We start from the raw sequence: 269,252 nt of genomic DNA, 5'->3' as shown, positions 1-269,252 counted from the left end.
AAAGTGCTTAGAATGGAACTTGGTGTATGGTAATCGCCATAAAGTCTTTGCTGTTGTTCTGAGTCTTTCAGTGGTGCTGATGTAGGAAAGTGCTCGGCACATAGATGCTCGGTAAACTGTGTTTGCTTTGACATGGCGTCAATCGGTGGCCGAGGGACTCGTCGTGTGGCCTGACCCGGGTGTGGTACCCTTCTCTCTGTTGCAGGACAATGGCATCCTCCATCACGTGGGGCCTCCTCCTGCTGGCAGACCTGTGCCGTCAAGTCCCTGGCGCCATGCGTCAGTCAAGTCCCTGGCGCCATGCGTCAGTCCAGCCCTGATATTTATCAATACGATCTCCCACACTTCTCCAGCTTCGCCTTCAGCCTGTACCATGAACTGGCCCGTCAGTCCAACAACAAAATCATCTTCTCCCCAGTGAGCATCGCTATAGCCTTTGCGATGCTCTCTCTCCCTGGGAACCAAAAATGATACTTACATCCAGATCCTGAAGGGCATAGGCTTCAAGTTTAAGAAGGCGCCTAAGGCTGATATCCACAAAGACTTAGGGAGTCTCCCTGAAACCCTTAAGCAGCCAAACAGTCAGTTCCAGCTGACTGCCAGCACTATGCTAATCATTGATGAGAATCCGAAGCAAAAGCCTGAGTTTTTGTGCAATGTCAAGAAGCTGTACCACTCAAAAGCCCTGTCCATCAACTTCAGGAACATCAAAGAGGCCAAGAAAGAGATCAACCATCAGATAAAGATAAGAACTCAGGGAATAATTGTGGATTTGGTCAAAGCGCTTGACGAAGACACGGCTCTTGCTCTGGTGAACTACATAATTTTTGAAGGTTAAGGTTGTACAAGTAGCCTGAACTGGTTCTTTAGATTTTCCTTGGCAGCGGATGGAATGTAGCTATGGATCTCAGTTATTCAATTTTCTACACACAACCATTAAAAGACTTTGCATGAGGAATTCCCTGATGGTCCAGTGGTTAGGACTCCGCACTTCCACTGCAGGGGGCACGGGTTCTGTCCCTGGTCAGGGAACTAAGATCTTGCATGCCATGCAGCACGGCCAAAAAAAGAGACTTTGCGTGATCAAATAAGGTTAGGAAATAGTGGGTTAAACAGTCAAATCGTCATCTTCTCTGCAGGACTTTTCAGAGCCTTAAATGTCCTAATGTGCTTTGTAAATCCCTACCAGGGAGAGAGGCAAAATATGTAGTATCCCAAAATAGAGAGCCGTAAAAACAAATTTTGGCGGAGCGTATGAAGGGAATAGGATTTCACAGAAGACACTGACAGCTCTCGTGTAGTGAAAATAGTGACAGCTTTGGAGACTGAAAGGCGAGCGCTCACATCCTGCCTCTATGACCTATTAGCTGTTGTTTGACTATGGGCAAGTCATTTTACCTCTTTGAGGTTCTAGTTTCCTACCTGTAATAAGGACATAATAATGCCCTTCTTGTCAGAATTTTAGAAGGAAAAAATAAGTTACAAAGATCATGGGACTATATGCTCACATAGTAGGTGCTCAACTAAACTTGAATCCCAGCCTCCCTTCCTCCCTCTGAGTGTTGAGAATGTCAGGACCTGTGGGCCTCAGAAGGCATTCTAAGGCAGTTTAAACAGTCCATGGAGATAGCCTAGGGTAGGGGAGGTGAGAGTCAAGGCCAGGGGTTGCCTCCTTCACACCATTGGCCCCTTGCTCTAGAGAGAGAAAAGTGTGATGGAGAGCGCAGAGACTGGAGTGAGCACATCCCAGATTCCAGCTCTGCTGTGGGACTTCACGTGGGTCTCGTCCCCTCCCCAGCCTCACTTTCCTCCTCCCAACAAATGGGAAAATTGGGCCCTGGGGTCCCCGAGGCAACCTGTCTTAGCAGGATGGTGACGTTCTCTTGGTAGAGCAGAGGGGGCACTTCTAAGGCATCTGCATTTCACATGTTGGTCCAGGGAAAGGCCATTAGAGTAGGAACAAGAGTGATTTCCCTGAATAATAAGAAGCACCAATTACCAAGGGGCAGGGAGACTCAGATGGGAGGTGCCCAGTATGACCTGGGGAGCTTCCAACCACTCCCAATAATTTTCAGCCTCAGACCACGCATTAACTAAACATCAAATCCAAGTAAAAATGTTTGTTCGGCCCACCCAGGTTGATGCCATTTAGCCTCTGCAATACAGAAACTCTGGATCCTCCTCTAGCCTCAAATTATCTTCACAAAGCCCTTCAGGAGCCTGACGATTTCATTTTTGCCCCAATTTACAGAGGGCAAAGCTGAGGCTCAGAGACCAGCATCTCACCAGGGGGCCTCAGGGCTCCTTTTTCTAGCACACTTTTCTAAACCTTCTCCTACCCCTAGCTGCTGTGCACCTTCATCCTCTACAGGCAAATGGAATGATAAATTCGAGGCTCAGTGCTTCCTAAAAGGAGACTTCCATGTGAACGAGAAGATCACGGTCAAGGTGCCCGTGATCAACCACGTGGGCATGTTCCACCTGTACCGAGACAATGAGTTCTCCTGCTGGGTGTTCGTGCAGCACTACCAGGGCAGAATGGCCGCCTTCCTGCTTCTGCCCAACCTGGGGAAGATGCAGCTGCTGGAGGGTGGGCTCTCTGGGAAGCACCTCGCCAAAATCCTCAAATACCTTGAGATACGGTGATTCCCAGGCCAGGGCTGACCCAGGCGGGGAGGGTGCATAATCTCATGCTCCCAGACAGAGCATCCTTTCGGGAAGCACTGACTGGGCTTTGTTAGACAGACAGTGCCCAGGGGTGAGGAGTGAAAGTCCTGTCCCTGAGGACTTCCTCCCCCACCTAGACACTGCCCCTTCCTGGTGGCCAGCGCCCCGTGCAGGGAGAGCAACGCCAACCCATGTTGTGGGCAAACCCAGAAGGAAGAGGTGGGCTTCCCGGCAAAGGTGGCAGTTAAGTGTGGAGTTTCAGGACAGAAAGTCCACGGCAAGACAGGGGGGAAACCTGCTAGGAGAGGCCTGAAAAGCAAAGGCCCAGAGCGGGCAACTCCAGGACACGTTTGATGCTGGTTCTGGATCCTCTGTCACTAGATGAGTGTGGTCGGTCACCGTCATGAACCCCAAATTAGTGCATGTCTCTGTATTTGTAAATATGCCCATGCCCGGATGAGCTGCTTTCTCATGTACAATATAAAACAAAAGTACAGAGAAGTACTCATCATTCACTGAACAGATGTCACTCAGGACCTGCCACCACGCCCCATGGTCAGCTGGGATCCTGGCCCCGGAGGAGTCCCAGTCTGAAGGGTGACCAAACCCTGCAGGGAGGCAGTGTGCACAGTCCTTCCAGAGGACACCCTGGATCCTCCAGGAGGACTTATCAGAGGAGGTGGCATTTGAGAGGCTTTGCAGGACAAGAGGATCCCTGGGATTCTAACATTCTCTGACCCCACGTGTAGACGAACTAAAGTAGAATAAACCAAGGCTGACCTCACATCCTTGCATGGGCAGGGGGACAGGGCACCAAGTGGGAGGAGCAACCAGAAAAGGAAACACTTTCAATTCTGTGAAATGTTTTTATTTTCTAACCATCGTGACAGTTCTGCCAATTTACACTTGCCCAAACTGTCCATTTCTGGAACCTACGATCTGAAAACTCTCCTGGGTAAACTGGGCATCACCAAGGTCTTCAGCAACGGGGCTGACCTCTCAGGGATCACTGAGGAAGTGCCTCTGAAGCTGTCCAAGGTGAGTGTGCTCTTGACCTCTGTAGGTCAGAATGTGCACGGGGGCTACAGCTCAAGGGTGAGGCTGAGGAAGGGACAGAGGGACACAGGCACACCTGCAGACTGAGGTCCCTGAGGAATGCCATCGCTCCACCAAGACTGCAATGTGGTCGGATGATGGAGGGGGACAGGTGGCCTCACATGCTTGGTGCATTTTATTTAAGGACCTCCTCTGAGGTTGTGTCACTCACCCTCTGTCCCATCCTTGGCCGGGCACTTCCCTTCTTTGGGTCCCGATAAACCCCTATTTACAGAGAGAGGCTTAGGCTCAGGGATTGCAAAGTACCTTTGGCCCTGAGCCTGTGACACCAGGAGCTACCGCTGAATCACTGAGTCTGAGTTACAGAGTGATTTCGACCAAAGATGCCATTTACGCAGGAGAATTACAGGTGCCCAGAGAAACAACTGCAGTTCAGTGACTGACTGTGAGCTGAGTGCCTGGGTGGGGATGAGGGGTGTGAAGGTCCTCATCGAAGCCCTGGTCCCCAAGGAGTTTAGAATCTGGTCTACAAACAAGTGCGAAGCCAAGGAGAAAAAGTACAAGAAAATCCGCCTCCTGAGGTGGTGGGTTCCTTCCCAGGGCCACTGAGGAGGCTGGTCAGGAAAGGGTGAGGGTCCCCTTGTGGGTCAGACACAAGCCTTGAGAGCCATGCTTGTGTGTCTCCTGCAGGGAGGGGAGGACAGGACAGGCGATGAGAGAGGCATGAGTGTGGTGTTGAAGCACAGAGAAGGGACCAGTTCCCCAGAGAGGGAAGGGTTAAGAATAAGAGTGTGGGATGGGGTTGGGTAAGTAGGTGTGACCAGTTGATGGAGGCTTACAATTACCAGATAAAGGTCTTGATTCTTGTTGTCCTTATTCAAACACTCACACACAAATGCACACCTGTCACACATGCACACACTTGTGCACACACACACACATTTATTGAGCACCTACACTGAGTGAAGTTCCTCACATGCAGCACCATAGTGGCCCTGGGTCATCCTATCCCACAGGTCTGATTTTCCTATTTAGGAAACTGAGGTTTCAGGAAGAATAGTCTTGGAGGTGATATATGTTTATGTATAGCTGATTCACTTTGTTATGGAGCAGAAACTAACACACCATTGTAAAGCAATTATACTCCAGGGCTTCCCTGGTGGCGCAGTGGTTGAGAGTCCGCCTGCCGATGCAGGGGACACGGGTTCATGCCCCGGTCTGGGAAGATGCCACATGCCGCGGAGCAACTAAGCCCGTGCACCACAGCTACTGAGCCTGCGCTCCGGAGCCTGCGAGCCACAACTACTGAGCCCACGTGCCTAGAGCCCATGCTTTGCAACAAGAGGAGCCACCGCAATGAGAAGCTTGCGCACCACAACGACGTGTAGCCCCTGCTCACTGCAACTACAGAAAGCCTGCGCGCAGCAACCAAGACCCAATGAAGCCAAAAATAAATAAATAAAATAAATAAATCTATTTTTAAAAAATGGCCAATGGAAATATAAAAGAATTCTCAACCCACTCATTATTTTAAAAACACAAGTCAGAGTGCCACTTTTCACCTCTGATTGGCATAAACATACGAGGTTGACAATTCTCATTGCTGATTTACACGTGAGGAAACAGGCATTCATACAATAGACTGGGGGAGTGTAAGTTTGTGCAAGATCTTTGGAAGATAATTTGGTAACATCTATTAAAGTTTTAAAAAAAAACAAACTAATTTTGACTCAGGAAGTCCACTACTGGGAATATATCCCATGGAAATATTTACAAACAGCAAATGTTAAAAAAAAAAAGTCTTCTTTTTAACTTCAGCATTGTTTGAAGAGCAAAAAGTCTTAAATGTCCATAATAATAGGAAATTAATTATATAAAATTGGATAGAGTGTCACGCAACCTTTTTAAAGTATTGAATATAAGGCCAGTTCTGCATAGGTTGATAAGGGAAAGCCTCTAAAAGCAAAAAATACAGAAGAGTATACATAGTACGATTTCTTCTGTGAACACATACATGCATTTATCTCACAATTATTTACTGAGCACCTACTATGTTCCAGGCATGGCTGTGCAGCTATGAACAAAACAGACAAAATCCCTGTCCACAGGAACTCAGTGGGGGATGCAGGGATGACCCGGGTAAATCAATACCATGTATAGAATAGGAGAAGGTGATGAGTCCAACAGCAAAACAATAATGCAGGGACAGGGCATGGGGAGTGCTAGGGTGCGAGACACACTTGGACAGAGTGGTCAGGGAAGGCCTCACTGAGAAGGTGGCATCTGAAACCCAAGGCAGGTGCGAGAGTAAGCCATGCGGGCATCTAATAGAAGAGCAGCCAGGCAGAGGGACTAGGAGGTGCAAAGTCCCTGGGGCAGGAATGTGTCTGGCATGGAGAAAGCAGTGTGCCTAGAGCAGTGGAGAGCAGGAGAGAAAGAGAGAAGCAGAAGAGGGCAGAGATGTGACTACAGCACCTGGTTTGGGGAGGGGGTGGGGTACGGGTTTGTACATCACACACGTGCATGGACTGGCTTTCGTTCTGAGTGACCTGGAGCCCACACAGGGTATCCCACCGAGGCTCGAAGTGATTTCTATTTTGACAGAATCACATAAAGATTCAGGAGGCCGATCACCCACCATTTTGTCTGCTTCTTTATAGTTTTCTATGTATCTAAAAAGTATTGAATATTAATTTAAGAATCAAATGGAAGGGGATGGTGGCAAGTGGACGGTCAGAGAGGCACTTCTGTCCTAGACAGAGAAGCAGGGCACGGGGCCTGAAGAAGGATGTTACCCTTAAGGCATTTCGTTGGGGTCTTAATTTCTATTACCTGGGAGCGGGGAAGGTTCCTTGGTGAAATGGGTTTGGAAAACTCTGGGTAAGTCTTTACTGAGGGACTTCTCAGCTCCTTTCAAATATTACCATCCAAGTGAGAGAGAGAGTATGCAGTGTTTCCCAAAATTATTTGACCATGGAACCCATTTTTTTTTTACAAATCATCTCTAGGGTTCCACAGAATCCACTTTGTAAAATGCTGCTGTGGGTGAGAAGGCTGTTGAGGGTGGGTAGTGGCCAAGGCATGTTTGCCTTTATACAGCTCACCCAGGCAGTGGCAGGGGAACTGGTTGGCAGGGCAGGATGAGGTATAAGGAGGTCTGAGAGCTTACACTCTCGTCACACAGATCTGTTGCCCCTTCTGGGCAAAAATGTCCTTGTGCCCAGAGACAGCGATTCAGACACCAGATGCCCCTGCCCTCTGAGACGCTGGCATTCACTGAGGCAGTAGAGTGGCATTTGACATTCTTGGTTCAGAGGGACAGTACCACATGCTGCTGCCCAGAGACCCAGGACACCAGCCTCCTCCCTGGGCGTTAACTGGAGGGCAGCTGAAGCGCAATGAACAGGGAGCACAAACAGGGTGGTTGGCCGGGGAGGAGGCGGTCAGGCCCTGGTTACACAAGCTCACATCACCTTGGGCCTGTTAATATTAACTCAATCTCCAGCCTAGGGGAGCATCAGAAATCCCCAGAGTCACTGCCCTGATAAACTTTGTTTTGTTCAAGTTGTTGGCTAGATCTTCAATGATACTCACTTGGCCTTAGATAGTAATCTTTTTTTTTTTTGCGGTACGCGGGCCTCTCACTGTTGTGGCCTCTCCCGTCGCGGAGCACAGGCTCCGGACGCGCAGGCTCAGTGGCCATGGTTCACGGGCCCAGCCGCTCCGCGGCATGTGGGATGTTCCCGGGCCAGTGCACGAACCCGCGTCCCCCGCATCGGCAGGCGGACTCTCAACCACTGCGCCACCAGGGAAGCCCTAGATTGTAATCTTGCTGAGTCCCCCACAAATATGCCGCTTTCATCCCCTGTGGCTACATGCTGGGGACCATGCCTCCCATGGGGCAGGGCAGTACCAGATGGAGGACCGAACGTGAGCAGAAACCCAGCAGAAGAAACATGAACAGCCAACCAACGGTCTTCGGGACAATTGTCACCTTGAGCCATTTCAGTAATCAAGTCATCAGAGCTGCTTCTAAGAAGAATGTATTTCTTCCTGGTGGGCATTCCCTGTCACTGGAGTCTGGATACATTTTTGATTCCTGTCATTGCTTAATAAGCTAAGCTTATGAAGAAGTAGATTCAGTCAACCAATCAGTCATTCAACCATCTTGTACTAAGTGCCAACCACATGCCAGTCCTGGGCTATACATTGTGCTGGGTGTGGGTTCCATGTAAGTTCAGTGAATAATTTCGAATTACAAACTTATTTGTAAAAAGAAGTGAGGGCTTTGTAGATACTCTATTGCCCTGCTGCTTCTTTCAGAGGATCGTCTTCGGGGTCAATAAGGACAATGGTACAGGCTGTGCGCTGCACACGGGTGCTGGCAGAGATAGCATGGGGCCTGAAATCCATCCCAGCTACACTCACCAATTGGCACACCCTGGCATGTGGTGACATCCATCTGGTTAAAAGATGTTCTTTTTAATTTGCACAAAGATGCTGTTACTCCAGATAGCATGTGATAAAATGAGCATATTAAAACGTTAATGGAAGAATCTAGATGGTAGATTTAAAGTGTCCACTGTAAAAATCTTTCCACTTTGCTCTATGTCTTCAAACTGTCATAATAAAATGGTGGAGGGGGTTAGAATACCATTCCTCATGAGTTATGTATGACCCAAAGAGATGCTGTTATGGGTTGAATCGTGTCCCTCGAAGATTTATACATTGAAGTTCTAACCCTCAGTACCTCATTTGGAGATAGGGTCTTTACAGAGGTAATCAACTTAAAATGAGGTCATTAGCCTGGGCTTTAAACCAATAGGACTGGTGTCCTTATAAGAAGGGGAAATGTGGACCCAGAGACACGAGCTGAGAGGGAAGATAATATGAAGATATAGCAAGAACACCGGGTGAAATTGAAGATGGTTCATCTACACACCAAAGAGAAAGGCCTGGAACAGACCCTCCCCTCACAGGCCTCAGAAAGAACCAACCTTGCCAACAGCTTGATTTCAGAGTCCTAGGCTCCAGAACTGTGAGACAATAAATTTCAGTTGTTTAAGGCACCCAGTGTGTGGTACTTAGTTATGGCAGCCCTCATGCAGGTGCTTTTTCCTAGTCTGCACAGAGGGAGGCACCCTGAGGGCTGGCAGTATCCTGATCGCCTCCTTGAACTCCCAGAGTGCACGCAACTGTAAGGAGGGCTTTGGGCAGTGTTTTAGTAGATAGACTTCCTACTGAACGTTTTGAGGAGCTGGAAACTGACCACAGGCTAATGCTTACCTTAGGAAGAAATGAGTGACAATGAAGAGAAGTCACTGTCCGTTGGGATTTAAAGGCCAGCTCGTGCCCAATAATGGAACTAAAAGCAAAGAGCTTTTGCCACTGTTGACTTTTGACACAATAACATTCCACAAATAAAGACATAAGACAACGTTGTTTAAAAACCCACAGGAACCCAAGTAACCAGGTATGGTGAAACAGTGGTTGGAGTCTGGGCTCTGTTCCTGGCACTGACCACTCACAAGCTACGTCGTCGTGGCCGAGCCACCTGAACTCTACCTTCTCGTTCACAAAGAGTTGTTGGGAGGCTTAAGCAAAGTATGACATGTAAAGCTCTAAGCACATAGCATGTGCTTAAGAAATGGGAGAAAAAATCCAGAGACAGGAGGAGATAAGTCTCATGAGGACTAATAAACAGGCTCAAAGGCTTGTTTGCTCAATAAACAAACGGCTGTAGGTGAAGGTCAGCAGGACTGTGATGTCAAAATCACTACTCAGCTGACATCAGGGGTTTATTCCCATTAGACGCTGTGAAAGTTGGCTATGACTTCTTGTTAATCCTGAGAAAATGTACAGTGAAGTAGGAAGAATACACGCTCATGAGGCAAGAGAGGGGATTCTAATTCTCACTTTTTCTCAGGATGTGTAACCCTTGGTAAGTCCCTGTTATCTCTCCCAACCTCTACCTCCTCATCTATAAAATGAGAATGTTGGACTAGACTAAAAATGGCAAACATGGGGCCATATGCAACTGCTTCCAATCTCACATCCACAGCAGACATCACCAATCGACCATGGCCTGATTGTCATCTTCATTCAGGCACAGCCTCAGAATCCACTATGATGGATCCAAGATGGCAGCTCAGATGGAAACCATTTACTGTCCTATCTTAGGTGATCTCTAAAATGCCTTACAGTTCCTATGTTTTCTGGGCCTGATTCCTCTCTTGGCTAGACATGACTTCACTCTGCATCCTCCAAAACTTTCATGGGGAAATTATTTGGGATATTTCACGTTTGGGGTCCTACATCTTAAGTTGTCCTATCGCTCCACATCTCCTTCTCCCAGGCTGGATGCCCAACATCTTCACCGGCATCCTAGGTTTTGGTAACTCCATTATTTTAATAACCTGGTTCCCTCTGCTCATGCCCGCGACAGTCATGGTTAATGGATTAAGGCACTCTCACACAGAAAGATGGAGTCTCAAATGCCTTTTTTTTTCCCGGCCATGCCATGCGTGGTTTGTGGGATCTTAATTCCCTGACCAGGGTCCACAGCAGTGAAAGCACCGAGTCCTAACCACTGGACAGCCAGGGAGGTCCCTCAATTGCCTCTTCAACTCAGTCTCCCAGGCTGCCCTTACCAATTACTTGAAATTGACATATAGATAAAAACCGTTGGCCATTTCGTCCCAAGAAAGTATGTCCAAAGAAACTCGAGAACAAATTATTAAACCAAGAAGAAACTAGCTCTGTGTGTGTCTGTATGTGTATTTAGAGAGATCAGTTTCAAACCAGTGCCAGATGAATAGCTTTCTTTCAACACTCAAGACTGAGTCTCCAAACTACTCTTCCACTTCTCTTACCTCTGCAGCAACCTCAGAATGTGCCCATTCCGAAGAAGTCACCTATCATAGTAGAATACAGGTCTGGGTGTCACATAGCTTTGTGTGCCAAGCCTGCCTCAATCTCTACAAACTGTTTGCTTTTGAACAAGTTACTCAATCTTTCCTGGGCTCATCCGCAAAATAGGACTGACGCCTTCTCATAGGGTCATTTTAGCAGAGAGCACATATCCTACCACCTGGAAGACAGTCAACAAATAAATAAGATTTGCTGCTACTCTTGCATGTATCACTATCATGATTAATACTACTTCTATATTGATCTGTGTGTCCTTGAGCTTTGGCACAGAGAAATATGTCTGAAGAAGTGCCAAAGGGGATTAAAGATGGATAACAAACTCGAGGAGTACTGGGGGACCACAGCGGACTCTGACTCTGCTTGAGGCACTGCTCAAAGTTTGCTTGGCCCAAATCCTGCCCATCCTTCAGAACTCAGCTCAAGTCCACGTCCTTACAGGAGCCTCCACTGAATATGGAGCCTCTACTCTGCCTGGTGGAGGAAGCTTAATCTTATTAACTCTAGTTGAGTTCTGTTCATTCAACATAAACTCCGTCGACTCAGAATTCTTTCAGTCAAGTCAGGGTTTCCCCAGTCCACAGTTTTATACACTCCACTCCCCTTCCCTGAGGTGTTTAAGTGTGGGGACAGTAAGTATCCAGGGCCTCATGTGAGATATGCTTCATGAAGGCAGTAATACAATTACTCTACATCTCCCTTCAATGCCCATCCAGGGTTAAGCATAGAGCAAGTGCTTCAGATGTGGGTGAATGGATGGGACGATGGATGGATGGATGGATGGAATGGATGGGAGATGGATGGATGGATGGGAGGATGAGAAAATACTTTCCCCACAGACATCTGTCCTTTCTCCTCAGCTTCTCTGACAGCGTAGTGAGGCCAACCTCCTTGGTCAGGTCAGGTCAGCAGTTCCTCTTCCTCTAGTTCCTCGTGCACCAGTAAGCACTGCACACTAGGCACCCAAATGATGTAGGTACAGTGGGCTGAGAACTGGAACATTTGCCTGGGGAGGGTACAACCTGACCTTCCCCTGTGTTTCTGCATCCCTGAACAGAATCATCTTTTGATGTTGGCTGCCCACTCTGATCCTCATGACAGTTGTCCATGGGGGCCAGCCTTGAGGGTGCTGTGGGTGCATCTGATTCCTTGTCCCCGACTTGTAAGTAAAAATTACCTTCCCCTAACCTCATATCTGGTCCACACAGCTCCCAGTTACTACCTGAGGAGATAGTTCTCTTTGTAAGTTGTGGGCTAGGAGGTTGCCATTAAGGGGAGGGGCCAGAGCAGCAGCACAGGACTTGCGGGGCTCACATGCAGGTGGGTCTTATTGTAGGGAGTCACCTTATCCTGAAATAGAGAGATGTGAAGGGTAAAATCAAGCCTTTGGAGGCAACAGGCCTAGACTCGAATCCTGGCTCGGTCACTGGCTCGCTGTGGACCTTGAATAGGTCACTTCACCTCCCAGGAACTCAAATATTTGCAGGAGTTTGGTTGTGAGGATTAAATGGAGTCTTACTCAGAGTCCCCACAATGGTTCAAAGGATGAGACTTTTGCAAAGAGACTATGTAGAAAGATGTGGAAAATGTTAAGGGAAAAGCAGGAGGGTGTCTGGTGAGACACCCAGAGGTTGGCAAAACCAGGAAGCTCTTACCTGTCCAGAGCTGAAGGGGCAAAGGAAAGAAACAGTGAGAGGAGGAGCCACGGAAGGAGTGGCTGCCTGGAAGGGTCTGAGGTGGCGGAGGGATGCAGCCACTCCAGAGGCACCGAGCTGAAGCAGGGAGGAATGGGAAGAAAGAGAGCTAGCAGTACAGGACATACGAGTCAGCGTCTCAGAGCACAGAGCGTGGCAGAAGAGGGCAGACGATGGGCAGGGGGCTGGCAAAGAGCCTGCAGAAAAGGTATTGCTCATAGTAAAGGCAAGAGGCAGGTCTTGCTGAGCACTACACGCTATTGCATTTCATTTCGACTCAGAGAGTTTAGCCCCGAGTGCATAAGCGCAACACTACTTGTGTTGTTAGTTTAATGGACTTTCTCATTGATCCAGAAGGTGAATTCAGATTCGGAACATGTTTAAGAAATGGGGGATGAATGACCCCCATTCCCACCCCTACCCCCAAGTTTTCTGTTGTGATTTGTTTAGAATAAAGGTGTGTATTTCCCCAAATCTTAAAGCGCTGTGAGCCGTAGCTCCAGAGATGGAGAGACCAGTGGCCAGAGGAGAGTGGAGGGATGTCCCGGTGCCCACCCTGCCTGGCACAGGACCCGGAGTGCTGTGGGAAACCCAGGAGTCCTCTCTCTCCATCTCGCATGGACCCTGCCCAACCCATCTCCAGCCCTCTCCCTCTGGACCAGCTGCCAGCTTCTCCCATCCAAATGACGACAGACACCCCCATTCCCCCTGCTCATAGGACAAAGGAGGCAGCCACGAGACAGGGGCAGTCTCTCTCAGTCCCAGGACAAATTCTGAAGGAAGAGTCTGTTTGTCCTGGATAAACTGTCTGCTCCAGACCATCAGAGTGACTGGAGGTGGGGAACGCATCTATAAAAACTAATCTACAATTGCAACCAAAAAGTGGGTGCAAATATACTATACATTAGTGTAACAGGAAAAGCAAGAACTGTATGAAAAAAGTCACTTTTAAAAGGCCTAAATTATTAGAGAGCTATACCACATCCCTGGCTTAAAAGATTCACGTTTAGAAAGAGAGACATATGCCTTCAAGTTAATAGTTCTTATTGAAATCCCATCTAGATTTTTTGAATTTGGCGCATCGATTCTAAAATTCACCTGATGGAAAAAATCCACAAAAAAAAGCTGATGATTTTTGAAAAAGAAGAACAAATGCCTTGCCTTGCCTTGCAAAATATACATTTATACACCATATAAAATGTCTAGAAGAATCTGTGATAAATGGAATTTTATATAAGACCATGATAGCTTTTCAAATCCATGGGGAAATTTTAGTTTAATCCATGCATGCTATCAATTCAATCCATTGTCTATTCTATTTGGGGAATGGGATACTTGTATTCTTACTTCACACCAAATGCAAACTAAATTCAAAACAGATTAAAGAGCTAAACATAAAATTATGAAATTAAAAATACCAGAAGAAGAAATGGTGCATGTGGTTTTTTATAATCTTGGGATGGGGAAGGATTTCGTCAGTGTGACAACACTGGCAGATCAGAGTAGATAAAATGTTAAAACTTCTTTATGATGAAAGACAAGATGACCAAAGTGAAAAGACAGATAGAGTGAGAAGAAAAAATATTTGCAATATTTATGACAAAGGTTTAATATCCCTTATGCATATAAGAATTTCCTACAACCCAATCAAGAGAAAAAAAGACAACAGAACTACAAAAATAAAGGACAGTGAAAGGCTATTTCCATCAGTTAGACAGTCAAAAATAAAACGATGCCAATATTCAACATCAGAAAGAGCATGGACGAATACACACCTCTACCCCGTGTTTGTAGGAGCATAACTGATACAGATTTTTTGAATGGCAAATTAATAGCATCTAGGAAAATTCAAAATATGCATACCAATTTCATAAATGAACTCTAGAGAATCCCTCATTTTTTGATATATGTACAAAGATGTTCATGGCAGCATTCTTGGAAGAGCAGGAAAAAAATCAACACCCATCTATGAAAGATGATTCAATGATTTATAGTAAGTAAATCCTTACTACCCAATATATATAACCATCAATATAATGAAGCAATTTGTACCTACTGACAAATTAGTGAAATACATCTGCCTTATATTGTTAAATTAAAAAGTTTGGAACAATATGTAGAATATAATTCCACTTCATTTTGAAGTATGTATGTAAAATTACCCATACATATAAGTATGTCCTCTGTGTAGATAGTACATATTCAATTCACATATAGATCCAAATTTTAAAAATTCTAAACCAACCTTTGACAAATTCTTAAAACTGATAAGCTCTGGGGAACAGGAGTGGAGTGAACGGGTAAGGAACTGAATTTTTACTTTATGTTGTAAACATTGTATTTTATTTTATTTTATTTTTTTACATCTTTATTGGAGTCTAATTGCTTTACAATGGTGTGTTAGTTTCTGCTTTATAACAAAGTGAGTCAGTTATACGTATACATACGTTCCCATATCTCCTCCCTCTTGCTTATTATAACGAAAATCTAAGGACACCTGCAGGGTATAGTTAGGACTTTTCCTCTACACCTATAGGTCTACTGAATACCTATTGCATTTTGCCCACCGTGTTCTCACATCAAGCCTCACACAGGCCCAGAGTCAGGATTCAAACCCGAGTCTGCCTGACTCCAAAGCCGGAGCCTTACCCAGGCACCCACTGTTCCCCTTGAATTTCCCATTAAAGCTGCCCCGGGGCAGTCGATGGAGGGGGAGAGAAGAGCAATGGGAAGCATTCTGGCGCCTTGCTGGACCGCATGAGGGCGCTCTGTGTCTCTGTTGGTCCAGGATGGCGCACCCCACTCTCTTCTTTTGTCTGCTGGTAGCCAGGCTGGGTGCTCGCACCTGTGACCAAGGGGCTCCTGACCAGGAAAATCGTCCAACCCCAGTGACCCTGTTGGCCTCTTCCACTTCCCTGAACAATCCCCACTTTGCCTTCAGCCTATACAGGCAGGTGGTGGCCACAACCCCAGGCAGGAACATCATCTTCTCCCCGCTGAGCATCTCCATCCCCTCAGCCTGCCGCTCTCCAGGCCAGGCCCGCAGTGTGCACCCAGGGCCTGGAGGGACTGGGGTTCAGCCTGTCCCGAGTCCCAGACAAAGGGCTCCATGGGCACTATAGTCAATTCCTCCATGCCCTCCTTCCTCCCCCTGGGGCATGCCAGCCAGACGTGGCAGCATGCTGTTTGGGGACCAGAAGCAGTACCTGTACAGAAGTTTGTTGATGATGCCCAGAATCTGTACCACGCAGAGGTACATTCCCCTTCGGGAATGACCGGGTAGCCAGGGGGCAGATGGATCCTTTCACTTCAAGACTGGGAAGCTCGGGGGGCTTCCCTGGTGGCGCAGTGGTTGAGAATCTGCCTGCCAATGCAGGGGACACGGGTTCGAGCTCTGGTCTGGGAAGATCCCACATGCCGCGGAGCAACTGGGCCCGTGAGCCACAATTACTGAGCCTGCGCGTCTGGAGCCTGTGCTCCACAACAAGAGAGGCCACGATAGTGAGACGCCCACACACCGCAATGAAGAGTGGCCCCCGCTTGCCACAACTAGAGAAAACCCTCGCACAGAAATGAAGACCCAACACAGCCATAAATAAATTTTAAAAATTAAAAAAAAAAGACTGGGAAGCTCGCCCTGGAGTTACAGACACTGTCTTGATTCTGACCAGTTATATCTTCTGTAAAGGTAAGTAATCCTCTAAGGATTATTTAGACCCCTTTGCAATTTATTACAAAGTTAACCCATCTCTTGTCCAAGATGGGTTTCCTCTCTCCCTCCTGCCTCACCAAGACTTCATCTGTGGATTAACTCCTCTCTCTCCCATACCTCCAACCTCTCTTCTAGAACCTTCACCTGAACTTTCCAACTCCAGTTCCCTCTCCAGCTACAGCCCCAGCTCTCTCCTTCTCATCACAACCAAACTTTTAGGAAGTAGTGCCTGCCACAGACCTGCTACATAATTTGTGGGTCTCAGTGCAAATGAGTACTTGGCGCCCTTGTTCAAAAATCACATTTCAACGTGGTGACAGCAGAGTATTTAAACCACATTCCGGCCCTTGTGACATCCCAGGTGGCACCTCCTCGAAGCCAGTCCTGCCCACATGAGCTGTCCCAATTTGCCACTCATTCCACCAAACATAAGCCTTGCTTCTGGGTCCATCACCCGAATTGTTTTATCAAGCTACCTCCCACCCATCCCCCCAAAAGGAGCTCCTTGTTGAGCGGGGGAACCTCGTCCTTCTGTGTCCACCTAGCTTTGTGACATTTACCTGTTTTGTTAGCCTCCCCCTCCTCGACACCCTCCTCTTGTGGGCTCAGCGTGGCTTTCCTGATCCTCCTACCTCACCTCCCTAGCACACTCAGAGCCCGTTAAATATTGGCATTCCACAGAGCTCCTGCTCAGCCATCCGTCTTCTTTTCTTATTCTTTACTCTCCCTCAGGTGAGCAGTGGGAAGCCCTCCAGTGGCCTCCAACCCTCCTGTACACTGAAGACTCCCACCTCCCTATGCCCAGCCCCCAGCTCCCATGAGCTCCAGACCCATATCCTCCCCGGCTATCTGGTCACCTCCGTCCAAATGTCCAAGAAGTGCCTCAAATTCAGCATGTTCCAAAAAAAGAAGCATTTCTTCCCACTCTCTCCTCCACCCCCCAAAGAAAATCCCCTCTCCCTGCTCCTTTCCTCTAAGTCTCAATAAATTGTCCTGATTCCATGCGCCTGCCCAAACCAGAAACCTTGAGGTCGCCTTGGTCCCATGCAGGCAGCGCACAGAGCATGGCTGACCGTGGATGAGAAAGGAGCAGAAAAGGAGGATACCACGAGCCTGGGGTCCCTTCCCAGGTCCCACCTCCACACGTTTCATTTCAACAGGCCTTTCCTGCTATTAATTTTTTTTGAGGAAGGCAGCCACGGCCTTCTCTTCATGGGGAAAACGATGGATCCTGTAGCAAAGTCACAGTCGGGTGAAAAGAGGGTGTGCCTCCCTGTACCCCCACCAGCCTACCCATACTGTCAGGTGCTCTGGGCTCTTGAAGAAGAAGGGAAATTATGACTGAAGATATGAGCAAAAGTAGAGTGTCTTCGCACAAAATCCCTCTGAGTTGTTATCCCCATTTCACAGATTAGCAAACCAAGATCCAGAACAGTTGAACAATTATAAGCCAAACTCATTGCCCCAGGGCCAACCTTCCTGGGAGGACCTACAGACTCAACTCACTCTCACGACCTTCCACCAGCTCCATATCCTCTGCTGGTTTCTGTATGTTTCCCTCTCCTTCCAGTTTCCTTGCCACCTGAATTATAGCAGAGCTCTGTTCAGCTCAATAAACCTTGTGTGAGGGTGTTTGGGTGCCACTGGGCAGGCAGTCCCCCTGGAAGGGCTTGGGAAATCCATTGAATGCAGCCTGGGAGCCTGTTTGTGTGACATAAAAGAGGGTAGGACCATCCTGTCATCACTACCTGCTGGCATCCAGTAGGCCCAGAAGTTTACAAGGTGCCAGCCGGGTCTCGGGTCCCGCTCCACAAGTGGCTGAGAAGGAAAGCAGGGACTTCTCAGGGTCCTTTTGATAAGAAAGGCTACGCAATATTATTTTGTGTTTGGAAGCATTTGCATGCCTCAGTTGTGCTCCTACAAAGGATTATCCAGCACAAACATTCCTTAAATCCTGTCCATGAAACTCCACCTCCTGTGAAATAGACTTGCAGAGTAGGGACTGAGCTCTTCACAAGTCTCCATCCAACATTCAATCCTGTGTATTATCTGAGAAAGCATCCACTGAGTGCCAGATGTGTGCACAGCATGGTCCCAAGGAGGGAAGGATGGAGAGATAGAGGAGACGGTCCCATCCTCAAAGAGCTATTGGTGGAGGCAGGCACAGCACCTGCCATACCGCAATCACTCCTGGTGTAGGGGTAAATTTCACTGCAAACAAGATACATGTTCTTACTGGGAGTGTATCAGATGGAATTTTAAGCTGAATGGGCGAGGAGCCCAGACAGTCTGAATCACTGTGAAGGAGAAGCGTGTAGCCTAACATCAAACTGCAAGTTGATAAGAATCCATGGGGACTTTGTTCTCAGTCATCCGATAGGTACCATCATTAGAGTCACCTCTCCACAATCTCAAGTGTTCCACCCTCTGACTGCCGCTTCTCTTCTTTCCAGCTCATTCCTCTTGGCACCCAATTCTAACAATCCTTCAACCCTCAGGGATGCACCATCCATTGATCCTACTAGTTTTCACCTCCTTCTTTTCCCGCAGGTCCTTGCTCCCTCCTTGTCCAGCTTAAGTTCCATGATCAGTCACACCCTCAGCTCCTTTGCCCTTTTCTGCGTTTACCATAGCTTCGTGGCAAAACCCTCCAAATCTCCCCCTATGCCATGTCTGCACTCAAACTTCTGCATGTAGCTAGAGAAAAACACCGAAGCACTGACTGGTCTCATTTTAAATTCATGATCACTGAACCTCAAGAGAGCCTTTGATCCTGGGCAGCAATCACTCTGTATTCCAGCCCTTTCATGTTTCCTATCTTAAGTAAATACTTCCTACCTTCACCTTTCAGCAAACCTCTGACACCTCCTGCCCCGAATCACCCTGGGCTGGGGACCTTACTTCCTTTCATTGGCAAAATATAGGCAATCACCTTCGCACCCGCTTGCAGCTCTGCTCATGTGTCTGCCTTCCCTTCTGTTACAACAGAGCACCTGGCCTAGCTGAGGCCATCCCTCTACCTACACCACTGGTTGTATTTGTATTTTATCTCAGGCCCTCAAGGACATCACACCAGCAACCCTGCCCTTTATCATCTCCTCAATCACAAATCTTCCCTACCTACTAGATTTTTCTACCAGGATACAATTTCTTCCATCTTAACATAGATGGATGGATGGGTGGATGGATGATAGATAGATAGATAGATAGATAGATAGATAGATAGATAGATAGATAGATAGATGAAAGAGATAGAGATAAAGATAGATCATTTCCTTCTCTAGCTGACACACCATTGCTTAAAAACTTATTTATTCTCCTGTCTCCAAATTAGGGTGACCAGCCATCCAGTTTGCCTGGAGATGAAAAATAAATTGGACTTCACTGAAGTAAAATGTTTTACACTTCAAAAGATATTGTTAAAAAATGAAAAAATAAGCCGTAAGTTTCTCACAAAGCTAAACACGGTCTTATCATATGCTCCAGCAATCACGCTCCTACATATTTCCCCAGCTAATATGAAAATTTTGTCCACACAAAAACCTACATCAAAATGTTTATAGCAGCTTTATTCATAGTTGCCCAAAACGGGAAGCAACCAAGATGTCCTTCAATAGGTGAATGGATAAACAAACTGTGGTACATTCATACAATGAAATACTATTCACTAATAAAAAGGTGAAGTGATAAAAATAAATGAGCTGTGAAATCACAAGAGACATGGAGAAACCTTAAGTGCATAGTTATAAGTGATAGAACCCAGTCTTAAAAGACTACATACTAATATGATCCCAATTACATGGCACTCTGGAAAAGGCAAAACTATAGCAACAGTAATGAGATCAGTGGTTGTCCAGAGTTCAGGGAGAGGAGGGAAGGATGAATAGGTGAAACAAGGTATTTTTTTAGGACAAGAAAGTAGTGTGTATGATATTGTAACTGTGGATACATAACACTATGCATTTGTCAAAACTTGAAGAAATTTACAGCACAGAATATTAAACCCAAAATATGCAAATTAAAAGAAAAATTCGTTTAGGAAATTGGAGAATCCCAAAATGGAAAGTAGAAGTGACTAAACAATCTAAATGGGTTACAAATGCATGAAATAAATTCACTGAAGGGAGCAGGGGTGAGTGAGTAGGGGCAGGGGGAAAGCTGACCTAAGTAACTTTAGAAGTGAGTGAAGTATGTAAGACTAAAGGCAAAAGAAATCGTACATAAGCTCTGTCTCATAGTTAGTAAAGTTGTTTTCCAGAAGAGTACAGGTTAACAATTCTGAAACTGTCCTACAAGTATGCAGGAACTCAACAATTAGCTACATGAAGTAAATGGATGGTGGATACTGGGGATCCGGGTTGGGGTAGGAGGTTATAGATAAGCAGGAGGGAACTAAAATGATCTATGCACTGGAGATGGAAACATCAGTCTGAACTCATGTTTAGCTTAATATAGACACAGATGGTTACATATAGAAATGTTTATAGATATGTATATATACAGAGGTTAATGTACATATGTATATTCCCTTGCTCTGTCAGCTGAGAGGCTGTAGAAGGAATGAACCCCAGCAGCAACAAGCATGCATAGTGCCCAAATCTTGGTTTCTAATACCATTCTCCAATGAAAGGAAGCAGGACTCCTTGAAGAAACGGCTGATTCTAAGACTAGGGCAGGATATATACCAGATGAGCCCAGAGCATCCTGTGTTTTCAGAAAGTGAGCAAGTGCTTTAAAAAAAAAATCCACAGTCACGGGGGGCGGGGTATGTCAAAGCAACACAGGAGCCAATGGAAGACGCTCCCCATGGCCAAAATTGGACTAATTTGAACAAACAGAAATAAAGTATCATCATAGATTTTAATAGTATAGGTATATATGGTAGATTGTAACCCAAAGTATAAAATAAATATCCATAAATCCATACTGATATAAATAAATGATTATATAAATATATAGGGAGAAGAGACAAATCTTCCATGCAGAAGAATTCCAAATTATTTATGTAGCTACTCTGCCCTGCCCTCAAGGAGGTGGAGCATATCTCTTCACTCCTCAAATGTAGATTGTGCAGTGACTTTCTTCCAAAGAGGACAGTCTGGAAAGGCAGGGGAAGAGTAACTTTACAGTGGAGAAATCTGACAGCGTTAGTTCAGCCAGGTGATCAAGGTCAATATCAACAGTGATAAATGATAAAACATGCTGACAGTACACACCTTAGATACGATGTAATGAAAATCATAACTCTTTGGTCTTCCTCTCAAAAACCTACAACCCCAGTATAATCATGAGAAAACATCAGACAAATTCCATAAGACGGGCATCCTATAAATTGCTTGGCCATTATACTCCCAAAAGACAAGGTCATGAAAAACCAGGAAAGTGTGAGAAACTGTCACAGCCAAGAGCAGCCTAAGGAGACATGATGACCAAATGTAATGTAGTATCCTGGATGGGATCCTGGAACATAAAAAGGGTAAAAGTAGAAAAGACTCATATTGAAATCTGAGAAAAGTATGGACTTTAGTTAAAAATAATGTATCAAATTGTTTTATTAATTGTAACAAATGTATTATACTAATAAAAGCTGTTAATAGCATAGGAAACTGGATGTAGGGTTTATGGGACTTCTCAGCAATATCTTTGCAATTTTTCTGTCAATATCAAACTGTTCTAAAATTTAAAATGTATTGGAAAAAAGGCAAGGTACAGATAGGAAAAAAATAATTGCAAATCATATATCTGGCAAAGGATTTGTATCCAGAATAGAAAGAACACTTATAACAACTTAACTCTTCAAACAAGTTACCCCAATTTAGAAATGACAGAAGACTTTAATAGACATTCACCTAGAAGACATATGGATGGTTAATAAGCATATGAAAATGTGCCCTTTTTAGTCATTAGCAAAATGCAAATTAAAAGCCACAATGAGATAAAACTATAGCTCACTAATATAGAAAAGATGCCTATAATCAAAAAAGCAGACAATACGAAGTGTTGGCAAAGATTTGGAGAACCTGGAATTCTCACACGATGTTGATGGGGTAGCACAGTGGTGCTGCCACTTTGTAAAACACTTTGGCACTTTCTTAGAAAGTCAAATATAAACTTACCCTATGACCCACCAATTATACTCCTAGGAATCTACCAAAGAGAAATGAAAACATATGTCATACAAAAACAGACTTGTACATGAATGCTTCTATAATTAATAGCCCCAAACTGGAAATAATCCAAATGTCCATCAACTGGTGAGCGGATAAACAAAATGTGGCTTATCCATACAGTAAAATACTATCCAAAAAAAAAAAAAAAAAGGAATGATTTGTTGATACATACTATGACATGGATAAACCTCAAAAATAATAGGTTAAGTGAAAGAAGCAGACCAAAAAGACTGCATATTATATGATTCCACTGCTTATATGAATTATCCATAAAAGGCACATGAATAGAGCCATAATGCAGGTCAATGGTTGCCTAGGGCTAATGATAAAAGTAGGAATTGACTGCAAAAGGTTCATGGTATTTTTTTTTTTGCAATAATAAATATGTTCCAAGATTGAATTGTGGTGATGTTGGTACAACTCTGTAAATTTACTGAAAATTATTGAATCATACACTGAACGCATGAGTTGTATGGTATATAAATTATATCTCAATAAAACTTAAAAAAAAAAAACTTTGGGGGCTTCCCTGGTGGCACAATGGTTAAGAATCCGCCTGCCAATGCAGGGGACACAGGTTCAAGCCCTGGTCCAGGAAGATCCCACATGCCACGGAGCAACTAAGCCCGCGTGCCACAACTACTGAGCCTGCATGCCTAGAGCCCATGCTCCACAACAAGAGAAGCCACTGCAACAAAGAGTAGCCCCTGCTTGTCACAACTAGAGAAAGCCCATGCGCAGCAACGAAGATCCAATGAAGACCCAATGCAGCCAAAAATAAAAATAAATCAATTTATTTTTAAAAAAAGAAAGAAAAATGGGACCCGAAATTGCCAAAGCAATCTTGAGAAAGAGCCAAAAAGCTGGAGGTATCACACTCCCTGGCTTCAGACTATACTACAAAGCTAGAGTAATCAAAACAGTATGGTACTGGCCCCAAAGCAGACACATAGATCAATGAAACAAAACACAGAGTCTAGAAATAAATCCACCCACCTACAGTCAATTAATCTATGACAAAAGAGACAAAAACATACAATGGAGTAAAGACAATCTCCTCAGTAAGTGGTGCTGGGAAAACTGGACAGTTACATGTAAAAGAATGAAATTAGAACATTTTCTCATACCATATACAAAAATAAGCTCAAAGTGGATTAAAGACCTAAATGTAAGAACAGAAACCATAATAATCTTAGAAGAAAACATAGGCAGAACACTCTGTGACACAAAATGTAACAATTTTTTTTTTTTGGACCTAAGGCAAAGAAAACAAAAGCAAAAATAAACAAATGGAACTTAATTAAACTTAAAAGCTTTTGCACAGCAAAGGAAACCATTGACAAAATGAAAAGACAAGCTACTGACCAGGAGAAAATATTTGCAAATGATATGACCAATAAGGAGTTAATGTCCAAGCTATTAATATATAAACAGCTCATACAAATCAATATCAAAAAAGCAAAAAACCTGATTTTAAAATGGGCTGAAGACCTGAATAGACATTTTTCCAAAGAAGATTTACAGATGGTCAACAGGCACGTGAAAAGATGTTCAACATCACTAACAACAGAAAAATGCAGAACAAAACCACAATGAGATATCACCTCACACCTGTCAGAATGGCTATCATCAAAAAGTCTACAAACAACAAATTTTGGCACGGATGTGGAGAAAAGGGAACCCTAGTATACTGTTGGTGGGAATGCAAATAGATGCAGCCAATATGGAAAACAGCATGGAGTTTCCTCAAAAAACTAAACGTAGAACTGCCATATGATCTAATAATTCCACTGCTGGGTATACAGTTGAGGAAAACAAAAGCACTATTTTGAAAAGTTACATGCACCCCAATGTTCATAGCAGCATTATTTATAATTGCCAAGATATGGAAGCAACCTAAGTGTCCATCAACAGTTGAATGGATAAAGAAGACGTGATATATATATATATATATATAGAGAGAGAGAGAGAGAGAGAGAGAGAGAGAGAGAGAGAAATATATATATAAATATTACTCAACAATAAAAAAGAATGGAATTCTGCCATTTGCAGCAACATGGATGGACTTGGAAGGTATTATGCTTAGTGAAATAAGTCAGACAGAGAAAGACAAATACCGTACACTATCACTAAAAAAATAAATAAATAAATACAAGGAAACAGACTCACAGATATAGAAATCAAACTAGTGGTTACCAGTGGCAAGAAGGAAGGGGGGAGAGTGGCAAGATAGGGGTAGGGGATTAAGAGGTACAAACTACTATGTATAAAATCAATAAGCTACAAGGATATATTGTACAGCACAGGGAATATAGCCAATGTTTTATAGTAATCTTAAATGGAGTATAATCTATAAAAAGTTTGAATCACTATGTTGTATACCTGAAACTAATGTAATATTGTAAATCAACTATACTTCAATTAAAAAAATATAAAAAGAAATGAAAAATGGGCCATTACTATGGATCTGGAACATGCTAAATGGTAATAAAAGAATGTTATGAAAACTTTATATACATAAATTTTAAAGCTAGATTAAATGGGCAAATTTTCTTCTTAAAAAAATACTGCTTGAAGAAATAGAAAGTCTGAATAGTTCTCTATGAGAGAAATTAAATCCATAAATAAAAAATTTCTCCCAAGGATAAGTCCAGGCCCCAGTGATTTCTCTGGCACATACCGCCAAACATTTAAGGAAAAAAAGAATGTCAGGCTTATGCACTTTTCCATATTTTAGAGTAACAGACTATACTCCTCAACTTGTTAAATGAGGCCAGCACGACACTGACACGCAAACCTGGCAAGAGCAGTAGTAAAAAGGTGATGAAATAAAATTATGTTAAGGCAGGACATGAAAACTTTTAAACATAAAATTTTCTCTCTGCCCATTTGAGCCACTACCCCCCTTCCCTTTAGTGTGCATTTATCTGCATTACACATTAACTGGATCCCCTTAGAAGACACAGGATTGCCTACTCACAAAAACAAAACAAAAAGCAGTTTCCTCCAGGCACCAGCAAGGTCACTCCTTAGGAGATAACAGGAGATAACATTCCTTTCTCAGTCCTCTAAGGAGTCATGATGACGCACCACTTGTCTTGGACTATGTAAGCTGTCAATAGTTGCTGTGATGTATAACCCTGCTGTATAGCACAGGGAGCTCAGCTGGTGCTCTGTGATGACCAAGAGGGGTGGGGGGCTGTGAGGGAGGGGATACGTGTATACATATAGCTGATTCACTTTGTTCTACAGCAGAAACTAACACATTGTAAAGCAATTATGCTCCTATTTAAAAAAAACTTACAGAACTGTGCCTTGACCTCTGAGGTGGAACAGTCCTCAGAGATTTCTGAAAGACTGTCTCTCGACTTAACAATCCTCAGGTTGGCTCAAATAAAATTTTCAATTTCTTTCTTGGATTGACTATTAATTAGTTTTTCATTGACAAAAGAAACTCACCGACTACTGACCACCACTCATCACCACGATAATGTTCTTAGGTGTGCACGATCCTTTCACCTCACTTAATGAACCAGAAAACAGGTTTGCAGAGAGTAGGGGATTTGCCTAAATCACAGCCAGCAATCAGCTGGAGAGATACTGGAGACAGGTCTGACAGAGGCAAAGCCTGTGACAGTTTCTCTCGCAGCGTTTTATTTCTCATCTCCCACCTCCTCTGCCCTCAGGGAAGGCAGGAAGTTAGGAAGCTGAGCCTCAGAGAAATCCAGCGACTTGTCCAAGGTCACAGGACAAGTTAGTGACAGAGCAAGAGGCAGAGCTGGGACTCAGCCCCGGCCGCTGCAAGCTTCTCCTGAGGGTACCTCCACAACATGCCTGTCCTACCCCATGTTTCTCAAACTTTTTCAGGCTACCACCCACTTGTGAATCCGTAGGCCACACCTGGACCAACAGGGGCATCCGTATCACCATCACCCCCATTGGCCCCCTGGGACCCAGAATTGCCCTGTGGAATTGCTCAGTGTTAAGACAAGAGGGCCCATAACTTCTGCTTTGATGTGGGATGAGGCAGGGAAGGAATGAGGGAAGACGGAGGCAGTGGAACTCTGATAAGGGCTTTAGCTAAGGTACGTGGGTTGCCATTCTGATTCCTCTCCTTAGTAGTGTAACTTTGGGTAAGTCTTCTTGCAACAGCAAACAAACCTGACTCCGTACTGGATCTATTCCTTTAGCTCTAAACTTTGCGCTCTGTTGCCTGTGCTTAGTCATGCTGGCTTTGCACCTTTTGTAAAAGAATGTTGCTTAGAGCCTGAAATGTACATGCTAGCCCACGGCTCAAGGCTCTGCCTCCCAGGCTTGACCTTTAAAGGTGTAACACTTTTACAGAAAATAACATTTGTCTTGTTGGAGGTTTGCAGGAACATGATGTCGCAAGAACAAGCGATTATCACATCCCCTCAGGGAGTCCAACCAGGACCAAGAAGTTAGCAGTAACAAGTCACACCCACCCCTTTTAGTAAGAAAGAAGCCTGAATCGACTCTAGGAAGATGGTTCTTTGGGACCATCTTCTCAGTCAGCTGGCTTTCCAAATAAAGTCTCTGTTCCTTGCCCCAGCATCTTGTCTGTCCATTCATTGGCCTGTGGTATGGCAAGCAGTACGAGCTTGGACTCAGTAACATTCTAACCTCTCTCTGCCACAGTCTCCCAGTCTGTCAAATGAGAATAGCAATACAGGCATACATCGGAGATATTGTGGGTTTGGTTCCGGACCACTGCAATAAGGCAAATATTGCAATAAAGCCAGTCACATAATTTTTTTTGGTTTTCCAGGGCTTATAAAATCTGTGTTTACACTATCCTGTAGTCTATTAAGTGTGCAACAGCATTACATCTAAAAGAACAATGTACATACCTTAATTTAAAAAATATTTTATTGCTAAAAAATACTATCATGTGAGCCTTCAGCAAATCAAAGTCTTTCTGCAATAGTGACATCAAAGGTCACTGATCACAAATCACCATAACAAATATAATACTGAAGAAAAATTTGAAATATTGCAAGAATTATCAAAATGTGACACAGAGACATGAAGTGAGCAAATGCTGTTGGGAAAATGGCGCTGATAAGACTTCCAGTACGCACAAAACTTCAATTTGTAAAAGACACAATACCTGCAAAGTGCAATAAAGCAAAGCACGATAAAACGAGGTATGCGTGTATTCATTAGCATTCATATAGCACTTAGAATATAGCAGGCCCTGTTCTATGCTCTTCCGCCATATGCAATCTTCACAACAACCTAGAGACATTCTAGATAACTAGAATCTCCATTTCTCGGCTGAGGCATGGTGAGCTTAGTAATTTGCCTGGCACCACACTCCTAAGGTCTAGAATCAAACGCAGAGTCCATGCTCTTGACTGCTATCCTATCCGAGATGATAATAATACCTGCCTGCTGGGGTTCCTGTGAGAATCAAATCGGTAAATATGCATGTACACCAGAGCCGGTACCCAGCGACGGCGCAATAAATACCAGCTACTACCCTCACCAGGAGCCAGACCCCATGCCCAGTGCTTTACATAGGGCTGTGATACCAGAGCAGGGCAGGAAGTGGCAGGGAAGTGAGAAGGGAGATAAAAGGGGTGAGCCAGCCAATGCAGAACCTTATCAGCAAAGTAATGGTGCCTCTGGGCTGTGTTCCTGCCTGTCCGGGAGGAGGACGGCCCAGGGGGGGTTAGAGTCCTGCTTGGTCCAGGAGTTGTCTGAAGGCTAAGCCTACGGGTGGGACAGGTGGTCCCAGTGATGAGGGCCTGCAGGGCTGCAGGGACTACACGCAGTTCCCTTGATCTACAACAGAGACAGGCCCTAGGACCAGCGAGGATCCCCTCAAGTCCAGCCTCTGAACCCCAAGATTTAACCCAACCTACCCACACCACCTCCATGCTGGCCACGAGTACAGGTTGGCATCCTTTTTTCCAACCCAATTCATGATGCCTCAGGTAAGCAGCCGGCCAAGGCTCAGCAAAGGCCATCCAAGGCTCCTCCCTGGCAAGTCCCATCACTGCAGGTCTCTGGCTTGATGTGACCTGTCCCACGCCAGGCGGGGGCCCTGTTTTCCTGGAGGCAGGATTTCAAATAGCACTTATCCACACAGCTGGCAAAGTTAGGAGGCCCTGAGCAAGCCTCCCAGTCACCACTTCTGTGGTTGGCAGAATTGGGAAAGAGAAACCAAGAGCAACACGTCTGTAACGGGGTAATTTCAGAGGAGGAGCTGCTCGTTCAAAGAGGGCTTCAGCCAGAAGCTTCTCCCTGGATTTGGGGTGAACCCTGAAAGATACATCTTTCCCAAATGAGGCCCAGATGCAGCAGTGACTAACCCAGAGGGAACAACTGAAGTGGGCCTCCTGGTAAGCAGGGAGCAGGTCCCACTCACCTGGAGGCCGCTATCTAGGGCCTGGTGGGCACAGACCAGCAGCGAACTGGGAACACACGGACGTCTGACTCAACAGTGCTTCTGAAAAATGTTCTTCCATTTTTTAAAATTATTTTTCTATTTTAAGGGGCTAAGAGATTGATGATTAAAGAAAAGGACTTCTAGTCAGGCACTATCTAAACAGAATCCCACACTCCATGGGGACCGGGGGAGATAAAATAACAATTCTAGCAACACTTCTCTTGAATGAGGCCTTGCTACGTGCCCTCTGCTGTGCTAGGCTCACGGTACAGTCCAGTCTTCACAGCAACCCCGTGTGTGTGTGTGTGTGTGTGTGTGTGTACTTTTTTTTTTTAAAGAATCATTTGAGAGTAAATTTTATACATCATGACCATTTACCCTTAAATACTTCCATGTACGTTTCCTAGGAATTTGGGATATTATTTTCTTAGTAAAGCTATTAACTTCAGGAAATCTAGCACTGGTACAATATTTTTCTCTAACGTACCATCCATATTCCAGTTTTGTCGATTGTCCCAATAATGTCCGTCATAGCACGTTTCCTCCAGTTAAGGACCTCGGCCCTGCATTAAGTCATGGATAATGATTTGCTGGTCTTTCAGGGACCACCCCAAACCCTGTGAAGAGCTTCTTGCTGAAGACGTTTAAGAATTTTGTTGTGTGCCCTAAGGACAAAAAGCAAGATAAACTCAAAGGGCAAACATTGCCAGAACAAAGAGTTACAGGAGTCACTCTGTCACCGTGTGACCATTGCAAAGTATATCAACCAACAACTGACAGATAAATAAATGAACAATTGTGATTGGAGATTTTAACGTTCCCTATTGAGAACCTGAAAGCTCAAGTAAATAAGGAATCCACATAGATATGAAAGAGTTGAATAAAATAATAAGCTCAAGCATTATAGCATTATGCATATACATATATATGCATCTCAAACAGGTAACGCCCAATATTTCATAAGAAAATATGGAATATTTACAAAAAGAGACCATATGTGATTGCCAAAAAACCTCAATAAATTCCAAATCTTCAATATCATATACATGATATTTTTTATCATAATGAAATATAAATAAAAGTTAATAACAGAAGAGTAGCCTAAAATTCTAAATACACAAAATGACATATTATTAAACTATCCCTGGGTTAAAAGTGAAACCATAAGGGAAATTAAGAAATATTTAGAAAAAAATAACAATGAGAATATTTGTGGGACATAGTTAAGTCAGTTTTTCAATGAAAACTTTAAATATATTTATATGGATAGCAGAAATGTTAAAAAGTAAGAAAGCTAAGCATTTAACTCAAGAAAATAGAAAAAGAGCAAACAGGAAAATTCAGAGAATGTGAAAGGATGGTAAAAAATAATAAAAGCAGAAATCAATGAAATATAGATTTTAAAAAACCAATAAGGATTAACAAAACTAAAATTTGGTCCTCTGAAAAGATTAATTAGCTAGATAGACTAACAAGACTCATCAAGGAGAAAAAAAAAGAGAGGAAATACATAAATAAAACATAGAACCAACAAAAATTTAAAATAATTACTGATATGACAGAGATTTGAAAAATAGTAAATTCCTAGTTATAAATTCTATAATTAGCTTAAGGAATAAAAAACTTGAAAAGACCAATAACTATTAATAAAACTGAGGTGCCCCCAAAACTCTTGACACAGTTGTGGGCCTCATGGGAACATCTCCCCTCATACCTGCAGGGTAGTAATGGCGCCATCAACCCAGCAGAGGGCACAGAACCCTAGCTGGCCATTCACAATGCCCTATTCTTCTGCACACTCTATCAGTCCAAGGATGGGCAATCACGTCCTTTGGGGGCGGCTGATATGAACACTGAAAAAAAGTGAGCCTCTCTCCTTCTGATATCAAATAACCAGCTAGACCCAAATAACCTGTAGCTGCAGTGGCCGCCTTTGTCTCTACCACAGAGAGACTAAAGCAGGAAAGCAGAACTAAGAAAGAATTTTTTTTTTTAAAGAGACAGAGATTTGATAACCATCTTGGGACCTCTGGATCCAGCCAGGCCTGAAGCGCCCCCCTCCACCCTTCAGAACTCTCCTTCAGGAGATCCAATAAATGTTCTTCTTTGCTTTAAAGCTGTTTGAACTTCATCTGTCACCTGCAATCAAAAGAGAACTGATGAATAAAAATGTGGGGAAGAGGGAAGTGAAGGTGCTAGATTTCAGAGGTAAACGGTCTTGGATTCGAATCTCAAGGGCAGCTCACTTAAGCGTCATGTGCCTCAGTTTCCCCATCTAGAGCAGAGTGATAATAATAATGGTATCCATTTCATAGAGTCGTTGTGAAGACTAAATGACATAATCCATGGGAATCACTGGGCTGCCTTTTATTCCATGTCTGTCTTTCCCATCGGACCATTGCCCCCCCTTGAAGGCAGGATCTTGCTGGTCTCATTCCGAGCCCAAGCTCAGCACCCGGTTCTTCACAGCTGTCAGCGCCATCGTGCTAATTAAGGGCACCTGTGGCTCCTGTGCCAGCTGCCCCTGGGCAACCACAAACACTAACGCAATTCCAGCCACATTTTGATATCAAAAAATAAAACCTCAGGGAACTGTACGCCGAAGAAAGTTAATTCGCAGTATTGCTGTGTTTACTCAAATTTCCTGGAAAAGGCTCCCATTGGTTCATGACTGGGGGGAGGAGACCACCAAATGGTGAAGGCCACCGGCCCCCCTCTAACCATTAACCAGCAGGAAAGCTGGCAAACAAGATTGAGCAGCAGCCGCCCCGCCGGCTTACTGTACACATGACAGGATCCGGGACAGCAGGACCGAGCCAGCACCTGCAGCCTGAACCCACTGCAGACCGTGAGTAACAGCTAAGGACTCTCCATCGCCCCCGCCCCTGCCCAGCCTCCAGAACGAAGCCACGACTGTGTCTTGCTCATTTAATTTTTTTTTTTAATGGGGCATTGAGCATTAGGGCAACCAGCAGTGATAAGAGGCAACCCTGGGGAGGGTTTTTCAGAGTCTGTGGGTTACCCACAGGGGTTTTTATTTCTCCCGGGCTCCTGCCTTGCAGGGACTGACATTGAACTAAGAGCCATTCCCAGCCATCGCATGACGCTCCTAAGGCCAGCCAAACAGCCATAACAGCCTCAGAGATGGAGTCTGAGAGCTGGGATGGATCAGCACAACACAACGCCTCTGCCGGGGACACAGGCAGGAGACAGCATTGCCCGGCTGACACAGCACAGACTGTGCATCCTACAGAATCACACACACCTCCTCCCTCAGTGACCTGGGGCAAGGATCCTGCAGATAGGACGGAACTACCAGCATTACACCACATGGTATGAGGTTTAAATGCACAGGGCCTAGGACTGTACCTGGGACTATACCTGGCTTATGGGGAGCATTTGGAAAAACAGAACACAGTGGGTGTTTACTGCGTGTGTGACTTCAAAAATGAGGGACAAGGAGGACACACATGAAATGAAATTCATGGATAATATTGATACTCTGCATTTTTACGTTGCTGGGTACTTTTCAGAGAGGTGGTTCACTCTAGAGAAAGGCAGAACAGCATGGCACAGGCTCCAAAGTCAGACGGCAGGGCTTGGAATTTCAGCTTTTACTCCCTGGGCCTCAGTTTTTTCATCTGTACAATGGGCCCAGGATGACCCATGAAGTGAGGTCACTAAAGAAAGCACTGATAACAGCTGTGACTGATATTCACAAAAGTCTTTTGAGGTGGGTAGAGATTTAATCCCCATCTTGGAGGATTAGCACAGGAGGGGATGAGGCACAAAATCTCAGAGGCAGCAGGTAGAGAAGGGAAGGGAAAAGAACTTCTACTGGGGGCAAGCCCATCTCGTTCCAGGTTGTGAACTGCATGGGGTCCTTGCCCAAGAAGGGACCAAAGAGGTGGAGGTGTGGAGGTGGCTAGGGCTGAAGCAAAGATTTCACTACAGTCTGATGAGGGCAGTGACAGAGAGAAGCACACAGGAGGGCTTCCTGGAGGAGGTGACCCAGGACCTGCGTGCCAAAGGACAAGAGGCAGTGAGCCAGGCATGACAAGGAGGGGACGGGCCGACAGAGTGGACCCACATGGGGCAGGACTGGAACAGGCCCATCTTTGTCCCCAGCTCTCAGGCCAGAGCCGGGCTCTGCAAACATTGGGGAATGGAATGACCTCCCCGGCCTGACCCAGGCAGAGGGATGAAAGTCTGATACGTGCTGGGAGGACACCCCAAGACACCCAGTGTTGCTGTGACTGAGACTTCAAGAGGCCAGATTTGAGGCTGGGGGTGGTGCTGTCACCAGGGACGGGGCATGAGGACTCCCTGGGCCACATCAGTGAGGATCAGCTCCGCCCGCAGGCAGTGGGAGTCACTGAAAGCTTTTCTGCAGGAGAATGGCCCATCCACTTGATTTTGGAAAGATACCCTAGTTGCAGAGGAAAGAAAGGCTGGCAGGAGGTGAGCAGGAGGAAAGGAGAACAGGTGGGGGCGGGGAGGGGGCAACGGGAGAGATGCCAAGCCCCGAACTTGGGCTGTGTCCTGAGACTGAAGAAGGGAAGACAAACCCCAGAGATTTAGAAGGTAAATGGGCCAGGCCTGGGGCGGGTATTATTATCAACTCTATTTTATGCCAAGGAAACGGGAAGAGTTTTAAACAGTGCACCCATGTCACCTAGGTCATAAATAGCAATGCTGAGATCCTCATTCAACTCGGTCTGCCACAAAGCCCAGGAAAAAGAAGAACTGTCTGTAAAGCCAGGCGGCTGCGGAGGGAGGGGGCAGGACGTCAGGGCTGTTATCAAAGCCAAGAAGCAAGGAATTTGCTTGTTTTTCTACCACGTGGAGGGAGACAGGCGGGGAGGGTTGTAGGAGGGCTGAGGGAGGTCAGGGGTGTGTTTACAGCCCGCTTTCATGAGGTTCTGGGTTTGGAACAGGCCAGGGAAAAGGCCTCGGGGGTGCTCCAGAGCAGACCAGGGTTTCCCACACGCAATGTGCACGCATTCTCCCGGGACTGGTTTTACTGCGGGTTCCCAGCCCCCTCCCAGCATGGCTAGTCCCGTAGGTGGGGTGGTGCAGGGGAATCAGCTTCTCCTATAAGTATCCCTTCTTTATGGGGATACAGGGGGTTCCATAAAGCTCAGAGCTTGGGACCACTGGCCTTGCAGACAGAGTGTCCACTTACTGATTCTGAGCCTGGCTGCAGTTTTTGAATTGCTCTTATCAAACACTTTTCATGGCTTATAATTAATTTTGTATCGTGGTAAGATACACAAAGATTGAGCATTTCAACTAGGTTTAAGTGTACAGTTCTCTGGTATTAAATACATTCACATTGTTGTGAAACCATCACCACTATTCATCTCCAGGACTTTTTCATCATCCCAGACTGAAACTCTACCCATTAAACCCTAACTCCCCATTTCCCCCTCCCCCCAGCCTCTGTTAACCACTCTTCTACTTTCTGTTTCTATGAATTTGACTGCTCTAGGGCTCTCATGTGAGTGGAATCACACAATATTTGTCTTTTGTGACTGGCTTATTTCACTTAGCATGTCTTCAATGTTCATTCATCCATGCTGTAGCATGTATCAGAATTTCATTTTTTTGAAGACTGAATAGTATTCAACCACAGGCATATACCACTGTGAAATATAGAAAAAAATACATACTGATCTCTGCCCCTGGTTCCTGGTGCAGAGCTCCTAAAACCCTTGTCATTTCCTAAGTGATAAGAACATTAGAAGCATCTTTTTTTCTAATATTTGTTTTCTAATATTTGGTCTTTGACCCTGCTTCCTGAGGCAGAGCTCCAAAATCCCTTGGAATTTCCTGGGTGACTGCAGTGTCCTTTGCTCTAATGAGGCAACTCTGAGTGAGCTCCTGGATGACTTCAGGGTGGGGGGGGTGTCACCAGAAAGACCAAGTCATGATTGGAACTTATTTTCTCCCATTCTGTGGGTTTACTTTTCGTTTTGTTGATGATTTCCTGTGCTATGCAAAAGGTTTTAAGTTTAATTAGGTCCTACTTGTTTATTTTTGTTTTCATTTTCATAGTCTAGGAGGTGGATCAAAGAAGATCTTGCTGCAATTTATGTCAGAGAGGGTTCTGCCCATGTTTTCCTCTAAGAGTTTTATAGTATCCAGCCTTACATTTAGGTCTTTAATCCATTTTGAGTTTATTTTTGTACGGTGTTAGAGAGTGTTCTAATTTCATTCTTTTACATGTAGCTGTCCAGTTTCCCCAGCACCACTTATTGAAGAGACTGTCTTTTCTCCATCGTATATTCTTGCCTCCTTTGTCATAGATTAGTTGACCATAGGTGCATGGGTTTACCTCTGGGCTTTCTATCCTGTTCCACTTATCTTTCTTTTTTTCTATTTTTGTGCCAGTACCATACTGTTTTGATGACTGTAGCTTTGTAGTATAGTCTGAAGTCAGGGAGTGTGTACCTCCCACTCCCCCACCCCTATAATTCCTCTTTCCCCTTCCCACTGGTAACCACTAGTTTGTTCTCTGTGAGTCGGCTTTTTTATTATATTCACTAATTTGTTATATTTTTTAGATTCCACATATAAGTGGTATCATACAGTATTTGTCTTTCTCTGACTTATTTCACTTAGCATAATGCTCTCCAAGTTTACAGGATGGATTTTTCTATTTCTGCAAAATACATCATGGGATTTTGATAAGAATTGCATTGAACCTATAGATTTCTTTGGGTAGTTTTGACATCTTACATATTACGTCCTCCAATCTGTGAACACAGGATGTCTTTCTATTTACTTATATCTTCTTTAATTTCTTTCAGCAACGTTCCCAGTGTACAAGCCTTTAACCTCCTTGGTTAACTCAACTCCTAGGTATTTTATTCTTTTTAATTTTATTATAAATGGAATTGTTTCCTTAATTTCTTTTTCAGATTGCTCATTGTTAGTATATGGAAACAGGACTGATTTTTGTGTGTTGATTTTGTATCCCACTTATTTGTTGAATTTATTGGTTCTCATAAGTTTTTTGTTGTCTTTAGGGTTTTCTATGTATAAGATCGTGTTGCCTGTGAACAGAGATAATTTTACTTCTTCCTTTCCAATTTGGATGCATTTTATTTCTTTGGCTTGCCTAATTTCTCTGGCTAGAATTTCCAATACTGTGTTAAATAGAAGAGGCAAAAGCAGGCATCCTGTCTTGTTCTGAATCTGAGATGAAAAGCTTTCAGTCTTTCACCATTGAGTAGGATGTTAGCTGTGGGCTTTTCATATATGGCTTTTATTATGCTGAAGTAGTTTCCTTCTACTCCCAGTTTGTTGAGTGTTTTTAACATGAGAGGGGATGTTGAATTTTGTCAAATGCTTTTACTGCATCAGTTGAGATGATCATATGATTATTTTCCTTCATTCTTTTAATGTGGTATTTACATTGATCAAGTTGTGTATGTAGAACCATCCTTGCATTCCAGGAATAAATCCCACTTGGTCATAGTGTAAAATCCTTTTAGTACACTGCTGAATTCTATTTGCTAGCACTTTGTTGAGGATTTTTGCATCAATGTTCATAAGCAATATTTGTCTGTAGTTTTATTTTCTTATGGTGTCTTTGGCTTTGGTATCAGGGCAAAGAATGAGTTAGGAAGTGTTCCCTCCTCTTTAATTTTTTTGAAGGAGTTTGAGGAGAATTTGTGTGACTTCTTCTTTAAATGTTTGGTAGAATTCAAAACTGAAGCCATGTGATCCTGGACTTTTCTTTTTTGGGAGGTTTTCAGTTACTGATTCAATGTCCTTGCTACTTATAGGTCTATTCAGATATTCTATTTCTTTGAGGTTTAATTTTGGTATGTTTTGTGTTTCTATAAATTTTCCATTTCATCTAGGTTATCCAATTTGTTGGTGTGTCATTTTCAATTTTTTCATAGTATTCTCAGAATTTTTAAAAATTTCTGTAGAATAGGTAGTAATGCCCCTACTTTCATTTCTGATTTTAGTTATTTGAGACTTCTCTCTCTTTTTCTTACTCAGTCTAGCTAAAGGCTTGTCAATTTTGTTAATCTCTTTGAAGATGACATTATATATATTATATGATGTTATAATTATATCATGTTATATTATTATATTATGTTACCTTACTATATAATACTATATTGATTAGATATATTATATTTTGGTTTCATTGATTTTCTCTCCTTTTTCTATTTTCTATTTATTTGTCTGGGCTTTAATCTTTATTGCTTTCTTTCTTCTGCCAGCTGCACTCTCCTTTGGTGTCTCTTTACATGGAATATCTTTTTCCATCCTTTCACTGTCATATCTGTGCCTTTGGATCTAAAATGAGTCTTCTGTAGTGTGCATATAGTTGTTTCTTTTTTTAACCCATTCTGTCAATCTCTGTCTTTAGATTGGAGAATTGTATCCATTTACATTAAAGTAATTACTCATATGGAGGGACTACTCTATCAGTTTCCTATTTGTTTTCTGTATGCCTTATAGTTTTTTTGTCCTTTATTTCCTGCATTACTGTCTTCTTTTGTGTTTAGTTGATTTTTTGTAGTGAAACATTTTAATTCCCTTCTCACCTCCTTTCGTGCATACTCTATAACTATTTTCTTTCTGGTTATCATGGAAATTACATTTAACATCCTAAAGTTATAACACTCTCATTTGAATTTATGCCAGATAAACTTTAGTAGCATACAAAAATCGCTCCTATATAGCTCCATTCCCACATCCTTTCAGTTAAGTCACAAATTACAGCTTTATTCATTGTGGGTCCCAAAACATATACGAATAATTACTTTTTATGCATTAGTCTTTTAAATCACATAGAAAATAAAAAGTGGAATTACAAACCAAAATCACAATAATACTAGCTTTGATACTTGTTCATATATTCACCTTTAGCAGAGATCTTTATTTCTTCTTACAGATTCTATTTACTTTCTGGTGTTCTTTCATTTTAACCAGAAGTACTGCCTTTAGCATTTCTCGTAGGAGAGGTCTAGTGGTAATGAACTCCCTCAGCTTTTGTTTATCGGGGAATGTCTTAATTTCTCCCTCACTTTTGAAGGGCAGTTTTGCCTGCTATAGTATTCTTGGTGGATAGTTTTTTTCTTTCAGTACTTTGAATATATCAACTGGGTGGATATTTAACCTTTCTGAGCTTCCACTTCTGCCTACCTGAAATCAAAAGAATCATATATACTTTATTGTTGGTGAGGCAAAATTTTGGAAACTTGGTAGGTATTTGATAAATCATAGCAGGTGTAATTCATACTTTCAGGTGAGGAAATTGAGGCCCAGAGTCCTGACTTGCCCCAGGTCACACAGCCAATGTGGAAGAAGAAATTGGAGCTTCAGGGGGGTCTTCAATGGGGTCTTCTGCCTACTGCTCACCATGCCCCACTGCCTCGGAGGCCCCACGTCATCTAATGAGCATTTCTGATTTTCCAGGGCCTGGCCATCCTGAACAATGCTGTTCACCCTGTACATCTGTCTCCTCTGGCTGTCTACCAGTGGGCTCTGGACCATCCAGGCTAAGGACCCTGACACTGACATGAGCATGAGGAACCCTCACCGGCACTTGGCTCCAAACAACGTTGACTTTGCCTTTACCCTGTATAAGCACTTAGTGGCCTCAGCTCCGGGCAAGAATGTCTTCATCTCCCCTGTGAGCATCTCCACAGCCTTGGCTATGCTGTCCCTGGGCGCCAGAGGCTACACGCGGGAGCAGCTTCTCCAAGGCCTGGGCTTCAACCTCACCGAGATGTCCGAAGCCGAGATCCACCAGGGCTTCCGGCATCTCCACCACCTCCTCAGGGAGTCAAACACCACCTTGGAAATGACCATGGGCAATGCCATGTTCCTGGACCACAGCCTGGAACTTCTGGAGTCATTCTCAGCAGACACCAAGCACTACTATGAGCTGGAGGCCTTGAATGCAGACTTCCAGGACTGGGCAGGAGCCAGCAGACAAATCAACGAGTACATCAAAAATAAGACGCAAGGGAAAATTGTGGACTTGTTCTCGGAGCAAGATAGCTCAGCCATGCTCATCCTGATCAACTACATCTTCTTTAAAGGTACCCCTCACCCATCCCGTTCTGACAAGACCCCATCTACTATTGCCAAGGATAGTAAAAGCCATCAAAATTAAGGGTGTGCTCTTGATACTATTAGAAAGGTGAAATTATATCATCCTTACCAAGGAGCAAAATGACACCCAGTAGAGCAACTTGCCCAAGCCCTTGCAGGTTGTTTCAAGGCCCAAACATGTAACCACGAACAGTCCGGCTGCCTAGTGGTCTACAAATATTGGCCAAGGTCTGGCTGTGAGTCAGGCACTTGGTCAGAGGCTGGAAATAGAGCCTAGAACCAGACAGACACAGCCGCCCCCCTCAGGAACTTCCAGACGGCCCATAAGCCTTCCTGCACGCACTTCCCGAGCCAGCTCCAGCCCAGACCCCTCTCAGCCAAACCACAGCCCCACCTCACCGGTTCAGAGCAAAGTTTTCCAAAATGCCTGTCCATAAAAATCACCACGGAGGCTTGTTAAAATTACAGATTCCAGAGCCCACACCAGATCTACTAGAGCAAAACTGATGCAAGAATGTCCTAGAATGTGTACTTTTAACAAGGCCCCCTTCCCCAATCGTTTTGACGAGCAGGTAATTTGGGGATATATTATCCTCCAGAATGAAATCTATAGTCCTTAGTCTACAGCAGTGGCCCTCAACCCAGGGTGATTCCCACCCCCATCCACCCTCAGGGACATTTGGCAATGTCTAGAGACATTGTGAGTTGTAACAACTGGGGGTGGGGTGGGGTGTGCCACTGGCATCTTGTGGGTAGAGGCCAAGGGGAACGCTCAACGTCCTACAATGCACGGAACAGCTCCCCACAGTGACATCTGCCTCCAAATGGCTAGAGTCCCAAGGTTGAGAAATCATCTGTTTCTTCTGCCTTGTCCAGACTCAGGTCTCAACAGTTTCCCCTATACAAGCTCCCAATACACAGCAGACACACACAAACACACACACACACACACGATATCCAATCACACCAAACTCCTTGCATGTCTTTGAGCATGACTCTCCCCATGGAAGTCTGTATTAGTTCCCTATTGCCACTGTAACAAATTGCAACAAAATTGGTGGCTTAAAACAGCACCAATTTATTACCCTACAATTCTGGAGGTCAGAAGTCCAAAATGGGCCACTCTGGGTTAAAGTCAAGGTGATGCCAGGGTGTGTTCCTTCTGGAGGCTCTAGGGGAGGATCTGTTCCCTGCCTTTTCCAGCCTGTAGAAGCTACCTGCGTTCCTTGGCTTGAGGCCCCCTTCCCTCTTCAGAGCTAGTAATCGCATTGCGCTGACCTCTACCTCCGTCACGCCTCCTTTCTGACTCTGACCCTCCTGCCATCCTCTTCTCCTTTTAAGGATGCTTGTGATTACAGCGGGCCCACCTGGAAAATCCAGAAAATTCTCCTCAACTCAAAGTCAGTTGATTAGCAGCCTTAATTTCCTCTTGCCATGTAACATAACATATTCACAGGTTGCAAGGATTAGGACATCTTTGGGGCGGGGGGGGGGGGCATTCTGCCTGACACAGGGCCCGTGCCCATTCTGTCCCCTGAGCCCTCCCTCAACTTGTCTGACTGCCTAAAACTTCTACCGGCCCTTCAAATCTTGGCTCAAAAGTCACCACCTCCGTGAAGCCTCCCCTGATTCTCTCCAGCAAATCTTTGTCTCTCATACGCATCCTCTGCAGTTTGCCCACACCGAATTTTAATATGCATCTTGTTAGAACGTGTAAACCTGGACCCAAGTGGTTCAGTTTCAATTAAGTAGTCATATACAAAGAAGTGCAGGTAAAACAGCCAAAAAAAAAGTATAATATTTAATGTGTCTCTCAACAACATAAAGATTATCCCATATGCCCATTTCGCTCCTCCCCAGCTCTCACTCAGGGCCCTCCAGTAGCCAACTGAACCCCTTCCCTCCCCCAGATCTTTATTACCTGGACAGACTTGGCACCTTGGTGAGCCATCCTCCTGCCTCTTGGTCTTTCTCTGTCTATTCTCCAGCACAAGTCTGGGAACCCACCTGGCAAAGGCCTCCCTTCTTGGATGGTAGTGAGGGTGAGAGACCGACCAGCAAAGGCAGCATTTTCTTTTTTCTCCCACTTTATTGAGATATAAATGACTTATCATGGAAGCTTAAGGTACACAATGGGATGACTTGATATATATATATGTATATATATATGGTGAGATGATTACCCAGATAAGGTTAGCTAACACGTCTATCACCTCACAGTTACCTTTGTGTGTTGGGGCCAGGGGGTGAGGATTTTTAATATCTGCTCTCTTAGCAACTTTTAGGTATATGATACAGTATTATTAACTGTAGTACCATGCTGTGCATTAGATTCCCCAGAACCTATTCATCTTATAACTGGAAGTTTGTACCTTTGACCACCTTTACCCACTTCTCCGAACCTCCTACCCCATCATTCTTTTCTCTGTTTCTATAAATTCTGTATTTTTAGATTCCATGTATAAGTGAGGGCATGCAGTATTCGTCTTTCTCTGTCTGCCTTATTTCACATAGCATAATGCCCTCAAGGTTCATCCATGTTGCTGCAAATGACAGGATTCTCTTCTTTTTTATGGCTGAGTAATATTCCATTTGGGGTTTTGTGTGTGTGTGTGTGTGTGTGTGTGTGTATACACACACTGTTCTTTATCCATTCATCTATTGATGGACACTTGATTGCTTCCACATCTTGGCTATTGTGAATAATGCTGCAATGAACATGGGAGTGCAGATATCTCTTCAGTATAGTGGGTTCATTTCCTTCTGATATATACCAAGAAGTGGAATTGCTGGAGCATATGGTAGTTCTATTTTTAATTTTTTGAGGAACCTCCATACTGTTCTCCATAATGGCTGCACCAATTTACATTCCCACCAACGGTGCACAAGGGTGCCGTTTTCTTCACATCCTGCCGGCACTTGTTTTCTCTTTTCTTTTTGATAATAGCCATTCTGATAGGTGTGAAGTGCTATTGTGGTTTCAATTCGCATTTCCTTGATGATTCGTGATCTTGAGCACCTTTTCTTGTACTTGTTGGCCATTTGTACATCTTCTTTGGAAAAAAAATCTATTCAAGTCCTCTGCCCATTTTTTAATTTGATTATTTGGGGCTTTTTTTTTTTTTGCTATTGAGGTTGTATGAGTTCCTTATATATTTTTGGATATTACCCCCTTATCAAATGTATGTTTCGCAAATATTTTCTTCCATCCCATAGGTTGCCTTTTCACTTTATTGATTGTATCCTTTGCTGGGCAGAAGCTTTTTAGTTTGATGTGATCCCACTTGTTAGTTTTTCCCTTGTTGCTTATGCCTTTGGTGTCATATTCAAAAAAAAAAAATCATAGCTAAGACTAATATCAAAGAGTTCCTTTTTCCCTACATTTTCTTCTAGGAGTTTTATGGTTTCAGGTCTTATGTTTAAGTCTTTAACATATTTCAAATTAGTTTTTTGTGAATGATGTAAGATAGGGGTCCAGTTTCATTCTTTTGCATGTGAATATCCAGTTTTCTCAGCACCATTTATTGAAGAGATTATCTTTTCCCCACTCAGTATTCTTGGTTCCCCTGTCATATCTTAGTTGACTATATATGGGAGGGGTTATATCTAGGCTTTCAATTCTGTTCCATTGGTCTATGTGTCTGCCCTTATGCCTGTACCATACTGTTTGATTACTATAGCTTTATAATACAGTTTGAAATCAGGAGGTGTGATGCCTCCAACTATGTTCTTTCTCAAGATGGCTTTGGCTATTTAAGATCTTCTGTGGTCCCACACAAAAGGCAGTATTCTTTACACCTGACCCTGGGGGGCCAAGGAGTCAGGGAATGTTTGCCCGGAAATGTTTCTGGATGCTCCCATGAATTCTCCAGGCCATCTCTCCCACTAGACCCCTCACTCTTGTGCATGGCATCCTCGTCTCTTTGGGAGGTCCAGTGCGTTTGCATAGTGCTTGGTAAATGGAAGTAACTCCAAAGTGGCTGCATAGAGGTTCTGGTAACACAGCCTGGGGAGAAGAGCACAGAAAACCCAGAGAGAGAGAGGGCCCTCCTGAGCCTGCAAGGAGCCTGAGCGGGGGCTGGCAGGACAGGGGCTGGCAGGGTGTCATTTGGCGCACGGCTTTGCTCTCACAGTTTCTAAGCATTCTCATGACCACAGTGGGGCTGAGTTGATGGGAAACAGTAGTTCCTGGTAAGAAAATCAGAGAGGATTTGAACATTTGAATGCAGGAACAGACATTGACAGGAGTGTGGGCTGTACCCACCTGTGCCTGTTTGTACACAGATTTTCTGTGATCAGGCAAAGCTAATTAACAAGCCCTGTTTAAGCTGAGAGAGACTCTGAAATGTTTCCAGCACACCAGGATAATAAATAGAAATGAAGAATGGTGTGGCTCTCATCACTAAACTTAGGACATGTACAGTATCCCTGGCATGTTCCTTACTTAGTGGACTGTCTTGACAGCTCTTTTTTTGGAGAACATTAGAAATATTGTTAAAAGATTTTCCAGGGACTCATCCTTGCTCTCTCCAATTTCCCTTCATCAATTCTTAGGTTTCTCTACCATAAGTTCTCCTAACTCAAGAATTTTCAACAAAAAAAATCCCTTAAAATAGAGATTAGATCCCATTCTGTATTTGGTTTTCTGCCAAACTGGATATACGTTATACTTGCTTCTAGGAAAGAAATACTCAGTAAAAAGCACACAGCAGACTTCTAAGGATGAAAATCCTAGCACTGAAAAATATTTTATCTACATTTTCTTGGTTGTGAGTTGGACAAGTTAGCCACAAAGCACTCCCCCCTTCAATTCTGAGGACCCCAGCCTTCCTTTAGAAGATGGTTTGAGAACCCGCAAATTATCTCACTTGCTGTGAGACAGCCTCAGTCATTAGGGATGGACCAGGCACAGCCCCTGGGTCTCCAGGCTCCACATCCATTGCTCTTTTCCCTACATCCTCTGGCCACTGCCCATGGTCACCCTTAGTAACCCTTCCAGGGAGTTGAGGCTGGCTCAGAACCAAGAGTTCTGGCTTCGTGGTCCAGAGATCCCACAGGCAGAGGGATAGAGAAATGTCTGCCTGTGGCTATGCTCTGGCCACTTTCAGGCAGCCTCAGTTGGGAAACAGTGACCTCACAAGGGCTTCTGGGCTGGAGGCCAAGGGCAGCCAGGACACTCAGGATCTGCTAGACTCAGAGTCCTCAGTCATCTCCAGACCTGGGGAGACTCAACCTAGAGCAGATGAGGCCCTGATGAGACTCAATCCATGTCTAAATATCCAAAGATCTATCACCTATTAGAGGACACTGGAATAAACTCAAGGGTCAAAGAGGCTCAGTCGGCAGGCATTACAATCAGGCAGGCTTTGGCTTCATCTAAGGAGCAGTTGCCTTCCCTTCAGCACTGACCAGTAGTGGAAAGTCCCCTCTGTTAGGTAGTGAGTTCCCCATCACAAGGGGAACAAACGTTGCATAATGACATCATGGAACATGGTGGAGTGGAGTCGAGTCTAGCTGTGGTGGGAGTCTGTAACCTTGAAGGACTCATCTCGCCCTGATTCTGCCCCTGGGAAATGTACTGTGGCCCTCAGGGCCACTCGGGAGGCAAGGAGCCTCCTGCAAGAAAGTGGGTACATTTGACTGGGCAGCCAAACTGCCTGCTGGGCTTCTGTCGCCACACATCAGGGGGTGGGGATGGACTGGATGGTTGGTTCCCCAGCACCACCTCCAGAGCCCTCCAGTCCAGAAGCCACTCCAGGGAGCGGGGCAACAAGGCCAAGTCTGCTTTACTGAATCCTACTCCCAAATCCTAGGGCCAGCATCCTCTGTTCTCTCCCTCTTTCCATTTTTAGAAGTCAGTCTCAGACATCGTGCTAATCCTCAAGCCATCCCAAAGGGTAGAGGATGGAACAGGCTTTAAACCTCTGGGAATTTCATATCTTAGCAAATTCCAGCAGCTCTGGTGGGGACCTTCCAGGTTGAGGGAGGCCACTGTGTAACTTGCTTGGCGGTCACCCCTGGCCCTCTGCTGCCACCCAAGTTGCGTTTTCCTCCTGCTGTCACAGGTCTGTCTCCTCCCCTCCCCCTCCCCCCTCTTCCCAGGCACGTGGGCACACTCCTTCAACCTGGAAAGCACCAGGGAAGATAACTTCTACGTGAATGAGACGACCACGGTGAAGGTGTCCATGATGTTCCAGTCGAGCACCATCAAGTACCTGAACGACTCGGTGCTCCCCTGCCAGCTGGTACAGCTGGACTACACAGGCAACGAGACCGTCTTCTTTGTCCTCCCGGTCAAGGGGAAGATGGACACGGTCATTGCCATGCTGAGCCGGGACACCATTCAGAGGTGGTCCAAGTCCCTGACCAACAGGTAAGCCCTCCAGCCAGCTGTGTTGATTTCTGCAGTTGGACGTGTTCCCAGAAAGTGGGGCAAGTGGAAAAGGGGTGCACCTGGCCGTCCTTCCTCCCCCAGACTCGCCTTCCAGGGCTCATTATTTTCCTATCTGCTGGGTTCTCTGGTCTAGAGGTCACACTTATTTATCTTTCTGTCAATTAACACTGAGCTATTGATACTCTGGGGCACTCCACAAAGTGAGGTCCACCTTCCCCAGCAGGTTGATGGCCACCCTCTGTGTTATCACATCTTTCATCTTTTTCTTAAGCTGAATTCACCCATCACCCAGCCCGCACTGATCCATTTTATTATATTGCTTACCTGAGACCAAGCACCGCTAAAGATTCCTGGGAGACCATAAAAAGATATAATGAAAGTGACCACCATATGACCACTGTAATGACCCTGGAACCAACGCAAAGCCTACGAATGGTTAAGTCACTCAGGGAATCTAATGTTTCTTCCATCAGTCAATCAGTAAATAAGTAAGAAAGTAAGGACATAAGTACGTAATAAACTCATTTTCCCAGGAACCTCTGCGCTAGAGGGGAATCAAAATTATAGTCAAGCTTGTGTCCAGCTCTGGTCCTGAGGGAGCAGATGTTCTTGAGAAGACGGTCCTCGCTCTTGGGAGATTAGAGTTCTGTCTGTGAAGGAGCCAACCAACGTGGGAGCTGGGTGGCGGGGTGCAGACTCAAAGGGAAGAGGGCTGTAGGGGAAGGAGCCAGCACTTGGATCTAGAGTCGCTCAGGAAGCCTCGTGGGCCAGGCACCATGTCTGGAATTCATTCATTCATTCATTCATTCAGTATATATATGGAAGCAATTGCTATGTACCATGCACTAGGCCAAGCAGAAGGGATGCACTCTAGAGCAGAAAACGGATTCTGGTGGAATTAATAGTGGTACAATGTCATAAGCTCTGTCAGAGCAAGACAGGGAAGGAGATGCATAATGTGTACAGTTTGAGGGAGGGTGGGACGCCGGACTCTAAGCCAGGGGAATGGAGGAGGGGCTGCAGAGCACATTGCCTTCACTTTGAACTGTGCCTTAAGCCTGAGTAGAGGTTCAGTCAGTGGCAACCTCCCCGAGAGTATGCACGGAAGAGGAAATGGCACCAGTCAAGTCGCGGAGGCCATTTGCCAGCTTTTCAGGTCAACCGTCTCACTCCACTTCACTCCCACCCCTTGAAGGGAACCTGTAGTTCAGATACAGTGCCACCAGGTAGTGACAATGCGCCGTGATTCAAATTCTGTACCCTAGTGTGTTGAAAATAAGGCGAAGGATGCCCCTTCTCTTTACTCCAAAAATAATCTCTTCACTAAAACACTTAAACAACATTAGTCAGTAACACGTACCATTTTCTTCTAGATTTTTTTAAGAAAACATTCAAGGTAAAACTTTGCACCTTTAGACGTCATGAGTTCTCTCCTTCATCCCAATGCTGTGGCCTACGGCTCACCTGCACGCTTGCGTGGCCCCTTCTCCCTCCTCACCCCAGCCAGCACCACCACGCCCTTCCCCACCAGGCTCTCCGGTGCATCCAAGCTCAGCGTCCTTCAGGGCCCAGATGACACCCCACCCCACCCCCCGCCCCCGGGCAGCCTCTGGGTCCCACTCACGGGGCGCTCTCGCAACAGCCTCTCTCTCCATCCCCTTGCTCCGCGTCACCTCGCTGCGGCCCGTGCAGGTCGTGGGGCAGCTCTCTGAGTTGGGGCGATGGGGCTCCGAGTTAACTAGTCCTGGTTTCTTCACGGTCCTGCTACTTCCTAGCGGTGTGACTTTGGGGAAATTCCTCAGCTTTTTTTTGAGTTTCAGTCTCTCAATCTGGAAGTTAAAGATGATGACTCCAGTTTGTAAGGCTGTGTGTGCCTGCGCGGATTAGACGAGATAAAGGAGGTCAGGAAGGGCAGCCAAATGCTGGGTATGGGTCGGCCTCCCTTACCTTCTGTTGCCATTTCCCATCTAGAGAAGTCACACGTCCCACTGACCTTGGATTCCTCCTCACTTCCCCCGGGTTGCCAGCTTCCAGACCTCCCCAGAGCAGCTTGTGCTCAAGTACAGAGGTCTCATGCCTTCCCTCCACCCTCTGGAGAGCCGGGGCCCTATCACTGACTTCAGGGTTCAGGCATCTTCTCTCTCCCTTGCTGTGTAGATGAGGACTAGCACAGAGAGGGACAGGACTTGGCTAAAGCCACACAGCGTTAGCGGCATGGCTGGGGCCAGGACCCCTGCTCCCAGCTGCACGTTCCCTCCACTCCTCCACTTCTGCCAGGGGGTGCTTGGGGGACCACAGGACTTCTTGTTTTTTTCTTTTTTTTAATTGAAGTATAATTGATTTACAATACTGTGTTAGTTTCAGGTGTACAGCAAAGTGATTCTGTTATATATATATCCTTTTTTTCATTCTTTTCCATTATAGGTTATTACAAGATAATGAATACAGTTCTCTGTGCTTGTCCCCCATAAATCCTTGTTGTTTATCTATTTTATGTATGGTAGTGTGTATCTGTTAATCCCATACTCCTATTTTATCCCTCCCGCCTCTTCCCTTTGGTAGCTATGTTTGTTTTCTGTGTCTGTGTGTCTCTTTCTGTCTTGTAAATGAGTTCATTTGTATTATTTTTTTAGATTCCACACATGTGACATCGTATAACATTTGTCTTTCACTGTCTGACTTACTTCACTTAGTACGATAATCTCTAGGTCCATCCATGTTGCTGCAAATGGCATTATTTCATTCCTTTTTATGGCTGAGTAATATTCCATTGGGTGTAATTAATATATCTATATCTATCTATCTATCTATCTATCTATATATATACCACATCTTCTTTATCCATTCCTCTGTTGATGGACACTTAGATTGCTTCCATGTCTTGGCTATTGTAAATAGTGCTGTTGTGAACATTGGGATGCATGTATCTTTTTTGAATTAGAGTTTTCATCTTTTCTGGATATATGCCCAGGAGTGGGATTGCTGGATCATACAGTAACTCTATTTTTAGTTCTTTAAGGAACCTCCATACTGTTTTCCATAGTGGCTGCACCAATTTACATTCCCACCAAGAGTGTAGGAGGGTTCCCTTTTCTCCACACCCTCTCCAGCATTTATTATTTGTAGACTCTTTAATGATGGCCATTCTGACTGGGGTAAGGTGATACCTCATTGTAGTTTTGACTTGCATTTCTCTTATGATCAGTGATGTTGAGCATCTTTTCACGTACCTCTTGGCCACCTGTGTGTCTTCTCTGGAGAAATGTCTATTTAGGTCTTCTCCCCATTTTTTGATTGGGTTATTTAGTTTTTTGATATTGAGTTGTTTGACCTGTTTGTATATTTTGGAAATTAAGCCCTTGTCGGTAGCATCATTTGCAAATATTTTCTCCAGCCATAGGTTGTCGTTTTGTTTTGTTTATGGTTTTAAACACTGTGCAAAGGCTTATAAGTTTGATTCAGTTCCATTTGTTTATTGTTGCTTTTATGTCTTTTGCCCACAAGGACTTCTTTAGGTATTCTTTGCTTCAGTGTCTGGTAGTTTAACTGGATCAGGTGGAATCAGCTCAAAGAAAGAGCTGAGAAGAAAGGGCTTTGCAATTCAGAGGCCCAGAGAGGAAGATGCCTGTGTGATGGAGGGAGAGGCAGATCCTGCTTCTTGTTCTGTTCCTTCCCCTGTCCCGAAAGAGCAGGTCTGGCTGGGAGGCAGGGTCTGGAGGGATCACAGGGGAAACGGGAATCTGGCTGGCCAGGCCCAGCCCTGGGAAAGTCTAACCCCATCTGCTTACCCCGAGCAGCCTGGTGGACCTGTACATCCCGAAGGTCTCCATTTCTGGAGGCTACGACCTCGGGGGCATCATGGGGGACATGGGCATTGCAGACTTGCTCAACAACCGGACACATTTCTCAGGCATCACCCAAGAGGCCCTGCCGAAGGTGTCAAAGGTAGGGGTCTCTAGAGCCCATCCTTCTTCCCCCCCCAAATTCACAATACAAATAATAATAAGCAACATGGAGCCCATTCATGAATAGGCTTCTAGGCCCCAGGCTGAGAGGTCTTGTCCAAGCCCCTAGTTTTACAACAGGCTAAATGAAAGCTCAGCAAGAACTTGATGTCCCCAAGGTCACACAGGAAGCTAGTGACAAGGGAGCACCACAGCTCAGGCGTGCACCGTTCTGCCAGGCCACACAGAGGGGGCACTGTGGAAGACAAGTCATCACGGCAGGGCTGTGAGCAGCCCCCAGGCAAAAGGAAACGTCTGCGTGAGATCACACTGAATGTTCTATCCAATGATGTTCTTTATCTCCATCCTTCAGCTTTATGTTCTGTTATTCATTCATTCAGAAAATATTTACTGAACATGTTCTATGTGCCCCAAACTGTGCTAGACACTGGGTATGCCTCAGACGTGGCCCTGCCCTCACAGGCTCTTACAGTCCTGTGGGTGACAAAACAGGAGAGGGAACAGGAGGAAGCTGTGGTGGCAGCAGCCCCCTCCCTCGTGCACACAGACTTTGACCATCATGATGTGGGCACACAGTATGTGCTCAATAAAATGCCTGTGTGTGAAGAACTCAGTCAAACAGCTACCTCCTTATGAGGTGGGTGTTACCCTAGTTTCTCAGGTCACAGAGCTAGTAAATAGCCTGACATTTGACTCAAAACCTCATAGTCCCAAAACACACTGCAGGGGTTCCTAGCCCAGCTGAGCTTCTCCCTAGCCTATTTACAGAGCACTCTGAGCCCCTGATTCCCTGCTGCTCCATCAGTGAGAGTCCTGTCCCGTAGGTGTTGTTACTCAGCCAGTTCTGATCTTTCCGATGCTTTTGAATGCAACCTACTCAAGCGTTTTACTGACTTGAGAATATCTTCTAATTTTGATCATAACAAAGGATGTTTCAGCAGGCAAAGATAAGCCTTTTCCCTACAGAGTGGGCACAAGCATTTTGCATAAGTTGAACCCTCTCAATTACTGGCAGAGTGGAGAGGGAGCGAAGTGTCCCTCCACCAGCCCAGGACCCGGTGAGGGGAGCCCGATATGGATGCTGAAGTCCAGTTTCAGCCCCAAGTCCCTTGCTCTCCATGGATCGGCTCCAGCTGCCCACTCTCTAGGGAGGAAGTCTAAGTGTGGCCTGGGTTCCAGAGGTGGATAGACCCCAGCACTAGTCCTGGGGCTGCCACGTAGATGAGGAGCCGGCAAGTGACCTTCTCTGAGCCTCAGCTTCGCCAGCCAGAAAACTGAGGGTGGTAGGAGTCGAAGCCAAGAGGCTCGGAAAGCTCCGCCCACACGGCTGGTGTTCATCCTCCACGCTCTGTCCGTTCCCACCAGGTGGTCCATAAGGCCACGCTGCAACTGGATGAGAGGGGCTTGGAGTCAGCCGCCCGCACACAGGTCCACCAGAACTCGGCGCCCGAGCCTCTCACAATCCGCTTCGACCGGCCCTTCGTTGTCATGATCTTCGACGACTTCACGTGGAGCAGCCTCTTCCTGGGCAAGGTTGTGAATCCGACCTAAGGGGACGCCCCCTGGAGCCACAGCGCATCTGACTCGGGCACCAGGGACCCCACAGAAAGGAGTGAGAGGTTCCCCCCAATCCTCCCCTGGTTCCCCTCTGGTAATAAATTACTGTCGTTGCGACTGGTGACAAGTGTGGTTGAAGGGGAAGAGTGGGACGATTGATAAAACTTGAATAACATCAATATAATATTGTACCAGTATAATTTTCTAGTTTTGGTCATTGTCCTAGGGTTATGTGATGTATGGAAGCACAGTGAAAGGTATATGGAAGCACTATTATTTTTGTAAATTTTTGTAAGTTTGAAATTATTTCCAAGTAAGAACTTGAAAAGAAGGAATCACACAAGCCAAAACACAACAGAAGAACACACACACACACACACAACAGAAAGATGTTTTTAAAGTGCTAGGATGGAAATGTCATATCTTTCAAAAAGCAAAAAAACAAACAAAAAATTCCTTCAAAAATGAAGGCAAAATAGTTTGGTTTTTTTTTTCAGACAAACAAGAGCTGAGGAGGCTTATCATCTTCACTAAAGGTATTCACATAGTCCTGGGGATAGTAGACAAAGCAATTAGACAAGAGAAAGTAGCGGCATAGAATTGTAAACTCTCTCTATTTGCAGATGACATGTAATATACTTGCATAACCCTAGCAAATCAATGACAAAACAAACTCAAACAATAAAGATTTCGGCAAGGTATCAGAATATAGACTTAACATGCAAAAGCAGTGCCTCATATACACAAACAACAAGCAGTTAAAACACATAATGGAAGAGAAAACCCAATCGCAACCAAAAGGATATAACACTTAGAAATAAACAAGAAATGCGCAGAATCTATATAGAGAAAATGATAAAATATTCCTTAAAGATGCAAAATTAGACTTGAACAAATGCAAAGATATTCCTTCTTGAATAAGATGCTCAACATCATCTAGATATCAGTCTTCCCTAAGTTAATTTGTCAATTTAATTGTATCCCAATAAAAATACTAGCAATTTCTTTTTCTGGAGATAAACAAGATAATACCGAAGTCCATATAGAAAAATAAGCATGCAAGAGTAGCTGGAAAACACCGAAAAGAAAAAGATGTCAGGGACAGGCGGTGGGGAAGATAGGGGACTGGCCCGACCAGATGTTAAAGCATACGGCACAGATACTTCAATTAAATCTATGGTACTCGGATATGAATAGATAGGCAGACCAATGAAATACGTTAGAAAGTCTGGCAATAGACTCAAGTACAAATGGAAATTTAATATTTGATAAAGGAAGACTTTTAAATAAATGTTATTGGGACAACTGGATAGCCATTTGAAAACAGAAAGGGGCTTCCCTGGTGGCGCAGTGGTTGAGAATCCACCTGCCAATGCGGGGGACCGGGTTCGAGCACTGGTCTGGGAAGATACCACATGCCGCAGAACAACTAGGCCCGTGCGCCACAACTGCTTAGCCTGCGCTCTGGAGCCCGCGAGCCACAACTCATGAAGGCTGCACGCTTGGAGCCCGTGCTCCGCAGCTGGAGAGGCCACCGCAGTGGGAAGCCAGCACACCACAGCGAGGGGTAGCCCCTGCTCGCTGCAACTAGAAAAAGCACGCACACAGTAACAAAGACACAACTCAGCCAAAAATAAATAAAAGAAAATAAATAAATTAAAAAAAAAAAAAGAAAAACAGAAAGGGTAAAATTAGACCCATTCTTCACACCATACTTAAGAATAAACTAAGAATCAGGGATCTAAATGAAAAAAAAAAAATAGAACTATACAAGTACTAGAAGAAAACATGGGTAAATTCCTCCATAATTTAGGTGTAGAAAAAGGCTTTTCAACCATGACTCAAAGTCCAGATGAAATTTTTTAAAGAATTGAGAAATTTGACTATATAAAAATATTTTTTTAATTGTGTGGTAAAAATTCATAAGCAAAGTCAACAGAAGTAAAAACCTGAAAGAAGATATTTGCAAGGTATGCCACTGATAGAGGTAATATCCTTAATATGTGGTCTTTAAACATATGAAAATACATTTCACTTCACTGAATAATAAAAAATGCAACTGAAAACTACACTGAGATACCATTTCCTATCCATCAGATTGGCAATAATGTAAAAGCTTCACAGGACACTCTATTGGTTGTGTGGAAACAATCATTTTCATGGGTTGCTAGTGGGAATGCTGGTGCGTCCTTGAAAAAAGAAACACAGGAAGGATAAACTAGAAACTAATTAAATGGTTACCTGCAAGGGAAGGGGGAGGACAGAGTGGAAGAGATGGGGGGTGGGGAATAGCACTTTTCTTCATGGAGCTTTTTGTATGCTTTAGACTTTTAGAATAATGTTAATGTTCTATATACTCAAAAATAAAATTAAATGAACAAATGAGGAAAGCCCTAAAACCAAGTGAAAAGAAAACAAATGAATTCAAACATATTTCAAATGGATAATATAACTATTCTGAAGGGGAGAAAAAGAATTAACCCAAGGAAATTTTCAACACGATGCTTGGACAATATGCCTCTAGTTTTAAGAATACAAGACTGCAGGGGCTTCCCTGGTGGCACAGTGGTTAAGAATCCGCCTGCCAATGCAGGAGACACGTGTTCAAGCCCTGATCTGGGAAGATCCCTCATGCCGCGGAGCAACTAAGCCCGTGCGCCACAACTACTGAGCCCACGAGCCACAACTACTAAAGCCCGCGCACCTAGAGCCCGTGCTCTGCAACAAGATGAAGCCGCCACAAGGAGAAGCCCATGCACTGCCACGAAGAGTACCCCCGCTCACTGCAACTAGAGAAAGCCCACGCGCAGAAACGAAGACCCAACGCAGCCAAAAATTAATTAATTATTTATTTTTTTAAAAGAAAGAATACAAGACTGCAAACAATCTTGAAGGCCTCTTTTCAGGTTCATTTTTCATCATGGGATGAAGATAGCAAACATTATATGATGTGTAGGATTGGGCAAGGAGAGATACAAACACAGAATGAGGGAAGCAAGGAAGAATCCTGTGGGGTAGCACATGAATTGGAGGGATAAAATCATGGTTTCTAGTACATTTCTAAAATATGTGTATGCCTGGGACAATTTGAATCTCTAAATAAATACATACATACAAAACACATACATATATATAGTAAGAACAGTAATGGATTAAAATGCATTGAATAAAATCAAGAGTCCATGAATCTGTACCAATAATGCTGATAAATAAATATGAAAGGAATGATGGATTTAGAGTATCATAGTAAATACTGATTCAGGCAAGAATAGTCAATGGATGCTAAATCTGAGGGCATGGGGAATTTGATGAAAAACAAGATATTTAAATTAGTTTCAAAGTATCTCCTCAGCAGTGACTTATTACAAAGGGAGAAATGGTAGCTATATATTGGAGAAACGGACATTCATCTTAACCAAGGCATTAAAATTAACATCACCATTTTGGGACAAAGAGACTTCGTGTGCCTCTGGATGTGACACTCTAAGAAGGAGCCAACATCGTTTCTGTGATATTCCTTCCAAAAATGTATAATCTGAGGCTAATCATGGGGATACATCAGACCAACCTGAATTGAGAGAACTGGTAAAATTTCAAAATGTCAACATAATAAGAGGCAAACAAAGGGCTGAAGAACTGCTCCAGATTCAAGGAAACTAAGGAGACATAGCTCCAAATGCATACATGGTCCTGGAGGGACCCTACGCTAAAAATAAAAATGCCACAAAGGACATGAGTGGGGCAGCTGACAAAACTGGAATATGACTGTAGCTTCAGGTTGTGTAACAATATTAAATTGGATTTCAGAAATTGATACTATTGATATTTACATAAGAGAATATTCTTGTTCTTGGGATTACCTTATCAGCTCAAATGGTTCAGAATAAGATAGCATGTGTGTGCGTGCATGCGTACACACACCTTGCACCTGTGCATACATATATAGATATGGGTATATAGAGAGAACAGGATTGTAAAACGTGGAAAATGCTTCAAAATTAGTGAGTCTGGGTAAAGGGTTATAGAATTTCTTTGTAACTACTCTTGCAGTTTTACTTTAAGTTTGAAATTATTTAAAATTAATTTTTTTAAGTTAAAAACTGAAATAAATAAATAATGACCCGCAGCACAAAAGAAAGATAGGGAAAGGACATAACCTCCCAAGTAGAAGAACCATCTTAGTGAAAACCTGCTGTCACACTACGTGGTTAACTGCCTTGGGAACCAGAGGTCTGGGTTCAAATTCAAGCTCTGTGGTTTTGAACAGGTTAACTGACCTCTCTGAGCATCTGTTTCTTTATACCCATTAAAGAAAACTAATTATCATGTCCCTCTCACTCAAAGGGTCCATCTCAAGGAAAGAAAGCTTTGTTAGGTGCTAACTAGTCAAACCCCTAGTTACCCAGAAGTTATCCCCACCTTGCTGACCAGTGCCCTGAGCACATCTTCTCAGGGCAACCATAGCGAACTTGCCTGGGCCATCAGCTTTGCACCGCTGGGGACAGAAGGGATCAATCAGCAATCTTGTTAGGTGTCACTGGAGCCCAGTGAGCCAGGGTGGAGGAAGCCTGGATCAGGAACAGGGAATCAGAAGGCCCGTGGGGGGCACTTCCCTGGTGGTCCAGTGGTAGAGAATCCACCTTCCATTGCAGGGGACATGGTTCGATCCCTGGTGGGGGAACTAAGATCCCACATGCTGTAGGGCAACTAAGCCTGTGTGCCACAACTACTGAGCTCACGCGCCTTAATGAGAAAGCCCGCGTGCTGCAAACGACAGAGCCCACGCGCTCTGGAGCCTGCAGACCACCACTAGAGAGAGAAAACCCACACACCGCAACTAGAGAGAAGCCCGTGCCGGTGAAGAGCACGCATGCTGCAACGAAGATCCCGCGAGCCACAACTAAGACCCGACGCAACCAAAAATAAACTAAAAATAAAAGTAAATTACAAAAAAGCAGGCCCATGGGGAAGGGAGAGAGAGAGGCTGCTTGGCAAACAGCGAGCCATTTGTCCCACACGTGTGCATGTCGCAAGGATTTGAGAGGCTTTTGCTTTTCTACCTCTGCACCTCGGACCCGCCCAAGCTTTCCTCTTGATCTCATCCACGCAGAGCAAACCAACTGCAGTTCTCTCTGTGTCCTGATTTCTCTCTGTTTCTCTGTTTCCTGGCCTGATTCTGCCAATAACTAGCTCTAGTTGTTTTTCAGACATTTAGCCCCTTGGGTTCCAGGACAAATTTGCTTCAGAAGCCTCTGGATCCCCCCGTTCCGGGGTGGCTTTTGGAAGCATTGTGCTTCCTGCCTGCAGGGAGTTCTGGGAAGGATTGTACTGTCTCCCATGAGGTGACTCTGGTCAACACACGCCTTCCTATCAGATCTTTCCCAATCTCTCTCTACACAGGCTGGTGACGAGCTGAAATCAAATGCAAACGGGAAGTCAGGTGGCCTGGTTCTATTCTGGCACCAACACGGGCAGGAAGGGCCTTAATGGTTGTGGACCTGCAGCTCCTCCTCTGTCAAGTCCAAATCCAGGGTCTCGGCTTACCTGTGAGGTTCATTCTGGCTCTAAAATCACAGAACAAATACCATTCATTAGCTCTTCCTACCAGGTACCAAGCTCTTTACAGGCACTACTTCATTTAAGCCTCACGACAGTCCTAACAGCGCAGCCCTGGCAGCCCCATTTTACAGATCAGGAAACTGAGGCCAGAAGAGGTTAAGGAGCTTGTTCAGGGTCACACAGCTGGTGAAAGAACTCACAGTACAGGGGCAGGCATTGAGCTTGACCTGCTGGGAGCAGTGCAGGGCACATCCTCGCTGAAGGTAGAGAACTTCTGAGCCACCCTTCCTGAGAGCCAGGACCCACCGCCTTAGAAACAGTGTTACCCAATGACTTCCGGGTTCCTGGGTGCTGCTGAGATACTCGTGGGCCAGAGGCACAGTTTGGGCCATTTTATGGAAAAGGAAAAGCAAGTTCAGAGATGTTAGGTTACATTCCCAAGGTCCAGCAGCTAGGAATTTGAAGGACTTGGGATTCAAGCCCAGGGTGTCTGACAGGCCCTTACACTCTTTCCAACGCATTCTGCTGCCATCCTTTTAAAGATCCATTTCTGAAATCCTGTCAGCAGTTTTAAAATCATCCCAGATGGTCAAATGCTCCACGATGACTTTTATGGCACCTCTGAAGCCCCCATGAACGCCGTGCTCCGCAGCCTCCATGCTCACTGGTTCCTCCCAGACATTTGGCCGAGCTGACACTCCCCCAGCAGGGAGGAAGCAGCCCCTGCCTCCTGGCGGCCCGCTGCAGCCACCACTCAGCTGCAGAACTCCAGGGATGCGAAGGCAAAGCTGACACTGAGCTAGGGGGTAGAAGGGCCCCTCGGCTCAGCAGCTGGAGTTTGTCAGGCTGAGCAACTTGGAGCTTGTCTCCCCCTGACGTATCAAGGAAAAAATGGACGGCAGGAGCTGAGAGGAGCAAAGCTCTGCTCGAGTAAAAAGATAAGATGACCACATCTTTCATTCTTGAGGTCAAGGAGACCTCCCCGACTGCACATGCACAGAAAAGTTTCTCAAAGGTCAAAAAGGGAGGGGTCGCTATCCCATAATATGTGTGTCCATCTCCCAGAGACCCTCGTGCTGGAATCCATCTTGGCTAAAAGATGCACGCACATATTGCGTAAGGCCCTGGGTCAGATCAGATATGGGAAATGAAGCAAGATGATTGGCCGAAGGAAAACAAAGACCCAGAAGACGGCCCCTATGTAAGCGATTTAAACAACCACTTTAGCACTCATTAGTGAGGACGCCCATACCCCTCTCTGGGTGTGTAGCTTTGCTTTGCTTCTGTCTTAAACAAACTGCTTCTCTGTGTGCTCCCCCACACGTGCTGTGCTTCTAATAAACTCTGTGCCTGTTTTACAGCCTCGGTCTTTTTGTAAAATTCTTGTCTTCAAAGAAGACAAAAGCCAGGGCTCTGCTCCTAGCCACTAGCCCCTGGTGGTCTAGCAGTTAGGATTCCTGGTTTTCACCCAGGTGGCCCAGGTTCAATTTCTGGGCAGGGAACTAAGATCTCGCTTCAAGCCGCCTCTCGCCGCTGACACCCTGAGATCAACTCCCGTGCTGTCTGACCCAAGAACCCCCGCCGTCCAGCCTCGTCCGTCTCCTCTCCTCACTTTGACTTCTTCAGGCAGTCATTCTCAACAGAGCAGGTACTGCCTCAAAGGAATACTCTGGAAGTTTGGTGGGGCACTTCTGATTTCCACAAGGATTTGGAGGGGCGATGTTGGCACTTAGTGAGTGAGGGCCAGAGATGCCAGACGTACTGGAACATGTAGGCCTGTCCATCACAGTGAAGCGACCCAGGTCCCACGTGACTCCAGTGTCCCACTGCAAGTCCATACGGGTGAAAACCCATTTTATAAATGATCTGAGTCTAGACTCTCACAGTCCCATGGGTGTTTTATTTCATATAAAAACACCATTTTCCCCCAAGGTTTTAATTCCCACTGAATTTTCTATGAAGACAAATCAGAGGAAGATTTATATTTTGTTTTTCAGGCTCTGAGCATGACTCACCGTTGCAGAAAACCACATCACTGGAAGTGACTCTGGCTGTAGAGTGGAATGGCCAATATGCAGGTGTGCAGGATATAGGGAACTCTCCAACTTGTCCCACATCTGATGGCATCGCTGCCTCTTCTGGTGTAGTTATGCCAGAGCATTTACATACTAAAAGAAACATTATTTTCTTATAGTTTCCTTTTTTCCCCTCCATATTATAAAGCATTATTATTATTTTTTAACTTTTGTGGGTAGGTTCTATTAACTACAAATTTCACTTCAGGGTAGTAAGAGGCACATAAAATATTTATATTATAAACAGGAGAGTCTAATAGGTCTGCGAGATTTTGTCTTAAAGGGTCTACATTAGCCTCGCCTTTGGGTATTTGAGGATTCCAGTCTCACAAGTCCATCAACCTGGTGAAGCTGTTAAGTTGACTTTGAAATAGGCTCTGTATGGCTGGTGGTAGTTTACCGGTCTGTCTCTCCTACTGGACTGAAAGTTCCTTGGTGGGGAGGCACCAGGTCTCAATCATCTCTGCCCCCCCCCCCCCACCGACAGCCTTGGGTTGGGGACCCAGGAGGCCTCTGTGGGATCCAGCCCTCCCTTCACATGAGGTGTTCAGCGTCTGTAGCAGCTGCATCCCGCAAGGAGCTGGATCTTACTAGGGCACTGCCTGGATTGAGATGTAGATTCTCGTGGAGGAATTGCCCTCAGAATCAGGGTTGCAGGGAGGTAGGAGGTGGATGGGCCCCTGGGCCGGACAGCTGGTGTTTGTCAAGCAGAGTAAAACTGAAGCTTTGTTTTCCCCCAGACACTCCAAGGACGACGTTAGTGGCAGGAGCTGAGCTCTGCTGGAGAAAAGAGATAAATGACCACCCCTGAGGTCAAGGAAACCTCCCTTTCTGCGCATGTGCAGGAAGGCTCTTTGGGAATCAAAAGGGAGGGGGAGCCACCCCATACGAAGTGTGGACATGCACCCACAGGCCTCTGCGCTGGAATCCATCTTAGCACAAAGCGGTGCGCGCCTGTTGGGGAGGGTTCTAGGGCAGGGCAGGTGTGAAAAAAGAAACCAGGTAAACAAAGAGCCGGAAGAACTGTCCTATATAAGTGATTTGAATCACCTCTTTACTGCACTGTCCTCATTAGGGAGGGCGTCCACACTCCTTCTCTCCAGGTGTGTATCTCTGCCTTGCTCCTGTCTTAAATAAACTGTTTCTCTGTGTGCTTTCCCACATGTTATGCTGTGTCTCTGATAATAAACTTTGTACCTGTTTTCGCCTCCTTGAGAAATTCATTTTTCAAATGGGGCAAGAGCCCCCTGCTTCTAGCCTCTAGTCCCTGGGGGTCTAGTGGCTAGGATTCCTGGTTTTTCACCCAGGCTGCCCAGGTTCAGTTCCTGGGCAGGGAACTGAGATCCTGCTTCAGGCCACCACTCGCTGCCGTCTCTCCGAGACCAGCAGGGGCAGCTGGGGATTATGGGAAGCCTACCTCTCCATCTTGGCTTTTCCAGAAATGCCACCATCTCCAAGCGGGATGTTAATCAGTAACAGTCCCCCGGGGGTCACACTTTGGAAGAGCAAATATTTGCTGCACGCTTTCGGCTGCAAGCCCTAAGCTTCTGTCTTTGCCCTGAATGAAGGACCTTCCCAGGCACCTGGCGGCACCTCACTGGTAAGAGGCAGCGGATTAAAGGGAGGCCTTCACAGTGTCTGCCTAGTGAGGGATGGGGAGAGAAGACCTTCTTGTCCTCTCTGAGTGGGTTTCAAGGGAAGGGGGTGGGAACCTAGGCAGTGCCGAGCCCTCATTCCCGGACTGGATAGGGTGCGGGTGGGAGGTAAGAGGCGTGTTGTAGACATAGGGGGCTTCCTCAGCAGGAGGCCAGAGGAAGAGGCTTTTTTTTTTTTTTTTTAACATAAGGGATTCTTTTTTTTTAATTTTTAAAAAATATTTATTTGGTTGCACTGGATCTTAGTTGTGGCAGGCAAGCTCCTTAGTTATGGCATGAACTCTTAGTTGTGGCATGCATGTGGGATCTAGTTCCCTGACCAGGGATGGAACCCAGGCCCCTGCATCGGGAGCATGGAGTCTTAACCACTGCGCCACCAAGGAAGTCCCCAGGAAGAGGCTTTTAAGGCTTGAGATTTCACGCCCGCCACACTCACTGTGTAAGTCCCACACAACTCCCTGGCTTTCTTCCCAGGGACCTGTCTGCCCAGGCAAGAGACTTTCCCCTGCTTCCAGATCTGGGGGTAGAGCTGCTGTTCCAGGTCTATTCAGGGCTGAGAAGTGGTGGGTAAGGGGTTGATTTCTTACTGCTCGGGTTCAATTTAGGGTGCTGCATCCTTGTGTCATCCTTAAACAAAATTAATGGCAGTTACGATTAAGCGAAGACGAATTGATTCAGGAATAGCAGAGGAATTGCAATTCGGGACCAACAAACTATGGCAAACCATAGGCAAGTCCCAAAGAGACAAAGGCGAGGTTGGCTTTTATTAGGTTCAGGGAGGAAGCTGGGGAGTGTTGTTTTGAACCAAAGCTCATTGGAGGAGAATGGGAGTTCAGAGTCATGGTGGCTTCTCGTTGGCAGCAAGCGTGGGCAGTTTGCCGTTACTAAGGTGTGCGGAAAGCTTCCTTCTTCCTGTTGATCATGAATATTGAGATGAGCGGGAATGCATGAGCGCCCACCCTGCACGGCTTCCTGACTCCATTCTGAATCAGGTGTCCTCCATTCTTTTTCACTCATGGCATCCTCGGCCTCCCCCTGGTGTTTGAGGGGATGCCCCCTGCACACAGATTCTGTACTGTTCTGTAGATGAACAAAGACCCTAGGGGATGCATGGGACTGCCGGGTAAGCAGCGTGCAGGGCCGCCCAGTGTATTCCCTGGCTGCCACTCCAGACTGAAGGTGGAGCTTTGAGGGAAGACTTAGCAGTCAGAAGGGGTGACATCTACTTGCTGCGCTGGGATCATTTCTTGATGGCTGTCAGAGACAGAAGTGATTCTGAATTTGGGAGTGTCCCGCTGTGGGGTTAATTTACAAAGGGGTGCTATATCCTGTGATATAATGAAGGCAAGAACCTGGGTGCGTTTGGTACATTCCAGGAGGTACTCACCCAGCATGTGCAGTGTCGGCGTGACCTACTGAATGCAGGCTTGCCGTCTAGAATCGGACAGAGTTTCCTAAACGCTGACAGCTAGAAAACAGCAGGAATATTTCACTGAGTAAGGTCACGCCACTGAAGCTGTGGAAGGAATGAGGCCCTGGATTCTGTGGCACCCTTTAGCAAAAGCAAAGAGCGACGCACTGAGTCCTGGGGCCAGGGGTCACTTTGTAGCAGGCACAGGCGAGGACACAGCCCCCTGCGGCAGGGAGAAGAGGCCTGGGAACCTCACCCTGTCGCCGCATTTTGCTACAGGTGGCCTGAGAATGAGGGTCTCTGCTGACGGGAGCTCCCGTGAGGTCTGCGGCCTCGCCTGCCCCGCGCGCATTGGGGCAGTGGGTCCAGTGGGCAGAAGAGGGTGAGGGTGCATCCTGGTGACCTTCCAGACAGCCTCTGGGACACAGGCTTGGGGGTGTCAGCTGAGCACCAGGAACCGTGTGTGGAGACAGGCAGGTGGCACAGCCCAGCGCACAGTTTATTCAGATGGAAACTGTACAGGTGCTCAGGAACCAGGCTCGGTGCCCAAGGATGTGAGGGAGGCCAGAGGGGGGGCAGTGGTGGCGAGTGCGGCGTTTGGAGACCCACTGCCTGTGCTGGAAGGCTGGCCCCACTAGAATAGGCAGCCTCGGGGCAGTGAGAGGAGGACACACTTCACAGGTCACAGTGAGGATGAGATGAGACCGTCCAAGTGGAGCTTTAGCCCAGGCTCGCATGGTGTGAGTCAGCTTGTTATCTGTTTCTGTGCTGGGGAGCTCCAGGGAGAGTGAAGGCGGGAGCTCCTAAGAGGAGTTCTGTAACTGGGCCCCAGGGCTGGGTGGAGTGCCCTAGGGGAGCCGCAGGGGGGATCCCACCACCGAATCAGGCAAACTCAGCATTTCCCCCTGCCCTGCCCCGATGGCCACCCAGACCCTCCAAGTCCCCAGGCAAACATGTCCCCAGGTCCAGGTCGCCGCAGCTCAGCTTGGACGGGCTGCCGTATCGTCTAGCGATCAAGGGCAGTGAACGAAGCAGACCAGTAAAAGCCTGGGAAGACCTCCTGACTCCGGCCGCTGCTCTGACTGCACCCAGTGAGGCCGGGCACCCAGACCGCCTCCTCTTCCATCCCCCTCTTCTTGGCTGCCTGCCACCCCGCTGGAGGAAGTGGGATGACTGGGGAAAGCTGGGGGAGACTAGGAGCTGCCCGAGGGCGCGGCCCTGGATGGAAACCCGAGGCGGTTTCACCCTGTGAAATAATGTGCCCCCCACTCAGGTGACAAATGGGACCCCAACTTGCTCAGGGTGTCCCCGAGGCAGGGCTCGGGGAGCTAAGCCCCGTCCCCCAGGGAGGAAGCGGGTCCCTGGAGGAGCTGTACCGGGACACAGGGAGGAGGTGTGTATCAGCCGTTAAAATTAAGCTCTGCCCTCTTTTCTCCCGAGGAAGCCTTGTTGCCAAAGGGAAGCCTCCCGGGCCTCCACGCTGCCCAGATGCAGGCGGTGCTGAGCCTCCTGCTGCCCTGCCTCCTGGCCCAGGTGTGGCTGGTACCCGGTTCCAGCCCTGGTCCCCGCTCACCAGAGGCCCAGGCAGGACTGGAGACTCTGCCGACCCCCAGGGCCCAGACTGAGAGCAGCGAGGGGGCGCAGGTCCTGCAGGAGGACGAGGGCCCCCCCTGGCTGACGGCAGACTGGCAGAAGCTCTCTGGGGAGACCTCCAACTTGGGGTTCAGCCTGCTTCGTAAGATCTCCATGAGGCACGACGGCAACGTGGTCTTCTCCCCGCTCGGCCTGGCCTGGGCCATGGCAGCCTTGACCCTGGGGGCCAGGGGACAGAGCAGAGCCCAGCTGGAGACGGGGCTCCGCCTGCAGGCCCTGAATCAGACCCTGCCCGCAGTAAACCAGACCTGGCCCCCGCGCCTGCCTGCCCTCTTCAAGCAGCTCCGAGAAAGCCTCTCCCACAACCCAGAGCTGGGCCTGACCCAGGGGAGTTTTGCCTTCATCCACGAGGACTTTGATGTCAAAGAGACCTTCCTCAATTTCTCCAAGAGGTATTTCGATATGGAGTGTGTGACTATAAATTTTCGCAACGCATCCCAGGCCAAAGGGCTCATGAATCATCACATTAGCAAAGAGACTCAGGGGAAAATTCCCAAACTCTTTGATGAGATTAATCCTGACACCAAATTAATTCTTGTGGATTACATCTTGCTCAAAGGTACTTTGATAATGTTCTGCTCTCCCAGAGCCATGGCTCTCTTCGCCTGTCTCTTCCTTTCCTGCTGGGCCTGTGTATGGTCGACGCCAAATGATCTCCTAGGAACATGTTGTTCTCAGGTTTTACAAACAGAGTGAAACACATGTAGGACATACCAGGCACAGTGCCAGACAATGATTTCACTTGATGCCCCTGCCCTGGGGGCCCAGGTGTTTGCAGGGCTTAAGTTTTCTAAGCACGTCTACACAGCTCTCCTCTGACATTCTGACATGCGGAACCCTCTGGGTCATTTTTTTTTAAAAAAGGCATATCATCTGAGAGATTTAGGGTTGCATCTTTGCTCTTTCACGCTCTACTTTTGTGACCTGGGGCAAGTGACAAAGTCCCATGTCCTCGTATTCTCAATATAGAAAATGCACACTCCCACCTACCATAGAGATGAACTGAGGCTCAGAGAGATCACATGGTAAACGGCAGAGGCCAAACTCAGACGAGGGCCTCCTGACACGCTCATCCCGGGTCCTTTCCATCCTGCCTCTCTCGTGGAGGACTGGACTGGTGTGGCCACAGTTGTAGCAGGAAGGTGACACTAGGGGACTTGCAAAGTCCGGGAGGAGGACATGCTTCCAGTCAGCCAGGCCAGACAGACTATCAGTGTGTAGAGTCATGGGCCCACACTCTGGCAGCCTCCTCTGGGTCGCGTGGCTCTTTGTCAGCCAGGGCCCCCTGCCCTCAGAGCCTCACCGAGCACAGGATGTGCGGGAATGTCATCACTTTTGCCACGGTGGCCTGTTTGCACATGGTGTGCACTAGACAAAGTGGCGGTCAGAGGGCCCCTCCTGCAGACAGGGCTGGGGACAGGCCTTAAGTCTTCTCTAGGCTGGAGCTAACCAACCACAAGGGAGCGAGTGTAGAAGAAGGTGGGTCCTTTGGGCTCCAGCTGGAATGAGTGACTTTTGTTCACTCGAACAAAAGTTCACTCAAAACACCCAGTGTTTTGTCCAGAACAATGAGGGAATGGGGGGGGGCGGTCATTAGGAGATATCTCCGTGCTTTTGTGTGTGATTCCAACAGGGCCTCTGGATGGATCCAGGTTTTGCCAGCTGGGAGAGAAGCCTGCGAAAGGCTGATCTTTGGGGAATTTATTTTGGCCGCCTGAGCTGCGGTCAAAACAAACCTGATAAGGATGCCTTTCCTAGTTGGGCAGAAAGGGGGATAGAACACTGGCCCTTTATTACTTTAGCAAGAACGATGCTTTCGAGGAGGGCGGTTTCTGCAACGAGTTTCTTTCTTATCTGTTCAGGGAAATGGCTGACCCCTTTTGACCCTGTCCTCACCGAGACAGACACTTTCTACCTGGACAAGTACAAGGCAGTCAAGGTGCCCATGATGTACAGGGCAGGCAAGTTTGCCTCCACTTTTGACAAGAATTTCCGTTGCCACGTCCTCAAACTGCCCTACCGAGGAAATGCCACCATGCTGGTGGTCCTCATGGGAAGGATAGGTGACCACCTGGCCCTCGAGGACTACTTGACCACAGATTTGGTGGACACGTGGCTCAGGAACATGAAAACCAGGTACAGCTCCCTCGTCGCCCTACTCCAGCTCAGCTGGCCCCTCCCTACGGGCACCCACAATTTCGTTCCGTGCCCGTCCCAGCCCAGCCCGCTGCGGGCTCCCCGATGGCAGGGGCCGCGTTTGTCCTGTTTCCCCCTCTATCAGCATCTATCCCAGCGCCTGGCTCGTTCATTCACTCGGCCAGCCCTTATCAAGTTTCTCCCACGTGCCAGGCACTGGGACGCATGCACGATGCTAGCCCTCGCAGAGCTCACGTTCTAGTGATGAGGGCACCAGCAGGGTGCAGGTGGGGGTCAGGGAAGGCCTGGCCAAGAAGGTAGCAGTAAGCGAACACTTAAGAGGAAGGAGGATTCTGAAGGTACGCTGGGGGAGAGAAGAGGTACAGGCAGAAGTGGGAAAGTGCTGGGACGGGACTGTGCTTACTGGATTCCAGGAAGAGCGAGGCAGCCGGTGAGGCTCCAGCAGCAGATAAGGTCGCAGAGGAGCCAGCAGGTGTCACCCGGGACCATACGTTACTGGCCCCGGAAAAGACTTGGGCTTTTGCCAAGGGAGACGAGAAGCCACTGGAGCCAAGCAGAGGAGCAGTATGGCCTGTGCTGAGAAGAGACACTAGGGGTATGTGGGAGGGGCAAGGGGACCAGCCAGGAGGTCAGCGTAGCCACCTAGGTCAGGATGCTCGGCAGGTGACGGCAGTGGAAGCAACGAGGAGCAGTGGGGTCCTGGGTCTGTGACGAGGCCGGAGGCGACAGGATTGGCTAACGGACTGGATGTGGGTGACAGAGAGGGAAAGAAAGTCAAAGGTGAAGGCGAAGTTTTTGGCCGTAGCAACGGGAAGGAAGGATTTGCCATTTACTGAAAGGGGAGACCGTAGGAGGAACACGCCGAGAGGTAAGTTCAAAAGTTCAGTCGGAAACATCTGGATCAGAAATACCTATTAGACATCCAGGCGGAGATGTCAGGAAGGCAGCTAGCTCTGGGGTGCAGGGTGAGGTCCAGGCTGGGGAGTCAGCAGCACGTAAATGGAACCATGAGACTGACTGAGACGACCGGGGGCGGGGGCCGCGTGCAGAGAGCAGGGTTGGAAGCACAGAGCAGGGTCGCAAATGCTTGTGGAATAAATTAATCCACCTACTGGGGTGGGGGGAAGGCAGCGCCAGTAAGGAGTCCACGGCGATGCCTCCAGAATCCTGTCACTCCAGCATTTGGCACAGAGAGGAGTCCAGCTAAAGATCTTCAGTGTTCATTTTATCTTCATTCTTCTTCTTTTCCTTCAAATCCTTAGAACCTAGCATAGGACTCAAACATAATAAGCCTTCAACAAATGTTTGTGGGGATACATTTATAAATCAGTCTCCAAGGCATGTCATGTCCTCAGTTATATTCCAGCCCGACAGCCTGGCCCAGCTCCGAGAGACAGAGAGACAGAGAGAGAGAGAGAGAGAGAGAGAGAGAGAGAGAAAGAGAGAGAGAGAGAGAGAGAGAGGTGGGGGTGATGAAGGGAGCAAAAGGAAACTACACGAGACATTGTTCTGGGTGCTTAACATATATTATTTCATTTACTTCTCTGAAGAACATTGTGAAATTGGTATTGGTATTTTGGCTGTACTTCACAGATTAAGACATTGGGACTTCTTTAAGACTAATTTAGTACCAATCAGTAGTTTTCATTCTTTTTATTTTTGAGCCACAGAACTCATCTCTCTAAACAAAAAACACCATTGTGCGAATGTGTGTTTTATATATTTTATATATATAAAATCCTGGGGCGCTCTGTAATCTGGGTATTGAAAACAGCCTGGAGTCTGCAGGGCTGATGGCAGCAACTGTTTGGTTGGTTTGGGGTTGTTTTCAAAACCCAGGGAAATGGATACAAAGTGTGGTGTTCTTTGCTAAAGAGAATGCAAGTCATTGGCTGGGAAATGAAACTGGTTCCCTGAAGCTGAAGCTCTCTTCTCTGAGTCAGGCCATTCATTACAAAAGAACAGAATGAGCTCTAGTCAACGGAGGGAGACTTGTTAGTGGGAATAAGCTTGGGGGAAGGTTAAAAGAAAGTGTGACCTTTTTAGTGTTCAGAATCTATGGCTTTTGTCTACAGTTCACCATTATATGTACTTGTACCACAGAAAAATGGAAGTTTTCTTTCCAAAGTTCAAGTTAGACCAGAAGTATAAGATGCATGAGCTGCTTAAACAGATGGGAATCAGAAGAATCTTCTCACCCTGGGCTGACTTGAGTGATCTCTCAGTTACTGAAAGAAATCTTAAAGTATCCAAGGTAAGTCAGGATCTTCCACTGGGGCCCAAACCAACGAATATTTTTACATACCATTTAACGTTGATAAAAGGCCAGGTTGTAGTAGAAAATTAGATTAAAATTCCAAAAGAATTGAAACAGCACCCAAGTTGGATGTTTTAAGAATTTGGAGCTACTTTTTAAAACATCTGTTCAACTAATTTAATCTCTCTTATGCAGAGCTCTCTCTCTTCTCTCCCAGTGCTCAAGGAGAAATTTATCCCAAAATGGAACTGGTTCACAGATTCATTCAAAATTCCATGAAACTGCACCACTTTAAAGATGAAAGAAAGCCCCAGAGGTTATCTGGCTAACTTCCCGCCCCTTGTGGAAACCCTGTCTGAAATATCCCTACAAAACAGTAGGGATTATTATCATTATCGCCTCTTATAATAATTATACAGGTCCGTCACTCACATCACATGAGGTTCCTGGACAAAAGGGCCTCTCAGACACAACAGGTGGCCTAAATACAGGCCACCAGCGTTCAGGACGACTTCAGGGACCCAGGGGCTTACCCCATGGACCACTTCAGAGCAGTACCAGGTGCTGGGAAGCTGCTACGGAAGACTAACCACAACCCTGCCCCTACCTAGCCTGCCAGAAGGAAGGTCAAAATTCTCAGGGGTTCCAGACGGCTTGAAAACCTTCCAGGAGGAACACCAGCTCGGCTCAAAAATCAGTAGCACAAAGTACATGCTAAATAAGTATTTGTTCATTTGATGCATGTGTGCATGAACTGGCCAGCCACAGAGTCCCTGGGTCCCTGCCCAGAATGAATTTCACAATCGGTTCCTGGTGTCTCCGGGTATCTTGTGGGCTTCTAAGGCAGTCGCTGGGGCAACCTCAGACCATTCCTCTCTGCGCAGATGAGCCCTGTACCACTAAATCCCGAGAGCGTGGCCCCGTGGGTAGGACAATAACACAGAATGTCCAGGGGCTCAATTAATTCCCTCATCTCCACTGGCACACAAACGGCCTTCCATGTATTTCCTTTTCCAGGTTTTACAAAGAGCGATGATTGAGGTGGATGAAGAAGGAACAGAGGCGGTGGCGGGAACCCTGTCAGAAATCACTGCTTATTCCATGCCTCCCATCATCAAAGTGGACCGGCCGTTTCACTTCATCATCTATGAAGAAACCTCCAGAATCGTGCTATTTCTGGGCAGGGTGGTGAATCCGACTCTCCTGTGATTGATGACATGCGTGAGTCCTTAGAGCCACAGCAGACGCTGGATCTGAGGTGTCTGAACTTACACAGGACACTGGCACTGGGTGTGGCGCCCTTGTCCTCAGATGCTAGTTTGAGCCATCCTTAGATAAAACTGCGTATTAAATTCAAACTTATTTTAAGGAGATGTTTGTACAAGCTGTCTGGTATTTTAAGCCTGTTTCTAAGAGCCTTTGCTATTGACTAAAGACCATCTTGGTATCTGGACTTAAAACTATGGTAGATCAGAACTCTATTTCAAGACGAAGCCTTTGGGAAGAAGACAAGTACACATTCTCCATGGGTCATGAGCTTCGCTCTCTTTACTTCTCCCTAATGCAAATTAGTGTTTTATTTTTAACCTACTATAGAATCATTTCTTGGTGACTAAAATTAGAAGAAAATAGCCGTGGTCAGTCCTGCTGCAATGTGGCTCCACCCACTCCGTGGAGCCGTTAACTGAGCCACAGATCATCCAGTTCAATACCTTCGTTTTACAAAGCAAAGAAATGGGAAACCGGAGAGAGGGCCGCAGTATGGCTTTCGTGGGCCCCAGGTACTTTTGTCTTCACAGGCTCCTCCCTCTGTAAAAATAAATATATATATATATGTGTGTGTGTATAATAGAAATTATATTTTATGACTGCATTGGTATAAAGATGAATATATTCTGGGTTATATCTGTCTTTACACCGCTGCAGTCAAAGTATGGAACTTGCTTGTTGCAAGAAGCAAAACATCTTCATGGGCCCCTAAAAGTATCGTGGGCTTGAGGCACTGTGCCTACGGCATCTAATGGCTAAATCATACAGGGCATCTCAGAGGAAGGAAAACGTCACCCAGTGGAGCAATGGCAGAGTCAGAAGCCTGCCTCTCCTGACTCCAGTCCCCAAGCCCATTGCACTCTTCTTTCTGTCTACAACATCTGATGGGGTCCGTCCACTTCAACAGGCAGCATGTGCTCACCTCTCAGTTACCCACTGTGGCTAGACGGAATATAAGCATGGACTTTGTCCCAAGGTTCAAAGAAAAACAGCAAATACTTCCTCAGCCGGTCATTTTCTGTTATATAGACAAGAAAATATTTTAGGAGTAATTTCAGAGAATCGTGAATAGAGTTAACTAATCTTGGAATGTCAACCATGTTGACTAACGGCCTAGTTGGGTTTTTATCTGTTTGCTATCCAATTTAAATACACTTAAAATTAATGTATTGGTTAGTCATCTTATTACAATAAGTCAGAGTTATGTAAATAGTACTTAATGTGAATAGGTAGTAATAATAAGCAGTAGTCTAGAGACTAACTCTTCATCATTCTAAAACCTGGACATGAGTTCATCCCTGTATTCCCTTCCAAGGGCACTAGCTGACATTGGTAAGCCAGGCGACTCTAGAGCCTAGAAAGAAACAAAAATAGACGATTAACTTCAGTTGGCATCCTTAAGTGAGCTGTTAGTATTCAACTAATGAGGTTCATTTATGGAAACACAGTAGAAAGAGAAATAAAAGAGGGCTCAAATTACCCATTTTTAAGAGATGAAATCTAAAAACGAAAGCCTATGAGAACACAATACCCTCTGAAATAAATATGGCCAAACCCAGTTATAAAAAAGGTTCATTATTATCAAAGGATTCATAGAACATACATATCAAACTCTCCCCTCATCTCTGCACACAGTTGCACAAAACAACGCTGGCATAACAATGATAACTGACATTACTCTTTAAGGTAGAAAATGGCCCTATTCTCTATAAAAAATTAATATTTCCCCACATATGCTTGAAGAAGCTCCAAGGACACTAGGTTTCAGATTTTTTAAATATATATGCATGGTGAAAAAATGCAGACCAATGAAAAAGTACTTGATCTTACAAAAAAATTCAAGGTTTCAACTGAGGGGGAAAATTCTGAGCATGGTAACAGTGCTTCACTATATTTAAGTGTCAGGTTTTAAAAACTGTTCCTACACACACACACACACACACACACACACACACACACTCTCACTCACTCTCTCCCTCTCTCTCTCTCTCTCTCTCTCTCACTCTCTCACACACATGCTATATAACAACTGAGAACAGATTACTGACTTAATTGAATTCATTTCATCTTCGCTGTAAAACCACTAGGGCCAAGCTAGAGAGACCGTTCCATTTCAATTCAAATATTTCACGTATGTCCACTAACTGCAGGTAAAATGGGCTTACTCCTCCAGAATAAGGTGTCTGTATAAAGCTCAGGAAATCAAGTAACGGAAATGACTTTTAAATGTGTATGAGGTTTTGGAAGAAAACCTCTATATGCTCCTCTCTATTAAGTAAAATCCTTTTTGCCTTCTCCATTTCTGCCAGTAAAGTTGATTCTACAGGTCTATTTTTTTGCTTATAATGCTAACTAGTGAAATTTTGGAACACGTCCTTAAAACTGCAAGTTTCCATAATTAACAGATAGAGATGTCCCTATTTCTCTGCAGCTACAGATGGAGGGAGATCTTTCCTTGTCACACAACTGGTTTAAAGGAACTATCGGATAAGTTGTTAAACTAAGAACTTTTATAAGAGTATCGGTCTTGTTTCTAGTGTAAATCGAGATATATGTGGATACTCATAACTATCACCAATTTGTTTTTTACTGTTTTTACGTATCTGTCCTTGGAAGTATAGTTTTAACAAATATTTCAACGACTTTAGAAATTATCATGTTCTGTGGGAGAAAAAGGAAACCTCCAAACATAACGTTGACTGTCTTAATTGATAATTTAGTGCCTAAGACTGCAGCTGACTTCTGTAGAATTCTGAGCTCTATAAGCAGTAGTGACTTTTCTCTGTCCAATTGTTTTCCTCTTCTCCCACATGCATGGTGGAAAATAAAAAGTTCCTAACCCGGCTAAATTTATTTTTGAACAAATAAACTGAAATTCTCCATTCTTTTAAGTAACAGAGTCAACGTGGACTATGAATCAAAGTACTAGAAAAACTGACGCTGTTCTGAGGTCCATTACATACGCCCAATACTGTCTCCTAGATCATCATGTATTCAGTTCCACGTTAGTGATGTGAGCAGGAGACGTCACTAAAAGAGTTAAATGAAATCCACAAAGAATGCATGAATTAACCAGTACTGTCAAGCTTCTCATACCTACTCAATTTTTAATTACTGACAAAATGAATGGTTGAACAATTCCATTTACCTGACTGTGCTTAAATGAAAGATATGAAGAATCACTAAAAATAGCCAAAATAGGGCTTCCCTGGTGGCGCAGAGGTTGAGAGTCCGCCTGCCGATGCAGGGGACGCGGGTTCGTGCCCCGGTCCGGGAAGATCCCACATGCCGCGGAGCGGCTGGGCCCGTGAGCCATGGCCGCGGAGCCTGCAGCGTCTGGAGCCTGTGCTCTGCGACGGGAGAGGCCACGACAGTGAGAGGCCCGCGTACCGCAAAAAAAAAAAAAAGCCAAAAAAGAGGCCATATGTAAGGAAAGGGGGAAACAAACAGCATGAAAGCCTCACACTGAGTAGCTGTCCCCTGGGTAATGTATAGTTGATGTCCGTGCGCTTTTCTTGTTCATTACTTAAGAATGAACTGTCTTTAATTACAGAATAAAAACTGCAGGAAAGTATTAAAAACTTTTTTCACAAACACAGGTATCTCATTAACCTATGTTTTATTTTGAGTAAATTCATTATTTCACATTATAAAAAGTAACCACACGCATATGCATTCACAAATTAGATCATCTTTATCATACATCAGTATATTTTAAAAAAACAAATATTTTCTAATATCAATATAGTTATATGCTGATTGCATTTTGAAATAGAGAAGCTGACAATAGCTTCATACAGTATATCTCAAGAACTGACATTTTTAAAATTAAGAACTGAATATATTCCACAGGCAAACATTGATGGAAAGATTAGCATTAGTACAAATATATGCTGTTGACATAGCTTAAGCATGATAGCTTGGAGTAACAGCTGATTCAAACTAGAGTCATCATTTTTAATTCAGTAAGGACAAATACAATCTAAAATGTAAACAAAGTATTTATAAAATAAATTCTTCTAGGAAATAAAGGAAATCATCAATCTGTTATTTTTAAGGTAGCTGTAGCTAAAAGTTATCAGAAATCTTTGTAGAATTTTCATTGCCAAATTTTAATTTCGGAATGTCCAGGTACAACATCTTGTCATCACAATCGTAGGACTGATATAATTTCGGACAGCTGTTTGTACCGTTTCAGTGTGACTTTTCAACTGGGCTTGGAGATTTGTGAGAAAATGCAGTGTCATTCTTACTCCCAAGTCCCCCTCCAAGTGATTATCTAGGCGGGGCAATTTCAGTTGATTTGGACCTTTCAATTTGTAAATGCTAAACTCTAGAACAATTAAATAGATGGTTTCCTGCACAAATAAATGCAGACTTATCTCTTTTGTAGCAGTAGTTAAAGCACATACCTAAAGTTGTTTTTCATTACACTTCACTATAACATTGGAATTCTGTAACCACATTATTATTCAAGAAATATATATTATACCTCCTAGGGAATATAATTTCAAACATGGAACGTTTAACAACATCAGCTGCCATTATGTATCCTCTCTTTCCCATTCATTAAAAAAAAAAAAAAAAAAAAAGCCCGAGCCATTGCTTTAGCTTTAGTCCATCGATCACGTTATCTCCAGTTGTCTTTGTTCTGCCTCCTTCAAGCAGATGACTTAAGGATTGGATTTTCTGGATTTTCTTTGTCAAAAGGAGGAAAGAAATAGAGAAGAATGAAAGAGAGAAGAGAGAGAGAAGAAGGAGAAGGAAAGAAAAAAAAAGAAAACAAAACATGAAAATTTTTATCCATATAATGCTTACAAAGTAAAGAAATAGATATAATCTACTTTGAATAAACCTAATATATGAGAACGGTGAATTACATATTAAAGGTCACTTGGAATAACCTTTAACTACTAAATCCTATGTGCATCTAACATAGCATTCAATTCAATTCATACTTTTCCTACGTTTTTCACTTTCTATAACCATAACAGAAATTAACACAGCCTAAAAATATATCAATTGTCTGGCCTTGAAAGACATAAGATATGATGCATTCCGTACTTCCTTTAAGACACTGATATTCCTAAATACCAGATGTGTCATCTCCACGATACTGTAAAGCTGGAGAATGTATTGCATAGAATTTTTCTGAGTAGCAAAAACTGAGATGATTAATAGTTTCTGAAATCACTTCATAGGTTTATTTTAAGAAAAAAAGGATAGATTTTCATTTGGATATGGCATGGCACTGAATGGTGGATAATACTCCACAGAAACATGACCAATGTAGATATCAATCACCTATTTCAGTTATGTGGCGGTGTGCATACATGAGAAATTCAAATTAGAACCACATAACATGGAGAGAGAGTTGTGGACCTGCAGATTCAGTTACACATTAATAAAGCAGCTGTGATACCAATATTCCTCCTTCTTTAGAATATTCAGAAAAGAAGAAACAAAATTCTGTGACTTGTTAGCAGAGTGTTTGTTTCTAGATTCATTTTTTAAAACAATCAATTATAGATATAACTGATTATATGATTATTTATATAATTATGTATTACAAATACTGAGCAAGAGAAAATTCAGTCAATAAAAAGGAAAAACATGCTCAACAACGAAAAAACAGATAAAGGTAGTAATCTGAAATAAAGGACAGCTAGTATAAATATATTAGGCTTCAATGGTCTTTACTTATCAAAAATGCCTATTGCATTTAGAAAGATAAGTTGAAAAGAGAATGAATTGCATTCTGATGTTATTAAACGTGTTCTTCAATAGAAGAATTCCAGGGCAATCTTTTGACAGGAAGAGGGTCAAGGGTGATCGAGAGGAAGGATTTCAGGATGCCAGAACGGAAGGCGCCTCAGAGGATGAACTGTGAGCCTTGCCCTGTCATTTCGCGGGCACACCGAGGCCCAGAGTGCTCGCTGGAACTGCCACGGGAACCAGGGCATGAGGCTCCAGCTCCGTGCTCTCCATAGACCATTACCCTGTCCTGCCTCTATTTTGAGACTTTAAATGGAACTCCCACAGTATAATCATTAGAGCAATAATTATATGGCTAAGAGATTCTCTGTAAATAAAAATATCTTCTGTATTAATACTACTAACCTGTACTATCAATATTATTTTTTCTATTTACTATTACTTTTTTCTATTATGTAGTCCTACTCTTTCCTTGAGCTCTATTCAATAAATGTATTTCTAAGTTCTGAATGAATTTTGAATACATCTATATTTGTATACACCAATGACCAATTAAAATTTTTGAACAAATTATAATACAGTTCAGTTCCTAAATGGGACTCCAGTGTGGAGCTTCTGCAAAAAGATGCACATCAGAAAGTTAATAATAGAAAATATTCATGAATTAAGTGAAATATGTTTAAAAGAAAGTCTGAATCCTGTTTAAATTCTCTTCTAATCGGAAGATTCACGTGTCCCATATGAAAGAGGACACGTGTAACTATAGTTTGGGTATTTTGGATGAATCACTTCTACCTGGATACAACCTCTCGTTATGGAGATTTTTTTTTGGCACTACCCTCTTAAATGTTTAACCTAAAAGAAACAAAGGCTTCGACAATTCAAACAAGATCCAAATGGTGCATAAAAAGGAACCACAAGGGGAAAAGGAGAATAGAGGCCCTTTATGACCTTTATAACTTTAAGGAACAAATGTTGTCTGTAGAATCTCTAGCTTATTGGACCCACAACTCTGGATTATATGCTGCAGTAATCTCTCTTAAGTGGCATCAGTTACACCCATCCCCCTGAGCACTGGGTGGTTAAATGCTGTGTACTTAAGCTAGCTGTTTAAAGGAATGCAATTACACTCAGAGTCTTCTCAGAGCTAAATTTCCTGAATGCAAATATTTCGCAGAAAAATAAACAGATCTCAGATATTAGTGGGAACCATTTAAAGTTTCTTGTCAACTTCCTAAGGTTACAATGTCTTTGCCACATATAAATTATCTTATATAAAGTAGCTGACGTAACAGTGATAATAATAATCCCTTTTAATTGATGACACTGCCTCGTTACAGACATCTTCTATTCTTCGGAGAAGTATTTAAGTGGGAAGGAAAGTACACTGAGAAAAGAACAGAATAAAACACTTAGCGGTACATCACTGGATTACTTACAAGGTAGCCTTCCGTGGTTGTGTATCTTTACTTCCACCGCTCTTGGGATCACCTGAGTTACCTGTCCCTCGGGAGGTGCTGGGCAGGGGAGTATTAGAGGAAAAGGAACTGGGAGCACTGCCGGCATTACGAGTCCGGAATGAATCATCTGAAAGTAATACGTGTACAGTCAGCCAGATGGAATATACTTAGAGAGATGCGAACCTTAGAGAAGGTTAATGATAACTGACTTTGTTTCCCTTCTTTTAAAGTCAACTTTATTAAGGTATAATTTATATACAATAAATTGCACAAATTTAAGGTTCTGACATCTGTATACACCCATGAAGCCATCACCACAATCAAGAATGAACACACCCATCACTGGATGTTTGTTCCGCCTCCTTGTCATCCCTCCCTCCACCCCCCTCCCCCACTCCAGGCAACCACGGACCTGCCTCCTGTCACTACAGATTAGTTTGCATTTTATAGAATATTGTATAAATGGAATCATACAGTATGTATGCTTTTTTGTCTGCCTTCTTTCATGCAGCATAATTATGCTGCGATTCATCCACATCAATACTTCATCCTTTTTATTGCTGACTGGTATTCCCATTGCACAGACATGGCAAAATTTGTCTATCCATTCTCCTATCGATAGACATTATGATTTTTTTTCCAAAAAATTTGTAATCTATTACAAATAGAGCTGCTATGGACAATTGTGTGCATGTCTGTGTATGGACATATGTTTTAACTTCTCTTCAGTAAAAGTCTTGGAATGGAACTGCTGAGTCACATAGTAAGTGTATATTTAACTTCATAAGGAACTGCCAACCTGCTGTCCAAAGTGATTAGACCATTTTGCATTTCCAACAGCAACATGTGAGAGTCCTGGAAAGTTTCTCCACCTCCTCACACATACTTGATATCGTGAGTCTTTTTAGTCATTCTAGTGGGTGTGAAGCGGTATCTCCTTGTGTGTTTGTGTGTGTGGGGGGGTTACTCATTGCTTTAATTTGCATTTCTTAATGGTTACTGATCGCAAGCATCTTTTTACTTACTTATTTGTATATCTTCTTTCATGAAGTGCGAGTTCAAATTTTTTCCCATTTTAAAATCAGTTGCCTGATTTGTTTTAAAGATCTTTGTATATTCTTAAAACTAAAAATAGAACTACCATATGATCCTGCAATCCCACTCCTGGGCATATATCCAGAGAAAACCGTAATTCGAAAAGATACAGGCACCCCAATGTTCACTGCAGCACTATTTACAAGAGCCAAGACATGGAAGCAACCTAAATGTCCATCAACAGAGGAACTGATAAAGAAGATGTGGTGGAATATAGAATATTACTCAGCCATAAAAAAGAATAAAATAATGCCATTTGCAGCAACACGGATGGACCTAGAGATGATCATAATAAGTGAAGTAAGTCAGAGAAAGATAAATATCATATGATATTGCTTGTATGTGGAATCTAAAAAAAAAAAAAGATACAAATGAACTTATTTCCAAAGTAGAAAGAGACTCGCAGACATAGAAAACTAACTTATGGTTACCAAAGGGGAAAGGCAGAAAAAGGGGGGGAGGGATAAATTAGGAGGTTGGGATTAACATATACACCCTGCTATATAAATAATAAAATAGATAACCAACGAGCAACTACTGTATAGCATAGGGAACTAGTCTCAGTATTTTGTAATAACCTATAAGGAAAGAGGACCTGAGGCAGAATGTATGTATAACTGAATTGCTGTGCTGTGCACCTGAAATTAACACAATATTGTAAAGCAACTATACTTCAACTTAAAAAAAAAGATCTTTGTATATTCCGGATACAAGTCCTTTGTCAGGTATATGTAATATGAATATTTTCTCCTAATCTGTGTCCTGCCTTTTATTTTTTTAATGCTCTATTTCAAAGTGCTAAAACTTTACATTTTTATGAAGTCCAATGTTAATTTTTTTCTTTATGGTTTGGAAAAACTTTTGTCAATTCCAAAATCACAAAGACTCCCTTCTATATTTTCTTCAGAAATGTCACTTTTAGCTTTTATGCTTAAGTTTAGAATACATTTTGAGTTAATTTTGTGTACAGTTGTGAGATAAGAATTGAGGTTCAGTTCTTTGGGTTTTTTATGGATATCCAATTGTTCTAGTATTATTTTAAAAAGTACAATCACATCACCTTTGTTGAAACTCAGCTGACTATGTATGTCAGGGCAGGGCACACAGTCTTGAGTACTGAAGCTGTAGTAGTAAATGATGAAATCAGGTAACTGATATTCTCTAACTTTAATTTTTTTCAAAATACTCAGCTCTATGAATTTGAACACACAGTAAATTTCAAAAAGACTGTCAAAATTTTTATCAGGATTGCACTGAATCTATGGCTCAATTTAAAATGAACTGACATCATAACAATATTACGTTTTCTAATCCATAAACATGGTACAGCTTTCCATTTATTTATGTCTTCTTTAATTTCTTTCAGCAACATTTTGGAAGTTCTGAGTGTGCATTTAGCACACATTTTATTAAATTTATCCCTAAGCATTTAAAATCTTTGAAGTTATTTTAAATGTTATCTTTAAATAGACAATTTTTTAAAGTATTAGATTTACAGAAAAATTGAGAAGAGAGTATGAAGAATTCCCACCTACCCCTTTCACCCAGTTCCCCTATTATTAACACCTTACATTTACATACTATACTTGGTACAATTAGTGAGCCAGTGGTGACACATCATTATTAACAAAAATCCACAGTGTGTTTGGATTCTGTCAGTCTCACCCAATGTCTGTTTGTCTCAGGGTCCCATCCAGGGCACCACAGTACCCTTACTTGTCAGGTCTCCTTAGGCTCTCCGTGGCTGGGACAGTTTCTTAGCCTTTCCTTGCTTTTGATGACCTTAACAGTTTTTAGGGGTACTGGTCAAATATTTTGTAGGCTGTGCCCCTACTGGAATTTGTCTGATGCTTTTCTCACAATTAGACTAGGGATCTGGGTTTGAGGGAGGATGAGAAGAGGTGAAGTAGCACCTCCATCACATCGTGTCAAGGAGGAACACTGTGACAAATTTTTTCTCGTTATATGTGTTTTATTTATACTTCATGACGGATCACTAGAAATGGGATTTTTTGAGGCATAGACTATTTTTTAAAACTAGGATTCTTGATGAACTTGACCAAACTGCTTCCAAAGGGTTCCACTAATTTTCATACCCACCAAAAATGGATACATTGCAATGTGTTTCCCTGAATCCTTACTAGAATTCCCTTTACATTTCCCCCAGTCTGTGGTGCCCACATAGCTTTGGAATGCTGCAATTGATGACTGATGGATTCACCTTAAGTAAAAAGCATCAATTAGATCTTCCGCTCTACACTTGACCTTACCTTTATTTTATTTAACACTACTCCCGCTACACCCTCTCCGGGCTCCAGCCAAACAGCCTGCTGTCGCTCCCTGAAGACACAACAGTCAGCTTTTGCTTCTGACAGGTCCTCTGCATGGGACAGTATTCCATACCCATCTCTGCCTGTCAAAATCCTAGCGTACCTTAAGGTTCACCTCAAATGATAATCATCCTAAAGCCCGTCTTAAGCCACAAAAGTAAATAAAATCTCTTCTCTCTGTGAACACTTAATACATTTGTTAAGAGACATTTTGCTCCCATTTTCTCTTTGTAGATCAGATATGTAATTGTATAGTGACTTTTTCCTCAGTCTGTAATTCATTAAGTAATAAATAATAAGTAATAAGCACATTTTTCTAATCAAGAAACCTAGGAGATATTTCATTCAACCTATTCCCTCTCCCCAAAATAATACCGAAATTTTAAGATAGAATACTTTTCAAATATTTTAATAAATAATTTACCCTTATGAGAGACATGCTTTTATTTAAGGCTTTGGATGTTAAGTTTTAGAATCTACATATCATACACAAGCCTACCTTGTTTTATTGCTCTTCACTTTACTGCAGGTAGAACAGAAAATGCATTTTTTATAAATTGAAGGTTTGTGGCAACACTGCGCCCAGCAAGTCTAACAGCACCATTTTTCCAACAGCATTTGCTCGCTTCTTGTCTTCGTGTCAGATTTTGATAATTCTTACAATATTTCCAACTGTTTCATTATTATTATATTTATGGTGGTCTGTGATCATGATCTTTGATGTTACTATTGCAATTGTCTTGTGGCACCATGAACCTCACTCACATAAGATGGAAAACTTGGGCTCCCCTGGTGGTGCAGTGGTTAAGAATCCGCTTGCCAATGCAGGGGACACAGGTTCGAGCCCTGGTCCAGGAAGATCCCACATGCCGCGAAGCAGCTAAGCCAGTGCACCACAGCTACTGAGCCTGTGCTCTAGAGCCTGTGAGTCACAACTACTGAAGCCTGCATGTCACAACTACTGAAGCCCATGTGCCACAACTACTGAAGCCCGCGTGCCTAGAGCCCGTGCTCCGCAACAAGAGAAGCCACCGCAGTAAGCCTGCGTGCTGCAATGAAGAGTAGCCCCCGCTCACCGCAACTAAAGAAAGCCCACACAGCAAGGAAGACCCAACACAGCCATAAATAAATAAATAAATAAATAAATAAAAATAAAGTTCCCTTAAAAAAAGAACACTTGTCAAAAAAAAAGATGGCAAACTTAATTTATGTTGTGTCTGTTCTGATTGCTCCATTTACTGGCCATTCCCCCATCTCTCGCCTCCTCAGGCCTCCCTGTTCCCTGAGACACAATAATATTGTGTCCAATAAAGGCCATACCTACTTGTTATGTGTTGTCTATGGCTGCTTTTACTCTGTCACACCAGAGTTGAGTAATTGTGACAGAAACCAATTGGCCAACAGAGCCCAAAATATTTATCATGTGGCCCTTTACCCCTGGTATAAACTTTCAAATACATAATATTGTAACTGTTTAGCAGCATATGATCCACAGTGAAGCCCTGCTGTTTTTAACTTCCTTAAAAATTATTGCAAAAACTTTTAGTCTATGCCTCATTACGTCCTCAGACCATGGTAAAACCTATCTTATTTTGTCCTTTTCCTCTTTTGCAAATATCGAACTCTGACTCTTGACACAGTGAAAACAAAATAGTATTGTTAACATCTTCTTAATTGCTAGGGAAAAGTTTAATTTCTTTGCTATTTGATAAAGATATAAATTTAGGGAAACTGTAACTAGAAATAAAGAAATGGGCCATTTAAGGAAAATCATATTTTATTAAATTTAACAATTTTTTGAAGAGCTCAGATTTCTACTTACCAGTTAGTGAAATCACAGAAGTCTTTGTTAACCCTGAGACAGAAGGTGTATATGCTGCTGTAGAACTTTTACTAGAAAAGAACATGATTTAGTTAAAATACAAGCATATGCTTCTTTCGATCCCAGTCATCTAGCACTAGGTCTTTCCTAATCTTTTTTTTAATGCTTTCCTCTACTTCTTATGAAACATGCTTGCTATTTTTATTTCTCATTTATTTTTTACACTCCATGCCTCACAATAATTACTTTGTCTTTAACTTAAAATCATCTCCTTAAACTTCTGCTACATCAAAATAACAGGTTTTCTATTGATGCTCAGCCCAAACAGGTAATGTGGATAAAATTTTCCTGGAAATAACTTATCTTTAGTTCTAATCTCTCTTGTCCATCTTGAGATCACCCTATTGGCTAGGAACTTTAGAAGGATCTACCAATAATGTCCAAAAACATAGCTGAAAATCTAGAATAAGCTTTTTATTCAATCTTTTATAAAAGGATAAAAATAATAAAAGAAAAACATTTTTCCCGTAACATGTTATATTTTTGATAAATAGTTTTGAAGACATTTATGTTCCCTTAAAATTACTTCACTTGCCACTTGATATACAGCTGTTATATACTATATGTGTACAATATACATAAAATTCATGGTCATTTAATTTATGCTGATTCTCCCCTAATCTTAACTGTTTATAATTTTGTGTTCTGGGCCAAAAGGGAGACTACACATGCATCTACCATCAGGAGAACTGTGTTGTCACCACTTTACCACAGAAACAGGCCAGTGGCTTCTTTACGGACAGAAACAACACTAGCTGCAAACGGATGTCCACATCCATTTAGTAAATGGGGCACGTTCATACCCATTTAGAAGTTCTGTGGCATAGGTGATATAGCACAAACAACACACGGATTCCATGATGTTGTTATAGAGCATCAGGACAGTCGTCTTCCTAGAATTCCAGGATACCTATTTCTTATGCAAATTCGTAGACTACTTTTTTTTTTTAACATGAAAACTTTATAGAAGATAACTTAGAAATTACTGACCTATAAAAACCTAAAAAATAATCCTGATTTTATTTAATAATTCATTGAATTATTTAATAATTCAATTCATTTCACATAAAGATGTATAAGATGAAAATTAAGTCAGAACACGACCCATATATATGCTGTCTACAAGAGACTGACTTCAGACCTAGGGACATGTACAGACTGAAAATGAGGGGATGGAAAAAGACATTCCATGCACATAGAAATCAACAGAAAGCTGGAGTAGCAATATTCATATCAGACAAAATCAACTTTAAAATAAAGAATGTTACAAGAGACAAGGAAGGACACTACATAATGATCAAGGGATCAATCCAAGACGAAGATATAACAATTGTAAATATTTATGCACCAAACATAGGAACACCTCAATACATAAGGCAAATGCTAACAGCCATAAAAGAGGAAATCGACAGTAACACAATAATCGTGGGGGACGTTAACACCCCATTTATACCAATGGACAGATCATCCAGACAGAAAATTAATAAGGAAACACAAGCCTTAAATGACACATTAGACCAGATGGACTTAATTGATAATTACAGGACATTCCAACCGAAAGCAGCAGAATACACTTTCTTCTCAAGGGCACACGGAACATTCTCTAGGACAGATTACATCTTGGGTCACAAATCAAGCCTCAATAAATTTAAGAAAACTGAAATCATATCAAGCATCATTTCAGACCACAATGCTATGAGATTAGAAATCAGCTGCAGGAAAAAAACTGTAAAAAAACACAAACACATAGAAGCTAAACAATATGTTATTAAATAACCAATGGATAACTGAAGAAATCAAAGAGGAAGTCAAAAAATACCTAGAAACAAATGACAACGAAAACATGATGACCCAAAACCTATGGGATACAACAAAAAGCAGTTCGAAGAGGGAAGTTTATAGCAATACAATCTTACTTCAAGAAACAAGAAAAATCTCAAACAACCTAACCTTACACGTAAAGCAACTAGAGAAAGAAGAAGAAACAAAACCGAAAATTAGTAAAAGAAAAATCATAAAGATCAGAGCAGAAGTAAACGAAATAGAAATGAAGAAAACAACAGCAAAGATCAATGAAACTAAAAGCTGGTTGTTTGAGAAGATAAACAATATTGATAAACCTTTAGCCAGACTCATCAAGAAAAAAAAGGGAGAGGACTCAAATCAATAAAATTAGAAATGAAAAAGGAGAAGTTACAACTGATACCGCAGAAATACAAAGGCTCATAAGAGAATACTACAAGCAACTATATGCCAATAAAATGGACAACCTGGAAGAAATGGACAAATTCTTAGAAAGATATAACTTTCCAAGACTGAACCAGGAAGAAACAGAAAATATGAACAGACCAATCACAAGTAATGAAATTGAAATTGTGATTAAAAATCTTCCAACAAACAAAAGTCCTGGACCAGACGACTTCACAGGTGAATTCTATCAAGCATTTAGAGAAGAGCTAACATCCATCCTTCTCAAACTCTTCCAAAAAATTGCAGAGGAAGGAACACTCCCAGGCTCATTCTACGAGGCCACCATCACCCTGACACCAAAACCAGACAAAGATAAGATATCACGAAAAAGAAAATTACAGGCCAATATCACTGAGGAACACAGACACAAAAATCCTCAACAAAATACTAGCAAACAGAATCCAACAACACATTAAAAGGATCATACGCCATGAACAAGTGGGACTTATCCCAGAGACGCTAGGATTCTTCAATATATGCAAATCAATCAATGTGATATACTATATTAAAAAATTGAAGAATAAAAACCATATGATCATCTCAATAGATACAGAAAAGGCTTCTGACAAAATTCAACACCCATTTATGATAAAAACTCTCCAGAAAGTGGGCACAGAAGGAACCTACCTCAACATAATAAAGGCCATATACGACAAATCCACAGCAAACATCATTCTCAATGGTGAAAAACTGAAAGCATTTCCTTTAAGTTCAGGAACAAGACAAGGATGTCCACTCTTGCCACTATTATTCAACATAGTTTTGAAAGTCCTAGCCACGGCAATCAGAGAAGAAAAAGGAATAAAAGGAATCCAAATTGGAAAAGAAGTAAAACTGTCACTGTTTGCAGATGACATGATACTATACATAGAAGCCACCAGAAAATGAGTAGAGTTTTCCAATGAATTTGGTAAAGTTGCAGGATACAAAATTAATACAAAGAAATCTCTTGCATTCCTATACACTAACAATGAAAAATCAGAAAGAGATATTAAGGAAACAATCCTATTTACCATTGCAACAAGAGAATAAAATACCTAGGAATAAACCTACCTAAGGAGACAAAAGACTTGTACTCAGAAAACTATATGATACTGATGAAAGAAATCAAAGACGACACAAACAGATGGAGAAACATACCATGTTCTTGAGTTGGAAGAATCAATACTGTGAAAATGACTATACTTCCCAAAGCAATCAACAGATTCAATGCACTCCCTATCAAATTACCAATGGCACTGTTCACAGAATTAGAACAAAAAATTTTACAATTTGTATAGAAACACAAAAGATCCTGAATAGCCAAAGCAATCTTGAGAAAGAAAAACAGAGCTGGAAGATCAGGGTCCCTGACTTCAGACTACACTACAAAGCTACATTCATCAAGAGAGTATGGTACGAGCACAAAAACAGAAAAATAAATCAATGGAACAGGATACAAAGCCCAGAGATAAACCCACACACCTATGGTCACCTAATCCATGACAAAGGAGGCAAGAATATACAATAGGGAAAAGACAGTCTCTTCAGTAAGTGGTGCTGGGAAAACTGGACAGCTACATGTAAAAGAATAAAATTAGAACACTTCCTAACACCACACACAAAAATAAACTCAAAATGGATTAAAGACCTAAATGTAAGGCCAGACACTATAAAACTCTTAGAGGAAAACATAGGCAGAACACTCTGACATAAATCTCAGAAAGATCTTTTTTGACCCACTTCCTAGAGTATGAAAATAAAAACAAAAATAAACAAGTGGGACCTAATTAAACTTAAAAGTTTTTGCACAGCAAAGGAAACCATAAACCAAACGAAAAGACAACGCTCAGAATGGGAGAAAATATTTTCAAACAAAGTAACTGACAAGGGATTAATCTCTAAAATATATAAACAGCTCATGCAGCTCAATATCAAAAAAAAAAAAACAACCTAATGAAAAAATGGGCAGAAGACCTAAATAGACATTTCTGCAAAGAAGACATACAGATGGCCAAGAAACACATGAAAAGGTGCTCAACGCCACTAATTATTAGCGAGATGCAAGTCAAAACTACAATGAGGTATCACCTCACACCAGTCCGAATGGCCATCATCAAAAAATCTACAAAGAAAAATGCTGGAGAGGATGTGGAGAAAACGGAACTCTCCTACACTGCTGGTGGGAATGTAAATTGGTACAGCCACTATGGAGAACACAATGGAGGTTCCTCAAAAAACTAAAAATAGAATTACCATATGACCCAGCAATCCAGCTCCTGGGCATATACCGGGAGAAAACCATAATTCAAAAAGATACATGCACACCAATATTCACTGCAGCACTATTTACAACAGCCAGGACATGGAAGCAACCTAAATGCCCATCAACAGAGGAATAGATAAAGAAGATGTGGTACATATAGACAAGGGAATATTACTCAGCCATAAAAAGGAACAAAATAGTGCCGTTTGCAGAGGCATGGATAGACCCTAGAGACTGTCATACAGAGTGAAGTAAGTCAGAAATAGAAAAAGGAACATTGTATAATATCACTTATAAGTGGAATCTAGAAAAATGGTACAGATGAACTTATTTGCAAAGCAGAAATAGAGACACAGATGTAGAGAACAAACTTATGGATACCAAGGGGGAAGTGAGGTCAGGATGAATTGGGAGATTGGGATTGACAATAAACACACTACTATGTATAAAATAGATAACCAATGAGAACCTACTGTATAGCACAGGGAAGTCTACTCAATGCTCTGTGGTGACTTAAATGGGAAGGAAATCTAAAAAAGAGGGGATATATGTATACGTATAACTGATTCACTTTGCTGTTGCTAACACAACATTGTAAAGCAACTATACTCCAATAAAAATTAATTAAAAAATAAAATAAAATAAAAATTAAGTCAAAATGTGAGTAGCTGACAGATCATACCCAGCACACTTGTCTAAGTTGCCATATTTTGCATGAAAAGCTTGATTATTAAAAGACTGGCTTCGAATCAATTTGGATTTCTTGATTTCTTTGCCTAGAGTAACAAGCAAAAGGAAAATGCAATTGTTTAGTTCATCAGTTCATCCTTAGCTGCCCCAGCCCCATTTCCTCTCCAACTCCCACAATTTTCAGTAAAACACTGACAGGTGTAGCTTCCTTTCCTTAGCTTGACCTGACTGGTGTATCTCTTACCCCTACTGCCCATTAAGAACCACCAAAACAGCTAACAGTAAAAGGCAAAAGGTGCCTTCAAATGATATATCTCATCTCATGGAGTGACTTCCCTGTAATTATTGTTTAGGAAAGGAAAAAAGGAGACACAAAAACAAGTTTCTTACTTGTGGATGGGGTGCCAGAAGAGGGTCCAGGGACAGAAATGGGGATGTTCTTGGGCAGAGTTGTTGGTGTCTTGGTGTCTCTACCTAAAACAAACTCTGATTTAAGTGCTATAATTTCCTCTGAGTTTTTATTAATTTCCATACACATACAAGGCAATGCAGAGAATATGAATCACTATCCCTAGTGAAGCAACACTCTTTTCCAAATCTTACTTTTTATATATTTAAATATTTCAATCTTAGTTATTCAGTGATCAATTTTGCAATCTTATTGCTGTTACCAAACTTCAAACTTTCCTTTGGAGGATCTGAACCTCCACATTGATCCTCACCATTTATTCATGTACTCCTAAACCTATATCACAGTTAGCAGCCAATTTTTGAAAACAACTTTGATAAATGAAAGAAAGTGAAGTGATTTTTCATATTAAATTAAAAACTAAGCATGGTCTCTCAGCACACTAGGATGCAACATCGGTTGGGTACCTTGGTGATAAAGACATGCGAAAACTACTTACGTTTCTTTTCAAAGGTTTTATCACTCATGGGCCTTCCATCATTTTGTTGCTTTTCTTTTTCTAATTGTTCCTATTAATAAAACAGTATCTTAGCATTAAAGGTAAGCATTAGATTTAGAAAATTGTTCTAATCAGAAATTACTCTAAGCTTTAGAGGTACAGATACAGTTCACAAAAATACATAACAGAAGTAATTTGTTTTTCCAAATTAGTGTCTAAAGAAGTCACAGTTCTTTCAGATTTGTGTTTTTTTTTAACATCTACAGAATTGTGCCCTTGGAGGCTTGTCAAACTAAAACAATGAGTTTAGTATCATTGTTGTGATGAGCCGTTAATTTCTACAACGTATTTACCCATTCTCATCAGCAAAATGTGTTACTACTGGCCCTTTCCATTTCTGACTGATACGTGGCAAAATAATGTTCTTCTTTTAAAAGACTGAGAGAAAAAGAAATGATCTTTTAGATATTATTTAAATGTTCTATTGAAGTATAATACACATAGAGAAGGTGCACAAATATAAGTGTACAGCTCAATAAATTTTCCCAAAGTGAACACACCCATATAATCAGCTCCCAGACCAAGAAACAAAATGTTACCCAAACTCAAAGAGTTCTTTATCCCAACAGAATAGCCAAGAAAAATCAATAAACATATCAAGTTCTGAACAAACATGGCATAACCGACATGTACAGAACACTACAATCAACACTGGAGAACATACATTCTTTTCAAGTGCATGTAAAATAAAAAGGCAGAGAAAATACGCAAGATAAAAAATTTTCCACATAGAACTGGACTGCATAAAAAACTATTAAATAAAAATTCTAAAACTGAAAATAAAACATGCAAAACTGAAAAATATCACCAAGTGGGCTTAACAGTAGTGTTACCTGCGCCATCTTTTCCTCTACTATCTCGATCATATTAATCACAGTTGTCTTGAAGTCCTTGCCTGCTAACTCTAGTATCAGGATCATCTGTGGATCTTTCTCTATTCTCTGATCTTTGTCTTGGGTTTATTAGGTCATTAAGTCCTAAAATTTTTTAGAGTCTGCTTATTCTCTACATCTTCTACCACTGGCAATCCTGAACTCTAATCTTTGGCTTAGACTGCTGAAATAATGCAATTTGCTTTTCAGAGGATTTCCACTTAAGTTTTTAATCTCACAGCATAATTCTCTGCAGAAAAATAGACAATATAAAAAATCAGAATTTTAGAACTGACAAATAGAGTAATGGAAATTTTAATATCAGTGGAGAGGCTCAGCAGCCAAATGCAGAGGGCAGGGAAAGAACTGGTGACACTGAAGATGGATCAACAGAAATTATTCACTCTGAGTAGCAGAGTTTAAGGAAAAAAAAAAAAAAAGAAAGAAAGAACAAAGCCTCATGGACCTGTGGGATAGTATCAAAAGATTTAACATATGTGCAATTGGAGACCCAGAGGTATAACAGTGAGGAACTGGGACAGAACATATATTGAAATAAATAATGGCTCAAACCTTCCCAAATTTGGGAAATGACACTCATTAACAGATTCAGGAAGCTCAGCAAAGCCAAGACAGAACAAATTTGAAGCTAATCATGCCTAAAAACATCACAAGCAAACTGCTAAAGATAAAAAAGTAAAGACAAAATCTTGGAAGTAGACAGAGACAAACAATATTATATAGAGAAGAATAATAATTCAAATGAGAACAGATATTTTATCAGATGCTATGGAGACCACAACACAGACAGAAACACTTCTTAAAGTACAGTATAAAAAAGGCTGTAAACCCAGAATTCTGTAGCCAATAAAAATATCCTTTAGAGAGAAAGGCACAAATAAGACATTCTAGATAAAGGAAAACGAAGATAATTTGTTACAAAATACTTGCACTCCGAGAACTTCCAAAGAAAGTTCTTCAGGCTGAAGGGAAAAAATAAGAGGGACATTTGGGTCCTAAGCAATGAATGAAGAGCACTGGAAATGGTAAACATCTGAGTAAACACACAGGTTTACTCTCTTAAGTTCTTCAAGATACATATGACAACTTAAAGCAAAAATTATCACACTGACTGGTGGGGTTTTCAGTGCAGATGTAATTCACATGACAAGTGTAACATAAAGAACAGTATGGAGCAGGTAAAGGGTTCTGTATCACTGTTAAATAAAGTGGTACAATATTAACAATAAGAAGACTATAAAAGGTTAGGTATGTCTGCTGTAATCTCTAGAGAAAACACCAAAAAGCAATTCAAAAAAAAAGGGGGGGGGGCGAAGAGACAGAGAGAAACACCAATCACTAAGATAAAAATATAAAAGGGGGGCTTCCCTGGTGGCGCAGTGGTTGAGAGTCCGCCTGCCGATGCAGGGGACGCGGGTTCGTGCCCTGGTCCGGGAGGATCCCACATGCCGTGGAGCGGCTGGGCCTGTGAGCCATGGCTTCTGAGCCTGCGCATCCGGAGCCTGTGCATCCGGAGCCTGTGCTCCGCAACGGGAGAGGCCACAGCAGTGAGGGGCCCGCGTACCGGGAAAAAAAAAAAATATATATATACATATATATACATATATATATATATATATATATATATATAAAAGGGGGTATCACCATAGATTCTATATACATTAGAAGGATAATATAAGAATATTATAAACAACATATGCCAACAAATTTGACAGCTTAGATGACACGGACAAATTGGGGAGGGGAAGCAACTTATCAAATTGACAAAAAAGAAAGAAAATCTGAAGAGTATTATAGCTATTAAAGTAATTGAATGAATTATCAAAATCCTTCCAAAATGAAAACTTTGAGTCTTGATAGTTTCACTAGTGAATTCTATCAAACACTCAAGGAAGGAAAAAAAACAATTTTATACAAAATTTGTCAGAAAATAGAGGAAGTGGTAATACTATCCGTCTCATTTTATGAGCCCAGAATAACTCTAATACCAAATTTAAAAGACCCAAGAAATGACCCCAAAAATTATAAACCAGTTCCCACTATGAATTTATGAATACAAAGGCAAAATGCCTTTAAATAAATTAGCCAAGCATCCAACAGCGGAGAAAAGGACAATATATCATCACCAAATAGAGTTTATCCCCAAAATACAAAATCGGTTTACCATTTGAAAAATCAATGTAACTCAGTGTTTTAACACAATGAAAGTAGAAAAACAAATATCATTTCAGGAAATGCAGAAACAGCATCTGGCAAAATTTAACAATCACTCATAAAAACTCTCAGCAGACTAGGAATAGAAGCGATAAAGGGCATCTATATAAAACCTATTGGTAACACCATACCTAATGTTGAAAGATTGAACTGCTTCCCCCTAAGATCAGTAAAAAGACAAAGATGCCTACTTGCATCACTTTTATTAGTCAGAGGTGTCTTATTATACTGGAGGTCCTGGACCTTTTAATACGACAAAAAGAAAGAAATAAAAGGTACAAACACTGAACAGCAAGAAGTAATCCTACTGTACTAAAAGATGACATAATGGCTCAGGTAGACTCATGTCCTATTAAATCTAAGAACCAATTTCTACAACAAATAAGCAAACTTAGCACATTTTCAAAATACAAGGTTAATATACAAAAATCAATATTATTCTTAAACTCCAGCAACAAAAAACTGGAAAGTAAAACTTTAAATTACAATTCCATTTATAATGCCAAGACACATAATATACTAGAAATAAATCTAACAAAAGACTGCCTTGAACTCTACACTTAACTCTACCAAAACTAAGAAGACTAAATAAATGAAGTGGTAGACAATGTTCTGGATTGGAAGACTTAATTGTTAAGATGGCAATTCTCCAAATTGACCTACAGATCAATGCTAATTAACACAATCCTAACTAAAATTCCAGCAGGCTTTTTATAGAAATTGATAAACTGATTCTAAACATTGTATCAAGATGAAAAGGGCCTCTACTGGCCAAAGCAATTTTTTAAAAAGTTGGAGAAGTTACCCTACCTGATTTTAAGAATTACTATAAAGTTATAGCGATCAAGATAGTTTGGAATTGCCAAAAAGATAAACCTATAAATCACTGCAACAGAATGGGAGTTAAGAAACAGACATATGTATATATGGACAACTGATTTTTTTTAAAAAGGTGCTAAGGCAATTCAATGGAAGTAAAGTTTTCAATAAATGGCATTAGAATAATTGCTCATTGAGATGGAAAAAATAAACATATATAAAAATTAACTTGAAATGAATCATAGACCTAAATGTAAAACCTAAAACTAAAATTCCTAGAAGAAAACATAGGAAAAAGTCTTTATAATTTGGGGATAGACAAAAGACTCTTAGAACAAAAAAGCATGAACTATGCTAAAAGAAAAAAAGGATAAGTTGGACTTCATCAAAATTAAAAACTTCTTCTCGTCCAAAGACACCATGAAGCACAGACTCCAAGAAAATATTCATAAAATGTATCTCTGACAAAGGAGTTGTATTCAGAGTTTATAAAGAACTCTCACAACTCAATAAGAAGATAAACAAAAATCACTTTAAAATCTGAAAAGAGACTTCATCAACTAAGATATAAGGATGGCCAATACACAAAGGAAAAGATGCTCAGCCTCCTTAGGCATCAGGGATAAGCAATTTGAGATAACATTACATACCCACCCTCTCGAGCATTAGAGAGGATACGGGGTAACCGAAGCTCTCCACCACAGCCAGTGGGAATGCAAAACGGCACAGGCACTTTGTAAAACAGTCTTTGTTTTTAAGTTAAGTGTAGTTTACCATACGATCCAGCCATTCCATTCCTAAGTTATTTCCCCAAGAGAAATGAAAACTTATGTCCACTCAAAGACTTCTTCACTAATGTTCCCAAGCTAGAAGTAACCCAAATGTCCGTTAAGACGTGGATAAACACGTTGTGGTATATCCGCAGTACGGACTACTACTCAGAGATAAAAAGGAATGACCTCTTTATATGCACAAAAACATGGATGAATCTCAAAGTAATCATGCTGATGGAAAGGAGCATGACCCAAAAAGGTACTAACATATGATTCAATTTATATAAATTCTAAAAAATGCAAACTAATTTACAGTGACAGAAACTAGATTAGTGGTTGCTAGGGACTAGAGTAGAAGATGTGAATCACTAAGGGGGCACAAGGAAATTTTTGAAGGAATGGCAACGTTTGGTATTTTATATTCTGGTTTCATGGATATGTCTATATGTCAAAATTCACCAAATTGCACACTTTAAGTATTTGCTGTTAATCGTAAGTCAATCGTACTTCAATGAGGTAGTTGTTTTTTTTTTAAAGGCTCTCAAATGTAGTTTTCCTTACAATTCATAAAAGAACATATTTCAAAAGGTCAGGATTCTTCTTTAGTCATTTAGGGAAAATAAAAGTAGTATGAAACTGAAAGAAATTATTGATTAGATTTAATAACAAAGCACAGTTAATACTGGTCAGAAAAGAGTACGTGTGTGTGTGTGTGTGTGTGTGTGTGTGTGAAAACATACCATTTCCAAAAGAAGTAGCTCTTCTCTTTCTTTCTCTTGATCCAACAAATCTTTTTCATAAAATTTTTTCTGAAACTAAGTTTAAAGTTTAAAATGAAATTGTGAAACATTAATGATGAGTCTCTGCCAATTTTTAAATATTCCTTTCAACATAAGGTAAAGAGAGTGTACTCACAGCGTCCATGGACATTTCCATTCTGTCCAACTCTAACACAGTCTGCAAAGAAAATGTTTTAAATTATTCAACAGTAATTAAATTAAATCAACTAATCATTTCTCAGAAAGACTCCTTTTCCGGAGGGAGGATCAAAGAAGAGACTTCTCCACTATGTGAAAGGCTAAATTAGAAAGTCTCTAAAGTTCTTCCCAACTCTATGTTGTGTTTTTAATCAACCTCTATATATTAACACCAAGATCCACTTAAACTTTTAAAAGTTTTTCAACTTAAGAAAAGCAAGTGTAGGGCTTCCCTGGTGGAGCAGTAGTTAAGAATCCACCTGCCAATGCAGGGGCCACAGGGCCCCTGGGCTGGGAAGATCCCACATGCCGCGGAGCAACTAAGCCCGTGCGCCACAACTACTGAGCCTGCGCTCTAGAGCCCGTGAGCCACAACTACTGAAGCCCACGCGCCTAAAGCCCGTGTTCGGAAATAAGAGAAGCCACCGCAATGAGAAGCCTGCGCACCGCAACAAAGAGTAGCCCCCACTCACCACAACTAGAGAAAGCCCGCGCACAGCAACAAAGATCCAACTCAGCCAAAAATAAATAAATTAATTACATTAAAAAAAAAAAAAGAAAAGCAAGTGTAGAGGATTATTTTAAATACTAAACACATGCAATTTAGTTTCTAATAACTTCCTGTGCCACTCTTTTCTGAATCTTCAGAAATACAATATAATTTTTGAATTTTTTAAAAAAACTTTTAGCTAAATATATACAAAGCTAGGTATCATTGGGCTTAATATCCTTAGTTCCTTGCCACAGAAACTTTTGATTATTATGACATTTTAACCAATAGAAAAAACTTTACTCTGAAAGCATTCTCTTAATTTAGTATTTGTCTTTTCAAATACATTGGTCTGAAATAAATTATTTCAATCAAACAATGAATGGCCCATCTAATCCAGGGTTCTGTCTCTGATAGAGGACAGTACTTTTTTACAGGAGTAACTCTGATGGCCAGGATAAAGTACATTTATTCATATGCCCAAAGCTATCCATTGCAAACATAATATTTATTTGAAGTTTTATTTTTATGCTGAAATTTATGAAAATGTTATAATTTATGGCATGAAATAGCCCTTTTAAATGAAATTACTTTTCATCTTAAAAAACTGACTATTTCATTTTTATCCCAAAGCTTTGAATAGCTAGCTTCCTGAGAGGTTCCCATACCAATACATCAGTTTGATAAACATTATACTATAGAATTTTCATGGGACAGACTGACTTCCTCACGTGACACGTTCTTAAAATAAGGGCTGTACTACAGAATAATCCATTGAAAGTTAATAATCTATCAATTTAATTATATCATTTTTGCCCCTATTTATAGGGTTACCTTGAGTTACCTCTTCAGTTAATTCTCTCAAAAAAGTAACTGTCTCACGTTTACTATTTTGAAAGTTAATTCCATTGTTTACACTTCTGTAATTAAACGGTAAAGACAGAAACAAATGTTATGTGTATCTATGTTTTTAGATTTAGATGCATGTCCAGACTCTGGGTATTTCTGATTATTTCAGTTAATGAAAGAAGAATTTACATTTCAGTAAAATAAAATTATACTAATTAATACTAAGTTATCAAATCACTTTATTAAAAAGTTCCTGGGGCTTCCCTGGTGGCGCAGTGGTTGGGAGTCCGCCTGCCGATGCAGGGGCGCGGGTTCGTGCCCCGGTCCGGGAGGATCCCGCGTGCGGCGGAGCGGCTGGGTCCGCGGGCCATGGCCGCTGGGCCTGCGCGTCCGGAGCTTGTGCTCCGCAACTGGAGAGGCCACAACAGTGAGAGGCCCGCATACCGCAAAAAAAAAAAAAAAAGTTCCTTATGCAACATCTGGCAATGATCTCTAGGGAAAAAAAAAAAAAATCAAAGGACTCTTTTTGTTTTCCTCACCATCGACACCAAGTTACTTAACACATTAATAAATTAACTTCTCTCACTACAAATAAATGCTCAAAAACTATGTGTCCTGAACTTCACATTCAGATTCATAAAAGTAATGATTTTTTTCTTGAATTTTATTTTATTTATTTTTTTATACAGCAGGTTCTTATTAGTCATCCATTTTATACACATCAGTATATATACATGTCAGTCCGAATCTCCCAATTCATCACCATAAAAGTAATGATTTTCATTTGACATAACCTTATAAAAATATTATATACTCAACCAAAAGGTTTTGAAGACTATAAAGTATTTTAAGGTTTGACTTCACTAACCCAAATGTTTACTGTGTTAGAGTTCCAATATTGCCAAACAATCCATATAAGATCACACGCTAAAACGAAACAAACAAAAACCCGTAAGACACAATGTTACATAATTGAAAAGCACTAGGGATCTATATTCAGCCCTGGCTCTGCCACTTACCAAGAAGATCTTAAGCAAACACTTGAACATTTCTAGGTCTCGAGCTTCTGCAAAGTCCAACAGATCACTGAAGGCCCTTCCAGCCCTTTCAGGGCTAAGTTTCTATCAAATGTGACTTTCCCTATTATACCAACAAAGTTTTCCCAATTCTAATCACTTATAAAGAGTCTGGTGAATGAAGTACTCATTCATTATTAGCTGAACAGTATTTACTGAGTACCTAAAATGTAAGCTCTCTCATAGAGCTTATATCACCAGTAATAAAAGATTAATGTCTCAGTGCCCTCTAGAAGGAACTTTCATATCCAACTGGAGCATACATCAACCAAATCAGTTACTAATTCTTACTCCTCTAGCAGTGATAGAAATATTTTAACATATTGCTATCCCATCAAGCTAAGATAGTGAGGCTGTGATGAACACTGCAAGAAAGGCAAATGTCGTGGCAAGAGGGACGCTTACTCTTTTCACAGTGGCCAGAACATCTTTATCTTTTTCTTGACAGAGGAGTTTTCTCACACACATTTCTAACTGTTGAAGTAGATGTTTATCTGCAGGGATCTTCAGGGTAGATTTCACTTTGGGCAACAAGTAGCAAAGTTTCATTCTGCAATAAATTGACAGTATTAACTTGTGAGTGAATTTAATAACTAAGAATGACAGTCACATGAAATTGAAAGAAAACTCAAGCTTTAGCTAGCCTGAGAATTTCTTATGCAACAAATGTCTATGGAGGGTCTATGATGAGTCAAGCGTTCATCATTCTGGATGCTGTGATAACGCACTGGAGAAAACCAACAAAATTCCCTGCTGTCACAGAGCTTACCTTCTAGTACACGGGTAGGGAGAGAGGATAAACAAATATGTAAAATGTCTGTCAAACAGTGGTAAATGCTGCAGAGAAAAATAAAGCAGGGAAAGACGACAAAGGAGTACAAGGAGGGGAATTACAAGTTCAAACCAGGTGGTCAGGGAGGCTCTTAGTCAAGATTTCACTGAAAAGATGACATTTAAGCAAAGAATTAAAGTAAATTAGGGACTAAGGCTTGTGACTATCTAGAGAAAACCACTACAGTTAAGAGCAAGTGCCCCCTCAGGGGAGCTTGCCTTAGAAGTTGCCCCAAATTAACAAATTGGCCAAAACTGGCAAACTGGCTAGCACGGCTAGAACAGAGCAAAAACGAAGTCAGCTGGAGGCCTCAGAGTGAAATAGGAGGCCAGTTCATCCAGGGCCTTGCAGGTCACGGTTTGGGGACTGGCTTTCATTTTGAGAGCAATGAGAAGCCACGGAGGGTTTTGCACAGCCGAGTGAAATGATGTGACTTAACGTTTGGAAAGTATCATCTGGCCACTGTATTGAGATTAGACTGTAGGTGGTCAAGGACAAAAGGGACACGGGGTGGCAGGGGGCTCTTTCAGTAACTCAGGCAAGAGATGATGGTGGCTTGAACCAGAGTGGCAGCAGTGAGGTGGTGGGAAGTGGTTTGATTCTGAATATATTTTACAAGCGGCAGGATGTGCTGAGGGCTTGGAAGTGGAGTGACAGAAAGGAAGTCACGGCTCTGACCTGAACAAGTGGCAAGACGAAATGGTTATTTACTGAGACGGAGAAGACTGCAGAAGGAGCAAGTGCAGACGAGGAAGATGGGGATTAACTGGACAGATGAAGTCTGAGGAGCCTGTTAGATAGTCGATGGAAATCCTAGTGGGCAGTTGGCTCAATGAGTCTTCTGACCAGGGTGGATGTCCATGCTGGAGATTTGCAGTCAGGAATCTTCAGCACACAGGTGATACACAAGCCATGAGACTGGAGAATCACCCAGGCAAGTAAGTGCAGTTTGAGAAGAAGAGATAAAAGGAGAGCATCTACAGCACCACCACAGTCTAAATGGGGCTGATAAAGAAGCAACAAGCAAACTGAAGAATTCCAGACAGGTGAAAGGAAATCCGGGAAAGTATAAAAAAAACCCAACCAACCAACCAACCAAACAAACAAAAAAACTTCCTAGGAAAAGGTGGTGCAGGAAATGTTCTGCTTTGCTAAGCTAAAATTCTACTGCTTTGCCAGGGCTGGTTGTCTAACTTGGGGCTGCTGTCTTCATTCATTCATTCATTCATTCATTCATCTAAGAGCTCTCCAGATACTATTTTTTTATTTCTATGCCAAACCTTGAGAAAACTAAGTCCCATTCCTGAAGTTCCCAGGATACCTTCTCAGCTGAGCCTTCAGTTATGATTCTTATACAACAAAATCTGCTTTTTATTCAACTAAAAAGTCAAAAGAAGCTCCTCCTCTAGAATTTTCATCTCTGTACATAGCAATAATAGTCCCAAACTTATTCAGCACTCACCACGGACACTGCTAAGCATGGTAATGCTTTCTCTAATTAAGGGGTCCCAATTACCCCAGAGAGAATTGTTTTCATTTCTGGCAACTGAAGAGAAGGCTCCTTTGAATACCAATCGTCTTTTTCTAGCCTTTGTATTGTCTAGACTCAATGAATTTAAATTTTAAACATTCACTTAAGGAAAAACAATCAACAGTCCACGCACACTTCGTTCTTTATAACCCAAGGCAGACCTAGAAAACATACATTCAACAGAAGCTACAGAAGCCTTAGCAGTGATTTATCTCTATGAGAATCCTGGGCCCAGGAGATTATAAAGATTTAGAGATTAGGGATCATACTTTTCAGGTAAACTAAATTCTTTATGTACACTACCTCAAGTATTTATTCTTCAGAACACCCCATGAATTAGGTACCACGGAAATTGATGCACAGAGAGGTTTTGTAAGTTGCCCAGACACATAGCTGGTGGAGAGTTGGAAATCAGCTTAGGGAGTATGGCTCCAAAAACTCTCCTCCTACCCTGCTCGATCCGGCCACTCTCGCCTGTCATGGCTTTCATTCTACCTGCACATTTCTAAAAGTGCTGAGCAAAGCCTTTCGTATCCAAAAGCCAGTTAGTATGTGGTATTGCTGGACCCATTTGTTAGGCTGGCAGCTGCCCAAGCAGGAGAGTGAGAACCAAGACAAACTGCTATACGATCATCTCCTACTCAGAAAAACCACCAAAATTCATAGAGCAATATTCATCTTCATCCGGTTTTTGAATTAACAGGTTGCTTTCCCTTAAGAGTCAATGCTATGCTGTCAGTCACACTGACTCGAGTAGAGATGATTTCACTTCCTTTCAAATAATTTTTGGGAACTGCTTGATAAATGACAATTCAACACATTGGAAGCTATTTTTCTAGAATCACAACTTCAATTTGCAAAACGTTAACAATGTGGTTGGATCCCTTAGTTATTCACCAAGAGGTAAATTCTAAAGAATTATCAATGGGGTCTTTCAATTTACTTTAAATCACTTTAAATTTGCTTTAGATCTCAAGTCAAGGAAACCTCAGCTCTAGTTTGTAGAGCACAGGTAAGATGCACAAAATACTAAAGCCAATGCAGTGGTACTTTCTGTATTTTCTCACCCTAAAAATACAAAACAAAACCAATGTCTAGATGTGTCCCCCTTAAATAATGCTCACAACATTCTTAGGCTGAACTTTTCAACATCTTTTGACAATTCTTCTTGGTATATTTTCTCTCAACAGCCATGTTATCAGTCTATGCTCATTGCCTGGCCAGGTCTTCCTGTTAAAAAGTATTAAATGGTTGCATGTTGTCTACAATGCACATCAGTTTTTTATAAAAGATACAAATATGTCACACAGCATGAAACTAGCATGAAGCATGGCTGGCATGTGGAAGCTCAGCAGGGAGCTCTGGAGTTCTGTTCAGGAAGTCTTGGCCAGCTGACTCTGTGTCTCCTACAGATGAGTTCCTCAAATTCAGAACAGAGGCACAGAGCACAAATATGAAATCTAATGGCTGAGGGTTTAAAATTCTCTTCAACTCATTATGCAATATACAAATAACTCAAACAGTATGCATGTGTGCTTAATGCCACTGAATTGTACAAAATAGTTAAAATGGTAAATTTTATGTTATTATATATATATATTATATATGTTATATATAATATATATTATATATATATATAAAAAAATTAATATGCTTGTTTGGGGAGGAAAAAAAGGCAAAATACATTTATTCTTTTTTTCAGTTTCCAAGCAAGCCATTTTCAGGCCCGTTTCATTTAACTTCACAGTTATTTAATCAACTCCAATTACCATTTACTGGATTTTGAAAATGTGAGACAGCTAAAAGCCCTGGAAACAGCCTTACTTCTCTGAATAAATGGGCCTGTAAAAATGGGCAGATCTTCTCCAAGCCAACTTTCAACTATTTTTTTCCTTTAGTCTTAGAAGATATAGATAAATTAATCACATCTACTCAATCTTCTCTTGATGCCAATGTGTGTATCCAAGTGGCTGGAGAAGCCTGCCAGTCTGACTGTGACTACTGCTATCAACCCAATAAACTAAAGACCTGAGACAGTGTTAAAAGATCACGCTTCCAGGTCCTACTGAGGCTCAGTTAAGTCTACCAAGAATTTCAAACCAAGTATAAATTCTTCACTTGATTATTTTTAATTGACTAAGAAAACGCTTTTGCATATATTCATCACAGTAGATAAATAAAAAATACAATTTTTTCAAATATTTTCTTGGATTGGTACCATACCTCACATTTGCTACTGGATCATGTGTCAGTTCAATAGCAGGTAGAAAGAAATATTTACAGAAAAATGATTTGGAAAAGATCTCTATAATAAATTCACAGGTATCCAAAAATCGGAGTCTATTCCAATAACTTTTTCCTTGGCCCAGTTCTAGAAACAACAACAAAAAATTATAAGTTTAATTATTCCTACATAAAATTTCACGTGAAAAAAATCACTAAGTCCATGACAATCTTTTCTATATCCACAATTTGTTTAGCAAAAACAAGAGATAAGGGGGAAAAAAATCATATTATATACCCCCAAATTAATAGCACCTGAAAAAACAGAAAAAATGTATTAAACATTGCATTCAGTTCCATGAGCATTTATTAAATATTGAATGAACATATCTACTATTTTTTGATTACCCACCATGTGCTAAGTACTTTATACGTATTATCTCATTAAATCCTGAAAGTCAATCCAATGGGATGAGAATAAATTTATTCCTCCTAAAAGGTAAGGATACTGAGATTCAGAGCGGTTAAAGCCACAGAGCTGGAAAGTACAGACCTAGAATTCAAATGCAGGTCTGTATAACTTCAAAATCTTTAACCAATGAAATTAACTGTTTTCTTCTTCTCATTTCCTTAAAAATGCTTTGAAGTAAAATCATATGTAAACATGATATCACTGAAAATCATTCAGGTCGACGTTGAAAGGATAATTTTCTCTCCCTTATTACAGAAATGTTCAAAAGCAAAATTCTTAATATTTAAAACCAAATAGAATCTCCATTCAAAATAAAACATTCTAAAGGTCAGGTTCTACCACTAAAAAAATGAAAACTGAATTAAAATGCAGAAAAAAAGGAAGATTAAAGTATATTGAGCATTATTTTTTCTTAAATGGAATTTTATGTACTCGAATTTTTTGAAAAGTGGTGATCCATACTTAAAATGGTAAACTCCAATAACCAGAAAAATTCCATTACCTGCCTGTGCTGGATAACAGAGTTTAATAGAAGCATTAAGACACTACAGTCAAAGCAAGTACACAATAATTAACAAATTCACTAAGTATATATAGGTGTGCACCACTACTTCTAGAATTAACATTTTAACAAAAAGTTTTTGTCTTAATTTTAGCCCATAGCAAATTAAAATAAATTTGCATTTGTTAACTGACAATTTTTTAAGACATTATAAACCACCTCGGCTTACCAGATTCACATTCATGTGTACTATCAAGTCTATTCAAGGGAACAAAACTCACATTCTGTAATATTTAAAATAGGAACATAAAACAAATTATTAGATTCAAGGATAGCCTACTTATATATCTTAGTTCCAAATTGTATTAATCAGGATAGAAACTGGGCTTTCAACAATAAGTATACATATTTTAATTTCTCAAGTGTAGAAATTCACAAAAGGCAGCCTAGAGTAGTCATTACTCTCATTCATCACAAATCTGATCCTGTCAAAGATTTCTAAGACAAGCCAAAAAAATTAGCCTACAAAACTCAAATGCAAATATATACCAGCACTGGCCTAATTATTCATGGCAAAATGATACATAATAACTAAGGCCAACCAGTTTGTTTACTTTCTATTTTTCAAAATGAGAGACAATGATTACTTACGTTCAATTAATTTTTGAATGACCTCGTGTCTCTGTTCTTGTTTACGATTATAACGTAGAAAAATGCATAGAGTTCGTGAAGCAGCCTTTTGGACAGGTAAGACATTCTTAAAGAAATAAGGAAGACAATTAAACCAGTCTAATAGTATATACTCTGAATAATTTGGCCCCATAAATCTAAGTTATTGACTAAAAGTAAAAGCAGTATTGCCTACCTCTCAAATCACTGTGGAAGTGTCTTCATCATTTAATGTTACCATCGCTCAGGCAAATCAACTAATCTACCATCACACTACAAAGTTAATGCAATTTGGCAGTCATTTCCAAGTCATCCAGATTTGATTTATATTTGACTCTCATTTCCTTGCCACTCCATCTTAGGTGATATTCTCCCCAAATTATATCTCAACCACCTCTGGACCTTGTCACTCACTTATTCAACAAACATTTGTTAGAACATACCCTGTGTCAGGTATCTCACCAAAGATGTGCAACTTCTAAAATATAAACTCAGAGATCCCATGACCAGGTATATGTCAGATCCCTCTGGCTTAGTTCTGCCTCTTCCACCTCAATGCCATTCTTGAAGGTCCCCGGTCCATGACACAGATAAAGCTTAGAACCCAAGGGACAACATACCAATTACTCTTACCAGTGTTTTAAACTCCTTTGTCCTTTGAATTTCTGTCACACCACTGGGCAGAACCTTAATTCTAAATGAATTCAACCATTCATCTTTACTGGATTTGGGTTCAAATGATGTATTAGAGAAAAATCTCTCAATCAGATATACTGTATCCAGTATAAATTCATGTTCACCATCTTGACTTATATATAAATATTATAACAATCAATTCTTGACGATTCAGACTATTATACTAGGATCCTTGAAATTCAAGTAGGAAAAACTATACATTGCTCAGAGAGTACTGCCTGCTACCTCCTCTCATATTTTTTTTTTAAATCTTACTTTTAAATCAATCTCTTTTTTTTTTTTTTAAAGACGTTGGGGGTAGGAGTTTACTTATTTATTTATTTATTTTTGCTGTGTTGGGTCTTCCTTTCTGTGCGAGGGCTTTCTCTAGTTGTGGCAAGTGGGGGCCACTCTTCATCGCGGTGCGCGGGCCTCTCACTATCGCGGCCTCTTGTTGCGGAGCACAGGCTCCAGACGCGCAGGCTCAGTAGTTGTGGCTCACGGGCCTAGTTGCTCCGCGGCATGTGGGATCCTCCCAGACCAGGGCTCGAACCCATGTCCCCTGCATTAGCAGGCAGATTCTCAACCACTGTGCCACCAGGGAAGCCCCTCCTCTCATATTTTATACAAGTTATTTCCATTCTATTGAGTACCATTTCATGTGGTGCTTTTAATCGAATATAAAAAAAGAATATTCACTATGAGTTAGAACAGAAAATTTAAGAAATGTACATAAACAGAAATATCAGTGGAATTACGGAAAATGAATTTTAGATAAATGAACTAAATAAAAGGATGTTACTCTTTTCTTTCATTTTTTGTATACTAATAGAATTTCAAATGCATAAACACTAGTCATTTGAAATAAAAATAGTTTAAAATACGTGTATTTTATACCTCACAGTATAAGGTAATGTCTTTTGGGCCAGAAATCAAAGATAAAAGTAATTATATCAAAACAAGTAAAAGCCAGTTTAAAGAAGTCGTGACCACTTAAGCATGCGAATAATGACTGTAATTGATTAAAACATTATTTAATATAAAATGATGAGTCTAAAAGAAAGAGACAAAAACAAAATTCATTCATCATCATTGGAAGTGGCTACTGCACCACTTAAGAGTTTTCCTAACTCCGAAAATTGATAATTAGAGGGAAAGAAATAAGAATTTACCCTCTCTTTACATTAGGAAATATATTTTAGGGTAAATAAATTACCCAAGTAGATGTAAAAAAAAAGGCATTTCTCCTGAGAAGAATGCCATCAACAATGTAGAAGAAAAGACAGAATTTAAAAAATCATTTTTCTGCAAGTTACAATGAAATAACTGATCAGGCAAGGATCATCACTGGATGCTAAAACTAATGGGTAAAAGCTTGGTGGGAAACTGGGTATTCCGAGTGTTGAAGTGTCAGCTTCAGATTGTGACGCAGATCACAAGAGAGAAAACACAATTTTGCAGTAGACTAACAGAGCTGTCCCCATCTGCACAACCACTCCTAGCTCACTTACAGAGGGACAGCCGTCCAGACACAATGCAACATAAAATACACAGCAGCATTTATGAAGTATTCTTGCCAAAAACGTTTAACCTAAGACTCGGCAAGCCCTTATCAAACCTCCAGTTTAGAAGAAATATGGAGAAGAGATAAACAAGTTAATCCGTGAAGACATTCTACAGAACAACTGACTAAGTCTCTTCCTCAATTCAATGTCATGAAAAAGTGGGGAAGGGCGAAGAGGGAATCTGTTCTGGATTAAAAGATAACTAAGAGATGTAACCACCTAAGGCAATGTATAGATCTTACTTGGATCCTATATGGAATAAAACAACTGTCACACATATTTGGGGCATAACTGGTAAATTTTAATATGAACTTTAAATGATATTAAAGATAATTGTTCATTTTGTCAAATGTAATAATTGTATCATGGTTATATAGGGCAATGTCCTTTTTTAGAGATGAGTACTGAAATGTTTAGAAATAAAAATACAATGATATCTATAATTTATATTTTTCAGCACGATGAAATAGAAAATATGTCAGAATGTTAACAACTGTTAAACCTAGGTGATGGGTGTGTGAGGGTTCATTATAGTATTTTCTCTGCCTTTCTGCGTTTTAAATTTTTTTCATAACTAAAGTAGGAAAAAATGTTAGTTTCTGTCATTCCTCTACTCAAAACCTTCCAAAGCCTTCCCCTGTATCACAGAATACAATCTACGCTCTACATCACGGCCTTCAAGCACCTGCGTGTTGTGGGCCCAGCGACCTCTCCAGCCTCATCTCTCGCTAACGACCGCCACACGGGCTTCCTTGCTGCTCCTCACACAACCAAGCACACGCCATATCACACCTTTGCATCCACTCTTCCCTTTGCGGGGACCACCTGTCCTTCAGACCTCCACATGGTCACTCCCTTACTTGGTCCAAGCCTCTGCACAAAGCATATTTGATCAGAAAGGGCTTTTTCCTGACCACTATTATTCACAATACCATCCTACGACCCTCCATCACTTTCTTCCCCTCTACCCTGCTTTTTAATTCCTCCTTGTACTTTTCATCCCTGGTGTACGATGTATGTATTATATGTGTTTGTTTTCTGTCTCTAATAGAATTTAAAGTTCTATGAGAACAGGTCCTTTGTCTTTTCATTCACTACTGTGCTCCTAGCATCTAGAATAGTACTCAGCACATAGTAAGTGCTCAATAAATTTTGTTAAATGAATGAATATTACGACCATTAGATACGGAACGAAAAATATAATCTTTTCTCCAGGGAATATTGAAACAGAATATAAGTGTCTTTTTTGATCATGGAAAATGTGCTATAGTGAATCACGTATTTCTTTTTAAGTGTGGAATTACCTCCTTGTAAAAGAAAACATAAAGCAGATCCCTCAGGCTTGAAAGTATTTTGTTCACACTATGTTATAAATCATTTCTCTTTCCTGATAAGGGAAAGTACAAATATGGAATAATTATGTATTCTTAGCTTTCTAAACACAAAGACACCTACTAAGTAATCAGGTTGAGACAATTAAGATCAAGACAATTAAGATCAAGACCACCTGTTAATATATTTATTTTATTTTACTATTTATCACTTCCCACATGACCACCATGTAAGAATGCAAGGTCCTTTAGAGCAGGATTCTGTCTGTCTTATTCACTCCTGTATCCCCAGCTCTTAGAACAGTGTCTGACACAGCAGAGACTCAAATAACTAACTGCTGGATACAGTAATTAATAAATTCTGCTTGATTTCATGTGGAATTTTCTATGTGGTACATTCATGCATTATCCTCTGAGAAGGAACTTATTTTTGTCAATATCAATTTTTAAGATTATTACATCTATAAAATAACCTTCCACCCCTAGACTTTGCTTTGATACATGAAACAAACTTCATGTAGAGGTGTTAGGTCATAAGATATACGCCTTTTTTCTTTTTTTTTAAGTTAAGTTGTAAATGACACCAATAATGTCATTGTTTTCCTCTTTGAAGCTAAACCTGATTTGGGGTTTTTGAGATGGCTACTAGATTTTGTTATCTCACTTTTTTTGAGAACAATAAGAATTCAAAGTACTTTTTTAATAGTTTCTAAAACATATACATTATGTAGAACTTTTTTGTACTTCAAAAAATGGTAGTAGGATGTCATATTCAATGTATAGTGAACTGAGGGTTAAACAATCCTCTCTGGAAATTTTAAGGAAAAAGGTAGACAACTTACTCTATGGGGAAATTTGAATACAAGTCTTTCTTTTTCCCCCTACTTTGACTCTAATTTTGAGGTTATCCATAGTAGGGCATCCATGTTTTTTGTATACATTTTACTTGTAACAAGTCACTGTTCAGGTACTATAAAAGAAAAAGAACCCAAACTAGTATTAAGGGGCTTAAGGGATACCCTTAAGGCAACAGGGCACAGCTGAAGCCATGAGACATGAAAGGTGTACATGAGAGCAAAAGGCACTTTGCAGTTGAGATCACTGACTCCTGCCAACCTCTGCCTTGAGAAGAACGGTATCAAGCTTGCAGTGCATGTGTTTACACTCTCCCTGTGCATCCCTCTCTCCAGCTAGGCAGAAGCTGATGAAAAGGAGAACCGGTGGGGAAGCAAAGGTAACACCCCTCCAGGCAGAAGGGCATGAACTGAGTTTGTCGTTCTATTTCAAGAATGTGGATAATTTGGTTAATTCCAAAATAGGGGCAAGTTCAAGAGAAAATCAGATAACAGGTATTGGGCTCACATTTGTCATCACGATTGTGAACATTCTTTGCAAGAAACGATAATAAATCTGATCACTTGATATGATGTGCGGCAGACAGGCGTATTTCTGGAGCAGCTTCTCGTGAGTTCTCCACTTTAAAGAGGCTGCAGCTCGCTGCTCAGCAGCTGTGAGAGCTGGAATCAAGTCAGGGAGAGATGATAACTAAAGAAGAAAACACATCAAGAGAATCAAAGATAATTAAAGAAATCAGTTTCAGCACTCAGCCAAATTATTCAGTCTTACAATACACTGGGGAGAGGGAACTCTTAACCTTTTCGGAAATTAGGAGGCATCTTAGCTGTCACAGGGAAGTAAATATTTAGTAAAATCAAATACTTAAAAAAAAATCTAAAAATAAAATTTATGATTACTGCAGACAAAATTTTGAAAGAGACTGGGATTCACAACCCTTCTAAACTAAAATGTATTCTATTTCACTGTCAGCAAACTTTGACCTTCTAAATTCCTACCCTTCTGTCCTCAACAGTTGCTATTCTTTGCAGTAATAATAAATGCTAATAAGAACTGAAAATATGAATGTAAACTCCAAGGACAATAAATAAGGATTGTGGTAATGTAAGAATGGTAGAGGACAAATGTAAAATAGATAGCTAGTAGGAAGAGCTGCATCTCACGGGGAGATCAGCTCCGTGCTTTGTGACCACCTAGAGGGGTGGGATAGGGAGGGTGGGAGGGAGACGCAAGAGGGAGGAGATATGGGGATATATGTATATGTATAGCTGATTCACTTTGTTAAATAGCAGAAACTAACACACTACTGTAAAGCAATTATACTCCAATAAAGATGTTTAAAAAAAAAAAAGGGAATGGTAGAGGAAATTCAAGCTGTTCAAACTCTAGCAGACATTTACTGAGCACCTACTATGTGGCAAGCACTCTTTTAACTGTTTTTCATACACTCTTCTGTTGATTCCTCACAACAACTCTGCAGAGTAAGGTAGGCCATATAATGTCCAGAAACTTTTTTGATACATGGGATTTACCTTATTTTCTTGAACACTGCTTTCTCCACCAGTAGACATAAGTTCCAGGATTTCTGGAAGATGATCTATGAGAGCATCTAGTACCTTTTAACAGAGATATTGATTACTCTTCTTGTGATGGCTGTTTTTCTAATCTTAGATTAATTAACATGCCGATTTCTACACAGAAATAGTATGAGTTACCAAACAGCATTTTGGGAGTTTCTATTTTCTTGCTCTGTCATCTTCTTGCTGCAAAGTCTTAGAAACAAAATTAGCTACCTTGATCAAACTACCTTTGAAAAGAGATTAGTATGTCTGCCTCTTGATAATATTCAAATCGTCTAGATCTGAGACAGCCTGACAACATGCTCAAAACTGCCTCCCAACTTTTGAAAAGCAGTTTAAGTCAGACGACACCTTCAGTGATGTCTAATGTTGAGGAGTTGAGATTTGGCAAGCTAGCAGTCATTTGGGTGAATAGGATATAGTAGATAAAGCATCAAAATAAAGTATTCCAAAGTCTCCACAAGTATACTCCCCAAACAATGCTAAGAGAAATAAAAAGATATAAAATGTGATATAACATATGATCACAAGTATGTAAAATTTTAAAAACTTTATATAGAAAAAATAGAAAATGAAAAAATATAAGACAAGAGAAACAGTGATCAGAACTAAAAGTATTCTTTTGTCTGTCTACTTTTTGGCCTTTCCAAAATTTTCCGTAACAAATATACATGTATATTTTAAAACCTACTATTTTTAAAAGATATTCCCAATTTCTAGTCTATGATACAGTGGCATATCGACTTGAAGCTTCTGGAGCTAGTCAGCTATTAGAATTCATGCAATTCCCAAGAAGCAGGAAAATAAAAGAAAAAAGGCATTGATATATTCAAACTTAATATAACAGAAGTAAAAAGCAAAGAGTAAGAAGATATTACCTCCAATGATTCATCTTGTAATAATGTTATTAGTTCTTTATGTATTAAATACACTCCAGAATTTAGAAGTTTAGAAACCTAGAATGGAGCAATAAAGTCTCTCAGATTTGAGACTACTAGACATATAAAGGTTATAAAAACAATTTTTAAAAAAGTAATCCCTGTTAGATTTTCTTCTAAAATGAGACTTGTTTACAACACAACTATAAAATTAGACTTCTAGAAAAATTACTTGCAAATGTAAGCTTTTCAGTCTGCTTCCTAACACGCTGGAGTGTGTGAACATATGAGGGTCGGGAGTGTAGAGGAATGGATTTATCAGTCGTAACTTCCCTCTCACAAGCACTAATAAGCCCATGGATGCCTGTAGTTCACATTTTAAAGTCTTAGAGCAGCCAACAGGGTCTTTCAAGGGAGCCCAGCCATGGGAGCATTCATCTCCGTTCAGAGCTCCCAGAGGGGACAAATTCTACTGAAGGCCAGTAGCCACATAGGGATAGAGAAAACTCCTAAGCAAGCAAAACTTCGAAGACTTTTCCCATCAAAGACTTCAATCAGCAAGAGAGGAGTTGGGAGTTGGGAGAATCTAGACTAAACCAACTCCTTTGTGAACTGTTTTTTTTTTTTTCTGTAGACAAGCAACAGTAAAAATCTGCAATGGTAGATTCACCAGTTTCTACTTCACCTTTAAGTTTTGGGGTTATTTTTTTCCACATACTGGGTTTCTGAGTAAGGTTTTACTTGAAAAAGGGTTCCTAGACAAAGAAGGTGTTTTAAAAGTCTTTGCTCTACAGGGTTGTTTTTGAAAGTATTTTCAAAATATTATTTTTCTGAAAAACAAGAATAAACTCAGAACATACTAAAGTAATTATCAGAATCCAACAATAATACTGTTAAGGAAATTTAAATCCACCAGTGGAATTTCATTATTTAAAAGGACAAACCTAGACTAACCACTCATTTATGAAGTATCATCTTAACCTACCTACATGGTATGATTGTAAGAATACAGAAATTAGCCACCCAGCAAATAGCTAGATCAATGATTTCCAAACTCACTTCTACTGGTGAAATATTTTTGTGTACATATTTCAATTTTTTTTTCTATGGTGCTAACACATTATGTCCACTTATAGTGGACATAAATAAAATGAAATATTAAAGGTATGAGATAAAAATAAACATAAATAGAAACTCTCGTATTGCATAAATATTGCTTTCTCAGACTCTAATCTCATGCAATCATCTCTGGAGACCACCAATCTAGACAAATACAAGCGTGCATGGTAATCATGCCTAAATACCCACTTAATACATATTACAGACAAGTAGTTCACTCAGCCAGCCAGTGCCCTCTGCCCTCTCTCCTCCTCCAAAAGCATATTCCTATATGCATATTTACAAAGATGACTTAATTGTTCAACACTGAATTATTTTAATTAATTACACCATTTAAAGGGAATATTTTCTGGACTTTGCAGAATGAACATTCATTTCATTCACACCAGAAAAAAAATGTTATTCAAAAGAAGCAAAGCCTATCATTCAATAGCCAAGAGTCTTAAGTAACATTTCTAATGCTGCTATGGATATCCTGCACACTTTCAGCTAATCTGACAATGCTCTGAACACAGTGCAAGGAAGGGGATGAAATATTCTCACTGAGAATAAGAATATTTATTATACCTCTCATTAAAGAAGGGAATATTTTATTAACCCACACAGATATTTTTATGTGACAGTCCTAAAGTTGGCAAGTTATAGGTTATACATGTTTACTGCAATTATAGCAACATGTACTTACTGCAATCACTCGAGAAACATGCCCTAAATTTCAATCTCAAGGGTTAAGAAGTTAATTATATTCATCATAAAGTTTAAATTCACTTTTGCTCTTACAATATGGAGAGTTGTTGTAACAGCTGAATCTAAAAGCTGTGCTCACGAAACATGATCCATTTGCAGTCAAAACCATAAATTTAAATAATCTATCTCTCAATTTTCCATTTGTACTCAAGTTCTTAAGTTTAGGTGTAAAGCTAAATATAAACATTATAAAGCATATAAAAACTGATTTTACTTCCAGATCTGTAACAGCCACATCCATACCACAATGTCTGGCTTAAAGTAAGGATTTACTAGAGATATACTGAACGAATGGATTAATACCTGTTAAACGAATATAACGTATTTATGTAAATGAATTCTGTGTAACATTCTAAAGAGAATTACGGGAATTTTTCAATATTTAGGACTAGAATATGAGAGCGATATGGAGCCTGTATCTTTTAATAAATCTGTAAACAGATGTGTACAAAATATCAAAAAATCATATACTACATGTAGGTAGAATTAACAACAAATGTAAAGTGGTATCACTTTTTCAGACTTACTTCATAAAAGCAAATAGCAATAGTGTATCTGACTGGTACTTCAGGGTCATGACAAAGGCAGAAGAATGTAGAATAGAGATCCATGTGGAAATTTTTAGGATCAACAAAAACAATCATGGCCTGGTGGAGGTGGGAGGGAGAAGATGAGTGGGAAGGAGAGAAAAACATGCATCAACACCTCTTATTATAATCATGTCACTTAAAACTGAATCATGTCCTCTGAATCATAATTTAGTTATAAACCATATTTGGAAGATCCAAATGCATGCATATAATTCTAATATATATACTTACACAGAGATCAATATAAATTAACCAATATACACCAGACATAATGTGAGGTAGCAAGTGTCAATTATGGCATTACTTTTCAATGCAATCTATTCACATGTTTTTAAGTTAAAATTAAAACGTTTAGCCAATACAAATGTATAATTTATTACCGGAAAGTTATAAGCACAGTTCTTCCGTACTGAAATATATTTCTTCTCCTGCTCTAAGATTTGGGGTGGAATCTGGTTTTCATTGTGTCCATTTTCCTGTTGCAAACCCAATGTACAAAGTTTCTTATAAAACTCCAAAAATCTCAAGTGTTGATCTGGAGTAAATATTCCTAAAACAAATGCAAAACCTTTGCTCAACATTTTAATTGAAAACAATAATTAAAAAGGGAAAAGCAAAGTGCAATAAAAATAACTGGAACCAAATATTTAAATAAATGGTTGGAAATCATAAATAAAAGCAACAATGAAAAAAGAATAACTATTGTGAAGAAATCTAATGGTTCTTCACCTTATGTTAATTTTAATAATATTTTCATTTTAATTTCGATAGTATAAAACTATGCAACACAGGAATTACACCTGCATTAATTTCTGCATGTACCATTGTATGTACCACTAACGAGTCACTACAATAATAATATGGCAGCCATTATTGCTATTTACTTATGGTAAATATTCTAAAGTTGCCTACAGAAAAGACATGCACATATGTCTGCAGAGAAGGAGCTTAAAAATGGAATCTGAGAGAATTCCCTGGCGGTCCAGTGGTTAAGACTTGGCACTTGCACTGCTGTGGGCCCAGGTTCAATCCCTGATCAGGAAACTAAGATCCCAGAAGCGGTAAGGCGCAGCCAAAAAAAAAACAACAAAGGAATCTGAAAGACGGTGAAGTAAACTCAAAATAATTTTGATCAATGGAATGGACTGGTTCCACATTCACATACCGTCTTAGGAAGCTAGTAATTCAATATATATTGCAATAATTTTTTTCAACAGTCTATTAAAAGTCCACAATCTGCACAAAAATATGTTTTCTATGCTAGATTGTTATAATTTAATTAATGCTTACATTATTTTAGTAAGCTAAGAACTGAGTAATATGTTCAGAATGCCAAGAGTTACAGGTATTATTCTGCATTGTAAACTGAACTGCTTGTGTGATATATTAATTATTCTACAAAAAGTTAATAAGAGTATACTTACTATGCACAATAGTTAATATACCTGAGCTTCTATTATCATATACCAACTAATACATAAAGATAAAATATTCAGAAATTTAAAAGGCTATGCCTACTTCACTCTGCCATTGTTTTCTTTTTTTTTTTAATAGTTTATTTTATTTATTTATTTATTTTTGGCTGCATTGGGTCTTCATTGCTGTGCGCGGGCTTTCTCTAGCAGCGGTGAGCGGGGGCTACTCTTCACTGTGCTGCACAGGCTTCTCATTGCAGTGTCTTCTCTTGTTGCGAAGCAGGGACTCTAGGTGTGTGGGCTTCAGTAGCTGTGGCACACGGGCTCAGCAGCTGTGGCTCGCGGGCTCTAGAGCACAGATTCAGTAGTTGTGGCGCATGGGCTTAGTTGCTCCGTGGCATGTGAGATCTTCCCGGACCAGGGCTCGAACCTGTGTCGCCTGCGTTAGTAGGCAGATTCCTAACCACTGCGTCACCAGGGAAGCCCCTGCGATTGTTCTTTCATATAGGTTCTACGAGTGAAAAAGTCATTTCTAACTGTGTTCTAAATTATGCTATCAAAATTCTAAGATCTCTTAAGATTTTACACACTTAAAGGGTAGGCTTTACAACTGAAGAGCTAAAGTTTAGTGGCTAAGGTAAAAGAAAAGGGAAAAATTATCTATAATCTTGACATTCTTAGGACATAGCATACCATACAGTCCATGGCATAGTTTTCCTAAATGGAAAGATAAGGAAATAAGAATTGATTCATCTGCTTTGAAAGATTTTTCACAAAACGATTTCACTAAGGGAAGTATAGTTTGACTTCTGTCATCTGAAAAACAAGAATAAAACATAGTTTAGATCCAGTTGCCCACACTGCACATGTAGAAATTAATGCATATACCCAAATTCCAGAAAGAAAAATTACTATGTTAGTCTCAGAGTAACAGAAAATATCTGAAAACAATGATGATGGAGGGATGACATAAAGAATAGGTGAGAGATAAGTGGGAAACATCAAAAACTTTTATGCCAGGCTAAGGGGTTTGGACTTGACACCACAGGCCATAGGGAATAAACTATAGAGTGACTACAAATTAAAAAGCTAAGATGATTGAGGTTTTGAGTCTGAATAACTACAAGAATGCTAATACTACTAGTATAAATAGATGAGTAGCAGGAATTCTCTTCTGCATACATCTCACACCATGCTGCATTTTGTCATTGCATTTTTGATTGAAAGTAAGTTAGCTTATATTACATTCTGTATAATTAATTTCTTCGCTCTTCCTTCCTATACAACTCTTTTTTAAAAAGTGAATTCATTCTTTGAGTATGCCTGCTTAGGTCATAAGTTTCTGATATTAACAATATTTAAGTTTTGATTCCAAATGCTCCCTGAATTTCCCACAGTTCTCTTAAACTTTCAGAAATAAATCACTACTTTATTAAGGGTCTGACAATACTAAGTAAAACCCTGTAACAGGTTTATCGGTATTATTATTATTACTGTTATTATTATCAACACATTTCAGTACCATACCTACTGTTTTTACTAAATAACATTCATTCGACATTTATTGAATTTCTCAGACAACAAGCATTAACAGAAGTAGAAAGATGAATAAAAAGTTCTCTGAACTTGAGAAACTCAGACCAGCAAAGAAGTCAAACACAAAAAATATCATAAGACAATGTGATCACTATTTTAATAGTTAGTATAAGGCAGGAGTCTGCAAACTATTTTTGCAAATATTCTAGGCTTTGTAGTTTATCTGTCCCAAGTATTCAACTCTGTCACTTTGGCACAAAACAGCTACAGACAATACATAAACAAATGGGAGTGGCTGTGTTCCAATAAGCTCTATTTACAAAAACTGGTGGCAGCAGGATTTGTCCTAGAGGCCATAGTTTGCCAACCCCTGGTATAAAGGGATTTAGAAGATGTCAGAGAAGACACTGTTTTGAACTGGGCACTGAAAAGAAACAGCTGGCTAGGAGAAAAATAGAGGGAAGGGTGAAAAAAGAGAACATGAAAAGGCTAGAGCTTGAAAGAGTTTGGTATGCCAAGATAACGGCAAATGCGGCTGGAGCACCAGATGCCAGAGGAGTGGGAAAGAACGGGAAGAAATAAAGCCATGAACACAGGTTAGGACAGATCTGTGATAACCAAGTGAGGGGCAGGAAAAGCCCCAGATCAGAGATGACGCCCATGTTTCTAGTTTGGATGCCTAAGGGTGCCCCATTATTAGGACAAAGAGATTCATTTGTTCACTTAACAGATACTGCTGTTGCTACTCCTCTGGTTCATCCAATGGCCTAAATTATTATTCTATAACATCCATACATCATAACTGTCCACATTGCAATCATCTTTAAGAGGGTCTCCTAGTTCAGTTAAAATATTATTAATCCAAAGTAATCCTACAGGGGCTTCCCTGGTGGCACAGTGATTAAGAGTCCGCCTCCCAACGCAGGGGACACAGGTTTGAGCCTTGGTCCGGGAAGATCCCACATGCTGCAGAGCAACTAAGCCCATGCGCCACACTACTGAGCCTGTGCTCTAGAGCCCGTGAGCCACAACTACTAAGCCCGTGCGCCACAACTACTGAGCCCGTGCTCCACAACAAGAGAAGCCACCGTAATGAGAAGCCCGCGCACCGCAGCAAAGAGTAGCCCCCCTGCTCTCTGCAACTAGAGAAAGCCCACACACAGCAATGGAGACCCAATGCAGCCAAAAGTAAAATAAATAAAATAAATAAATTTAAAAACAAAAACAAAGGAATCCTACAATTACACAATAGTGTTTTGCACCTGAGTACTTGACATTTGCCCTTCCAAATTTCACCCTGACAAAATAGTTAATTTGCACTGAACTAATGTCTAACATTGGTTAAGAATCTAGTCACACACTCAGTAGAGCAACTAATTTAATTGTCTTTGTGATTTTATTTGCACAACACTAAGAAACACCTCTTTACCCATTCCCACCCAAATATCCCGTCCCAGATTTCTCTTCCTGTGGCCATGAAATTTCCAGCATTAAAATATTAAGTAGAGGAAGCTAATTTAGATATTGCTTTAGTCAAGATCTGTCTTAGGGTCAATTAGTTGAGCAAGTTAAAAACTAATCACCAACCCAAATTCTTAGCCCGACATACTAGTCAGTTAAATGTTGATGAAAGGAAAGGGAAGGGTAGGAAATACTCAACAACACCGGGTGCCAGGAGGGGAAAAGTGGCAGCAGAGAAGGCACCAAAAGAGAAAGGACCATAAGAGAGAGAGAAGAAGGGAAGTCTAACATTTATCGTGAAAGTTAACATAAGAAACTCCATCCTGCAGCTACCTTTACTCCTTACTAGTGATACAAAACATAGAAAAACAATGCTTTCAGAAGCAAAGATGTGTCCACATGAAGATTTACCTGTATCAAATGTGTCGAGCAGATTAACCAAAGTTTCAAAAGCTGCAAGCCGCACACTGCTGCCTTCATCCCTAGAAAGTTCTATTAATTCAGGGAGCACCACACTTTTTGTAAGTTCTGTCCTGCACAATAAGCAATAGAAGAAAATAAATCAAACCAATACGTTTTCATCAAGAACTTACGAAGACCAAGTCACTGAGCTAAGTGTTACAGAAAATAGGAAAAATCGTAAAGACGTGGCTCCTGCTGTTTGGAAGCTTGCAGTCTTGCTGGGAAAGCATGATAGTATGAATACAAGAAACATAGACACAGCAATTGCATATTTACTTAGGCAACTTATGGTAGTTGCTCAATATACTCATTAAGTGAATGTATTCTTCTGACAACTAACATGGTTGAACAACAAGACTGAATAAATGTTTATTGGCCACTTGTACTTCTTCTTTATGAAGTATATGTTCATTTTCTTTGCCCATTTGCCATATTATAAAAGTTGAGGGGAAATAAGGCATTATGGGGGACTTACATGTATGATACAAATATTTTCCCTTTTTCATTAGTTCCTCTTAGCAAACTGGATTATAGGTAATTTTTTTCAGGAAGTGGGTGTAGATTGCATATTGCCTAAACTAATATATCTATAAGAATATCTTTCTCTTCCCTCACGTGTAAATTCTGCCCCAGCCAGACGTATATGGAATAGAAGTCTAAGGATCTAAGGATCTAAAGATCCTGATATCTGTACAAGTCCAGTTTTATCAGTCTAGACGCTAGTAACTACAACCTAACCCTTTCATGATGTCAAAAGGGGGTAAAATACAGGGTCAGGAATAACAAGATGAACGAAATAAGCAAGCTTGCCCAGAGAGCCATCCAGGAATTCTGGGGTCTGGCTGTGTGATACAAATCTACCCCGTTGCTGGCTATGATTTGGAGTCATCTGATGGTAGCTGTCTGCTTCAGCATAAATACTGACGATGATTCTGAGTTCTACGGTCAGCCAGGGCAGCAAAATCAATTCGAGGAACCCTCTCCTTTGTGCCTTCTCCACTGACCTGTTCTAAGGAGAGTGGGTCTGAAGAAACACTGGGGACCTACGCATCTCCAGCTCTCTTTTCACAAGACAAGTTGCCTCTAGAGTTCTGGCTTGGCCCTTCCCTACATGCTCCCCCTTCATCAACAGACTTCCAATCTGACAAAAGACAAAAATAAGGGCAGAGGACAAGAACCAACCATCAATCCCACTATATCTGAATTTTACAATCTGCGTCGGACAAAGGCCATCATGGGTCTGCTTTTTGTCACTATATGTTAGTTCGTATTTGACATACTGTATATATCCTTTTGTGTCTGATTTATTTCTCTTAACATACTGATTTTGAGATTCATCCATGATATAATATCACATGTATCAGTACTTCATTCCTTTTTATTGCTGAATAGTATTCCATTGTACGGACATGTCATATTTTATTTTTCCATTCTCCTGTGGATAGACATTTGGATTGTTCCGGTTTTAGGTAAAACAAATAAAGCTGCTATAAACTTGTGTATATAAAACAATTCTTGTTGTTGACGTATATTTTCACTTCTCTTGGGTAAACACTTTATAGTACAATAGCTGGGTCATATGGAAGACATACGTTTAACTGTTAAGTAAATGCCAATCAGTTTTCCAAAGTGGGTTCCACCATTTTACACTTCCACCAGCAGTGTATTAGAGTTCCAGCTGTTCCAAATCCTCATCAATATTTGATTCTGACAGGCTTTTTACACTACACATTCTAGTTAGTGCATAGTAGTGGTAGTATCTCGCTGTGGTTTTAATTTGCATTCCATTTATGACTAATGATGTTGAATACATTTTCATGTGCTTTTTCGTCATATGTTCTATCTTCCTTTATGACATATCTGTTCAAACATACTAATCATTTCTTAACTGGATTGTTTGTAAGAGTTCTGTACAGGGTTTCCCTGGTGGCGCAGTGGTTGAGAGTCCACCTGCCGATGTAGGGGACACGGGTTCATGCCCCGGTCCGGGAAGATCCCACATGCCATGGAGCGGCTGGGCCCGTGAGCATGGCCGCTGGGCCTGCGCGTCTGGAGCCTGTGCTCTGCAACGGGAGAGGCCACAACAGTGAGAGGCCTGCGTACCGCAAAAAAAAAAAAAAAAAAAGAGTTCTGTATCATCGAGTCATAAGAGTTCTTTATATATTCTGGATATAAGCTTGATATATGTATTGTGAGTATCAGCAGTTTCCCATTCTGGACTTAATTCGTTTTAAAGAGTAAACAGATTTTTTTAATATAAAGTCTAATTATCACATTTTTCTTTCATAGTTCATGACTTTTATCTAAACAATCCTTGCCTACCCCAAAGCCGCAGAGATTTTCTCCTATACTTTCTTCAAGAAGTTTATAGGGTTTTTAAAAAATTTATTAATTAATTTATTTTTGTCTGTGTTGGGTCTTCGTTGCTGCACTCGGGCTTTCTTTAGTCGCAGCGAGCGGGGGCTACTCTTCGTTGCAGTGTGCAGGCTTCTCATTGTGGTGGCTTCTCTTTGTTATGGAGCACGGGCTCTAGGCGTGCAGGCTTCAGTAGTTTGGGCACGCAGGCTCAGTAGTTGTGGCTCGGGGGCTCTAGGACGCAGGCTCAGTAGTTGTGGCGCACGGGCTTAGTTGCTCCACAGCATGTGGCATCTTCCCAGACCAGGGCTCGAACCCGTGTCCCCTGCATTGGCAGGTGGATTCTTAACCACTGTGCCACCAGGGAAGTCCCAAGTTTATAGTTTTATATTTAGGTTTATTATAGATTTCAAGTTAGTTGTTGTGTATGGTGAGAGGTGAGAATCGATGTTCAAATTTTTTCTCTTATGAATATCCAGTTATCCCAGTATCATGTTTTGAAAAGATTTTCCTTTCCTCATTAAATTGCTTTGACACTCTATTGAAAAATCAATCCACCATAATCTGTTTCTGGATTCTCTCTTCTCTTCCACTGATACATGTCTATCCTTTTACCAAGATTACATTCTATTGATTACTGTAGTTTTATTATGTCTTGAAAACAGGTAATGCACAGTCTTTGTCATTTTTTTTTTTTTAGACTGCTTTGGTTCTTCTAGGTCACTTGCATTTTCATATAAATTTTAGAATCATTTTCTACAAAACAGCACAATTTTGGTCGAGACTGCATTGAATTGCTAGATCAACTTGGGGAGAATTGACATTTTAACAATATTAACAATATTGAGTCTTCCAATTCATGAATATGGTATGTATCGGTTTTTAAAAATTTCTCTCCACATTGTTTTATGGTTTTTCAGTGTATAGAGTTTTCAGTGTAGGTCTTGTACATTTTTGTTAAAATAAATAAGTGGAATTTTAAAATTTCATTTAAAAATTTCATTCAAATTTTTAAATTTAAATTTTCTAACTATCTTTTGCTAGTATACAAAAACACAATTGATTTTTGTATGTTAACCTTGTATCCTGAAACATCCTTAAATCCATTTACTAGTTCTAATAGCTGTTTTGTAAATTACTGAAGATTTTCTATGTAAACAGCGATATCATCTACAAATAGAAAACATTTTACTTCTTCCTTTCAGATCTTTAGACCTTTTAGGTTTTTGTCTTCTTGCCTTATTTCAATGGCTAGAACCTCCAGTACAGATTGAATAAAAGTGATGAAAACTATCCTTGCCAGCTGTTACCATACGGGGACAGCATTCAATATCTACCATTAAGTATGATGTTAGCTATAGGTTTTCCTTTCATACATGCCCTTTATCAGATTAAGGAAGTTTCCTTCATCCCTAGCTTCCTGAGAGTTTTTAATCATGAATGGATGCTGAATTTTGCCACATATTGAAATGGGAGGATTTTCAGGTTATCTTGTTTAGTATATCACCATAATTAGAAGTCTGATCAACTTTTTCAAAAGTATGTTCTTTCTTTCCGATCTTAGTGCTGCATGTTCTTCCCCTCTAACACTGAAGGATCATTTCGTAGATCACAAGTCTGTTTTTCTTTTCTCTTTAGTCATCCCTATACAAGGAGAAATCTATTCAGCACACTTGTTTTCTTATGATGACTGTGTATGACCTCTTCATAATACTATTCACTATTAATCTGGTAGTCTAAGAACTGTCCTCTTTGATCCTAAACTGGTGCACAATCCATAGTGGCTTTCCAGTGTTTTGCAGCTTTTATTTCATACGGATATGCTAGCTTGAGAAGAATCTCTTCATTTTGCTTCCTGATCATCTTACTAATAAATAATTGTGCTCACTTCTGGTTAAACTAAAATGGTCAGTAAATCTTCCCTTGCTAGCCACAGCAAACACAAAATTACAAACCCAATTCTGTTCTGTTCTTGGGCCTCTTCCCAGCACATCTCAATCCCAAATGCCTTAGGAACATTAACTCCCAGTGCAGTAGTATCAAACCAGTGCCAATCTCTGAAGTTTTCTCTTCCTAATTCCTTTCACCTATCTCAGGGCCTCATCTAGCCTTGACTATAAGAAAATTTCTCTTGGTAACTATCAGATCTTAACAGTATTCCTAATTTTCAATGCTAAAAGAAAAAAGCCTGTGTACCTCTCTTTAGTTTTATGTATTTTTCAAAGGGAGAATAAAGAATATGAATCAGGTCTTAGTAATTTTCAGCCAGCATAACACAAAAGTCCTATAATTATGTCTTTAATAATATGTAAGAACTCAAAATTAAATAAATATTATATAACCAAGCATTCTAACTTAACAAGTGCATTCTAACTTAACAAGCTAGGTAGATTCATTCTAGTTTTACCTTTATAAATTAATCCTTAAGCAATAATCATATATTAATTTTCCGAAGACCCATCCACTGTGTCAAAATTTCAGTGACAAAAAAAACCAGAATACAAAAAGACAACAGCATATTCTCCTAATAGGTTCTGATCTTGGTTAAGAGGCACAGATCTGGACAAGACTGAATTAATTATGGTCCACAAGGATCCAGAGTCAGCCTAGCCTTAGAAGACCTAACAGAAGGAAGGGAGTTGGTTCCGAGATCAAGGTTAAGGAACTGACTACTCTGTTGAAGTGTTAATCATCCACACAACACTTCAATCCTACTCAGCAAGGGTGGATGCAGGACAGAGGACACTACTCTACCCTCAACCTGTATGACATTCTAAAGTCTTTCCAAAGCCTTCAATATTGGCCCAGATTTTTTTTTTTAATTAGCAATTTTAATGGCAACAACCTGATTGTCCTTGCTTGTGAAACAAAGAACCAGGAGAAATCACTGCAATTTCTAGTAAAAATGAGAGGTCCCCAAGTTTTTTGTACCAATTTAGGATACTTGAAAAAAAAAAAACTGTTTCCCAAGACGGTTTTTAGATAAAATTCCCTTTAAAATCATACTTATACCTTGACATGAGATTAGTTTGTACAGGTGAAGAGAAGAGACTGCCCTATCCCTCTCCTTCCTGAGCTTCACACACTCAGAAGACAAGGAGACCTACAAAGCAGACACTGGAAGCGCAGAGCCGCACAGGAGACAGACTTCCACTGAGTAATTTCATCTGAAATGACCCAGTAATACAGCTGCCAGCTAAAAGATATGGTACAGCTATAGTCTGAGCATGGTATATTATATTCAAAGCACGGACAATTTTCCCTTCCTGGATCTAGGGGTTTGGAGCGATAAGTAAGTAACTAAGGTAAAAAGGAAAGAAATTAACATTAACCCACCATACTAAACATCTTCACTTTCATCTCTTTTAACATAAACACACCAGAAAGTACTTACTATGATCACTTTTAAAGATCATATAAAGTTTAGCCCTTTAAAAGCATGCTTTCGTGGAATACAGGACAGGATACACATGTCTGACAATCCAGAAATAAGACTGTGACAAAAGGAATTGAAAGTATACTTACCCAATGCCCTGAGCTATATTTTCTAATTGCCGACACATACAAGATCGAACTTCGTACTCTACATCTTGACAGAGTGATTTTACCAAGGGAAGAATTTCTCTTTTAATGCTTGGAGAGAGAGGAAAGAAACATGCAAATGGGTGAGTATTTTAGAATAATTAATATTTTCAAAAAATTATCCTCAAAATCTTAGCTTAATAATAACAAACATACCTTAATAAAGAACTTTATCATTTACAATGTATATTTACATATGTTATTACACTTGGATGTTAACAGCTACTTTTAAATTATGTGTATGACTGAGTCTTTTTAAATAATGGTTAATTTGTAATTGGCAGCTAAAACATCTTAGCTACGATAAAAGGCTATAGGCAAGTGGACTGATTCTAGCAACCCTCAACCAAAATATTCGTCAATTTTATATCTTACTCTTGTGTCATAATTACACAACATTCCATTCTTTCCACTTGGTATTTATCATCTGGGCAGAGTGCAGCATATAAATTGTAAACATTCTCTATAAAACCTCAAAGTAAGATAAATTATTCAAGATAATGAATTCATAGCAATGATGGAAAAAAGCTGATGGAAAAAAGCAGAAATCTATCTCTATGTCAATGTTCACCAATTTTTGAAGTCTGTAAGATACTTTTATTTTATCCTCAAAACTACACAAGGTATGTGACAGAGATGACTAAGATGGCAAATAGAAAAAAAGTTACCCTTATTGATTCTGAAAGGCCATATCAAGAAGAAATGCATCTGAATAAGTAGACTCCCGAGAATTCTATATTCTGTAAATTTAAATCAGCTAAACTGTAAACAGTATGGAATAATACAAATCTAATATAATTATTAATAATATAGTCATTATGCATTTTAAATCAATTTAATAAAGTAGACAAAAAATTATATACAAATACTCACGCAAGGGCATCAAATTTGTTGGTCAATTTTCCTAAAATTTTACAACTAACTAAACGAGACTGGACTGTTTGGGAAAGTTGTGCCTTGGAAACAAGTGGATTCAAAATCTAAAGAGAAAAGATTTAGAGAACAAATTCACAAAATTTTATATATTCTTGACACTAATGTCAGCTATTTTCTTCAAAGACTATTTTAATGTTCTAAACGTTTTTATAGAATCTCAATTACATTTTGAGGTGCATGTTTGCTCATCACCTGGATCTCATTTTATTTGCCTTCTTGGATTATTAAGGTAAAGATGATGATAAATTATGCAATCAAAAACAATTAGGCACCGGGCTTCCCTGGTGGCGCAGTGGTTGAGAGTCCGCCTGCCGATGCAGGGGACGCGGGTTCGTGCCCCGGTCCGGGAAGATCCCACATGCCGCAGAGCGGCTAGGCCCGTGAGCCATGGCCGCTGAGCCTGCGCGTCCGGAGCCTGTGCTCCGCAACGGGAGAGGCCACAACAGTGAGAGGCCCACGTACAGCAAAAAAACAAGCAAGCAAAAAAACAATTAGGCACCAAAAAAATTGAATTAAAGCTTATGGTGAATTCTCTAATGATCTGTTTGTGCATATAGTTGTGAAATATACATTTTTCAAAAGAAAAAAAGCAAGTTAATTATTAGATACCCTGAAATTTGTTTTTGTTCCATATAGATTAATTTTTACATTTGTCCTGAAGCAAGCAAAACATTATAACTTCAAAAAGATTCTATTAAGGTAATTCTGTCATTTGAATACAACAGCCCAACTCTGATACTGTATTATGTATGTCCTGGGCACTCGAACTCAACAGCACGACAGACTGTAAAGAATTATGAAGATCAGACCCTGATTCTGGTCCCAGCTATTTAATTTGTCTAAGTAATCTTGCTATTTCTCATCCCAAGGTTTCTCATCTACTTAAAATGGAGATCAGAATACTAGGTGGTACTACGATCCCCCCAAGTTCTAACTATAACTTTAATCAAAGGGTCAACTTTTTTCCTCTCAACAGAGTAGCCAGAATTACTGAATGCATAATGATAAATATAATTTAAAAGTCAAAGATCTGAAATAAAAGGCATACTTAAAAATCTTAAAAATCACATGTTAAATAATATGCGACATTCTAGAGTAAAAACTGCATGCTACCATGCACCACTAATCAAAAAGTATAAATATGTCAACATTACGTTCAATTTTTTTTTTTTTTTTTTGCGGTACGCCGCCCTCTCACTGTTGTGGCCTCTCCCATTGCGGAGCACAGGTTCCGGATGCGCAGGCTCAGCGGCCATGGCTCACGGCCCCAGCTGCTCCTTGGCATGTGGGATCTTCCCGGACCAGGGCACGAACCCGTGTCCCCTGCATCGGCAGGCGGACTCTCAGCCACTGGGCCACCAGGGAAGCCCTTATGTTCAATATTTAAATATGTGTAATCATCTAGATGTTTGGCATCATGTATACAAACATCCTTATAACTGGGTAGATCTTCCCATTTTCAAGCAAGTGTTTTGGCACTGAGCTAGGGCCATAATCTGTACGAGGGTAAAGAAGGGGCAACGACACTTAATGAAATCCACAGAGGACATTTTATTGACTGATAACTCTTTTTCAACAGGACATATTTGAAAGGAAATTCATACAGAAATAAGGTTCAAAGAATGAAAAATCATTTCTTTAAAGAATAAATTTCCTAATTTTCCTGTTCTCTCATCTGAATTTGCTAAAACTTTTAGAGAAGGGTCTGTTGAACAATATTGAACATTAAAAAGCAAACAACAAATTGGTAACATTATTTGCAACAAATATAACAAAGGATTGGCAACCCTGACAGATAAATAGCACATAAAAACAGTGATCAAAGGATATGATCAGACAATTCCAAGAGAACAGAGGTGAAATATAATAATACATGAGAAAATATTCAACAGCATAATAATCAAAAAATGTCCAATGAAAATGTAATTCCATTTCTGGCCCATCAAATTTAACTGGAATGCTATTGCTGATGAAAGCCCAGGGAAACAGGCATTTTCTCATATTACTTAGTCAAGAACCTTAAGAATATTAATGCCCTCTAACCTAGTAATTCCACTTTTTTGGAAGTTACAGTTAAGGAAATTATCTGAAAAACAGGAAAAGCTCCACAGAGATGTTCATTATTTGCCTTATTTTGATAATAAAACACTGAAAACAGGCTTAAATGTTTAATAAGTAAAATATTTGTAGCTACTACCAAATGAGAAATATGAGAAAATAATAAGGAAAATAAAGCTAAGTGAAAAACAACCATATATAAATTCAATATGATCACTAACACAGCAAATAGCACCATATACAGGGGAAAAAATCTGAAATGAAAATACATCAGAATGTTAGAAGTAGCTAAGTACAGAACCATGATTTTTCTTCCTTCTATATTTTGTACTACCCAAATTTTCTGTAATGAATATGTGCTGCTTTCAGAGTAGGAAATAACTTTATTCTTTCTTGAAATACTGTTTCTATCAAAAATGAAAACAACAAAAACCTCAGAGTGACTTAAGTACTAGAATTTACAAAAAAAAAAAAAAAGTATTACCTCATGCCTTAGGGTTTCTTTGGGCAATACTTCTATCACAGACAGAAGAGTTTCCAGCCATGCGTTGCTGACACCTGATTGACAAAGATAAAACATGCCAACTTAACTATCTCACTTACAAATTCAGTTTCAACTTAGCCACTAATATTTACAATAGTATTTAATAGTAAAATGGCAATAATTATTTTTATTACTATTATGAGAAGTTTCTCTATTTTTCTGTCTTAGCCAATATCTGGAAAACATTTATATCTTTAAAAATAATACTGAGGGGCTATCTTTAACCCAAAGTGTGCATTTTTCTTGTACTACAATACTATAAGCATAAATGTTGTAAAAGAAACAAATCTAAGAAAAAAGTGTAAATCATAAGATGAACTAATGGGTCTTCAGGCTTCAAGGGCACTGAATTGTGCGGTTTTTGTACAAAAATAGTCATCGCTATTTTTAGTCACACCGCTGATCAACTCTTAGGCAGCACAGTCTCATTCAGTTATGGTCATCGGCCTAACACGATTCAAATAAGATCACGGTCACGTACAAGAAACAATAAGTACATATACGATTAAGCACGTCAGGCCCCTGACCTGCGTCCCTGTGCTCCAGGTGCAGTAGAATGACTTGGAGGAAGGAGTGGGCATATGTATGAATCGACACTGATTCTTCCTGTAGAATGGTCAAAAATGATACCGCAGCTGTTAACTGCATTTCCACTCCTGCAACACGCAGGACCTCCTGTATAATCAGAAAGAGTGTGCTATTATATAGATGAGAAGTCAGAAATTATAATTTTTTAAAAATCCAAGCTCATAGAAACCAAACATAGTCATATTGTACAAAATAAGTATCTATGACCTTTAAGGATATGTACTTCCTTTTATTACTTTAAGAAAGCGATATTAATCTGCTCCTGATTAACTTATTAGACCACATAACGTTTATATCTATGGGGTTGGCCAAAAAGTTCGTTCGGGGCTTTCTGCAACAGCATATATATATATATATTCAATGTATATAATTTTTTTTTTGGCCACGCCACGTGGCATGTGGGATCTTAGTTACCCAACCAGGAATGGAACCGGCACCGCCTGCGTGGAAGCGCAGAGTTTAACAACTGAACCGCCAGGGAAGTCCCTGGACCACATAAAGTTTAAACGTCTCAGGAATTTACGAAATAACACTCCATTGCTTTATTGCACAAAAATTATAAAAAGTACATAAACATTTAGATAATAGAATAGTCATTTTTAATAGATCTCAATTTCTATTTTGCTCTTTGTATTGTACAGTTTTCCATTCCCACCTACAATAATGTCAAAGCTCAATCACATGTGTTTTTATTACTTGTATTTCTGCTTCAAAAAATAAATATTATGCATTCCACTATAAAAAAGGAATGCACTTGAGATTGTGCAAATGTATTTTCCCCTTTAAACAAGTGACAAGAACACAAATTACTACGAAGTAAATTGTATTTTTAAAAAGGAATTTTTTAAAATATAAGAATGTTTTTAAAAATTAATTATATTCATAGCCATCTCCACTCACCTTTTAAAGTCAAAGCCTACATTAGAATAGTTTAACACATCACAGAGTCAAAAAAAAACCCCTATCTTTCATATAAACCTCACCAGAGATATCACCTATACTTCTCCAGAAGACTGTGAGGGTGTGCATAATGCAAAGGCAGCTAAAAGTCTTTATTTAATCAATTGTGGCAACTACTGGAATTTCCCTTGTATGCCTATTTTATAACTAATAGAGTAAAGTTGGTAGAACAAGGTGGAACTTGCAACAATAAAACAAAGTTTCATATCTGTGATCTTAGGAAAATTGGTCTTTCTGTATTATTTCCTAATATATAAAATGTAAATTATGGCTTCATCTTCTTAGAGATTTGATTGAAATCATTTAAATAGCACTTTTATGGCTTACCAACTTGTGCAAACTGAGCATTTACATAATGACCATTGTACATCCAACTGTCTCCTCTCCACTACCCTTGGATATCTGGTAGGAATCTCATCACCTGAACTGACCTCTCCCCAAAACTGGCTCTTCCTCCCACCTTCTGCTAAACAATCAATGACAACTGTGCCCTCCCAGCTTTCCACCCAGAAACTTCGGGGTCATCCTTAATTCCTCTCAGTCCCTCGCTTACCGTAATCAAATAACCAGTCAATCCTGATCCAAAATCTGACCACCTATCACCTCCACGGCTACCACTCTGATCCAAGCCACCATCATCTCCCGCCTGAATTACTCCAATAACCTGCTAACTAGTCCCTGATTCTATCACTGCCCCTCTACTACTTATTCTCTACAGCAGCCAGAGAGATTCTTTTTAAAAAGTCAGATCACGTCACTTTTCTGCTCAAAACTCTCCAGTGGCTTTCCAACGCACTCAAGGAAATGTCTAAACCTTTTCAATGACTTACAAAGATCTGTTCCCAATTCCCTCTTTTCCCAGATTTCCACATGGTTGCCTCCCTGATCTCTTTCAAGCCTCTATTCTAATGTCACCTTTTCAATGAGCCCTTCCCTGATGACCCTATTTTAAACAGAAAGCCACCCCCTTGCGCCAGCCCTCGCCATGACCCAACGGGTTTATCATCTCCATTGTCCAACATACAACAAGTCCATCCGTTTATGGTCTACCTCCCACATCTAGAACATAAGCTTCATGACTGCACAATTTTTTGTCTGTTTTGTTCACCACCGTATCCCCAACTCCTACAGCACATGGCAGGCGTTCAGTAAGTAATTGCTGGATGACTGAATATCTCTTACCCTTTCACCTAAACTTTCTGCTCTTGACGCTCTCCCCCTTCACACACTTTTTCCACATCTCCTAAAAGGTGGCTTCAAGAGATTTTGAAGTGAGTCCTAAAGATTAGGGATTGGTAGAATTAGACACAAGGCAAAGCAAAAATGGATCACATAGAAATGCATTCTCAATTCTCTTTCTGGCAGGTCAATGAGGAGATATTCCTGCCATCTTCCACCCCAGTGTCTCTGCAACCGTGATTTAGACCATGTACCCAGAGCCCTTGATTCAGTGCGGTGGGACCACTGCCAGTCATCATGACATATATCATTCTACAGCAGAAGGAACAGACCCAGAGCTGTCAAGTATTTTGCTGAAGACCAGCAAGCCTGTAATTGGCAACTCTAAGACTTAACCCTTTGTCAGCCTGATGCCGAAGCCAGGCAACAAATTCTTCTTCACAGACCCTGCACCTCCATTCACCATTTATTAAGGCGTGGCTTCCAACAACCTTAAGATCTGGCAGTGGCTTTACTGTGGCAGATGTTTACGTGGTGGGGTTAATTCCCAGAAAACTGATCCCATATTAGGGTGGCTGATTTTTGTGCTGTGTTTTGTTTAAAACTTTTGTATCATACACACAAATGTCATTTTACAAGTTTTTTCAATCACCAGTCAATTATGTATCTTAAGAGTTCCTAGCTGAAAAGAAAAGGAGAAGGAATGATAAGGCATAAAGCAGAGCAGCAACTGGTCTCTGAAATCAACCTTCCTACATCCCCCGGTTTTACTGTTTCCAAAACAAACATTTGTTCCACACTAACAATTCTGGATTTGGAAAACACTTTTAGAAGATTTGACGTGGCCAGGATACATCACTTACAGGTTTCAGAAGGCACAGCTTTTCTTTAGAAACAGAGAGTGCTTTGCAAAGAAATATTTAAATAAATTGTGAGGGCCACAATGTGCATTCCAGTTCACATGAGTCTGTTGTTTTAAGTTCCAAGAGATGTAATTCTGCCCCTCTTAAAGTCATTAAAGTCCTGGGTTTTGTACGTATGCAAACTTTATGCAAAGGAAGAACATGAGAAGCTCTCCAACTTCATATCTTCTTACTGTATTACTTAGTCTTGACTGCCGCAGCAACATTTGCCCCAACTATTTTGCATTTAATTTTCGAAAAATCCTCAAGTCTTATCAGGATTTGGGTTTTTCTCTTGTTGTGCTGACTTCAACATCTGGGACTGTCCACTGTTAAGAAACCAGCACAGACTAAGAGATTTCATCACTGCTAAAATTCAACTGATTTCTAAACATAGTTTTCTGAAACAGAATACAATAAGAATTCGATACTTACCAGTTAGTGCTCTCCTCCACGGAGTCACACCCTCTGGACAAACATAGTGAGATCCATACTCTCTGGGTAAATAAGTGTGCATCCTCATGGACCTTGGAAGACACTGAAAAGTAAATTCCTCTATTGCTTAAGTGCATGCCTTAACGCCAGTTACCATTCCTCTTACGTACTATGGTATGGCTGGCATTCCAACTTGAATTCCTCAAAAATGAAATAAGACATTTTATAAATGAGTTAATGATACATTTCCGAATTTAAAAACCATTCCCACTCAAGGAAGGAAAATGTACTAGATGCTACTGTGTTTAAATTCATTCTTAAGTTAGCATGAATGGTGCAAGAAAGCATTTTGTAAAACAATGTAATGTCCTTGCAGAGAGGGAAACAGCTGTCGCCAAGAAACCCACATTATAATGCATCAAGAAGATCTTTCTCTTTACAAAACACAACATAGAGAAGCCTAAGTAAATCACTGGCTTACTCCGAAAGAGCAAAGATTTTGGGTTCATGCATTTGGAAACTAAACTTATTAAATAAAACTGGTAAACATATCTACGATAAATAGTGCTGGTTAAAGGTAAAGGAATCCTAAAATTACAAAGTATCTTTGTATATTTTTAGAGATAACATCACTGGTTATTTTGAAATTAAATAATATGGATTTATATATTAAAATACTAAAAACCTAGGACATATAAAATATCTGGGGTTTTGAGGGTCATAAGTGTGGGAATTTTTAGTACCTAACACTAACAGTGAACAACTCTTTTCACTATAAAATTACACTATTTATAAAAGACTTTACAACTGAATTAAATATGAATAATTGGAACATGCCAACTCTAAAGTGCCTTTAACAATTAACTGTGGTATCTCGGTATCTCGCTCTCTTCCCTATCACTGACTGCCACGTTCCACACTTAAGTAAAGGGTGGAGAGAACTAGTTGAGAGCGCTGAAGATCAAAATCGGAGAGGGAAAATAAAGTGGAGGCAGTAGACAGGGATAAAAAGGGTGTGTTTTACCCTTATTTTAATGTGTGTTTCAGTGATTAGCAAGGTTCATGAGGAGGTACACATAAAATATCCCAAAGATCTCTTTCCAAACAGGAAATATCAAGACCAATAGTAACCATCATGTGACTACTGCAAACATGCAATGAAGGATCCAGCCATGCAAAGCCACAAGGACACCAGGAGAAATCAATATATTTCAGTACCACGGTTTTGAAACTGAACTTTGAGCTGGACGACCCAGCCAAGTCATTTTTACACATAATAAATTAGAATCATGGGTAATTTAGGCTTGAAATGTGAATAAAGTCATTTAAAACTTGCAAAGAAAGGATGTGCTTATCAAAGAAATAACTACTTAATGGACACAAGAGTTATAAATAACCATTTCAAATGATCCACTGTAGTCATATTTAATTAAACATCTTTTGAAAAAAATTAGAAACTGTTTCCGGAGGCGGGAGAGGCAGCACTGGAAAGAATGGCAAGTCTCTGTAAGCCAGTAACGCTTCCTTTCCTCTCTAGTCAGTCACAGTACTTTTCCCTTCTATCCTCATCTCCCTCTAATGTAGCCCAATGAAAATCTAATTCTGAAAATATAATTTTAATTTCATTCTCAACTATTTATTAAGTACCAACATCACACCAAGTATTCGGGGAAACTGGAGAAAAGTCAAAGACGTGGTTCCCTACCTTTGAGGGACTGCTATTGATTGTATACGTTCAAATATTGAACAAATAACCATTTAGTTACATTCAAGGCACTGTGCTAGGAGCTGGAGACTTAGCAATGAGCATGGCTAACAATGTACCTGTTCATCCTGTAATTAAAAGTGTGGTGGGCTTCCCTGGTGGTGCAGTGGTTGAGAGTCCGCCTGCTGATGCAGGGGACACGGGTTCGTGCCCCGGTCCGGGAAGATCCCACATGCCAAGGAGCGGCTGGGCCCGTGAGCCATGGCCGCTGAGCCTGCGCATCCGGAGCCTGTGCTCCACAACGCGAGAGGCCACAACAGTGAGAGGCCCGCGTACGGCAAAAAAACAAAACAAAAAAAAAAGTGTGGTAAAATCTAAGGATAAGAAGTACAAGGTGCCATAGAGCATCTGCTGGGTGAACTCCTCTGAGGAAAGGGGACCACTAAGAAGTGACAACTGACCTTGTGAAGAGAAAGAGATAACTAGACAAAAGCTAGGATAAAGGAAGGCAGGAAAGCAAGCAGAGTAGGAAGGCAAGCATTCCCGGCACTGAGGAGTGAGGAGGAGGTTGGTAGATTCCAGGAGCTGAGAGAAGGTCAGTGTGCCTGGAGCACAGAGCGAAGGGGGTGGGGCAGAGGCTAGTGAAGCAGACAGAGCCCAAATCACATAGGGCCTTAGATGCATTAAGCAACAGAATATTCAAATTGTAGTTTTAAATGCTTTGAAATAGCATGCTGATTATAAAGTTGAAAAGGATTAGAAAGCAGGGAGGATGGAAAGGGAGGGAGGTAGTGGTTGAGGATCACTTGAACCCTCATAATAGCTTGGACTAGGGTGGAGGTAGTATTGCTGGAGAGGGGTGGGTGGATTCAATATTTAAAACATAAAATAAACAGGATTGTATAAACAAGTAGTAAAAGACAGGTAGTATCAAGGATGACTCACTCCCCACATCCCTGCTTGAAAGCCAGGTGGATAAGAAGGTTACCCATTAGGATAGGGGACACTCTGGAGGGAGCCCAGATGTCGAGAGGAAATAGCAGGAGCTCGGTTCTGGACTCCCTAACTTTGAAGTGACGTTGAGGTATCCGAGGAGAGAGTACAAACAGGGAATTGTATACACAGTTCTGATACTCTGAAAAGATCTGTTATAAATAAGAATTACTATAGAATAGATAAAATTTATATAGATGATATTTAAGCCAAGGGTGTGTGGATAAGATTGCCTACAGAGCAAATATAGACCAAAAGTGGAGATCTGCTACTGCAAAACAATTTCATCCCAATAAAAAAAAAAAAGGGTGTTGAAGAATTCAAAGTTTAAAAAAGATCCATCACGAGCGTTTTGGCATAATATTTACTTTCAGGTTCTGGACTATTCCTAACACATCATTAGAAAATAATCGATCTGTGTAGGGGTAGAGGTGATGACAGGGTATATGCAGGTATATAAAAAGAAATTATTTGGCATTAATATTGTTCTGAGATTAAATTAAGAAGGAAAAAAAAAAGGAAAGGGAACTTCCTCTTTCAGTAACAGCAGAGTAGGTAATTCTAATCAGCTCTTATGATGACGATAATTTAAAAAGCCGGACAAAATATAAAAATCATCTGTACAAAGGCATATGGAAACTAACAAGGTAGTGGAAAAATTTCGCATCCAAGATCTAAGAGACAATGGAAACCCAGAAAGGTTAAGCATGTAATTTGGGGCCTGGTTTTCCCCTGGAAGCATTTGCTGATTCTAGAAAACGCTCCTGAGAGGCTGAAAACTTAAGCAGCCTTTCTGACAGCCTTACAGAGGCACTGGTAAGCCCCCCAGGATAGGACAAGGATAATCCTAAAGTAGCCCAGAGGTTGGTTCAAGATGGCAGAGTAGAAGGACATGCGCTCACTCCCTCTTGCGAGAGCACCGGAATGACAACTAACTGCTGAACAATCATCGACAGGAAGACACTGGAACTCACAAGAAAAGATACCCCACATCCACAGACAAAGGAGAAGCCACAATGAGACAGCAGGAGGGGCGCAATCACAATAAAACCAAATGCCATAACTGCTGGGTGGGTGACTCACAGACTGGAGAATACTTGTAACACAGAAGTCTACCCACTGGAATGAAGGTGCTGAGCCCCACATCAGGCTTCCCAACCTGGGGGTCCAGCAACGGGAGGAGGAATTCCTAGAGAATCAGACTTTGAAGGCTAGTGGGATTTGATTGCAGGACTTCGATAGAACTGGGGGAAACACAGACTCCACTCTTGGAGGCACACACAAAGTAGTGTGCACATTGGGACCCAGGGGAAGGAGCAGTGACCCCACAGGAGACTGAACGAGACCTACCTGCTACTGTCGGAGGGTCTCCTGCAGAGGCAGGGGGTGGCTCTGGCTCACCGTGAGAACAAGGACACTGGCAGCAGAAGTTCTGGGAAGTACTGCTTGGCATGAGCCCTCCCAGAGTCCACCATTAGCCCCACCAATGAGCCCCACCAATGAGCCCAGGTAGGCTCCAGGGTTGGGTCGCCTCAGGCCAAACAACCAACAGGGAGGGAGCCCAGCCCCACCCAACAGCAGACAAGAAGATTAAAGGCTTACTGAGCCCTGCCCACCAGAGCAACACCCAGCTTTACCCACCACCAGTCCCTCCCATCAGGAAACTTGCACAGTCCCTCCCATCAGGAAACTTGCCTCATAGATAGCCTCATCCACCAGAGGGCAGACAGCAGAAGCAAGAACTACAATCCTGCAGCCTGGGACACAAAAGCCACATTCACAGAAAGACAGAGAAGATGAAAAGGCAGAGGGCTATGTACCAGACGAAGGAACAAGACGAAAGCCCAGAAAAACAACTAAATGAAGTGGAGTTAGGCAACTTCCAGAAAAAGAATTCAGAATAATGATAGTGAAGATGATCCACGACCTTGGAAAAAGAATGGAGGCAAGATTGAGAAGATGCAAGAAATGTTTAACAAAGACCTAGAAGAATTAAAGAACAAACACCTCAAAGAATTAAAGAACAAACAAACAGAGATGAACCATACAGTAACTGAAATGAAAAATACACTAGAAGGAATCAGTAGCAGAATAACTGAGGCAGAAGAACGGATAAGTGACTTGGAAGACAGAATGGTGGAATTCACTGCCACAGAACAGAATAATGAAAAAAGAATGAAAAGAAATGAAGACAACCTAAGAGACCTCTGGGACAACATTAAACACAACAACATTCGCATTATAGGGGTCCCAGAAGTAGAAGAGAGAGAGAAAGGACCTGAGAAAATATTTGAAGAGATTATAGTCGAAAACTTCCCTAACATGGGAAAAGAAATAGCCACCCAAGTCCAGGAATCGCAGAGAGCCCCAGGCACGATAAACCCAAGGAGAAACATGCCAAGACACCTAGTAATCAAACTGACAAAAATTAAAGACAAAGAAGAGTTATTGAATGCAACAAGGGAAAAATGACAAATAACATACAAGGGAACTCTCATAACATTAACAGCTGATTTCTCAGCAGGAACTCTACAAGCCAGAAGGGAGTGGCACCATATATTTAAAGTGATGAAAGGAAAGACCTACAACCAAGGTTACTCTACCCTGCAAGGATCTCATTCAGATTCAATGGAGAAATCAAAAGCTTTACAGGCAGGCAAAAGCTAAGGGAATTCAGCACCACCAAAGCAGCTCTATAACAAATGCTAAAGGAACTTCTCTAAGTGGGAAACACAAGGGAAGAAAAGGACCTACAAAATCAAACCCATAACAATTAAGAAAATGGTAAGTAACATACATATCAATAGTTACCCTAAACGTGAATGGATTAAATGCTCCAACCAAAAGACACAGTCTTGCTGAATGGATACAAAAACAGACCCACATATATGCTGTCTACAATAGACCCACTTCGGACCTAGGAACACATACAGACTGAAAGCGAGGGGATGGAAAAGATATTCCTTGCAAATGTAAATCAAAAGAAAGCTGGAGTAGCAATACTCATATCAGATAAAATAGACTTTAAAATAAAGAATGCTACAAGAGACAAGGAAGGACGCTACATAATGATCAAGGGATCAACCCAAGAAGAAGATATAACAATTATAAACATATATGCACCCAACACAGGAGCACCTCAATACATAAGGCAACTACTAACAGCTATAAAACAGGAAATCGACAGTAACACAGTAATAGTGGGGGACTTTAACACCTCACTTACACCAATGGACAGATCATCCAGACAGAAAATTAATAAGGAAACACAAGCTTTAAATGACACAATAGACCAGATAGATTTAATCAATATTCATAGGATATTCCACCCAAAAACAGCAGATTACACTTCCTTCTCAAGTGTGCACGGAACATTCTCCAGGACTGATCCCATCTTGGGTCACAAATCAAGCCACAGTAAATTTAAGAAAATTGAAATCATATCAAGCATCTTTTGCGACCAAAAGGCTATGAGATTAGAAATCAATTACAGGGAAAATAAATGTAAAAAACATAAACACATGAAGGCTAAACAATATGAACTAAATAACCGAGAGATCACTGAAGAAATCAAAGAGGAAATCAAAAAATACCTAGAGACAAATTACAACGAAAACACGACAATCCAAAACCTATGGGATACGGCAAAAGCAGTTGTAAGAGGGAAGCTTATAGCAATACAAGCCTACCTCAAGAAACAACAAACATCTCAAATAAACAATCTAACCTTACACCTAAAGAAACTAGACAAAGAAGACCAAACAAAACCCAAAGTTACTAGAAGGAAAGAAATCATAAAGATCAGAGCAGAAATAAATGAAATAGAAACAAAGAAAACAATAGCAAAGATCAATAAAACTAAAAGCTGGTTCTTTGAGAAGATAAACAGAATTGATAAACCATTAGCCACACTCATCAAGAAAAAAAAGGAAGAGGACTCAAATCAATAAAATTAAAAATGAAAAAGGAAAAGTTACAACAGACACCACAGAAATACAAAGCAGGCTAAGAGACTACTACAAGCAACTCTATGCCAATAAAATGGACAACCTGGAAGAAATGGACAAATTCTTAGAAAGGTATAAGCTTCCAAGACTGAACCAGGAAGAATAGAAAATATGAACAGACCAATCACAAGTAATGAAATTGAAACTGTTATTAAAATCTTCCAACAAACAAAAGTCTAGGACCAGATGGCTTCACAGGTGAATTCTATCAAACATTTAGAGAAAAGCTAACACCCATCCTTCTCAAAGTCTTCCAAAATACTGCAGAGGAAGGAATACTCCTAAACTCATTCTAAGAGGCCACCATCACCCTGATAACAAAACCAGACAAAGACACTACTAAAAAAGAAAATTACAGACCAGTATCACTGATGAATATAGGTGCAAAAATCCTCAACAAAATAACTAGCAAACAGAATCCAACAACACATTAAAAGGACCATACACCATGATCAAGTGGGATTTATCCCAGGGATGCAGGGATTCTTCAATATACACAAATCAATCAATGGGATACACCACATTAACAAACTGAAGAATAAAAACCATATGATCATCTCAATAGATGCAGAAAAAGCTTTTGACAAAATTCAATACCCACTTATGATAAAAACTCTCCAGAAAGTGCGCATAGAGGGAACCTACCTCAACATAATAAAGGCCATATATGACAAATCCACAGCAAACCTCATTCTCAATGGTGAAAAACTGAAAGCATTTCCTCTAAGATCAGGAACAAGACAAGGATGTCCATTCTCGCCACTATTTAACACAGTTTTGGAAGGCCTAGCCCTGGCAATCAGAGAAGAGAAAGAAATAAAAGAAATACAAATTGGAAAAGAAGAAGTAATACTGTCACTGTTTGCAGATGACATGATACTTTACATAGAGAATCCTAAACATGCTACCAGAAAACTACTAGAGCTAATCAATGAATCTGGTAAAGTAGCAGGATACAAAATTAATGCACAGAAATCTCTTGCATTCCTTTATACTAATGATGAAAAATCTGAAACAGAAATTAGGGAAACACTCCCATTTACCACTGCAACAAAAAGATTAAAATACCTAGGAATAAACCTACCTAGGGAGACCAAAGACCTGTTCTCAGAAAACTATAAAACACTGATGAAGGAAATTAAAGATGGTACAAACAGATGGAGAGATATACCATGTTCTTGGACTGGAAAAATAAATATTGTGAAAATGACTATACTACCCAAAGCAATCTACAGATTCAATGCAATCCTTATCAAATTACCAATGGCATTTTTTACAGAACTAGAACAAAAAAATCTTAAAATTTGTATGGAGACACAAAAGACCCCAAATAGCCAAAGCAGTATTGAGGGAAACAAAAGAGCTAGGGGAATCACACTCCCTGACTTCAGACTATACTACAAAGCTACAGTAATCAAGACAATATGGTACTGGCACAAAAACAGAAATATAGATCAATGGAACAGGATAGAAAGCCCAAAGATAAACTCACGCACCTATGGTCAACTAATCTATGACAAAGGAGGCAAGGATATACAATAGAGAATGACAGTCTCTTCAATAAGTGGTGTTGGGAAAACTGGACAGCTACATGTAAAAGAATGAAATTAGAACACTCCGTAACACCATACACAAAATAAACTCAAAATGGATTAGAGACCTAAATGTAAGACTAGACACTAAAAACCCTTAGAGGAAACACAGGAAGAACACTCTTTGACATAAATCACAGCAAGAACTTTTTTGATCTACCTCCTAGAGTCATGGAAATAAAAACAAAAATAAACAAATGGGACCCAATGAAACTTAAAAGCTTTTGCAAAGCAAAGGAAACTATAAACAAGATGAAAAGACAACCCTCAGAATGGGAGAAAACATTTGCAAATGAATCAACGGACAAAGGATTAATCTCCAAAATATATAAACAGCTCATGCAACTCAATATTAAAAAAACAAACAACCCAATCCAAAAATGGGCAGAAGACCTAAATAGACATTTCTCCAAAGAAGACATACAGATGGCCAAGAAGCACATGAAAAGGTGCTCAACATCACTAATTACTAGACAAATGCAAATCAAAACTACAATGAGGTATTACCTCACACCAGTTAGAATGGTTATCATCATAAAATCTACAAACAACAAATGCTGGAGAGGGTGTGGAGAAAAGGGAACTCTCTTGTACTGTTGGTGGGAATGTAAACTGATACAGCCACTATGGACAACAGTATGAAGGTTCCTTAGAAAACTAAAAATAGAATTACCATATGACCCTGCAATCCCACTACCAGGCATATACCCAGAGAAAACCATAATTCAAAAAGACACATGCATCCCAACGATCACTGCAGCACTATATACAATAGCCAGGTCATGGAAGCAACCTAAATGCCCATCGACGAATGGATAAAGATGTGGTACATACATACAATGGAATATTACTCAGCCATAAAAAGGAACAAGACTGGGTCATTTGTAGAGACGTGGATGGATCTAGAGACTGTCATACAGAGTGAAGTAAGTCAGAAAGAGAAAAACAAATACCGTATATTAACGCATATATGTGGAACCTAGAAAAATGGTACAGATGAACCAGCTTGCAGGGCAGAAACAGAGACACAGATGTAGAGAACAAACATATGGACACCAAGGGGGGAATGTGGCATGGAGAGGGGGTGGTGATGTGATGAATTGGGAGATGGGGATTGACATATATACACTAATATGTATAAAATGGGTAACTAATAAGAACCTGCTGTATAAAAAAATAAAATTTAAAAAATTTTAAAATAAATAAAGTAGCCCAGCCTGTGCAGAGAGAATAACCCAGTTTCAAGTCATCTGATGCATGAAACTGGATTAAGTGAGACTTTATTGCTAGTGCAGTTAAGTGGCTGTCAGAAGAAAACATCTTCCTTTCTAGAGGAAGATATTACCCTAGGTCTCAAACACTTCTATGAATAATTTGTCAAAGACAAGATCAAGCACACAATCAATAATATCCAGGCACACAAAGAGATAATATGAATGAGAACCAGAAGATGCAACAGGAAACAGAAAAGTACCAAAAGGAGCCCCAGGTATTGGTGCTCTCTGATACATCCCTGGTTCAAAAGAATAAAAGATACTATTGAGAATTTTGACAGAAAAATCAAAGATACTTTTTAAAAAGGATATGGCAGATTTTTTCAAGAGCTAAACAGAAATTCCAGACCAGAAAAATACAATAATCAAAAGCAATGTAGACACAGATGAATTAGTGAACTGAAACATGGGCCAAGATAACACTCAGAATGAATCACAAAAAGAAAAGGATGGAAAAGAAGATAAAGGACAAAGAAGATACTATGAAAAGGTCAAATATATGTGAAATTGGAGTCCTCGAAGGAGAGAAAAGATTAAGCAGAGCATTATTTTAAAAGATAATGTCCGAGAATTTTCCAAAACTGACAAATTAAGCCACAGATTCAAGAAGCCATACATGTGCTAGAAAGAAACCTCCATATAGATAGGCCAAAATCCTGTTCATAAAACATCTATTTACAAATAGCCCAATCAAAAAATGAGTGGAAGATCTAAATAGACATTTCTCCAAAGAAGACATACAGATGGCCAAGAGGCACAAGAAGAGATGCTCAACATCACTAATTATTAGAGACATGCAAATCAAAACTACAATGAGGTATCACCTCACACCGGTCAGAATGGCCATCATCAAAAAATCTGTAAACAATAAATGCTGGAGAGGGTGTGGAGAAAAGGGAACCCTCCTACACCATTGGTGGCAAGGTAAATCAGTACAGCCACTATGGAGAACAGTATGGAGATTCCTTAAAAAACTAAAACTAGAGCTACCACATGATCCAGCAATCCCACTCCTGGGCATATATCTGGAGAAAACCATAATTTGAAAGGATACATGCACCCCAATGTTCATTGCAGCACTATTTACAATAGCCAGGTCATGGAAGCAACCTAAATGCCCATCGACAGAGGAATGGATAAAGATGTGGTACACACATACAATGGAATATTACTCAGCCATAAAAAGAACAAAATAATGCCATTTGCAGTGACATGCATGGACCTAGAGATTGTCACACTGAGTGAAGTAAGTCAGACAGAGAAAGGCAAATATCATATGATATTGCTTATATGTGGAATCTAGAAAAATGATACAAATGAACCCATTTACAAAACAGAAATTGAGTCACAGATGTGGAAAACAAATTTATGGTTACCAACCATAAATTGGTATATTTAGGAAATATAAATATATTTATATAAATATAAATATAAATATATTTAAATATATTTAGGAAAGGGATAAATTGGGATTGAAATATACACACTACTATATATAAAATAGGTAAGTAATAAGAACCTACAGTATAGCACATGGAACTCTATTCAATATTCTGTAATGACCTATATGCGAATAGAATCTAAAAAAGAGTGGATATATGTATATGTATAACTGACTCACTTTGCTGTATAGCAGAAACTAACACAACACTGTAAATCAACTGCATTACAATAAAAAATTAATTTAAAGAACTGAATGTGAAATACATTTTCAGGCCAAAAAAGAGAAACAGAATTTGTCACTAGCAGATTTGTACTAAAGGAAATACTAAGGGGTATTTTTCTTCAGGCAGAAGAAAAATGATTCCAAATGGAAACACTATAGGCAACAAAAAATGATAAATATGTGGGTAAATCTAAATAAATATTGATTATATAAAACAGTAATAACTGTGAGTCTTGAAATACATAAATAATTGAAACATCTGACAACAATAACACATAAATAAGAGCTCATATTATCAGAAAGAAGGTAAAAATACCAATGAACATTAAACTTCGGTAATGTGTCTTCGTTATAATCCCTGAGGTCACTAACAAAGGAAAAGTAAAAGAGAGTTCCAAGCTAACGGGAGGGGGCGGAAAGTAAAGCAATAAAACCACTTCATTAATTCAAAAAAAGGAAATAATTGACAAAAAAAGAACACCAAACAGAAAAAACAAATAAATAGTAAGATAATATATGCAATTAAAAGTAAATGGATGAAATATTCTAATTAAAACAGAGTCAGATTGGATAAAAAATAAAACCTAAACATGTTGTTTACAAAATTAATTTAAAACATTAGGATAAGCCACAGAGTGGAAGAAGATATTTCAATACATAACCAACAAAGGACTTGGATTCAGAATACATAAACATTAGTTTGTGGTATATTATATGGATATACCACAATTTGTTTATCCATTCACCTGTTGATGGCCATGTGGATTATTTTTCATTTCGGCTATTACAAATAGAGTTGCAATGATATTACTGCAATAATTACAGTTGTAATTACTATTACAATTATATACAAGTATTTATATAAACACTTGCTTTAATTTCTCTTAATCCTTAGAAGTGAACTGGTTGAGCGATTCAATAGGTGTATGTTTAAACTTCTGAGAAACTGCCAAACTGTTTCCCTAAGTGGTTGTACAATTTTATTGATACATTTCCACCAACAGTGTATAAGAGTTTGAGTTGCTCCACATTCTTGCCTATACTTAGTATTATCAGGGTTTTTTTTTAGTACATATACTCTAACAGGTGTATAAATTTATTTGCATTTATCTAATGACTAATGATACTGAACATCTTTCGTTTATTGGCTACCCACAAGTCTTTGGTGAAGTATCAGTTTAAATGTCTTGCCTTTTTTTAAATTGGGTTGTTTTATTACTGAGTCTTGAGAGTTCTTTGTGTATTCTGAACACATATGCTTCATCACGTATGTGATTTATATTTTCTCCCATTCCATGACTTATTTTTCATTCTCTTAACTGCCTTCTGAAGAGCAAACGCTTTACACTTTCATGAAATCAAATTTCTCAAATTTTTCTTCTATGGATCATACTTCTAGTGTCATATATATAAAGAAATCTTTGTGTAACCCAAGGTCACAAAGATTTAGTCTTATGTTTTCTTCTAGAAGTTTTTACGATTTTAGTTTTTAACACTCAGGTTTATGATCTATTTGGGGTTAACTTCTGTATATGGTACAAAGTATGGACTTTTTTCTCAACTGACCCAGCACTATTTGTTGAAAGGACTATCGTCTCTGCAATGAATTGCCTTTGTACCTGTGTTAAAATCAACTGGGAACATATCTATGGGCTTTTAAAAAATCTCTCCGTATCTCCCACTGATTTGTCTTTATACCAGTATTCATAGTCTTAATTGCTATGCTGTATATTAGGTCTCAAAATCAGGTAATAAAAGTCTTCCAACTTTCTCTTTTTCATAATTGTTTTGGCTATTCTAAGTCCTTTGCATTTTCATATGAATTTTAGAATTCACTTACTTTCTACAACAGAAAAAAACCCTAACCTGCTGGAATTATTATTTTGCATTAAATATATAGATTTATCTGAGAAGAACTGACATAATAATATTGAATCTTCTGATCCATGAACGTGGTGTATCTCCGTTCACTTCGTTCTTTTATTATTTCTCTCAGCAATGTTCTATAGTTTTCAGTATACAGGTCTTAACACACTTATCAGATTTACCCCTAAGTATTACATACTTTAATTGTTTAAGAAAAACTTCAATTTCCAATTGCTTATTGCTAGTGTGTAGAAATACAATTTATTCGTACATTTATCTTGCATCCTGCAACCTTTCCATACTCAGCAGTTCTAAATATTTTTCTTTTGTAGATTGCTACATAGATGACAATGTCATCTGACAGAAAAAGGCAGCCTTACTTCTTTCTCTGAAATGTGGATACCTTTCACTTCTTTCTGTTGCCTTTCTGCACTGGTTACAATACCTAGCACAGTGTTGAACAAATGCAGTAAGGAGTGTACACTCTTGGCTTGTTCCTGATACTAGGAGAAAACATTCAGTCTTTCACCTTTAAGTACGATGTTACCTGCAAGTTTTTCACAGAGGAGGTTCCTATCTATTCCTAGTATGATAAAGTTTGGGGCTTTTTTCTCCAGGAATGATGTTGGGTTTTGTCAAATGCTTTTCCTAAATCTACTGAGATGATCAGATGGTGGCATTTTGTTTTTTGTTTTGTTTTAGTTTGTTGATATGATGACTTATACTGATTAGATTTTGAATTTTAAACCAACCCTAAGTTACTGTGATAAACCCTGATTGGTCATGATGTATTAGCCCTTTTATATTGCTGAATTTGATCTGCTGTTTTTCAAAAGATGTTTGCATCTAAGTTCATAAGGGATAGGCATCTATAGTTTTTTTGTAATGTCTATGTCTTATTTGGGTATCAGGATAATGCTAGCCTCCTAGAATCGCTTGTGAAGTTCTTACTTTATCCTCTATTTTCTGGAAGAATCTGTGTAGAACTGTTATTATTTCATTTACATTTACCTTAATTTTTACCACTTCTGGAGCTCTGCATTTCTTCACGTAAATCCAATTTCCATCTGGTATTATATTACATCTGCCTTAAAGAACCTCCCTCACCATTTCTTATAGTGTAAGTCTAGTACAATGAATTCTTTCGATTTACTTGTCTAAAACCAAAATAGTTTTTTGCCTCCATCCTTGAAAGGTATTTTCACTGGGTACAGATTTCTTGTTGACCTTTTTTGCTGTTGTTGTTGCTTTTGCTTGCAGTACTTTTAATACACATTCCACTGCTCCCTGGCCTGCATATTTTCCGACCATAAGGCTGCTTAATTCTCACATTTGTTCCTCTATATTTAACGTTTCTTTTGTCTCTGGCTGTTCCCAAGGCTGTCTCTTATTTTTCATTTTCAGCAGTTTGATCACGATGTGCCTAGGCAGACGGTGTGTGTGTATTTACCTTGCTTGGCATCCTCTGAGCTTCTTGGGTCTTTGGCTTGTTGTCATTGATTAATCTCAAAGAAGTCTTGGCCACTATTTCTGCAAATAGTTCTCTCTTCTCTCATTCTGAGACTTTGATTGCACGTGTATTATACCACTTTATACTGTCTCAAAGCCACTGAATGCTCTCTTGCATTTTTTCATTATTTTTTATCTTTTTGTTTGTTTAGATAACTTCTACCTTCAAGTTCACTGATTCTTTCCCCAGTTGGCCCTGTTGGAGAAACGCTTCATCTCTGATATCATCCTTTTTTTATTTCTAGGATTTTCATTTGATTCTTTTATAGTGCCCAACCCGCTGCTGAAATTCCCTGTATGTCCGTGCATGTCACTGTGAGGAAGTGGGCAGTGCTGTGTCCCCTGTTCCCCAGCAGCAATCATCACCATACCTGCATCACCAGAGGAGGTCCTCTCCAGTCTCCTACCCCGGCCAAGGCAAGCAGGCCTGGGGAAAAGAGCTCACAAGTGAGTGCAAAGTTCCCTTGTGTCTGCAGCTCTGAGTTATTGCAAACTGACATGCGAGCCCACAGATCAATCTTTAAAAACTTGTCAAAATTTTAGCTGATTTTTTCTAACAATTCTTTGGGGTGGCCACATCTTCCTCTTACACTCTTGTCAAAAGTCAGTGTCTCTGTGTCCCATCTTTCCTCAGAGAGCTCTTCTGAATACAGTTCACTTGATTGCTTTGTGACCACTTCTGACGGGCTCAAGAAAAGTTATGATGATGTGAATTTTGTGAACATGCCATTGTTGTTAGAATGGGAGTGATGTTTTCTTGCACACATCTATATCCTAAGTAGAAGTGGAACTGATTGCTTTGCTTCTGAGCCTTGAATATTCCTTACTCTCTTATAAGCTTAACCATACATTTAAAAGAATGCTTCTTGTACTTTATCTAGAGCTTCTAGATGTTCTGATTTGGGAACATATTCTAGGCTATCCGCTTCACCACACTGCCAAAAGCCTAGTTAATCCATACAGTTTTAAATCAAGCATTTCAGACCTTTATTACAGTGTAGTATGTGAATATCTTCTTTGTTTTAGAGTCTTGCAAGGATTGTAAATTAAAATATCCATAAATTATCCTTTGTATCATCCAAATGCCTAAAGTCAGAAACAATATTCAAGTATTTCTGTGATAACGGTGGTCCCGTTATCACAGAAATAAAAGATTTTCTAATTAAGAAATTCAGAAGTTCCAGCTCATTTTTATCTTAGGCAGGATAAAAATAACATGATTGAATGACTAAGAAGCACATGTGAGAACACTGGTCTCCACTAGAATTTAGCTTACTGAAAGGGAATATTTTTAGATCTATTAAGAATATTAGCTTATGTAACTTTTTATAAATGCCCAGAAAAAACTATATTTGCAGCCAGTGTTTCCACTGAATTTACTACTATTGTCTAATTAATGATGTTACTCTATTTTGTCCTTAAACACAAATGGATATACATAAAAAGATATAACACAGACATTATTTTCAAAATGCATTGTGATCATTGTATTTTTATTTTTCAGCTGTAAACCATAGAGAAGAAAGAGTCATTTTATACCATCTGTCCATGCTCTCTAATTCCTTTGGTTAATACTACTTCTTTTTTTCTTAGTAAACTGGAAGAATAAGTTATACAATTTTATGCTTCCTATCCCGCAAAAACTCCTCATAAGGTCAAGTCTGACCCTGATGATTTTTCTCCACCAATCTGACATTATAGGAATAACTTCACTTTCTTCTCCACCTTACTTCACATCAGAGTGTCCTTCAATGCTAAACCTGTCAGTAGAGTCCTACTCTACCGCGGGCCCTTTATGACCTGTAGGGAGTTGGAACATCATGTTCTGCTTATTATGTATAACTGTGTTGCCTTTACAAAATCCTTGTGCTTTTTTCAGAACTTAACTTTTAACTTAACTCAGAAAACATCACCTAGAGTGAGGAAGACAGGTACTTTTATTTTTGAACTGCAAACCAAAGGAAAAAGCAATTTGTATCATCTGTTTGTGCTCTTTAATTCCTTTAGTTAAGACTATTTCTTCTTTTCCTTGGTGCACTGTAAGAATAATTATATAATTGTATGCTTCAACAAAATATCTAGTCAAAACACTGAATTTTTTAAGCCTAGATTTTCTCAACTGTCAAATGAGAATAAATACATGGTGTGGAGTTGTTATAAGAGGTTTAAAAGGATGTGTCTAAAGCACTGAGCACAGGGCCTGGCCCACAGGAAGAGTTCCTCACATTATTATTATCGGTTATTCACATATCCGTGCTACTTGAAATAGACCTTAAAAAGTAAGTAAAGCTTTTAGTAACAAATATATTTATTTACATAGTAAAGGCTATCTATAAAAATTTTAAAATAAACTTTTAAAAATCTACCTCTATTCAGTAGATATAAAATGCTCAAATAATCACATTGGGAAAAACATAATATAATAAAAGTAGAACTAATGAATATTTTCAGAATCAAAAGATTCGTAGACCACAGCTACTGATCTCAAATGATTAAGTTTCATATTGATGAATTATGTCTCTTTTATCCTTTCCCTATTATATATCTTTCTCCCACTCCTCCCCCAAAATCGGTCTCTCTAGAAACGTAAGTCAGCATTATATCACTCCACTGATATCCTGTTTTTACTTCTCATCCAAAAATGCCATTAGTGGATCAAGTGTCACTGGTCTTTCAGGTAGACACTTATTGTCTCAGAATATCAAGCTCAATCAACGCTCATTTTAAAATTATTTTTGAGTGCCTGTTTTTGCCAAGCACTGTTCTAGATTCTGGGGATACAGTGATAAATCAGACTGACAAGTCTTCTGCCCTTATGGAAGAAAGAGAAAAGAAGGGTAGGTGATGAGGTCAGAAAGCTAGTCAGGGTCATTTTAGGGCATGGTAAGGAGTTTTACTCTATCTGAAATGGGAAGTTACTTGTATTACTTTCCTGTGGTTGGTATAATAAATTAGCACAAACTGAGTGGCTTAGAACAACAGAAATGTATTCTCTCACAGTTCTGGAGGCCATTAGTCCTAAATCAGTATCACTCAGCCAAAATCAAAGTGTTGGCAAGGACACACTCCCTCCAGAGGCACTAGGTAGAATCAGTTACTTGCCTCTTCCAGCTTCTGGTAGTTGGCTGGCACTCCTTGGCTGGTGGCCTCATCACGGCAATCTCTGCCTCTGCCTTCACACTGCCTTCTCCTCCATGTCTGGGTCAAATCTCCCTCAGCTTTCCTCTTATAGGGATACATCTGATGGCATTTAGGGCCCACCCAGATAATCCAGGATAATCTCCCTGTCTCAAGATCCTTAACCACATCTACAAAACCTCTTTTTCTAAATAAGGTAACATTTACAGGTTCCAGGGATTAGGACCTGATATCTTTGGGAGGCCACTGTTCTGCCTACCACACCACTTTAGTAGTTTTCATTCAAGAAGAAAAGATATGACTGATCTCTCTGAAAGATCTTTAAGAGATCTCACTGAAGAAAAAAATTAACTGTGTGAGATGATGGAGGTATTAATTAATTTGATTGGGGTAAGCATTTCACGATGTATACATGTATTAAATCATCACACTGTACGCTTTAAATATATACAATTTTATTCATCTAAGTAATGCGTAAATTGATGCTAAATAAATAAATAAATGAACGATCTCTCTGGCTGAATGGGCTCCAGGGAGCAAAGGGGAAGCAACAGGTCCAGTAAGGAGGCCTCTTGCAATAACCACAAGAGAGATGACTCAGGCTGAGGAACTAAAATTATATATTACATATTTGTTGCAGTCACGATGAGCTAATGAAGAGGTTGTAAAGCAGTTAAGAGAGAGGACCCAGGAGTCAGACTCCCTATTCAAACCTAATTATACCACTTGCTAGCACCGTGACTTTGGGCAAGTTACTCACCTAAGTTGCTTCTTCCTCAATCAAGTGACCCTTACAGAACTGCCATGAGCATTCAAAGAGATAAAAATGTGTAAAACGTTTGACAGAGTTCAGTGCCTGACACATTGTCAGACCTCAATAAATGACCTACAGTTATTTTTATCTCTTCCTGACGTTGCACATTTTTTAATAGACAATTTTACGCCTTATTTTGCTTCCCAAAATAAGTGAAAAAACGATAACAGGGTTCAATAACTCAACAGGTAGAGACTTTCTTTTTGCACTTCATTTATAAAGGAGTCACTGATATTACATGGTTAATTATATCATTACTATTTCACATTTTATAAAGGACCACAGTATTTCAGAAATTTATCCTGACAAAACAAATTCTTTCATTTCTAGACAACCAGAAGTTCAAGTCAAATCTAACATCCAATATTAATTCAACTTAATATATTGTGGAAAGAATTCAAACTTAATCAATAAAGACCACAGAGAAAACCTGTTTTCCTTTTCAAAAGATACCCTAGGATGAAATCATATAAAACAGATATAACTACTACAGTTGTTCCTTGAACAATGCAGTTTAGGGGAGTCAACCCTCCAGGCAGTGGGAAATCCACATATAACTTTACAGTTGGCCCTCCCTCCATATCCCAGGTTCCGTAACCACAGATTTAACCAGCTTCTGATCGTATAGTACAATGGTACATGTGTATTGAAAAAGTCCAAGCATAGATGGGCCCAACCAGTTCAAACCCGTGCTGTTCAAGAGTCAACTGTATATTCAGAAGTGTCTCATATCTAGAATTAGATAGAGAATTTAAATTGGAGGTCAAAATATTTCCTTTCTGGACTCTTATTTAAATTAAGCTTGAGATGAGTGATCTAACTGCACTATCCTTCATCATCCACTTAGATATAACTTAGAAAGTAAACTGAAGAAATACTGTGGGTTAGCTCAGTTCTAATCGTGCCTCTCTTTCTGCCACTTTATTTTTAACCTTAAATTCCTTCATCTCTAAAACAGTGAAAATAGCAACCTATTTTTTAAACCATTTTTCAGTCAATTCATTATTGTAAAGATAAAATACAAATAAAAAAACCCACAAAAACAGAATCAAAAACATCTTGTTTGGTGAATTTTTATAATACATAAGCCCAGAAATATCTCCATCACTTTATCTGATGTTCTTTAAGGTAAAGAGAAGGTACAGCAGGAGTTCTAAAAGCGGCTTATACTACTGTTATAAATATGAAAAGAATCTGGGCAATGATTAACTTCTTACATAAAATAATTATTATTCATGTCTTTAAAGTCTCTAAAAATAAACCATTCACTGAAGGTTAGCACTGGAGCGTATTCCAACTATTTTTCCCCATCGATTTAATAAATTATCAACCAAGACACTCAAAACCAGCAGAGCCATACAGAAGCTCAAGCCAGAAAAAATCTGGAAGTCATCCCTCGCTTTCCACATCTGATCCATTATGTAGTTCATTCTCTCCCAATAAATGCATCTTAGATGTATCCACCACTCTATTGTCCTAATTAGCCGCCCTCATGCTGCAGCTTCCCAACCTGCTCCAATCCACCCTCCACACAATTAGCAAATGATCATTGTAGCATGTCCGTGGGATAAGTCACCGCCCTGCTTAAAGTCTTCAGTGGCTCTCCGCTGTCCTAGGAAAGAGCAACACTTGCATATGCTCCGTCACTGTCCTCTCTTCGATTCACAACCCACCCCCACCCACTGGACTCCACCCACGCTTACCTCTCGCAGTTCCACCAAACTCTTCCTGCTCTCTCTGCCTGGACCACTCATTCCTGACTACTCAAATGGCTGTTTCCTCCTATCCCTTCAGTTTTCAGTTCCTCAAAGATGTGTCCTTGTCCTTGACCTCCCAAAGCATAGTCAGTATCCTCCCACTTTCCCAACTCCCCCAGTGGCCCCCTCACTTGATCCTGTTCTTTACACTCACTCACTTGTTTAGGGTCTGTTTCCCCCTCTGGAAACGTCCTTGGGGGTGAGTTCTCTGTTTTGTTCACCTCTGTTTTCTCAGTGCTTAGAACAGTGCCTGGCACACGGGAGGTACTCAGTAAATTTTTATGAATGAATGAATGAGAAGGCCGTTATTACTAAATGCTCATTTTGAGACACAAGATTGCTTTTTTTATAAAATTAGCTAAGAAATTATGGCCATGGCAAGAGTGAATAAAGTGGCTACGTGCAATTTTTGTCATACTTTTATCAGTTGGAAGTAACCACTCACAGAAGCAAGGCAGAATTAAAGAAGGTTCTGTGAGTACCAACAAGTCTTAATAGTATCTTAATAGTATCTGAATACTATGATTTTAAATGATTTAGAATTTGATGTGGGGTTGCTTAAATGTTTAGCTGCCTACATTTTATATTAAACCCTCTATAAAAGTCATTATTATTGCCCCCATAAAGAAGTGTTTCCCATTTGCTTAATTCTTCAGCATTTTTACATAAATCAGAATCACACAATTAAATACTCTCCTATGCTTGTTCTTTAATTGTTTTCCATAGTCTTTATGTCTTCCTGATATAGAATCTAATCTGGGGCTGTTTTCTACCTTTTTTAGTACAGGGCAAAATAAATGAGAATCCTACATAAACGGCTGCTACTAAGATTTTCTTAGTATATATTCATTAGTATACATTTTCTTTACATCCCTTTCTTCAGTGAATCTTCTGTATTATGAATTAAACTTAATAACTTTAAAAGCTTAATAAAATCTTACCCTCTCTAACTCAGTTATATAGTTTCTGCAGAGACATTTGATTCTTTGTATAAATATGCTCTATATGTGAGTATATAATATTCTTTATACATTCCCATGAAATCAAGATTTCTCAGGAGTTATTATTTAGTTAACTTTATTGTGAACTCATTAGCAAAGGATTTTTTTCAAAATAATTTAGAGACCACCTAAAGCTCACTACTGTCTATCCTTCATCTTTTACTCTTGCTTTATGAAACTTTTAACTTGCAGTATGCGGCCTGTGGTCTGGATTTAGCCTGCTCAACACAGAGTATACACCGTGCTCAATATTTTTAGCTTTAAATTTCATTTGCTTATGTACAATAACTCCTTAGTTAAGACGACCTAACCACCTGTTCCCTCCTACTACTGTTTAACTGGTACTCCCAGGTGACATGCTAACAAGCATAGGTCAGTTAATATCACTTCAGTTGAATGTGAAATTAAACCTAGACTGTGTAGACTTAATTCCATTGAAATTATGGAATGATTTGGGAAAAACAGACATGAAAAAGCTTCATTCACTTTTGAATCACACGTGATACTAAAACAAACATCTTCTCAATTCACCACTGTAAAATCAGTAAAAAAAAAAAAAAAAATCCATATCGCCTGCATAGAAACGTGGACATCTTATAAAAATAACGCGGTATACCCCTGATCTGCATCACTGGAAACATGCCAATATGCCTAAAAATAAAACCCAAGGACACACTCATAATTACAGTATTTTAAACACATATAAATTAATTTAAAAATTATAAAAAAGTTAAACCAAACAGAAAGCCAAAGCAAAGTCTACAAAACTCACTATTAGCAGACAGAATCCCCGTTAGTAGGTAACCTCCCTGACCCCACTAGTATTGTAGGCTCCCTGAAGACACAAAGACATCATCTGTTCTGTTCATTCAAGTTCTAATAAAGAACAGCACTTTGCATATGGTACAAATAAATAATAAATAGCACGTATTAAATATTTAATATTATATATTAATAATGAGTAAATATTAAATAGAGAAAAGAAAGTTCTAGTAGATCAAATATTTTGTTTATGGCAGGAAAACTAATTCTGAAGGAATTTAGGAAGCAATTAAATATAAAACTAAAACTGCAATGGCCACAATTCAATCTTTAGCAGGCACCACGGTGATTATTAGGACTATCAGTTAAACCATATTATAAATGTTCTAGAAATACTATTAATATATATTTAAGTCAACAGAATACCAAATAAGATAGCTATGATTTTATAAGACTAAGATTTTTTTTGAGCTACTGAAAACATTATAATGTCTCTACTGAGAAAATGATTAACGAAATCTTTACAGTTTAAGATCTAGATTTCTCCATTTCCATCAGCTAATTTCCTTAAATATTTTCAACATAATTCAAAATGTTTATCATAATACTTCCTCCACTCAAGGATTAGGTACAAAAGATCAGCCATCGAAAGCTCTGAAAATTTCTCCTGACAATGACAACGTACTACTGGGAAAAAAACGGTGAATTCAAATCTTATTTCACAGCAACTTACTCTGACTTTTGGCAAGATTCTCCGAAGTGTCTCAGCAGGGTTCTGTCGCATCAGAAATGGAAGATTTGCAATCACGCTTGTTCCTTGGATATCTTGACCAGCACTTACAAAGAAAACACAAATTTAAAATTTGTAACTATAAATTTGTAATTATAATTTACATTATAAAAAGCAGGGATTAACTTCAAAACAACTGCTTTTTAATAACGAACACTCAGACTTCTGACAGTTTTAAACTTTAAACACATCATCTAGATATACAAATAAAGCCAGAACTGAAATTTCTAGCTTTTTAAGTCAATCTTATAACAAAGGCATGAAGATATTAATTATGCTTATGCTAAAACAAGATTCTCTATCTACACACACATCTTGCTGAAGTCTAAAAATTTTGAGACCGTTATTAGTTACTTTAAAATTCTACCTTATTTTTTCCTGTGACCTGCCAGTTTGCTATACTTTATAAAAATATAAATGATAAATTTCATTATGGTAAAATATTAATAATCATAACAACAGCAGGGACAGCAACAAAATCAACTACAGCAGAATCATACAACTTTCTTCTAGGACAATGAAACTACCTATTGTGCTAGATTGAGTCGCCAGAAACTTAACGATATATATTCTATATTCTTAAAAGTCGGTAGGGTATATTTATATGGTACCTTTTTGACAGAATATTCATTAGGTCACTAAGGTTTTACCAAAATAATCTGTGATACTCTAGTGGCCTAAATACCTCAAAAAAAGTGTTCTGATTCTTCCAAAAAACCACTTCCATGCAAACAAATTATTTGTTTTTAAAACATAAGCTAACCAACATAAGTGGTGCAAGTACTTGAAATGTATATAAAAGATGCTAGTAAATGTGGCACCACCTCAGAGGGAAACTCCACCTATCCTTAACTGATACCAATTTAAATGTTAATTACTGATGCCGTAATATTTATTTACCTTAACTAAAATTATTTTTACTTAACTCTTCAAATGGAATTATTTATTATAGGTATATAAGACCTTAACATGGTTTTTTAAAGAATTTTTAAAGCATTATATTTATCTGCTTCAGAGTTTTATAAGTTCTGTTAATAAGCAGCATATTCTGATTAAATGAAGCTGCCCTGCTGTGAAAAAAGGCTTTTTCCCTGCTGCAGTATGGTAGGCTGTGAAATACAGGTCAGCACAATCATTCCACTATTCTCATCACTCTCTAAGTGAATACTTTAAAAGACAAAATCAAGAAGGAAAAGAGAAGGAAGGGAAACAGGAGACCCATGCCAAGGTGAGGAGAAGATCAAAAGAGGGAAATTAAAACTGCATATAAGGTACTACTTGTAGTGGATTGAATGGTGGCCCCCCCAAAAAACATGGCTACACCCTAATCCTGGAAACTGTGAATGTTATCTTAATTTGAAAAAGGATCTTAAAGAGAAATGTAAATCAAAACTAGAATGAGGTATCACCTCACACTGTTAGAATGGACATCATCAGAAAATCTACAAACAGTAAATGCTGGAGAGGGTGTGGAGAAAAGGGAACCCTCTTGCACTGTTGGTGGGAATGTAAATTGATACTGGGCACATACCCAGAGAAAACCACAATTCAAAAAGACACATGCACCCCAATGTTCGCTGCAGCACTATTTACAATAGCCAGGACATGGAAGCAACAGCATGTAGAGATGTAGATGGACCTAGAGACTGTCATACAGAGTGAAGGAAGTCAGAAAGAGAAAAACAAATATCGTATATTAACGCATATATGTGGAACCTAGAAAAATGGTACAGATGAACCAGTTTGCAAGGCAGAAATAGAGATACAGATGTAGAGAACAAACGTATGGACACCAAGGGGGGAAAGTGGCAGGGGGTGGGGTGGTGGTGTGATGAATTGGGAGATTGGGATTGACATGTGTACACTAATATGTATATAATGGATGACTAATAAGAACCTGCTGTATAAAAAAATAATAAATTTTTTTTAAAAAAGGATCTTGAGATAAAGAGATCATCATGGATTATCCCAGTAGGTTATAAACCCAATAACAAGTGTCCTTAAAAGAGACATTCGGGGGAAAAGACAGAACAGGAGGCAATTTGACCACAAAGCAGATTGGAGTGACTGCCACAGCCTGGAGTGATGCTGGACTGGAGTGATGCTGCCACAGCCAGAGAATGCTGACAACCACCAGAAGCTGAAAGAGACAAACAGATTCTCCCCTAGAGCCCTGCTGATGCCTTGATTTCGACTCAGTTGATACTGATTTCAGACTTTTGACTTCCAGAACTGTGACAGAATACATTTCTGTTGTTTTAAGCCATCTAGTTTGTGGTAATTTACTGCAGCACCACAGGAAACAAATACACTACTAAGGAACTAAAAGAGAAGAGAAATATCTGAAAAAGTAATGTTTCATATGACAATGACTGGCCCAAAGTAGAGGTTTAGTAAATGTCTCTTAAAAGGATGGATGAATGGATAGCTCACTGCATGAACTGATGTCAGGAATATTTAATATGAATTCAGTGAATTTCATTCACCGAATTTTTTATTCACTAGCTTTGCAATTAGTTAAAAAATATGATCACTAATACCTCATAGATGTGAAGACAAAATATTTCATGGGAAAAAAAGCAGAAAACAAAAAATTAAATGGCAGGTTTAAGACCCTAAATATCAACAGTTACATTAAAGTTAAAAATCTAACTACATCAATTAAAAGACAGGGACTGGCAGAGTGGATTAAAGAATATTACTCAACTGAATGCAGCCATAAGAAACTAATTTCAAATACAACGGTATCAGCAGGTTGAGAGTAAAGGACAGAAAATGATATACCACAGAAATACAAATCAAAAGAAAGCAGCTGTGACCATATTAATGTCAGATAAAGTGGACCTCATTGTAAAGAAAATCACCAGAGACAGACAAGGACATTATATAATGATAAAAGAGGAAGTCCACCGAGAAGACATAGCAATTCTAAATGTGTATACACCAAATACAACTGCAAAAAACAAAAACAAAAAAAAACCTGACAGTGCTAAAAGGAGAAGTTGTCTAGACAAATACACAGGTAGGTGGAGACTTCCACACCCCTCTCTCAACAACGGATGGAGCTAGACAGAAAATCAAGGATAGAGAACTCAACAACACCATCAACCAATAATATCTAATTAACATTTATAGAATACTCCATTCAACAACAGTAGAATACACATTCTTCTCAAGTTCCCAAAGAATATATACCATGAAAAACCACATGCTGGGCCATAAAAAAGTCCTCAACAAATCATACAAAGAGTTTTCTCTGACCACAGTGGAATCAAACTAGCAATCAATAATAAAAAGATAACAGAAAGCTCTCTAAATTCTTGGAAATGAAATCACATATTTCTACATAATAAATGGGTCAAAGAGGAAAATTTTTTAAAATACACTGAATTGAGTGAAAATGAAACACAAAATTATAAAACTTTCTGGAACACAGCTGAAGCATTTCAGAGAGAGAAATTTATAACAATAAATGCACACATTTATGAAAGGGAAGAGGAAAAAATCTCAAATCATTAATTTAACTTTCCACCTCGAGAGCTAGAAGAACAAATTAGTCACAATGCAAGCAGAGGAAGGAGATAATAAAGAGCAGAAATTAATGAAATAAAAACAGAAGACAATAGAAAAAAATAAATGAAACAAACACCCGGTTCTTTTAAAGGATCAATAAAATTGACTAACTTTTAGCAAGACTGACAAAGTAAAAATGAGAGAAGACACAAATTACCAATATCAGGATTGAAACAGGAGATAACACTATAGCCCCTGCAGACATCGAAAGGATAATAAGAGAATGCTGTGAATAATTCTACACACATAAAATTGAAAACGTAGACAAAATGGACCAATTCCTCAAAAAACACAAACTGCCACAACTCACCCACTACGAAATACATCATTTGAATAATCCTACAATTATTAAGGAAACTGAATTCATATTTTAAAACTCCTGAAAAAAAATCTCAAGGCCCAGATAGTTTCACTGAAGAATTCTACCAAACATGTAACGAAGAGTTAACACCATGCTACACAATCTCTTCCAGAAAACAGAAGAGGACACTTCCTAAATCACTTATGAAGCTATTATTACACTGATAACAAAACCTGGAAAGATTGTAAAATATATATATATATGTACATAGTAAAAAAAAAATATATATATATATATACACACACATATATACACGCACATATACACGTGTATATGTAAAATTCTTAACAGGGACTCCCCTGGCAGTCCAGCGGTTAGAACTTCACGCTTCCACTGCAGGGGGTGCAGGTTCAATTCACGGTCAGGGAACTAAGATCACACAAGCCACGTGGCCAAAAATAAATAAATAAATGTTCAATATCAAGAAAAAAAACACAATCAAAAAATGGGCAGAAGACCTAAACAGACATTTCTCCAAAGAAGATATACAGATTGCCAACAAACACATGAAAGAATGCTCAACATCTGTAATCATTAGAGAAATGCAAATCAAAACTACAATGAGATATCATCTCACACCGGTCAGAATGGCCATCATCAAAAAATCTAGAAACAATAAATGCTGGAGAGGGTGTGGAGAAAAGGGAACCCTCTTGCACTGTTAGTGGGAATGTAAATTGATACAGCCACTATGGAGAACAGTATGGGGGTTCCTTAAAAAACTACAAATAGAACTACCATACGACCCAGCAATCCCACTACTGGGCATATACCCTGAGAAAACCGTAATTCAGAAAGAGTCATGTACCAAAATGTTCATTGCAGCTCTATTTACAATAGCCAGGACATGGAAGCAACCTAAGTGTCCATCATCAGATGAATGGATAAAGAAGATGTGGCACATATATACAATGGAATATTACTCAGCCATAAAAAGAAATGAAATTGAGTTATATGTAGTGAGGTGGATGGACCTAGAGTCTGTCATATAGAGTGAAGTAAGTCAGAAAGAGAAAGACAAATACCATATGCTAACACACATATATGGAATCTAAAGAAAAAAAATGGTTATCAAGAACCTAGGGGCAGGACAGGAATAAAAACGCAGATGTAGAGAATGGACTTGAGGACACGGGGAGGGGGAAGGGTAAGCTGAGACAACGTGAGAGAGTGGCATGGACTTATATATACTACCAAATGTAAAATAGATAGCTAGTGGGAAGCAGCCGCATAGCACAGGGAGATCAGCTCGGTGCTTTGTGACCACCTAGAGGGGTGGGATAGGGAGGGTGGGAGGGAGACGCAAGAGGGAGGAGTATGGGGATATATGTATATGTATAGCTGATTCACTTTGTTATACAGCAGAAACTAACACGCCATTGTAAAGCAATTATACTCCAATAAAGATGTTAAAAAAAAAAAAGGGCAGAAGACCTAAATAAACATTTCTCTAAAGAAGACATACAGATGGCCAAGAGGCACATGAAAAGATGCTCAACATCACTAATTATTAGACAAATGCAAATCAAAACTACAATGAGGTATCACCTCACACCAGTTAGAAGGGGCATCTTCAGAAAATCTACAAACGACAAATGCTGGAGAGGGTGCGGAGAAAAGGGGACCCTCTTGCACTGTTGGTGGGAATGTAAATTGATACAGCCACTATGGAGAACAGTATGGAGGTTCCTCAAAAAACTAAAAATCGAATTACCATATGACCCAGGAATCCCACTACTGGGCATATACCCAGAGAAAACCATAATTCAAAAAGACACATGTGCTCCAATGTTCACTGCAGCACTATTTATAATAGCCAGGTCACGGAAGCAACCTAAATGTCCATCAACAGACAAATGGATAAAGAAGATATGGTACATATATACAATGGAATATTACTCAGCCATAAGAAGGAATGAAATTGGGTCCTTTGTAGAGACTTGGATGGACCTACTCTGTCACACAGAGTGAAGTAAGTCAGAAAGAGAAAAACAAATATCGTATATTAACGCATATATGTGGATTCTAGAAAAATGGTGCAGATGAATCGGTTTGCAAAGCAGAAACAGACACAGATGTAGAGAACAAACCTATGGACATCAAGGGCAGAAGGGGGGAATGGGATGAATTGGGAGATGGGATTGACATGTATACACTAATATGTATAAAATAAATAACTAATGAGAACCTGCCATACAGCACAGGGAACTCCACTTCACTGTACAGTAGAAACACAATATTGTAAAACAACTATACTCCAATAAAAAATTAATTAATTAATTTTTTAAAAAAGAACTGTTTTCCCAGTCTCTGCATGTATGGAGGATGGAAGCCCGGCTGTGTGCGGCAAGGAGCGGCCCTCGGAGGCTTCAAAAAAAAAATCCTTAACAGAATATTAGCAAATAAAATATAGTAATATGTTAAAGGAAGAATTATACACCATGATCATGAGATTTACTCCAGGGATGCAAGGCTAGTTCAATACTCAAAATCAGTGTAATCCATCATATTACCAGGTTAAAGAAGAAAAATATCACATGATCATATCAATGCAGAAAAACATTTGACAAAATTCAACACGCGAACACTGAAATTACAAATACAATATCATTTACAATCACTCAAAAAACGAAATACTAACAAAATTACAGGACTCGTATGCTGAAAACACAATGTTAATGAAAGAAATCAAAGGAGACATAATTAATTAGAAAAACCTACTATGCTCATAGATTGGGAAATTCAGCATAATAAAGATGTCAATTCTCCCAAATTGGTGTACAGGTTTAACACAATTCCTGTCAAAATCCCAACAAGATTTTTGGGAGGTAGACGGTATTTTTCTAAAATGTATATGGAAAAGCAACAAAAATAGAAGAGGTGAAACAATTTTTAAAAAGAAGCATAAAGTGGGAAGAATTTATCTACGCAATTTTAAGACTTAGTATATAGCTACATTAACCACGACTGCATGGTACTGGCAGAGATAGACACATAAATCTACGCCACAGAAGAGAGAACCCAGAAACAGACCTCCACAAATATGTATACTCCACAAGCATGCACAGCTGATTTTTGACAGAGGTTCAAAAGCAATTCAGTGGAGCGAAGACAGCCTTTTCAGCAAGTGGTGCTAGAGCAACAGGACACCCATAGGCAAAAAAAAAACCTCCAAAAAAAAAAAAACCAAAACCAAAAAACCCTTGACCTAATTCTCACATTAACTCAAAATGATTCTATAAAATGTAAAACTATGTAATTTTTTAAAAACATAGGAGAAGATCTAAATCTAGGGTTAGGCAAAGAGTTCTTAAACTTGACACCAAAAGCAGGATCAATAAAAGGAAAAACTGATAAATTGGACTTCATCAAAATTAAAAACTTTTGCACTGTGAAAGACTTTGTTAAGAGGATGAAAAGACAAGCAAGCCATAGAGGAGGAGAAATATTTGCAAACTACGTGTCTAACAAAGGTGCAGTATCTAGAATATAAAAAAACCTCTCAAACTCAACAGTAAAAAAGCACACAATCCAATTAGAAAATGGGCAAAAGGAATGAAGAGACTTTTTATTGACTGTAAATAAGCACACGAAAAAGATGTTTAACATTGTTAACTATAAGGTAAATATAAAGTCAAACCACAGTGAAATATCACTATATACTTATCAGGATAAAAAATGAAACAAAAAATAATTCCACCACCAAATGCGAAGAAACTAAATCACTCATTCATCAATGGTGGAAATGCAAACTGGTACAGCCACTCTAGAAAAATGTTGGCAATTTCTTAGAAAACGAAACATGCAACCAGCAATTGTACTCTTGGGCATTTATCCCAAGGAAATGAAAACTTACGTTCACACAAAAACCTGTGGATGAATGTTTAGAGCAGCTTTATTTGAACCAAAAAATGTAAACAACCCATAAGCCCTTAAATGGGTGAATGGTTAAACAAACTGTAGTCCATACATACCACAGAATGCTACCCAGCAATGAAAAGGAACAAAATATTGACAGATGCAACAACCTGATGAATCTCTAGAGAATTATGCTGAGTGAAACATTAGCCAACCCCAAAAGGTTACATACTGTATGATTCCATTTATATAACATTCTTGAAATGACAAAATTATACAAATGGAAAACAGATTAAGTGATTTCCAGAGGATGGGTGTGGGGCAGGAGGGAAAAAGACATGACTACTTAAGTTTAACATGAGGGATCCTGGGGTGATGGAAAGCCTACCTATCTTGATTGTATCAATGTCCATATTCTGGTTGTGTATCATATTATAGTTTTTTAAATGTTATTATAGGAGGGTTGGGCTGCACCCCACAGGCCCACAAGCCTTGTAGTTGCCCAGCCTCAAGACAGAAGAAAAGCCCAGAGACAGCGACAGAGACATCAATGATTTACTGGATAAAGGATCTTACACATCCGAAACAAACGGTCATGGAGCAACACCCCACCACATACAGCAGATGGCAGGCAGGGCATGGCAGCAATCTTCGCTACTCCAGGGAGAAGGAGGGTACCAGTTATAGGGGAAATTGATGTCAGGTTGGCTCATCAGTTACCAAGGAAACCAGCAACTGGGGCAAGTCCCTCACAGCCCCTCAGGTTAACTACCATCACGAGGGCAGATGTTTCCCTTTATTAAAACTAGGGGGTGGAGCCATTCTGGCTTAAGGATTAGCACAATCACAGCTGGGGCAGGGGGAAGCAGGGTCATGTGAGTAGGGTGTAGGTGAAGCAGGGACTGGTTGGGCAGGGGATGTACAAAGAGCAAGAGAACAGCCATGTGGCCTGGCCTGACCATACAAGGGGGAAACTGGATAAAGGGTACATGGCTATCTCTGTATTATTTCTTACAACTGTCTATGAATCTATAATTATCTCCAAATAAAAAGTTAATTTTTTAAAGATCAATGTGACAAAATTTTTTTAAAACACATATGAACATATCAATAGATGCAGAAATCTGACAAATCCAACATTCATTCATGATTTAAAACTATCAACAAACTAGGAATAGAGGGGAACTTCTTCAACCAGATAAAGGGCATCTATGAAAAACTTACAGCTAACATCATACTTAAACGTGAAAGAGTGAATGCTTTCTCCCTAATCACGAACAAGGCAAGAATGTTCACCATTACTACTTCTACTCAACATTGTGTTAAAGGTTTGAGCCAGTGTAATAGGCAATAATAAAGAAACAAAAGGCTTACAGATTGGAAAGGAATAGGTTAAACTGTAATGTACAAAATAGCTAGTAGAACTGATAAGTCAGTGTGGCAGGATACAAGGACAATATATAAGTCAATTGTTTTTCTATATACTAGAAAAAAATCATAAATAGTGATTTAAAAAGAAATCTAGTTTAGATTAACATAAGATTATGAAATACGTTTGGAAAATTTGGTAAAAGATGTGCAAGATCTGTAAACCAAAAACTACAAAGCGTGTTGAGAAAAATAAAAAAGACCTAACTATATGGAGAGAGATTTAGCACTCAAGGATGAAAGACTCAACACTGTAAAGAATACTGTACTCCCAAACTGAAGTACAGACTCAACATGATCCCAATTTAAATCCCAATAGGCTTTTTGTAGAAATGAACGAGTTTACTCTAAAATTTGTATGGAAATGCAAAGGAACTAGAAAAGCGGAAACAAATTTGAAAAACGATGAAGTTGCAGGGCTAATACAACCTGATTTCAAGACTTATTATAGAGTTACAATAAACAAGATAGTGTGGCAGTGGCACAAGACAGACATATAGATCAATGGAAAAGGACGGAGAGAGTAGAGAGTGCAGAAACAGACCCAAACATAAATGGGCAATTGATTTTTGACAAAGGTGACAAGACAATTCAATGAAGAAATGATCATCTTTACAACAAACGGTACTGGAACAAATGGAAAGCCATATGCAAAACACAATGAATCTTTCCCCAACCTGAACCAATAGACAAAATTAACTCAAAATGAATCACGGGCCTGAATGTAAGAACCAACACTATAAAACTTCAAGAGGAAAACTTAGCAGAAATTCTTAGTGGCCTTGGGTTTGACAAATATTTCTTAAATAGGACACAAAAGATATAAATTCTAACCAAAAAAAGTCAAAAATGAATTTAATCAAAATTAAAAACATTTGTTTTTCAAAGGCACTGTTACAGAAACAAAAGGGCAAGCCATACCCAAGACATATATCCAACAAACAATTTGCATCTAGAATACATAAAGAACTCAAATTAAATAATAATAAGAACATCCAATATAAAATGGACAAAAGATTTCAAAACTTCATCAAAGAAAAATAGACATGGCAAATAAACATATGAAAAAGATGCTCAACAAAATTCATCATTAGGTAAATTCAAATTTTAATGACAATAAGATACCACTACACATCCACTAGAATGACTAAAATTTATAAAGATTGAACACACCAAATGTAGGCAAGGATAAGGCACTCTCACACACCACTGGTGGAAATGTAAAATGGTACAACCACTTTGGAAAAGTTTGACAATTTCTTAAAAGGTACACATACACCTACCAAACAACCCAGACATTCCACTCACAGATATTTACCCAAGAGAAATGAAAGAATATGTCCACAGAAACACCTCAACACGATATTCATCACAGCTTTGTTTGTAATAGACAAAAATTGGAAATGTCCCAAATGTTCACTAACAGGTGGACAGATAACCAAACTGTGATATAGTATACAGTGCAATGTAGTGCTAGTAGTATGCAGTGGAACACTACTAGCAGTAAAAAGGAATGAACTACTGATATGCATGACAACATGGGTGAATTTCAAAATAATTATGCTAATAAAAGAAGCCGTACTAGGGCTTCCCTGGTGGCGCAGTGGTTGGGAGTCCGCCTGCCGATGCAGGGGACACGGGTTAGGCATTCTATTTTGAACAGTACAAAAGAAAAGGGGGGGGGACTCTATTGGAATTAGAAAAGCTATCCTGAACCACACCTCCTTATAAGGGTTATGAAACGAATTTCACATAAATACGAGACATATACAAGGTCCATGATCAAATTCCATATAGTTATTTTTTAAAAAAAGAGAATAAGGACTGAACTAATATTCTTAAAGACAATGAAAGACAGACAAGCCCACAAAATAGCTAATTATAACATACTATTTTTCCACAAGCAAAGGAAAAAAAATTAAGAAAATGTATAAGATTGGGCTTCCCTGGTGGCGCAGTGGTTGAGAGTCCGCCTGCCGATGCAGGGGACACGGGTTTGTGCCCCGGTCCGGGAAGATCCCACATGCCATGGAGCGGCTGGGCCCATGAGCCATGGCCACTGAGCCTGTGTTGCGTCCGGAGCCTGTGCTCCGAATCGGGAGAGGCCACAACAGTGAGAGGCCCACATACCGCAAAAAAAAAAATAATAATAAAAAAGAAAATGTATAAGACATAGGAAAAAACCACATGAATCATAATTATGAAAGCTCAGAAATAAGGTGATAAAACTCAGGAAAGAATTGAAAGAAAATATCTTGGGAAAGACTAAACTATAGAGAACACAAGGGCGAATAAATAAAATAGATAATGCCTTAAGAAAAATAAAAGGTGAGGAGAATAAAAATTTTAAATTAAACAAGATTAAAAAGATTTGAGAGAAAGTGATATATAAGACAGGCAAAGAAAATACAACATACTTTTAATAGGAGTCCCTAAAGAAGCAACCAAAGCAAGGGAACCATCCAAAAGAATTTACTTGAAATGAAAAAAGATTCAAAAGGGCACACTGTGTACCTGAGAAAATCGATCCAGCATAACCAACACCGAAATATATTAAAGGGCTTTAAAAACATCCTTTGGGCATCCAAGAAAATGAGCAAGTTACTCAGTAATAGAAAAAAATATGGACTGTCATTAGACTTTGACAGCTATAAGATGTTAGAAAAGCAAATAATAGTCTATTGGTGGCACTGCTTACTATAAAAAGGACATGAAAAAATATTAAAAAAAAGTACAGCTAAATTGTAATCACCGTAATCTCTATCAAACATAAAATCTAAACTTAATTTCTATAATCAATATATGTCTGGCCCTTTTCCCACCAAGGGAGAAAAATACATACATTTGGGTATTCTGTTAAGTATCATTGCTTAGAAGGGAAAGCAACTGAGTTAGCTAGTGGTCCTCGGCCGAGAGTGATCCCCTCCTTCCCGAGGGCACATATGACAATGTCTGGAGACATTTTTGATCATCACAACTTGGGAGATGCTACTATAATCCAGTAGGTAGGATCAAGGGATGCTGCTAAAACATTCCACAACACACAGAACAGCTACCCACAACAAAGAATGCCAATGTCTCAACCACAAAAAATGTCTAAGAAACCCTAGTTTACACAAAGTAACAATTAGTTGGACCATATGAAATTGCCAACATTAGATAATTATTGACCTACAACAACAGTAATTTCATATTTTCAATCTATGCATTAAGCTTAGCAGAAATATACTGTCAGGGCCTTCAAGGAAATGTATACAGGTTGGTAACCACAATATGCTAGAGCAGTGGTTTCCAAACTTCAGCATGTATCAGAATCACCCTGCAGCACTTGTTAAAACTGGGTCTCGGGGCTCCCCTGGTGGTGCAGTGGTTGAGGGTCCGCCTGCCAATGCAGGGGACACGGGTTCGTGCCCCGGTCCGGGAAGATCCCACATGCCGTGGAGCGGCTGGGCCCGTGAGCCATGGCCGCTGAGCCTGCGCGTCCGGAGCCTGTGCTCCGCAACGGGAGAGGCCGCAACAGTGAGAGGCCCGCGTACCGCAAAAACAAAAAAACAAACGAACAAAAAAACTGGGTCTCACCCCCAGAGATTCTGGGACAGTAGGTCTTAGTGAGGCCTGAGAACTTGATTTCTAACATGTTCGCAGGTAATGCTGATGCTGATGGAGATAATACTCTGAGAGCTGCCATGACAAGAAGAGGGGTCAAATGAAAGAAAGAAGAAACTTCATATTCTCCTTTTTTAGACTACACGTGTGAAATCAGCCAAGAGCACAGAAGCAGTTTGCCCAAATGAAGCACAAAGTCCATTTGACCTGAATGCATGTATGCACTGCTTCTGTCTACAGTTCTGTCTACAGTTCACAAAAACAGTGTTAAAAGTGATGTGGCAAAGAACAGGTAGCAGAGATGGAATAACAGGTAGTCTACTTAAATGCACATTAGAATAAAGTTTGAGGAGGAGTTGGGAAAGGCTAACAGACTTGGAGAAGAGTAAACTTGGGTGAACATGAAATTGGGGTACTGAGCCCCCCCCATGCCCGGGAATTTCTCAGGTGCTGTGGACCAACTGTTACCTCCTGCTGACTTTGGTCAAAGGTAGTATAAATAAGCCAAATATGTGTGGATCTATGCTACCATCACCGAATGGAAGGGACCCAGAAATAATCAGCATAAGTTTAAGTCAACAATATAAAATTAAGTTTATTGCTACGTGATATGGTGTATGTAATTTTTAAATAAATGTTTGATCAATGTTAAACTTTCTTTTTTTTTAACAAAATAAGCTTCCTACACTTCAAAGCCTACAACTTTCAACTGAAAGGCACAAGGAACAATCCTCCTGGCTACAATATGAGCTGCTCCTTTTTGCCCCAACTCTGCTATTCTTCGGGGCATGTTCCTTTTCTAGGATACTCAGAAACAAAAAGGACACAAGCCCACTCAGCAAACCATTCCTCTAAAACTAAAAAGAACTGGGTTAATCATCTAATCTGTACACTAGTGGCTAAAAGGGAAAGACAGGGGAAAAAAAAGACTACTGAAATAAATGAATTTAGGACAGCTATCTCTTAAATTAATGTTACTAATTATTTTATTCCCACTGGGGGATGCACCTATTTTAAAGAGCCATTTATAGTAATATCTTAAACCAATGAAAAACAAGTCAATCCACTCAAGCATTTTTTGCTAAAATAAAAGGTTTCACAGTCTTCGTTGTCATCCCAGGCCTGCCACTGTCATGGGCAACTTCATTCAGCTGAATGAGGAACAGCTAGTTTTTGGCCCCCTCTAATTCAAGGATGTCTGGCCCAAAGTTTACATTCCACGATGCTTAGCATGGTATCTAGCACACAGTAAGGGCTCCATAAATACCTGTTGATTTAAATTGAGTCTGTCTCCACATCAGCAACCATTGTCAAAGGTTGAATCATATCATTATCTAGAAACGCTCCATCTGTATAATCTCAAACTCTGTGATCTCCTTTGCTGCTCATAAACTCTTAACTATTTTTCTGTTGCTAAACCTATTTTTACCCTCATCCCATTTCTAATCCCTTCAATTCCTTCTTATTCTCCAGTTTCTAATATTCATCCTAGTTTCACTTTCTTCCTTGGCAGGCTGAACCTCCCTATTACTTCAATTACACCCTCACCAATAAACTTACTTCTTCAGTTCTCCTCCTCCTAATTACAACAATAAAAATAGTAACTAATATACTATATGCTAGGCCTTATGCTAATAAACACCTTCCTTGCAGTATTAGATACTATTACTATCTCCATTTTATAGATGAGGAAATTAGGACTTAGAAAGTTGAAGGTACTTGCCCAACATTACCCAGCCCGGACAACTCCAAAACCCATGCACTGACCATTACATATACCACCACTCTTCCAACCTGTTCACCCAGCTAATACCAAACTCACCCATCTGCTTTTCCATCCCACTCCTGCTCCCAAGCTATGCAGCACTACTGGAGAGAACTGTGTAATAATGCTGCTTTTAAAAACATACAATTTCAAAAAACAAAAAAGCCTGTCCTCAATGATACTGGAGGCAAACCAAATGATAACTAATTTGTGGGAGATCAAGAAAAGGAGTAAAACTTCTTAGTATATTATATTTGCTTAAAGCACTTTCAGAAGCATTATCTTGGGTCTCTAAAAATGAGGCTGTCTGTGCTAGTTTATGAAACCCACGCCCTCGCCCACAAAGAATAAGCTGCATGTTACAACAGACCTAGATACTGACAATACTGTCTTTCTCTATTCTTATACCTTGTTTCCACCTTCTGAGAGGTCAAAATCTAAAGAGCAAGACAGATTCACATGCTAAAAATTCTAACTGTAGAGCAAAAAGTTCTAATCCTCTTTTCACAGCTAGACCACCCTCACGGTTTACTGAATCCTAAACCAATTAGAAAAGGAAGAGGGGAAGGAGCAGATGCTACCCAAAGGTGACAACGTCACATAGTCACCACAGGAGAAATTAACTTGCGAACTCTAGCTCTGCTAACTGTTCAACTATGTGTGGGATCCTAAGTGATCTGTATACACAGAGCCTGTGATCCTAATCCTAGCTGCTCTCATTTCAAATTCCAAAATACAACACAAACTGCTGATACTATGTTTGAATTTGTAACAATGAAGCAGATGTCACACAGGCCTTGCTTTGAGTTCCCAATGAAAACTAAACTTTACATAGTTGATATTTAATTATTTCTTTACTCAAAATAAACAGTTTGCTTTAATGAATAGAAGAAAATTAATGATTAGCCTAGAGAATTAAACTTCCAAGAAAGACAAAACCTCCTTTTAAGACAAAGATGACTCAAGAATTTAAAGCAGAAGATACCAAATACCAATCCATAACATCAAGAATTTTTCAAATGTGGTGTATTTTCATGTTACTACTATAAAACTGAGTCCTTAATAATGTTAAATCTTCAAAACATCACCTTAAAAAGTTTACATAGTTAAAGACCCATTCAACTCTACTTACAGTCATCATGCTTAGAATCATAGAGAAACAAATTATATTTTTAATAGCACCGAAGGAAGGTAAAAGAAAACAAACATTTAGACTGATGCTGACTTCTCCAAGTATCTCCATAAAACTCAGATCTGGAGACTGGTTCAAGATGGCGGAGTAGAAGGACATGCGCTCACTCCCTCTTGCGAGAGCCCTGAAATCACAACTAACTGCTGAACAATCATCGACAGGAAGACACTGGAGATCACCAAAAAAGACACCCCACTTCCAAAGACAAAGGAGAAGCAGCAATGACATGGTAGGAGGGGCGCAAACACAATAAAATCAAATCTCGTTATCTACTGGGTTGGGGGGGGGGTGACTCACAAACTGGAGAACAATTATACCACAGAGGTCCACCCACTGGAGTAAAGGTTCTGAGCCCCACGTCAGGCTTCCCAACCTGGGGGTCCAGTAACAGAAGGAGGAATTCCCCGACAATCAGACTTTGAAGGCTAGTGGAATTTCATTGCAGGACTTCTACAGGACTTGGGGAAACAGAAGTGCCCTTGTGTCCATTCTTGAATGGCACACACAGGGTAGTGTGCGCATCGGGACCCCGGGGAAAGGAGCAGTGACCCCATAGGAGACTGAACCAGCCCTGCCTGCTGGTGTTGGAGGGTCTCCTGCAGAGGCAGGGGGTGGCTTTGGCTCACTAAGGGACAAGGACACTGGCAGCAGAAGTTCTGAGAAGTACTCCTTGGTGTGAACCCTCCAAGAGTCCACCATTAGCCCCACCAAAGAGCCAGGTATGCTCCAGTGCTGGGTCCCTTCAGGCCAAACAACCAACAGGGAGGGAACCAAGCCCCACCCATCAGCAGACAAGCAGATTAAAATTTTACTGAGCTCTGCCCACCAGAGCAAAATCCAGCTCTACCCACCACCAGTCCCTCCCATCAGGAAGCCTGCACAAGTCTCTTTGATAGCCTCATCCACCAGAGGGCAGACAGAAAAAGCAAGAAGAACTACAACCCTGCTGCCTGTGGAACGAAAACCACATCACAGAAAGATAGAAAAATTGAAAAGGCACAGGACTATGTACCAGATGAAGGAACCAGACAAAAGCCCAGAAAAACAACTAAATGGAGTGGAGATAGGCAACCTTCCAGAAAAAGAATTCAGAATAAGGATAGTGAAGATGATCCAGGACCTTGGGAGAAAAATGGAGGCAAAGATCGAGAGATGCGAGAAATGTTTAACAAAGACCTAGAAGAATTAAAGAACAAACACCTCAAAGAACTGAAGAACAAACAAACAGAGATGAACAATACAATAACTGAATAAAAATACACTAGAAGGGAATCAATAGCAGAATAACTGAGGTAGAAGAACGGATAAGTGACCTGGAAGACAGAATGATGGAATTCACTGCCGTGGAACAGAAAAAAGAAAAAAGAATGAAAAGAAATGAAGACAGCCTAAGAAACCTCTGGGACAACATTAAACACACCAACATTCTCATTATAGGGGTCCTAAAAGGAGAAAGGAGACAGAAAGGAACCAAGAAGATATCTGAAGAGATTATAATAGAAAACTTCCCAAACATGGGAAAGGAAACAGCCACTCAAGTCCAGGAAGCGCAGAGAGCCCCAGGCAGGATAAACCCAAGTAGAAATACGCCAAGACACCTAGTAATCAAATTGACAAAAACTAAAGACAAAGAAAAATTATTAAAAGCAACAAGGGAAAAATGACAAATAACATACCAGGGAACTCCCATAAGGTTAATAGACGATTTCTAAGCAGAAACTCTACAAGCCAGAAGGGAGTGGCATGATATATTTAATGTGATGAAAGGGAAGAAACTACAACCAAGATTACTCTACTCAGCAAGGATCACATTCAGATTCGACAAAGAAATCAAATGCTTTACAGACAAGCAAAAGCAAAAGAATTCAGCACTACCAAACCAGCTATACAACAAATGCTAAAGGAACTTTTCTAAGTGGGAAACACAACAGAAGAAAAAGACCCACAAAAACAAACACAAAACAATTAAGAAAATGGTAGTAGGAACATACATGTCGATAATTACCTTAAATGTAAATGGATTAAACGTTCCAACCAAAAGACACAGGCTCGCTGAATGGATACAAAAACAAGGCCCTTATATATGCTGTCTACAATAGACCCACTTCAGACCCAGGGACACATACACACTGAAAGTGAGGGGATGGAAAAAGATATTCCATGCAAAGGGAAATCAAAAGAAAGCTGGAGTAGCAACACTCATATCAGATAAAATAGACTTTAAAATAAAGAATGTTATAAGAGACAAGGATAAAGTAGACTTTAAAATAAAGAATGTTAAAAGAGACAAGGAAGCATACTACATAATTATCAAGGGATCAATCCAAGAAGAAGATATAACAATTATAAATATATATGCACCCAACACAGGAGCACCTCAGTACATAAGGCAAATGCTAACAGCTATAAAAGAGGAAATCGACAGTAACACGGTAATAGTGGGGGACTTTAACACCTCACTTACACCAATGGACAGATCATCCAGACAGAAAATTAATAGGGAAACACAAGCTTTAAATGACACAATAGACCAGATAGATTTAATTGATATTTAGAGGACATTCCATTCAAAAACAGCAGATTACACTTTCTGCTCAAGTGCACATGGAACATTCTCCAGGATAGATCCCATCTTGGGTCACAAAGCAAGCCTCAGTAAATTCAAGAAAATTGAAATCATATCAAGCATCTTTTGTGACCACAAGGCTATGAGATTAGAAATCAATTACAGGGAAAATAAATGTAAAAAACACAAACACATGGAGGCTAAACAATATGCAACTAAATAACCAAGAGATCACTGAAGGAATCAAAGAGGAAATCAAAAAATACCTAGAGACAAATTACAACAAAAACAGGACAATCCAAAACTTATGGGATGCAGCAAAAGCAGTTCTAAGAGGGAAGTTTAGAGCAGTACAAGCCTACCTCAAGAAACAACAAACATCTCAAATAAACAATCTAACCTTACACCCTAATGAACTAGAGAAAGAAGACCAAACAAAACCCAAAGTTACTAGAAGGAAAGAAATCATAAAGATCAGAGCAGAATTAAATGAAATAGAAACAAAGAAAACAATAGCAAAGATCAATAAAACTAAAAGCTGGTTCTTTGAGAAGATAAACAAAATTGATAAACCTTTAGCCACACTCATCAAGAAAAAGAGGGAGAGGACTCAAATCAATAAGACTAGAAATGAAAAAGGAAAAGTTACAACGGACACCACAGAAATACAAAGCATGCTAAGAGACTACTACAAGCAACTCTATGCCAATAAAATGGACAACCTGGAAGAAATGGACAAATTCTTAGAAAGGTATAAGCTTCCAAGACTGAACCAGGAAGAAATAGAAAATATGAACAGACCAATCACAAGTAATGAAACTGAAACTGTGATTATTCTTCCAACAAACATAAGTCAGGACCAGATGGCTTCACAGGGGAATTCTATCAAACATTTAATGAAGAGCTAACAACCATCCTTAAAACTCTTCCAAAATACTGCAGAGGAAGGAACACTCCCAAACTCATTCAACGAGGTCACCATCACCCTGATACCAAAACCAGACAAAGATACCACTAAAAAAGGAAATTACAGACCAATGTCACTGAAGAATATAGATGCAAAAATCCTCAACAAAACACTAGCAAACAGAATCCAGCAACAAATTAAAAGGATCATACACCATGATCAAGTGGGATTTATCTCAGGAATGCAAGGATTCTTCAATATATGCAAATCAATCAATGGGATACACCACATTAACAAATTGAAGAAAAAAACCGTATGTCATATCAATAGATGCAGAAAAAGCTTTTGACAAAATTCAACACCCATTTATGATAAAAACTCTCCAGAAAGTGGGCATAGAGGGAACCTACCTCAACATAATAAAGGCCATATATGACAAACCCACAGCAAACATCATTCTCAATGGTGAAAAACTGAAAGCATTTCCTCTAAGATCAGGAACAAGACAAGGATGTCCACTCTCGCCACTATTATTCAACACAGTTTTGGAAGTCCTAGTCACGGCAATCAGAGAAGAAAAAGAAATAAAAGGAATCCAAATTGGAAAAGAAGTAAAACTGTAACTGTTTGCAGATGACATGATACTCTACATAGAGAATTCTAAATATGCCACCAGAAAACTACTAGAGCTAATCAATGAATTCGGTAAAGTTGCAGGATACAAAATTAACGCACAGAAATCTCTTGCATTCCTACACTAACAACGAAAGATTAGAAAGAGAAATTAAGGAAATAATCCCATTCACCATTGCAACAAAAAGAATAAAATACCTGGGAATAAACCTACCTAGGGAGACAAAAGACCTGTACTCAGAAAACTCTAAGACACTGATGAGAGAAATCAAAGAGGACACACATAGATGGAGAGATATACCACGTTCTTGGATTGGAAGAAATATTGTGAAAATGACTATACTACCCAAAGCAATCTTACAGATTCAATGTAATCCTTATCAAATTACCAATGGCATTTTTTACAGAACTAAAAACAAAAAATCTTAAAATTTGTATGGAAACACAAAAGACCCCGAATAGCCAAAGCAGCCTTGAAGGGAAAAAATGGAGCTGGAGGAATCAGACTCCCTGACTTCAGACTATACTACAAAGCTAAAGTAATCAAGACAATATGGTACTGGCACAAAACCAGAAATACAGATCAATGGAACAGGATAGAAAGCCCAAAGATAAACCCATGCAACTATGGTCAACTAATCCATGACACAGGATGCAAGGATATACAGTGGAGAAAAGACAGTCCCTTCAGTAAGTGGTGCCGGGAAAACTGGACATCTACATGTAAAAGAATGAAATTAGAACACTCCCTAACACCATACACAAAAATAAACTCAAAATGGATTAAAGACCTAAATGTAAGAGCGGACACTATAGAACTCTTGGAGGAAAACATAGGAAGAACACTCTTTGACATAAATCACAGCAAGATCTTTTTTGATCCACCTCCTAGAGTAATGGAAATAAAAACAAAAATAAACAAATTGGACCTAATGAAACTTAAAAGCTTTTGCACAGCAAAGGAAACTATAAACAAGACGAAAAGACAACCTCAGAATGGGAGAAAATATGTGCAAACGAATCAATGGACAAAGGATTAATCTTCAAAATATAAAAACAGCTCATGTAGCTGAATATTAAAAAAACAAGAAACCCAATCCAAAAATGGGCAGAAGACCTAAATAGACATTTCTCCAAAGAAGACATACAGATGGCCAAGAAGCACATGAAAACCTGCTCATCATCACTAATTATTAGAGAAATGCAAATCAAAACTACAATGAGGTATCACCTCACACCAGTTAGAAATAGGCATCATCAGAAAATCTACAAACAACAAATGCTGGAGAGGGTGTGGAGAAAAGGGAACCCTCTTGCACCGCTGGTGGGAATGTAAACTGATACAGCCGCTATGGAGAACAGTATGAAGGTTCCTTAAAAAACTAAAAATAGAATTACCATATGACCCTGCAATCCCACTACCAGGCATATACCCAGAGAAAACCGCAATTCAAAAAGGCCATGCACTCCAATGTTCACTGCAGCACTATTTACAAGAGCCAGGGCATGGAAGCAACCATTTGCCCATCAACAGACAAATGGATAAAGAAGATGTGGTACATATATACAATGGAATATTACTCAGCCATAAGAAGGAATGAAATTGGGTCCTTTGTAGAGACGTGGATGGACCTAGACTGTCACACAGAGTGAAGTAAGTCAGAAAGAGAAAAACAAATATCGTATATTAACGCATATATGTGGAATCTAGAAAAATGGTACAGATGAACCAGTTTGCAAGACAGAAACAGACACAGATGTAGAGAACAAACGTATGGACACCAAGTGGGGGAAAGCGGGTAGGGGGGCAGGGTGTGATGAACTGGGAAATTGGGATTGACATATATACACTAATATGTATAAAATAGATAACTAATAAGAACCCGCTGTATAAATAAATAAATAAATAAATAAAATAAAATTCAGAAAAATAAAAAAATAAATTATCTAATAAAAAACCATTTTCCAAAAAAAAAAAAAAAAACCCAACATTTAAGGGTCTATTGCCACACAAGATGCTTTACATACATTATCATGTTAATGTTGACAATACATATGCAATATACTCATATCCTTAATTTAGAGTTGAGGAAACTGAGTCCCAGAAAAAAAAAAACGTGACTTCCCAAAAGTATTCCAACTACTAAACATTAGAGCCAGGATTCCAACCTATGATTTGTAAGTCCATACCCTAGGGCTACTAGACCACTAAGGGTCATCGTTCCATCTCTCATAAGAAGTGGCTGAATTCTCAGCCTAAAAATGTCTCTAAGGTGATAATTTTGCAAGAGAAAAATGTGCACACAAATTATTTAGTAATATTCATGTTACAACAAATTCTTTTACTGAAATTTCCGGTATACATCTTTTACCATCCCAATGTCATGCCAACATAGCGTACAGAAGTATCATGCATTGTCATGTCAACATAGCATACGGAAGTATCATGCATTGTGAAGAGGAGACAAACTACTCTTCTGACTAAAGCAGTGTCACCAGTAATAAAGAGAGCATTTCCTTTTGAACGGCTCTTCAACTTCACATATGAAAACTTGAGCTCATTTTTCCCCTCCCTCCTTTTACCAACAGAGGTACCAACAGCCCTCTGCTTCTCCATGGACACATCTTAGAACTACTCTAACCTTTCCTCTCTCCCTCACACCCCACGTCAAATCTCACAACGGTACGCAAGATGAGCATTATCCTCAAGTGTTCTGGGGTGGAATGAACTTATTAAGGAGCAAACACACCTGCTGCACTCATAAATCTTTCCTTATTTTTGTTTTTGTATTTTTTATTTTGGGTTTTTTCCATATATTTCAATATTAACAGGATAATACTGCATGGTAACTTTGATATGTTTTTAATTTAGTATACGTAGAAGGATAATAGTTATTAAAATTTAGTTTCAATTATATATATATTAATTCCCACACACAAACATGTGTGTATATACTAGGTCACAATTTTAAATGTATTCCTTAAAGAATCATGGTAAAAAAAAAATTGAAAATCATTGTTCTACAGTATTTTGCAAAGAGTAAAAGGGAAGATTACTAATGGCTGCCCTAAATATATGAGCTCTAACAGGAGTATTGAAAGGTACGTAAAAAATGAGTTCAGGAATAACTACACAAACTTGGAAGATTCCTGGAAACGTTGCAATATCTCCCATTATTCTTTTTAATCAGCTTATTTCCCCATTAACAAATGGTAGTAAAAAATCCATTAAAAATATTTTTAAAAAATATATAGATATAGGACATAGCAAGGGAAAGGGGATAGCTAAGAGGACTGGGTTTACATAGCAGCCAATCTAGTAAGTGGGGAGCCCAGGAGGAAAACAGAATAGTAACTGACAGCTATAAAAAAAAGAAAGAGAAAAAAAATCACCTGCAGAAAGAAAAAACCACCCTGTCACCTGCAGAAAGGAAAGATGATAAACAGCTATCATAGGAAGGGAAGGAGACCAGATTACTTAACCTACAGAAGACAGGTGGACTGATATGTTCAATAATTCAGCAAGTATTTATTCCAGAGCTGCTGGGTACCAGGCACTGGTTCTGTAGTCTCCAGCACAATCTAATAATGCTTTATGCCTAGCCAGAGAATTTGTCAGATGACAAATATGGACTGAGTGCTTATTATATACTGGACACTGAGCTAAGCCCTGGCAGGGACATGGTGGTACAGACAGATACAAACCCTGCCCTGTTAGAGCTTCACAGTCAGAGAAGACACAAGTTAAAAAAAACAACAAAAATCAACGGAATCATCCTAAGTGTACAAAGACCTATACAGGAACAGTACACGGTACTATCAAGAACATCGCTTAGTTCGGAGGTAGAGGAGGCCTTCCCTAAAAAGTTGAGCCCTGAAAGATGAGTAGGAATCAGTGACAAGCGAGAGTAGAAGGAACAGTGTGTTCAAAGGTCCCAGGCTGAGGGGATTTATTCAATCACTTCAGATAGACTTACTGAACATTCAGGATCTACCAGCCACTGTGCTCTGCAAGTAGAAAGAAAACTGTAAAAACAAAGCTCTCTGATTCTGTGTATCTGAGTGGCTTCTTGCAGAAATAAAATCAATAGGACTTGATACAAAACTAATTACTGAGAGAAAAAGAAAGCGTACAAAATTATTGCCAGGTTTCCCTCCAGTACAATTTAAAAGGATGGTCAGGCTTCAATAACAAATGCAGGCATACTTTGATGAAAAGTGATGAATTCAGTTTGGGGCACACTGAGTTTGAAAAACCAGCAAGGTATTCTGGTAGAGATATGGTGGTGGCAGCACCCAGCAAGCAGCCCTGGCCCAAAGTCTGGGAGAAAAGCCCAAGGCTATAGCCACGTATTTGGAAATCACGTCAGGGAGATGCTAAGTCTAGGAGCGGAGAATATGACACAGAAAGCGAGTCCCTAACACAATATGCATGGATCCTGTCTACTCATTCGACTGATATTACTGTAAATGGGGCACCAAATCAGAAGAAATAGAGTACAAACAAATCAATTACAAAATGTAAAAGCTCATTAGTCACCCCAAATCAACCTGTAAAAGCTGTGTGAAACAATGATTCCTTTTCTCTAATGCTAATGATATGATATAATGGAATGGTGGAGTTGAAGAGGGACTTAGACATATAATTCACCCCCTTACACTACGACACTAAAGAAACCAACATCCACAGAGACTATGGAAGTTTTTCAAGGTTAACTAGCTAGCTATTGCCGGGGTCAGGATACTACCTCCACAAAGCAAGGATCTGATTTAAATAAAACAACAAAATTAAGATCCCTCATGCGTTCCTAAATAACTATTAATTTAATTTCACACGAATATTTTCTTCTTTAAGAGAAACAAAGCCAATTTTCTCCCTACTGTCCCTTATAGTAAAAGAACTACTTCAGACATTCCTATCATTCCTTTCAGCAATACATGAATTACCAGTCCTCCAGTTATAGTTATCCTGAAGAAAAATATCATCTAAGGAAATATAATTGCTACTTACACCATTTGTAAGTCAATGAGTAAATATGGATCTATAGGAGTAAATAATGATGTATATATCCTACCTAAATTATAAATATATCTCAAGATTTTATGCTTAAATTTTTTAAATAAATTTACTTATTATTCTATTTATTTATTTTGGGGTGCACTGGATCTTTGTTGCTGTGGACGGGCTTTCTCTAGTTGCAGCGAGCAGGGACCAGTCTTTGTCGCGGTGCACGGGCTTCTCTTGTTGTGGAGCAAGGGCTCTAGAGCACAGGCTCAGTAGCTGTGGCTCGCGGGCTTAATTGCTCCGCGGCATGTGGGATCTTCCCAGACCAGGGCTCGCACCCATGTCCCCTGCATTGGCAGGTGGATTCTTAACCACTGCACCACCAGGGAAGCCCTATCTCAAGATATGTTGTCCAGACTAGGTCCACATGCTTTTCGTATGGGAATCATGAAGAAACTAAGCAGTATAATGGACCTTTAAAATCATAATACGTAGTGACTTTTACTATGAAATAATGATTAAATAAAATAACAAGTCACTCTATTCCTATGTATATTCTGTTTACCTACACAAAACAAAAGGATTTAGAGCAGCACACATGTTTAAACATGCAAAATATTGAACACTTTAGTATTTTTTTAGAAAATACTAGTCAAAAGAATCAGAGCTGACTAGTATATCCTGAGTTTGGGGGGGGGGGGGGTTAGCTAGAGAAAAGTAAATAATTTTGAAGGAGAAGAGAAATGTATGTACTAACCACCTGAGGAAAGCTGATAACCAGGGTGAGCACGGAGTTAAGTTTACAGAGTCACAGAGCAAGGAGGAGTCTCGGCAGCATGATTAGTACAACTCCCTCACTTCACCGACAGAATTCAGAGGAGCTAAATGATGCTCCCAAGGTCACACAGGTGGTTTGTGGCCATGCTCTGTGTTTCTTAACAACAGGGATTAAAAGAAAAACACAAGTTACATAGCTCTCACTGCTGAATAAAAAGAGACATAAAATTAGCCTAGAGACGGATTATATATATACTCCTGTATAATAAATAAGAGACTAGAGTTAACTAATAAAATATATGCCATTTTGGAACATTAAGAAATATTTTTCTGGAAGAAAAAAAAAAAAAAGAAAGGAGGCCACATCTACTTACTCACCATTATACCAAAAGAAATGAGTAAAACGTTGGAATTTCTGACCCTCCAGCAGGTTTCTGCTAATCCAATATTTGAAAACCATCTTGACGAAACAAATGTTTTTTAAACAATGTGTATCTCAGAAAACTACAGAAACCGTGTGAATGTTCCCACTTTGTTAAAAAAGAAAAAAGATTTATTAATCTGCTTAAATAGCAGCGACGAGGAGCAGGAAAAACTGAGGATACGCCCAGGTTTTTAACCTGTGACATTAAGTAGATGTTGGTGCCATTTATCCTAGATAAGTAGACAACCCAAATTTGAGAAAAGATCTGAAGGAAGTGATAGAGCTAGCAATGCAATGCGGATATGTGAGGAAAAAAACATTAAAAGCAGAAGGAACAGCAAGTGCAAAAGCCCTGAGGTAAATGTGTACTTGGTGTATTTAATGAATAGCAAGGATGGCTGGAGAACACACTAAGCGAAGAAGGGAATAGTAAGAAATGAAGTCAGAGCTGTAATGGGGAAAAAGGGGAGGTCATAGAAATCAGAGCAAGTACATGCTCAAACCATAATGGAACTAAATTAGAAATCAGTAACAAAAAGATATGCAGAAAATCTCCAAATATATGGAAATAAAACAACACACTTCTAAATGACTCATGAGTTTCATGAGTCAAAGAAGAAGTCTTGAGATAAATTTAAAAACTTTTTCAACTAAATGATAATGAAGATACAACATATCAAAATTTGTAGGATGCAGCTAAAGGGAAACTTATAGCATTAAAATGCATATATCAGGATAGAAGAACGATCTAAAAATCAATAACCTGAGCTTCCCTTTAAGAAACTAGAGAAAGAAGGGACTTCCCTGGTGGCACAGTGGTTAAGAATCTGCCTGCCAGTGCAGGCGACATAGGTTCAATCCCTGGTCTGGGAAGATCCCACATGCCACAGAGCAACTAAGCCCATGTGCCACAACTACTGAGCCTGCGCTCTGGAGCCCGCGAGCCACGACTACTGAGCCCACGTGCCACAACTACTGAAGCCCGCGTGCCTAGAGCCGGTGCTCCACAACAAGAGAAGCCACCACAATAAGAAGCCCATGCACTGCAACGAAGAGTAGCCCCCTCTCGCGGAAAGCCCACACGCAGCAACGAAGACCCAATGCAGCCAAAATTAAATAAATTTTTAAAAAACTAGAAAAAGAAGAGAAAACTAAATGTAAAGCAAGCAGAAGGAAGGAAATAATAAATATTAGAAAATCAGTGAAATTGAAAACAGGAAAACATTAAAAAATAATAATAATAAATAGAGGAAATAAATGACCCAAATACCCATATATCTATTAAATAAGTAGAATTTTTAGTTAAAAATCTTTCAAAAATAAAATTCCAGGCCCAGATGGTTTAATGGGTGAATTCTATCTAACATTTAGGGAAGAGATAATATCGATTCTAGACAATCTCTTCCAGAAAAATAGAAAACCACTTCACAAGTCATCTCATGAGCATTCCCCTAAAACCAAAAACTAGGCACAGATATTATAATAAAACTGCAAACCAATATCTCTCATTAAAATAGATGCAAAAATCCTCAAAAACATAGTAGCAAACAGAGTCCAGAAACATATAAAAGACTCATACATCATGACCGAGTAGATTTCATCCCAAGGATGCAAGGCTGGTTCATCATTTGAAAACTGATCAGTGTAATTCACCATATTAAGGACTAAATAAGAAAAGCCATATATGATGTCAATAGATTCAGGAAAAAAACATTCAACAAGATTTAATATTCATTCATGATTTTAAAAAAACTGTCATCAAATTAGGACTTGAGGAAACTTCCTTAACTTAATAGTATCTATAAGAAACCTACAGCCAACATCATACTTAATGACTTAATGATGAGAGACTGAATGCTTTCCCCCAAAGATCAGGAACAAGGCTGGGAGGTCCTCTCTCACCACTCAAACAGTGGAGGAATCTGGCAGATGCAACTTCAACTAAGTGATCAAGATTAACACCACCAGTGATAAGTCATGCTGATGTCATGTACCCCTGAAATGATGGGATGAGAGAGGCACGTCTCCTCTACGGCATTCTTCCCAAAAGCCCATAACTCCAATCTAACAGTGAGAAAAACATCAAGACAAACACAAGTTGAGGGACATTCGACAAAACACCTGACCAGTACTCTTTAAAACTGTCAAGATCATGAAAAGCAAAGAAAGACTAAGAATGTGTCATAGCCCAGAGGAGATTAAGGAGATGGGATAACTAAATGCAATGTGATATCCTGGATTAGATTCTGAAACAGGAAAAAAAGGACATTAGTGAAAAAACTGGTGAAATCCAAACAGAGTCTGGCACTTAGTAAATAGTGTTACACCAATGTTAATTTCTTACTTTTAACCAATATACCATGGTTATGTAAAACGTTAGCTTTAGGGGAAACTGGTAATAGGCATACCGTAACTCTAAACTATCTTTGTAACTTCTCTGGAAATCTAAAATAATTCCAAAATAAAAATTATTTTAAGAAAAGCAAAAGGTCATTAAAAGATATACTGTGTAAACACTAACCAAAAGAAAGCTGGAGTGAGTATATCACTATGAGATAAAGTAGACTTCACACAAGGAATATTTCTAGGGATAAAAACAAACATTACATAGCTACGAGGGGTTACTTCACCAAGAAAATATAACAACCCTAATTGTATATGCGTTAATTACAAATATCAAAATACATAAACTACTGGTAAAAATGATATATTTGAAAGAAGTAGACAAATCTGCAATTATAGTTAGAGACTTCAGTATTCCAGTTGTTTAGTCAGTAGAACAAGTAGCAAACATCCTTAGAGATACAGAAGATCTGAAATATATCAACCAAATTTACTAATTGACATTTATAGAACATTACACCAACAACGGGAGAATACACATTCAAATATACATGGAATAATCACCAAGATCGACCCGTGTTCTGGCCAAAAAACAAACCTCAGCAAATTTAAAAGAAATAAATTCAAGCAAAGTGTGTTCTGTGCCCATTACAGAATTAAACTAGAAACGAATAACAGGAAGGTATCTGGAAAAACCCCACAAATAACTGGAAAATTATGTGAGATACACACACACACAAACTGTATGTGTACATCATCCCCCCTCCCTCCCTCCCCACCATCACCAGAGCTACAAGGAGAGATGCCCAGGCTGTACTTTTGTGAATCCTTTTCCTCTGCAACGATGTCTACTACTCAAGGAGATATAGTTTATAATTTTATTACCAAAAGTGTTTCCAAGCAAATACAGTTTACAAGCTTATTACCAAGAGAATTTCGATGAAAATTCTAAATCCATCAGAATTCTCAGTCTAATTTTTCACCTGAATATGTAAATATTTTTATGCTAGCCCTATAACTCTCATTCTGCCCAAAACATATTAAAACCAAATATACAGAACTCTTTAAAGAAAATATTGTTCTACTCTGGTATTTTTCCGGTGACAAACAGTATTTTAGGTTTTATTATAATATTATTGCATCTACTCCTTAATGAAACACAGACACTTTCTGAATTATGAATATCTTCTTCAAAGGTGACCTTTTTTAAAAGCTCTGAAACTGTTCACCTATCCAAGGAGTTTTTGCCCTTACAGGAATGTCCATTAGCACCGCCCAGTGGATGAAATAAGAAACTGAGGTTCAACATCTTTTCCTTATCTTCTTTCTTAGAATTGAAGACAGCCTGCTGAAGCAAGAGGGAACTTTAAATTCTGAGGTCCAACCCATCATATCCTCTGGAGAGAAGAGGGGGAAACAATGTCTGAAGAACTTAAGTGACTTGAATGTGATAGCAGGGATAAGACACCAGGTCCCCTGATTCTTACAGTAGCAAACTGGCCCTTTTCCACTGTACACTACAGCTATGTGGAAAAAAAAAATTAACCTCAATCCTTACCTTACACCACATACAAAATTTAAGTGGAAATGAATCAGAGACCTGAAATTAAGAGCTAAAACCTCAAAACTTCTAAAAGAAAATTTAATTGACCTAGATTTGGCAAGGATTTCTTACATATAACACAAAAAGCACTAACTATAATGAAAAAAAATCAACGAATTAGACCTCATCAAAATTAGACCACAGCAATCTGACTCATAATCACATGTAAAGACGTTCAATGTCCACTGGTCATTTGGGAAATCCAAATTATAAATACAGTGAAATACCACTACACTAGACCACTGGTAATACCACCAGAATGACCTAAAACCAAAAAGACTTATCATACCAAGTGTCGGTAAGTATTATGGAGCAATTCACACTCTCACACTCTCCTGGTGGAAATGTAAAACTGTATAATCACTTGAAACAGTTTAGCAGTTTCTTGAAAATGTAAACATACGCCTACTATACGACCCAGCCATTCCACTGCTAGCTATTCACCAGAGGAAAGACAGCACATGTCCACACAAAGATCTGTACATGAATGTTTACAGCCACTTGGTTTGTAATCGCCAAAAACTTGAAGTTACCCAAATGTCCATCCACTGGTGCATGGATAAACAAAATGTGCTATATCTTTAAAATGGTATAATTAACAATAATAAAAAGGAATAAACTATTGATACATGCAACATCATGAATGAAATTCCAAATAAATATGTTGAGTAAAAGAAGCCAGACGAAAGAGTAGCTACTGTATGACTCCTTTCTATAAAATTCTACAAACTGAAAACTGATCTGTAGCGTCAGAAAGCAGGTCAGTGGTTGCCTGGAGCCGGAGAGGCTATCAGAAGAAAGGGAGAAGCAGAAACTAACACGCTATTGTAAAGCAATTATACCCCAATAAAGATGTTAAAAAAAAAAAAAAGAAGAAAGGGAGAGGATATTACAAAGTTACTTTGGGGAGTGATGGGTATGTTCATTATCTTACTGGTGATGATAGCTTTATGGGTACATACATAGAGGTCAAAATTCATCAAACTGTACAGTTTAAATATGTGCAGGTTATTAGATGTCAATATACCTCAACAGAACTGAAATGAAGTGTATATATACTCATCCAGTGATCCAGCATTCCATTCTTAGGCATTTATCCAAGAGATATGAAAACATGTCTACATTCTAGAGCAGAAGAATCTGTCACTAATGTATAGTGACAAAAAGCAGATCATCGGTTGCCTAGGGTCAGGGTGGAGAATTAACTGCAAAGGGGCACCATCTGGAGAGAAAATTTTATAACTACATGAAGTTTCTGGATAGGAAGTTGCCTATGCATCCAAAGTAAAGTATGCTCTGAATTGCCAACAGCTGATTTAAAAGACCAACAGCAATTACCCTTTACTGAACACAACTCTACACCAGGCATTGTGTCCTCTGCATGCACTTCCTCTAATCTTCTCAACAATCCTGCAATGTAGGTTTTGCTCTTCCCAGTTTAGATTAGGAGGCTTGGACTCAGATAAGCAACTTACCCAAGGTCTCTCAATAGATAAATGAGCAAGCCTCGGCCTCCAAGAATATTTCTGGGCCTGTCTTAGAGTATTTCCGACACTACATACTGCCTTCTCAATGCCCAACATACTTATTAACTAGTGGTGACTTCTATTCTAGTGAAACTTCAGAAAAGTGCGTTTGCTTCCTTAAACAAGTACTTCCTTGAACACAAGTATCTGCTGGTACAATGCCACTTGTTCTCCAGGAGACGCCTAACACATACTAAGTACTCAATTAATATTTTGTATGTTTTAACCTGAACTCCTAAGATTCACTCTAAAGTAACTATTAGTTGCATTATAAATCTCCATTATTAACATCTCTGATTTGGAGGGAAAATTACACTGCAAGGCACAGCCACAGACAAGGATATAATAGATTTTGCAATTATGTCTGACCTGATTACCACATACCAATATCATAAAGCCAAAAAGGTGGTGACTGTGAAGAACTAAGTCTGAACACTTTCTCCCTGCCTCCCACATTTGGTGGCCACCACGTACAACAAAAGGCACTGCAAAAAGCAAAATATCCAAGTTGAAAGAGGTAGAGATATAAAGATCACTGGACTTTCCTCTGTGGTTTAATGGTACTGGAGGTGGTACCCATGAAAGAAGACCTTCTAACCAAGCAGTCTAGCAGAATAAAAACTAATTGTAGAGACTTCCCTGGTGGCGCAGTGGTTAAGAATCCACCTGCCAATGCAGGGGACACGGGCCTGCCAATGCAGGGGACACTAGCCCTGGTCGGGGAAGATCCCACATGCCGCGGAGCAACTAAGCCCGTGCACCACAACTACTGAGCCTGCGCTCTAGAGCCCATGAGCCACAACTACTGAGCTCGCGAGCCACAACTACTGAAGCCCGCGCACCTAGAGCCCGTGCTCCGCAACAAGACAAGCCACCGCAATGAGAAGCCCGCGCACCACAACAAAGAGCAGCCCCTGCTCACCACAACTAGAGAAAGCCCGCGAGCAACAACGAAGACCCAACACAGCTGAAAATAAATAAATAAATAAATAAAAACTAATTGTAAAAATTTATTGAAACTCTCTTATAGGGAAAGAAAAAATTTACGTGACCTAAGTAAATCATACACAGAATAACAGAAAATTCTATGGGCTATTAGGTAGGTAGTTCATTACAGATATACTAGAAATTTATGTACTAGAAAGTTTGTCATTTTTGTTTCCTAAAAAATATAGGGTGGGACCACTCCTGCACTGCTGGTAGAAGTATAAACTGGTACAACCACTTTGGAAAATTGTTTAGCAGTAACTTCTAAGCTGGACATATGCATATGCTGTGACCAACAGTTCTAGTTCTATGAAGACACCTAAAAGAAATGCCTACATATATTCACCAAAAGACTTGTACAAGAATGTTCATAGCGGCATTATTCATAATAGCCAAAGACTGAAAACAAGAGAAATGTCCACCAAGAGTTAAGTAAATGACATGGTATATTCATATAATGGAATACCATACAGGAATGAGAATGAACAATCTATTTCTCCATGCAACAATACGGAAAGATCTCTTTTTTTAAAGGCTGAGCAAAAGAAGCTAAACACAAAACAGTATATTCCGTGGTTCCTACTGTATAGAGTTCAAACTCAGGCAAACTAACCTATGGTGTTAGAAGTTAGGATAGTACAGTTACCCTTTGCAGGGAACGGGGGAAACTAGACAAGGGTAAATGGGAAGCTATCAGGCTAATACAACAGGTTATGTCCTATTTCATAATCTGGATGCTGGTTAGATGGGTGTTTTTTAACTTGTGAAAATATAACAAGCTGTATATTTATGACGTGTGCTCATTTCTGCATATGTTCCAAAAGTTTGTTTTAAAAAACAAATAAAATATATGTTTAGGAAAGTACCTCTTTAACTGAGATTCTTAATCCATTAATTTTTTTTTTTTTTTTTAAGAATAGAACGGTGAAGGAAGAACAGACCAGGCCATGGACCCAACTCAATGCAGAGACAAGAGAGGAATATCATGGGTATCCAAGGTTGAAGCAAGATCATCTCAGTGCATGTTCTGAAAAGGGATGGTATCTCTCTCAACAAGGTGTTAAAAGACTGTCCCAGCTAAGCAACACTCTCCACTTCCCTGCCAAAGGCAAACTGAAAGCTTATAGCTAATAGGCTACTCTCTGAAATGCCCACATGCTTCTGCTCTAACCAGTTGAGTTGTAACCAAGAGTCAGCTGTGTTTGTTCTCACACCAGCTTATCCCAATTTACTTGATACTGCAATTACATAATTATTACATAAACATATGAATGCAAAGACAGAGTCGTTTCTATGACAACTAAATTGAAAGTTTTAGAAAAACTCAACAAAGATAAGTTGCTAAAGGAAACTGCTATTGAATTAGGAAGAACAAGACAACTTGCAAAAGCTGAGTAAAAAATAATCAAAAAAATCTAAGGCAGGCTTTCAGACTGCTTCATAAGCATCTTTAAATTCTCACTCAACTTTAAAGCTTCCCTGGTGGCCCAGTGGTTAAGAATCCACCTGCCAACGCAGGGAACTCGGGTTCGAGCCCTGGTCAGGGAAGATCCCACATGCCACAGAGCAGCTAAGCCCGTGCACCACAACTACTGAGCCTGTGCTCTAGAGCCCGCGAGCCACAGCTACTGAAGCCCGCGCGCCACAGCTACTGAGCCCATGTGCTACAACTACTGAAGCCCACGCACCTAGAGCCCGTGCTCAGCAACAAGAGGAGCCACCGCGATGAGAAGCCTACGCACTACAACGAAGAGTAGCCCCCACTCACTGCAACTAAAGCCCGCACACAGCAACGAAGACCCAGCGCAGCCAAAAATAAATAAATAAAATAAACAAATTTATAAAAGTAAACAAATAAAGTTATAAAAAAAATTCTCACTCAACTTTAAAGAAACCTGAACGTGACATTATAAATGCATTATGGGGGTATTTCTGCAAGAAAAAGGATTATGAACTGTATTAAGCAGACCCACACTCAAAAGGTAGTGGACCTGTGACAAAGGATACGCAAACAAATGTGTTTTTACACTAAGATGAAACACTGAAAGTTTGGATCATTTTTATGACTCCCCACATTAATATTAACCAATTTGGGGTGATTAACTAACCACTTCATCCCAGCTGTGAGGGATTAAAAATTGTGATGTGCCTCTCCAGCACAACACTCGAGGAAACCGGGCATGCAATCCTGGCTACTCAAGCCCCCCCCCCCCCCCCCCACACACACACACTCTCTTTCTCTCTCTCTCTCTCTCTCACACACACACACACACACACACACACGCACACACACACACTCTCTCTCTCTCTCTCTCTCTCTATCTCACACACACACACCCCGTAAGCACCCCACCTCACCAAAACAGTACTAAATGACAGGTGTCAAAAAAAAAAAGAAATCAAAAGAATAGTAAAGGCAAAAGAAATGTGGAGATACAGAAGATCTTAGAAATAAGGGCATACAAAGGAGATTTTCACACAACTTTTCCCATTTGCCAAGCAAATAGGACAGGTAGTCTTAAAGATAAAACAACCAAAAACTAGCTGGTAGCAAAGTTCTTCCTCATGACCTCCTTGCTACCCTGTGCTAGTCTTGAATGCAAGAGCTCCCAAACGTGATCAGCAATAGGCACCGTTCACAGCACTTTTATTTCCAGATTTGGCTGCAGATTCTCACTCTGTGGTATCACTAGGGGGAGCACTTACTCCTGTTTTTTTTTAAAAGGGGGAGGGGGGGTGGGGGGAGAGAGAAAGAAAAGGGGAAAAGTTCCTAATTAACGATGTACTTTATTTGACTGTCCCTAAAAGGCAAAGGGTGAAATGTTTTAAAACTCCCAGTGCAAAGTGACAAACCGTTTTTAAATGACTGTAAAAGTAAGCAACATAAAAGTTAGGTTAGATACATTAACCAATCAACACATTTAACGCATAATATAAATAGCAAATATTGCTCAAACAGGCTGACCTTACCATCTGTTTAAAATAAGTATAATATGTGAAGATTCTGAAAATACTATTAGCAAAGGAAGTTAATAGATATCTATCACAAACTTCAGTTGATATACTTCACTTGCCTATTACTTTATTAAATTATCGGAAGACAAAATTAATACTGCTATCCTCTTTTAAAAGTTTGTAATGTACCTTGAGCACCTAAGGAGTAAGGAATTAGGGACATGGCAAAGGAAACAGAAGGGAATTAATATTAATTGGGTACCTGTTTGGTGTTTGGGGCTAACCACCTTGGGAAACAAGAATTATTATTTTCCACTTTGCAGATGAGAAAACCAGGATTTAACCACCATCATAACTTGCCCATGGTCACACAGATAGTAAGTGGTAGGACATAACCTAAATCTGTCTGATTCTATTGCCTACAATACAAAAAAGTCAAAAGTTGCTTAATTCATCTGGCACTTCGGTCATCTTAAGGTAAATAAACACACTTTATTCCATTAAGAGGTATATATTTATATCATAGCACAGAACAAGAAAGAACCAAAACAACAATAAAAAACAGCTTACCCTCTAAGAGCTTACAGTCTATTGAAGACAACGTATGCACACACACAAGTTAAGGAAAACAAAGGTATGCAGCCACTAAGCGATATGGAAGCTCACAGAGCCTGAGATCCCATGTAGTTTCAGCAGTTAGGAAAGGCCTTATGAAAGAGGCAAGATTACAGCTGGATCCTGGGGATGGAAAATACTGGAGAGGTATAACGAAAGGTATTCCAGGATGGGGAAAAGCAGAGTTCAGGATGAACGTGATGTATCTGAGTAACAGTGAACAAGGCAGCACGACTGCTTCAAAAAGTGAAGGACTGCATGGAAACAACCCGAGTGTATGAACAAACAAAATGTGATATACTCCCACAGTGGAATACTATTCGGCAGTAAAAAGAAACAAAGTACTGACACGCTACAATGCCAGTGAACCCTGAAAACATTATACTAAGTGAAAGAAATCAGTCACAAAAGGCCACATATTGTATAATTTTACATAAAATGTCCAGAATAGGCAAATCCATAAAGAAAGAAGGTAGACTAGTGGTTCCCAAAGGCTGGGAAGATTGGGCAGAAGTGGGGACTGACTGCTAATAGGTACAGGGCTTCTTCTGAAAATGCTCTAAAATTGATTGTGGTGATGAACACACAACTCTGTGAATACATGAAACCACTCAACTATAAATGGGTGAACCATATGGCATATAAACGACACCTCAGTGAAGCTATTAAAAAGAAAAGTTGAGGGCCTGGTGGAACATTCCATTGCAGAGCTAAGATGGAGTCACTTATGCCAAGCTTAAGGGTCTGGAATTTATCTGACAGGCAACTAGAGATATGTGAGTAAAGGTTTACCTAATGAAAGCACAGTGTACAAACTTAGGACCCTTCTCTAACAAAATTATTCCTAAAATATACACCAAAATCACAAAGAAGAGAGAGAACTAAAAGAAGATATTGTGATATGCTTTTGACTAAGCCACAAGCTGTGACTATTAGGAAAGTTGTTTTGTTTCAGTGCTAAATGCCACAGATGGGTATATCAGCATCATATTTATGTAAAACCACAGAATCTTTGTCAAATCTTCAAATACTGTAATGTTCTAAACTTAATCATGAAAATAGCATTAATAATTGATCTGCCATATTTTAGGGTAATATAATGAACAGTGTAATTTGTTTTTCATTGGACAGCAGTCCAATATAATGCTTTTTTAGATACTAGGTTCAGTTTAAATACTATCAGAACCTCCACTAACATAAAGCATTTCCTACCGATACTTATACATTTGACCCTAAAATCTAATGTAACATAATCTTCCAAAATAGATTTAATGTACAAAAATAAGAGAGCTACAGAAACAAATCTGACATTCAAAAGCAAAGAGGAAAATTCTGGATATTAAATATCCAAAACAGATGAAAAGGTAAAGTACTCAAAAATAAACCTGAAAATCATAGAGGGGAAAAAAGGACTCAGTATTAGATTCTACAGCATTGGGAAGTACAAATAGGAAAAAAAAGGAATAAATTACATTTAAAATAGAAGGCTCAATACATGAGAGAAGAGGCTTTAACAGCTTTAACAGAGGCAAAGTTTGGAACATGTCCATAAGACAATCCCACACCCTCTCCTGAATCCCAGGGAAGAAAGAACCCTTCAGGCAGGAGTCTTGTTATCCCTTCAGAAGCTGGCCTAAAGGTAAAATCCCGCTTTCCCCCAGGAGGTGGTGAGATGGTAGGAATACAAAAGAAGAACTCAGCTGGAGAGCCCACGCACAACCAAGCTAGTGTTTGCCTTTTGAGTCACCTTGCAAGCCTCCTTCAAGGTAGATGAGCCACTAGAAACTAAAGGAGATATCAGATCTCTTTTAAAACTCTCTTCCTAAGAATGAGAGGACCCATCTGCCTCTGTAAGGGCTTTGTCAGTTCCAGAACTGGATGAAACTTACGTTCTTTGTCTGAGAAATTCAAACAACTTAGACGACCTGGTTCGCCAACAATAAAAGCAAAATAGAAAATAAGCTCCCCTAAAAAAGAAGCCTTGTCACTGATACCTAAAATAAGGTATCTGCTGTCGCAAGTAAGTAGAGCAAAACTCTCTATTTCCTCATTGTCAGCCAGCATTTATACGGAGAGAATTAAGTAGGAGTAAGTAGGCACTGACTTCAAGTCATTAACTGCTGTATGCTAAAAGAAGCTTATCCAAATTTTCACCAGTTGTCTACCTACTCCAAACAAAAGAAATGTGGGAAAAGGCAGTTGCTTACAACTACTGTTCACCATATTGGACATGTTAATCATTAAGGAATAAAGTACTTCAAATATTACACAATTAGCAAACTAAGTTAAAAGGCATATTCTCTATGAAACATCAAAAACACATACTGTTAATTCATACATAGATAAAACCATTTTCCTTTAAAATAAATAGGTAGATACACACCTGAAACTGACACAACACTGTAAATCAACTATACTCCAACGAAAATTTTAAAAATAATAAAATAAAACAAATAGGTAGAAACGATGAGAGCAGGCTACCATAAATCACCAAAAGATGAGGGGAAATAACCCCAACATAAGGTCTAAGATCCAGAAACATTTTAAAGTAACAGAATTACTGAAGAGAATGGTCTAAACTGTAAGCATGCTAAAATTCTGACAAGAATAGAACCCAAGATGTCACTAATGGGCTGCAGAATTAAGAAAATGGAAATCAAGGAGAGATTTTTTTTTTTTTAACAGGGTCATTCAGTGAATATCATGGGACTAGAAACATGATCTATAAAACAAGAAAGAAGAAGAAATTTGCCAGCACCTGAAACCGGCAAAGTAGACCTGAGCTAAGGAAACAAGGATGACAAATATCCCAGGAGGTAAATAACACCAGTTTTCAAAATCTGATTCCAAAAAAAAAAAAGCGAAAACTAATTTGCCAAAAGGGGGGGAAAAATGTGCAAGAAAAATTTTAAAACAATGTACACAAAATGCCTTAGGAAAATTTCTATTTCTGAAGTATTTTTATAGATATTTTCACTAATGTTCACATCAGCTTTTAAGAAGTTAAATCCACAACACAATTTTTAAAATAGTTGAGAGAAATCTTGTAAATATTTGTAATAACCATTAGGCTTAAGCAATTCTGTAGAGCTTGTAAGATGAAACTTAAGTGAGAGTAGGCGCAATTAAATTTTAAAATCTCCCAGGCAAAATTATAAAGCGCACATAGCAGAAGTAATATAAACAGGATATCCTGAGGGAAAAGAATTGAACTACCATATTTGTGGATTTTTTTTTCTGTACAGTAAATAGCATATAAAGTTCATACTCTGCAATTAACTTAAAATTAATCACTGGATATTCTTAAGTCTCATCTAAATTTATTGGATCTTATGGGAGGACAACCAAAGCTGCAAGATTTTTTTTTAATGAGACTCAAACCATTAGTTGTTCTGCTCCTCCTCCAAGCAATATTCTATAAGCTAGGTATCTGATTTGATTTCGGTTTTCAAGTTCATAAGTCCATACCTAAATCTTAATTTATAACATAATTAAGTGCTGCGCATGCAAAAGTACTCTGTTCAAGTGGTTAAGTAAATCTGAACAGAACCGTAACATGACATTTCAGAAATCATTTGTGGATGCTGCCACAGGACAAGCAGCAATTATCACAAAAAGACTTTATGAAATACCTGAGCAGATAAACAGCCCTTTCAATATCACTGAGGTCTTCATCAACTGTCAATCTTTCTATTTCTTCTGGTGTCTGTCAAGTGTAAAACACAAATTATGCACACAAACATCGGATCGGTCTTGCCTCCAGGGACCCTATCTGAGTACGGACTAATGAAAAAGTTTCACAATTTAGCGTTGTCACTGAAAACTAATCAAGGGTCTGACGCCCTCAAACCTCAGACGTCTCTAATTGTTGGGTTTAGGTGGTGGAGTTTGGGGGGTTGGGGGCTTTTTGTTTGTTTGTTTACTCTTCTAGCTTCTAGATTGAAGCCTGAGAATCACATTGTGGCTTCAGAACCTTGCTGAAATCAATTGTATGTATATATATAAAATATATACATACTTTTAGTCTCTAATATCCAAGACTGTTTCGCCAGCATTTCCATCCCAGGAAATGCTTAAAAGGGGGAACGAAGACTGCAGCCGAGGGAGAATGAGAAAGACAAAATCTGGAGTGGGGGAGGGAAGGGAATAAACTCTGGGACTGGAAGGAAATCAAAGATCCGAGATATTGCGGCAGGTGGGAGTGAAAAGAGCTATAATGGGGGGCGGAGGGGGTGGTGGTAGGTCACTAGTTTTGCCAGCATTGAGGGCTGGAGCCTCTGGGAGGCTGGGAGGAAGATGACTCTGCGGGGTCGGGGAGCTAGCGGGAGGTGGGGGGCCTAGTGAAGGTTGACTCTCTTAAGGAGGTTGGGGAGCAGGGTCCCAGCTAGAGTTCTGGAGGGGCTGGAAGGTAAGGACACGTGGTGACTCAGGATCGGGACAAAGAGTCGAGAGGGCTTTGAAGACCCGTAGCAGGACGGCTCTAGTATGGGTGCTAGTTGGGAGGAGAAGGGAGGCCCGGGCTGACTTGGGGACTGGGGGACCGGAGCTCGCTCTGATGGGGGAGGAGGGGGATGGGATCTGGGGTGTCTCTGGGAGAGGCAGGGGAAGAGTCGGGGCCGTGTAGACTGAGAAGTGGGACTGGGGCCTGAACCCGGGCAGCAGCACCGGGGAGCCAAAGCGGGGGGAGGGGGAGCCCCAAGGAGAGGAGGCGGGATAAGCGGGCTGCAGCTGCGAGGGGCAGCTCCTGCAGGGCCGGGGGAAGAAGGACCGCAACCGAGGGGCTCCGGCTGTGCGAGAGGGACGGCGCGGGGGAGGACGCCGGGCTGGCCCGAACGACAGGGGCTCGACCGGCCGTTCTTGGGGGGCGGGTTGGGGAAAGGGCCCGGGGCGGGCTGGGCCGGGGGACTAGAAAACCGAGGGCGTCCGAGGGATCGCGGGCTGGCTCCGGATGCCCGTCCCTCGGGCCTGGGGGTCCAGGCTGGGAGAACCCGAGCCACGTCGAAGAAGGGGGCCCGAGAAGGGCCGGGTTAGGGTAACACGGCGGCCGGGGACTGGAGGAGGACTGGGGGGCCAGCAGGACTCCGAGAGGGTCCCGGGCCGCCTCGGGGAGCGGACGGGCTGGGGTCGGGGTAGGGGCAAGCCGCCGGGCGCCCTGCGGGCAGTTCCTCCTCCCCGGGGCGCACCTTGAGGCTCCGGCGGACCGGCCTCTCGATGATGGTGAGCTCCTGCAGGTCCTCCATGTAGCCGAACAGACTGTTCTGACTGAACTCCATCGCGGCGGCGGGCGGCGGCGGATGCATGGACCGCCGGGCCCCCTAGCCGCCCGGGCCGGAGCGGCACCGGGATGCCGGACGCGCGCAGCCCCGCGGCCGCCCACCAGCAGGACTTTCTCCCGCTCTCGGCCGAAGGAGCCGGGCGAGAGGCGAGCAGGCGGCGGGAGAAGGAGCGCGGCCGCCGAGGGGGTGGGGCAGCCAAGGTGAGGGGGCGGGGCAGCCAAGGCGAGGGGGCGGGGTGAGATGCGCGGGTGGGCCTCGGGGGCGGGGCCTGGGTGGGGGTGCCGGCCTCGGCCCCGCCCCCTCCCGGGCGTCGCGTGCACGCGGGCCAGACGCAACTGCCGCGCAACGTCGCGGCTGCCCCCTACCGCTCTCGTCTCTCTGCTCTTCTCTCCCCTTGCCCCGCCCCCGACCGAGCGCGCCCGAAGCCGCGGCGCGTGCGCAGAGCCTCCCACTCCCTGCGGCCAGTGGAGGAGTGGGGTCCGTAGCCGGGGGCGGAGATGCTGAACCAATAAGAGGCGAAACAAAGAAGAGGGAGGTGGGCTGGGATCTTGCTTAAGTTGCTAGAATTATCATGCGGTTATTCGTGGGACCGCCCACCCCAGCGCACGATCTGTGGACGCGAAGATCTCCGTAACTCTGCTCTATCCCTGAGGGAGGGGTGTGTACCCAAAATAAGGAAATAGAACCTGGTGTGGGCGGGATTGATGGGGACGGGGTGCTTGGGCATACAGTCCGGGAGGCGTTAGCATGTGGGAAGGGCAGCCGTCAGAAAAAGGATTCCTGGAGAGGAGACGCTTAAACTGGATCTTAAACAGGATTTTTCCAAGAGAAATAAGAGTAAGCCCATTTCGGATTGAAGCCTGGGTGTGTTTGGGTTGTAGGAAGTGCAGGCAGAATAGAGCTTGAAGTGCGGGGAACCGAGTGCTTGGCAAGGTAGAGAGGTAGGTCCTTTATGGAAAAAAGCCCAGGTCTGGGCAGCCACGCTGAGTTGCTTGCATTTGATTCTGTTAAGAGTAGGAAGCGATGGAAGGGGGATTGGGGCCATGTTTTTGGACCTCAGCGACAAAAGTTTTGTTGATCATACTCTTCCCTCCTAAGAGTCAGCAACACCCGACTCTTTTATTTTATTATTTTCCACTCATTCCTTCTCCACCCTCCCGTTTCTCTACCCCGCATATGAATTCTCTCTCGTTTAAGATATGTCCCAGTACATGTACATGTCCTCGAAAGATAACTGCTTTTAGTTTAAGTATCTATTTTTAATATACGCGAATGGTATTGTGATAAGAACTCATTCTGTTTCTTGTTTTTCCCCTCAACATGATGTCTTAGAGATCTGCCCGTGGGGCTGTGTATACCAGAGGTTCATTAATTCTGACCACTAAAAGTATTTGATTTGTGCGTCTAGCACATTTTACTTACCAGTTCCTTAATCAATGAACACTTAGGTTGCCAGCAGTTCCTTGTTATCACAGACAATGCTGGAATGGGTATTACACGTGTCTCTTATGGACCATAAGAGAGAAATGGAGTTGCTAGATCATGGAGTCTACACTGCTTGGTTTCACTCTGCCATGGTACTCTCCAGAATGGCTTTGCCAGTTTGCGCTGCCACCAATGACACATGAAGATAGGAAGGTTCCTGTTTCTCCACTTTATACGCTAACATATGTCCCAATTTCTATTAATCTGGCATTGGTAAAGTAGTATCACATTTTAATTTTCATGATTAGTGATAACCATTTTTCCATATGCTTAAGAGCCATAGAGATGTTTTTCCTTCCGTGAACTACCTGCTACATCTTTTGCCTATTTTTCTGCTAAATTTCCTATTTCTGAGTGAGTTTTTAAAGTTTCTTACATATTCTAAATATTTATCCCTTGTCAGCCTTGGACATTGCCAGTATCTCCCAGTCTTTCTTGCATCCTTTTAACTTGGTCTTTGCTATCCTACAGTGTAGGGGAAATCCTTAATTTTGGTGTAGCCAAATGTATCCAATTTCAGCCTTGTGAAGAGTGCTTTTGGGGTCTTGTTTAAAGATCTTTTCCTACGCGTGGCTGCAAAATATTCTCCTACATTTTTCCCTATTTTGCTTCATACTTCTACCTGTCACATGTCTTAACTCATCTGGAGTTCACCTCGCATGTACTGCAAATAGGAATACAATATTATTTTCTGTGCATGCTGAGCCAGTTTTCCCAGCAGTACGCACCAAACAATCCATCTTTTCCCCACCAAGATGTGACGGCATCTGTGTTGTAAGCCAAGTCTCCATAGACACCTGTCTCTGTTTCTGGGCTCTCATTGCTCTTCCGTTGATCTAGATCTGTTCCTGTACCAGTGCTACACGGATTTTATTGCTATGACTTTGTTATATATCCTAATATCTGGTAGAGTGAATCCTCCCACTCTTCGCCCTTTTTCTTTTTTTTTTTTTTCGATATTGCCTTGAAGGTCAAAGCAAAAAACGGTCAGGCGTTACCCCAAAGCTGAAAGTCAGGTTTTCTGATACCTACTCCACTAAGGAGGATTCAAGGGAAAACGAAAAGGGGTGCATCTTGATGGGATCAGGATGGGGAAGAAGCAAAGACATGGTGGAGGTGGTTTTCCTTAGCAAGTACCTTGCAGCCTCCCTCTTCTGTCAGTTTCTGAAATTTTCTTCCTTTTCCCCTTGATTTGTAGCTGCTACTAAATAATACTTGTACGCTTTACCCTGTCTCAGCTAAGAAGTGTTAGCTCACATTTGAATTTTGTAACAGCATCCTCTGAGACTTGATGACATTCTTAATGAACGATTGATTAGCTACACAGACACAGCTTTCATGGGCATGAGGTTGATGAAGGGCAAATCGTCTATTTGAAGAGTTGTGCCTGCTATAGTTACCACCCTGTGGTGGAAATAGCCCACCTTGCCAGGAAACCTGAGTCCCAGTCCTGGCTCTGCCAGTGACATGCAGTGGGATGACTCTTGGAGCCCTGTTTTCCTTATCTGAACCGCTTTGTTACAGCTTGTCTCAATGTGTCCTCAAAGCAGCCCCGTGAAATGCAGAAGAGCTGCACCACTTTTCCAATTTTACAGATAAAGAAACTGAGGCTCAAAGAAGTTATGGGACTTAGGCTTGAGCAGCTAAAGGAAGCTAGATTTATGTATTTATTTTGTTCATTGAACAGTAGCGTGGTGGTTGGGTGCATGGACTTAGGATCCCAACTGCCTGGGTTTGAGTCCTGGCTCTTCCATTTCCTATTGTAGGGAAGGTACTTGATCACTTTGTCCCTCACTTTACTCATTTCTAAGATAGAAATAATAGTACTGGCCTTAGCATAAAGTCATGTAAGTATTAAATGAGGTAATATGCATACAACGCTTAGAGAAATTCCCAGTACACAGCAAGCATTCAGTGCTTGCTATTATTATTATTATTATTATTACGACCAGACCAGTGTTCCCCGGTACCCAGGTTCAGAAAAGGTTAAATAAATTGTGTTGAATCAATTGATTATTGTGGGAGGCAGAATAATGCTCTCCCAAAGATGTCCACATCCTAATGCCCTGAATGTGCGACTGTGTTACCTTACGTGGCAAAGGATGTGACTAGTTTAAGGATTTTGAGGTGGGAAGATTGTCTTGATCCAGACGGGCCCAGTGTAATCGTAAGGGTCCTTATGAGTAAAAGAGGGAGGCAGAAGGGTCAGTGTCAGAGTGACGTGATGCAGGAGAATCTTGACCAGCCATTGCTGGCTTTAAAGATGGAAGAGGGCTCAAGGGGACAACTTCTAGAAGCTGGAAAAGGGGAAAAATAAAAACTTCTCCTAGAGCCTCCAGATGGGAATGCAGTGCAGGCCCTGCTGACACCTTGATTTTAGCCCAGTGAAACACAGTTCTAAGTTCCAGAGCTGTAAGATAATAAATTTGTGTTTCTCAAGCCACTAGATTGGTGGTAATTTGTTACAGGAGCAGTAGGAAACTAATGTAATTATAATGCAATAATGAGAAAAATATTTAAATTAGATTTCTACCTCAGACCATAGACAAAATCAGTTTCAGGTGAATAAAAAAAAAAACTAAAGACAAATCTTTCAAACTTTTGGAAGAAAATATAGAAGAATAGTTTTATGACATCAGAATAGGGAGAGTGTTCTTATACAAAACGAAAAGCACATACTATAAAAGTGATAAATGTTACTATCTTAAAATTAAGAACTCGTATTCATCAAAAGACACAAAGACAGTAACAAAAATAACTATAGACGGGAAAAGATATTTACAAGAAAATAACCAAAGAAGAATTGCTGTCCAGAATTAAGAATTCCAAAAAAATCAGTAAGAAGACAACTAAGTGGAAACATGAGCAATATATATATACAACCATTTTGCAGAAGAAGAGCCACTAATAAACCTATGAAAAAAAGCTCAACCTCATTAATAATCAGGAGAAGGTAAATGTAGACACCCACCAGAGAGGCAAAAATTTTAAAGTCTGGCTGCATCAGGTGTCTGAAGGATGTAGAACAAAAGGAACTCTTGGACAGTGTTGGTGGAAGTGAAAATTGTTGCAAACACTTCGGAAAATAATTTGGCATTAACTTGTAAAATAGAATTTACCTCTTCAAGGTATGTACTATGTACCCTAGAGGAACTCTTTGCACACTTGCACAAAGAGACATGCACAAGAAAGTTCACAGCAGTACAAATTATAATTGCAAAAACCTGGTAACAACTCAAATGCCCATCAACAGTAGCATAAATTAGTTATATTATACTCAATCAATGGAAACTATGATGGTAAAAATGAAACCAAACTATGTAATTCTACAAAGATAAATCTCACAAACGTGTTGACCAACAAATGCAAATCACCAAAGATTTTCTACAGTGTGATACTATTTACATAATGTTCAAAAACAGTAGTATATGTAATATCCATATGTGGTTAAAATGATGAAAAGGAAAAAGAGATGATAGACACAAAATGCAGTCTTTTGTTAATCTCTAGGACTGAGAAGTGATCAAGGAGGGGCACGTAGACGTTGGTGATGTGTTTTTTTTGTTTTTTAATTTTTTGGTCGCGCCGCACTTGGCATGTGGGGTCTTAGTTCCCCGACCAGAGATCGAGCCCCTTGCAGTAGAAGTATGGAGGGTTTTTTTAGTATTTATGTATGTATTTATTTATTTATTTGGCTGCGCTGGGTCTTAGTTGTGGCACGTGGGATCTAGTTCCCTGACCAGGGATCAAACCCGGGCCCCTGCATTGGGAGCAGAGAGTCTTAACCACTGGACCACCAGGGAAGTCCCAAGTGATGTGTTATTTTTATTTTTTTATTTTTTTGTGGTACGCGGGCCTCTCACTGCTGTGGCCTCTCCCGTTGCGGAGCACAGGCTCCGGACGCACAGGCTCAGCGGCCATGGCTCACGGGCCCAGCCGCTCCGCGGCACGTGGGATCCTCCCACACCGGGGCACGAACCCGTGTCCCCTTCATCGGCAAGCGGACTCTCAACAACTGCGCCACCAGGGAAGCCCGATGTGTTATTTTTTGAACTGGGTAGTATAGTGATATGTGAGTGTTTTATTGTTAGGCTTAAAGTATACATATGTTTTCCATATCATGTTTTATGCATGAAGTATTTTAGAATTTTTTAGATCTGGGAGATGATATGGTCTCCAGTTGTAGTGTAGCCACTGTACTCGTCCATTCATTCATTCAAAAAATATTTCAAGAATTCTACTTTGTATGTTATATTAAGGCATTAATTATAGGTATATTATCGGCATTGTTCTACGTCTAGCGATACATAGCAAGCCGGGTACAGGCCCTACCATCAAGGAGCACACACCCTAGGGATAGCAATAGAAATTGATCCAATAATCATATAATTAAATAGATAATTACAAAGTATGATAACTGCTATGGAAAAAATACAGAGTTAGGAGACTGACGGATGAGGACCACCTTACCTAATTTTGCATAAGTCAGAAATAAACCTTTTTTGTGTTAAGCCACTGAGAATTCACTGAGTTTTCTGTTACTGCAGCATGGCCCATCTGTCCTAACTAATAAAAGATTCTGGGGGCACAAGAGTGACGATAGAGGCACCAGGTAGGAAATGACAGTTGCTTGGACTAGAGTCATGATGATAAAGATGGAGCAATGTGAATAGCTACAAGAGAGATTTTGGAGGTAACTGGGAATGGATTAGGGGTGGAGGGGTGGGGGTCAGGGAGACAGAGGCATTAGGATGATTTCCAAGTTTTAGGCTAGGTGAGCTGTCACCCACCCAGTGCTCGTTCTGTGTTTTCTTTAGTGTCTGAGTAGACAGCAACTACTGACAACTGCTGCAGAGGTCCACCTGCAGCCCCAAGCGGATGTCCCCAAGTCAGCACCTGCTCCCTGTAACAGCTCCCTTCTCGCCAGCTTGAGTCTGGGTGAACTGGACGAGGGTCCTAGTGGGCCACACCTGTTGGAATCTGCCCAGCGCCTGGGACAAGTTAACACATAGTAAGTGTTCTGGTAATGTTTGTTGAGAAAGTGGAAAGAGAAAGAGGGAGGAGGCAGGGAGCCCTAAGCTGGCATAGTAGATCTTCTGCCCCCCTGGCCAAGTCACCTGGATTAACAGAGCCTCTGTTCTTCCTCTTTTTTTTATTTTTTGCGTCACACAGCTTGCGAGATCTTAGTTCCCCCACCGGGGATTGAACCCAGGCCACATCAGTGAAAGCGCCAAGTCCTAACCACTGGACTGCCAGGGAATTCCCTGTTCTTTTTTTTTTTTTTTTTTTTTGGCTGCCTTGGGCCTTCGTTGCTGCGTGCAGGCTTGCTCTAGTTGCGGAGAGCGGGGGCTACTCTTCGTTGCGGTGCACGGGCTTCTCATTGCGGTGGCTTCTCTTGTTGTGGAGCACGGGCTCTAGGTGCACGGGCTTCTGTAGTTTTGGCACGCAGGCTCAGTAGTTGTGGCTCGCGGGCTCTAGACCGCAGGCTCAGTAGTTGTGGCACACAGGCTTAGTTGCTCTGTGGCATGTGGGATCTTCCCGGACCAAGGCTCAAACCCATGTCCCCTGCAGTGGCAGGTGGATTCCCAACCACTGCACCACCAGGGAAGTCTGCCTGTTCTTCTTTTGAAGTCACTCCCGACACAGCCAGAATGATCCTGTGCTCTAAACCAGGGCTTCTCAACCTTGTTACTATGCGGACCTTGGTAATTCTTTATTGGGGAGCTGGAGGGAAATGCTGCCTTGTGCATTGTAGGATATTCAGCAGCATTCCTGGCCTCCACCCACTAGATACCAGTGTCTGATCCTGACCTCTCCTCACTCCTCCTCAGTATTGACCATGGAAAATATCTTCAGGCATTGCCAAATTTGGATGCAAAATCCCCTTCCTCCCAATTGAGAACCACTGCTCTAAACTCCGCAGTAACTCCCCATCTCATGCAGAGAACGTCTTCCCACATCCCGTCACGTCTCTGGTCTCACATCCTCCCGTTTTCTGCCTCACCCACTCTGCTTTCTGTGTGCACACTGACGTCTTTGCTATCCCTTGAACACTTGAGGTATGAGCCCAGTCAGAGCCATGAAGACTGAGGTCCCTCTGACTGGGATGCTCTTCCGTTGGAGTTGCAAACAACTCACCCCATCACATCCTTCGGAGTTTTCCTCAGATGTCACCTCGGTGAGGCCAGCTCAGGACACCTTTTATGAAAATAAAATCCATTTTAGTTTGCTAAGGCGACCATAACAAAATACCACAGACTGGGTGACAACAGAAGTGTACTGTCTCACAGTCTAGAGGCTGGAAGTCCCAGATCAAGGTGTTGGCAGGGTTGGTTTCTCCTGAGGCTTGCAGATGGCCACCTTCTCACTGTGTCCTCACAGGGTCTCTTCTCTGTGTGTGGCATCCCTGATGTCTCTTCATGTGTCCAAATTTTCTCTTCTTATAAGGACACCAGGCATATTGGGTTAGGGCTCACTATAATGGCCCCATTTTAACTTAATGACCTCTTTAATGGCCCTATCTCCAAATACTGTCACATTCTGAGGTACTAGGGGTTGGGACTTTAACAGGTGAATTTTGGAGGACACAGTCCAGCCCATAATATCCAACCATCACCACCACCAGCCCTTATCAGTCTAACATTCTGAGTATTTTACTTATCTCTTTTACGGTCTTTTTTTCCCTCTAACCCTCTGCTCAAATGTTGTCTTCCATAAAAGGAGGGATTTTGTCCGTGTTATTCACCGCTGCATTCCCAGGGCCTAGAATAGTGCCTGGTACGTGGTAGGTGCTCATTAATTTGTCGTTAAAGTGATGAATAGGCATAGCTTCTCCATTAACTAGCTGTGAACTTGAGGAAATCACTTAACTTCTCTGGCCCTCAGCTCCCTCTGTCAAATGAGGGAATTAGGCTAGATAATATCGAATGAGGTTTCAGTCCTCTTTCAATCTTAGTCCTGACTTAGCCCAGATTCCCTAGAAAACCCTTCCTTGGGAGGTGCAACCCTAGGGCAGCCAGAGAGAGAGTGAAGCGAGGTGGGGAAGGAAGGGAAGCAGATGCAGGCACTGTGCTGCCAAGCTGGCCACCAGTTCGTGAAGAGGCCCAGCCCGGTGCTCAGCCACAGAGGACACCTCCAGGCAGGCTACGCAGAAGCCCGGGCCGGGGAACCGCCCATGGGAAGCAGGCGGGTAAGGCTTCCTTCTGCTGTCTACCTTCTGTTGGTCACAGTTGGCTCCTTGGGGAGTTAAGTCCCGAGCACTGTAATGGTTTCACCTGGCCCTTTCAGCAGCTTCTGGGGGAGCCAGATTCCAAGCCCTCAAGAGTAAGGTCTCAGTCCCAGTTAGGAAATGAAGGCTTCAACCCCTCAGGCTGCAGGGAACTGAGAAAGTTAAGGTAATCAGGACAGCAATCCCTAGTCCTTAGGGTTGAAGAGGCTCAGAGCCTAGGAGACAGCGGAGACGCAGAGAATCTGAGATGGCCTAAGATGTGCCCAAGCAGGCGGACGAGGGAAGGAATAGTGAGGAGGGGAGCAGCTGAGGTGTCTGCCGTCCAGGTCAGCATAGAGCTGGTCAGGAGCATTGACTGGCTCCAGCCATTGAGGAAGGCGATCAGAAAAGTGCAGGCTAGCAAGCAGGGCATTGAGTGGGCTGGTTGGAATTGGTCCTTTAGAAGTCCTGAAGGGGACTCCATGGCCCCAGCAGCCCAGCCTCATGAAAGCGTTCTGGCAGGTCCTTGCACAGGGCGCCCAGCCCCATCACCTGATCGTCACTTTGCAAACTCTTCCAAACTCCAGCCGCCCCCTCAGCTGTCTCTGGAGGGAGAGAGGGCGTTCGCTGCCACCATGCCCCTCCTCCGGGAGGGGGTGTTTCTTCTCATGTGTGGGCCACGTGTGTTGGGCTGTGCCCCAACTCGAGGGCAGATTCCTCCCTCCAGAGGTGATGGTACGCACCAGAAGCAGATTGCACAGTCGTCTCCTGGGAGGCAGTGGGCGAGGGAAGCGGGATGCAGCGTGCGAGCGTGGGGAGGGGTGTCTGCAGTTCGGTGATGGGGTGATGGGCCCTGAGAGCAGGGAGCTGGCGCTGCTGACTGTGTAGAGGCGGCGGGAGGCTGATTCCAGGGCTGGGTCCCTTGGCCCTGGATGTAGGTGCAAGAAGCTGCGTAAGCACTTGACTGTCAAGCTGGGGGTAATGGTTACCCTGGTGACGGGGCTAGGAAGTGGGCTGGCCTTGCAGGCGGTAATGCTGGAAAGAAATACAGTGAGCACCAGTTAGGGCTTCTCTCTTCCAGGTTATGGTGGAGCCTTGTCACCGTAAGTGAAGGACAACGTTCAGTGCTTGGGCCACCGTATCCTCTGCGGGTGTCCTGTGAGCACCCCACTCCACACCTTGAAGCCCAATAAGCTGGTGTGGAAGGCCTGGATGCTAGTCCTGACTCACTCTGGGACCTGGGGAAAGTCACTTCCGGTCTCCAGGCCCCACTCAGATCTCTAAGACCCGCAAGATCCCTTTGTGTTCTGATTGCTGGGCCCCCAGACATTCTGATTCAGTAGGTCTGGAGCTCTGCCCAAGACTCTGCATTTTAGCCCTTCCCCCTCCACACCCCCAGGTTCGCCGTACCTACATACAGTTCAGAACCACTGAAACTCAGCGCTGAGAGCACAGGCATGGGAATCAGACAGACCCAGATTCTCATCTCAGCTCTGCTGCCTATGTGGGCAATTTATCTACAGCCCATCTGAGCCTCAGTTTTCTCACCTCTGTATTGGGGGAAAGAAGACTGCCAGAGCGTTACGATGAGAATCAGCTGAGATGAGGCTGCAGTTGAGCCTGGCATATGAGGAGGGTCCCATAAGTGTTACGCTAAATTTTACTTGTTATTCTGTATGAATCTGTAGTGTCTCTACTATTCTCTCCCCTTCCCAGCAGCCCCGTTCCATCTGCTTTTCTTCTCCAGCCAAATCCCACGTCCAGGAAAATGATCTCTGCAGTAAGCAAGGGAGTGTCAGGCTGGAACTCAGGCAGAGGAGGAGAGACAGTACACTCACAGCTGGGGCCCTCACACCCTGTTCCATCTGTTTACTCTGTTGCCATGACAACTCATAGCTTACCAACCTCTGTGGGGTAGAATGACTTCCAGCATCAGGGGCTCTGGATGTGAACGGTCACTTTCCCAAGGCATCAGGAGCTGGGAGAGCTCCATGCCCAGCCCCCATCCCATCCACCACATTTTCATTTCAGGGTAAACTGAGGGCTTCTCCAGGATGAGTATTTAGCTGAATTTTGCTTCAAGGCCCCAGCACCTAACACGGTGCCTGGCCTACAGCTCGAGAAACGCTGGCTGGATGAATACATAAATGTAGTGTAAATCTGATTCTCTTGAGTTTCTTAATCAACGATGATCTTCACTTAGGAGAGAGTCAAAATGAAATTCTAGGCGTTCGTCATTTGATTTCTTCCCCACCTACCCACTTTGGGAAAACTGCATTCCAACCTCTTTCAGTGGCATTTTTTTCACCTTGGCATCGACACATGAATACATAGGAAAGCCCAGGGCCTCCAGGCCCCCCAAAGGATTGTGGTAATGTTGCCTCGACAAGTTTGTTCATCTAAGCTTTTCTGAATCAGGGTGGTTATTAATGTATCAGATTCTGTACACCAAGAACATTAATCTTTCCTTTGCAGGGACTTGCTTTCCCCAACCATGAATTTTCCATGCCCCCCTTTCCCCCCCAGCCCAGTTAAAAGTAAATCTAGGATTGTCAGTCCATCAGCTTTCATCATAGTGGCCTGTACTTTTCAGATAACATATCCTCCTGTCTGGAGACAGAGGCATAGCTGAGTAAGAGTCTCTGACTTTTTAGACACAGTTGTTTCAGGTGTATCTGAACCCTATTTTGTTAAGTCACATGTGCACAGGGAGAAACGGAATGGTGTTCTTACCTTTCTTGACTTTTAAAAATTAAGAACAAAAAAAAAATAGTTGAAAGCAAAACAGAACAAAATCAATTCCCATCCTCCTGCCTCGAGGACTACCTTCTCTAGCAAAAGACAGAATTGGTGAAACTCAGATCTGCTCAGTACTGCAACTGATTAACAAATCTCAAGAAAAAAGAGGTTAAAACTCTTGGCTCCGAAGTTTTTTTCAATATCTGAGAGAGAAGTTTTCTATTAGGTCCGCCATAATAGACAATTGTGAGATAATAGAAAATATATACATTGGTCTCTGCCCCTGGTTCCTAGCACAGAGTTCCTCAAACCCTTGTAATTTCCTAAGCACACTAGGAGTGGGGAGTTCCCTGCTGGTCCAGTGGTAAAGAATCCGCCTTACAATGCAGGGGACACGGGTTTGATCCCTGGCCAGGGAACTAAGATCCTACATGCCTCGGGGCAACTAAGCCCGGGCATCACAGCTACTGAGCTCGCATGCCACAAGCTACAGAGCCCACGTGTCCTGGAGCCTGTGGGCCACAACTAGAGAGAGAGAAAAAAAATAACCCACACACCACAGCTAGAGAGAAGCCTGCGCACCTCAAGGAAGAGCCCGCATGCCTCAACAGAGATCCCACGTGTCCCAACTAAGACCCGACACAGCCAAAAAAAAAACAAACTCTAGGAGCATCTTTTGTTCTGTTGAGGCCACTCTGGGTGAGCTCCTGGATGGGGGCTGGTCACCAGCATGACCAAGACTTGATTAGAAGCTTAGGATTTTCAACGCCCCGCCTTGTCCTCCAGAAAGGGAGAAAGGCGGGAATGGAGTTAGTAATTGATCATGTCTCTGTGAGGAAGCCTCCATAAAATCCCAACAGTAGGGGCTCAGAGAGCTTCCAGGTCAGTGAATAGGTGGAGGTGATGGAAGAGTGGTACACAGAGAGCGTGTGGAAGCCTCACGCCCTCATCTCTTCCATCGGGCAGTTCGTCTGTATCCTTTATCATACCCTTGTATAATAAACTGGTAAATGTAAGTAAACTGGTTTCCTGAGTTCTGTGAGCCGCTCTAGCAAACGAATCAAACCCGAAGAGGGGGTCGTGGGAACCTCTGATTTACAGCCGATGGTCAGAAGCACTGGTGACAACCCGGACTTGTGATTAGCAACTGAGGTGGTGGGGTGCAGAATTGGGGGGCTGAGCCCTTAACCTGTAGGATCTGATGCTACTTCCAAGTAGATAGCACCAGAATTGAGTTAGACTGTAGGACGCCCAGCTGGAGTCGAGGAGAATTGTGGTGAGTGTATGAGAGAATCCCCCCACCCATATTGTAATTGGGTCCTAGAATAATTCCGACAATTGAGCTTTGGTTAATTAAGCCTGGTCTTGAGAAGTAACATTTGTTCATTCATTAACCAAGCATTTGAGTACTTAGTATGGGCTAGGCAGGGCCAGCTTCATGGGCCTGCAGCCTGGATAGTAGCACAGGGAGGGCCTTGTGCGCAGAAGAGCCCCAAGCTTGAGGTTTAATGCTCTGCTGTCACCATCCTGAAATTCTTGGCAACTTTATCTTTGAACTTGTGTTTGGTAAGTGAGGTCCGATGGGACACTGGCACCTGTGCAGGAGCAGAGGAGCTAAGCACAGTGTGTGGACCAAGGCAAGCCTCCCTCACCTGCTGGTTTCTGAGGCTGGGTTCTGGGTTTGTTTACCAGCACAACAATATTTTGTTTTGTTTTGTAATTTGGATTTCAGAGCTCTGAAGGGAAGCAGTGCCACTTAGCTGCTTGCAGCCTCACCGCTCCCTGTTGGCATAAACCTGGCCACATCACACATTTGTTACTTGTCTGTGTTTTTATTTTATTATTTTTTAAATATATAGATAGATAGATAGATATAGATTTTTTTTTTCTTTTGCCACGCCGCATGGCTTGTGGGATCTTAGTTCCCCAACCAGGGATCAAACCCAGGCCGTCTGCAGTGGAAGCTCGGAGTCCTAACCACTGGACCGTCAGGCAATTCCCACTTGTCTGTGTTTTTAACCGTGAATTTATTCAGCAGTTCCTTCAACAAGCAGAGCTAAAAGCTGGTTTGGGTTCCTGTTCTGCATACCCAACTCTGTTGCAAAAAGGAAGGGACTCCTTTATTCAAAGCCAATGCAAAAGCATATTCCATCTAACAGAAATATTTGTAAGGCGTCACTCTACTCACCCAGCACCATGCTTGGAGCTAAGCAGGAACAAAAGGGGTGAAAATGAGATGCAGCCCCCGCCTATTTGAGCTTATGATCTAAGAGGAGAAACAACATATGCAAACCATTAACAAGGGTAGCTTTATGCAATGACCATATAAGTGTTTTAATACCAAAACTGATTTTAGTTACTCAAGTGTTATTTCTTAGACAAAGCAGGAGCATGGGGCTGGGGTGGAGGAGAAAGTGTGTGATCAAACTTCTATCCGTGGATAAATCAAATCTTTATACTACTCCATTGTAAATCAACTGTATTTCAATAAAAACTTTAAAAAATAAATTAACTTTAAAAATTAAACAAAATAAAATTAGTAAAATATATAGATACACTACTCACTCTTTCCCCTTAAAAAGACAGGTAGGACAGGAAATAACACCAAGGAGGGTGCTTCCTGTTCAAGGAGATGGCCTGAATGAAACTTTAGCCAGCACAGGTCTTCCCTGAATCATTTAGGGGGCAGGAAAGAAAGACACCCCTGCTGAGGAAGAGGAGAGAGAGGAGATACCAAAACACAAGGCATAATCGTAGAAAGACTTTTAAAGACAGTGATGTCTAACATTCCATATTAAGTAGTTGGCATTGCTGAGTTGTAGAGACCCCTCCTTTGCCCGAAAAACTTTGATAAAATCTGCCCCACAGACCAGGGCACCGTGTCCCATGAGTGGGGCTTCTTCCTTCATTTTTACATCTCCCAGTGTGTCTGGCACTTGGCAAGAAATTGATGAGTATGTATTATAAGAGAGAAAACAAATAGAAAAAATGTTTAATGAATAGACACAAATGAGAGAGTGATTGATGGTCCCCTAGCTTCTCCAGACGGCACATCCAGGTACAACTTGGAGATACAGAATGTGCTATGAGGTGCTTCCAGAGGGTGTGGGTTGAATGGGGGAAGCGAAGCAGAGCCTTTGTTCATTTATATTTGGAGACCCAGCTATAAATAGGTGCTGTGGCCCAAAAGACTCAGAGCACCTTAGAAGTAAGCTTATATCAGAAGGGGCCGCATTCAGGGTGAAACAGATTGAGCTGGTGTCACATACTTCGACACAATTTCTCAGCAAGACCACGCGAGGCTCTTTAACGCTGTGTGCTGTGACAGCGTTTGCCTTGGCACACAGAGCCCAGGCTGTCTGCTGGCACCTGTTTCGCCCCAATGCCTGATAAGGCTCATTCCTGACTCACGCCAGCTCGCTGTTTCATAAGAAGGGGCAGCTCCGTTTCTCTGCCTGTGTCACCACAATAATTATTGAGAACAATCATCTGAACAGTGAGAACTTATAATTCTCTGGTAACGTGCAAAATACTGTCGTTTATGGCAAAGTAATCTCCTGAGTGTCGGGTAATGGAAACCATTATGTTCTGCTTCGGTTTGCATGGCAAGCGTCAACCCTGGCTGTGAATAGAATTAGAATCACTCGTTCACTCCCTCACTCACTCTTCAGCACGTGCTGATAGAATGCCAGTGACGCGGCAGGCAGTGTATACTGTGGAGTCGAGAGTCTGCCTTTATTCCCTCCCAGGGAATCTTGATCCAGAAGGAAGGCCTTCCAGAACAATGACCATTTGATGCTGGGCTCTAGGAGAGTGATAAAATACCTCACAGACACCCGAGAATGCACCGGCTACCATCTTTGAGGGTTCACACTAACCAAGAACCTCCTGCATACCCCACACACATGACCCAGTGGGCTGATCGGGGTCTGAATCCTAGTCCAGGATTCAGAAGGCATGTGTCTTCTCCTCCCCGAACCTTTATTACAGGAGTTGAAGTAGAAATAAGGCATGTGCTTAAGATCACTCAAGCAACAGGACATGGGACGGATTGATGGCTCTTAAGAACAAATGTTCTTTGCCACTTCAGGCAAATCGTTATAACTCAGAGCACAGCACACATTAAATGGTAAGCATAGGGCTTCCCTGGTGGCGCAGTGGTTGAGAGTCCGCCTGCCGATGCCCCGGTCCGGGAAGATCCCACATGCCGCGGAGCGGCTGGGCCCGTGAGCCATGGCCGCTGAGCCTGCGCGTCCGGAGCCTGTGCTCCACAATGGGAGAGGCCACGACAGTGAGAGGCCCGTGTACCGCAAAAAAAAAAAAAAAAAATGGTAAGCATAAACAGATAAGATTAATTCCTCTTAAAATTAGCTCCAGACCCATAAAGCAATTTCAAGAATACTACAGCCTTTCAAACTCGTTGTTAGGTGATTGCATTGAAATAGAGTCTCAAGAAGAAATCAGCCACGTACGAAATGTCCATCTACATTCAACAGTCACTACCGCTCTGAATGCACATGAACCCAGACACAAACAAGACCTACTTAACAAAGTTTCTAGCTTGTTGCTAAGAAACCACGACTGCCTGGTATGCGTGTGGCCACTCTGTGTCTTGTGTCAACTCATTATGCCCACATAATTAGAGTGAACTTAACATTGGAGAATGGAATGCGGGATTGTGTTTTTCATCACCTATAGTTAGTCTATTATTGTCCAGAGGCCTAAAGAATATTTTCCAGAACCAGGTGAAAGAACAGAGAAGTCAAGGAAGAATTGAGATCTCATGTGGAGGGAGGGAGGAAGGAAATAATGATTCTTCACGTGCCAATCCACAAAGGCCTAACAACTGGGTGGTGGCCTTTCATTAGCTGTCCTTTTTTTCCTTTCAAATACTGTGCTGTCATACTGGTCAAGCATGGACACCCAGACCTGGACGCCATGATGTAAGTGAACCAGAAGAATGAGGGGCAATATTCCCACAGTGATGGTCATTGTCACCCTAAGCCACTTCTCTTGTAGGAGAACAAAGATTGGTGGAAACATGGCTGCATCTTCCCCCCGGGAGTGAAAGGGTCAAAGGTGACTGGCATTTCCTCCTAGTAGCCCTGCCCCAACGTCCAGCCCATCCCAGCTGGCTGAGCATCCTTTAGCCTATGGGTGGCTGCAGTTTCCCAGAATTCCACAATTACTCTGGAGCCCAGAAGCACATGAGATGGTTTCTTTCTGAGCTTGGAGAAGACGTTTCATAAATCACTTCTCTTAGGAGAGCAAATGGTCTCAAGAGAACTCAAAATTATTCCTCCACTCCCCTGGCTGGATTTCAATTTCCTTACCCCGTTTTACTGGACAGTCAACTTTTTAGGACATTGATCCAAGCGATGGTGCATGGGAGACAGATAAGTTAGCAAACAACCGTTTGGTGTGGTGAGCAACGTGATCAGGGTAAACACACAAGGCTGTGGACCCCAGAGAAGGCGCCTATTCCTGAATGGGACAGGTGTGTGTGTGTCAGAGAAGGGGTCCTTGAAGAAGTGACATCTGAGAACCCACAACTGTGGCTTCTCCACTTGAGGGCAGATACTTGGGCTTAGTCGTTTTTGCATCTACCCTGTGCCTGGCACAGAGCCTCACACTTGGTGGGTGTGCCATGACCATGGCCTTGGACTGTCACCTACTTAGGCATCTCAGATGACCACTTATCATCTCAGCCATTGGTCGCACCTTTCTCTTGCTTGCTCATTCTTTGAGCCCCAGGGAAATTTCATTTATATTTGCTTAACTTTGATCTGACAATTTTATAAAAACCAACTCAAGGCCAGCTTCCAACTCTTACTGTGTCTTGGAAGAGGAGCTCTTCCACTAAGGGTCTAAGCAGGGCCAGGCAGGCCAGGCCCATCCTAGGCATCAAAGCCCTGAGGCTCCCCGGAGCAAGCCCTCCTATTCAGCACCTGCTGAGGGCTCGGGCAAATGAGGGGGCAGATGGCAGGGCTCTAGTGACCGGTGCCCACCATCTCCATTGTCACATAACAGGGCTTTTCACACAGCTGTGTGGGCACACACACACATAGGTTGTGGTTGGGGGCAGTAGTTTTCCAGAAAAGTAGTAAAACAAGTATCAGTTAAATTCATTAAGTCAGAAAAAGGAAAAAACACCTACTTCATACGTTAGCTGCATTTTGAATGACAGCCTTTTAAAAAACATACCCAGTGCTAGAGGGGAAACTTAGACAATGACTGTGCTTAAAAGCCACTTGCTATTAAAACCTAACTCATAATATGGACATATATACCCTACCAAATGTAAAATAGATAGCTAGTGGGAAGCAGTCGCATAGCACAGGGAGATCAGCTCGGTGCTTTGTGACCAGCTAGAAGGGTGGGATAGGGAGGGTGGGAGGGAGGGAGATGCAAAAGGGAAGAGCTATGGGGATATATGTATATGTATAACTGATTCATTTTGTTATAAAGGAGAAACTAACACACCATTGTAAAGCAATTATACTCCAATAAAAATGTTAAAAAAAAAAACAAAAACCTAACTCATATTGCTGTATCATGTGCATTCTTCAAAGTCCTGTCTGCGGTATGTGGGCCTCTCACTGCCGTGGCCTCTCCCGTTGCGGAGCACAGCCTCCGGACGCACAGGCTCAGTGGCCATGGCTCACGGGCCCAGCCGCTCCACGGCATGTGGGATCTTCCCAGACCGGGGCACGAACCTGTGTCCCCTGCACCGGCAGGCGGACTCTCAATCACTGCTTTAATGGTGTCACTTTTCTGTTCAAGAACTTGAACTGGGGCTTCCCTGGTGGCGCAGTGGTTGAGAGTCCGCCTGCCGGTGCAGGGGACACAGGTTCGTGCCCCGGTCTGGGAAGATCCCACATGCCGTGGAGCGGCTGGGCCCGTGAGCCATGGCCACTGAGCCTGTGCGTCCGGAGGCTGTGCTCCGCAACGGGAGAGGCCACGGCAGTGAGAGGCCCACATACCGCAAAAAAACCACAACAAACAAACAAAAAAAAAAACAACTTGAACTGATGCCTAAGTCCCACTGAAGCCTGTCCGAAGTCTCAGCCCCCATATTTTCTATTGTAAAGTCCTTCCACAGTTCAGCCGCCTGCTCTCACCAGGTTTGCTGCCTCTGCTTGTGCTGGAAACCATGCTCATTCCTGCCTCCAAACACTTGGTTACGCATTTCCCCCACCATGAATACTCTTTCCCTTTTCTCCACTAGTAGTAATCTACCTTGTCCTTCAAAGATCAATTTATGCCTGCTTTCTTTCTGGAATGATCCCAGATAATCTTAACTCTCCTCTCCTCCTCAATCCCGATACCCCCATCGTTTATGCACATGGCCTTGTCCAGTTTTCTACACTTCCATGTGTTTCATGTTTCTGTTTCAGAGATAGAAGGCAACATTGTCTAGTTGGAAGTGCATTGGATTTGAAATTGAGCCTCGGCTCTGTCACCTATTAGCTGTGTGGCCTTGGGCAAGTTACTAACCCTCTCTGGACCTAGTTTCCTCATCTATAAAAAAAGGACAATAGTATCTACTTTGCAGGATTGTGGTGATTTTTAGAGGAAATGGGCAGAAATACATCTGGCATACAGGGAGCTTCATGATGATGGCTACCTTTGGTATCAATGATCTCCAAGGCCTCCTTCTTCTGACCTGCCTTCTCAGAGGGTGTGATTAAAGAGAGCTGGATGGGGCTTCCTGGTGGCGCAGTGGTTGAGAATCCGCCTGCCAATGCAGGGGACGCGGGTTCGTGCCCCAGTCTGGGAAGATCCCACATGCCGCGGAGCGGGTGGACCCTTAAGCCATGGCCACTGAGCCTGCGTGTCCGGAGCCTGTGCTCCGCAACGGGAGAGGCCGCAATAGTGAGAGGCCCGCGTACAGCAAAAAAAAAAAAAAAAATAGGAGACGAGGGCAAGCTGCAATTTCACTCACACCTGACTTTGATGGCACGCATGTTCGCATGTTTGAAAGTTCGCAACTTGAAGTTACGTACGCAGGGGACTTACTGTATTGGTTTTTATTACTATTACGTTCGTCCTCCATCACGTACTGTGCTGGATGCCGTCAGTCCTTCATTCCGTGTGCCTCTCCAGACCCAGTCTCTGTCCACGGAGGCTGATGCCCAAGGATGCAGGACCTGGATCCTTGCTTCTAGCTTCCCTTTGGGCTCAGCTAGTGAGGAACCCAGAGGAGGGGAGGGAGGAGAGCGTTGTCAGGGTATAGTTTTCTCCCATCTCTTTCCCTGAGGCTGCTGAGGGCGAGGCCACAGAAGGCCCCTCCCCACAGCTCTCTCCCACTCCAAGTTCTGGTAACAGCTCCTCCCCAAACCCCCTCAGGCCCCCTCATGTTACTAGCCCCAAAGTACTGCGTGGTCCCTTTATTAAATTCTCCTGAAATCACCCAAATTGACTATGTCATCTGTTTCTTTCCAGGCTCCTGTTTGAGACACCTCCTTTCTAAATATTGTACCTAACACTGTTAGGTTTAGTCAAATGTCATAGGTCGGTCAGGTTCCCTGAGGCTCTTCTGAATTTCTCTTTTAAAGATGACTTGAAATATATGTGTATTTTTAAGATCATTATTTTTAGGATGAATTTAAGAATTCATACTTATTTTAAAGATTTAACCATAATACTCCCTGAGACTATGTCAGAAACCCCTGGGATCTGGAGGTTCCTCGAGAATGCCATGCAAAGCACTAAGGCAATGCCCTGGATGAGGGTGGCTGAGGAGATGCCAAGGAGCCACGCTGTGAAGTCCATGACCTTCATGGCTGGGGCATGAGTCCCCGTGGCCGAGTCCTCAGGAAGAGGTGTCTTCTGTCCCCTCCTTGGAGCCGTAGTGCCCCTCAGAGAACAAAGGCAGCGCCCTGGGCAGCTGCGCTGGGCTGCAGAGGGAGCGGTGCACAATACCAGGGGTCTCTCTAGACCGTGGAGCCAGGCTGTGCTGCAGGGAGCCCCACAGTAGACAGTCAGCCTGCCCCAGACCTTGACAATGGCAGCTCCAAGCCAGACTCGATTTATTTTTAAAAAATAAAGAAATGAGACATTTCTTGAACCTCAACGTTAGAGGAGAGACTAATTGTCACCCCTCCTATTTTGTAGGAAAGGCTTGTGGTGATGGCCACCCAGAAGAAAGGCCTTAACTCCCAGAATCCTTTGCAGATTGGTGAGCAGAATTTCCAGGTCCTGCCCTTAAGGGGAGGGGCATGATGATAGGAGGTTATTCTCACTCTGTTCTGTGAAGTCTCGGGGCCCATGCTCCTTCTAGCCCTAAGATATTGGCTTCTTCTACGGGGTCTGAGTTGTCTCCCCATTTATGTCTGCATGCCAGTGGTTGCCAGAGCCTTGGGACGGGGGATGAAGGTCACTGGAAAGAGATAGCAGGCAGGAATTTATTGGGGTGATGGATCCGTTCTGTATCTTGATTATGGTGGGGGTTACATGAACATATACATGTGTTAAAATTCATAGAACTGTACACCAAAACGGGGGAAAAGTCAATTTTACTGCATAACCTAAAGAATAAAATTACTACACACACGCATATATGTATGTGTGTATGCGTGTGTGTATATATACACATCTAGTGTTTAGTTGTGTGCCCGATGCACAGAAAGTGATCTAGAACAGTTCTACTCAATGACCAGCAGCCCACAATTACTATTAGGATCCCTGATGAGATAGCACCTCATGCTAGAGGATAAATCAATTACTTTGCTAAGCACTCTCTTTAGGCTGGAGCCAAGTTTTCTTTTTCACGGGAAGACTTTCCCCGTGGAGTTAACAGCTTGTTGATTTACGTTACGGTGCAAGCTCCCTCTGTAGAAGCAGGTGGGTGCTTTGAGTAGCACTGCTCTAGAAACTGTAGCTGTAATAGCATTCATGTTATTTACATAAGAACGTTGTAACAATGGTCACTGAAGGCAGAGACCATGGCATGGATCTCTGGTGCCCAGCGCCGGGCACAGGACGTGGCTGGCAGACAGGAGATGTCAAATCAGGTTTGCTGGAGGAGATGAAGACTTGTACTCACAGTTCATCCACTCATGGGATTGACGAACTGAGGGGCAGACAAATAAACAGTGTAGTCTAAGGCAAGCCATATGGAGATGCCAGCTGAGTAGTGGCCCAAGAAAAGAGTCCTGCACAAGGACCAAAAGGGGTGACAACCTGTTGGAATGTGTCTTTCCCTGGTGCCTGAGATTTTGCCTTTTTTCCATGTGTGCCCACAGAACCAGTCCTTCTCTCCAAGTCTCTACAGGCTGCTGCCCTGCTGCCACCTGTTTTAGTCCAGAGCACCTTATCCTGCTTAAGAAAAGTCATACAAGGGACTTCCCTGGCGGTCCAGTGGTTAGGACTCCGTGCTTCCACTGCAGGGGGCCTGGGTTCGACCCCTGCTCAGGGAACTAAGATTGTTCTGCAAGCCGCACAGTGTGGCCAAAAAAAAAGTAACACAAGATCTGGTCCATGAAAAGGCAAAGAGGCGAAGCAGAGGGGAAAATTCAAGACTACGGTTGAGAAGCCAGCACCCTGGCACCCGCGTTGCCCACAGGGTGTCCTCGGGCAGGCATCCCTGTCTACAGGCTTCTGTCTCCCACAGCAGATGGGCTGGGATGTTAGACTCTCTCACTTTCACCCCTCCAACCCCGACATTCTCGTATTCACTGGGGCTGAAGTCATATGACTCATTGATCGGACCCTTTTCGTCCTTCTTTTCCTGCCCAAGATATGCACCTCTGGGTATATTGGTGCTTTGCCGAAGTCCAGCAAGCTTTGACCATAAAGAAAAGCATATTTCACTCCTAACAGGAAATCCAGAAGTTGAATACGCCTGGCGCCTAACTTCTTGAGTTCTCTGGGTGCCCTCAGCACAGCCAGATCCCCAGCAAATAAGTCCACCATCTCTGCCATCACAGACCTTCCGGTGGATTGCAGCAGCCTCTATTATTTCAATGTATAATTTATATGGCCCACTTCCACTGCCAAGGACAGCCCACAAAGCACACTTGATCCCGCACAGGGAAACTGGGAGCTCTGTCCTCTGAGATGCGCGCGCTCTCCACCCATGACCACACACAACTTTTCCGAAGTCTTTCACTTTACCGGGGCACCTCACTAGGCCAGGAACAATGGGACCTGGGAATAACAGGACAGTCACCGCAATTTCAAGGCTGCGCTTAGAGACAGGGACGTGGGTGACGTTAAACACACAGAATGTGTTTGCAGCAGCTGCAGGGCTGTACCTGGCAGGCCGGAGTCCACAGTTTCACACCGTTACATCTTAGCAGCCAAGCAGCATAGCCAAGCAGGCAGCAGGTTCCTGATCAGGAGGAATTTTTTGATGCTGCCTGCTACCCAGGAGGCCTCAAAAACGTCACGCCAACTCTCTGGACTTGAGCCTCCTCACCTTTAAAATATAAATACACTAGCTCCTGCCCTCCCAGCCCTGCTGGGTTGCGACAGGATGGAGAGGAATAATACATGATTTACTGTGTTGGAGATATTGGAAAACATTAAAACCTAGACAAATAGGTAAGAGTTTAAAAATTAAAAATTCTTTAGCAAAACTGCTAAATTTTTGATACAGTAACTACATATGTTGCCATTTAAAACAAGGGAGGCATTATGTAAATTGCATAGTTGTCCATGCCAATGCGTAAGTATCAACTTGCTTCAATACAAAGATCTTCTGTGCTTAAAAAAAAGAGAGAGGAATAATACACATAGAAGTTCTCTGTAAAACACTGCACTCTGGCTACTCAAAGGGTGGCCCAAGGACCAGCAGTATCAGCATCACGTGGGAGCTTGTTAGAAATGCAGGATCCCAGGCCTCTCTCCAGGCCTGCTGAATAGAAATCTGACTTTTACCGAGACCCCCGGGTGACTTGTGTGAGTCACTGTGATAAGCAAACCTCAGCGTGGCGTGGGGACGAGAATGTGCCGAGTGGAGCCTGCGGCTCTTAATTCAAGTTCAGTTCTGCCACTGCCTGCCTTTGTGGCCTTGGGAAAGCTGCTGGAGCCTTGTTTCTACAATTAGAAAACAGTCATGCTGTTTTCACTTTCCTGGCAGGGCAAAAGGAAAGTAAGGGGTAGCCAGATATAGCCAGATGGGAAATGGAGATGATAAAATGATGGAGAAGAGCAGGAATAGGTCAGTGCTTCCTTCTGCCTGCCCTGTGTCACCTCCACCCATATTTTCCCCAGTCGCCAAAGCCTGTTGACCAAAGGCAGCTGAAGAGTGGGCAGTTCCTGCTCTGCTTGCAGGTATCCCAAAGTGGCAACCAACACAAATGGAAAGAGAAGGCCAGGAGCCTGGGGCTATGAGGGTCCCCAGTTCCTCCAGGAGAGCCGGTGGGTTGTCAGCTTGTTCCCAGACCACAGAGCATCCCCATGAAGGGTACCTGGAGACCCAAGACTGAGGTCAGCAAGTGAATGGGGGAACACAGAGCAGCCTCATCCTCTGGGTTACAGGCTGTGTCGGAGGCCTTGCCTGCGCGTTTAATGAGTGACATTCTTATTACACCGGATTTTCTATTAAGCAGGCTTCTTGATATAACCTGAACGTGAGAGGACTTGACCCGTGTTTCAAAATTTTCCAGCAATGCTGGGAAATGGACTGCGTCACACTCGACAAAATTCCATTCAAGCAATTACCCAGGGAGAGGTATTATAATTGCACAGATGTAAGTGCTCCATTTTGTGGGTTTCAAAACACCAACTTTACAGAGCTGTGGTGAGGATTAAATGAGATAACGTGTGGACTGCTCTTGGCACAGGACTTGTTATTAATTTTTTCCCTGCAGTCTTGCAGATGACTGAAAGCTTGGTCTGCCCCAGAGGCCTCATCCTTGGCCTCAGCCCTGGCAGCTGCATTAATGGCTCTGCTAATCGATGTTTCTAATTCATGGTGATGGAGTCCCCCGCCCTGATCCTAAAATCCCTGACTCATGGCTGATGGAGTTTTTTTCTGAAAAATCTCTTTTATTTTTTTCAAGTACCACAGGCAGCCTGGCCCTCTGTGCTTTCTGCAGCTAAAAACAATCCCTTGAGGAAATCATGTTAAAGAAGTCCTTGCAGACAATAGTTTTAAATGCTCCTGGGTGCACGCTCAAAACCCAGGGAATATATAAGCCAACATGTGGGATAAATAGCATGGATTGAGCACTGACCAGGTGTGACAGATTGATTTACCAGCCCCAATTCTTCACCCCTCCGTATATCCACACCCTCGCCATGGCCTCATTTTGGACAGGGTAGTTCCACAGTCCCGGATTTTGGGCCTGTGTGACTTGCTTTGGCCAATGGAATGGAATAGAAGTGACAGCATGTCAGTTCCAAGACTAGGCCTTAAGAAACTTCGTATGGGGTCTTCCCCGGTGGCGCAGTGGTTGAGAATCTGCCTGCCAATGCAGGGGACATGGGTCCGGGACCACATGTCACGGAGCAACTAAGCCCATGCACCACAACCCCTGAGGCTGTGCTCTAGAGCCCGCAAGCCACAACTACTGAGCCCGCATGCTGCAACTACTGAAGCCCACGTGCCTAGAGCCCGTGCTCCGCAATGAAGAGAAGCCACCGCAATGAGAAGCCTGTGCACCGCAACGAAGAGTAGCCCCCGCTCGGCACAGCTAGAGAAAGCCCGCGCGTAGCAACGAAGACCCAATGCAGCCAAAAATTAATTAATTAAAAAAAAAGAAGCTTCATATGTTTCTGCCATCGCCATAAAAAAAACTTCCCCTGGGCAGCTGCTGCCCCACCAAGCTGGACTCCAGAATGAACCCACTTGGATCAGAGCCACCGCAACTGCCCACAGACCATCAGAGAAAATCAAAGGTACTGCGGATGCCAGAGCTTGAAGCAGAGTCAACCAGCCAAGCCCAGCATAGACTAACAACTGCCCCATGCTGCCTGCAGGGCTAAAGGGAAAAAAGAAGATTGTTGTTTTAAGCCACTGTGTTTGGGGATGGTTTATTACGTGGCATTCTTGTGGCTGTAGGAAACCAATACACCATGTGATGAAACTGGAAAAATAAAATGGGAGGAAAAGAAATCAAGAGGGAGACAAGGAGAGCAGGAAAGAGGGGGAAGGTGAGAGCTCCCTACACTGTGTCAGCTTATTCTGAAGATGGACTTGGGCTGTCGGGCGTTCTCAGCTACAGGCACGCATAGTGATCATACACCTTGGTACCACAGAGCCCGGTTGTACCAGCTGCATGTAATCCTGGGAACCTAAGACCAGGAGTGGAGTTCACAGGGGGCCAGGAAAGCAATGGCAGAGGTAGGAACACCCAGGACCTAGGATCAACAAGGCCCACATCTGCATTGAGGTGAGAGAAGATGGGAAATGAAAAGTTACATCTTACTGAGACTCGAGCCCAGCTTTGGAAGGCAGGACAGGGCTGGTCAGAGTGTTAGCCTTGGGCCGAGGCAGGCAAGGGAGACCCAGAATTGAGCCTGTTTCCTATGGGTGGGGGCAGGGCAGGGACAAGGCAGGTGCCAGGTTTCAGGAGGCAGGACTTGAGAACGGGAAGGAGTCAGATGGGTAGAGAGGGTGTATGAGTCAGGATTCTCCAGAGAAACAGAACTAATTGGATAGATAGGTACATAGATCGATAGATAGGCAGATAGATATAGATATAGATTTATTATAGGAATTGGCTTACATGACTTTAGAGGCCAAGAAGCTCCAGGGTCTGCCATCTGTAAGCTGGAGACCCAGGAGAGCTGGGGGTATCACTTCTGAGTCTGAAGCCTGAGAACCAAGAATGCCAATGTCAGGGACAGGAGAAGATGGCTGTCTGAGCTCAAGCAGAGAGACTGAATATGCCCTTCCCCAGCCTTTTTGTTCTATTCAAGCACCCAGCAGATTAGATGATGCCCACACACATTGGTAAAGGTTCTTTACTCTGTCTACCAATTCAAATGCTCATCTCTCCCAGAGACACCTTCACAGACACCTCCAGAAAGTATTTCACCAGCTATCTGGGCATCCTTTAGCCCAGTCAAGTTGACACATAAAGTTAAACATCACACAGGGGCACCCAGGGGTTGCATTTAGGGGACCTTGCAGGTTTGGGGTACTTGCCTACTAGAGTGGGTTGGATGATGGGCCCCAAAAGATATGTCCATGTCCTAATACCTGGAATCTGCGAATGTGACCATATTTAGTAAAAAGGTCTTTGCAGATATGTTTGAGTTAAGGATCTCAAGATGAGATCATCCTAGGTTATCCACGAACTCCAATAACAACCCATCGTTTTAAAAGAGACAGGGGACTAAAACTCTGCACTTCTATTGCAGGGGGCCCAGGTTCAATCCCTGGTCTGGGAACTAAGATCCCGCATCCCTCAGGGCACAACCAAAAATATAAATAAATAAAAATTTAAAACAGAGAGAGACAGAAGAGGAGAAGACCATGTAAAGATAAAGCCAGAGATCAGAGTGTTGAAGCCACAAGCCAAACCTAGAGCCTCCAGAATCTGGAAGAGGCAAAGAAGATTCTCCCCTGGAGCCTGCCAACGCCTTGATTTCAGACTTTTGGTCTCAGAGACTGTAAGAGAATAAATCTCTTTTTAAAGCCATGAGATTTCTGCAATTTGTTACGGAAGCCCTCAGAAGCTAATACACCCCTTCACCCTGATTCAGAGCACAGAATCATCTACTGAGGGAAGAGTTCCCCCAAAAATATATCCCTCAGAAAATAAGTCCCTTCATACATGAGCAAATGTAAAGTGTCTCATCCTGATACCACCTCATGCCTGTTAGAACGGCTATTAACCAAAAGACAAGAAAGGGGCTTCCTTGGTGACGCAGTGGTTAAGAAACCGCTTGCCAATGCAGGAGACACGGGTTCGAGCCCTTGTCCAGGAAGATCCCACATGCCACAGAGCAACTAAGCCCATGCGCCATGACCACTGAGCCCGCGTGCTACAACTACTGAAGCCCGTGTGCCTGGAGCCTGTGCTCTGCAAAAAAGAGAAGCCACTGCAATGAGAAGGCCGTGCACCACAATGAAGAGTAGCCCCCGCTCACCGCAACTAGAGCAAGCCCACGCACAGCAATGAAGACCCAACACAGCCATAAATAAATTAATTTTTAAAAAAAGACAAGAAATAACGAACGTTGGTGAGGATGTGGAGAAAAGGGAACCCTCAAACACTGTTGATGGGAATAATTCGTGCAGCCATTGTGGAAAAGTGTGGAAATTCTTCAAAAATTCAGACTAGAACCATATGATTCAGCTCTCCCAATTCTGGGTATTTATCCAAATAGGAAAATTCTAATTTGAAGAGATATATGTACTCCTATGTTCATTGCAGCCTTATATCCAATAGCAAAGATATGGAAGCAACCTAGGTGCCCATTAAGGGATGAATGGATAAAGAAGACATGGTGTGTATACACAATAGAATACTACTCGGCCATAAAAATGAATGAAGTCTTGCCAGTTGCAGCAACGTGGATGGACCCTGAGGGTATTATGCTAAATGAAATAAGTCAGACAGAGAAAGACAAATACCATATGATTTCACTCATATGTGGACTATAAAAAGGCAACCAACCAACAAACAAGGTGAACAAACCAAATCAAATATAAACAGGTACAAAGATACAGAGACCAGAGGAGTGGTTACCAGAGGAGAAGGAGGGGAGGGTGAAATGGGAAAAGGGATTAGCTGTACGGTGTTGGATGGAAAATGAATTTTGGTAGCGAGCACGCTGTAAGGTATATAGAAGTAGAAACACAATGTTGTTCACATGAAACTTATATAATATTATAAATCAATGTCACTTTGGTAAGATAAATAAAGTGTCTCATCCTAAGGGGTGGCTTCTTGTTTACTTTGTACAACAGAGCACCATGGGACTCCTTCAATCAAAGCTAGTTTCAGATGCATGTAAAGATCACTTGGCAGAACTGGTAAAAAGGAGTTTCATAATTTTTCCCAGGGAGGGTGGTCTCACTGTGCAAGTGCTAGACACGAAGCCACGAGACTTTTAAAGCATCGCGGTAAGTGGTTATGTAGCGAGATTACAAACACTTGAAGGAGAGCTGTCCCAATGTTGTGCAAACGAGGACTCGTGGCTTGGGATTAATTTTCCAGTGACAGCATCTTTAATAGATTGAGAAAGTGGGAAAATGGGACATTACTGAATATTCAGGACCACCTGCATGGCATTGCACCTGCTCTTCAGGAAAAGGCTTTTGATAGAGGCTCCACTAACTCCACTTTGGGGATAAACAATGTTTGACATGTACGAAATGTAAATAGATATTTGCTGAGTGAATAAATAAACCCCACATTGATACATGCTCTATTAACCCCACTTTAGGGCCATGAGAGTTTATCCCACAGACCGGCAGGCACTCTGCCTAATTCTCTAGGATGGCAAGGAACAGACCAAGGCAACCCTAAAATAAGTTAGCGCCCTCCCATGCAGAAGAGATGGAGGTGGGTCATTCCAGCGGGGGACACAGGCCTCGCCCCACTGAGCATCAAAGGGAAAGACTAATGCTGGGGGAGGAAAGCCCTTCTCCAGAGGCCTGGGGCCCAGGTCTGGTGGCCTGTGGGCTGGATCTACCCAAGGCTGGGATGGCCAGGATGCGGTAGTTGTTCTAGATGCTGATGCTGTCCTAATGGAAGACTGTCCGGAGACTTCACTTGTCTTCAAAATTCAAAAGTTCTGGCCTTATTGGACGCCCCATCCCACAGGGCAGCATCTCAGATCTGACCCCTCCTTTGCACAGGACGGCGATTCTCTGAGTTGCCCAGTCCTCTCCAGCCTCTGTTGCCATTTATTATGGCATTTGGACTATAGTTTTTCTTGTATTAAGACACTTTCTCAGTACACGTGTCTATCAAAAGTGGGACAAAGAAAGATGCACTGGGAGAACCCTGTGTGTCAGTGAAATAGGAGAGAGGATTTATATTGTGAATTCGAGAAAGATTCCCAATTGTTTAAAATGCAAAGACCGGAACTTCCCTGGCCGCCCAGCGGTTAAGACTCCATGGCAACCTAAGTGTCCATCATCGGATGAATGGATAAAGAAGATGTGGCACATATATACAATGGAATATTACTCAGCCATAAAAAGAAATGAAATTGAGATATTTGTAGTGAGGTGGATGGACCTAGAGTCTGTCATACAGAGTGAAGTAAGTCAGAAAGAGAAAGACAAATACCGTATGCTAACACATATATATGGAATTTAAGAAAAAAAAATGTCATGAAGAACCTAGGGGTAAGACGGGAATAAAGACACAGACCTACTAGAGAATGGACTTGAGGATATGGGGAGGGGGAAGGGTAAGCAGGGACAAAGTGAGAGAGTGGCATGGACATATATACACTACCAAACGTAAACTAGATAGCTAGTGGGAAGCAGCTGCATAGCGCAGGGAGATCAGCTCGGTGCTTTGTGACCACCTAGAGGGGTGGGATAGGGAGGGTGGGAGGGAGGGAGACGCAAGAGGGAAGAGATATGGGAACATATGTATATGTATAACTGATTCACTTTGTTATAAAGCAGTGTTATAACACACCATTGTAAAGCAATTATACTCCCATAAAGATGTTAAAAAAAAAGAAGATACAAATGATGGTAACAGAAATAAAATTTTAAATGATTATACACCAAAAAACCCCTCAAATAATCTACAAACAATTAAAATGATTATGTAAATTGATCAGGGTTGCTGGATTATGAGGGCAATACATGGAAGTAAATTGTATTTATGTATTCTAGCAACAACCAATTGAAAAATAAAATTTGAAAAACAATACTATTTATAAGAATATGATAAAATTAAATCTCTAGAAATAAATCTAATAAAATATGTGAAAGACACTGAAAACTACAAAGCATTAATGAGATGGGTTAAAGAAGACCTAAGTAAATAAAGAAAAATATCATGTCAAAAAAAAAATAGACTCCATGCTTCCACTGCAGGGGGCGCAGGTTTGGTCCCTGGTCAGGGGAGCTAAGATTCCGCATGACGCATGGTGTGGCCAAAAAAATAATAATAAAAATAAAATAAGATGCAAAGACCTGGGAGGGTCCATGATCCGTCTTGCCTACTGCAGGCCTCCCCTTCCCCCTCAGCCCCACAGTCCCCCTTGTCTACTGAGGGAGATCTGGGCAGAGTGAGTGGTCCCTCCTCCCAAGCAAGAGGAGACCAGACCCGGCCCACATTTCAGTTCCCAGTCCCATGGGAGAAGAGAGATGGGAACTCCTAAAAGAGAATGAATCAAATGGGCAAAGACCTGAAGATGTCAAATGGCTGGTACCCAAGCCCAGCCTGTTTGAGCCCCCATTCTTGCTACAAATACATCCCAATTGCTGCCAAGGACCCAGACCTGCGCCCTCCAGGGAGTGTTAGCCACCCACCCACACCCTACGATGCTTTTGCAATTTCAGAGTCTCGAATGGATCTCCCCAGGCTCTGAAATGAACACTAATGTCTGATTACATATTACCTTTAAAAAAGGTAGTAGGATCGTAACACGTACTTAAACCCCTCCAGTTGTTTCCTATGTAACTCAGAGCAAGAGTCAAAGTCCTTTCAAATGCCCAAAAGGCCCTGTGCCACCTCCACACATATATACACGCAGTCTCCCTCACCCCACACTCCCTCCGCGACTCTGACCTCATCTCAGCCCTCACTCACTCCTCTCATCATACGTGCGTCCCTACTGTTCTTCAAACACCTCCTACCTCAGGACCTTTGCACTTACTGTCCTCGCTATGAGGGAGTTGAGAGCACATTTTTCTTTTTGTTCATGGCTCTTTCCCCAGATTCTGTAGCAATATCTGATACATACAAATGGTCTATAATTATTTGCTGAATGAATAAACGGATGAGTGAATGAATGAGTAGCACTACAAGCCGGCACCAAGGCGGATGTGGTAGGACTTTAAGTAGCTTAAGACATGAGACCATAAATAATAAGGCCTAGGAGCATCTCAGAACCCAAAAGCTGGATGCAGCCAGACCTCAGTGGGGTCTAGAATTGAGAACACAGGGAGGGCTCTCTCCGTCCTCACTCTGGCTTCTTTCTGTACATTTGCTCCATTTCTCCTTACCAGTGGATCAGCTTTCTCTCCTACTCAGCCCACATGGACATAGCAAAGAACAACTCTGTGAGCAGCTACCCCAGGACTCCCATGTCCTTTATTATAGACCCAGCTACTCAGTTAGTGTCTCTGTATCACTTTCTTTCCAAATTTCCAGGGAAAGATCCCCAGTTGGTCCAGCTTTGCCAAGTGACCAGCCCTGGTCTTATCAATGTGGTCTGGGAAGTGAGGTCATGTTCACGAGCATGGACTCTGGGAGCCCACCCTGTGAATGGGGAAGAAACAACATTTAATGGCATGGGTGAGAGTTGGGGAGATGTCCAAAAAAGAAGGTACTGGAAAACCTCTTCCATTGAGAGATCTCTCCTCACCCAATACAAAAGTTTGCTCCAGGAAAGGGAATTAGCCTTGCAGCTTTTTCAGTCTGAGATTCATGACAAGTTTGCTCCAGCCCTCAAAACAAATCTCCGTCTCAACCCAGTTGGGTGCTGCACGTGTGGTACCCAGCCCACCTGCAACTGTGCTTCGGTTTGAGGTGCCGCCACAAGAGGGCGCGCCAAGTCAGGAATCTAATTCTCCCAAAGACTGGTCCTCAGATCTCCACTGCAGTAGGCCCAACTAGGTTAGCTGTTGGTAGTCAGTCTGCAAGGCTGGCAGAGACTGTGAGAGGGTAGGACCCAGGATCTCAGAAATCTTGGCCTGCCACCCGGCGCTGCCACATCTTCTGAAGCATGACACATCCCAGGCAAATTCACTCACTTTATTATGACTTGGATGATTGGCTCAAACCCAATAGAATTTTCAGAAGAGCAGTGGGAGGAAGCCTCAGTTAGAGGTAGCCCTAAGGACTAAATGACAGGCAGGCAAAATGGGGGCAAAGCTCCATACCCAAAAACATCAACAGGGGTTAGTAGTAGGAAACTGGAGACCTTTAATTTTTTTTCCACTTTGCATACCATTACATTCTAAAAGTTCTAATGAACATGGGCTGCTTGTATAATTCACTTGTTACTGTACGCTTTGGGTTCTTTTCACATGGGGCTATTCTAAATAAAGCTGTTTTGGATATTGTGTACAAGTCTACAAGTGTGGACTTCATTTGTCTTCAATTTCTCTTGAGTAAATACCTGGGAGAGGAATTAAGGGATTGCATTGAATCTATAGGTCAATTTGTAGAGTATTGACAACTTAAAATTCAGTCTTCCAACCCATGAATATGGTTTATCTTTCCATTTTTTAGGTCCCCTTTCATTTCTCTCAGCAATATTTTCTAGTTTCAATGTACATGTCTTGCACATATTTTGTTAATATAGCCCTAACTGTTTTACAACTTTGACGCTATTGTATGTGTCATTTTGAAGATCCTTTGATGCTACTGAAGTGTCATTTTTACTTTTCTTTTTAGTATTTATAAATACAATTGATTTTTGCAATATTTTAAGTTCACTCGTTGGTTCTAGCATTTTTTGTGTGTGCGGATTTCTTAGGACTTGCTACGTAAACGATCATGTTCTGCATGAAAAAGGTTTACTTCTTCCTTTTCAATCTTCATGCCTTTCTCCCCACTCCCCCTTTTCTTCATTGCACTGGCTAGGACGTCCAAGGGCAATACTGAATAGAAGTGGTGAAAGCGGACATCCTTTCCTCCTCCCAATGAGAAGGGGAATGCACCCAGTACAGCAGCATTAAGAATGATATTTGTTGCTGATTTTTTCATAGAAAACGTTTGTAAGATTGCAAAAGTTTCTTTTTATTTCTAAATTGCTTAGAATTTTTAATCAAAGCACCTGTTGAGACGAGTATGATTATTTTTTTTCCTTTATTCTGTATATGTGGTAAATTCCTTGATTAATTTTCAAATGTTGAACTAACCTTATTTGCCAGGATAAACCTCACTAGACTGTCATGATACAGTCTCTCTTATATATTGGTAGATTTCATTTGCTAATATTTTGTTCAGGGTATTTTCATCTAATTTTTAAGAAAGATTGGTCTGTAGTTTTCTATTTCTGAAATGCTTTTATTAGATTTTGATATTGAGGCTATACGGATCTCAGGAAGTGAGTTAGAAATATTCTCTTTTCCATTTTCTGAAAGTGTTTGTGCAAAACTGGTAGCTTTTCTTCCTTTAAACATCTGATAGACTTCAGTGAAGCTATCTGGGCTGGGAGTTTTCTTTGTGGGAATCATTTCAGTTATGAATTAAATTAATTTAATGTACAGAGTTTTTCAGGTTTTCTATCTCTTCTTGGGTCCGTTTGTTAATTTCTCCGGGAATGTGTCTGTCTTATTTACATTGTCAAATTTATAGGCATAAAGTTGGTTTTAATATTTCCTTCTTATCCTTTTAATGTTGTGATAACTATTCTTTCATTCTTGATGATGGCAGTTTTTGTTTTCTCTCCTTTTTTTCTTGATCAAGGAAAACTCTAGATAGAGTTTTTAAAAATGTTTTACTAAAAAAAGTTGGGTTTGTGCATTTTTTTCCTACTGTTTGTTTTCTATTTCATCAGTTTCTGCTCTATTTCTTTCCTTCCACTTACTCTGGATTTAATTTGCTGTTACTGTAAATCTTTATTTTCTAATATGAACATTTAAAGCTGTACAAAAAATATTTCTATGTACGAATCGGTTGCATCTCACACATTTTAGTGTTTTATCTTCACTCAATTCAAAATATTTTCTCATTTTATTTGTGATTTTTTTAATCTGTTCCAGATTACTTAGAATTGTGTTGCTCTTTTCCCATATATTTGAGAAATTTCTAGATATCTTATTGTTATTGATTACTAATTTAACACCTTCATGGTCAGATAATGTGCTCTGAAGGTTTTCATATTTATTTTATTCATTTATTTATTTGGTTACACTGGGTCTTAGTTGCGGCAGGCGGGCTCCTTGGTTGCAGCACACGGGCTCCTTAGTTGTGGCATGTGAACTCTTAGTTGCAGCATGCATGTGGGATCTAGTTCCCTGACCAGGGATCGAAACTGGGCCCCCTGCATTGGGAGCTCAGAGTCTTAAACACTGCACCACCAGGGAAGTCCCAGTATGTTTTCAGTCTTTTGAAATTTATTAATATTTGCTTTATGGCCCAGTATATGGTCTATCTTGGTGAATATTCTGTATGCCTTTTTATATAGTCTGACAGTCTCTGTTTGATATATGATACTTAAAATATGATACTTAAATAGTCATCAGTATGGTTGGGTTTAAGACTACCGCCTTGATTTAGTTTTCCATTTGTCCCATATATTCTTTTTTCCTTCACTCATCCTTCTCTGGCTTACTTTGGGTGAATTAAGTATTACTTAGTATGTCATTTAGTTATTCAATTAATTTTTAGCTAAGCCTCTGTATTGTGTCTAGGGTTTTTTCTAGAAACCAAAAATTTATTTTAGATATCTTTGTCCACAGCTCTTTGATGACTTTAAAACAGGGGTTGGTTAACAGTCCAAATCCAGCTCACAACCTGTTTTTGTACAGATCATGAGATAAAAATGGCTTTTATATTTTTAAAGGATTGTCTTAAAAAAGAAGAAGAATATGCAACAGAGGCCGTGTATAACCTAAAGTATATTCTCTCTGGCCCATTAAAGAATATTTGTGAACACCTACTTAAATATATATATATATATATAGTTGTTGTTGTTGCTGTTTATCCATTGACTTCTTGTTTTTCAGCACTAGCAAAGGCTTTTCACATCCTACATCTTAGCCAGAAACAGAACTCCTTCTATTGTGGTTTTAATTTATATTTCCTGGATTTGTGGTGATGCACGTCTTCTCACATATGAATTGCTTATTTGAATAGCCTCATTTTGTGGATTCTTTTGAAGCCTCTTGCATGTGTTTCTATTTGATTGTTTGCCTTTCTGTTGGTTTGTAGGTGTCATTTATCTATTCTGGATATCAGTTATTTGTTATATGTGTGGCAAATATTTTCTCCCACTGTGTGACTTGACTTCTTATTCTTCCAGTGGTGACTTTTGTTGAATAAAGACTTTTAATTTTAATGTATTCAAATTAATAACCTATCCTATATGGTTAAGTGCTTTTTGTGTTTGGTTTAAACTACAGTCTTTTTTTTTTAATCTTATTTATTTTTTTATACAGTAGGTCCTTATTAGTCATCCGTTTTATACACATCAGTGTATACATGTCAATCCCAATCCCCCAATTCATCACACCCCCCACCCCCACCCCCCTGTGTCTTTCCCCCCTTGGTGTCCATACGTTTGTCCTCTATATCTGTGTCTCCATTTCTGCCCTGCAAACCGGTTCATCTGTACCATTTTTCTAGGTTCCTCATATATGCATTAGTATACGATATTTGTTTTTCTCTTTCTGACTTACTTCACTCTGTATGACAGTCTCTAGATCCATCCACATCCCTACAAATGACTCAATTTCGTTCCTTTTTATGGCTGAGTAATATTCCATTGTATATATGTACCACATCTTCTTTATCCATTCATCTGTCGATGGGCATTTAGGTTGCTTCCATGTCCTGGCTATTGTAAATAGTGCTGCAATGAACAATGGGGTGCATGTGTCTTTTTGAATTATGGTTTTCTCAGGGTATATGCCCAGTAGTGGGATTGCTGCGTCATATGGTAGTTCTAGTTTTAGTTTTTTAAGGAACCTCCATACTGTTCTCCATAGTGGCTGTATCAATTTACATTCCCACCAACAGTGCAAGAGGGTTCCCTTTTCTCCACACCCTCTCCAGCATTTGTTTAAACTATAGTCTTATTAAACTATAGTCTTTATTTGCAAATCCCAGGAAATCAGAAAAGACCAGTTGGCACTACTCAAAGGAGACTAAGAGGGTGAGTTTTAGGTTATCCTTGAAAGCAGCTTTTGTAAACAGTAAGACTATTTGTGTCTTGGGTTTTTTAATTAATATTGAATTTATTAAAATAACAAAATTAAAAGCTAATATTCCTGTTTTTAGGTTAATTAAAACCTTAATATTCTATTTATGAATCTAAGAGGACCTTTACAACTTATTGATCAAATTCCCCTAAATATTTTATGTTGCCTATATATTAACATAACCAAGTTTCTTTCTAAGTTTGTGTATATTATGTAATCAATTTTCTTTTTAAACACTGCATTTGTCTCTAACAAGCAAAGCTATCCCATGAACTTTGGTGAATCTTATAAATTTAATAAAATAAATTTTTACAATTTTGAACTTTAAGTTTTCCTTATAAAATTGGTTTAAAATAGAATAATTTTCATCTTTATAATCACAAGATCAAATCTCTTGCTGAAGCACACCATTAAAATTGGGATCATGGGCTTCCCTGGTGGCGCAGTGGTTGAGAGTCCGCCTGCCGATGCAGGGGACACAGGTTCATGCCCGGGTCCGGGAAGATCCCACATGCCGTGGAGCGGCTGGGCCCGTGAGCCATGGCCACTGAGCCTGCGCGTCCGGAGCCTGTGCTCAGCAACAGGAGAGGCCACAACAGTGAAAGGCCCGCGTGCCTAAAAAAAAAAAAAAAAATTTGGGATCATAACTCTAAAATGGCACATATACCAAATTCTTATGCACAAGTTAAATGTTCAATATGCACTAATTATTCTTAAAATGAATGCCCAAAATATGAATAACATTGGTTGTATTTATTTTATTTTCTCTTTAAATAATTATAAACATTCCAGTTTTTTTAAGTTACTGCCTAAGATGTTAGTTTTTAACTGGGATGGTACTGCCGCCTAGAGGACATCTTGGAAAATTGATGCATGTTTTTAATAGTCACAGTGATGGAGGGATGTTCTAGTATTTAGCCTACCCGGACCAGGGATGCCTGACATCTGAAATACACAGGACAGAAATGCACAACTAAAAGTTATCCTATAAAAATTTCAAAGGTTCCTACACATAAGCAAAAAACTCATAAGTATCTAAGCCTAGAACTTCACCATGTTTTACATGCAAGTATTTTTTGCATAATTTTAATATAGATTGAATTTTCTAGGAATTGCAATTATCTTGCAAATCAGGGAGACATTGTACTTTGATTTGTTCTGGACTTTACCGAGAGTTATTAACCACTTCAAAAAGTTGTATCATAGTAGCAATGTCACTACTTGACATGGTACTTGAATCAGTCTGTATGTGCAGCTGTCACATGCATGGTGATTAGATATAGATCTATGAATGTATAGGTATATGTCTTAAGCCCTTGCTTCAAAGTATCAGCTATAAAAAAAGTGTTAATAATTTTTAGTTGAATAATTATATTAACCTAAATCTAAACTTAAATGGATGCAAACAGCTGATTCATTTTATCTTCTGGTATAATAGTGCTTGGTCACATACATATTGAAATATACACTTTTTAATTATAAATAGATTCCTTTTACTTCTCTTTCGTATTACTTTTTTGGCAATGTATTGTGTGTAGCTAGATGATGTTACCTATGCATTCCATTTCAGGACAGTAGAGATCATTACAAAGTATTTTTAAATGTTTACAAAAAATACATAGCACTGGTTTAACGCTTCTGATACTGCTATGCTATACACTGGAACTGAACAATTAAGTAAGTGGAGAGAGCAATGTTTTTCCCTATTGGAGTGGGAATTAAGATAAAGGAAGAGAGGTTAGAATGACGCATGAAGTGATGGATTAGACTTGGAGATATCAGTGTGAACTCATGTCTGGCTCAACATCAGTACGCATAGAAGTATTTACGGATATGTGTACATATATGGGTTAGTATACATACCTATATCTCTTTGACTTGCAGCTGAGAGGACGTAGAGGCAATGATACCCTAGCAGCAATGAGCACACCTAGCTTGCAGATGTTGCTGTCTAATACCATGCTCCAATAAAAGAAACCAGGGCTCCAATTCTAGGACTGGGCCAAGGACTATGCAAAATATTTCCTGGAGCATCTTATAGTGGCAGAAAGTAATGAAGTGCTACACACACAAACACACACACACACACACACACACACACAATGGTGAGGGTATGTCAGAGACACAGAAGTCAACTGAGAGACACCCAGTGGCCAAAGCTGGAAAAACTTGAGCAACCAGATAATTAAGGTAGTATTGGATTATGCACCCAAGTATAAAATAAATATTAATGAGTCCATACTGATATAAACAAATGATGAAATTAATAAGTAGGGGAGAAGAGACAAATCTCCTGGGCATAATTCCAAATAATTTATGAAAATACGCCATCCTCAAAGAGGTGAGGCATCAACTCCCATTCCTGAAATGTCGGCTGCAGTGATTTCCTTCCTTAGAGGATGGTATGGAAAGGAATGGGGGAAAGTAGCTTTATGGTGGAGACATCTGGCAAACACTACCTCAGCCAGGTGATGAAGCTCAACATTGTCAGTGGAAATAATCAAGAAGCAGAAAAGAGTTCTATTCAAGCCAAACGAAGGACTATAGTGCGGGAAATACAGATTCAAGAAGCACTTGAGTTGTGTTCTGCTGGACTACAAAATGGGGAAGGCCTATCTAGGTAAAAAGCACGACGTTACATAAGCTGTTTGTCGAGAATTAGGATTGGGATGGACCTAGAGTCTGTCATACAGAGTGAAGTAAGTCTGAAAGAGAAAAACAAATACCCTATGCTAACACATATATATGGAATCTAAAAAAAAAACAAAAACATGGTCATGAAGAACCTAGGGGCAGGACAGGAATAAAGACACAGACCTACTAGAGAATGGACTTGAGGACACGGGGAGGGGGAAGGGTAAGTTGGGACAAAGTGAGAGAGTGGCATGGACACATATACACTACCAAATGTAAACTAGATAGCTAGTGGGAAGCAGCCACATAGCACAGGGAGATCAGCTCGGTGCTTTGTGACCACCTAGAAGGGTGGGATAGGGAGGGTGGGAGGGAGGGAGATGCAAGAGGGAGGAGATATGGGAACATATGTATATGTATAGCTGATTCACTTTGTTATAAAGCAGAAACTAACACACCATTGTAAAGCAATTATACTCCAATAAAGATGTTAAAAAAAAAAAAAGAATTACGATTGAAACTGGCAAGAAGTAAGGGTGTTTCTTAAGCAAGAATTGGTTGGGGTCCAAAATGGTTGCATAGTTACCAGGAGAGACCTTGAGACCATAAGGTGGCAGCTGTTAGCTGTTAGCAGATACTGTTTTGAGAATGACTGGTGGTGTCCTTGTGTTGGATACACTTCAGAAAAGTCAAGTTCTCAGTGATGCAGGAATGTGTCTGAAACCACATCCACAATGGCCAGCCAGATCCATGTTGGATGCCTGAACCACAGTTCAACATCTTGTCAGAACAAAGACCGAACATGAAACATAACAGGGGTACATTGCTTCAAGGTTTCAAAAGAGACAGTCTAGCACATGCACATGACCTTGGTGTCTAGTGGGGGAATCTCATCTTCAAAGGAGTACTAGCACTGATGTCACAGGAAGGGGGTAGGCATCCATCCCTATCTTCAAGGTGGACATTCTAAACAATCGGGTATAACTGCATTCTTTTTGTTGTTGTGGTTAAGGCCGATGTACAATGGATATTTGACAGGCTGTCCTAGTTATCATCATACAGTTCAAGCCAAATCCCATATAAGCCAAAATGACTTCCCCATACCTCAATACGTGAAAATGTCTTCCATCAACATCAACAGTTGTAAGTCAAGTTGATAGCATGTACCTTTGATATGCTGTGATGAGAATGGCAATTTACCTCTGTGACCTTCCTCCCCAAAACTCATAACTCATCTAATCATGAGAGGGAAAATTCAGACAAATTCCAGTGAGGTAACATTCTCCAAGATACCTGACCAGTATTCCTCAAAATTTTTAAGGTCATCAAAACAAAGGAAAGCATGAGAAATTGTCACAGCCAAGAAGAACCTAAGTAGACATGATGACTAAATGTCATGTGTTATCCCAGATAGGATCCTGGAACAGAAGGACATTAGGTTAAAAATAAGGAAATCTGAATAAAGTATGACTTTGATAATAACATGCCAACATTGGTTCATTAATTGTAGCAAATGTACCCTATAGTATAAGATGTTAATAATAGGGGAACTTGGGTGCAGGGTATATTTGAACTCTCTGTACTATCTTTGCAATTTTTCCTTAAATCTAAAATCTTCTTTAAAAATAAAGTTTATTTAAAAATATGTAGTCCTTGTACAAAGACAACTACAAAACTTTACACAGGGGTATGGAAAAAGAATAAGTAGAAAGACTTATCATATACCTCGATAAAAAATCGCTTTTGCAAAAATGTTTCTCCCGGAATGTTTATTCAAAAATTTAGCTCAATTTCAATCAAAATAGCAAAAAAAGTTTTATTGAAATTAAAAAAATTTCATCTGAAGAACTAATAGGAAGGAAGAGCCAGAAGATTTTTTTAAACCTAAATGAAAATGAGCACAGATATTAAATCAAATATTAAATTTATAAACATTAAAACAGTGTGATCTTGTTGCCAGAAAAGATAGCTCATTGGAACAGAATAGAATATTCCAAAACAGGTATACTGGCATATATACAAGTATATGAATATTGAATATAAGGTTGGAATTTCAAATCAAAGAGGAAATAGAAGATGATTTGATGAATAGTGTTGGAATTTAATAAATGGTGTTTCTACCTGAGCTGGTTGTCTAAGACATACATAGATATGTAAAGTACCCTATATGTACCAAACTAGATTCCATATGGATTAAATAATTAATTTTAAAAAGTGAAAAAAAAAACCCAAAATACAGGTGATGATGTATCTGATAGCCAGCAGAAATAGCCCTTTTAGGCACACAAAGGAAAAAATAATAAAGCAAAATGTTGGCACATTTGCATAAATATTAAAAACTTTTCTGTGTTAAAAAAAAGTCCCCCTACCCCCTCAAAAAAAAAAAAGGTGATGAACTGGAAACAAAACTTTGCAACATCTATGAGAAAGGATTAAAATAGTTAAATATTTAACTATAAAATAGTTAAATATAAATAAATTCCTATATATCTGTAAGGAAAAAAAGTAACACTTCAATGGAAGAAAGAATACTAGAAGATAATTCACAAAATAAGACCGCATAAGCCTAAGTAACTTAAAAATGGTTTAGCCTGATTAGAAGTAAAAAAGGAATGTAAATTAAAGTGGCATCATCTTTCACCTTCCATCAGCAAAGGTTTTTTTTATTTTAATGACAAAGCTAATTGTTGGTTAGGAGTAGAGAAAAATAGATCCTCTCTCATACTTTTGGGGGGAGTGTAAACTGATGCAATATTTTTGGAGGACAACCTAACAATAAAGTATCAGGTGCCATAAGAAATGTACAGTTTCTGACCCAGCAATTCTTCCTCTAGGACTATATTATCAGAAAATACTTGTGAACCATGATGTAAGCACTTCAAGCCAGGATAACTTATAGAGGAAAAATAAGAATTTAAATCCTTAAAAAGGGGGTCTTCCCTGGTGGTCCAGTGGTTAAGACCTGGCACTTCCAATGCAGGGGGCACCAGTTGGATCCCTGGTAGGGGAAGTAAGATCCCACATGCTGCGCTGCGAAGCCAAAACAAAAAGGCTGGGGGCGGGGGGGAGGCGCGGACTGATACATTGAACTATAGGTTATCCCCAGGACAGAATGTTTGATGACAAGCAAAAATCGTGTTGAAATTATACAAAAAGGCAAATGTTTAGGGACGGAAAACTGATCATAGGCCGCTAAGGCCGGAGCTCAGGGAGGGGTTGATGAGGAAGGAGCATGAGAGAATTGGGGGATGGGGGAGATGGGTGATGAAAACGTTCTGTATCTGAGCCGGTGTTTCACGCCTGTGAAAGTTTGTCCAAACTCCTAGAAAAGTACACTCAAAAGTTGAGCTTTGGGACTTCCCTGGCGGTCCAATGGTTAAGACTCCACCCTTCCATTGCACGGGGTATGGGCTCCATCCCTGGTCCAGGGAAAGCAGGGCGGCCAAAAAAGAGTTGAGTTTTTCTCTGTGTAAATTATATCTCAATAAATTTAACTTTAAAAAAAAATCCTGTTGAAGATATTAAACAGTCTGGGGAAACAAAAACGGCCGATTAAATAAAATGAGTAATTTACAAAGTAGTGTGCAAGTGTGATTGGAACTTGGAGGTGAGGTTACACATTCAGAGAGTGACGGAGATGGGGCGGTCCTAGCGAAATAGCCTGGAAATGCACCAAAATCTACCACTGTCTCCCTCTGGAAGTGAAATTAAATTTTCTCCTTACGTTCCGTTTTTTGTTTTGCTTTGCTTTGCTTTGTGGCGAACAACTCTTCTGTCATCAGGGGGCAAAATGTTACAACTTGGAACCCCGGTCCGCTTGCAACGGCTTTCAGGTGCTTTAGGGCTCTTTTCCTTTCGGTGGAGCCGCCAAACAAGAGAGAACCACCCGGGGGGAGCCAGCAGAGGCGGCGCCGGGAGGAGAAGGACTAGGGGGATGAAGGTGGGAGGCGGGTAAGACCGGCGAGTAGCGGTGGGAAGCGGGATGGGGGGCAGGCGAGCAGGCGCGCAGAATGTGCGTTCCTGCGTTTTGCTGGGGTCGAGATGCTGCGAGGGGCCGGCCGCGTCCCTAGTGGTTCTCCAGGAAATAACAGCATCTCGTGCAGCTTAGTCATTTCCTGAGCTCAGCTGCTGCGAGGAGGGCGTCACCATGATAAGTAGGTTTCTCTTCCCCATCAGGCTGGTGGCCTGGGCAGGGGGCGGGCGGGCCTCCCAGACCCCAACCCACGGAGGGCCAGGGGACTCGCTTCTTTCCCTCACTCCCTCAATCAACTCTCTCTCTCTCTCTCTCTCTCTCTCTTTCTCTCAAGAACGGGCAGCTGCTGCTGCGATAGGAGGAGGTGACTTTCCTGGATCCCCACATCGCCAGGCCTTCAGCTGGCCTGGGTCCCGGGATGGGAGGGAGGCCTTAGAGAGGTGGCGCTGCCGGGCGTGTGAGAGCTGGTCCGCCAGCCCCCCTCCGCTCCCGGAGCCACGCGGGTGAATCTTAGGGGCCGAGAGCCGTACTCGCTCGGAAAAGGTCACCGCGATCCCCGACGTAGCTGCAACTCTAGTCCTTATATGTAATGAGCATGTAGAGAAGATTTCATTTGAAACGGGGTTTGCTGCTAAAAACAGCAGTGGTTTATTGGTTTGTTTCACCTCTACATGCACACAGACACAAACCTGAAGCCCATGGTGGGGTAGTGACTTCCCCGTAGTCACCCAGCAAGTTAGAGACCCAACCAGGGGCCTACTCTAACCTACTGTCCCAAGCTGGCTCCACACTCCCATCTTCTTTACGTTGGGACCCCTCTCCAAGCGGCTGCCTCCCGTCTGCTCCGAGCAGACGGTCCCCAGAAACTGTCAAGGAATTCCTAAGGGAGTCCACTCCCCTGAGCCCACGCCCCGACCCAGCTCCTCTCCCCATACAGCCCTGGCCGTGGGGGCTGTGCCCGTGGTGCTGGGCGCCGTGGGCTTCACCGGGGCAGGAATCACAGCCTCCTCCTTAGCGGCCAAGATGATGTCAGCGGCCGCCATGGCCAATGGGGGCGGAGTTGCCGCCGGCAGCCTCGTGGCCACTCTCCAGTCTGTGGGTAAGTGTCCGGGCGGGAGGAAGCGGGGAGGGTGTGACACACCAGCACAGGATTCAGCCCAGCGGCTAAGCCGGAGGGAGGGCCTGTCTGCTCTCTCCAGTTTCGTGGGCATCAATGTCCCTGGTCCTTTGACTCTGCCGCGCTGTCCTCCCTGAGTCCTGGGTGAGGTTTGGGGGCAGGAGGGAAGCGGAGCGGTGAGGGTGTTCTGGAAAAGAGAAGGAGGGAAGGAGCCCAGGATATGTGATAGCTGGGCTCTGGGTCTAGCCCTACCCAAATCTGACACCTGGGTGACCTAAGTAGGTCCCCTCCCCTCTCTAGGCCTCAGTGGGACCTGTAGCTCTTGGGGTCTGTGGTTGACTCTCCCTCTGTCTCTCACTTCCCATGAATTCACCCCCTCCCTCTGTCCAAAGCAGAGCCCTGGGGGATTCAGGACCCAGGGGAGGCATCCAGGTGGGATCTCTGGGCCTCAGGCCTCCTGAGGGGCCCCAGCCACTGGCCACTGCACCCTTCCTGTGCTCACCCTCTGTCTCCCACAGGGGCAGCTGGACTCTCCACATCATCCAACATCCTCCTGGGCTCCGTTGGATCAGCTTTTGGGGCTTTGCTTGGAGGTGCAAAAAAGGCACCTTCTTCCTCTCCTCCAGGTGGACCCAGAGCTGAAGGGGACCAGCCAGGAGAAAACGTACCCCAAGTCGAACCTCCAAAACTCCCACTCGGTTCAGAGAAGCATGAGAAATAAAGATCATCTGCAGGTGCACCTTCCTGTCTTTGTTCCTTGCAGCCCTGGGGGGCTGTGAGTTGTGAATTGGAAGTTTCCAGTTCTCCCCATCCTCCCAACCTGCCTTGTGGTAGAGGGGCAGAGGGAGGTGGCAGGCTGATCAAACACAGAATCACTTGGCAAGAGGCTCTGGTTGGTCCCCATCCTACAGGGGATGGACTGTATAACCCAGGGCCATTTGTGCACCATCGGTGGGTCTCAGTTAACCCCTCACTCAATGATGGGGTCGACAAAGCTTCCTAGGGAGGCAGAGGTGAGGGGTAGCCAGGATGCATATCGAGCCACTGACCCCAGAGCCCTCTGCCCTTCCTCATTAATGGGCACCAGACATCCAGAGGTGAGCAGGACCCTATTCAAAGTGCTGTGGGGAGGCTGACCTGCAGACCACCAGGGCAAGGACAGGACAGTGTGCCAGTGTTACAGTGGGGCTCTGGGCACCTCGAGAGGAGGAGATGGAATCAGGAATGGTCACTACGCTGTGTCTGGAAAATCGAAAGGCAACTGGCATTCACCAGTTCCTTCGCGGCCGACAGGCGTTCCTGGTGTCCCCTAAGACTCCATTCACCTTCAGAGTGAGGTCTCACTTCCTTCCAGAGTGGCCTCATTTTCTGGAGTCTTTCTAAAGGATGAGATATCAGTTCTAACACTTCTGCTTACACCCCCAATAGATAGTCTCGAGGAGGCGTCCAGCGTGCAGGCGCTGCATTCTGTGGGCCACTCGCCGACCTATCAAGAAGGAAGAGCTGCTTAGGGTACAGGAAGCTGGAGAGAGCGTTACTCCCACCCGACAATAAGAAAAAGCTGGAAAACCTACAAAAGCGTAACTTTCCTTGAACCCCTAAGAGAGCTGAAGAGGCAGGGCCACCAGATGGCCTGAATTCTCAGGGAAGTCAGGTGCCTCCAAGGAGAGCACTGAGCCACCTGGGGCAGAGCACAGGAGGGAGGTGCGGCCAGAGAAGGCAGTGCAAGTTCAGCTAAAAACCTTAACTGATCGCTCAAGGGCAAGGATGGGCTACCATGAGCGCAGGGAACTCTGGGAGCTACAGTCACAAGGATGGATGCTTCAGGCCAACCTTAAGGTTTTTCTCCAAGGACCCTCTGGGTGCTCCTGAGGAAGACTGGAGTCAGGAGAAACTTCCCTCACTGAGGCAAGACTGGCGGAGGGGAGCTGCAGCCCTACGCCCTAGGGAACAGAAGCCTCATGCTGTTGGGGGAAGGGCAGTAAACTCTGCAGCCTGCAGAGCACAGGTGAAGATCAGTGTGGATGGGAAAAAAAAAGGGAAAAAAACCCCTACCTCTGAATTTGGGGTGTTAAACTTTGCGGGGCTCACACAGTAAGGATCAGTCCACTACTAGGGAAGCAGGGGGAGGGGAACGCTTCTGAGAAAATCCCGCCCCCAGGCCCAGGCCTACAGCGCCTGCGCGGACTGAGGCCGGGTGGGACCGCAGAGAACCCTTTTGCCCTTGCCGCCAGGCCAGCTAGTGACAAGCAACAGATGTTTACGTTGTGGGTGGAGCAGACGTGCAGAGACCCCCTCCAAGATGCACGACCAAACGGAAGCCTTTAGCCAAGGGTTGAGCAGACACTGAGAAAAATCAGCCTCCACCGCAAGCCCAGGGGACCCTAATTTGAAGCTGGTGGATCACAGACAGCAGCCATAGCAACAACGAAGTCCAAACCCAGATGAACTCCTGATAAGATCGACCTCCCACGTGCAGGTCCTGGCGTAAACGCTGTTCACCTCTGTCTCTACTGAACTTGGGCAACAGACACCGTCGGAGCCTAGCCCGTGTCCCCCGGCCATGTGTCGTCTCCCAGTGTCCGCCTGCTGTTTCCACTGCCAGGCCCCACCCCTGAGGCCTACAAGGCTGGCTGGAGGTGTCAGGTGTTGGTCCCCCCCAGAATAGCCCTCAGCCAGTGATGGATTTTAGTTGGAGGATAAACCCCCCCCCAGAGGTCTGCAGCAGGAGTCAGCCTCAGTTGCCCCCAGTGCAAACTTACTAATGGGCCATTTCTCAGCTGCCTGTCTGTCCCTGTCACCCCCCATTTCCCTGTTGGTGTTCTCTGGGGTCACCTCCCAAATTAACTACTTGCGCTCACATCCTTGTCTTGGGATCTCAGCCTAAGACAGCTTCCTGCCTTCTGCTCAGGCCCCACTCAGGAGCCCAGGGGTCTGACCCCAGACAGCCACAGTGCTCTCAGATTACACCTGAAACCCGCCTATTTTCAGGCTTCACCCATCTCCTTCCATCAGGATGAGGCACACACAGGAGGCTCCACAGTCTGTCTCATGGTGACCCACCAGGTCAGGACCCCAGACGGGCCCAGATCTGTTGGAATCCCAGCAGGGAACACAGCTCAGCTTTGGGGCTGGTCCCCAGCTGGCCTACCCTGCACAAAGCCACAAGCCAAGGGCCTTGAGGGAGATCACTCAAACCAGTGGACAATCCCTAAGTCTCTGCAATTTGTCAGGGAAAGCCTGGCACAATTTCAGTTTGAAAAATGTTCCTTCTTAGTTTCCTTTTCTGCTGGAAAATCCCTGTTACCAAAGACACTGATGCCAAAAAATATTGACTCTCTGTGCAGGACGCTGAAAAGAAATACGGAGACAGAGTTTTGGAGGAATGAGGAAAATGGCTTTAATCGTTGCCTGGCAAAGGGGGTAACATAACAGGCTAGCACCTCAAGAACTGTGCCCCGTTCCCTGGGGAATAGGGAAAGGTTATATAGCCCAGGGTTTGTGGTCTGGGGTAGGTGGTAAGGCTCAAAGTAATGAAGGTCTTGCATTCCTTTTCTTCTGCAAATTCATGGCCAAAGCTGGTGTCAGCTCAGCAACCGGGTCTGGTGTCCCTGAAGTTATCGGCCCCGACCTTCCTTCTTTCTCTTTTCTTTAAATAAATAAATTTATTTATTTATTTATTTTTGGCTGTGCTGGGTCTTTGTTGCTGCATGTGGGCTTTCTTTAGTTGTGGCGAGCGGGGGCTACGCTTTGTTGCGGTGTGCTGGCTTCTCATTGCTCTGGCTTCTCTTGTTGCAGAGGACGGGCTCTAGGCACGCAGGCTTCAGTAGTTGTGGCTCACGGGCTCTAGCGCACAGGCTCAGTAGCCGTGGTGCACAGGCTTAGTTGCTCTGCAGCATGTGGGATCTTCCCGGACCAGGGCTCTAACCCATGTCCCCTGCATTGGCAGGGGAATTCTTAACCACTGTGCCACCAGGGAAGCCCCATGACCTTCTTTCTGAAATGAAGAGTGCTTTGAGGGAGTGTAGGGGGAGAAGAAATGCCATGTGCAAAGGGTAATTCGTATGGAGTCAGAGAGTAATCAGCTTTGTGAAGGAAGGACACGTGTAGCTAAAGAATAACCAAGATTGCTTAACTCTTTCAGGCCTGTTTATGCTGTTTCTCAAGGCTGTCCACTGTTTACTTATTTTCCTTGTCAGAAAAGCCTCTTTTCTATTTCTGCTGCAACAACATTCAAGAGAGTCTGGCCAGGGCTGGCTGGACAAGAGTTGTAATTGTTGAACTACTCTATCCCCTACCCCAAATCTCATCAATTTGAAATTGATTCATTATGAAAATTATTTTATCTTCCTGAACACAGGCCGACTGCTTGAGAAGGCAGCTGGGACAGAGCTGGTGGGCAGCAAGCCAGGTGAAGACTCCAAACCTCCTGGAAATAACCTGCAAAGTAAATGCGAGTTATGGAAAGATGCCCGTCTTCAATAGCAGCAGGAGTTAGGGACTTTGGATCATCTCTTATAGGTTCTTTCAACAATGTCTATGAAAAGAGGGGCAGCAGTGTTGCCTTTCTTGAAATAGTGTGTGGATTTTATGTGGTGAGTCACGGGCAGTGTCTTAACCAGAGTAAATATATTTTTAATGTTATTTACTTTGATCCTCTTGTCCCAGGGCATTCAGAATTGCTCTGTGGGTATTTAGGGTGCCCCAAAGGTGTCCTGGAAGTTGCTGTGGGGACTCAGGAGGACAGACGGTGGGGCTCCTAGGAAACAGAAGCCCTTTCCTCCCTCCCCCAGCCCAGGTGCCATGGATGTCCTGACACCTTGGTCTGCATCCCTCCTGGGCCCGCTGCACTCCCCCCACCTCTGTTTTCCACAGTCTCAGACCAGCCATGCGGCCCCCTTGGTCCCTCGAGTCTTTCAGGCAGTGGATAAGCCAGTGGTGAAGCTGCACTTCTGTCAGAGGGTGAGTGCCCCAGGGCCGAGGGTGAAAGGCAGGAGAGGGCCAGAGACGCGGGGCATTAGTCTGCTTCCCATTTATGTCTGAGGTCTTCACAGATGTCCCATGACAGGCTCTGCCGCAGGAGCGGCTCTTGTCAACTTCGGGACCGTATGTGGTCTGGATGAACCTTTCACTGGGCATCCCCTTCCCAGGTATCAGAATATGAACATTTCTTTTCTTGGGCTGGTAAGATTCCCAAGAAGAATCTTCCTCCTTCTGTTTTGGATGTTATAACCTGGCTGCAGCGTTCTGGTGCCTATCAGTGAAGAAGACTGAGGGTCTCAGCGCTTGTACGGAGACTGTCGTTCTTACTGTGCAGCTCCTGGCTCCTGGTGCCTCCTGGCCCAGAGACCCAAACTCACCAAAAGTAAACCTCCAGGTGTCTGCTGGAGGGGGCTACCTGGGGATCTGCCTGCTTCCTAAATAGACATCCAGCCAGCCCTCTTGCTGCCAGTCCACCTTAATGCCAACCTCCAGTAGCCACTCCAATGGCCAAGGTTCTGGTGGTCCTAAGGGCAAAGTTGCCTCTTTCTCCCCTTCCCCACTGACACCTTAAGGTTCAGCTTTCTTGGGACTGCTAAGTGGAACCCCGTGTCCAGGTGATTCCTGGCTTCTAAATTGTGTTGCTCTTATCTTCTCTTCCTGTCTCTTTGTTGACGTGGGTTTAAGCCTTTCTTTAGTCCTTTACTGTTATTTTAGTGGGATTTTGAGAAGGAACAGGTAAAAGCAACTCTCTTTGTTGGATTGATTCTTCTGTTGTTTGCAATCAAAAGATCCCCCCATGTTCATGAAAATCTACGTTTGCTTGTTGTAAAAGACGCCCTCTTGGCTTAAACAAGAGAAGTTTCTTCCTCTGTTACTTGGTTGTGTAAGTGTCTCAGCTGGGGGTGGCTCTGCTCAGGGAGGCCCAGGCTCCTGCAGTCTTGTTGCTCTGCTTCCTTAAGGTGCCGCTGTCATCTGCTGTCACTCCCCCACCTGCAGCAGAGCCCATGGGAAAGGGCCAAGGGGCAAGGCAGACTCACCCACTCCCCTTAAGTGCATACCCAGAGAGTTGCATACTTCAGTTCCACTCACATCCCACTGGCCAGAACCCAGTCTGGTGAGCACACCTTCCCGCAAGAGGACTGGGAATGCAATCCTTGGCTGGGAATCATGCACCTGGCCAAAAATCAGGGCTCTCTTCATATGCACCAGAAGGAAAGGGTAGGTATCGGGTGACTGCTAGCAGCCTCTGCCACTCTGATGAAGACAGGAATCTATCCTAGATTCCCCACAATGAGAATTTGCCTCTGCCTCCCCGTGTCCTACTGAAACTGCACAACTCAGATGGGACTCAAATCCAGCTACAACTGAGATTGGGACTTGAACCCACGGGCTGGGACTCTAACCCACACGATCTTAATTAAGATCGCACACCTGGTCTCAGGACTTAATGAAGCTGGGGTCCTTTATGTTTCAGCACAGAAGGAATTCAGTGAGAGGCAAAGTGATAGGCAAGAAGTGGATTTATTTAGAGAGAGACACTTTCCATAGACAGAATGCGGTCTGTCTCAAAAGGCGAGAGCAGCCCTGGGAGAAGCACACTCCACAGACAGAGTGTGGGCCATCTCAGAAGGCGACAGGCCCTGAAGTACGGGGTGGTTAGTTTTTATGGGCTGGGTAATTTCATAGGCTAATGAGTGGGAGGATCTCTCCAACGGTATTCCAACTATTTTGAGGATTATTCCACCTATTTTGGCCACTGCCCAGTATTTGCCCTTTAATGGCCTCAGAACTGTCATGGTGCCTGTATGTGTGTCACTTAGCATGCTGGTGCATCACAGTGAGCATATAATGAGGCTCAAGGTCTACTGGAAGTCGAATCTTCCACCCTTTTGGACCTATTAGGTGTTGGGGAAGTTAACAGGCTTGTTCAGGCTTCAGAGGCCCTAATAGGCCTTTGACTAAAAGAAGACCCTGAAAGGAACTACGTGCCGAACTGCTGGACTACGTGCAGGTCAACAGAAACGGCGCTAACAAGTCTTCAGAACCAACAGATAAGGAAGGGAGTAAGTCACGAAGCTCCCTCGGCCTAGGGAATCTGGCCAGTTCCCAAGGATCAGTGAACATTCTGAGACTTACGACTAGAGAGCAAAACATTTCTGATAATAGCCAGAGCTGCATATTTGCACATAAGCTGGTGATTATCAGCTTGCAGCTTGGCATTAAAAGCAGGACTCCTGGGCTTCCCTGGTGGTGCAGTGGTTAAGAATCCACCTGCCAATGCAGCGGACACGGGTTCGAGCCCTGGTCCGGGAAGATCCCACATGCCACGGAGCAACTAAGCCCATGTGCCACAACTACTGAGCCTGAGCTCTAGAGCCAGCGAGCCACAACTACTGAGCCCGCATGCCACAATTACTGAAGCCTGTGTGCTTAGAGCCCATGCTCTGCAATAAGAGAAGCCACCGCAATGGGAAGCCCATGCACCACAATGAAGTATAGCCCCTGCTCATTGCAACTAGAGAAAGCCTGTGCGCAGCAACAAAGACCCAATGCAGCCAAAAATAAATAAATAAATTTATTAAAAAAAGAAAAAAAAAAGTACAGGATTCCTTTGAGCAGTACTCTGAAGCCTCACGCATGGGGTGGATGCACTGCTCGGGACCTTCCAGCTGGGACTCCAGATCGCTGTTCCAGGGACTTCCCAGTGTTGCTTGGAGCTGGATGTAGGTGTTTCCCCACTTTGGTGATGTATATACATTTATTTCTTGCTATGTTGCTTGTCCTTATGCTGTAACTTACTACTTCCAATCGGGACTCCGGATTGTTATTCAAGGGACTTCCCAGCCTTGCTTGGATCTAGATGTAGCTATTTCCCCAAATTGGTGATTGTAAATACATTTATTTCTTACTATTTTGCTTATCTTCATGCTACGATTTATAACTAACCTAATAGACTTTCTTATCTCTTACTTAATTAAGTGTAGAGTGGTTATTTTGCCAACAATCCTCCGAACCTGAAACCTGAGTGTAAGTCTCTCAGCAAAACAGTAGGTTCTAATCAGTTTGTGTTGTATCCTCCATGGCTGTGTCATTCTTTTAAACGTTGTGCCCTGTCCCCTTCCCTCCTGTTTCACTGCCCTGCAGCACACCGGGCCCCTGTGTGCAGGAACATGGTGATCAGTGGATGTGCCTGGCTTCTGACACTGGGGACTCCTGAGAGCAGGCAGGGACCCCTGGATCCACAGGGGCAGAGTGGGAGCCAGCTGAAGCCAGAAGTTTCAGGAATCCTGGGGTGGCCAGAGTATGTTCGGCCAGCTCCTGAGTGAACAACCTCAGCTGGATAGAGAGAAAGGGGGAATAAAAGCCGTATTAGTTTCCAGTCCTGTGTAATAAATTACCACACAATTAGCAGCTTAAAATAACACGCTTTTATCGTCTGACAGTTGTCAGTCAGAAGTTCAGGTGGTCTTGACCTTCCAGGAAGGTGGTCTCCATCCTTCCAGATCCAAATCAGAGCAAGTGCCTTTCTTGTGGGAGACTCGGACTTGTAGTTAAGGCGGGGGCATTTGCCCTTAGCGCCAGGAGGACCTTCGGAGGCTCTAATGAAGGACTTGAAGTTAGAGCATTATTTTGGGAATGTGTGCATTTTGGGGGGAAATGTTCACAGCTTTTCTTAGATTCTCCAAGACATCAAAAAAATGGGGGAAAGAAAAAGAATTAAGTGTTGAATTAATTACTACCCTAAGGAGTTTACTCCTATGGTTGGGTACAACGATGCTTCACTGACCTCACTAGGAGCCACTTGAGCACACGGATGAGTTAACTTTTGAAAGGTCCATAAAACCAGACTCACAAGTTTGGTTCTTGTTGGGAACTGAGATCCTGCCAGGCTGCTGATGGCATCTAGGACAGGGTGTGCAGGGGTGTAGTGTTAGGGGAACCACGGACCAAAACTGCCCACCCTGGCCAGGCAAGATAGTAGCCATTTGCATGAGTTATCTTACAACAGGAGGTCCTGGTAAGGACACAGAACTAACAAGATATCACTAACCAGAAGAATTCAGGAAAGGTCAAAAGGAGAGAGGATTCGCCCGTCCATGTGTCCTGCCAACCTCCCAGAATCCTTCTCACTGGAATCCATCTTGGCTGAGCAATGCGCACACCACCAGGAAGGACCCTGAGTCAGAATGATTGGCCGGAGACAATCCAGAAGCTAACTCCATTACCATAAAACCTGAGACTGCGAGCCACGTGGCAGAGCAGTTCTCCTGGGTTCCCTTACCCTGTTGCTCTCCACCGGGGTGCCCCTTCCCAATCAAGTCTCTTGCTTTGTCAGCACATGTGTCTCCTTGGACAATTCATTTCCAAGTGTTAGACAAAAGCCCACTCTCGGGACCTGGAAGGGGTCCCCCTTCATGCAAAATAGGATCTGTGGTAGGGTCACGGTCATGTTGAAAACCCTTCAGTGTTTCTCCAAAACCCTCAGGATAGAATCCAAGCTCTCCTTCCCCAATATGCTTGCTATGGTCTGAATGTCTGTGTCCCCCCAGAATTCAGAAGTTGAAATATTAACCCCCAAGGTGATGGTATAAGAAGGAGGAAACACTGGGAGGTGCTTAGATCATGAGGGTGGAGCCCTCGTGAATGGGATTAGTGTCCTTCTAATAGAGGCCACAAAGAGCTCTCTTTCCCCTTCCATCATGTGAGGACACAGTGAAAAGATAGCCACCTAGGAACCTAAATGTGCTGCAGCCTTGATCTCTTGACTTCTCAGCCTCCAGTACTGTGAGGAATAAATTTCTGTTGTTTATAAGCCACCCATTTTATGGTATTTTTGTTAGAGCAGCCTGAACGGACTAAGACACTGCTGCGATGTGCCTTCCCTCTGGGCACCCCCAAAGCCCTGGGCTGGCCTCTGGTGACATCAGAGGGCAACATCAATGGCTGTCTGCCTGTTGGTCCACCCACGCAGCAGACCAAGAGTGCTACCTAGGAAAGGCCAAGTTCCCTAGCACACAGCCCAGTGCCTGACCCACAGCACACGTTCAAAGAGTTTGTGGAAAGGAGGAGTGAATCAACGTGTAAGCGAATTTTCTGATGTTCTGGGATAGATCCCATCCTGGTGATGAGAAGTTTCTACAAGATCTTGTACTGGGGGGAGAAGGATATTTAGGGACCATGGTCCTGAAGCAGAAAGATCAGAGCCCTTGACAAACTATATTTTCTTTCTAGCTGTTGGGGGAAAAAGGCCAGGGCGCTGGACTTTGACTTTGGGAGGAAACAGTGACGTCCTGGGGCTGTTGCTTTCTGAGCCTCAGCCAGGCCACTTAGGAAATAGCCATTGCATATGCAGAGGGTAGGAGTGGGGTGCGTGCAAATGAGGCTCCAAACAGGATGCTCCCTCCCCTTCCATTCCTGACTCTGCACAGGAACTGAGCCAAAACACCCACCCTGGCTGGGACCTTTGAGGTCTTTCAGACCAACTCGCCATATAGAGAGGGCCAAATGCAGGCCCAGAGTGGAGATGACTCACCCGGGGTCACACACAGAGTCTGAAGCTGGGCAAGGACAGGTTCCAGGCTTCACCGTTTGACTCATCCATCTCTGGGCACCCCGACACCATGTCACTCTAAGAGAAGTGAGCCTTCCCCCACCCCGACTTCAGGCAAACAAGAAGGAAGGGATCCGGAGGGGTTGCAACAACTCATTTTTATTTCTTATTTTCCTCTGGGGGTGCAGCGTTTGGTCCCTTCCTGCATCAGGCTGGCAAGCAGGGCACTACCTGGTCCTCTTCTCTGCAAAGGGAGTGACAGGGAGCTGTCACAAGCCCACCACAAGGGACACAAGGGCAAACCCAGTGGATCCCAGGAGGACTTTGGATGACAGGGAGAGTCCACCTGATCCTGGGGGAGAAGCAGAGGGTGAGTAGAATGGGACGGGCAGGCTGGGGCAGCTTGTGGGGCAGAACCATAGGGTCCGAGACTCCAGGGCCTGTCAGGAGGGCCTCAGGCCCAGAAATCCCACCCAGAATCCTTCTCTGTTTCCCCAACCCCCAAGGATCTCTGTTTGGGCAAGGCTGCTGCAAGCAGGTACCCAAAGGCATGAACTCCGGTGGTGAAACGGAGAGCTGGGAGCTGCCTCTCTCTCTGGGGAAGAAGGCCGAACCCCAGGTGGGACAGAGACGCCCCAGCTAACTCAGAAAGTCTGCTTTGGGCAGAGTCAGCCTGAGCCGAGCACACCCTGGGCCAGAGCACCTTCCCCCAGCAATGCACCTGCTTCAGAGACCCAGAGAGAGAGTGACCACGGAGGGTAAGACAAAGGCACAGGCAGACTGGGGCTCACCAGGGCTAAGGTCAGGGCTGGATGCTCTGAGGCTCTTGTCCTCCCTCACCTTCCACAGCAAGCCCCATCGGGGACACTTACCCACGGACTGGAGAGTGGCCACTGGGCTGCTGGCGGCAACTCCGCCCCCATTGGCCATGGCGGCCGCTGACATCATCTTGGCCGCTAAGGAGGAGGCTGTGATTCCTGCCCCGGTGAAGCCCACGGCGCCCAGCACCACGGGCACAGCCCCCACGGCCAGGGCTGTAGGGGGCGAGGAGCTGGGTTGAGGGGGAGATGGACACGCTCCCACATCACACACGCAGAGCACATCAAGCTTGGGGGACTTCAGGGAGCCTGGAGAAGGGGTAAAGCCTGAGCTTGGGAGAGATTCCAGGCCCGGCCCGCAGTCAGGAGTCGAGGGCAGCACAGCTGGTGGGGAAAGCGGAGGGGAGGGCTGCGGGGTCACCGGGGTCAGGCCTCTGATCCGCAGCAGGACCTTCCTCGGGAAAGGCCTCAGTTTCTGCCTTAGTAAAATCCTGGAACTGAGTTGGGGGCGGGGCGGAGGTTTGCAAGCTTCTTGTCTTCGCTGAGGACACCTTTAATACAAGCAAATCTTACCCAGGGCCCAGCATAAAGCAAGGAGCACGTTCTGAGCCCGGCTTGGATCCCAACTCTGGGTCTCCACGGCATCACCGCAGAGCAACTGGAAACCAGAGTCGCTGAGCCAGTGGCTTCTCCTTAACACATCTCCTGGGTCCAGACTGTGCGCGTGTCTCATCCTACGTAACCCTCACAATAACCCTGAATGGGCAGCCTTGGCCTGATTTTCACGAGGAAAGCTGAACCCAGAGGAGTTCAAAGCCACGGGGCGGAGGCTCGGCAAGGAGGTTGGGCCCCTGTTGGGGCTGCCTCTGTGCCACACGGAAGCTCGCCATTTCCTCACTGTAGCGCCTCCTCTGCTACAATGAACAGGAAGCCTGGGGCAGGTGCAAGGCCAGCGGCTCCCCAAGTCCCAGGGCCTGGGGATGGACGAGGCGCAGGTTTCCGCGGCAGAGACTTACCTCCTCCCGCCACAGCTGCAGCAGCCTTGGCTGGAAACCGAAAGAACATTCTGTGACTGGGTCCACACTGGCTGCCCCTCCACTCCCTGAGCCCACAGCCCACCTATGGGGGACTGCCCCAGGCTGGGAGACACAGGAAGGAAGGACCCCTGCCTGCTTCTTCCTGAGAAGGTGAGCCACAGCCCTGAGCTTGGCAAGGGCTGCTGGGTAGGCGGGTGACCTGTCCTGAGTGGACCTGCATGCGTTGGCCTAGAGTAATCTGGAGACAGGGTTTGAGGGCCTTGTTCCAGAAAAATCCAACCATCAGACAGGGGTTTTGTTGCGTGTCTTTTTAATGTCTGCGGACTGGTTGCTTGGGGGTTGTTTGTGGGAAGCACAGAAGTTCTTTTTGCTCTCTGCCTTCCAAGCAAGGTTTGGTCAAAACAAAAACAAACAAAACCTTACAGATTTGGGAAGGAAGGTGTGCAGCTGCAGCCACCTTCACAGTGAATTTGGTACTCTTGGCAAAGTAATTTAGGGCGTGGTGGTTTGACTGGGGCAGGAAGAGGTGAAGGAAGTGAGTGTCACGCCCTCTGAGCCGGGATGTTAGTTCATCTGAAATAGGGTTGGTGTTTTCGGAGTGTGTGTCTGGGGGGGCGGGGGCGTTATATAACCTTCTCCTTTCATCCAGGGAAACCTCTTCCGACAGCAGTAAATCCTTGTGGAGAGGTGTGTTTCATTTTGCAGGACCTGGCTGAAATCAGGGCAAGCACTGCTGAAGGCTTGAAGGCTGCTTGAGAACAGTGCTGGAACGCACTGAATGTTCCTGATTCTCCAAGGCCCCACCTGTTGCCCCTTCCTCTGGAAAGCTGACCCTGACCCTCCCAATCGGAACCATCCTTGATCCCCTGTGGCTGGAACGACTCACAGCACTGGACCATAGTTGCCTGGCTCCCCAACACTGAGAGTCCCTGGAACTCCCTGGCAGAGGTCTTGGTCTGCAGCAGCCATAGCAGCCAGGACTGCAATCTTTGGGGCCAGTGGGGACCAGTAGTTCTAAAACTAGCAAGGTGTGCAGGAGTGAGCTCAGCCAGCTCCCCAAGAAGAGAGCTGTGGGGTGGCAGGGAAGGAATTAAAGAGATTAAGGGGTATGAAAGCTAAACCCTAAGTGACCAGGGGGCCACCTGGTTGGGGTATGGAACCAGAAACTCAAGAATCAAGAGCCCAGTTAAAGGGTATTTGAGGCTCAGCATTATTGTTTGGGAGGAGAGATGATGCCAGGCTGGCCAGCAGCTTGGCGCACCTGGGCCCCAACACACAGACGGCCCAGGGGAAAGGGTGCTGTCTGATGGCCTGCCTGCAGGGCTCCCCCAGTGGACATCTCCAGGTGGAGGAGCATGGCCCTTCTGGGCTGTTCAGAACCTGCCCTGCCCTGAGCCTTCCTCCCAGGCCCCGGCGCCTGCATTTCTGTTCTACTTCCTGTCCCAGGCTCTGGAACAGCTACCCACCCCACCTCACCTCCCAGCCCAGGGCCCATGGACAACGCTCCCTTCATTTGTAAATAAGGGGCAATATCATCTTTCTCTGGGGTTGTTATGAGAATTAAATGAATTGATAAATGTCAACTGCTAAGCTTAGTGACTAGGATATCACAGGGTTTGATCAAATTCAGCTGTTCTGATTCTTTTCATCTTATGAATCGTTTCTCGTAAGCTGAGGAGTCCTCATATTTCTGACCATGAGGAAGACTGCCAGTTGTGGCCCAGGTCTTAACTTTCTTGTCATACTCCCATGTGCTGGGTAGGCGTCCAAGGATGGGTATCTATCACCCAGGGCCAGTTATCTCCTAGTGGGAAAGTGGTCAGGGCCGCAGCAGGGCATCCTAGCAGGTAGGAGCCATTCAGTGTCCCCAGCAAGGATCCCAGGGTAGATGTGGCCCCAGCCAGGGAAGCATTGGATGACAGGGTGAGCCCTAAGAACAGAGGGTGATGCACAGGAGTCAGAGGTCAGAGGTTGGGCAGTGGTTGGAGGCTGTGTCACTGCCCACAGCCCACAGCCAATTCCATCCTGTACAGTTTCTGTTGGCAGAGGTGGGAGGACCCCGGGGGTCCACCCTAGGGGCAGAAAGTTGAATGGTGGCGGATGCACACTGGAGCACTTTGCAGCGATTGAAAGCAAGGATTAGAAGCTCACCTATCGACCCTGAGGGATCTCAAAAACATAGCTGTCAAGTGTGGAATAAAAGAAATAAAATGAGATATACAGTACACTCTTCTGTATGTAAATTAAAACACATCCAAACAAAAAGCAACACCCATTTTACAGAAATATATACGAAAAACAGATACACGTTCAACATGTTAGAAAGGCTGACTTTCTAATATGAGAGGGGGGAATTGCAGGCAAAAGGGAAGATAAACAGCGAGAATAAATAAAAAAAAGTCAGAAAGGGGGCTTTCAAGAACTAATTGAAGAAAATGGGCCTGAATTGAAGAATTTTGTTCAAATCAACGCTCTGGATCTGAGATCCATCAGGACAAACTTACGAAAGGCTGGTTGGACGCTTAGGTAAAAACCTAAAGGAGGAGAATTCTGGTGGTGAATCCCAAGGAAGTGAGAGCCAGAGAGTGGGCCTCAGCCGCAGGGTCCCCCCTCTCTAGGAAGGAGAGGGCAGGGGGCCCAGATCCCCTGTGCCCAGGGACCTGCCTCCCTCTGACCCCTCTCAGAGAGAAAGCCAGGGCGGACACCCAAGGGGAAGGACAGGGGAGGGAGAGAGACTGAAGGTGATGCTGTTGTCCCCTCCCATGGGTCCTTGGGCAGGACCCTGTGCCCTCCCTAGCCCCCAAGCCAGCTCCCACCAGTCCCTGCCAGGAACACTCAGCCAAGGAAGTCCTGCCAAGACACCTCCAGAGGCTGCCGCGCCCACTTTGACCAGGCTCCCTGCAGACAGTATCTTGGAAGCCAGGTTAGAGGCTAAGAGGACAGCACTGGTAAATTCTATGGCATAGAAACTGACCGGCACCCAAATTGCTGAAACAGTGGAGCTTTGATGGGGAGATGAGGACACCAGAACTGGGATCACACCCACTGCCCTTAAAAATCTCAAGGGGCTCCAAGGGGTAGAGAGGCTGCTCTGAGCTTGTGGAAGATGCAGGCCTGGGAAGGGTCCAAGATATGGTACTGGGGTTACAGAAGGACCTGTGTGAGGGGAAGGTGGGGAGGGGGCTGGAGGGAGATTTTACTTCCCGAGGTGGGCTGCTTCCCTCCTCCTGAAACACAGATTTCTAGAACTCCCTTAGATCTCCATGGAGTAATTTAAAATGTGCCAGAATTAGGAAATCAGAACGAATTACGTTTTTAAGGCCTATACCACGGTCAGGTTGTTCTGGGTTCCTGTTCTCATGCACTTTCCTCACTAACTCAACGAGAAGGATGAGATTACTATCCCCATTTTACGATGGGGAAATACTGGCACAGAGAGGGTAAGAGATTCATCCAAGATCACAAAGCTTGGCTTGGCAAAGCGGGACTCGACCCAGGTCCAGCTGCTTCCAAAGCGTGGGCTTGAATGGCTCTGATTTGGTTCCTCCTAATGCTTGTCTCTTCTCCCTACCCAGGCTCACAGCGTGAGGGTCACCCGGGCACGGACTAGGCTCATGGCTTCCAGAGTCCCAGAGCCCAGTTGGGGGCTTAAGTCACTTCCCTCCCAAGACCCAGCTTCTCTGCCTGCAGCCACCCAGATGAGAAACATGAGACAGTTCTTCCAGTGGATGCAGACGGGTCTCCCCTCCACTCGCTGAGCCCCCCGCTCCCCGAGGGTAGGGGCGGCAGGAAGGAGCCGCCCCTGCCCACGCCTGCCTGTCTTACCCACAGGAGCAGACTTTCTGAAGATGTGGAACTGACCTGTGCGTCTTGAGCTTGTCTGTGTTCTGGGAGCCCTTGAGGCTAGCTGGGAGCTGTATGAGTGAACTGGGGCAGCATCTGAGGGAGAGGGCCTGGTGGAGGAGGGGCAGTGAAGGAAGACGGGGGTGAAGGCCAGAGTGGGGACCTGGCCTGGGGTCCTGGAGCCAACAGGACAAGATCTGAGACTCAAGTCTAAAGTGGAAGCAGGGCTGCCAGAAACGGTATGGGTTATCTGCATGGGCAGACAGGCAGGTGGCAGAGGCCAGGTCCACACACATAGAGCGCCTGCCACCTGACCCAGGGCCAGGCAGCCAGTGGGCCTTAGGAGACAAATGAGTATTCTGCATTGACAAGCCTCTTGGGAGCCCCACCGGGGGAGGGAGGCCTGTCTGTCCTTGCAGGTTCTGGCCAGTCTCCCTTGGAGCCTAAGGACCCTGAGCTCTACACCAACCGGGACAGAGCTCTCTGGAGAAATGCAAATTCTCTACCTACCTGAAGAGCTCCAAAGGCCACCAGGCCAGGCAGACAAGTGTTGCTGAGCTCCTAGACTCATGATACAGTCAGACCCAGGGTCCTGGGTGGGGAGGGGAGGGGTCAATAATCCCTGAGGATAAAGTGTTTCATAACTGAGGGTCAGTGGCTCAAACTGACCCCAGGGCCAAGCCATCCTATATTGCTGCCTCTGGCTGACATCTTTGAAGACATGTGATCCACGATCCCATCCAAAGAGCAGCAAACTGAGGCTCAAAGGGGAGACATGACCTTCCCAGGATCACAGCTGGGTGGCAGGACTGCAACAGACCTGGCTTCCTGTTGCAGACATCAGTGCCCATTCTTACAGACTTCCTGCTGCCCCCAACCCTGAAGCCATGGCTCTGCAGATGCGCTGCGCCCTGCCTGGTAGACAAGAATGCAGTGCAGACACTCGTGAAGGTCACAGCATCTCTTCTTTATTTCCTATGCTTCTTTGAAGGATTTTTGGAGGCAGAGGACTTGTCATTTGGGGGACTGACATCCTGAGGCCCTGGAGGGTCATCTCCAGCCCGGGAGCCCCTCTCTGCTTCAGTACTGGATCCTTGTGGAGGAGAGGAAGGGGCTTTCTTTTTTCTACCCCACAGCCAGGCCCCAAGAGCTGACCCAGCCGAGCCCAGGATGTTGTTGGATGACATGGAAAGTCCGGCTGCCCCTGGGAGAGAGGAGGGGGTTAGAGCACAAGGGGACAGGCAGCCCCGGCAGCTCCCGGCAAGACTGGGGAGGTCAGAGAACCCAGGACCCACAGGAGGCCCAAGACCCAGACATCCCAGTCCTGTTCCCTCCTCTACTTCCTGAAACCCCAGGAGGTCTGCTTTGGGGAGGGGCTGCTGCCCGAAGAGGAGACACGCACTCTGGTGGTGACTCCACCAGCGACAGGACAGACCCTCTGAGAAATGGCACAGGGTCTCTGCCTCTCCCTCCCCAGCACGAGGCTGGGCCCAGCGAGGGGAGGGCCCTACGCAGGTTTGTAGGGCTGATGGGGAACGCGCACCTGCTGCGCTGCACGCCCCCAAACCCACCCCCAACCAGAAGAGGGGACAGTGAGGGAGAGTCAAAGGACCAGGGACATTGATGCCCACGAAGCTGGAGGAAGCAGACAGGCCCTCCCTCCGGCTTAGCCGCTGGGCTGAATCCTGTGCTGGTGTGTCACACCCTCACCCCTTCCTCCCGCCCGGACACTTACCCACAGACCGGAGAGTGGCCACCAGGCTGCCGGCGGCAACTCCGCCCCCATTGGCCGTGGCGGCCGCTGACATCATCTTGGCCACTAAGGAGACGGCTGCGATTCCTGACCCGGTGAAGCCCATGGCGCCCAGCACCACGGGCACAGCCCCCACGGCCACGGCTGTAGCAGGAGAGGAGCTTTAGGGTTGGCCACAGGGGACAGACTCCCCAGTTCTCCCTGATACCTTCCTGAGGGGGATGAGGTGAGGGGTCCACGTCGCTCTCGTGAGAGCCACGGGGCCTGAGGCAAAGGAAGGCTGTAGAAGTGGACACGGGGTCCTGCCAAGAAGCTGGATCCCAGGCCTGTGCATTTCTCTGTTTTGCTGTGGTCCTGGAAGGCTCACCTGTCCTCCCTGTGCCTCAACCGCCCTTGTGTGAAATAAGATTAAAGGAGCAGTGGTCTTCAAGCGCCCCCTTTTGGCAGGGAAAATAGCGCCTTTCCCCCTATCACAGGGCCCACAGAATAAGGACAGAGCTGCTCTTCTGAAGAGGTGCTGGGGTGGCAGCTTCTGCCCTCTGCCCTGCAGCTGCCTGTGGGCGTCCCCCCAGGGGTCCCCTACATCTCCAGAGAGTGCAGCCGTAGAACTTTCTGCAACCAGGAAACGTTCCGAATCTGCACTGTCCAACACGCTGCCCACGTGTAGCCAATGAGCACCTGAGACTGTGGCTGGTGTGACAGAAATGTTTTCATTTTCTTGAATTCTGGCCACCGTGTTAGAAGATGCGGGCCAGGGGCACAGCTGGAAACCTCTGGGCTCACAGGATAAGCTAGAGGGTTTGTAAAGCAGTCTCAGGAATCCCTACAGCTCAGCTTACACATCCCCTACAACCCTCTGGAGGTACCACTGGCCCTGCTTTCTGGGGAGGAATCATGGGTTGAGACAGATTTAACAACCTGCCTGGGTCACACGGTTTGCACTTGGGAGAAGCTGAGATTGGACCTGGGTGCTTTGAATGGCTTTGCTTCGGTTCCTTCTTGGCAAGGTTCTTGTCACCTCGAGTGTTCCAACTCTGTCCCCTGCCTACTGCACCCTTACCCACCTATATCCTGGGGCTCAGTGCAATCTTGGGCTTGGTCAAGGCCAGGTGGTCCCAGGGTCAGATGACGGCTTGAGTTTCTTCCCAAAGAGACTCACCTCCTCTAATCACGGCTACAGAGGCCCTACCTGGAGACAAAAAGCACCCCCATGAGTGCATGGCACTGGCCTCCCCCTGCACCCCCGCTGCTGCCACAGTGGGAGGGGATCCCTGGAGTTGGGATCAGAGAAGAGAGCAGCCCCTGCCTGGCCTCTTCCTGCTTTTCCTGAGAAGTCTGATTTTCTGAGAATGCAGAGGTGGATGGACGAGAGTCTGGAGCTCTGTTATGCTCCAGATGGCGAGGGGCACCTGCCTTGAAAAGGTTTCATGCTGCTCTGTGAAGTCAATACATTTGGTATCATTTTCTCAAAACAAAACAAAATCAAGAAAAGCATGCTATTTTCATTTGCGATGGAATAAATTTGACTTTTCTGGTCTTTCCCTCTTCCAGATACCCTATACCCTTCTCAGGCTACAGTTGGAGTGAAAGCCCCCCGTCCTCCAGGGCTCAGCCTACTTGTCACTTTCTGCAGGAAGCATCTCTAATTCCCCCACCAGAAGGGACCCTGCTTCCTGACAGTCATTGCCAGGAAGACACTGGAACTCACCAAAAAAGGTGCCCCACATCCAAAGACAAAGGAGAAGGTGCAACGAGACGGTAGGAGAGGTGCAATCACAATAAACTCAAATCCCATAACTGCTGGGTGGGTGACTCACAAACTGGAGAACAATTGTACCACAGAAGTCCGCCCTCTGGAGTGAAGGTTCTGAACCCCACGTCAGGCTTCCCAACCTGGGGGTCCAGCAACGGGAGGAGGAATTCCTAGAGAATCACTCTGAAGGCTGGCGGGATTTCATTGCAGGACTTTGACAGGACTGGGGGAAACAGAGACTTCGCTCTTTTTTCCTTTTATATAAATTTATCTAGTTAGTTATTTTTGGCTGCGTTGGGTCTTCGTTGCTGCAGGCAGGCTTTCTCTAGTTGTGGCGAGCGGGGGCTACTCTTCGTTGCAGTGCGCAGGCTTCTCATTGCGGTGGCTTCTCTTGTTGTAGGGCGTGGGCTCTAGGCGCGGGCTTCAGTAGTTGTGGCACACAGTCTCAGTAGTTGTGGCTCACAGGCTCCAGAGTGCAGGCTCAGTAGTTGTGGCACACGGGCTTGGGTGCTCCGCGGCATGTGGGATCTTCCCGGACCAGGGATGGAACCCGTGTCCCCTGCATTGGCAGGCGGATTCTTAACTGCTGCGCCACCAGGGAAGTCCCAGAGACTTCACTTTTGCAGGGCACACACAAAGTAGTGTGCATATCGGGACCCAGGGGAAGGAGCAGTGACCCCAGGGGAGACTGAACCAGACCTACCTGCTACTGTTGGAGAGTCTCCTGCAGAGGCAAGCGGTGGCTTTGGCTCACCAAGGGACAAGGACACTGGCAGCAGAAGTTCTGGGAAGTACTCCTTGGTGTGAGCCCTCCCAGAGTCTACCATTAGCCCCACCAAAGAGCCCGGGCAGGCTCCAGTTTTGGGTCGCCTCAGGCCAAACAACCAACAGGGAGGGAACCCAGCCCCACCCATCAGCCGACAAGCAGAATAAAGTTTTACTGAGCCCTGCCCACCAGAGCAACACCCAGCTCTACCCACCACCAGTCCCTCCCATCAGGAACCTTGCACAAGCCTCTTAGATAGCCTCATCCACCTGAGGGCAGATAGCAGAAGCAAAAAGAACTACAATCCTGCAGCCTGAGGAACGAAAACCACAATCACAGAAGCTAGACAAAATGAAAAGGCAGAGGACTTTGTACCAGATGAGGGAACAAGATAAAACCCCAGAAAAACAACTAAATGAAGTGCTTTCCAGAAAAAGAATTCAGAATAATGATAGTGAAGATATCCAGGACCTTGGAAAAAGAATGGAGGCACAGATTGAGCAGATGCAAGAAATGTTTATCAAAGATTTAGAAGAATTAAAGAACAAACAAACAGAGATGAACAATACAGTAACTGAAATGAAAACTACACTAGAAGGAATCAATAGCAGAATAACTGAGGCAGAAGAACGGATAAGTGACCTGGAAGACAGAATGGTGGAATTCACTGCTGCGGAACAGAATAAAGAAAAAAGAATGAAAAGAAATGAAGACAGCCTAAGAGACCTCTGGGACAACATTAAACATGACAACATTTGCATTACAGGGGTCCCAGAAGGAGAAGAGAGAGAGAAAGGACCCAAGAAAATATTCAAAGAGATTATAGTTGAAAACCTCCCTAACATGGGAAAGGAAATAGCCATGCAAGTTCAGGAAGCACAGAGAGTCCAATACAGGATAAACCCAAGGAGAAACACGCCGAGACACATAGTAATCAAATTGGCAAAAATTAAAGACAAAGAAAAGTTATTGAAAGCAGCAAGGGAAGAACAACAAACAACACACAAGGGAACTCCCATAAGGTTAGCAGCTGATTTCTCAGCAGAAACTCTACAAGCCAGAAGGGAGTGGCATGATATACTTAAAGTGATGAAAGGGAAGAACCTACAACCAAGATTACTCTACCTGGCAAAGATCTCATTCAGATTCGATGGAGAAATCAAAAGCTTTACAGACAAGCAAAAGCTAAGAGAATTCAGCACCACCAAACCAGCTATACAACAAATGCTAAAGGAACTTCTCTAAGTGGGAAACACAAGAGAAGGAAAAGACCTACAAAAACAACTAAGAAAATGGTAATAGAAACATACATAGCAATAATTACCTTAAATGTAAATGGATTAAATGCTCCAACCAAAAGACACAGGCTCGCTGAATGGATACAAAAATAAGACCCATATATATCCTGTCTACAAGAGACTCACTTCAGACCTAGGGACACATACAGATTGAAAGTGAAGGGATGGAAAAAAATATTCCATGCAAATGGAAAGCAAAAGAAAGCTGGAGTAGCAATACTCATATCAGATAAAATAGACTTTAAAATAAAGAATGTTACAAGAGACAAGGAAGGACACTACATAATGATCAAGGGATCAATCCAAGAAGAAGATATAACAATTATAAATATATATGCACCCAACATAGGAGCACCTCAATTCATAAGGCAACTGCTAACAGCTATAAAACAGGAAATCGACAGTAACACCATAATAGTGGGAGACTTTAACACCTCACTTACACCAATGGACAGATCATCCAGACAGAAAATTAATAAGGAAACACAAGCTTTAAATGACACAGTAGACCAGATAGATTTAATTGACATTTATAGGACATTCCATCCAAAAACAGCAGATTACACTTTCTTCTCAAGTGCACATGGAACGTTCTCCAGGATAGATCACATCTTGGGTCACAAATCAAGCCTTGGTAAATTTAAGAAAACTGAAATCATATCAAGCATCTCTTCCAACCACAATGCTATAAGATTAGAAATCAATTACAGGGAAAGGAAACGTAAGAAACACAAACACATGGAGGCTAAACAATACGTTGCTAAATCTCTTCACCAAGAGATCAGTGAAGAAATCAAAGAGGAAATTCAAAAATACCTAGAGACAAATTACAATGAAAACGCGATGATCCAAAACCTAAGGGATGTAGCAAAAGCAGTTCTAAGAGGGAAGTTAATAGAAATACAAGCCTACCTCAAGAAACAAGAAAAATATCAAATAAACAATCTAACCTTACACCTAAAGGAACTAGAGAAAGAAGAACAAACAAAACCCAAAGTTAGTAGAAGTAAAGAAATCATAAAGATCAGAGCAGAAATAAATGAAATAGAAACAGAGAAAATAATAGCAAAGATCAATAAAACTAAAAGCTGGTTCTTTGAGAAGATAAACAAAATTGATAAACCGTTAGCCAGACTCATCAAGAAAAAGAGGGAGAGGACTCAAATCAATGAAATTAGAGATGAAAAAGGAGAAGTTACAACGGACACCACAGAAATACAAAGCATGCTAAGAGACTACTAGGAGCAACTCTATGCCAATAAAATGGACAACCTGGAAGAAATGGACAAATTCTTAGGTATAACCTTCCAAGAGTGAACCAGGAAGAAACAGAAAATATGGACAGACCAATCACAAGTAATGAAATTGAAACGGTGATTAAAAATCTTCCAACAAACAAAAGTCCAGGACCAGACGGCTTCACAGATGAATTCTATTAAACATTTAGAGAAGAGCTAATACCCATCCTTCTCAAACTCTTCCAAAATATTGCAGAGGAAGGAACACTCCCAAACTCATTCTATGAGGCCACCATCACCCTGATACCAAAACCAGACAAAGATACTACAAAAAAAGAAAATTACAGACCAATATCACTGATGAATAGAGATGCAAAAATCCTCAACAAAATACTAGCAAACAGAATCCAAGAACACATTAAAAGGATCATACACCATGATCAAGTGGGATCTATCCCAGGGATGCAAGGATTCTTCAATATATCCAAATCAATCAATGTGATACACCATATTAACAAATTGAAGAAGAAAAACCATATGATCATCTCAATAGATGCAGAAAAAGCTTTTGACAAAATTCAACACCCATTTATGATAAAAACTCTCCAGAAAGTGGGCATAGAGGGAACCTACCTCAACATAATAAAGGCCATATACGACAAACCCACAGCAAACATCATTCTCAATGGTGAAAAACTGAAAGCATTTCCTCTAGGATCAGGAACAAGACAAGGATGTCCACTCTCACCACTATTATTCAACACAGTTTTGGAAGTCCTAGCCATGGCAATCAGAGGAGAAAAAGAAATAAAAGCAATCCAAATTGGAAAAGAAGAAGTAAAACTGTTACTGTTTTCAGATGACATGACACTATACATAGAGAATCCTAAAGATGCTACCAGAAAACTACTACAGCTAATCAATGAATTTGGCAAAGTTGCAGGATACAAAATTAATGCACAGAAATCTCTTGCATTCCTATACACTAACAATGAAAGATCAGAAAGAGAAATTAAGGAAACAGTCCCATTCACCATTTCAACAAAAAGAATAAAATACCTAGGAATAAACCTACCTAAGGAGGTAAAAGACCTGTACTCAGAAAACTATAAGACACTGATGAAAGAAATCAAAGATGACACAGAGGGAGAGATATACCATGCTCTTGGATTGGAAGAATCAATATTGTGAAAATGACTATACTACCCAAAGCAATCTACAGATTCAATGTAATCTCTGTCAAATTACCAGTGGCATTATTTACAGAACTAGAACAAAAATCCTTAAAATTTGTAGGAGACACAAAAGACCCCGAATAGCCAAAGCAGTCTTGAGGGAAAAAAAACAGAGCTGGAGGAATCAGACTCCCTGACTTCAGACTATACTACAAAGCTACAGTAATCAAGACAATATAGTACTGGCACAAAAACAGAAATATAGATCAGTGGAACAGGACAGAAAGCCCAGAGATAAACCCACACACCTATGGTCAACTAATCTATGACAAAGGAGGCAAGGATATAAAATGGAGAAAAGACAGTCTCTTCAATAAGTGCTGCTGGGAAAACTGGACAGCTACATGTAAAAGAATGAAATTAGAACACTCCCTAACACCATACACAAAAATAAACTCAAAATGGATTAGAGACCTAAATGTAAGACCGGACACTATAAAACTCTTAGAGGAGACATAGGAAGAACACTCTATGACATAAATCACAGCAAGATCTTTTTTGATCCACCTTCTAGAGTAATGGAAATAAAAACAAAAATAAACTAACAGGGCCTAATGAAAATTAAAAGCTTTTGCACAGCAAAGGAAACTACAAACAAGACGAAAAGACAACCCTCAGAATGGGAGAAAATATTTGCAAACGAATCAATGGACAAAGGATTAATCTCCAAAATATATAAACAGCTCATGCAGCTCAATATTAAAAAAACAAACAACCCAATCCAAAAATGGGCAGAAGACCTAAATAGACATTTCTCCAAAGAAGACATACAGATGGCCAAGAAGCACATGAAAAGCTGCTCAGCATCACTAATTATTAGAGACATGCAATCAAAACTACAGTGAGGTATCACCTTACGCCAGTCAGAATGGGCATCATCACAAAATCTACAAACAACAAATGCTGGAGAGGGTGTGGAGAAAAGAGAACTCTCTTGCACTGTTGGTGGGAATGTAAACTGATACAGCCACTATGGAGAACAGTATGGAGGTTCCTTAAAAAACTAAAAATAGAATTACCACACGACCCAGCAATCCCACTACTCGGCATATACCCACAGAAAACCATAATTCAAAAAGACACATGCAACCCAATGTTCACTGCAGCACTATTTACAATAGGCAAGATATGGAAGCAACCTAAATACCCATCAGCAGATGAATGGATAAAGTAGATGTGGTACATATATACAATGGAATATTACTCAGCCATAAAAAGGAACGAAATTGGGTCATTTGTAGTGATGTGGATGGATCTAGAGTCTATCGTACAGACTGAAGTAATGTCAGAAAGAGAAAAACAAATATCGTATATTCATGCATATATGTGGAACCTCGAAAAACCAGTTTACAGGGCAGAAATAGAGACACAGGTGTAGAGAACAAGGGGGGAAAGTGGTGGGGGGTGTGCTGGTGGGATGAATTGGGCGACTGGGATTGACATGTATACACTAATATGTATAAAATGGAGAACTAAGAAGAACCTGCTGTATAAAAAAATAAAATAAAATAGAATTCAAAAATTCAAAAAAAAAAAAAAAAGAGAGAAGTCACCCTGCTTCCTTTGTGTGTCCTGCCTTGTGGCTGGAGCCCCTGGCACCACGGGGCAGAGCATGCCTGGACCATGTCGAATTGCTGAGAGCTCTTGGGGCTGGCAGGGACATCTGACAGGGGCAGGGACTGGGGTGCTGGGGCAGCTGGGACCAGGAGTTCCGGAGATTTCAGGAGTTGCAGGAGTGAGCTCAGCCAGCTCCCCACGAAGAGGAGCCTTGGTCCCAGGCAAGGGAGAGAAGGTACGAAATCAGCCTCAGACCTCCAGTCATTTCTTGAAGGCTGCAGCTCATGGCTCACCATCACCTCTCCCTCCATCAGTACCCCTGACCTGTCTTGAGGGTTTCCGTTTCTGCACAGATGATATTTCCAACAAACTGGCCTTGAAGTTCTCATGCCTCACTTCCAAGGATCTTGAACTCTATGCCACACACACCCAAGGTCATACACTAGGCCTACGCTGCCCACTATAGGAACCACTAGCCATGTGTGCTATTTAAATCTTAATTAAAATGAAATAAAATTTAAAACTCAGTTCCTCAGTCCCACGGCCCACATTTCAGGGACTCGATAGTCACATGTGGCTAGTGGCTACCATACTGGATCACGCAGAGAGCATGCTCATCACTGCAGAAAGCTGCCCTAGACCCTGTCACTAACAAAAACTGCCCCCTCTCTATTACCAATGTCCACACCCCCCTAGAGACTCCCACCTCCTCCTTGTACAGACTCTGACTCTAATACAGCCTTCAACCACAATGGGATTTTCAATCTCTGTCCAGGGACACCTTGGAGATACTGAGGGTTCGGTTCCAGACCACCGCAAGAAAGCGAATATCAAGTGAAGTTTTTGGTTTCCACTGCATAAAAAAGTTATGTCTGGGGGCTTCCCTGGTGGTGCAGTGGTTGAGAGTCCGCCTGCCGATGCAGGGGACACGGATTCGTGCCCCGGTCCGGGAAGATCCTACATGCCGCGGAGCGGCTAGGCCCGCGAGCCTGCGCGTCCGGAGGCTGTGCTCCGCAACGGGAGAGGCCACAGCAGTGAGAGGCCTCACTGTTTTCGTGTACCGCAAAAAAAAAAAAAAAAAAGTTACGTTTATATTATACTGTAGTCTACTAAATGTGTAATAGCCTTTTGTTTAAAAAGACAAGGAGTATACCTTAATTTAAAAATACTTTATTGCTAAAAATGTGAACCAACATCTGCCAATGCTAGGTTGCCACAAACCTTCAACTTGTAAAAAACGCAGTATCTGCAAAGTACAATAAAATGAGGTCTGCCCATGTTAGTTCCCTGAGGCTGCTGTAACCAATTACCTCAAACTGTGTTGATTCTCTCATGGTCCCTCACAGTTCTGGAGGTCAGAAGTCCAAAATCAAGGTGTAGGCAGGGCCAGGCTCTCTCTGAAAGCTCTAGGGGAGGACCCTTCCTTGCCTCTTTCTAGCATCATTGTCTAGGGGTTGCCAACAATCCTTGGCTTGTGGCTGCATGACTCCAATCTGTCTCTGGCTCCACCACTGCCACCCTAGTCACCATCACCTCTATGGAAAATGTACGGCAGTTCCTGAGAATATTAAAAATAGAAAACCATATGGTCCAGCAATCCCATTTCTGGATATATATTCAAAGAAATTGAAAGCGGGGTCTTGAAGAGATATTTGCACCCCCGTGTTCACAGCAGCATTGATCACAATTGCCAAGAGGTGGAAGCAACCCAAGTGTCCATCAACGGATGGATGATCACCATGTGATATATACACACAACAGAATATCATTCAGCCTTACAAAGCAAGTTCTGACATATAGGTGAACCTTGGGAACCTTATGCTAAGTACAATAAACTAGTCACCAAAAGGCAAACACTGTATGATACCACCTCCATGGATATTAGATTAGATTAGTCGAATTTATAGAGCCAGAAGTAACTGTGGTTGCCAGGAGCTGGGGCCAGGAGGATATGAGTAGTTAATGTTTAATGTGTACAGAGTTTCACTTTGGGCAGATGAAGACAGTTCCAGAGGTTGGTTGCACGGTAATGCGAATATAGTCAACACTACTGAACGGCACGCTGACAAATGGTTATGTTGGTAAATTTAATGCTATGTGTATTCCACCGGCCCTCCCCCCCCCCCCCCAAAAAACTAAAAAGCTGGTGTCTTTTGTTGCCCTGGCCCGGGCTAGCCCCACCCTTACACGACACATTACTCTGCGAAGGTGTGTCCTGGGTGGACTTTAGCAACCAGGCCCTGGGGCGTCACGGGAGGGGCGGAAATGGAGAAATGGTACTCACCCGCCTTGGGTGCTATGGGGCCAAAAGGTCGGGCACGGCCAGTGTACTTAACCGGCAAGGAGCCGTGCCTGAGCCTGCGCCTGCCAGCTGCCCAGGAACCTGAGCGGCAACTCCGTCCCTCCTAATAGAATATGACCTGGCTCTGGGAAAGCCCTAAGAGGGACCTCATCCTACCCTGCTCTTAAAAGCAAACCGTTCAAGGCCCAGAGAGGGCAAGTGACTGGTTCTGGGTCGCTCAGCAAGTCAGAGGCAGAGCCAAGTCCTGAAGTGTGGTTCCTCTGATTCTAGAGCATCATTGATTTCATCTCTCGTGTACACTGTGCCCTTTTTCTGACAATGTGAGTGTCAGAGAGATTCTATCAGGAACGTGGGCCTGACACTGACAACTCAGAAGGCTGAACTGAGCAGTGGGGAGTTGGGTGAGGGCCCGTGGATTGATGCTCAGGGATCAGTTACCTGCGTAATGGGCAAAATTGCTGCCTCCAGCCTTGGGTGGGTCTCTGGGGTCAGAGCCAGATCCATCTGGCCCTTGGGGTGGCCCCTGTGGTGGCTTCCCAGGAGAACCATCAGAGGCCTGGTCGGATGACTGGGAAGGTTCATCCTCCTCTGGAAAAAAAAAAGAAGAGGAGGGGGAGCTCCCAGCGGGGTGGGCAGCTGAGGGACCAGAGGCCCCACACGGTGCCCTCGACCATCTCCCGAAACTCCCAAGAACTCTGATGTTGGGAGGGGACCTCAACGGCAGCTGTGCTAAGAGGTGACAAAGATGCTTGGAGGTGAACCCAAGGAGAAGACAGAGAGAGGGAGACCCAGCACCAACGCGGAGCTGGCAGGTTCCAGACTTCACAGAGCAGGAGTCTGAGGCCCACGAGGTTAGAGACCTGATGAGGCACAGTGCACCTGGTGGCAGGTCCAGGCCAGAACCTAGAAGACCCCCTCTGCCCTCGTTCAGGCACCCCAAGCCCTGGGCCACCCCGCCCTCTGGAGCTTCCCTAGAGCACTCACCATCAGAGGGATATTCCAGCGGGCTGAGGTCAGTGGCATCTCCTTCCCCGCTCTCTATGGCTTTAGCTGACATCTTGGAGGCAGTGTGGGAACACCAGGTGCAGAGCCAAGGACACCACTATCTTTCTGAGAAACAGAGTATGAAAATCGGAAGTGCTCTGCCTGATTTATAATGGACTGGTGGGGGGAGGGCAGGGGCACCTCTCTGTTGCCCCAGCCTTGCCCTCTGTCCTATAGGAGCCTGTGGGCACTTCCATGTCTGCCCATACTGCCTCCTTGGTTATCCATCTCTGCCCCACCCACTGCCCGGCCAGCCTAAGTCTTAGGGCTTCAGAGTGACCTGGGTTGATACAAGACTGGAGGTACCCAAAGTCTCCTGGTAAGGGTGGGCTCAAGCCCCTTCCCAGCATACTCACCTCTGGTCACAGTGACAGCTGCCCTGGATGGAAGCAGGGAAGTAAATGTAATAATAGCACCTATTTTGTGAGTGCCTATGTGCGTCCAAACTAAGGCACGTCAAGGGTAATTCACTTGCCAAAGGTCACAACTAAGGATTCCAACCCACGCACTGGTCAGAGATCATGCTGTTAACCATCAACCCGTACTGCCTCCTTGGTTATTACAGATATGAGATTAGGGCTCTGTGCCATTTGTCAGCCAAGGTAAAATGTTTTGGGCTATAAATTTGTAAATCATGGCAGGCAGGGGAAGGATGATCTCATACAAAATAAAGTTCACAAGAATTGCAGTCGAGTTTTAAAAAAAGGAGGACTATGGATTTCTCACATATCCAAGAAGGGATTTTGAGAGGGAAAATAATGCTCCCGCAGAATGACTCACCCACGCAGGCCTCATCCTTGCATTAGCATGCCAAGGTGAGTTCTACCTGGCACCAAACCTGGGAAGAGATAGACTCACTTCCTCCTAGGACTTTTGGGCTTAGACGTCATGCAGCATGGAGGGGATGGAAAAAGATATTCCATGAAAATGGAAATCAAAAGAAAGCTGTAGTAGCAATTTTCATATCAGACAAAATAGACTTTAAAATAAAGACTCTTCCAAGAGACAAAGAAGAACACTACATAATGACCGAGGGATCAATCCAAGACGAAGATATAACAATTGTAAATATTTATGCACCCAACATAGGGGCAACTCAATACATAAGGCAAATGCTAACAGCCATAAAAGGGGAAATTGACAGTTACACAATCATAGTAGGGGACTTTAACACCCAGCTGGTGCCCTCGGCAGCCTCACTACCTGCAGAACTTCTGACACTGCTCTTCCTTCCCAGACAGTGACCTCCCAGGGTAGGCAGGGGCGTAGGAGGTGGGGGAGGGGAGAGAGCAACAGGACTCTGCTTCCAGATGTGTTCCCTAATCTCATATCTGTAATAACCAAGGAGGTAGTATGGGTTTTATTTTTTATTTTTATTATTTTATTTATTTATTTTTATTTTATTTATTTTATTTATTTTATTTTTTATTTTTATTATTACATTTACTTCTTTCTGTTCCTTACCCCTAGTGGATTAAGTCTCATGAAAAGCGTAGATTTGTCTGTCTTATTCCCCTGGGTCAGGAGCTCAGTAAATATTTTTTTTAAAGACTTTTTTTGATGTGGACCATTTTTAAAGTCTTTAATGAATTTATTACAGTATTTCTTGTTTTATGATTTGGTTTTCTGACCGCGAGGCATGTGGGATCTTATCTCCCCGACCAGGGATCAAACCCACACTCCCTGCATTGGAAAGCGAAGTCCTAACCAGTGGACCGCCAGGGAAGTCCCAGTAAATGTGTTTTGAATGAAAGAATGAATAAGGAGAAAAAAGGGGGAAGTGAGAATCTCAGTGTGAAGCTGGGGGGAAAAGGAGGAGCAGGAAATGAAAGAAGGGGCAGAATCAGGGCTGGAAGAGGGCTCTGCTTGGAATATGCTTGAATGTCCTGGGAAATGAGGCTTTGTCCCTCATGCAAGACAAGGACATGAGGGACCAGACCTAGGACCTGTCTGTTCCCCACCCCCACCCCTGCTTAGCTTTAGGACAACAGCCCCAAACAGCTCAGCAAAAACTGCTCCAGTTTTCCCTGGGATACTGGGTGACACTGTCCATGGGACACAGAGGGGAGAGGTTTTCAGAGCAAGGTTGCAGGAGCCCCTCTTCTGTAGTGGAACAACTGAGGACATGGAAAGGAGATGTGACCCATGAGCCCCCCCCCCCCCCCCCCGACAGAGGGGGGGGGGGCGAAAACCCCAAAACCCCACACTGCCCTTTTTGCTTTGCCCCCCCCCCCCCCCCGCCCCGGCAAACCGGGGGCCTGCGAAGAAGCATTGAGTGCTTTGGGCAC

General features: G+C 42.1%; 6 protein-coding genes and 1 pseudogene across 10 annotated transcripts in view; 4 read left to right on the top strand and 3 right to left on the bottom strand.

The window, feature by feature from the left end:
* The first annotated feature begins 300 nt into the window (after positions 1-300).
* LOC114903937 lies at positions 301-17,397 on the top strand (annotated as a pseudogene).
* A 13,964-nt stretch (positions 17,398-31,361) lies between these two features.
* On the top strand, positions 31,362-51,003 carry SERPINA6 (serpin family A member 6). Of its 2 annotated transcripts, XM_029239774.1 has the most exons (6): positions 31,378-31,489; positions 31,704-31,974; positions 38,086-38,714; positions 44,830-45,100; positions 48,919-49,066; positions 50,452-51,003. In XM_029239774.1, exons 3-6 carry the CDS (start codon positions 38,105-38,107, stop codon positions 50,635-50,637), a joined length of 1,215 nt encoding a protein of 404 aa, XP_029095607.1. In that variant the 5' UTR covers positions 31,378-31,489; positions 31,704-31,974; positions 38,086-38,104; the 3' UTR covers positions 50,638-51,003. The 2 variants fall into 2 exon arrangements, with proteins under 2 accessions (XP_029095606.1, XP_029095607.1); XM_029239773.1 differs by lacking the exon at positions 31,704-31,974 and having other exon boundaries at positions 31,362-31,489; positions 50,452-50,763.
* Positions 51,004-59,814: 8,811 nt separating this feature from the next.
* Positions 59,815-69,214, top strand: SERPINA10 (serpin family A member 10). 2 transcript variants are annotated; one of them, XM_029236402.1, is made up of 5 exons: positions 59,815-59,877; positions 62,788-63,555; positions 64,859-65,132; positions 67,257-67,407; positions 68,428-69,214. In XM_029236402.1, the coding sequence occupies exons 2-5, from the start codon at positions 62,832-62,834 to the stop codon at positions 68,617-68,619; spliced, it is 1,341 nt and encodes a 446-aa protein (XP_029092235.1). In that variant the 5' UTR covers positions 59,815-59,877; positions 62,788-62,831; the 3' UTR covers positions 68,620-69,214. The 2 variants fall into 2 exon arrangements, with proteins under 2 accessions (XP_029092235.1, XP_029092234.1); XM_029236401.1 differs by having other exon boundaries at positions 59,839-59,877; positions 62,784-63,555; positions 68,428-68,811.
* A 3,534-nt stretch (positions 69,215-72,748) lies between these two features.
* PPP4R4 (protein phosphatase 4 regulatory subunit 4) lies at positions 72,749-193,753 on the bottom strand. The gene is made up of 25 exons (XM_029239695.1): positions 193,569-193,753; positions 192,018-192,091; positions 152,205-152,307; positions 125,851-125,998; positions 125,264-125,337; positions 122,659-122,765; positions 121,729-121,836; positions 115,798-115,919; positions 113,083-113,205; positions 111,355-111,524; positions 110,912-111,031; positions 108,519-108,596; positions 107,593-107,676; positions 106,568-106,750; positions 101,617-101,722; positions 99,992-100,139; positions 95,811-95,955; positions 92,929-92,970; positions 92,754-92,828; positions 87,255-87,324; positions 86,737-86,820; positions 86,339-86,432; positions 81,102-81,172; positions 75,834-75,981; positions 72,749-73,377 (listed from the first exon to the last, which is right to left on the bottom strand). The coding sequence occupies exons 1-25, from the start codon at positions 193,683-193,685 to the stop codon at positions 73,353-73,355; spliced, it is 2,619 nt and encodes an 872-aa protein (XP_029095528.1). The 5' UTR covers positions 193,686-193,753; the 3' UTR covers positions 72,749-73,352.
* Positions 193,754-236,822: 43,069 nt separating this feature from the next.
* Positions 236,823-241,472, top strand: LOC114903396 (interferon alpha-inducible protein 27-like protein 2A). The gene is given in 6 exon segments (XM_029236182.1): positions 236,823-236,850; positions 237,004-237,033; positions 237,607-237,768; positions 238,305-238,405; positions 238,407-238,520; positions 239,215-241,472. Coding segments are annotated over 6 exon segments (540 nt in total). The 5' UTR covers positions 236,823-236,843; the 3' UTR covers positions 239,341-241,472.
* Positions 241,473-248,465: 6,993 nt separating this feature from the next.
* On the bottom strand, positions 248,466-250,203 carry IFI27 (interferon alpha inducible protein 27). 2 transcript variants are annotated; one of them, XM_029238979.1, is made up of 3 exons: positions 250,155-250,203; positions 249,193-249,447; positions 248,466-248,672 (listed from the first exon to the last, which is right to left on the bottom strand). In XM_029238979.1, exons 1-3 carry the CDS (start codon positions 250,201-250,203, stop codon positions 248,590-248,592), a joined length of 387 nt encoding a protein of 128 aa, XP_029094812.1. In that variant the 3' UTR covers positions 248,466-248,589. The 2 variants fall into 2 exon arrangements, with proteins under 2 accessions (XP_029094812.1, XP_029094811.1); XM_029238978.1 differs by lacking the exon at positions 250,155-250,203 and adding an exon at positions 249,712-249,880 and having other exon boundaries at positions 249,193-249,354.
* Positions 250,204-253,370: 3,167 nt separating this feature from the next.
* Positions 253,371-269,252, bottom strand: part of LOC114904732 (interferon alpha-inducible protein 27-like protein 2) — a 17,837-nt gene continuing 1,955 nt past the window's right edge. The window contains exons 1-6 of one of the 2 annotated variants that reach the window (XM_029238975.1): positions 267,321-267,715; positions 266,905-267,030; positions 266,359-266,508; positions 256,931-256,960; positions 255,754-255,915; positions 253,371-255,222 (exon numbers count right to left, since the gene is read on the bottom strand). In XM_029238975.1, the coding sequence (XP_029094808.1) occupies positions 254,987-255,222; positions 255,754-255,915; positions 256,931-256,960; positions 266,359-266,508; positions 266,905-266,977 (651 nt within the window). In that variant the 5' untranslated portion in view covers positions 266,978-267,030; positions 267,321-267,715 and the 3' untranslated portion in view covers positions 253,371-254,986. Of the gene's footprint in view, positions 255,223-255,753; positions 255,916-256,930; positions 256,961-266,358; positions 266,509-266,904; positions 267,031-267,320; positions 267,716-269,252 lie in introns of those variants that run through there. The other variant, XM_029238976.1, reaches the window with a different exon arrangement.

This window comes from Monodon monoceros, unplaced genomic scaffold, assembly GCF_005190385.1.
Source record: "Monodon monoceros isolate NGI ecotype Baffin Bay Population unplaced genomic scaffold, NGI_Narwhal_1 Super_Scaffold_21, whole genome shotgun sequence".
In the NCBI taxonomy this organism is placed as follows: Eukaryota; Metazoa; Chordata; class Mammalia; order Artiodactyla; family Monodontidae; genus Monodon; species Monodon monoceros.
This window is presented reverse-complemented; position numbering and strand designations above follow the sequence as displayed.

Excerpts from the sequence above, each read along its gene's own strand:
- IFI27 (XM_029238978.1), bottom strand. The coding sequence starts at position 249,871 with ATGAGACACGCGCACAGTCTGGACCCAGGAGATGTGTTAAGGAGAAGC. Across the intron at positions 249,355-249,711 it reads TGCTTTATGCTGGGCCCTGG|CCCTGGCCGTGGGGGCTGTG; the intron begins GTAAGATTTGCT and ends CGCCCCCTACAG. Across the intron at positions 248,673-249,192 it reads GGCCACTCTCCAGTCCGTGG|GATCAGGTGGACTCTCCCTG; the intron begins GTAAGTGTCCCC and ends CTTCTCCCCCAG.
- PPP4R4 (XM_029239695.1), bottom strand. The coding sequence starts at position 193,685 with ATGCATCCGCCGCCGCCCGCCGCCGCGATGGAGTTCAGTCAGAACAGT. Across the intron at positions 125,338-125,850 it reads CCTGGAGCACAGGGACGCAG|GTGTCAGCAACGCATGGCTG; the intron begins GTCAGGGGCCTG and ends TTTGTCAATCAG. Across the intron at positions 108,597-110,911 it reads TTGCTATTTGCTTTTATGAA|GTTTCTAAACTTCTAAATTC; the intron begins GTAAGTCTGAAA and ends GCTCCATTCTAG.
- SERPINA10 (XM_029236402.1), top strand. The coding sequence starts at position 62,832 with ATGCAGGCGGTGCTGAGCCTCCTGCTGCCCTGCCTCCTGGCCCAGGTG. Across the intron at positions 63,556-64,858 it reads GGATTACATCTTGCTCAAAG|GGAAATGGCTGACCCCTTTT; the intron begins GTACTTTGATAA and ends TTATCTGTTCAG. Across the intron at positions 65,133-67,256 it reads CTCAGGAACATGAAAACCAG|AAAAATGGAAGTTTTCTTTC; the intron begins GTACAGCTCCCT and ends CTTGTACCACAG.
- SERPINA6 (XM_029239774.1), top strand. The coding sequence starts at position 38,105 with ATGCTGTTCACCCTGTACATCTGTCTCCTCTGGCTGTCTACCAGTGGG. Across the intron at positions 38,715-44,829 it reads CAACTACATCTTCTTTAAAG|GCACGTGGGCACACTCCTTC; the intron begins GTACCCCTCACC and ends CCCTCTTCCCAG. Across the intron at positions 45,101-48,918 it reads TCCAAGTCCCTGACCAACAG|CCTGGTGGACCTGTACATCC; the intron begins GTAAGCCCTCCA and ends TACCCCGAGCAG.